Below are 288,358 nucleotides of genomic sequence, written 5' to 3'. Positions count from 1 at the left end.
AGTTGTCTACAGCATTTTGACGTAGTTTCACGCATTTATGTTGAAGAATGAGCGTAAGCGACTATATTGCGTAAGTGGTCACCTGATGGCTCTCAGAGTGATTCTTGCGTAAAATACAGAGGTAGCCATTTTCCCTCTCGGTTCTACTGAAAATACAGCTGTCCAGGTGGATATACAGTGCCTTGCGAAAGTATTTGGCCCCCTTGAACTTTGCGACCTTTTGCCACATTTCAGGCTTCAAACATAAAGATATAAAACTGTATTTTTTGTGAAGAATCAACAACAAGTGGGACACAATCATGAAGTGGAACGACATTTATTGGATATTTCAAACTTTTTTAACAAATCAAAAACTGAAAAATTGGGCGTGCAAAATTATTCAGCCGCTTTACTTTCAGTGCAGCAAACTCTCTCCAGAAGTTCAGTGAGGATCTCTGAATGATCCAATGTTGACCTAAATGACTAATGATGATAAATACAATCCACCTGTGTGTAATCAAGTCTCCGTATAAATGCACCTGCACTGTGATAGTCTCAGAGGTCCGTTAAAAGTGCAGAGAGCATCATGAAGAACAAGGAACACACCAGGCAGGTCCGAGATACTGTTGTGAAGAAGTTTAAAGCCGGATTTGGATACAACATTATTTCCCAAGCTTTAAACATCCCAAGGAGCACTGTGCAAGCGATAATATTGAAATGGAAGGAGTATCAGACCACTGCAAATCTACCAAGACCTGGCCATCCCTCTAAACTTTCAGCTCATACAAGGAGAAGACTGATCAGAGATGCAGCCAAGAGGCCCATGATCACTCTGGATGAACTGCAGAGATCTACAGCTGAGGTGTGACACTCTGTCCATAGGACAACAATCAGTCATATATTGCACAAATCTGGCCTTTATGGAAGAGTGGCAAGAAGAAAGCCATTTCTTAAAGATATCCATAAAAAGTGTTGTTTAAAGTTTGCCACAAGCCACCTGGGAGACACACCAAACATGTGGAAGAAGGTGCTCTGGTCAGATGAAACCAAAATTGAACTTTTTGGCAACAATGCAAAACGTTATGTTTGGCGTAAAAGCAACACAGCTCATCACCCTGAACACACCATCCCCACTGTCAAACATGGTGGTGGCAGCATCATGGTTTGGGCCTGCTTTTCTTCAGCAGGGACAGGGAAGATGGTTCAAATTGATGGGAAGATGGATGGAGCCAAATACAGGACCATTCTGGAAGAAAACCTGATGGAGTCTGCAAAAGACCTGAGACTGGGACGGAGATTTGTCTTCCAACAAGACAATGATCCAAAACATAAAGCAAAATCTACAATGGAATGGTTCAAAAATAAACATATCCAGGTGTTAGAATGGCCAAGTCAAAGTCCAGACCTGAATCCAATCGAGAATCTGTGGAAAGAACTGAAAACTGCTGTTCACAAATGCTCTCCATCAAATCTCACTGAGCTCGAGCTGTTTTGCAAGGAGGAATGGGAAAAATGTTCAGTCTCTCGATGTGCAAAACTGATAGAGACATACCCCAAGCGACTTACAGCTGTAATCGCAGCAAAAGGTGGCGCTACAAAGTATTAACTTAAGGGGGCTGAATAATTTTGCACGCCCAATTTTTCAGTTTTTGGTTTGTTAAAAAAGTTTGAAATATCCAATAAATGTCGTTCCACTTCATGATTGTGTCCCACTTGTTGTTGATTCTTCACAAAAAAATACAGTTTTATATCTTTATGTTTGAAGCCTGAAATGTGGCAAAAGGTCGCAAAGTTCAAGGGGGCCGAATACTTTCGCAAGGCACTGTATTATCAAATAGATATTTGAAAAACACCTTAAGGATTGATTATAAACAACGTTTGCCATGTTTCTGTCGATATTATGGAGCTAATTTTGAATATTTTTCAGCGTTTTAGTGACCTTAATTTCCGGTCGATTTCTCAGCCAAACGTGAAGATCAAACGGAGCTATTTCGCCTACAAAAATAATATTTTGGGAAAAAAGGAACATTTGCTATCTAACTGGCAGTCTTGTGAGTGAAAACATCTGAAGCTCATCAAAGGTAAACTATTTAATTTGATTTTCTGATTTTCGTGACCAGGTTGCCTGCTGCTAGCTAGGCAAAATGCTATGCTAGGCTATCGATAAACTTACACAAATGCTTGTCTTGCTTTGTCTGTAAATCATATTTTCAAAATCTGAGATGACAGGATGATTAACAAAATGCTAAGCTGTGTTTCAATATATTTCACTTGTGATTTAATGAATCTGAATATTTTCTAGTAATATTTATGTCCGTTGCGTTATGCTAATTAATTGTCAGATGATGATTACGCTCCCGGATCCGGGATGGGTAGTTACAACATTAAGTAGATGGAAAAAAGCTGTCCTTGAAACAGTCTTGATATGTTCGACAAAAGAGAGATCAGGGTCCAGAGTAACGCCTAGGTCCTTCACAGTTTTATTTGAGACGACTGTACAACCATTAAGATTAATTGCCAGATTCAACAGAAGATCTCTTTGTTTCTTGGGGCCTAGAACAAGCATCTCTGTTTTGTCCGAGTTTAAAAGTAGAGAGTTTGCAGCCATCCACTTCCTTATGTCTGAAACACAGGCTTCTAGCGAGTGCAATTTTCGGGCTTCACCATGTTTCATTGAAATGAACAGCTGTGTGTCATCCGCATAGTAGTGAAAGTTAACATTATGTTTTCGAATGACATCCCCAAGAGGTAAAATATATAGTGAAAACAATAGTGGTCCTAAAATGGTCAGTCCTTCCATCCATAGCTTTGTATATGAATTTCACTGAAGTAGAGACAAGGAGGACACTGTTATTGTTTCTACTGCTGATTTCCCCTTTAACCTATGTCATAATGTAATTGCCCTAAATGGGAGATAATTGTTATAGTTTGTTGTTATTTCCTCCTTCTCTCTGTGTGATATTGTTATGATATGGGGGGTAGCATGGGGCAGATAGATAGACAACATACTACACTTCCACACCTCATCCCTAGGGGCAGCAGAAACCGGTTTAAGTGATGTGCTCTGCCGGGAAACATTGATAATTACTCAGGTGTGGGCCATAAGGATGATTGGCAGTCCGGGAGAAAGAGGATGCTGGAAGCCTCTCAGCCGGCCTATATTTGTTTCTTTGTGTTAGTTAACCTATTTGTTGGGCATGCCTTTTTGTAGTTTGGTTTTTGTACATATTTATTTTGCAACCATGAACATATAAGTAATCTGCTTGGACTGGCCAACCAAGAGAGCAACATCAGTGATTGCTGCTGGTGATTCTCTGATCCACCCTACGCAGATGACACCATTCTGTATACATCTGGCCCTTCTTCTGACACTGTGTTAACAACCCTCCAGGCGAGCTTCCATGTCATACAACTCTCCTTCCGTGGCCTCCAACTACTTTTAAATGCTCGTAAAACTAAATGCATACTCTTCAACCGATCACTGCCCACCCAACTAGCATTGGGCGGCAGTGTAGCCTAGTGGTTAGAGTGTTAGAGTGTTGGACTAGCAACCAGAAGGTTGCAAGTTCAAATCCCTGAGCTGACAAGGTACAAATCTGTTGTTCTGCCCCTGAACAGGCAGTTAACTCACCGTTCCTAGGCCGTCATTGAAAATAAGAATTTGTTCTTAACTGACTTGCCTAGTTAAATAAAGGTAAATAAAAATCACTACTCTGGACGGTTCTGACTTAGAATATGTGGACAACTACAAATAACTAGGTGTCTGGTTAGACTGTAAACTCTCCTTCCAGACTCACATTAAGCATCTTCAATCCAAAATTAAATTTAGAATCAGCTTCCTATTTCACAACAAAGCATCCTTCACTCATGCTGCCAAACATACCCTCGTAAAGCTGACTATCCTACCGATCCTTGACATTGGCGATGTCATTTAGGGGCGGCAGGTAGCCTAGTGGTTGGAGCATTGGACTAGTAACTGAAAGGCTATTTACAGATGGGCTGTGTGCAGCTGCAGCGATCGGTAAGCTGCTCAGATAGCTGATGCTTAAAGTTAGCGAGGGAGATATAAGTCTCTAACGTCAGCGATTTTTGAAATTCGTTCCAGTCACTGGCAGCAGAGAACTGTAAGGAAAGGCGGTCAAAGGAGCGCGTGCTACGGGTGGGTGTTGCTATGGTGACCAGTGAGCTGAGATAAGGCGGAGCTTTACCTAGCAAAGACTTATAGATGACCTGGAGCCAGTGGGTCTGGCGACGAATATGTAGCGAGGGCCAGCCGACGAGAGAATACAGATCGCAGTGGTGGGTGGTATATGGACCTTTGGTGACAAAACGGATGGCACTGTGATAGACTGCATCCAGTTTACTGAGTAGAGTGTTGGAGGCCTATTCTAGATTTAATTTTGGATTGGAGATGCTTAATGTGTGTCTGGAAGGATAGTTTACTGTCTAGCCAGACACCTAGGTATTTTTAGTTGTCCACATATTCTAAGTCATATGTTTTTGGGAGCGTTTGACAGTGATGAGGGGTGGTCGTTTGATCCCGGACCCATAGCAGATTGCAGGCAATGAGGCAGTGATCGCTGAGATCTTGATTGAAAACAGCAGAGGTGTATTTGGAGGGCAAGTTGGTCAGGGTAATATCTATGAGGGTGACCATGTTTACGGATTTAGTGTTGTACCTGGTGGGTTCCTTGATAATTTGTGTGAGATTAAGGGCATCTAGCATAGATTGTATGACGGCCGGGGCGTTAAGCATATCCCAGTTTAGGTCACCCAACAGAACGAACTCTGAAGATATATGGGGGGCAATCAATTCATATATGTTGTCAAGGGCGCAGCTGGGAGCTGATTGGGGTCTATAACAGGTGGCAACAGTGAGAGACTTATTTCTGGAGGTTCTAATTTTTAAAATTAGAAGCTCAAACTGTTTGGGCATCGACCTGGAAAGTATGACAGAACTTTGCAGGCTATCTCTGCAGTAGATTTCAACTCATCCCCCTTTGGCAGTTCTAACTTGACAGAAAATGTTATGTTTTTGCTGTTGTTGCAGCTGTTTTTATTAACGCTATTTGAAGGGGTTGGTCAGTGACACATGTTTAATATTACATAAACATAACATGTCAAATGTGCCATGACTTAATGTGTTGTTTTTCCTCTTTAATGTTCAAGGTACTGGATTGTTCTTACATCTACTACTAAAGTTAAAAAGCATTAGATTGGTGTAACACGGGCAAAAACAGTTTCCTTCCACCATATTCTTTGCACCAGTCTAGGAGCTTATCCTTTAAATCAAATTCACATTAGGATTGTTTTATAATTTAATCATTACCAAACCTATTTCCTGTGCAAAATATACATGTTTTTATCAAACTGAAACTAAATACAACTAGTAAATCAAGTCTGAAAACAAGCTGAAACTAAACTGAATTTCAAATAAAAATCTAGAATAGAAATAAAAACAAATAATACATTACAAAACTATAATAACCTTATTATGCACATATCAAATCTGGTTACGTCACATTTACATTTACATTTAAGTCATTTAGCAGACGCTCTTATCCATATTAGCTAGGTCTAGATCTAAGGAGTGCAGCACAGTCAGTAGGTTAGTTATTGGTTTTGTAACTGTGATTTTGTGTAGATGGAGGATGTGGCCTTTAGAGTTCCTAAACAGAGAAGCATTTCCTCTGGCATTTCCTCTCGCTGTAGACTAGTACTGTAGTAATGGACAAGGGGTTGCTAGAATTAGAGCAAACAGAGGATCTCTTAGAGCCCCTGTTAGATAACACCACACACATGAACACAAAGTAAACATAAATATTATTTTGTTGACCAAAAAGTGCCAACCATCTTATTTATGGAATCTTGTGGTGGTTGTGAGAATGACATAACTTGAAGTTCTCAATGTGTCTTGTCTCGTGACAGATTCTTCTGTTGTTCATCAGGGAAGATAATGTACTTTTTACTGCAATACTGTATGTTAAAATCATGTATTAGAAACACTACATTGTCGTACAGCCTTTGCTGTTGAGTCGATGTTGATTTGCATTGCATCAAACAAACGTGTTACTTTCATGTGAAAACTTCAAAAAGATGACCTGTCAATAAATTAAGAATCACGTTTGGTTCTTAGTGTGCTGTCCCCCTAATTATTTTCATATATTGTGATTGATTGCATCGATGTGGACTAGAGTATATAGCTCGCCATCATCGCTTCAACAAGTGTTAGCCTAGATTTTGTCGGATCGGGCGCTCAAGAGGATGGCCTTGTTCCGAAACAACCTGAGGACTTTCAATACTCGTTTCAATGTAACACATTGGGATTCGCTCTTGGAATCACTACTCAGAGAAGACCAATCACACAGCGTCTGTCGGAGAAAGACAGGTCGAGTGGTGAAAGAGGTGAGCACATAACTCTTTATAGCGTCACTCGCATCACTCGCCCGTCCTTTGGTCATTTTCACTTCTCTTCCTTGCGAAGAACATTACTCCTTTGAAGCTGTCCTCAGCCCTACATGAGTCCTGTCTTCAGCCCAACATGAGTCCTGTCTTCAGCCCAACATGAGTCCTGTCTTCAGCCCAACATGAGTCCTGTCTTCAGCCCAACATGAGTCCTGTCTTCAGCCCTACATGAGCCTGGTCTTCAGCCTGACATGAGTCCTGTCTTCAGCCCAACATGAGTCCTGTCTTCAGCCCAACATGAGTCCTGTCTTCAGCCCAACATGAGTCCTGTCTTCAGCCCAACATGAGTCCTGTCTTCAGCCCAACATGAGTCCTGTCTTCAGCCTGACATGAGTCCTGTCTTCAGCCCAACATGAGTCCTGTCTTCAGCCCGACATGAGTCCTGTCTTCAGCCCAACATGAGTCCTGTCTTCAGCCTGACATGAGTCCTGTCTTCAGCCCAACATGAGTCCTGTCTTCAGCCCAACATGAGTCCTGTCTTCAGCCCAACATGAGTCCTGTCTTCAGCCCAACATGAGTCCTGTCTTCAGCCCAACATGAGTCCTGTCTTCAGCCCAACATGAGTCCTGTCTTCAGCCCTACATGAGCCTGGTCTTCAGCCTGACATGAGTCCTGTCTTCAGCCTGACATGAGTCCTGTCTCCAGCCCAACATGAGTCCTGTCTTCAGCCCAACATGAGTCCTGTCTTCAGCCCAACATGAGTCCTGTCTTCAGCCCAACATGAGTCCTGTCTCCAGCCCTACATGAGCCCTGTCTTCAGCCCAACATGAGCCCTGTCTTCAGCCCAAAATGAGTCCTGTCTTCAGCCTGACATGAGTCCTGTCTTCAGCCTGACATGAGTCCTGTCTTCAGCCCAACATGAGTCCTGTCTTCAGCTCAACATGAGTCCTGTCTTCAGCCCAACATGAGTCTTCTCTTCAGCCCAACATGAGTCCTGTCTTCAGCCCAACACGAGTCCTGTCTTCAGCCTGACATGAGTCCTGTCTTCAGCCCAACATGACTCCTGTCTTCAGCCCAACATGAGTCCTGTCTTCAGCCCAACATGAGTCCTGTCTCCAGCCCTACATGAGTCCTGTCTTCAGCCTGACATGAGTCCTGTCTTCAGCCTGACATGAGTCCTGTCTTCAGCCTGACATGAGTCCTGTCTTCAGCCTGACATGAGTCCTGTCTTCAGCCTGACATGAGTCCTGTCATCAGCCCAACATGAGTCCTGTCTTCAGCCCAAGATGAGCCCTGTCTTCAGCCCAACATGAGTCCTGTCTTCAGCCCAAGATGAGTCCTGTCTCCAGCCCTACATGAGCCCTGTCTTCAGCCCAACATGAGCCCTGTCTTCAGCCCAAAATGAGTCCTGTCTTCAGCCTGACATGAGTCCTGTCTTCAGCCCGACATGAGTCCTGTCTTCAGCTCAACATGAGTCCTGTCTTCAGCCCAACATGAGTCCTGTCTTCAGCCCAACATGAGTCCTGTCTTCAGCCCAACACGAGTCCTGTCTTCAGCCTGACATGAGTCCTGTCTTCAGCCCGACATGACTCCTGTCTTCAGCCCAACATGAGTCCTGTCTTCAGCCCAACATGAGTCCTGTCTTCAGCCCAACATGAGTCCTGTCTCCAGCCCTACATGAGCCCTGTCTTCAGCCCAACATGAGCCCTGTCTTCAGCCCAAAATGAGTCCTGTCTTCAGCCTGACATGAGTCCTGTCTTCAGCCCAACATGAGTCCTGTCTTCAGCTCAACATGAGTCCTGTCTTCAGCCCGACATGAGTCCTGTCTTCAGCCCAACATGAGTCCTGTCTTCAGCCCAACATGAGTCCTGTCTTCAGCCCAACATGAGTCCTGTCTTCAGCCCAACATGAGTCCTGTCTTCAGCCTGACATGAGTCCTGTCTTCAGCCCAACATGAGTCCTGTCTCCAGCCCTACATGAGTCCTGTCTTCAGCCTGACATGAGTCCTGTCTTCAGCCCAAGATGAGTCCTGTCTCCAGCCCTACATGAGCCCTGTCTTCAGCCCAACATGAGCCCTGTCTTCAGCCCAAAATGAGTCCTGTCTTCAGCCTGACATGAGTCCTGTCTTCAGCCTGACATGAGTCCTGTCTTCAGCCTGACATGAGTCCTGTCTTCAGCCCAACATGAGTCCTGTCTTCAGCCCAACATGAGTCCTGTCTTCAGCCCAACATGAGTCCTGTCTTCAGCCCAACACATGTCCTGTCTTCAGCCTGACATGAGTCCTGTCTTCAGCCCGACATGACTCCTGTCTTCAGCCCAACATGAGTCCTGTCTTCAGCCCAACATGAGTCCTGTCTTCAGCCCAACATGAGTCCTGTCTTCAGCCTGACATGAGTCCTGTCTTCAGCCCAACATGAGTCCTGTCTCCAGCCCTACATGAGTCCTGTCTTCAGCCTGACATGAGTCCTGTCTTCAGCCCAAGATGAGTCCTGTCTCCAGCCCTACATGAGCCCTGTCTTCAGCCCAACATGAGCCCTGTCTTCAGCCCAAAATGAGTCCTGTCTTCAGCCTGACATGAGTACTGTCTTCAGCCTGACATGAGTCCTGTCTTCAGCCCAACATGAGTCCTGTCTTCAGCCCAACATGAGTCCTGTCTTCAGCCCAACATGAGCCCTGTCTTCAGCCCAACATGAGTCCTGTCTTCAGCCTGACATGAGTCCTGTCTTCAGCCTGACATGAGTCCTGTCTTCAGCCCAACATGAGTCCTGTCTTCAGCCCAACATGAGTCCTGTCTTCAGCCTGACATGAGTCCTGTCTTCAGCCTGACATGAGTCCTGTCTTCAGCCCAACATGAGTCCTGTCTTCAGCCCAACATGAGTCCTGTCTTCAGCCTGACATGAGTCTTGTCTTCCTGCTTAACTGTTCTCAGGCTAAACACTATCACTGGCGAACGTACGACCTCCACTCTTTTCCTTTGTGCTGACCAACTGATTGAATGTGTTTGCTTCGTGTAGTATTAACTATTTTTGCTTAGAGCCATAGGTAGTCATAGGTAGACAATTTCCATTCAGAAATTTACCATACTTTTTATTTAGATTTAACAAAAATATAAACACAACATGTAAAAATTTGGTTTCATGTTTCATGAGCTGAAATAAAAAATCCTAGACATTTTCCTTACATAAAAAAAGCTTATTTCTCTCAACTTTCGTGCACAAATTTCTTAATATCCCTGTTAGTGAGCATTTCTCCTTTGCCAAGATAATCCATCCACAAAACAGGTGTGGCATATATTAAACAGCATAATCATTACATAGGTGCACTTTGCACTGGGGACAACAAAAGGCCATTCTAAATTGTGCAGTTTTGTCACACAACACAATTCCACAATTCAAGTTTTGAGGGAGCATGCAGTCGGCATGCTGATTGCAGCAATGTCCACCAGAGCTGCTATCAGTTCATTGAATGTTAATTTCTCTAGCATACGTCGTTTTAGAGAATTTGGCAGTATGTCCAACAGGCCTCACTACCGCAGGCCACGTGTTACCTCGCCAGTCTAGGTCCTCCACATCCGGCTTCTTCACCTGCGGCATCGTCTGAGACCAGCCACCCAGACAGCTGATGAAACTGTGGGTTTGAACAAACAAATAATTTCTGCACAAACTGTCACCCATTGAACATGTTTGGGGTGATCTGGATTGACGTGTACGACAGCGTGTTCCAGTTCCTGCCAACATCCAGCAACTTCGCACAGCAATTGGAGAGGAGTGGGACAACATTCCACAGCCCACAATCAACAGCCTGATTAACTCTATGTGAAGGAGATGTGTGGCGCTGCATGAGGAAAATGGTGGTCACAACAGATATTGACTGGTTTTCTGATCCACGCCCCTACCTTTAAAAAAAATATATCTGTGACCAACAGATGCACATCTGTATTTCCAGTCATGTGAAATCCATAGATTAGGGCCTGTTAGGTTCTGAATATTATGCAGAAACACAGGAGGTTCCTCTTACTGGTATGGTCATGGCCCTGCCTAAGTCTATGACCCTCATGGGCGTGGAAATGTGTGTGTGTGTGTGAAAGATAGGACTATAATCAGATGGTCTTCGGGGTGGGCTCCTGTGGCCCCCCTCCCAGCAGTGTCTTCTCTCTTCAACTGTTGACATTATCTTGAGTAGAGTTCCACATCCCTCATGGTCCTAGTTCCTCAGCAACTGGTCTGCCTTATCAAGGACTGAAACTAGACATTTGGCTTTTGTCTCCCTCCTTAGGAACATTCATATTCTACAATAATACATTTGAACAAATTATGGCATTTCTGCACATTCCCTTTTCTCACTCAGTCACTTTCCACACACCAAGTTCCTCTTTACCCTTCCTTGACCCCCAACATACACATTTCCTATAGATGAAAACAGGGTTGGGGAGTAACGGATTACATGTAATCCGTTACATGTAGGGGATTACAAAAACCTGGTAACTATAATCCGTTACATGTAGGGATTACAAAAACCCGGTAACTGTAATCCATTACGTTACCAGCAAAAATATTGTGGTCAGATTACAGATACTTTTGAAAAACTAGATGATTACTTTGAGGATTACTTTTAAATTCAGAAATAATTTTTTTTTTGACACTTCTCTGTTTTCTCGATGACATTCAACTCAGCATTGAGAAAAGGCACAAGTTTAAATTTGTTCCACCTGAGCAAGTCTGACCACAAGTCAGAGACCACTATGATGACACACTAATTGTGTTTGATGGATCGTGGGAAAAGAGCAGGAATAGGCATTCGTAGGCTACAGTCCAAGCTATGTCTTCCAATGGTACGACTGCTGTCGGCATCCAAAGATTATCCAACTTGAATAAACGCTTGGAGGTCAGGATGACAGCAGTGGTGTAGTCTACGGCGATGTGGATATCACTTATTATTGATATCCACACAGCGCATTGATGTGAATCACACTGCTGCTCTCTCATTTAGCTATTTGCTCCTTACGGATTGTGGTTGTAGTGGATGGCAGTTCAGAAATCTAAATGTGTATTTGAACCCAATAATGGTTGAATTCAAGAAGTTTAAGGTGCCTGTCAATCATTGAGAAAATGCACTCTTGCAACAGTTGCAGAGTGCTAATCCCAGCCCATGGAATAAAAGTGGGGCTTTTATTGCTCAATCTAATTCATGCTGATTAAAAATAAATACATCCATAGGTCTAATGAACAAATGCTCAAGCAAATAGACTTAAAGGGGCAATCTGTAGTTGCTATATCCATTGCTCCATCCATCCATATATGCCCATTGATTCTTGAAGAAAATAACTTATGAATGCCTCATGAGCTTAGTTCAACTGTCACACTCCATGAGAACCCAAAATATGACCCTGTTTTTCTCCAGTGTTTGTAAACATTGCAAATGTAAACAAACACTATATAGCCACATAACATAGTTACAACAATAATTTTGTTATCATGGATGGTCAGTCCTTGCATCCATAGCTCTGTCTATTAATCTGAGAGTGGTTACATTTATCCAGGCCCATCCCTCAGCTTTTACCAAAACAGAGGCGGGGCACCGTTTTGTTATTGTTTCATCTGTGGATTTGCTCTTTAAACAGCTGCATATTATCAAGTTTTCAAAGTGTCACCAACAAAAAAAGTGAAACAACAGGCCTATAGCAAACACAGCATATGACATTCATTTTTCACATGTAAATAGCACTTTTCAGTGGTGCTCAAAGCATGCCATTCCATGAGAGCAGCATTTATTAATGAGCCCAATCAGTCCTCCATGACAACAAAATCATAAACAACAGTGTAGGGCTGGCTAATAAGTCCTTAGTTTTGGGGTTACACTCATGTAAAACTATTTAGCTAATATATTCTTCCATATTTCCAAGTCCTATTCTTGAAGATCAAGGGGTATAACATTTATTGGAATGTCTGGAATTCTGATAGACTTTGATTTTTAAATGTAAAGATATCATTTAATTGTATTATTATATGTAGTAGAAAGCGATGGTTTAGCAGAAGCCTACATAACCAACCCATAAAGTAAAATTTAACATCCATATATGGCCAGCTATGTAAACTTCAGCATGGATTTATCCTGCAATAAGATGTTGTTCAATTGGTAACATACATGTTGTCTTCTTCTAATGCCTCTTAAGGGGAAAGTAATCTAATAGTAATCCAAAAGTTATGTTACTGATTACAATTTTGGACAAGTAACTAGTAACTGTAACGGATTACATTTAGAAAGTAACCTTCCCAACCCATCATGTAAAGTAATCACTAAGTTCTGGTATGGTAACATGAATAAGTATATTTCAAGCTAGAATCCAAAAGGCCAGGTTAGTTTGTTTCAAATGACTGATTTCCTTATATGATCTGTAACTCAGTAACATTTTTGAAATTGTTGCATGTTGCATTTGTATATTTTTGTTCACTGTAATTTGGTGAACAAATCTATGCACACTCTTGCCTCTTTTCATAATGCGCACATTCATTGCTAAATTTAGTGGCAAACTAACAATGAAGTGTTTATGATAAAACAAACAGACAAATTTAGATTTGATCATCAACATTATGGATCAATCTCCAAATATCCGTATAGAAGCATTGAGAGAAGAATAATTCACAGATTTTAATTCTTCAGTGACGTTCTTCGGGCTGGACTTGGTGCCGTTAGGATAGAGGGAAGATACTCAGAATTGAGGTCCCTCCTTCTTCAGGTTCTTGTAGTCAGTATCGATGGCCACAAACTGGGGAAGAAGACAATATGGCAGGATTTACATAATTCTTTTGGCTACTTATATTGATGAAAAATATATGATTGGCTTAACTCATGCTATTGATAGGCTACATTACTATTACATTGTTGTCAAGTCAAACAAGAATGGAATAAGATGCAGTAAACAAACACTTTTGGAGCTAAAGTGTGTTTATTGCTGACAGTATTGGCAGTACTGTACCTTGTACTGGTAGGTAGGGTCAAGCTGATTCCAGGGCTCAGGGTTGTTCTTCTTGTTCCAGCTGTACAGTGACACAGCAGTCAAAGCAGGCCGAAGTAGGACAAACACAAATGGGATTAGAGGGAACTGTGTTAGTCTGCCTACGATCAACTATTCATGGGCCAGGTATAGTTTCCAAAAACTCGCAGCAGCATAGCCCGTTAGTAGTGATATTGGAATTGATGCCCCAGAACGGCACAAGAGGTGGGATTACCTCTTGTGCCTTATGATGTTAAAGGGAATTGGCATCCACTACTATATGTTTTAATTGGATAGTATTAATAAATTGATTAAACAATAATAATTTAAAAATAAAATGGACAATAAGGGAAATGGTAAAGAGTCTTACGTGACATGGGGCCCCTTTGCAAGACGGACCAAATACAAGGAGGCTCCTCCCATTCCCAACAAGATGAAGAATAACTGGGGGATGAGCTATGAGAGAGTAAGAAGAAAGAGGGAGATAGCATGACCATTTCATTCACCTTGAGGCATAGAAATCTGAGCATTTCTACATAGCCTTTGTCAATAAATGGTTAGGGTTGTGAGTGACGTCAGCAGAACGGTTGAGGACAGATGTTCAGCAGATGTTCACCATGTGAAATGAACTATTTACAGTGAAAACAAGGCCTTTCTTCCATAGAAAAACATTACCTACGACCCTAACATAACCATGACGCACACATGGACTCCACTAAGCTAGCTAACCATCCTTCCACGAAACCCATAATGACTCCATTGGATACAATGGTCTTGCAGTTCAAAAAACTAGTAAGAGCCTTGTTAGAATGAATTCTGAACAGGATATTGGTCACATTTTTACATTCTTGAAACTGTCCTGTCTGTGTCTGTCTGTGTCTGTCTGTGACTGTATATGTCTCTGTGTCTGTGAGTGGAATGTCTGCCTGATACTGTTTCAGAAAAACATTTTTAACGTGTCAAAATGCAGAAGTGTGGCCTATTTAGAGTTGAAACTTTTATTTCATTTTAATTTGCCTAATGACACTCATCATATGGGTTTAATTCAGAGGGGTTGGGTTAAATGCGGAAGACACATTTCAGTTGAGGCATTCAGTTGTTCAACTGACAAGGTATCCCCCTTTCCCTTTCCCTAACTGATGTTTGGAACTGACATCTCAAGTCATTTTGATTACTCACTTGATTCCATTGAGCAACAACTGGTAGCACAACAGAAATTATGAAACTTTCATGAAATATTATAGACTACTAACTCCCTTGAGGTAATAAACCATAAAACAAAAACAAGTACTTACCCCTGGATGCCTCTTTACGTGTTCCATTGCTGTTCTAATCATCTTTTCTTACAGTTGCTCTACTTTTTGTCAAAATAAGAATTTAAAGATGAATAAATTAATTTCAGCAACAGTCATTTGAATTCTATGTCAAAAAAGCTTGTTTGAGACTATCCAAGATTAGACCTGTTGCGTTCTCTGTCCGGGCGGCTGCTCGCAGGATGGAGGAGAGGAGAGGAGGAAGGTGAAGATGCTATCTGTTCCTCACAATTACATCTGGCCTCTTGGAACTTTTGTGCACGTACTAGCCCATCAACCGGGATTTAGAGCAAAAACATCCAATTGAACAATTTTCTGTGTGCATAGAATGATTATTGTTGCCAACAAAATATACATTTAAAAAAAACTTTAAGTTACTTGCAAAAACATTTTTTACAAAGTTGTTACGACTTCTCTAGCATTCTCAGAAACCCACTTGGCTGATTTCCTTTGGACCCCATCCCCTTGGGACAAGACTGGAGGAAATGGAAAGAAACGAGATACAAATATTTGTCCTCGTAAAGCTCATTACACTAACTACTGTAGTTCCCCTAACATTTGTTATTCTGCTTATGGAACTTTCACCGGGCACAGACATCACATAGCATCCACATCTGTCATTACGTTGAGTATAGTATAGAGTTTATAGATGAGGCATAAAATATTCAGAGAAGACAAAGGGATTTAAAATTAATTTATACATATAGTTTGTTCAGGTTTGTACTGGTTTGGGTGAAAAGTTTTAAGGAGTCAGAGAAAGGTCTGGGCAGCATAAACAAAGTCAATTACCACCAACCATTTTTTTTGCTTATTATAGCCTAAAGGTGGTTTATTAAATTCTTCCCATGTTTTTAATGACTTTGTCAAGCAACTTGTTCTTAAAGGCCCAGTGCAGTCAAAAACGTGATTTCTCCTACTTAATATACCACACTATCAAGTTGGCAAAAATACTGTGAAATTGTGAAAATAATGATAATACACTTTTAGTGTAAGAGCTGTTTGAAAAGACCACCTGAAATGTCATTACATTTTGGCTTGCCTGGTGAAATCACCAGGCAGAAAATGTGTTAATTAAATACAATACAAAAGTATTAATCCAGAAGGGCAATTCACTTCAGGGCTGACAGGGTGCTTCAGACAGGACAAACACACACAGACAGTATAATACCAAAAAAACAGTTAAAAATCCGTCCTCCTGGCCTGCTGCTCAAAGAATGAGCCCAGACTTCTGAGATCAACCCTGGGGATTTGAGATTAGGTGTTCACAATGGCTTGGAGGCACAGGAGGTTGGTGGCATCATGGGGAGAATGGGCTCTGGTAATGACTGGAGTGGATTGGGTGGAACAGTAAAAAATGCATCAAACACATGGTTTCCATGGTTTCCAGGTGTTTGATGTCATTCCATTTGCTCAGTTCTGGTAATTATTATGAGCCTCCCCTCAGTAGCCTCCTGTGCTTGGACAGAGAGAGATGTGAACTAGCATTATGAAGGAGAAACAGAACACTCTTGATTAAAGAAACTGTAAGAGGTTTGCAATATTGATTTGTGGACACCTGAGGAAGTATTGTCACTGGTGTGCTTTTTTGATGAGGGTATCTGTGTTTTGCTCAAACTTCAGGATGTAATCAAAGACGGGACCAATATATTTAAACTGGCCAACACTGTCCACCTCCTCACCATGGATGATCACCAGGTCCATCCTGGCGGACTCCTTCTGATGTTGACAACCATTTCCTTAATCTAGGAGACATTCAACTCCAGCAGTGCACTGTCACACCAGTAAATGAAGTACTGGAGGGCTAGGCCGTGGTCCTGCTCAGACCCTGAGAGGAGTGAGAGGAGGACTGTGCCATCAGCAAACTTAAAAAGATGGCAGTTGGCATGGTGTAAAGCAAGGGTATTAAACTCTTACCCTACGAGGTCCGGAGCCTGCTGGTTTTCTGTTCAACCTGATAATTGCATCCACCTGGTGTCCCACGTCTAAATCAGTCCCTGATTAGAGGGGGGAAATGAAGAACAAAATGCAGTGGACTGGCTTTGAGGTCCAGAGTTGAGTTTGAGGGGTGTAGAGAATAAAAGGATGGGTGACAGTATGCAACCTTGTGGTGAACCTGTGCAATTGAGTAGGGTGTCTGGCATGGCACCATTAGCATCGACACTGTGGCCTGTCGGTTAAAAAATCCATAATCCAGGGGATAAAGCAGTGGTCAATTGAACTGTGAGTCAAGTTTTCTGGCGAGAATGGCAGGCTGCATGGTGTTAATTACCTTGACTAACCTGTACCCCCGCACATGGACTCGGTACCCGGTATATAGCCTCATAATTGTTATTTTATTGTGGTACTTTTATTTACGTATTTATTTTTAGCAAATATTTTATTACTTTAAAATAAATTATGCATTGTTGGTTAAGGGCTTATAAGTAAGTATTTCACTGTAAGGTCTGTTGTATTTGGCGCATGTGACAAAATTTGATACTGCTGGAGACCTGCCCCAGGTGGAGTCACTCTGTCTGTGGTTGACAACTATCACGGTGATCAAGGAATCACAGATGAAACTGACCTGCAGAACCATCTCCCCTTTGAGTGACAACCCCCACCTACATCTGGTACAAGAACAAACAATATCTACAAATAAACTCTTCCACTTGGTACATATATTCAGTCAACTGTGAGGATGCAGACAGCTACTCCTGTAAATTGATGACTTGTGTCAGGAAAACAAACACCTGTTAAGAATTAAGCTGTAAGAATCACAGCTGCTCTGGTTCTCATTCTCCTCCTCTGTGTAAGGGTTTTCCTGTGGTGAAGGAGAAGCGGAACAAAATGCATCGTGGTGGTTATTCATGTTCTTTAATAAAGGAACTAGACATGAAATAACTAACAAAACAATAAATGTGTGAAAACCTAAACAGTCCTATCTGGTGCAAACACAGAGACAGGAACAATCACCCACAAACACACAGTGAAACCCAGGCTACCTAAGTATGATTCTCAATCAGAGACAACTAATGACACCTGCCTCTGATTGAGAAACATACTAGGCCGAAACATAGAAATACCCAAAACCTAGAAAAACAAACAGACTGCCCACCCAACTCACGCCCTGACCATACTAAATTAATACAAAAGAAAGGAAATAAAGGTCAGAACGTGACACTCTGCCTTCTGTGGTTCAGAAAGAGGGCTTCCAAATCCATTTCTGTCAAAAGGGACATAGCAGAGGATAGACAGAGGGAGGCTCTGATGTGGTGAAATTCAATCGCCCTGGTGTTTCCCCCCCAATCTACAGCACAGTCAACAAACCCAGAACCCGAACACAGTAAGCTACATTCTGATACTCTTGTCCAATGTTTCCCAGGCCTCCTACTGGGTCATTGTAATCCTACTGAGCTGAGTTTAAAAACATTGTCTTGTTTATTTGTAGGGTCACACAATATTTTGATGTGTAAAGCATAGATTTCAAAGAACCTACAGTGACCTTATCACTGTACAAGACAATACAGCAACAATTCCAGTGTAGTGAGGTGTAAGATGTGACATCATATTTTTGCTGGTTAACATTGTTAAGCTTCAGTCAATTTTTTAAAAGCTTTTACTAAAATGCATCTCAGACTTGTAACCTCGGGTGTGTGAAGGGTGGGGGTTGTGAAGACATTTTTTAAAGGGAAATTGGGTAGCACCTCATTTTAAGGGGTCCTTATTAAAGTGTATTTACATGAGCAATTACACTTTACGAAGTATTGTAAGTAATTGTAGTAATTCATAATTACATTGTAATAACAACATGTAACTTGGTGGTAACTAGTCTGTAATTACATGAGTGCAACAATGAATGCTTGTTACCCTGCTTGTTACAAATGTTTAAGTTTTCAATAGCATCCCAATGCACCATATTTCAGCCTGCACATAGCATGTGAAAATGTTAGCCAATTGAAAACGGACCACCTCATTGACACAATGCTTCAATTAAGGGCTCTGGAGTCTGATGCCCATGCCCAATCGCAAAAACGGTTCACAACAAAAAATACTTTAAATTGTTAAATCATTTAACAGTGCATTTAACAATAGCTTACTTAGTTCAACCATTAATAAAACATTTTTTGTCACATTCATAAAAAGCTACAGTTAAAATTGTGAGAGTCATTCATGCTTGTCAAAGTATAAGCCTAAATCTATTAAGCTTGGCTGAATAATTTATAAATGCACTTCAAATGTTTATAAGACAAACTCTTAGTCCGTGATGCAACATTGCAAGGGTTTTATTGTTTAGGAACATTCTCACGTTTGGATGGGATTCATTGGTGCAATTATTTATTTAACCCAGAAATTAAGGCATCATGTCAAGATCTGCATAGCATGATCGAAATAATGCAGACTTCGAACGTACCCACGTGTTGACACTGACATCATGTAAACAGGATCGAGTGTGCAAAATCCAGACATGAAAGATCGCCATGAAAGAAACAAGGAGTTGTAGGTCAACACAGGAGTGAGAAAGTACATTTTCCATGCAATTTGTTTAGCTTGTTTGGAGATGAATTCTGCTGGATTATTTAACATAGGTAGTTAGCTAGCGTTTGCTGGCTCATCTTAAATGGCACTGACTGACACTATAGTTTCCACCTACAGAATAGACTTTCCAATGTGATCTGTTGATTTGTTTTTGATTAGCTTGCACGGTAGCTAGCTATTTATTTCTAACCTTGGCTAGCTAGTAAATAGGCTATGTTCGCTACTCACTAGCGAACTAGCTAGCAAGCTATCGTTAGCTGGGCTCGATGGTCTTATCTTCTCTAAACCTTATTCTTAGTGTATCTGTTACCCATGGGTATTACGTGAGACACACGCAGAAACGAGGAAGAGCTCCACTTTGCTGTTTTGAAAAAGTTTGTTGTTTGCTGTTTTGAAAGTGTATCGGAAAGTTCATAGTAGCTAGCTAACTTTTTCGTTTGGATCCCGCGACACAGTTGGCATCAGTTGCTGAGACTGCTAGTCTCTGTCCAGTGATCATGCCCACCAAGTACAGATCTGAGGAGCTATTTGGGGTTGCAGCAGGGTTTTCTTGAGGGCTTGAACGCAGCCCACAACGTGGTTAGCCATTGTGGCAGGCCTCACGTATTGTCCCAGGTTTGTGGCTGTCTAGATCCCTGCTCTTTGTTGTTTTCAATCTTCCCTGTGACCTTCCCTGTCTGGAACAGCGAGGAGCAACATCGTAAATGACACTGTTAGCTACCATGACAAAGACAAAAGCCGGCAGGTGTACCGTTGAGGACAGTGGTGTCTCTCTATCACACGTGAAGGATATTTTAAACAAACATAAAGAGTTTACAGTTGTTACAACAACAAGAAAATAGCTTCAAGTGTTTTGTCCAAATACTTGTGGATTCTACTAATAAAAGAATGGACGACCTGACCATCAGACTGTACAGATGAAGTCGGAAGTTTACACACACTTAGGTTGGTGTCATTAAAAGTCGTTTTTATACCACTACATACATTTCTTGTTAACAAACTATAGTTTTAGCAAGTTGGTTAGGACATGTATGACACAAGCCATTTTTCCAACAATTGCTAACTGACAGATTATTTCACTTGTAATTCACTGTATCACAATTCCAGTGGGTCAGGCTAATTGACATAATTTGATTCAATTGGAGGTGTACTTGTGGATGTATTTCAAGGCATACCTTCAAACTCAGTGCCTCTTTGTTTGACATAAAGGGAAAATCAAAGAAATTAGCCAAGACCTCATACAAAAAGCATGTTTCATACAGAAGTATCTATATCCACAGTAAAACGAGTCCTATATCGTCATAAGCTGAAAGGCCGCTCAGCAAGGAAGAAGCCACTGTTCCAAAACCGCCAGTTTGCAACTGCACTTGGGGACAAAGATTTTACTTTTTGGAGAAATGCCCATTGGTCTGATGAAACAAAAATAGAACTATTTGGCCATAATGACCATTGTTATGTTTGTAGGAAAAAGGGGAAGGCTTGCAAGCCGAAGAACACCATCCCAACCGTGAAGCATGAGGGTGGCAGCATCATGTTGTGGGGGTGCTTTGCTGCAGGACTGGTGCACTTCACAAAATAGATGGCTTCTTGAGGGAGGAAAAATTATGTGGATATATTGAAGCAACATCTCAAGACATCAGTCAGGAAGTTAAAGCTTGGTCACAAATGGGTCTTCCAAATGGACAAACATACTTCCAAAGTTGTGGCAAAATGGCTTAAGGACAACAAAGTCAAGGTATTGGAGTGGCCATCACAAAGCCCTGACCTCAATCCTATAGAAAATGTGTAGGCAGAACTGAAAAAGCGTGTGCGAGCAAGGAGGCCTACAAACCTTACTCAGTTACACCAGTTCTGTCAGGAGGAATGGACCAAAATTCACCCAACTTATTGTGGGAAGCTTGTGGAAGGCTACCCGAAACGTTTGACCCAAGTTAAACAATTTAAAGGCAATGCTACCAAATACTAATTGAGTGTATGTAAACTTCTGACCCTCTGGGAATGTGATGAAAGAAATAAAAGCTTGTAACGATTCTCGTCCTCGTCTGATGAGGAATATGAAGGATCGTACCAAAATGCAGCGTGGTACATGTCCATGTTAACTTTATTAATCAGAACAGAAAATAACAAAGGTGAAACAACAAAAAAACTAAACAGTCCTATCAGGTGACAAATTACAAAACAGGAGACAACTACCCAAAAACACAGGTGGGAACAGGCTACCTAAGTATGGTTCTCAATCAGAGACAACGATTGACAGCTGCCTCTGATTGGGAACCATACCAGGCCAAACACAGAAATACAAAACATAGAACAAAAACATAGAATGCTCACTCCCTGACCAAACCACAAATAGAGACATAAAAAAAGTTACTAAGGTCAGAATGTGACAAAGCTGAAATAAATCATTCTCTAAACTATTATTCTGACATTTCACATTCTTAAAATAAAGTGTTGATCCTAACTGACCTAAAACAGGGAATATTTACTCGGATTAAATGTCAGGAATTGTGAAAAACTGAGTTTAAATGTATTTGGCTAAGGTATATGTAGACTTCTGACTTCAACTGTATATTGTTTGATCTTGCTTTGTTTGCTCTTTTCCATATTATGTCTGTCTCTAATAAACTACCCAGGAAAGGGCTGAAAATAGCCCATATTAATATATGTAGCCTTAGAAATAAAATTAATATAATCAATAACTTGCTAACATCAGATAACATTCAAATACTAGCCATTTCTGAGATTCACTTAGATAATTAATTTGGTGATAGAACAGTAGCAATACAAGGATATAACATCTATGGAAGAGACAGAAATGCTTATGGGGGAGGTTTTGCTGTATATATGTCAAGTGTTATTGAAGTGTTGTGGTTGCAGGTTCACTTGGGACATTTAAAACCTTTTATTTTGGGGTGTTGCTATAGGTCCATAATTGCGAACAGTCAATATCTAAATAATATGTGTGAAATCCTTGATAGTGTATATGATCTAAACAGTGATGTCTACTTTCTTGGGGACCTGAATATTGACTGGTTTTCATCAAGCTGTCCGCTCAAGAGGATGCTTCTTACTGTAACCTGTGCCTGCAATCTGGTTCAGGTTATTAATCAACCTACCAGGGTATTTACAAACACTACAGTAACAAGATCATCCACATTTTTACTAATACTGTAGAACTTTGATCTAAAGCTGTTTCCGTACCCAATGGATGTAGTGATCACAATATTAGTTATAATAGTTCCAACAGCTGAGCCTAAAATAGTGTATAAGAGATCATACAAAATATTTGCTTTGACTCTTACAGTGGGGCAAAAAAAGTACTTAGTCAGCCACCAATTGTGCAAGTTCTCCAACTTAAAAAGATGAGAGAGGCCTGTAATTTTCATCATAGGTACACTTCAACTATGACAGACAAAATTAGAAAAGAAATCCAGAAAATCACATTGTAGGATTCTTAATTAATTTATTTGCAAATTATGGTGGAAAATAAGTATTTGATCACCTACAAACAAGCAAGATTTCTGGCTCTCACAGACCTGTAACTTCTTCTTTAAGAGGCTCCTCTGTCCTCCACTCGTTACCTGTATTAATGGCACCTGTTTGAACTTGTTATCAGTATAAAAGACACCTGTCCACAACCTCAAACAGTCACACTCCAAACTCCACTATGGCCAAGACCAAAGAGCTGTCAAAGGACACCAGAAACAAAATTGTAGACCTGCACCAGGCTGGGAAGACTGAATCTGCAATAGGTAAGCAGCTTGGTTTGAAGAAATCAACTGTGGGAGCAATTATTAGGAAATGGAAGACATACAAGACCACTGATAATCTCCCTCGATCTGGGGCTCCACGCAAGGTCTCACCCCGTGGGGTCAAAATGATCACAAGAACGGTGAGCAAAAATCCAAGAACCACACGGGGGGACCTAGTGAATGACCTGCAGAGAGCTGGGACCAAAGTAACAAAGCCTACCATCAGTAACACACTAGGCCGCCAGAGACTCAAATCCTGCAGTGCCAGACTTGACCCCCTGCTTAAGCCAGTACATGTCCAGGCCCGTCTGAAGTTTGCTAGAGAGCATTTGGATGATCCAGAAGAAGATTGGGAGAATGTCATATGGTCAGATGAAACCAAAATATAACTTTTTGGTAAAAACTCAACTCGTCGTGTTTGGAGGACAAAGAATGCTGAGTTGCATCCAAAGGACACCATACCTACTGTGAAGTGTGGGGGTGGAAACATCATGCTTTGGGGCTGTTTTTCTGCAAAGCGACCAGGACGACTAATCCGTGTAAAGGAAAGAATGAATGGGGCCATGTATCATGAGATTTTCAGTGAAAACCTCTTTCCATCATCAAGGGCATTGAAGATGAAACGTGGCTGGGTCTTTCAGCATGACAATGATCCCTGACACACCGCCTGCGCAACAAAGGAGTGGCTTCGTAAGAAGCATTTCAAGGTCCTGGAGTGGCCTTGCCAGTCTCCAGATCTCAACCCCATAGAAAATCTTTGGAGGGAGTTGAAAGTCTGTGTTGCCCAGCAACAGCCCCAAATCATCACTGCTCTAGAGGAGATCTGCATGGAGGAATGGGCCAAAATAGCAGCAACAGTATGTGAAAACTTTGTGAAGACTTACAGAAAACGTTTGACCTCTGTCATTGCCAACAAAGGATATATATAACAAAGTATTGGGATAAACTTTTGTTATTGACCAAATACTTATTTTCCACCATAATTTGCAAATAAATTAATTAAAAATCCTACAATGTGATTTTCTGCATTTTTTCCCCCTCATTTTGTCTGTCATAGTTGAAGTGTACCTATGATGAAAATTACAGGCCTCTCTCATCTTTTTAAGTGGGAGAACTTGCACAATTGGTGGCTGACTAAATACTTTTTTGCCCCACTGTATGTGGATGATGTTAAAAATATGTTTGGTCTGATGTGATTAATGAGGAGCATCCAGATGCTGCACTTGATTAATTTATGAAATTATTTCTTCCAAATATTGATAAACATGCACCTGTTAAGAAACTGACTGTTAGAACTGTTAATGCTCCATGGATTGATGAGAAATTGCAAAACTGTATGGTTGAAAGAGATGGGGCAAGGAGTGGCTAATAAATCTGGCTGCACATGCAAATTGAGAAATTATGTGACTAAACTCAACAAAAAGAAGAAGAAACTGTATTATGAATCCAATATCAATGATATAAAGAATTATGGGAAAAAAACTTTGGAGTACTTAAAAATTTTATTATGGGCAGTAAGACAAATGTTTTCATTGAATCAGATGGTTTATTCATCAAAACCATTTGATGTTGCCAATTAGTTTAATGATTACTTCATTGGCAATGTGGGCAAACTTAGGCAGGAAATGCCATCAAGGAACAGTGAGCCATTGTATTCATGCATAAAAAAACAAATAATGAAAGAAAAGCATTGCGAGTTTGAATTCTGCAAAGTGTGGGAGAGGTGGAAAAATTGTAGTTATCGATCAATAATGACAAACCTCCTGGCATTGACAACTTAGATGGTAGCTGACTCTATAGCCACTCCTATCTGTCATATCTTTAATATGAGCCTGAGGAAAGACTTTGTGCTCAGGCCTGGAGGGAAACCAAAGTAATTCTGCTACCCAAGAGTGGTAAAGCAGCCTTTACTGGTTCTATAATCAGATCTATAAGCTTGCTGCCAGCTCTTAGCAAACTGTTGGAAAAAATAGTGTTTCCCGAAATACAATGCTATTTCTCTGTAAACAAATTAACAACAGACTTTTGGCATGCTTATAGAGAAGGGCACTCAACATGTACTGCACTGACACAAATGACTGATGATTGGTTGAAATAAACTGATAACTAGAACATTGTAGTAGCTGTACTGTTAGATTTCAGTGCGGCCTTTGATATTATTGACCATAACCTGTTGTTGAAAAAATGTATGTATTATGGCTTTTCAACCTCTGCCATACTGTGGATTCAGAGCTATCTATCTAATAGAACACAAAGGGTTTACGTGAATGGAATATTCTCTAATGTCAAACTTGTAAAGTGTGGTGTACCGCAGGGCAACTCTCTAGGCCCTGTACTCTTTTTTTTTACCAATTACCTGCCACTGGCATTTAAACAAAGCATGTGTGTCCATGTATGCTGATGATTCAACCATATACCCATCAGCAACCACAAATAATGAAGTCTGAAACCCTTAACAAAGAGTTGCAGTCTGTTTTGGAATGGGTGGCCAGTAATAAACTAGTACTGAACATCTCTAAAACTAAGAGCATTGTATTTGGTATAAATCACTCCCTAAATTCAGGACCTCAGCTTAATCTGGTAATGAATGGTGTGGCTGTTGAACAAGTTGAGGAGAATAAATGACTTGGCGTTACCATAGATTGTAAACTGTCAAGGCCAAAACATATAAATTCAATGGTTGTAAAGAAAATAATAGGTCTGTCCGTAATAAAGAGAGACTCCAAAAAAGCAAGTTCTGCTTTTTAGTTTGTTTCATCTAATTTTGATTATTGTCCAGTCGTGTGGTCCACTGCTGCAGGGAAAGACCTAGTTATGATGCAGCTGGCCCAGAACAGAGTGGCACGTCTTGCTCTTCATTGTAATCAGAGGTCTGATATAAATACTATGCTGCCAGTCTCTCTTGGCAAAGAGTTGAGGGGAGACTGACTGCATCTCTTCTTCTTTTTATGATAAACATTAATGTGTTGAAAATCCCAAATTATTTGCATAGTCAACTTCCACACAGCTCTGACACACACACTTATCCCATCAGACATGCCACCAGGGCTCTTTTCACAGTCCCCAAATCCAGAACAAATTCAAGCATACAGTATTATATAGAGCATTTATTGCATGGATCTCTGTTCCATCTCATATTGCTCAAATAAACATCAAACATTGGTTTTAAAAAACAGATAAAGCAACACCTCTCCCCTATTTGACCTAGATATTTGAGTGTATGCATTGATATATAGGCTATGTGTGCCTTTTTAAACCATGTATGTAGTTCTGTCCTTGAGCTGTTCTTGTCTATTAATGTTTTGTATTATGTCATGTTTGTAACGGCGTTCTTTGTTTGTCGAAAGAGAGTCGGACCGAAATGCAGCGTGGTGGTTACTCATGTCTTTAATGAAACAAATGACGATACATGAAATAAATAAATAAATACAAAAACAACAAACGGAACGTGAAACCTAATACAGCCTATCTGGTGAACACTACACAGAGACAGGAACAATCACCCACAATATACACAGTGAAACCCAGGCTACCTAAATACGGTTCCCAATCAGAGACAACGAGAATCACCTGACTCTGATTGAGAACCGCCTCAGGCAGCCAAACCTATGCTACACCCCTACTCAGCCGCAATCCCAATGCCTACAAAACCCCAATACGAAACACAACATATTAAACCCATGTCACACCCTGGCCTGACCAAATATATAACGAAAACACAAAACACTATAACCAAGGCGTGACAATGTTTAATGTTTTGTGTGGACCCCAGGAAGAGTAGCTGCTGCTTTTGCAACAGCTAATGGTGATAATAAAATACGAATAAAATACCAAAAATACCCAGCATGTTAATATTAGCTAGCCAATTAGCTAGCCACTTGTGTCAACACACAATGAGTAACGTTAGTTCGTTTTCAATGTAGCTAAACACTAGCTAACATATTAGTGTTAGCAATCACTATTATTGCCAGCTGAATAACACGACAACTTGCTAGGTAGCTAGCTATGGCAAGCTAGTTATTCGTTATTAACTATAAAAATCATGATGATGATAACTAGGGGTAATGTAGTGTCTATGCTAATTGTCATACATTATTTTTCTCTACCACAGGTCTCAGACTCCAGGATGAGAAAATGTGTCATGCCCTGATCTGTTTCACCTGTCCTTGTGATTGTCTCCACCCCTCCAGGTGTCGCTTATTTTCCCCAATGTATTTATCCCTGTGTTTCCTGTCTCTCTGTACCTGTAACGACGTTCGTCTGTTGAAGAAAGAGAGTCGGACCGAAATGCAGCGTGTTGGTTACTCATGACTTTAATGAAAGAAAACGCGGTACATGAAATAACTGATACTAAATACAAAAACAACAGAACGGAACATGAAACTAATTACAGCCTATCTGGTGACTACAACACAGAGACAGGAACAATCACCCACGAAATACAAAGCGAAACTATGGCTCCCTAAATACGGTTCCCAATCAGAGACAACGAGGATCACCTGACTCTGATTGAGAATCGCCTCAGGCAGCCAAGCCTATACAACACCCCTAATTAGCCGCGATCCCAAATACTACAAACCCCAATACGAAAAACAACATATAAACCCATGTCACACCCTGGCCTACCCAAACATATAACAAAAACACAAAATACAATGACCAAGGCGTGACAGTACTAGTTCGTCTTGTATGTTTCCAAGTCAACCAGCGTTTTTCCCATTTCCTGCTTTTGCATTCTCCTTTTTCTAGTCCTCCTGGTTTTGACCCTTGCCTGTTTCTGGACTTTGTACCTGCCTGCCTGACCAATCTGCCTGCCTTGACCACGTGCCTGTCTGCCACTCTGTACCTCCTGGACTCTGATCTGGTTTTGACCTTTTTGCCTGTCTACGACCATTCTCTTGCCTATCCCATTGGATTAATAAACATTGTAAGACTCCAACCATCTGCCTCCCGTGTCTGCATTTGAGTCTCACCTTGTGCCTTGATAAAATGCTTACAAGAAAAAAACAGATGAAGTCAGAGTCAGAGACAGAGTTCTCGATTTCCATTGTTCCCTGTCATGTTAAAAATGGAAGAAAAACACAATCCCATTTTTATAAATGAGCTATGTAGGCTACAAAGGGGAGATTCTCACAAACACAATGGTGTTCTCCGTTTTGCTCTATGACCCCCCAGAAAGATAACAAGACTCATCTGAAGGTAACCAGACCAGTTTTAAAAAATGAATGGAATTATGGAGCAAGTTGTCGCTACCCAAACATAGGGGTTAACTTTAAATAGTTAAATCTGCTGTAATAAGTAGCGACATCCTTGTACTCATGCAGATACAGTATGTACTCTGTGGTCTATTACTGTGTTGATTTTCTCACTTGGATGGCGCTTTCAGAAGATGACGATTAGATTGTCAGAATGGGTAACCTACTTTGGAGGGACACAATAATTACAATTAAGTACACCTCAAGATAGACTTTATTTAAAGTATCTAAATCCTGTGTAACACCTAGTGATTCAATTCTACTTATGCAGATATTACATGTACTTTGGTGTACTTGTGTGTGTGTGTCCTCTCACTTGGATGGCAAGGAGGTCCAGGTTGTCATAATGAGTAACGTTACACAATATGTTTTTATTATAATCTGGGATGACAGCTGTATAGTAGACCCCAGTCAGTGAGGTTGACCTACAGTATATCTGATCTGTTTTTGTAAACTCAACCAAATTAACCCAGATAGTATACTTTTGGGAGGCAAATGCTCACAACAACATTGAGTGAAGATTTGGAAGTGCGCATTCACGGGTAGGTAATTAAAGCCTATTGAGGCTACAACCTTTGTAATCTCTGACACCCAGCACATCTGTCCAGAAGAGATTACAACCAAGCGACAGTTATTACTGAATTGGATGCAGCTGAGAAAAAAATAATCCTTACATTTGTGAATTCAGTGAAAACTTGTCCATTTGTAACAAGCATGGTAAACAAGCATCTGTTGTTACACTTATGCCAATACAGACTGTAATTACCACCAAGTTACATGTTATTAGCATAACATTGAGTTACTACAATTAACTACAATACCTGTTAGTGTAATTACACATGTAATTACACTGTAACATGACCCCTTAAAATGAAGTGTTACCAGAAATCAGTAAACAAAAACCAAAAACCTTTGTGGTTTAGTATTGTAGCAACTGAGAGGGAAAAACTGAAATGTCAACTCTGCAGTTTCAGGGCAAGGACACTACTTTCTGTGCCATTAGGTTCAGACTGCTTGGCAGGTGCTGTTGTATTCTTACATACAGGGAGGCTCGATCTCTGTTAGTACTACAGATAGTAGATGTTCTAGTAGCTGTAGTAGTGATAGTATTAATAGCAGAGATGTAACCTACAGTGAGAATAGTACCGCTGTCAATGTCCTCACCAGATAGAGCTGAGACAGCAGTAGTAAGGGGGCTACAACAATGAAGAAAGTCATGAGCATGACGGTTTTGAGCCAGTCTGTCCATACCCTGGGGTCAAAGGTCAACTAGGACAAGGTGGTTGTCTGTACTCCCTGGGAGGAGCATGGTAGATATACATAACAAGACCATTGGAATCTCTTACTATCATCTTCTACATTTTTGTAGCAGTATATTTTATTATATTTATTTATTTAACCTTTTTTTAACTTGGTTTAACAAGTTTAATTATTTAACTAGTCAGTTAAGAACAAATTCTTATTTACAATGATGGCCTACTTGTAAAGTATAAACTGACATTTATGAACAAATGGCTTTTGAAAGGAGAGGTAGGGAATTTAGAATGGTATTTTCAAGAAAATGCTAAATTATGAAAATGTGTAGATTATAAATAATGATGCATGCTACTATACTTGAACTTAAAGCTTTAAATAAAGTTGTCATCCAATGAGAGTTGTTGGTGGGTAAAGTGCTTCTACACCTGCATTGCTTGCTGTTTGGGGTTTTAGGCTGGGTTTCTCTACAGCACTTTGAGATATCAGCTGATGTAAGAAGGGCTTTATAAATACATTTGATTTGAATTGATTAAAAGTAAGTCACTTCTGTACATTCATTTAGTCTACTTCTGATTGGTGTTAACCATAGACTACACGCCTACTGTTTCCTCTACTGTTTCATTCCTTGCACTACCAGCAAGAGCTCTACATTGCCAAACTTCTCCACCTCTGTAAGTATGCTTGGTTATATCGCAAACATTTTTTGCACCCCTAATGATCACATTTCATATGTTATTGGTTATGAACAATATTCTTCACGACACAGTAAGACTATTTGATGTGATGTATTCTTTTCAATGGATGTTTTCACAGTATGTTTAGGTATCTGATTGTAAGACAAACACTACCAGTCAAAAGTTTGGACACACCTACTCATTCCAGGGCTTTTCTTTATTTTTACTATTTTATACATTGTAGAATAAAAGTGAACACATCAAAACTATGAAATAACACATATGAGATCATGTAGTAACCAAAAAAGTGTTAAACAAAATATATTTCATATTTGAGATTCCTGAAAGTAGCCACCCTTTGCCTTGATGACAGCTTTGCCCACTCTTGGCATTCTCTCAACCAGCTTCATGAGGTAGTCAATTGGAATGCATTTCAATTAACAGGCGTGCCTTGTCGAAATTGTATTTGTGGAATTTCTTTTATTTTGACAATGTGTCCAAACTCTTGTCTGGTACTGTACTCTGGTTTACTAGGCCTCCTACTGGGTCACTAATCATACTGCACTGAATTTCAGAACTTTGTCTTGTTAATTTTATCTTAAATCATTTTGATATAAAAAGTATACTGTAGATTTGAACAAGACTTCTGTGACCCTATTACTGTACAAGACAATACATTTTGTTGCCCAAGGCCTAATTGCAATTGTTTAGGTTCTGAGAAGAAAAAAATATATATATATACATACAGTGGCGCAAAAAAGTATTTAGTCAGCCACCAATTGTGCAAGTTCTCCCACTTAAAAAGATGAGAGAGGCCTGTGATTTTCATCATAGGTACACTTCAACTATGACAGACAAAATGAGGAAAAAAATCCAGAAAATAACATTTTAGGACTTTTAATTTATTTATTTGCAAATTATGGTGGAAAATAAGTATGGACTGCCGAGTGTATGTCATTTGGAGAAAAAAAAATGCGCTCTGATCCTTCCTGCAGAGAGAGAGACAAATGCATTGCTGCTCTGCTTGTGTGGCAAACAATTTAGGGGATATATAATATATCTAATAATATATAATCAATGGATGATGACCTGCTGCATAGGCTACCTGCTGCATAGGCTACCTGCTGCATAGGCTACCTGCTGCATAGGCTACCTGCTGCATAGGCTACTACCTTCTGCACCTGCTGCAGGCTACCTGCTGCTACCTGCTGCAGGCAGTGAGGCTACCTTCTGGGCTACCTGTTAGGCTACCTGAGGCTTTGATGGCTAAGGCAAATTTTCAGTGAGTGGGGTTCCAAATAAAAATTATATTTTATAATAAAGCATTCCATGCATCCTCGCATTTGAGACTTATGTAAGAGAGCCTACTATTCCTAATGTGATGATATTATTAAATAGGATAGTCATAATTTAGACTGATAATATAACTCAATCACTGTTGGAAAAAATACTTAATGCAGCACATAGTGGCGTAGGCCTAACGTAGCCATAGGCTATAGTATAGGTTATATCAGATACATTTCTTCTCCTTTCTTTGCACAGGAAAATGTTGGCCTTTTATAAACACATTTCATACAATTAATTCTACTACACTTAATATGACGGGAGGCACTAGCTGAGTCTTTTTTATTACGACAAAAATTACAGGGTAGCCTACTCTCCTGACACTGTCAAACAAATCAATTAAAAGGACATTGTCTGATCCATATAATAGCCCTATGAAAAGGGGAGACAAAAACAATATGACATCCATCTAACCTGGAAGAAGAAACTATTGTCCAAAAACAAACAAAAGTGGCACTGACCCAATGATAGTCAGTGGATATGCACACTCACTGGGCATATGGTCGCTGTTCTCCACTGGTGCCTATAAAATAGGCTGCATTCGATAAATTAAGTTGAGAATTTTGATAACTGAAAGACAGATTGTAGTGTTTTCATTGTCTTCTCTATACAACGATACCTATTTGCTTTCCAAACAATTTTCCCATGTGTTGTATAAAAAAAAAAATATATATATATATATATATATATATATATATATGTGGATGACATATAATATATATATATATATATATATATATATATATATATATATATATATATATATATATATATATATATATATATTGTGATATGTCAGGCTGGGTCTCTCTGCTTTCCACTGACAGTTGCAACTCAACAATCATCTATTTGTTATTTTCAGCTCATGCTGCCCAAATCGTGGGCCCTTCTGACTGGAACCTGTGCGATTTAAAACAATCAACAGCTTTCTATATTTAAGAAGCCCATGATCCTCTGTGGCCAAATTATGCTTTCTGTTGTTGTTTATTTTGAATTATTTTATTTATGTCTGTTTTCAGAAGTAAGCTAATAGGCTATAAAATGTTGGCAATTAGGTGATTTGCTTCCTCTAGCCTTTTGTACACACTGCCTATACTCCAGTGTCTTACTCACACAATCACACCATATGGCCTCTACTAACTAATAGGGAAAGGGGGACACCACCTAGTTAGTTGTACAACTGAATGTGTCTTCCACATTTAATCAGACAGTATGCCACGGTTATAACAAAACATTTACTTGTACTGCTCTAATTACATTGGTAACCAGTTTATAATAGCAATAAGGCACCTCAGAGTTTGTGGTATATTGCCAATATACCACGGCTAAGGGCTGTATCAAGGTACTCCGAGCTGTTGTGCTTAAGAACAGTCCTTAGCTGTGGTATATTGGCCATATACGACACCCTCTCAGGCGTTATTGCTTAACTAGAGCACTGAGTACCAGGCTATTAGCGAGGGCCGTTAGCAAGTTGGTAGACTACCCATCAGTAGCATTAATTTGCACAGTTTTGGATGAGATTACCATGACCAACACGGTCACAGGGAATTTGACTGACTCGTGACTGTCGGTGTGGTGGTAATACAGTCACCTCAACAGCCCTGGTCTATAGTACATTTTCATGTTCAATTTGATAGCTGTCCTTCACACCTCACACAGATGATGATCTGTGGTTTGGTTTATGTTCACACTTATCTCAGCAGCAGTGGAACAAAGTGTACTTCATAGGCAAAGTGAGCAAGTAGGTCAGGTTAACTTTTGTGCATATTTATGCTGCATTTTTTAAATTGTGTGTGTGTGTGTTTCAGGAGGACTGGGTCAGTTCATTGTGACTTACAACAAAACCAGTATCTTTGCCTTGAAGGGGTCATCAGTGGACCTCCCCTGCTCTTACACATACCCCAATGGGTATACAGTCACAACAACACAATGGCATAATTGGAAGTATAGGCAGTATAATAATGAATTAAAGCACCGATCAGAGTATTCAGGTCGTGTTGAGTACCATGGGAATAAGATCAATGACTGCACCCTGAGAATCAGAAACCTGAGAGAGAGTGACTCAGGAGAGTATCGCTTCAGATATGAAACCATCAACCAATACACATGGAGCTACATTTGGAGACCTGCCTCAGGTGGAGTCACTCTGTCTGTGACAGACCTGAAGGTGTGGTTGACATCTACCATGGTGACAGAGGGATCACCGGTGACACTGACCTGCAGAACCATCTCCCCTCTGAGTGACAACCTCACCTACGTCTGGTACAAGAACAAACAATATCTACAGTACAACTCTTCCCCTTGGTACATATATTCAGTCAGCAGTGAGGATGCAGGCAGCTACTCCTGTGCTGTTAAAGGTCATGAGGATCTCCACTCTCCTGAAGTGACTCTAACTGTCATATACAAACCAAAGAACATCTCAGTGTCAGTCAGCCCCTCTGGTGAAATAGTAGAGGGCAGTTCAGTGACTCTGACCTGCAGCAGTGATGCCAACCCACCAGTTCAGAAATACACCTGGTACAAGAGGAACATTACGACACCAAAAGCACCAGGACAGATATATAACATCTCCTACATCAGGTTGGAGGAGAGTGGAGAGTACTACTGTGAGGCAGGCAACAAGTATGGACTTATCAACTCTTCCTCCGTGTTTGTAAATGTTCAGTTTAGACTAAAGAACACCTCAGTGTCAGTCAGTCCCTCTGGTGAAATAGTGGAGCGCAGTTCCACCTCCCCTCCTGCAGTACAGACAGTGGACACAGACGAGGAGGATAACATCCACTATGACAGTGTCCACTTCTCTCCCTTCAGAAACCAGGAAGTGCCTATGTACTCCACTGTCCAGCTGCCTAACAAGGAAATCCAATACACTGTGGTAAAATTCAAGCACCTAGTTGTTGCCCCCCAACCTGCAGCACATGGAGCTGAGGATCCATCTGCAATCTACAGCACAGTCAACAAACCCAGAACCTGGGCACATGGAGCTGAGGATCCATCTGCAATCTACAGCACAGTCAACAAACCCAGAACCTGGGCACATGGAGCTGAGGATCCATCTGCAATCTACAGCACAGTCAACAAACCCAGAACCTGGGCACAAGAAGGTACATTCTTATGCTCTCATACAGTGTTTCCCACTGAATTTAAAAACATTGTCTTGTTGATTTGTTGATTCACACAATATTTTGATGTATAAAGTATAGATTTAAAGGAACCTGCAGTAACCATTTTAGTGTCCAAGACAATACAGCAACAATTTATAGTATTGTGAAGTGTAAGATGTGGCATAATAGTTTTGTTTATGAACGTTGTTAAAGCTGCAATATGTAACATTTTGGGCAACCTAACCAAATTCACAAAGAAATGTGAGTTATAGATTTGTCATTGTCAGTGAAAGCAAGTGTAAGAAGCGATAGATACGTTCTATGTGCACCATTTTTATGCTTCCTGTTCTTTTAAAGGGATTCTTTTTTTACACTACAAAACAGAAATGCACCATTTTGACATACTTTATGTTGATTTTGGGGTGGTGCCGGAGATGTTGAAAATGGAATATAAATTTCCCTTTAAGTTGAGCTTTTGCATCTAATTTTACCTTCAGTTTTGTACACCAGCTTCAAACAGCTGAAAATACAATAGTTTTGGTTATTGAAAATATATTTCTCAGCAGTTTAGATGATGCAATGATTCTCTGCTTGATTTGTCACATATACAGATATTAAGCAAATTATTCTAATTTTTGCAACCGGGAAATGGCGGAGCGATTTATGCATATTGCACCTTTAAGCTTTATAGGTCAAATGATTTGTAAAAGCTTTTGTGAAATGCATCTCAGTGAGAGACTGTGTAATAGACTTGTAACCTCAAGCGATGTGTCATTTTAATGTAATCTGTTGAACAATGTTGGACATTTTGCTGATTTGACAGAAACTAAATTGAGTTCCTCCAAGGACTCTCTCTCTCTCTAAGACAATGGGTAATATCCTATGTATGATACCATTTGACCTCACAGAACTAGAGAACCCCTGCTCCCCTCTCTCTTAGAAGAACTGGTAACTGATAAGTTAGCGAAAGTAAGTAACTTGAGAGAAAGAAAGTACCTTTAGGGAAAAAGAACCTGCTGTATTTTAGTACAGTCGGAATTCTACATACACTTAGGTTGGAGTCATTAAAACTCGTTTTTCAACCACTCCACAGATTTCTTGTTAACAAACTATAGTTTTGGCATGTCGGTTAGGACATCTACTTTGTGCATGACACAAGTCATTTTTCCAACAATTGTTTACAAATTGTTTACAAGAAATGTTTTGAAATGTACAAGAAATTGTTTACAAACAGATTATTTCACAGATTATTTCACTGTATCACAATTCCAGTGGGTCAGAAGTTTACATACACTAAGTTGACTGTGCCTTTAAACAGCTTGGAAAAGGCCTACCTTCAAACTCAGTGCCTCTTTGCTTGACATCATGGGAAAATCAAAAGAAATCAGCCAAGACCTCAGAAAAGAATGTGTTGACCTCCACAAGTCTGGTAGTCCTTGGGAGCAATTTCCAAATGCCTGAAGGTACCACGTTCCTCTGTACAAACAATTGTACCCAAGTATAAACACCATGGGACCATGCAGCTGTCATACTGCTCAGGAAGGAGACGCGTTCTGTCTCCTAGAGATGAAAAGTGCAAATAAATCCCAGAACAACAGCAAAGGACCTTGTGAAGATGCTGGAGGAAACGGGTACGAAAGTACAGGTACATCCACCTCTGGTGGCATGTCTTGTGGGGTATGCATGGGTGTCCGAGCTATGTACTAGTAGTTTAAACAGTCCTCTGCTAATAGTTTAGAGTCCTAGACAGCTGCTCTGAGGAATTCCTGATTCTACCTGGATTATGTTGGAGAGGCTTCCATTAAAGAACACCCTCTGTGTTCTGTTAGACAGGTAACTCTTTATAGCAGGGGATGTAAAGCCATAACACAAGTTTTTCCAGCAGCAGACTATGATCGATAATGTCAAAAGCCACACTGAAGTCTAACAAAACAACCCCACAGTCTTTTTATCATCAATTTCTCTCAAACAGTAATTTTTGTAAGTGCTGTGCTTGTTGACTGTCCTTCCCTACAATCATTCTGAATGTTTTGTTTACTGTAAAATAGCATTGTATCTGGTCAAACACCATTTTTTTTTACTAAGGGTTGGTAATTGGCTGATTGGTCGGCTGTAAAGGAAGCTTTACTTGAATTAATGTTGCATCCCTCCATGCTTGAGGACACACACTTTCTAGTAGGCTTAAATTGAAGATATGGCAAATAGGAGTAGCAATATTGTCCCGTTATTCTCCTCAGTCATTTTCCATACAAGTTGTCAGACCCCAGTGGCTTGTCATTGTTGATGGACAACAATACTTTTTTCACCTCTTCCACACTCACTTAACGGAATTCAAAATGACAATGCTTGTTTTTCATAATTTGGTCGAATATACTTGGATGTGTAGTGGCAGCATTTGTTGCCGGCATGTCATCCCAAGTTTGCTTATCTTGCCAATTAAATAATCATTAAAGTAGTTTGCAATATCCGTTTGTTTTGTGATGAATGAGCCATCTGATTAAATGAATGATGGAGCAGAGTTTGCCTTTTTGCCCAAAAATGTCATTTAAGGTGTTCCAAAGCTTTTTACTATCATTCTTAATATCATTTATATTTGTTTCATAGTATAGTATAGTTTCTTATTTTTATTCAGTTTAGTAACATGATTTTTTTCATTTTGCAGTACATTTGCCAATCGGTTGTGCTGACATACTTATTTGCCATACCTTTTTGCCTCATCCCTCTCAACCATAACATTTTTCAATGCCTCATCAATCCAAGATTTAACTGTTTTTACAGTCATGTTCTTCATGGGTGCATGCTTATCAGTAACTGGAATAAGCTATTTCATGTGTCAAGTGCAGCGTCTGGTTGCTCATCATTACACACCACAGACCAGAAACTATTCTTTACATCATCAACATAAGAATCACTACAAAACTTATTGCATGACCTCTCATAAACTATAATAGGCCCAACCTTTGGAAATGTGGTTTTCCTAGATATATTGTGATCAATACATCCTTTGGATTTGGAAACTGCTTTAAAGCAAATATCTGCAGCATTAGTAAAGATGTGATCAATACATGTTGATGATTTCATTACTGTGCTGTTTGTAACTACCTTGGTAGGTTGACTGATGACCTGAACCAGGTTGCAGGCACTGGTTACTTTTTCTCGAGCGGGCAGCTTGATGAAAGCCAGTCAATACTGAAATCCCCCATAGAATATACCTCTCTGTTGATTCACATACATTATCAAGGATTTCACACATATTAGCACCTGGTGGTCAATAGCAGCTTCCCACCAGAATGGGCTTTAGGTGAAGCAGGTGAACCTGTAGACATAATACTTCAACGGTATTTAACAAGATTGATATAAACCATCTAATGAGTCTAGTCCAATTAACCCTTTGCTAAACCACGCCCCTTTAGTTAGTGTTGCTAACTCAAACAAGCTTTGCCTTCCCACGAACATGGAGAAGAGCATAGTAAAAACACTAAGGGAACTCCCAAAAGTTTGAGACAACCATCACTTTCAGTACCAGTCAAAAGTTTGGACACCTGCTCATTCAAGGGGTTTTCTTTATTTGTACTATTTTCTACATTGTAGAATAATGGTGAAGACATCAAACCTATGAAATAACACATGGAATCATGTAGTAACCAAAAAAGTGCTAAACAAATCAAAATATATTTTATATTTGAGATTCTTCAAAGTAGCCACCCTTTGCCTTTCGTGACAGCTTTGCACACTGGTACTGTATATCAGATAGGAGCAGACAAAAGGGCCTACAATATGCCTTTGAAGGCTATATTCACAAAATAAAAATAACGGAGAAGTGTAACACAACAAGCAGGAGGTCTAGGATAGAGGCAAAAGCCTTCCTGTCTCCGTGTAAGAGAGAGAGAAACCCCACCAGCTGACTAACAAGGCAGAGTCAGATGAAAAAAAGGAGCAACATTGCGTCTGCACTGCAGGGTATGTCTCACAATTTGTTTTCTTTAAATCAAACACACACTATATTGTATACAATATCAGCTGTAGCTAGCTGTATGCTAACGTAAACGACCAACACCCTCACTCCAACACAGTTCTATGCTAACTCCACAGGTTACTGCTCTCCTGTTGTCAGGCTGATCCACACCCTGGCTCTTTGGAGAGCCCAAGATAAAATGTCCACTACAAGTCTGCCACAACAGTGGCATAAGTCGAGGCAAGAAGATTGATGCCAAGCCTATTACAGCTGTCGTGCTGGCAAAGGCAAAGAGAGTTGGAAGAGTAGACCAGTCTACTGCAATTACAACTTTGACAGGTGAACTACACAACAGCCAGATCACCCGTGATACAAATCAGTATTCAACGTCCATCCACAGCTGAGGACGTTGGGAGATGATGTGGAAACCGGCCCCTAGAGGCAAGAGTGAGCGATGTTACCTTCAAGTAGGTTTAGGGTTTGCTGGAGCAATAGGATGGTTGGTGGATGGTTACATGTTAAAATCCAGCAATAGAAACATTTTTGATTTTTTAAGTCTATCCCAAACACAACCTTATGTTAACCATTTTGAGTTAATGCCTAATCTTAAGATTTCAGAGTTAATGCTTCAACTTAACCCTAACTTTAAAAATGCACTGTTAATGCCTAAACCTAACCATAAACACTTAAACATTTGACATATGGAACAACTTCAAAATTTGAAGTTGGAGAAAAATGGATGAATGACTAATTCTGACGTGAAACTGTGTGTTGAAATGAAAATGCCTTGTTTTCATCGATCTAATGCATGTAATAACCAATCCAACCTCAAGAGGGTAGTATATCACAGAGGAAAGTCCATTATATCGTTCACTGAAATAGTGCCCTCCCTTTTGTGCAGAAGGTCACTGCTTCAATGTCAGATTGAGACAAGGACCGACCATGTTAGGAAGAATACAGTTGAAGTCCGAAGTTTACATTCACCTTAGCCAAATACATTTAATTAAACTAAGTTTTTCACAATTCCTGACATTTAATCCTAGTAAAAATGCCTTGTCTTAGGTCAGTTAGGATCACCACTTTTATTTTAAGAATGTGAAAAGTCAGAATAATAGTAGAGTGATTTATTTCAGCTTTTATTTCTTTCATCACATTCCCAGTGGGTCAGAAGTTTACATACACTCAATTAGTATTTGGTAGCATTGCCTTTAAATTGTTTAACTTGGATCAAACGTTTCGGGTAGCCTTCCACAATCTTCCCACAATAGGTTTGGGGGAATTTTGGCCCATTCCGCCTGACAGAGCTGGTGTAACTAAGTCAGGTTTGTAGGCCTCCTTGCTCACACACGCTTTTTCAGTTCTGCCCACAAATTTTCTATATGATGAAGGTCAGGGCTTTGTGATGGCCACTCCAATACCTTGACTTTGTTGTCCTTAAGCCATTTTGCCACAACTTTGGAAGTATGCTTGGTGTCATTGTCCATTTGGAAGACCCATTTGCAACCAAGCTTTAACTTCCTGAATGATGTCTTAAGATGTTGCTTCAATATATCCACATAATTTTCCTCCCTCTTGATGCCATCTGTTTTGTGAAGTGCACCAGTCGCAACTGCAGCAAAGCACCCCCACAACATGATTCTGCCACCCCGTGCTTCACGGTTGGGATGGTGTTCTTCGGCTTGCAAGCCTCCTTCTTTTTCCTCCAAACATAACGATGGCCATTATGGCCAAACAGTTTTATTTTTATTTCATCAGACCAGAGGACATTTCTCCAAAAAGTACAATCTTTGTCCCCAAGTGCAGTTGCAAACCGTAGTCTGGCTTTATTATGGCGATTTTGGAGCAGTGGCGTCTTCCTTGCAGAGGGGCCTTTCAGGTTGTGTCGATATAGGACTCGTTTTACTGTGGGTATAGATACTTTCCTCCAGCATCTTCACAAGGTCCGTTGCTGTTGTTCTGGGATTGATTTGCACTTTTCTCACCGAAGTACGTTCATCTCTAGGAGACAGAACTTGTCTCCTTCCTAAGCGGTATAATGGCTGCGTGGTCCCATTGTGTTTATACTTGCGTACTATTGTTTGTACATATGAATGTGGTACCTTCAGGAGTTTGGAAATTGCTCCCAAGGATGAACCAGATTTGTGGAGGTCAAAAAAAGTTTTTCTGAGGTCTTGGCTGATTTCTTTTGATTTTTCCCATGATGTCAAGCAAAGAGGCACTGATTTTGAAGGTAGGCCTTGAAATACATCCACAGGTACACCTCCAATTGACGCAAATGATGTCAATTAGCCTATCAGAAGCTTCTAAAGCCATGACATAATTTTCGGGAATTTTCCAAGCTGTTTGAAGGCACAGTCAACTTAGTGTATGTTAACTTCTCACCCACTGAATTGTGATACAGTGCATTTTAAGTGAAATAATCTGTCTGTAAAAAAATTACTTGTGTCATGCACAAAGTTGATGTCCTAATCGACTTGTCAAAACTACAGTTTGTTAACAAGAAATTTGTGGAGTGTTGAAAAACTAGTTTTAATGACTGCAACCTAAGTGTATGTAAACTTCCGACTTCAACTGTACCTATACAGATATCTATCTGTCTGTGTGCATAGGTGTGAGAGGACCAGTGGAGATTTTAACATGTAAATCTTGGTGGGGCAAACTCAACCAATTTATTTTTTGATGCATGCCAGCAAAAGCCACGACACATCAATGTATTTTTTTATTAGGGCTATGTGGTCTAAAAAGGAAGGATATTACAATCATGAGGATCCACTTTTATAGACAATATACAGACAGCGCATTGCGCAAACAAAACAACCCTCGCAATATTAACTGGAATTACATGGGATTATCACTGAACTTTTTGTTAAAAAAATATTTCAATGGGAAGATTCAGTCACTGGAAAACATTGTTACAGACCCAAGAACATTATATAGTATCCCCTCATCGTGAAGAAAAGCACATTAGCTAATTATAGTGGACAAAGTAGGCAAAACAATGAAATCATTCCAACATTGCCTAAAATTATGAATAAGATACTAATGATAAGCAATATAACAATTGAGATGTACAAACTATGGCATAAGGGAATGATGAATGGATAAGAGGCAAACCGTAATTTTGATTAAGACATTAACGAGCAAGTAGTCGATATAACTATTTGTTCAGCACTTTTGAAATGTACAGTGACAGAATTCAGAACATGGGCTTTTCTTGCAGTATTCTCCCTGTACACCAAGTCAGAACCATAAGATAAATAACAGGAGCATGTAAGCAGTCACTGAAAGCTCTTACAATATTTGATGACATCTCTCTAAAACAGGCAATAGGCTACATGTGCACCACTAAGTCAGAACAGTAAGCTAAGTTCTGAGGGGGAGAGGGACCAAATTCTTAAGAGGAAACACGTGGGCTATTAACGGCTTACTACACAACACACACTTAGTATTACTTTCTTAGCTGCTGTATACATATCTCCCTGGGTGGCATATTACATAATTTATTCCACAGTATACAAGACATATTTTCTCATCAAAGTCTGACATTCTCTGGATTTATGACATTTTCAAGACAACTGGTAACTTGATTGGAAAAAAACAAGGTTGAATCATGATGCCAGTGATATTCAGGTCTGAGCTCTAGAAAGAGGCCTGAGTTCCAGAGTTGGAATTCTGAGTTGGATGACCGTTCAAAACCCTCCACCGAAGAGCAGGCAGGGGAAGCAAAATAGTGATTGCTTTGTGATGCTATTGTTTCCTTCCAAACCACTCATTGTCGAATTGTCGACTTCTATAATGTTTATGTCCAATGGTCGATTAGAACGCCGCAGCCCGACTAGTGTTCAACCTTCCCAAGTTCTCTCACGTCACCCCGCTCCTCCGCTCTCTCCACTGGCTTCCAGTTGAAGCTCGCATCCGCTACAAGACCATGGTGCTTGCCTACGGAGCTGTGAGGGGAACGGCACCTCAGTACCTCCAGGCTCTGATCAGGCCCTACACCCAAATAAGGGCACTGCGTTCATCCACCTCTGGCCTGCTCGCCTCCCTACCACTGAGGAAGTACAGTTCCCGCTCAGCTCAGTCAAAACTGTTCGCTGCTCTGGCTCCCCAATGGTGGAACAAACTCCCTCATGACGCCAGGACAGCGGAGTCAATCACCACCTTCCGGAGACACCTGAAACCCCACCTCTTTAAGGAATACCTAGGATAGGATAAAGTAATCCTTCTCACCCCCTCCCCCCTTAAAATATTTAGATGCACTATTGTAAAGTGGTTGTTCCACTGGATGTCATAAGGTGAATGCACCAATTTGTAAGTCGCTCTGGATAAGAGCGTCTGCTAAATGACTTAAATGTAAATGTAAATGTCGATGAGCACCGAAAATGTTTATCTAAAATTTCTCTTCATATGACAAGGATTGAAAAGGATTTGCCAGTAGATTATTCTATGTGATTCATGATGACTGCTTGTATGAGGTTGACATGAACAGTCCAATCAAATGGTAGATATAATATGATTTGACATCATTTTTCTGTGGCCAATGACCTTGAGCCTTCATGGAAGGGCAATTATAATGTAAATCTATGGCAGCCCCCAAGGGGGATTTGAATTGCCTTACTATAGTGTCCCCGTGAGCGACAGAACAATGAGCCAATTATGGAGCAACTAGAGAAGATTACCAACGCATTTGCTCTGTATTCTCAGTGGCTGCCCCGCCACCACAGGAAGCACTGAGCTAGGCTGAAACCCCTGCATTTTGGAGCTGCCCTACTCAAGAAAGAGACCATGTTAGTATGAGGCTTTATTAACTCAAGAAAAACATTTTTTTACAGTGTCTGCAAACTGATATGTGACACAAATGAATGCCAAAATAACATGAAAAACATTTTTTATTGTGTTACATGTTTTGCTAAACAGTTGGAGCTCCAAACAGGTGGGGCTCTGTCGCCACTGTAGAGGACTAGCCAGCCCACTTAAGAATCACACACTCCCCAACAACTCAGAGTTTGTGAGAGGTAGAGGGGTTTAGGAAATGTTTTAATTATTATCGCTAACCATTTGTAGTAGTATTGTAGCAATTGCTACATACAGGGAAGCTCCATCTCTGTCAGTACTGCAGATAGTAGATGTTTTAGTAGCTGTAGTAGTGATAGTATTAGTAGTGGAGATGTAACCTACAGTGGTAATAGTACTGTGATAAATGTCCTCCCCAGATAGAGCTGAGACAGCAGTAAAAAGTAGGTTACAACAATGAAGAAAGTCATGAGCATGACTGTTTTGTGGCACCGTCCATCCATACTCTTGGGTCAAAGGTCAACCAGGAAGAGATGGTTGTGTGTACCTCCTAGAGGAGCAGATTAGCGATACAAGCAATAAGGACCTCTGTGACCTACTATTGTCATCTTTTAAGATTTGGCAGGATTTTGGAAAGGAGAGGAAAAAAATAGTATTTTCAAGAAAATGCTCATTTAAGAAAATGTGTAGAAAATATTATATAAATGATACATAATACTAAAAAGGAAAATACATCTTTAAAAAAAGGTGTGCTCTGATGATGGATGTTGGTGAGTAAAAATAAGAAATGTATCAAAGGTGAAGGAAGACAGTTCTGCGCCGTAGTTTAATCGATTTTTAATTGGTGTTAACCACAGACAACATGCTTACTGTTTCCCCTGCTGCTTCATTGCACTACCAGTAAGTACATTGAGTACCTCTCCACCTCTATGAGTATGTGCATCAGAATTCTTGATTGGAAAGAGCCTGCTGTGACCATATCACCGTACAAGACAATACAGCAACAATTTTACTCCACACTGAAGTGAAAAAGGTGACATGGTTTAGAGGTGACACATAACACAGGAGTTTTGCTTGGTGACATTTGTGTAAAGCCTTTGTAAAATGCACCTCAGTAAGACTGTAAAATCAACCTCAGTTCTTGTGAGTTTGTGATGGGTAGGGGGTTTGAGGAAATGTTTGAAGGAAAATTGTTTTTCTACTCCATGTAATATGCAATGGTGTGTGTTCATGGGTGCCAAGGGAAGCCAGGCTTCCCCCAAAAATGTACCAAGAAAAACATAAAACAGCATACATTATTTTATATCTTTCATCTCTCTGCGTTTTATCATTTTCCTTCAATTCACAAGAGGCTGAATGTATCTCACCGGAGAAAGCATCCAAGCGAGCGAAACAACGCCCCTTTGTCTCTGTATGTGTAGCCCATCTATCTGATGCTGTCTGGTCAAAAAGAGTATGACATTGTTGCCACCCGTAGCATTGAATGCAAGGGAAGCCAGCGAGCAATTGGCCTCCCTTGATTAAAAAAGTATACAATAATAGCCAATCAACGTTGAGCTAAACTGAGCTAGCTCAGCTGTGAATGGTCCTAGTGCACCAAGGGAAGCCAGTAGGGATTTGTCTTCGCATTAAAATACTAAAAATCATTGACAGAACTTGAATTGTTGCATCTTGTTGTGTTGTTGTCCTCCGGTGGATAGATAGCTAGCTATAATGGTCCCTTATCTAAATTTAGCCATGGATGGAGATAGGGATTTGGACTTGTGGTTTTACTTAAGGCTAATGTTAGCTAGTTGGCTCCTCGTTGCTCATGAAAGGAAGTTACGCTAGTGGGCAAGCATTTTAGCCAGGTAGCCTAGGACAATAAAAAGTAAAAGCATCAGTGGCGTTCAGTGCTGTTTATTATGAGGGAGGACCAAAAAAAAATCATGAACGTGGCCTTATTTCTATTACAGCATATTAGATTACTGTCATTCAAATTTTCCCTATGCCCATTATGAGGTTGCTACAACTTAGCCTATGAATGAAAGTTTACAATGTAGGTGCATACAGGTCGAGAGACAGTGACACGTGGACAGACAGTGACACATTCAATACTGCCTTGTAATCATTAGTCCAACAGTTGCAAACAAGTTTATTTTGGGCAAATTCAGGCATTTTTATCCCTGTTTCGTTTGCTTCCGTTTAAGAAAGGTTTTTCAACAGAATCGACGGAATGAATACGCCACTGATCACGCGTAAACACCACGTATTCCTTCTCACCTCTATGCACTCTCCTCCATCCTTTGTGGACTTCAATGCACAACACATCAGCTGTATGTGACCAGGCAAAAAACTTTCCAAGCCAAATAATATATCATAACTGCTACACACAGCCTACATCATTGTCCCCCTATCACCACTTCATTAAGTCAGGATTCCTATTTGACTCAGCCATGCCTTAAAGTAAAACAACTGTTCACAAAACAACATTTGTAGTAAATTAGTATTGTAATAAAGCTCACTAGACCACATTAGAGGTGGGGAAAGTACTGGAGCAGAGTAGCTTGAAGCTGCCACCACATTTCTTTGACCTGTACAGTCCAGCGTCAAAGGATGGTACACAAACTCAACACAGATGTAGCAAACAATGATCTTCATTAACTATACATTTGCATAAGACAACCTGCATGAAATGCTCAAACCTACTAAATTCCTGCAGTCTCTGTAACCCAATCAGGAGTTCTCCAATGACCCAAAGTTGTAAGGCACACAGGCTGTTAGGTGTAACAGATAATACGCTAAAAAGTAACATTACACACTAGTGAGATATACAGTTAAGGAGAACTGAACATCTAAGGTTCTACTACTACTACTTCACCGCAAGTAGTAGTAGAAACGGAGCCTAGGTCAATAAAATACAAGCATGCAAATTCATTGCACACAGGAGAATAATAACCTACACATGGTCCAGAGAACCACACGTGATATTGCTTCAAAAGCAGGGAAGATGTTTCGCATTCCTAGAAACCACACTATTCTATCTGGTTCTGCAAATTCCTTCTGACTACCAGTCTTTGTTTGCGGGCTGCCCTACTCAGCAGCAAACAAGAACCTCCCCCCCGTTAAGGTGAATGTAATGCAGAGACTTGCAAGGGCTATAAGACCAATGTTCATCAAAGCATAGCTCCCCTGCCAAGACCTGCCTGCGCCTTATATCAGTTTCTCCGAGTCTTGGGCAGAGTCTTACAAGCAGTCACAGGTGCAAGCAATTAGTTTGTGATTTAGTGAAGACCTCCCTTGCAAGCTGTGTCACGTCCTGACCTTAGTTCCTTTTTTATGTCTTTTTTATGTCTCTATTGTAGTTTGGTCATGGAGTGAGTTGGGGTTGGCATTCTATGTTTGTTCTGTGTGTTATAGTTCTATGCGTTTGGCCTGGTATGGTTCCCAATCAGAGGCAGCTGTCAATCATTGTCTCTGATTGAGAACCATACTTAGGTAGCCTGTTCCCACCTGGTGTTTGTGGGTAGTTGTTTTCCGTTTCAGTGTTTGCACCATACGGGACTTTTTCGGGTTTCATTTATTCTCTTGTTCTTTTGTATTTAGTGTTCCGTTAATTAAAGGAAATATGAACACGTACCACGCTGCGCTTTGGTCTACTACTTCTCCCTCAGACGAACATCGTTACAAGCGGTCCCACAATTTAGAGGGGAAAGCTGAAATGGGACTTGAACCAGCAACCCTGCAGTTTCAGGGCAAGGGCACTACTTTCTGTGCCATTAGGTTCAGACTGCTTGGCAGGTGCTGTAGTATTCTTACATACAGGGAGGCTCCATCTCTGTTAGTACTACAGATAGTAGATGTTCTAGTAGCTGTAGTAGTGATAGTATTAATAGCAGAGATGTAACCTACAGTGAGAATAGTACCGCTGTCAATGTCCTCACCAGATAGAGCTGAGACAGCAGTAGTAAGGGGGCTACAACAATGAAGAAAGTCATGAGCATGACGGTTTTGAGCCAGTCTGTCCATACCCTGGGGTCAAAGGTCAACTAGGACAAGGTGGTTGTCTGTACTCCCTGGGAGGAGCATGGTAGATATACATAACAAGACCATTGGGATCTCTTACATTTTTGTAGCAGTATATTTTATTATATTTATTTATTTAACCTTTATTTAACTAGGTATGTCAGTTAAGAACAAATTATTATTTACAATGATGGCCTACTTGTAACGTATAAACTGACATTCATGAACACATGGCTTTTGAAAGGAGAGGTAGGGAATAAAGAATGGTATTTTTAAGAAAATGCTAAATTATGAAAATGTGCAGAATAGAAAAATTATGCATGCTACTATACATAAAAAAATAAAGCTTGGCACAACTGTGCCACAAGCAGAATTACAGAAACCAGTGTGTCTAATATACAGTAATTAATATGAGATTAGTCGATGGGGCAGAAGAGACAAGTGAAACATCGCAGTTGAAACAGCAAAATCACAGTAGTTTTTCAAACATGAAGATATTACTCTGGGCTTGCCTTAATCAAGGATAAAGATGAGTTCAAGATTACATTTAAGTCAGTCAAAATCTGTCCTCTAAATTACACCTCTGTTGTCTTCAACCAGGATCTCAGCGATCACTGCCTCATTGCCTGCGTTCGTAATGGGTCTGCGGTCAAACGACCACCCCTCATTACTGTCAAACGCTCCCTAAAACACTTCTGCGAGCAGGCCTTTCTAATCAACCTGGCCTGGGTATCCTGGAAGGATATTGACCTCATCCTGTCAGTAGAGTAGAGTAGATGCCTGGTTGCTCTAAGTGCTTTCCTCACCATCTTAAATAAGCTTGCCCCGTTCAAAAAATGTTGAACTAAGAACAGATCTAGCCTGTGGTTCACCCCAGACTTGACTGCCCTCGACCAGCACAAAAACATCCTGTGGCGTTCTGCATTAGCATTGAATAGCCCCCCAATATGCAACATTTCAGGGAAATCGTAAAATAGCAGACCCAACTACCTCATCCCCATATTGTTATTTATTTATTTATTGTTCTTTTGCACCCCAGTATCTCGACTTGCGCATCTATCACTCCAGTGTTAATTCTAAATTGTAATTATTTTGCCTCTATGTCCTATTTATGGCCTTACTTTATTGCCTACTCTTCTACATTTGCACACACTACATAGATTGTTCTATTGTGTTATTGACTGTACGTTTGTTTGTAACTCTGTTGTTTTTGTTGCACTGCTTTGCTTTATCTTGGTCAGGTCGAGGTTGTAAATGAGAACTTGCTCTCAACTGGCCTACCTAGTTAAGTAAAGGTGAAATAAAAAATAAAACATGAGACCCACCTGGATAAAGAAAGTTGCTTTCATTGAACCAATCTAAAATCAGTAAAAGGGGACTGACTGTCCTCCATCGGGCAAGTCCATCGGGCAGGTCTATCCATCAGGCAGCAAAGTTAGCGGGCGAGCCTGAGTAGGTGTTACAGGAATTAAATTCCTATATGTTTTAATACCCAAATCAAATTAAACACTGTCAATTCCTAAGAATTTGTAAGACTCTTATTTGCATAAAATGGACAGAGACCAGTCTCAGTCTCAACCAGCAGCGTTTATTCTCGAGAGTACTGAGCATGATACAGTTTACCACAGATTATAAACTAAAAATGATGTCATTAGTTTTCTAACTGTTCCGTCTCTTCTTCACCCTGGTACAAAGGCTGTATAGTTTCAAGCCTTCCCACATCGTCTCTCCTAATTTAGATGATTTATGACCGAGCCAAGGTCTGCCTGTGTAGATAAGCATTCTAGCCAGTCTGGCGATAACTTCATTCATTTCTACCAAGGAACAGACAGTAATTTTTCTACTTCTTGATTATAATTACACAAAATTATATTCAGTACTATGATTAAAAAATAAAATTCATACATATACAGTAACATAATAGTATTCTGATTAGTCAGTCCTGATTGAAATGTATACATAATTGTTGATAAAAATATCCCTTAACAGTAGGGCTGGACTTTCACCCCTCACAGGGCTGGGTCCAGGTCGAAGGCAGGCAGCGCCCGCTTCTGACAGAGCACCTCAATCTGGACTTCCACCTCTGCACGACCATAGGACCTAAGACAGCACAGGGAAACGTTTCAGTAATGATATGAGGCTGTATAAATCAATTAATCCATCAAAGTGTATCTACTGTAACGATCAAAGGTAGGATGAAACCTGAAGAGGAACCAGATAGGTGCCGTCCATTCTGTCAGGTTAAGATCAGGGTACATGCACTATGACCATTACATGTACTGACAGTGTAGCAAAATTGTAACTCAGAGGTAGAAGAATTCTTATGGCTTTTGTGGAATGTTAAAAGACAATAGTGAAATTCACTGTAGTGACCTTCATGGCAGACCAGTGCATATTTAATGATCGTACTCAGTTACTATCCATTCAAGATTAACAAGTCCAGTTACCGTTGTTCAGTGTATTTCTCTGCGTTCTTGTTGTTCGGACAAGAGCCTTAAGCCTCCAGAGCAGCTTGACAGCAGCAGTTCTAACAAGTCAAACAGACATGGTCAAATTATTTATTTGACTAATTATGGAAAGATAATTACTACCCAAATTGAGATTGGCCTGACACAGAGTTAGCGAAACAGGTTCTGGATCTCAGGCTAGCATTCAACTTCCGTTGATTGAAAACCCTCACTTGCCATCAAATGTATGCACCCATGACTGTAAGCCACTTTGGATAAAAGCATCTGCTAAATGGTGTTTTTATTATAATGTTATAACAGAGGAGACAAAAAAATATACATGTAGAATCACATTGATAGAAAACCCCAGGACAACAAACACATGAAGATGCATGTTGCATTGGCAAAATCATTCTGGGGTTGACTTCCTATGTGATGCATCATATCAGTGAATCTGACGTCACTTACACAGACATCTGAGAGAGAAACAACTGCTGCTCTGGGAGGGAGAATGGAGAATAGCATCTTTCTCTCCCTCCCGGTGTATCTCTAGTGTTACCCTAAAACTGTCTGTGTGTAGGGATCTTTCAGTCACACATCAGTGGTATTTCAATGACACTTCACTGTGACTGAGGAGTCTTTGCTACTTGAGGGTAGATCATTCTCCCATGCAACTCATTCCTCCTCTACTTTCTTAGAGAACCTGAGAGAATGGATATATGATGGGATCAATCATGCAATCCAATGGAAGCTTTTGACAGTTTTGACTATTTTCAAAGTCTCTGTTGGGCTGTGATGTTGAATGAGTAACAGCATCTGCACATTTGAATTTCTCCCATTTCCTCTCCTACTTCAATGTGAATGACTTTCAAGTAAAGAAGAGGGAACTCCTTTAATTTAGGATGAGCAATTAATAAATAATCTGATCATGTATAACTTATCAATAAAACATCAAACATTGGTTGGGTGACCAATGCTGGTCTGTTAAAACCAATCAGTCATTAATTCTGTCAGTCACATTTTCTCCAACCTTCCTTTCTCTGGGTATGTTTCTGTTTCTCACTATCTCCATCTCTTTGTATCTCTGGATGGTTTTGTAGTTTAAACTCTTGCCTCAGAGGCAGGGTTAGGGACCACATCTCTGGCTAGGCTGTCCAGGCCTGTCCCATAGCTCCACACTGGCTAAAGCACAATGGGACACCTGCAGGGGAGGCTGCCCCTCTCACCCCACTGCTAAGTAAAAAAAGAATAGATTACTGTGCACATGCAGGAGAGATACAAAGTAGTCTAGGTTTGTTTGTTTACTGAAGGCCAAACCCTTGCTGCATGATATGATGCAACATCTCTTACTTTGGCCAGAGGGATGTTCAATTAGCATTTTGCTAAATAATGTTTGGTTTAAAATGGTAGAATAAACCTGTCTAAATTGCAGTCAATATACTAATGGTGATACACACCATAATGACCATTTCTATAGTCCAACAATCAAATCTGAGATGAATCATTTAGGGTTTAAACCTCAGATGAATCACTCAAGGCAACATACTGACCTATTTTTAACATATCATTTACAAATCAAGAAAAGTCATAACCAATCATCTGCCAAAAGATATGACTAACTTATAGGTGCAATATGCCTATTAAAAAACTCTGAAAGACAGCTACGTGTATTATCCTAGTAGTACCTATAAACTGGCACATTGTCGGCTGGTTAAAAAACACTTAATACGTTGCAATAGCAGGTAAGTATACAGGTAAGTATACACAGGACATACTCACTCACCAACACTATTTGTGGCAGTGATAGAGAGAGCCTGTCTTGAAGAGCCGATAATGAGATGCGTGCAAATTGAGTACTAATTCACACAAATTAAATTCCAGATCTTTGTTTCTGTCCAGAACAGGTGCTTAATTTCTGTACAGTACAGTTAGTTTTCCTTACTAATGTTGTTGTCCAAACTCATTAGGAAACTTAGTGTGTGATGTATGAACTCAATAACACATCAAGCAAAAAAACTACTCATTTTAATATGCATTTCAAATCTACATTTTGCTATCCATCATACATCATTTCATATCTGCTTGTAAAATTAAATCAAATGTAGATTCCGTATGTGAATCATACAGTATGACCAAACTCAATAATCAACATCCAGGTACCTTGCCTTGGTTGCGTTAGGATACTCCCAAACTAACAGTGAATGTTCATGTAAGGGGCAACGTGTGACAAATAAGCAGAACACTTCCCCAAACATAACCACAAGTAACAAAAGCAGGGATTAGAGTTGTGCTGGAATTGGCATGCACATAGGGCATCACTCCCCCCAGGTCAATATTTTACTACAAATAGTTAACAAAATAATCTTACTCTTATCCTACTTGATCTTCTGTCTTCTACCCTTCAATTTTTTTTAGGTTATTGTCCATATGCTGCTGACTTCCATTCTACTAAACACAAAGCTCTCCATCTGAATGTCTGTGTGAGGCCTGAATGTTGGTGTGGGACCATCCATCCTTGCCGTTCAGCGCAAGCCCCTTTCTCCACTGGGATAGGGATGCCTTATCAACCTTTCTAGTTCATCGACTATCCTCATCCACCAAATTGCTGGAGATCTGCCTAGAAGTTGTAGTCTGGACAGACCTTCTGCACCAGTTTGTAGTCGGTGCTGAGAAAAGAGATGAATACACAGAAGACCTTGAAGGGCTTGGCACAGATCCAGGCGGCGTGAGACTGGGTGTGTTCTGAGTAGCAGGTCTGGGAGGGGTCATAGAGGCAGGGTTTGGTCTTCTTGGCCCTGTTGGTCCTCTGGTACTCCACCCTGCAGTTGAGGGCCTTCATCTCTTGCAGGTGCTCATTGATGGTAGACTGTGGCCGATTCTGGAACTGGAGCTCCGGGCTTCCCACATCATCCCATTCCACGGGTTTGGAGGGAGGAACAATGCTCATTGAGATATTCCCCAGATGGGACGAGTTGTGATGGAAGTACACACTGAAGGTGCCGTTGATGTGGTCCACTATCTTACTTGTCACCAGCAGGCTGAACTTGGTGGTTTTGATGTTGAGGTAGAAGTTTCCCCAGCCAAAGGTCTTCTTAGCTTTGATAGGTGCTTTCATGGGGGGCTTGGGTTTGGAGTGTAACTGTGACTGATCCAGGGGTAGGGAGAGGTTCTGTGACCAGCCATGTGGGCCCGCAGAGCTATAGTTTGGGGCTTAGTCTTGGTGGATAGGATCTGGAAGTCTTTGGAAAGGTGTTTGACTTTCATTGCAGCTCCAATGTTTCCATCTACCCCTAACCTTCTTATGTCATAGGGAGAGGGCTGTGAGAGGGAGTCAAATGGGCTGAGGTTCAGATAGTCCAAGGTCTTCACAGCATCCTCCTTTTGCACCTGTGAACACATGAATGAAGGATACATTTAGTATTTTTTTCTCTCTGTCAGTCTGTCTCTCTCTCTCTATCTAATGAATTGTTGTCAATCGTCACGTGCCTGGAGTCTTTATATGAATATAACCTTGATCAAGTACATTAGGTAGAAATCTACTGATCAGTGTGGACGTAATCCTAAAAATACAATTAAGAGGACATGAGCGTTAATGGAGAATTGACAAAGACATGCTAAAAATGATGGGATGATGTCATGAGCTCATGAAAATGTATGAAAAGATGGTTCATCTCATCGGTCCATTATCCACTCAAAAAAACATTGGATGCAGTCTCTTTGTTCATGGCCTGAGCCATTGTAGTCAAGGAGTGTTTCATTGGTTGGTTGTGTATAACATTAGATTATAGACTCTGCTGCAGTAAGCTACACCCTTGATAACGGTGACTGTCAGACACAGCTGAGTGTGAAGTCAGCTTGGCTCCATGTCCTCTGCTGTAACCATCTGTCTTGAACCCTTCAACCGAATAACCATATCTCAGTTTTGGAAGATTTTGGTGATATGGTATATTTCTAGTTATACAGTGGATATGAATCATCCAAAGTCTTGGTATAATATGTAGATTATAAATAGACAACATGTACATGACATTTCCATGTCAGCTCTGGACAGAGATTCATGGGGCGGCGCACAATTGGCCCAGCATCGTTCGAGTTAGGGGGGGGTTTGGCCGGCGCAGCAGTGACTCACTAGTAACTCACTAGTGCGCACTAGTGACCCCTGTGGTGGGCTGGGCACAGTGCACGCTGACAGTCGCCAGGTGTACGGTGTTTCCTCCGACACATTGGTGTGGCTGGCTTCCAGGTTAAGTGGGCATTGTGTCAATGTGGCCAATGTGAAATGGCTAGCTAGTTAGCGGCGGTTCGCGCTAATAGTGTTTCAGTCGGTGACGTCACTCGCTCTGAAACCTAGAATTAGTTGTTCCCCTTGCTCGGCAAGGGCCATGGCTTTTGTGGCACGATGGGTAACGATGCTTCGTGAGTGACTGTGGTTGATGTGTGCAGAGGGTCCCTGGTTCGAGCCCAGGTTGGGGCGAGGAGAGGGACAGAAGCTATACTGTTACATCAAGAAGCAATGCGGCTTGGTTGGGTTGTGTTTCGGGGGACGCACGGTTCTCGACTTTCGCCTCTCCTGAGTTCATACAGGAGTAGCAGCGATGGGACAAGACTGTAACTACCAATTGGATACCATGAAGAAGGGGTAAAAAAAATGTATAAATATTTAAAAATGGAAAGCGAATAGTGTTCTTCCTCAATGATCCTTGGATGGAACTTTATAAGGATTCTCACTGTCCTAGAAAGCCTACCACTTGTCAACGTGTTCCATAAACAGACAGAAATATTGATAAACCCATAAGTCGTTTTTGATTTTTATCAATCCAATATTACAAATCAAATCAGAGTTGGCCATGTACACAGATTTGCAGATGTTATTGCATCTGCAGTGAATTGTTTGTATGCACAACGGTGGGTTGTAAAGTTTACTACATTGTACTGTATACCAAGCCCATGGGATTATACCATACAGCATAGCATATTCCCAATCCTACCCATTCATTGCTAATTTGATATATTCTTGCTATATACCCTGACCCATCTCACTGTATGTTAGCCTACACATCATCAATGTATAGTATACTTATAACTACATTTCCCCTCCCTGCATGCCTTTTTATGACCACTCTCCTGGCTGTAATCCACTGTCTAAATAAAGTCCCGTTGCAGAACCTTCAGCAGGCTAATGAACTCTGAGCCACTGCATTAATCTCCTCCACTAGCAGGGTGATGTGTCAGCCATGCCCGTGGCTGGGTTAGAAGACAACCTTACATGGGGAATCTCAGCTCATGGCAATGGGGATGACCGTGAAAGATGACAACATGGTTCTCACTGCTTTATTGTCTAGCATGGGAAATAATCATTACTGTACTCACATGATCATCATACATGAGAATGATGTTGGGGGAACTCTGAAGTGAAGAAAAAAAGTTGTGTTGGAGACACTGCTTATGGCCATCAGCTTCTGTGAAAGGAATATCTAACCAAAATGGTGCTGCTGTTTAAGCTTAGGTATTGTGATGTGCGCCTGAGTGAAGCGCCCTACCTGAGTTGCCGCACTATGATAAATGTGTTAGACAAACTACAGTGAGCAATAAATGAACCGTATGATTCTCCAGATTGTGTATGCTGAGCAAATGATCAGTTTAACCAGACACAGCTGTCAACCCTTAGGAGGATGTTTACAGGCAAACCGTATAGAGTTCCATCAAATGCTAATTTGCGACTCATATATTTCCAGTGATTATTAGTGCATGAATAGAAAGGTGTTGACTCAAAAATGCATTATAGCCTATAGGTTGATTGCATGAATTCAGTCTGTCTAGAAAATAATCCCAGTTCAATAAGAATGGGTGTTCTTCAACCTTAGTGGGAATTCTTAGAATTAATTCCTGATTTTTTTTTCAGTGCATTCATAACAGGTAATGAACTTTTCTAAATGTGGAAACAGTGTCATTACTGGGCAAAAGCTGGTTAAATCGTTGTTTCCACTTTATTTCAGAAATTCAGAAATTCAATGTGATGACGTTGAATCAACATGGAAAACTGATTGGATTTGAGAAAAGCTATCAAAGTAAGGGAATTTCATATTTTTTGCACCCAACTTTTAACCTAAATCACATGACATGGTGACATTTTCTGTTGATTTCACATTGAATTCACATCAGTTGACAACTCAACCAAATGTAAATCAAAACTGGACATCTGTGCCCAGTTGGTAATTAATGCCATTAAGTAAGAGAACATCTTGAGACCTTACAAATGCATAGACACAACTATCAGTTGGAATTATTCATCACCATGAGACGTTTTTAGGGAACCAGAGTCCTCTGGGGTATGTTGAAAATAAGATAACGTAGATAAAGAGAAATTAACTTTGAGGAAGTTCTACCCAAAGCCATTATCCTATGTTATCACGATCAACATATCTCTTCATAGCCTACAACATCATAACTATCAACCTCTACAATAGATATAAAGAATGTCTTACCATTGATTTCCATATGTAACCTATGGCTTTGTGGTAGTGTGAGGTGCACTGAAGTAGTACTGTCATGTTTTGTCTTATATTGTCTTGTCATTTTGCTTTTCCTTCTGTTCGTTTTCCCCCTGCTGGTCTTTTTAGGTTCGTTCCCCTTTTTCTCTCTCCCTCCCTCTCTCTCTTCTCTCTATCGTTCCGTTCCTGCTCCCAGCTGTTCCTATTCCCCTAATCAATCATTTAGTCTTCCCACACCTGTTCCCTATCTTTTCCCCTGATTAGAGTCCCTATTTCTCCCCTTGTTTTCCGTTTCTGCCCTGTCGGATCCTTGTATATTGTTCACCGTGCTGTGTCTTTGTATCGCCCTGTCGTGTCGTGTTTCCCTCAGATGCTGCGTGGTGAGCAGGTGTCTGAGTCTGCTACGGTCAAGTGCCTTCCCGAGGCAACCTGCAGTTTATTATCGAGTCTCCAGTCATTTCTCGTGATTACGAGTGGAATTGTTTTTTATGCTTTATTTACCGCTCCGATTTGTCTAGGAGTATTGCTATTTCCTTTAACTGGATTAAAGACTCTGTTTTCGCCAAGTCGCTTTTGGGTCCTCATTCACCTGCATAACAGAAGGATCCGACCAAAGAATGGACCCAGCGACTACAGACGCTCGTAACACTGCCGTCGAGATCCAAGGAGCCATGCTCGGCAGACACGAGCAGGAATTGTCTGCTGCTCGTCATGCCATGGAGAACCTGGCCGCTCAGGTTTCCGACCTCTCTGGACAGTTCCAGAGTCTTCGTCTCGTGCCACCTGTTACTTCCTGGTCTGCCGAGCCTCCGGAACCTAGGGTTAATAACCCACCTTGCTACTCCGGGCAGCCCACGGAGTGCCGCTCCTTTCTCACCCAGTGTGATATTGTGTTCTCTCTCCAACCCAACACATACTCTAGAGAGAGAGCTCGGGTTGCTTACGTCATTTCACTCCTTACTGGCTGGGCTCGAGAGTGGGGCACAGCTATCTGGGAGGCAAGGGCTGATTGTTCAAACAATTACCAGAACTTTAAAGAGGAGATGATTCGGGTTTTTGACCGTTCAGTTTTTGGTAGGGAGGCTTCTAGGGCCCTGGCTTCCCTATGCCAGGGTGATCGATCCATAACGGATTACTCTATAGAGTTTCGCACTCTTGCTGCCTCTAGTGACTGGAACGAGCCGGCGCTGCTCGCTCGTTTTCTGGAGGGACTCCACGCAGTGGTTAAAGATGAGATTCTCTCCCGGGAGGTTCCTTCCAGTGTGGACTCTTTGATTGCTCTCGCCATCCGCATAGAACGACGGGTAGATCTTCGTCACTAAGCTCGTGGAAGAGAGCTCGCGTCAACGGTGTTTCCCTGCTCCGCATCGCAACCATCTCCCTCCTCTGGCTCAGAGACTGAGCCCATGCAGCTGGGAGGTATTCGCATCTCGACTAAGGAGAGGGAACGGAGGATCACCAACCGCCTGTGCCTCTATTGCGGATTTGATGGACATTTTGTCAATTCATGTCCAGTAAAAGCCAGAGCTCATCAGTAAGCGGAGGGCTACTGGTGAGCGCTACTACTCAGGTCTCTCCATCTAGATCCTGTACTACTATGTCGGTCCATCTACGCTGGACCGGTTCGGGTGCTACATGCAGTGCCTTGATAGACTCTGGGGCTGAGGGTTGTTTCATGGACGAAGCATGGGCTCGGAAACATGACATTCCTTTCAGACAGTTAGACAAGCCTACGCCCATGTTCGCCTTAGATGGTAGTCATCTTCCCTGTATCAGATTTGAGACACTACCTTTAACCCTCACAGTATCTGGTAACCACAGTGAGACTATTTCTTTTTTGATTTTTCGTTCACCTTTTACACCTGTTGTTTTGGGTCATCCCTGGCTAGTATGTCATAATCCTTCTATTAATTGGTCTAGTAATTCTATCCTATCCTGTAACGTTTCTTGTCATGTGAAGTGTTTAATGTCTGCCATCCCTCCCATTTCTTCTGTCCCCACTTCTCAGGAGGAACCTGGCGATTTGACAGGAGTGCCGGAGGAATATCATGATCTGCGCACGGTCTTCAGTCGGTCCCGAGCCAACTCCCTTCCTCCTCACCGGTCGTATGATTGTAGTATTGATCTCCTTCCGGGGACCACTCCTCCTCGGGGTAGACTATACTCTCTGTCGGCTCCCGAACGTAAGGCTCTCGAGGATTATTTGTCTGTGTCTCTTGACGCCGGTACCATAGTGCCTTCTTCCTCTCCGGCCGGGGCGGGGTTTTTTTTTGTTAAGAAAAAGGACGGTACTCTGCGCCCCTGCGTGGATTATCGAGGGCTGAATGACATAACGGTTAAGAATCGTTATCCGCTTCCCCTTATGTCATCAGCCTTCGAGATTCTGCAGGGAGCCAGGTGCTTTACTAAGTTGGACCTTCGTAACGCTTACCATCTCGTGCGCATCAGAGAGGGGGACGAGTGGAAAACGGCGTTTAACACTCCGTTAGGGCATTTTGAGTACCGGGTTCTGCCGTTTGGTCTCGCCAATGCGCCAGCTGTTTTTCAGGCATTAGTTAATGATGTTCTGAGAGACATGCTGAACATCTTTGTTTTTGTCTATCTTGACGATATCCTGATTTTTTCACCGTCACTCGAGATTCATGTTCAGCACGTTCGACGTGTTCTCCAGCGCCTTTTAGAGAATTGTCTCTACGTGAAGGCTGAGAAGTGCTCTTTTCATGTCTCCTCCGTTACTTTTCTCGGTTCCGTTATTTCCGCTGAAGGCATTCAGATGGATTCCGCTAAGGTCCAAGCTGTCAGTGAGTGGCCCGTTCCAAGGTCACGTGTCGAGTTGCAGCGCTTTCTAGGTTTCGCTAATTTCTATCGGCGTTTCATTCGTAATTTCGGTCAAGTTGCTGCCCCTCTCACAGCTCTTACTTCTGTCAAGACGTGTTTTAAGTGGTCCGGTTCCGCCCAGGGAGCTTTTGATCTTCTAAAAGAACGTTTTACGTCCACTCCTATCCTCGTTACTCCTGACGTCACTAGACAATTCATTGTCGAGGTTGACGCTTCAGAGGTAGGCGTGGGAGCCATTCTATCCCAGCGCTTCCAGCGCTTATTTTTCTCATCGCCTGTCGCCATCTGAACGCAACTATGATGTGGGTAACCGCGAACTGCTCGCCATCCGCTTAGCCCTAGGCGAATGGCGACAGTGGTTGGAGGGGGCGACCGTTCCTTTGTCGTTTGGACAGACCATAAGAACCTTGAGTACATCCGTTCTGCCAAACGACTTAATGCTCGTCAAGCTCGTTGGGCGTTATTTTTCGCTCGTTTCGAGTTTGTGATTTCTTACCGTCCGGGTAGCAAGAACACCAAGCCTGATGCCTTATCCCGTCTTTTTTAGTTCTTCTGTGGCTTCTACTGATCCCGAGGGGATTCTTCCTTATGGGCGTGTTGTCGGGTTGACAGTCTGGGGAATTGAAAGACAGGTTAAGCAAGCACTCACGCACACTGCGTCGCCGCGCACTTGTCCTAGTAACCTTCTTTTCGTTCCTGTTTCCACTCGTCTGGCTGTTCTTCAGTGGGCTCACTCTGCCAAGTTAGCTGGTCATCCCGGTGTTCGAGGCACTCTTGCTTCTATTCGCCAGCGCTTTTGGTGGCCGACTCAGGAGCGTGACACGCGCCGTTTCGTGGCTGCTTGTTCGGACTGCGCGCAGACTAAGTCAGGTAACTCTCCTCCTGCCGGTCGTCTCAGACCGCTCCCCATTCCTTCTCGACCATGGTCTCACATCGCCCTAGACTTCATTACCGGTCTGCCTTTGTCTGCGGGGAAGACTGTGATTCTTACGGTTGTCGATAGGTTCTCTAAGGCGGCACATTTCATTCCTCTCGCTAAACTTCCTTCCGCTAAGGAGACGGCACAAATCATCATCGAGAATGTGTTCAGAATTCATGGCCTCCCGTTAGACGCCGTTTCAGACAGAGGTCCGCAATTCACGTCACAGTTTTGGAGGGAGTTCTGTCGTTTGATTGGTGCGTCCGTCAGTCTCTCTTCCGGGTTTCATCCCCAGTCTAACGGTCAAGCAGAGAGGGCCAATCAGACGATTGGTCGCATACTACGCAGCCTTTCTTTCAGAAACCCTGCGTCTTGGGCAGAACAGCTCCCCTGGGCAGAATACGCTCACAACTCGCTTCCTTCGTCTGCTACCGGGTTATCTCCGTTTCAGAGTAGTCTGGGTTACCAGCCTCCTCTGTTCTCATCCCAGCTTGCCGAGTCCAGCGTTCCCTCCGCTCAAGCGTTTGTCCAACGTTGTGAGCGCACCTGGAGGAGGGTGAGGTCTGCACTTTGCCGTTACAGGGCACAGACTGTGAGAGCCGCCAATAAACGTAGGATTAAGAGTCCAAGGTATTGTTGCGGCCAGAGAGTGTGGCTTTCCACTCGCAACCTTCCTCTTACGACAGCTTCTCGTAAGTTGACTCCGCGGTTCATTGGTCCGTTCCGTGTCTCCCAGGTCGTCAATCCTGTCGCTGTGCGACTGCTTCTTCCGCGACATCTTCGTCGCGTCCATCCTGTCTTCCATGTCTCCTGTGTCAAGCCCTTTCTTCGCACCCCCGTTCGTCTTCCCTCCCCCCTCCTGTCCTTGTCGAGAGCGCACCTATTTACAAGGTACGTAGGATCATGGACATGCGTTCTCGGGGACGGGGTCACCAATACTTAGTGGATTGGGAGGGTTACGGTCCTGAGGAGAGGAGTTGGGTTCCGTCTCGGGACGTGCTGGACCGTTCACTGATTGATGATTTCCTCCGTTGCCGCCAGGATTCCTCCTCGAGTGCGCCAGGAGGCGCTCGGTGAGTGGGGGGTACTGTCATGTTTTGTCTTATATTGTCTTGTCATTTTGCTTTTCCTTCTGTTCGTTTTCCCCCTGCTGGTCTTTTTAGGTTCGTTCCCCTTTTTCTCTCTCCCTCCCTCTCTCTCTTCTCTCTATCGTTCCGTTCCTGCTCCCAGCTGTTCCTATTCCCCTAATCAATCATTTAGTCTTCCCACACCTGTTCCCTATCTTTTCCCCTGATTAGAGTCCCTATTTCTCCCCTTGTTTTCCGTTTCTGCCCTGTCGGATCCTTGTATATTGTTCACCGTGCTGTGTCTTTGTATCGCCCTGTCGTGTCGTGTTTCCCTCAGATGCTGCGTGGTGAGCAGGTGTCTGAGTCTGCTACGGTCAAGTGCCTTCCCGAGGCAACCTGCAGTTTATTATCGAGTCTCCAGTCATTTCTCGTGATTACGAGTGGAATTGTTTTTTATGCTTTATTTACCGCTCCGATTTGTCTAGGAGTATTGCTATTTCCTTTAACTGGATTAAAGACTCTGTTTTCGCCAAGTCGCTTTTGGGTCCTCATTCACCTGCATAACAAGTACTCCCTCTATGTTCAGCGGAATAATTATTCAGATCATTTATATGATCCAGTTGTTTTCTTGCCCCAGGGATAGATGGGCGATATAATGGGAATTTAATCTAGGACATATTTATGCTTTATTATACTGAACAAAAATATAAATGCAACATGCAACAATTTCAAAGATTTTACTGACTTACATTTCATATGAGGAAATCAGTCAATTGAAATAAATTCAATTAGGCCCTTATTTATGGATTTCACATGACTGGGAATAAAGATATGCATCTGTTGGTCACAGGTACTTTAAAAGACACGGGACTCAGGAACTTGTCATGGTATTTCTGTGCATTCAAATTGCCATCAATAAAATGTAATTGTGTTCGTTGTCCGTAGCTCATGCCTGCCCATAACGTAACCCCACCGCCACCATGGGGCACTCTGTTCACAACATTGACATCAGCAGTCCGCTCGCCCACACAACGCCATACACGTGGTCTGCGGTTGTGAGGCCGGTTGGACATACTGACAAATTCTTTAAAACAACGTTGGATGCGGCTTATGGTAGAGAAATTAACATTCTCTGGCAAGAGTTCTGGTGGAAATTCCTGCAGTCATAATGGCAATTGCATGGTCCCTCAACTTGAGATATCTGTGGCATTTTGTTGTGTGTCAAAACTGCACATTTTAGAGTGGCCTTTTATTGTTTCCAGCACAACATCCATCTGTGTAATGCTGTTTAATCAGCTTCCTGGTATGCCACACCTGTCAGCTGGATGGATTATCTTGGAAAAGGGGAAATACTTACTAACAGGGATGTGAACAAATTTGTGCACACAATTAGAAAGAAATCTGCTTTTTATGGAACATTTCTGGGATATTTTATTTCAGTGCATGAAACACGGGACCAACACTTGACATGTTGCCATTATATTTCTGTTCAGAAAGGTTTGGTGCATCAAAGTGGTCACTGGTCAGGTTCACAGTTTACTCACTCCTCTTCTCAAATAAGAACCAAAAGCAATTGGGCAACGCCACAGACATATGGACGGCACCTAAGCATGAATGGGCACAAAGAGCCAAGTACTATTGTTATTTTATAAAAAACACATGGAAAAAATACACATTTTTACTTTAACTCTCGGAATAACACCTGTTTATCGGAAAATGATTGCCTGCACTTGTCATGTGAAATATGTGAAATAGCTTACCGTCGGTAGAAGCCACAGACTGAAGGTGGCAAAGTTGAATAATAGTACCCTCATTTCTTCTCTGAATGTCTTATGTTGACGTACAAATCTGGACACCGGGGCAATCAATCAAAGTCTGACAGCAATCCACTTGGAAGAAAACGTAGAACCCTTTAGACTAACAAGAAAGTCAAATCACATTTTGTTAGTGGCTTCAATAACATTTTATCGTGAGGTCCATAGCTCTGTGAAAACAGGATGAACTGGGAGGAAAGAGAACATCAGGAATTTGTTTGAGAGATCTACCCTGCTTATATTATTAGACAGCCCCTGCATTTTCATTTGCGCTCTCACGCTCTCCCCCGCACATTCTCTCTCCCTTTCTGTCTGTGCCATACATGCACATGTCAGTTTGCTTCTCATCATTGTATAATGAGAGCAAATTAGAACTCATGTAAAAGAGCATAATTTCACAAACCACCTACACTTTGTAGCTGGCATTCTTTTGAAATTGACCATGGTAAATATAGATCATGGTCCAAAAATTACAATTGTGAAGCTATTGGAGTATATAATGAATCCCTAATATGTACGCTATCAACTGTGGGCAGCATGTGAGAGCATTAAAATCATAAAGACCCTCTCATGAATCTGGTAATAAATTCCAGAGGAAATCTTACAGGATGGTGGTATGGAGGCTTGTTACCACTCTGCTACTGTCTATCTGTCACCAAACCTCCTGGCTCGTTACGACTCTTACCCAGAGATGTGACTTCTTAAGCAGCACAATTTGACAGCCTACCCCTATGTCCCTGGTTCTGCCACTGGGAGGCTGACACAATGACAGGAAATCTCTCCCTGGGGAGTGGGGAATATAAAGACAGTACCAGCATAGTGTCAGTATGTGTGCCAAATGTGGATAGTTTCTGTAGACTATTGGTGGTTGCTGCTGACTATCTTACGTACAGTCTTGGTATGTGTGTGTGGAAACAGCCTGATAAGGCAGGGAAATTATCGTTTCTCAATTGCCCGTCTTTTTTTTAACCAAGTGGTCCAAATTCCTTTGTCAACATGCACTGAACCGAAATCTAAGCGCTGAAATAAAAGATCCCAGAAATACTCCATTTGCACAAAATGCTAATTTTGATCAAATTTTGTGTACAAATTTCTTTGTTTCCCTAGTGCGCATTTCTCCTTTGCCAAGACAGTCCATCCACCTGACAGGTGTGGCTTATCAAGAAGATGTTTAAATAGCATGATCATAACACAGGTACATGTTATGCTGGGAACAATAGAATGCCACTCAAAAATGTGTAGTTTTGACACACAACACAATGCCACAGATGTCTCAAGTTTTGAGGGAGCGTGCAATTGGCATGCTGACTGCAGGAATATTCACCACAGCTGTTGCCAGAGAATTTTATGTTAATTTCTCGCAGTGGAGCAGGTAGACAACTTCAAGTTCCGTCGTGAAGAAGGCACGACAGTGCCTCTTCCACCTCAAGAGATTGAAAAAGTTTGGCATGTTCCCTCAAATCCTCAAAGTTCTACAGCTGTACCATTGAGAGCATTTTACCTGGCTGAATCACTGCCTGGGAAGGCAATAGCACCATCGCATGGCACTACAGAGGGTGGTGCGGACAGCCCAGTACATCACTGAAGCCGAGCTCCCTGCCATTTAGGACATTTATATCAGGCGGTGTAGTAGGAAGGCCCGGAAAATCATTAAAGACTCCAACCACCTATGCCATAGACTATTCTCTCTGCTTCTGCATAGCCAGCGGTACCGGTGCATCAAGTCTGGCAACAAAAGGCTCTTGAACAGCTTCTATCCCCAAGTAATACGCCTGATAAATAGCTAACAATATAGCTACACTGACTATCTGAGTTAACCTTGTACAGTGAGGGGGGAAAAGTATTTGATCCCCTGCTGATTTTGTATGTTTGCCCACGGACAAAGCAATTGTCAGTCTATAATTTTAATGGTAGGTTTATTTGAACAGTGAGAGACAGAATAACAACAAAAAAATCCAGAAAAACACATGTCAAATGCTATAAATTGATTAGCATTTTAATGAGTGAAATAAGTATTTGACCCCTCTGCAAAACATGACTTGGTACTTGGTGGCAAAACCCTTGTTGGCAATCAGAGGTCAGATATTTCTTGGAGTTGGCCACCAGGTTTGCACACATCTCAGGAGGGATTTTGTTCCACTCCTCTTTGCAGATCTTCTCCAAGTCATTAAGGTTTCGATGCTGACGTTTGGCAACTCGAACCTTCAGCTCCCTCCACAGATCTTCTATGGGATTAAGGTCTGGAGACTGGCTAGGCCACTCCAGGACCTTAATGTGCTTCTTCTTGAGCCACTCATTTGTTGCCTTGGCCGTGTGTTTTGGGTCATTGTCATGCTGGAATACCCATCCACGACCCATTTTCAATGCCCTGGCTGAGGGAAGGAGGTTCTCACCCAAGATTTGACGGTACATGGCCCTGTCCATCGGCCCTTTGATGCGGTGAAGTTGTCCTGTCCCCTTAGCAGAAACACCCCCAAAGCATAATGTTTACACCTCCATGTTTGACGGTGGGGATGGTGTTCTTGGGGTCATAGGCAGTAATCCTCCTCCTCCTAACACGGCGAGTTGAGTTGATGCCAAAGAGCTCCATTTTGGTCTCATCTGACCACAACATTTTAACCCAGTTGTCCTATGAATCATTCAGATGTTCATTGACAAACTTCAGACGGGCATGTATATGTGCTTTCTTGAGCAGGGGGACCTTGTGGGCGCTGCAGGATTTCAATTCTTCACGGCGTAGTGTGTTACCAATTGTTTTCTTGGTGACTATGGTCCCAGCTGTCTTGAGATCATTGACAAGATCCTCCCGTGTAGTTCTGGGCTGATTCCTCACCATTCTCATGATCATTGCAACTCCACGAGGTGAGATATTGCATGGAGCCCCAGGCCGAGGGAGATCGACAGTTCTTTTGTGTTTCTTCCATTTGCGAATAATCTCACCAACTGTTGTCACCTCCTCACCAAGCTGCTTGGCGATGGTCTTGTAGTCCATTCCATCCTTGTGTAGATCTACAATCTTGTCACCAACATCCTTGGAGAGCTCTTTGGTCATGGCCATGGTGGAGAGTTTGGAATCTGATTGATTGCTTCTGTGGACAAGTATATTTTATACAGGTAACAAGCTGAGATTAGGAGCACTCCCTTTAAGAGTGTGCTCCTAAACTCAGCTCGTTACCTGTATAAAAGACAGCTGGGAGCCAGAAATATTTCTGATTGAGAGGGGGTCAAATACTTATTTCCCTCATTAAAATGCAACTCAATTTATAACATTTTCTTTTACATGCATTGTTCTGGATTTTTTAAATTGTTATTCTGTCTCTCACTGTTCAAATAAACCTACCATTAAAATGATAGACTGATCATTTCTTTGTCAGTGGGCAAACGTACAAAATCAGTATGGGATCAAATACTTTTTTCCCTCACTGTATCCTCATCGACCTTTTTATGTTTTTCTTTCTATGCACACTCACCGGGCCCTACACACTCACTCCATCTGCTCACTCACCGGGCCCTACACATTCACACACTCACTCCATCTTTTGCTCACTCACACATAATATTCACATACATTTATATTGACTCTACACACACACGCACACCCATTCACATACAAGCTGCTGCTACTCTGTTTATCTTATATCCTGATGCCCAGTCACCTTATCCTTATACATATCTACCTCCATCACTCCAGTATTCCTGCACATTGTAAATCTGGTATTGGAACTGACTCTGTATATAGTATGCTTACTTACTTATTGTGTTCATATTTTTTCTTATTTCTCATGTTTTTTTCTCTAGGATTACAATGTTCCTGATTCTTGCATTGTTGGATTTTGAGTTTGCAATCAAGGCATTTCACTGTACATGTGAACATTTGCATGTGACATTAAAACTTGAAACTTGAGTTGGACAATATTCCACAAGCCACAAACAACAGCCTGATGATCACCTCTAAGCAAAGGAGATGTGTTACCTGTGGCAAATGGTGGTCACACCAGATACTGACTGGTTTTCTGATCCACGGCTCTACCTTTTTTTTTACGGTATCTGTGACCAACAATACCTGTTTTCCCAGTCATGTAAAATCCATAGATTAGGGCCTAATGAATTTATTGTAATTGACTGATTTCCTTATGTAATATTTAAAATTGTTGCATGTTGCGTTTATATTTTTGTTCAGTATAGCCTAACATAGACTCCCGATGGTAGGTGCTAGATCCTATGTAAAATAAATAAAAAATAAAAACAGGGTAAGAAAACAGTTGAGTAGCCTACCTGCTAAGAGTACTTTGTGTCTGGTGTAGCAGGCCAGTAAGTAGGCCTTTTTATATGCAACATTTTCTACAAGATATATTGTTACAATTTCTACGTATAGGCCTGCTATGTGCTACTTTTACCAGACTAGATTTCTAACTCTTAGTAGGTGTAAAATGCCACTACCTGTGCCATAGTTGTGTGCATGACCTTCACAGTGATCAGTAGGGCATCAAAGTAACCAAGAGGCATGTTCATTTCGAGGCCCCTGACCTCCCATTTAATAATAATAATAATAATATATGCCATTTAGCAGACGCTTTTATCCAAAGCGACTTACAGTCATGTGTGCATTTCAAGGCCCAACAGGGACAGGGAGGGTGATGTAATGAATTGAATTCGGGAAGCTTGTGGCATTTCAACAAATCTGGAATCAACTTTCTTTTTAAACCTCTACGTGATCGGTGTTCCTAAACCGGGACGGTTGTTGTTCAATATGCGATAATGTGACTAGAAAATGTTGTGTATAACAGCCAACTTTCCGGGACATAGACATGTCTTATATGGGCAGAAAGCTTATATTATTGTTAATCTAACTGTATAGTCCAGTTTACAGTAGCTATTACAGAAAGGAAAAATACAGTGCTATTGTTTGAGTATAGTACACAACAACAAAACTTTTATCACGGCAACTGGTTTGATACATTCACCTCTGAAGGTAAATAATGTACTTACATTCAGTAATCTTGCTCTGATTTGTCATCCTGAAGGTCCCAGAGATAAAATGTAGTGTAGGTTTGTTTTAAAAAATACATTTTTATGTTCAAATGTTGGAACTTGGTTCTACAGTTTGACCCCACTGCTGTCTCTGGCTCCACACCTACCCCGCCCGGCCATCTAGATATGTGGATATGTGGTTAGTGTATTTTCTGTAGGGAAGCTAGTGATCCATCATGTATGACATTCCTGAGAGTGTGTAAACTTTATTTTTTTATTACCATAGCAATTTTGTGTGTTCTCTATAGTTATGTACTTAAAAATGCATACATTTACCAAACATTTACCATACATTTGGGCAAACTCCTGGCAGACTTGATGCAAAATATTGTGTAGTGAGGAAATTCTTCACTGGATTAGTCTGAAACTTTGCACACACACTGCTGCCATCTTGTGGACAAAATTGAAGTTATGCCTAGGATCCTATCTTTTAATGTATGGCCTTGCTCTTGCATTTCAAATATGATGAAAACACATGTTTTTGGTTTGTATTATCTTTTGCCACATCTAATGTGTTATATTCTCCTACATCCATTTCACATTTCCAAAAACTATGCATATCATTGCTTCATGTCCTGAGTTACAGGCAGTTAGATTTGGGTAAGTCATTTTCGGCAAAATTGAAAAAAAGGGTCCGATCCTTAAGAGGTTTTTCAAAGTAGGCTACACTTTTCTGTGAAACTGACAAACTTGACAAATCTACACACTTTCACAGCTTATTGTGAAATAGACACAAATTACTTAATGGAAATTCATGACAGGCACAAGCAATAACTTTCTTGTGTATTACACTTTCTTCACAACGTGTTTCTTTTTACACATGTTTCTTTTTTTAAATAGCATATTTGTGTACATTACACGAATTCCAATTAGTTGTGGCTAATGTTAGCTAGGGTAGCTAGGTGACTAACATTAGTTAGGCTTGGGGTTACGGTTAGCGTTTAAGGTTAGGGTTAGCTTTATGGGTTAAGGTTAGGTAACAGGCTAGGTAAGTAGTTGAAGAGTTAAAGTCACAGTTAGGAGTTAGGTTAACGGGTTAGAGGAAGGGTTAGGGGAAGGGTTAGTTAACATACAAAGTAGTTGCAAAGTAGCTAAGAATGTAAGTAGTTGCAAAGATGCTAATTAGCTAAAATGCTAAATTTGTCAATGATGAGATTTGAACACATAACCTTTGGGCCACCCATCCAACCAGCCAACCTCCATCCTATTGTTTATGTCTTAAGTAACCTACTCTCTTTATGTTATTGAAATGCACAGTATACAAAATTGAAGGTAAATTATTTCCTCCCCTAATTCTGTCTGTTCCCCAGCTCTAATCCCGGCTTCAGCATGAATTGTGGTGTCTTTGTCTTACCCGGTTCTGACACTGTTCCTGTCCCGTTCCATGTCTGTGCTAAATTCAATGTTCAACTCTCCGTAGCTGCTTCTCATCTCCAGCGTCGGTTCTTACACCCACATTATACCAGAGTCCTAATTGTTTAAAAATATAAATTTTGGCACTCTGATTAAAGCCAATTTATCATCTTGTGATTTCTTTATTCTGTATTAGCTAAAAAAAAGTTTGAAATTATACAGCATGCAGGCTTTTAACATAGCCCCTTTTACACACCTGCTGGTTTACTCCTGTGTAAATGTCATTTAAATTGCAAAAATAGAAGTGTATAATTAGATTTTTTATAAACTTTTGCATAACGACCATGTAGATGGAATATAATCAATATATGTTATTAGATTTGTTCAACATATATTGTGCAACCTTTTACTTCATATTATGAGGCATGTCTTTAACTTGCTTCAAAGTAGCCTATAGCCAAAATCCCACCATAGAAACGTTGAGGCAATTATTTTACAGACTTCCTCATATGCGTTCTCCTGTTCTATTGGTTTTCTTTCAACTTTCTTTAATTGTCTATCAGCCAACGGCCTTATCCTAGTCATATTAACAACCCATGATAGTTGTTGCATCTTTAGATCTTCCCTGTTTCAAAATCTCTAACAGATATTTCCATCTCAGATATTTCCCGCAATTGCATTTTGGAACATTCGCGCATAGGCCTACTGCCATGTGCACATTGCTGTGCTTAAAATGTGAAGAAATAATAGTTTATCAACATTTTAAGCTAAATGTTCTGATCAGTTCCATCAGCCATATTAACAGATGCAGCATATACCACCACTACACTACTTTGATACGCATTTTGGGGTGAGTATTAAGAAGTGAGTATATACACAATGGCCACTAAAAATAAGTGGGTATATGGCGTTTTACCCACAGACACCTGCTACTACACCATTGAGAGAAAGCCCCATTGTCCCATTTTTTTTTAGGGTGGCAGGTAGCGGTTAGCGTGGCCAGTAACCGAAAGCTAGCTGGTTTGAATACCCGACTGACAAGAACAGTCTGTTGATGTGACCTTGAGCAATGCACTTAACCCTAATTTGCACCAGGTGTGCCATACAACTATGGCTGACCCTGTAAAACAACACATTTCATTGCACCAATTTGGAGTATGTGACAATGCAACATTTTCATTTATTTTTTTTGAAAATTAGGAAGCGGGTGTAATAATTCCCAGCATGCCTTTTGCGCATACATTTAGGCTATTAAATATATAAATATAATAATTCTGCCAAAATTTGCCATTAAAATTGTGTGATTAATTGAATTTCAAGTTGCGAAGACTGCGATACTCTGACCTTACAGTTTGGGTGATATTGCTATGTAAACCATTACCGGGTTTTATAATAAATTGAAGTGTGAGGGAGCCGTTTCCTGAAAACGATTAGTAGTTTGTTGAAGAGGTATATGTACGTATGTGTTCTAACATTTACATTTAAGTTAAGTCATTTAGCAGACGCTCTTATCCAGAGCGACTTACAACCTAACCATGCAATGTTCTGTTGTATGTCCGTCTATTCAAATTGTCACCGTTAGAGCCATGCTTGCGTGTGAATATATAATAGTATTAGATACATTTATTCAAAATATAACATTTTAATATAATATAAGACACTATTTACAATAATTCCATGTGACACTGCTAGCATTCACACAGGATAATGAAGGCTGCATTGTTCCCATCACAGGATCAATACATGACACAAGTAGTATCTGTATTGACTATTTTGTAGACAAGCTGAACTGATTCCCTCTTTAGCTTGGACACAAAAGTCATGAATCATGGTAGACAAAAACAATCAGTAAATGCAAAATACTGATTCAAAAATAGAGGACTTTATTTCGAATTGTGAATTGATTTCACCACTATGATAGTGTCACAGAGGATGCATATCAAGTAAGACAATAAATGGGAAAAGCCTGCACTCCTCTGTTAGTACTTAAATAGTAAATTCATAACAAATGACTGTTGCGTAATGTTACAATATTGTATCAATGATTTCAACTTAATTTGTCTGGCAAAAGTTTGTGGGTCTCTGTCAGTCAGGCTTACATTGTCTATTGCTCTAAAAATACAACGAATACACAGCACACTTATGTTAAAGATGATAAAAGACCGGCCCAAGCTAAAATAAAATTACAACATGCACTTTAACAAGCCCTCTTGAACATTTGCATCAAGGGGAAAATGAAGCACTAGAATTTCAGCTGACTATATATAAAAAAGGAACTACTACAATAAGAGTAAGCAATACATTAGCCTCCAAGACAATTAGGTTTACATAACAAAAACAATGTAAAAATCCTAGTTACTTAATAGATACAGTCAGTAGTTACAGCCACTTTTTTTGCTTCAAGTTTCTGAAGATGTCATTTCAGGTTGTCCGGTTTTGATCACATTAAAATGGCACAAACATGTTCACTTTTTAGGTGTCCACCACACACTCCTGGTCCTACGTCACACGTCTCTGTCCAGCTCGGATTGCATGGATAGCTGATCCAGTTCACTAGGGTGGGTAGGATGCAGTATTAAGTTACACTCAACACAATTTACAGAGCTCAAACAGCTTACACATTCACCAGATCAGCTCTATAGGCCCCTAAAAGTGGAAAATACAAGTGTTAGTGTAAATGTTGTGTTAGAAAATGTTGTGATCATGTGTTTAGGTCTTGGGTTTGGTGTTATGTGGTTATGGTCCTAGTCCTGGTGACTCTAGACCTGTGGTTGTGATCCGGTCAGGCTCAGATCTCCTGGAGCAGGTCAGTGGGAAAGAAGCCCAGCTTGCGGCCTGTGCTGACCTTCAAGTAGCCATTCACCTCCTCTCCCTTCTTCACCACGATCTGCAACACAAAGAGAATGGAGGACAGTGTTGTGGCAAAGTACTTAAGTAAAAAATACTTTAAAGTACTACTAAAGTTTTTGGGGTATCTATATTTGACTATTTAAAGTACCAGCCAAAGGTTTGGACACCTACTCATTCAAGGGTTTTTATTTTATTTTTGCGTTTGAGCCAATCAGTTGTGTTCTGACAAGGTAGGGGTAGTATACAGAAGATTTGGTAAAAGACCAAGCCCATATTATGGCAACAACGGCTCAAATAAGCAAAGAGAAATGACTGTCCATAATTACTTTAAGACATGAAGGTCAGTCAATCTGGAAAATTCAAGAACTTTGAAGGTTTCTTCAAGTGCAGTCACAAAAAACATCAAGCGCTATGATGAAACTAGCTCTCAAAGTTACCTCTGCTGCAGAGGATAAGTTCATTAGAGTTAAATGCACCTCAGATTGCAGCCCAAATAAATGCTTCACAGAGTTCAAGTAACAGACACATCTCAACATCAACTGTTCAGAGGAACCTGTGTGAATCAGGCCTTCATGGTAAAATTGCTGCAAAGAAACCACTACTAAAGGACACTAATAAAAATAAGAGACGTGCTTGGGCCAAGAAACATGAGGAATGGACATTAGACCAGTGGAAATCTGTCCTTTGGTCTGATGAGTCCAAATTTGAGATTTGTGGTTCCAACAGCCGTGTCTTTGTGAGACGCAGAATAGGTGAACAGATAATCTCCGCATGTGTGGTGCCCACTGTGAAGCATGGAAGAGGAGGTGTGATGGTGTGGGGATGCTTTGCTGGTGACACTGTCAGTGATTTATTTAGAATTGAACCAGCATGGCTATCACAGAATTCTGCAGCGAATACATCATGCCATCTGGTTTGCACTTAGTCCCACTATCATTTGTTTTTCAACAGGACAATGACCCAAAACACACCTCCAGGCTGTGAATGGGCTATTTGACCAAGGAGAGTGATGGAGTGTTGCATCAGATGACCTGGCCTCCACAATCACCCGACTCAACCCAAATGAGATGGTTTGGGATGAGTGAAGGAAAAGCAGCCAACAAGTGCTCAGCATATGTGGGAACTCCTTTAAGACTGTTGGAAAGGCATTCCTTATAAAGCTGGTTGAGAGAATGCCAAGAGTGTGCAAAGCAATCAAAGCAATCAAGGCAGATCGTGGCTACTTTGCAGAATCTAAGATAAAAAATATATTTTGATATGTTTAACACTTTTTTTGGTTACTACATGATTCCATATGTGTTATTTCATAGTTTTGATATCTTCACTATTATTCTACATCACTACATTCCTAAAGAAAATAATGTACTTTTTACTCCTTACATTTTCCCTGACACCCAAAAGTACTTTAGAATGCTTTGTGTGACAGGAAAATGGTATAACTCACGTACTTATCAAGAGAACATGCCTGGTCATCCCTACTGCCTCTGATCTGCTGGACTCACTAAACACACATTCTTTGTTTGTAAATTATGTCTGAGTGTTGGAGTGTGCCCCTTGCTGTCCGTAAATAGAAATGACAAGAAAATGGTGCAGTCTGGTTTGCTTAATATAAGGAATTATAAATCATTTTACTTTGTTTACTTTTGATACTTGCGTATATTTGAAACCAAATACTTTTATTCAAATAGTATTTTACTGGGTGACTTTCACTTTTACTTGAGTCATCTTCTATTAAGGTATCTTTACTTTCACTCAAGTATGACAATTGGATACTTTTTCCACCACACACGACCAGACACACACGCACAGTAGCAACAGTAATTACAGTCACTTTCCACATGCACACACTCATCCATACTGCTCATGATCATAAATCAGTTGACATCAGTTTCCTGTGCAAAGAAAAACTAAGAAACATAATTTTCATATACAGACAGCTGACCTGGGTCAAATACTTGAGTTGGGCATGATTCAGTGTGACCAGCAGTAGCTAAATAAAGCACACCTCAGTTACACTACTTTCAACTGCTGTATGCGATAGTATTTGACTCAGGTCTGATACAGAGACACCCGTTTCTTACCTGGTCTTTTTTCAGTGTTATCTGACCCATCTCTCTGTTTCCCACGACGGAGCGCGTCACCTTGAACACCCTCTCTCCCGTTTTTATTCTAATGATGTAATTGGTGGGGAGGTAACCTGTCTTCTCCCCAATCTTCCCCTGAGAATAAATAATTGCCCTTATTTACAATGGTGACAATAAAATAGAAAGTAGATCTCATGAGGCACGATTTATTATTATTATTATTTTTATTTCACCTTTATTTAACCAGGTATGCCAGTTGAGAACAAGTTCTCATTTACAACTGTGATCTGGCCAAGATAAAGCAAAGCAGTGCGACAAAAGCAAAAACACAGAGTTGCACATAAAACAGAGTCAATAACACAACAGAAAGATCTATGTATATTGTGTGCAAATGTAGAAAAGTAGGGAGGTAAGGCAATAAATACAGTGGGGCAAAAAAGTATTTAGTCAGCCACCAATTGTGCAAGTTCTCCCACTTAAAAAAAATGAGAGGCCTGTAATTTTCATCATAGGTACACTTCAACTATGACAGACAAAATGAGGGAAAATAAATCCAGAAAATCACATTGTAGGATTTTTAATGAATTTATTTGCAAATTATGGTGGAAAATAAGTATTTTGTCAATGACAAAAGTGTATCTCAATACTTTGTTATATACCCTTTTTTGGCAATGACAGAGGGTAAACGTTTTCTGTATGTCTTCACAAGGTTTTCACACACTGTTGCAAGTATTTTGGCCCATTCCTCCATGCAGATCTCCTCTAGAGAAGTGATGTTTTGGGGCTGTTGCTGGGCAACACAGACTTTCAACTCCCAAAGATTTTCTATGGGGTTGAGATCTGGAGACTGGCTAGGCCACTCCAGAACCTTGAAATGCTTCTTACGAAGCCACTCCTTCGTTGCCCGGGCGGTGTGTTTGGGATCATTGTCATGCTGAAAGACCCAGCCACGTTTCATCTTCAATGCCCTTGCTGATTGAAGGAGGTTTTCACTCAAAATCTCACGATACATGGCCCCATTCATTCTTTCCTTTACACGGATCAGCCCCAAAGTATGATGTTTCCACCCCCATGCTTCACAGTAGATATGGTGTACTTTGGATGCAAGTCAGCATTCTTTGTCCTCCAAACACGATGAGTTGAGTTTTTACCAAAAAGTTATATTTTGGTTTTATCTGACCATATGACATTCTCCCAATCTTCTTCTGGATCATCCAAATGTTCTATAGCAAACTTCATACGGGCCTGGACATGTACTGGCTTAAGCAGGGGGACACATCTGGCACTGCAGGATTTGAGTCCCTGGCGGCGTAGTGTGTTACTGATGGTAGGCTTTTTTACTTTGGTCCCAGCTCTCTGCAGGTCATTCACTAGGTCCCCCCGTGTGGTTCTGGGATTTTTGCTCACCGTTCTTGTGATCATTTTGACCCCACGGGGTGAAATCTTGTGTGGAGCCCCAGATCAAGGGAGATTATCAGTGGTCTTGTATGTCTTCCATTTCCTAATAATTGCTCCCACAGTTCATTTCTTCAAACCAAACTGCTTACCTATTTCAGATTCAGAGGATAAATAGCAATATGGGGATGAGGTAGTTCGGTGTGCTATTTACAGATTGGCTGTGTACAGGTACAGTGATCGGTAAGCTGCTCTGACAGCTGATCCTTAAAGTTAGAGAGGGAGATATAAGACTCCAGCTTCAGTGATTTTTGCAATTTGTTCTAATCATTGGCAGCAGAGAACTGGAAGGAAAGGCGGCCAAAGTAAATGTTGGCTTTGTGGATGACCAGTGAAATATACCTGCTGGAGCGTGTGTTCGGGTGGGTGTTGCTATGGTGACCAGTGAGCTGAGATACGGCGGGGCTTTACCTAGCAAAGTCTTATAGATGATCTGGAGCCAGTGGGTTTGGCAACAAATATGTAGTGAGGGCCAGCCAACGAGAGCATACAGGTCGCAGTGGTGGGTAGTATATGAGGCTTTGGTGACAAAACGGATGGCACTGTGATAGACTACATCCAGTTTGATGAGTTTTGGAGGCTATTTTGTAAATGACATCGCCGAAGTCAAGGAAGTCAGTCAGTTTTACGAGGGTATGTTTGGCAGCATGAGTGAAGGAGGCTTTTTTGCGAAATAGAAAGCCGATTCTAGATTTAATTTTGGATTGGAGATGTTTGATGTGAGTGTGGAAGGAGAGATTACAGTCTAACCAGACACCTAGGTATTTGTAGTTGTCCACATATTCTAAGTCAGAACCGTCCAGAGTAGTGATGCTGGATGGTGCGGGCAGCAATCGGTTGAAGAGCATGCACTTCGTTTTATTAGCATTTAAGAGCAGTTGGAGGCCACAGAAGGAGTGTTGTATGGCATTGAAGCTCGTTTTGAGGTTAATTAACACAGTGTCCAAAGAAGGGCCAGATGTATACAGAATGGTGTCGTCTGCGTAAAGGTGGATCAGAGAATCACCAGCAGCAGCAAGAGTGACATCATTGATAAATACAGAGAAAAGAGTCGGCCCGAGAATTGAACCCTGTGGCATAGAGACTACTAGCAGAGTCATTGCTACATTTTTCAGGAACACTTACCCTCCACCATTCCTCATTTGCATCATCAATTATAGTGATTCGATCACCAGGACTGAAAAACACAAAGGTTTGTATATTTTTATCAAATTGTATCACAAGACTGAAATGTTGGACATAAAACCTAATTCATACAATATAAGGAAATGTATTGGTAAACCCACTGGAAGTCAAGGTCGTCTTTCTCAATAGCCTTGAAGCGATACAGAGCCAGGTAGTAATGTGACTGATTTCCCATGTTTCCCATCTCCTTCTTTTTCTGTAGCAAACATACACCAATGTTTATTTAACTACTAATTGTATTGATGTACCAGACGGGGTGTTATTATTGATATTTACATGGTTAGTGTATACATCATGTCAGGCATTTACAGTCCCTTACCTTGTCATCTGCTTTGTCAGCCTTGTCTCCTTTCTTATCCCCCTCTGGCTTTCCTATAAGGACATCACACAGGGTCTTTGTAGAGTTTCAATACAACAATGGTCAACTCCACAACTTTATAGTCAGTATTACATTAATTTTATGTTGCTCCTTGACATTCAGCGTAACATACATTTTTTGTTCTGTATTGGATGTCATTCTGGTTAGTCTGGGAAAAGGTTGACATACATACAGTACCAGTCAAAATTTTGGACACCTACTCATTCCAGGGTTTTTCTTTATTTGTATTATTTTCTACATTGTAGAATAATAGTAAAGACATCACAACTATGAAATAACACATGGAATAATGTAGTAACCAAAAAGGTGTTAAACAATTTAAAATTTAAAATATTTTAGATTCTTCAAAGTAGCCACCCTTTTCCTTGATGATAGCTTTCCACAATTGTCATTCTCTCAACCAGCTTCACCTGGAATGCTTTTCCATCAGTCTTGAAGGAGTTCCCACATATGCTGAGCACTTGTTGGCTGCTACCTTCAATCTGCGGTCCAACTCCTCCCAAACCACCTCAATTGGGTTGAGGTCGGGTGATTGTGGAGGCCAGGTCATCTGATGCAACACTCAATCACTCTCCTTGGTCAAATAGCCCTTACACAGCCTGGTGGTGTGTTGGGTCATTGTCCTGTTGAAAAACAAATGATAGTCCCACTAAGTGCAAACCAGATGGGATGGTGTACCGCTACAGAATGCTATGGTAGCCATGCTGGTTCAGTGTGCCTTAAAATCGTAATAAATCACTGACAGTGTCACCAGCAAAGCACCCCCACACATCACACCTCCTCCTCCATGCTTCACGGTGGGAACCCAACATGCAGAGATCATCCGTTCACCATCTCTGCACCTCACAAAGACACGGTGGTTGGAACCACAAATCTAAAATTTGGACTCATCAGACCAAAGGACAAATTTCCACTGGTCTAATGTCCATTGCTCGTGTTTCTTGGCCCAAGCGAATCTTTTCTTATTGTTGGTATCCTTTAGTAGTGGTTTCTTTGCAGCAATTCGACCATGAAGGCCTGATTCACGCAATCTCCTCTGAACAGTTGATGTTAAGATGTGTCTGTTACACATCTGTGTCTGTTACACAACTGATTGGCCAAAAACACATTGAGAAGGAAGGAAATTCCACAAATTTACAAGGCACACCTGTTATTTGAAATGCATTCCAGGTGACTACCTCATGAAGCTGGTAGAGAGAATGCTAAGTGTGTGCAAAGCTGTCATCAAGGCAACGGGTGGCTACTTTGAAGAATCTTAAATCTAAAATATGTTTGGATTTGTTTAACATTTGTTTGGTTACTACCTGATTCCATATGTGTTATTTCATAGTTGTGATGTCTTCACTATTATTCTACAATGTATAAAATAGTAAAAAATAAAGAAAAACCCTGGAATGGGTAGGTGTGTCTAAACTTTTGACCGGTACTGTGTATTGTTTAGCAACTGCTTGACAACCAACCACCCCTTATGCTTCGGTTTATTTATCATTCACTTTGATGAGCTTCAATGTCATTTCATATGGCACAGTATGTTTAAATAAAATACGTTGTTTTAAATAAATAAAGTGTATTTTTGTATAGTTGATGCAGTGGAACCATAGATGGCATCACCTTGAATTGTCACATGCTTCAATATGGACATTCTCATCCTTTTTCAATACCTTCTGCCTGTTCGTCTTCTTTGGGTTGTTGGGATTCCTCTTCCTCCATCATCATCATCATCATCTTGGCGGGATAAAAAGATGGTTAACATGCCATTTATGATCCCTATGCAAATGGTTGTCAGTAAATTACACCACTTATTGTCATTCATTTCTTTTTTGGCTAATATGGACACAAGGTCCACACTCACATTCTTCTTGTCCTCAGACCCCTTCTTGCGCTCCTTGTTTGCCATGACGACCCCAACCCGCAGGGTGTCAAACACAGGGTCGTTACGGTTGGAGTGGGCTAGACAGAAGGGAAGCAGCAGAGAGAGCACATAGTAAAAAATAAGTTGAACACTTGTTGAGATGGTTAGTGTCTTACCTGCATCTGTCTGGTCACTACTGTATAGAGGGGAGCTGTAGGCCCGTCTGAAACCTGGGGGCTATAGGAGAGACAGCAAAATGAACATGTAGAATAATTGTTGTTTTTGGCAACTGCATGCAATGGCAACTTGTTCATGTTCTGACATTATAATGACTATCTAAATTATGAATTGAAAATGTCTTACAATTTTGCCAAAGCACTTCTGATACTCGACATAGGACTGGCATGAGTGATGGATGTTGGTCTTGCAGTTTTTGCACCGTAGAGCAAACTTGTTGTTGACTGAAAGGTTGAGAAGTCAACTATAAGAAGCTAGTCAGTATTATTAAGCTTCAGCTTTACAGATACTATTAATAAATACAAGAGCCACTGTGGCCAATGTTATAACTTACGGACTATCATACGAGCACAGACGTCACAGAACTTGGGCGTCTTGCAGTAGTGGTCCTTGAACTTGTGTGGTTTGTCATTCACCAATATAACAACGGGCTCAGGCTCGGGCTCCTTCTCCTCCACTTCCACCTCCTCCTCATAAATAAAGTATACCTGTAGAGAGGGTGCTTATATCTCAATACTTTTACAGATTTCCTTCCTTTCCCCTGCCTAGTGACCGCTGATTGGATTGGTATATATTGGATTGGTATATATATTATATATTTCTTATTTGCATTGTTTTACTTTTAAATCTGTGTATTGTCTAAACATTGTTCAATATTACTGCACTGCTGGAGGTAGGAACACAAGCATTTCACTACATCCGCAATAACATCTGCTTAATATGTCATTTGATTTGATTCAGCTGGAGGTAAAACATTGTTATTGAAATCCAAAGAATCAGTCTCATCAAAACAATGATTTCATATCATGATTGTTATTTATATCATACAGTGCATTCGGAAACTATTCAGACCCCTTTCCTTTTTCCACATTTTATGTTACAACCTTGTTCTAAAATGTATTATATTCGTTTTTCCTCATCAATTTACACACAATACCCAATAATGACAGATAACAGGTTTTTAGAAATGTTAACAAATATACTAAAGATAAACAGAACTACCTTATTTACATACGTATTCAGACCCTTTGATATGAGACTCAAAATTGAGCTCAGGTGCATACTGTTCCCATTGATCATCATTGAGATGTTTCTAAGACTTGAGTCCACCTGTGATAAATTCAATTGATTGGACTTGATTTGGAAGGGCGCACACCTGTCTATATAAGGTCCCACAGCTGACAGTGCATGTCAGAGCAAAAACCAAGCCAGGAGGTCAAAGTAATTGTCCGTAGAGCTCCGAGACAGGATTGTGTCGAGGCACAGATCTGGGGAAGGTTACCAAAAAATGTCTGCAGCATTAAAAGTACCTAATTGTCATACCTAAGGAAAAGTAAAGATACCTTAATAGAATATTACTCAAGTAAAAGTGAAAGTCACCCAGTAAAATACTACTTGAGTAAAAGTCTAAAATAATTTGGTTTTAAATGTACTTAAGTATCAAAAGTAAATGTATATATCCTTTCACATTCCTTATATTATGCAAACCAGACGGCACAATTTTCTTGTTTTAAACATGTATGGATAGCCAGGGGCACACTCAGACATCATGTACAAACAAAGAATCTGTGTTTAGTGAGTCCGTCAGATCAGAGGTAGTAGGGATGACCAGGGATGTTCTCTTGATAAGTGTGTGAATTGGACCATTTTCCTCTCCTGCTAAGCATTCAAAATGTAACGAGTACTTTTGGGTGTCAGGGAAAATGTATGGAGTAAAAAGTATGTTATTTTCTTTAGGAATGTGTTAAAGTACAGATACACCAAAAATCTACTTAAGTAGTACCTTTAAAGTATTTTTACTTAAGTACTTTACACTACTGTCAATAACACAGTGGCCTTCATCATTGTTAAATGGGAGAAGTTTGAAACCACTAAGACTCTTCCTAGAGTCTGCCGCACGGCCAAACTAGGCAATCAAGGGAGAAGGGCCTTGGTCAGGGAGGTGATCAAGAACCCGATCACTCTGACAGAGCCCCAGAGTTCCTCTGTAGAGGTGGGAGAACCTTACAGAAGGGCAACCATCTGCAGCACTCCACCAATCCGGCATTTATTAGTAGAGTGGCCACTCCTCAGTAAAAGGCTCATGACAGCCCAAATACAGATGTGCCAAGCTTGTAGCGTCATACCTACGAAAACTTGAGGCTGTAATCGCTGCCAAAGAAGCTTTCAGTGTTTAATTTTTGATACATTTTCCAAACATTTCTAAAGAGTAGTTTTTGCTTTGTCATTATGGGGTATTGTGTGTAGCTTGATGAGGGAAAAAAAAACAATTTAATCAATTTTAGAATAAGGCTTTAATGTAATAAAATGTGGGGAAAGTAAAGGGGTCTGAATACTTTCCCGACTGCACTGTAGAAAAATTTCCATTGAAACCATTATTTTACTTCTGGAGAGTAAGTGGTAAATGAAAAAGGCTCTGTGGATTTAGCCCACAGTGTCACCTTACTGCAGAATATAAATAGGGGAGCAGAAAGCCTCACATGTTACTAATGAGGTTACTGTATTCTGACCATCCTAGTTGGCTGCTATTTTAAACTGTTTGAGGGATGGTGTTACCAACAGTGGCAGATTGTCATGCTACTCACAGTATTGTCTTCTTCTTTCACAATATTGTCAGGGGCTGTGGGGTTATCGTGGATATCCACAGAATGTTTATCTTCAAGTCTAACTCAGAGAAACGAACAGAGACCATTAAGCAACATCAACAAACAAGGATATCTGACCTATATTTAAGGGCGGATATTGCAGTAGTATTGTTACGGTGGCTGAGCTGGACATTTTTACCAAGTTTTACATGTCTATTGCAATGAATAATCTAATACTTAAATCTTTCCCTCGTTGTTTTGTTTAGAACCAGGTAAATCTATTACAAAGGAATATCCTATGTATTCAGTTCAGCAACAAGAGAGCAGACTCACTGGTCATATTGGGCCATGGTGTAGTGTGTAAGCTCTCACTCTCGTCCTGCAGTGCTACCCACCTAAGACAGAATACAGTTTAGGGGAACAGAAACACTGGCTCTCAATTTGAATGGGACCATTTTAATGAGACACGTGACCCAATCATGTCCTCTCCTCTCGCATGTAGTAATGGGGGGAGGGGGAGATGATTTACTTACACAAGCCTACACACACACACACACACACACACACACACACACACACACACACACACACACACACACACACACACACACACACACACACACACACACACACACACACACACACACACACACACACACACACACTCTACTATTTTGGAGCAGGGTAACTCAATCTCATCATGGCTAAATTTGGGTGCCTTGCCAGACTGGGCATGAGCTGAGAGATTCTGAAAAATGACAATGATATAAAACCAGAATCAGTCTTAGTGAGAATTTGACAATTCAGTCCCCTCTTAATAATGAAACTTAAAGAATTTGCTATATATCTAAATGATAAAATATATGATATCTATTTAGAAAAGGACTAAGCTGAACAGATCACACACATACACAAAAAAAGGGGCATGCAATATAGTTACTTGTTCCTACTGGTTGCTAGTCCAGTAAATGAAGAAATTAAATCTGGTATGTGGATGTATGGTAAAAGCCTTTCTTCACCAGTTTGCTTTCATGTGTGGTGAGCAACCTGTCACACCGGAGGCCTCCGAACCATTCCGACTCTTGATATTTCCCTTTTCAGGTTTATGCAGGTAATTTCCAAAAAGCGATCCAATGGTTAGTGGGTAGAGCAGAGGGGTGAGTGAGTGAGGGACTGTAAAGGCAGGCATCAGTTTGAGTGAGTGAGACAGCTGGGTACCGGTGACGAGGGGAAATCCGATACTCACACCCATTCCTTGGCCCTGTAGATCGGTCATGGCTAGACGGGATCCAGCTTTGTCTCACTAAAATGGGGGAAAAATTACTTTTGATGTTAATTTGACACAAGCTGTTTCCCTTCTAGCCATGACCCCGCAGACCCCTGTCACAGCCTGAGAGGACAGGCCAAGACACACACAGCCAACTGTTGGCTTACTGTACAAACTGTAGGCATAAGCAGTATTGTTTTAGTTGCTCTCATTGTTGTCAACATCGTTATGACAACAATAATTATATTTCTATGGAAAATACTGACAAAGGAATGGAATGGAAATAGGCTATGTTTATCTTTATTGTACTGCCAGGTTAAAGAACATTTTAAACAAAGAAAAACGTGTAGTTTATATATAAGGAGAGGATCTACATAATATATTAAGAAAAAGTACAGTACTGTATTGTGAAAGACTGATGTAGTAGAGGTAGCTAATCCATGGAAGAAAACATGACATTCTACAAAAGGCTATTTTTCCCTAGCCCAGTTGAAGAACAGAGAACCATGGCCAGTTTATTCTTCATTTGGGGGGTCGTGTCGGCTACCACTACAAAGGTCCGGTTGCATTGTGGGTACAATAGTCCCTCGCCGCCCCAGTGCGCATGCTCCATAGAAAACTCCATTATTTTTTTTGCACGGAATCTGCAAGAAAAAAATAATAACTGTGAAATAGAGATTAAAAGGTGCATCGGATGAGCTCCATTTTTGCTAAACATACACCAGCTTGATCGAACAGTGTCTGGAGATAACGACTGAATAATTTGGCGACACGATCAGACATCCTTGGGTCTTGGGACACTCCAGAATCAAGTAAATTTCTGTCAACGCTAGCTAGCCATCTAACGTTAGCCTAGCCCCGAGATCATAGGCGCAGTAAAATGAAGCATTATTGTCCTTTGTTTTTAACGAGACGGGCAGATGCAGCTTGACAGACGGATAGTTGATTGATGGCGCAAATCATTTGCACTGGAGGATTGATCACCACATCGTCTGTCTAGATAATGTTAACATCCAAAACAATTTAGCGTTAGTAAGCCAGCTAGCTAACTCTGTCCGGGGTTCTCCCGCGAGCTTACTGGAGAAGACTCCAAAAACTTCGCGACCTTGTTTGAGAACAGAATGGTAGAATACATTTCGCACAATTGCTCGTTAGCTAGATAGCATGCATGACAATATATAAACAAATTCCTCCCAAGTTCCCATTATTGAAATGTTACTATTTTGCAAGGTGTGTCTGTCAAGCTGTTACGACACTTTAGACTGCAACATTAGCTAACTAACGTTAGTTGGATAAAGGTAGCCTAGCTAGCTATGTAGGACAATCATTGCTGTGACTGTGATTTAACTTTATGTGCCGTTTCTGTAATGGCTATATTATAAAGTATAGTGTGCATGTGGGCTAGATAACTATTATCAAGTTACAAATGCTGTTTTCCCTTTCAATTTCAACATCCAGCTGCACACACCACCAGTCTCATTTAGCTCGCTAACTATCTAGGTAGCTATTTGATAATACGTCACTTAATTGAAGTACCACTACTAGGCCTATCCTAATATATGCATCCCCTTCCTCGAATGCTATGTGGCTGTGTTTCAGAATCGAGAGATTATTTTTGTTCATCATTTTCACGTATTCTTTTTTAGGGCTATCTAACGTCAGGTCTATCTTCTTTGCAGTCAAACTGTGGCCTTAGTGTCAGCTGCAGAGTTTTGGAGGAGTTGACCTCTGAAGCAGGGCCAGAAGACTTAACGTTAGTTCTTGGAGAGTTCTGCAAGGTGTTGGAGGGTGTTTGGCAGAGTGTGTGTGCTTCTCCCCTGACACAATGGCCTTCACACGGTGGATACCATAGCCAATAATATATTTGGCATTTTCAAAGATGACAAGGTAGGCTTGAGAACATGATATCCTTCCTCACTCACCAGGCTAGCCCAATAACAGGCTAAAAGAGCCCAACGTTACTCCAAGTCCAAGGACCTTACATGTTCTGTTTAGAGGCGAAATGCCCCTGGCATCCAAAACAGCTAAATACTCCATCTCAATGTGAATGGATTCTCAGTTGCGGTACGTTTCTAGAAACATAATGCCCTCTACTTTCATATCACATCAAAATAATTTCACAAATGCAAAATATGTACTTACTGTACACTGTTTTAACTGGTTTTAACACAGTTGCAGCCAGCAGTATTTTTCAGTGACAAGTTTGTGGCGTCCGTCTTCCGTTTACACAGGTGTTCGGAGACGCAGATAGCTAATTAGCACAATTGGTCGACTCTGTTTTCCGTAAACAGACGCTGTAACATGGAAATATGGCCGTGTGGGAACCCCAACCCTATAAAGGTGTGTAGTGTTTTAACCTTTTTTTTCCTAACAGATATGAAAGATAAGATGTGTTTTCAAAACCGTACCGTAAGTGATGTGTGTAAACGTTTAGCACAAGCTTAACAAAACCGCCCTGGCCAGAAGACACTATCCACAATAGGTGCTAAAGGTAGTTAGCATTGATGAATGGGCTATCATCAGGCATGCTTTATGTTAGACTTTATATTGGTTTCTACGAGTTGGAACTCTGGTTGTCTTTTTTTGTGGGAAAACATTGGTGTCAGAATCTCAGTATAGTGGTCGTAATAGTTGTTCATCAAAGCATGTATTCATTCTACATTTGTTCCTGCTTCTTCTATCCCGAAGGTGCTGCAAAGCAGTTTTTACAAAATGATGGGAGGCAGTGAGAGTGGCAGTGGAGACAAGGATGGAGTTCACACTGTGGCAATACAAGTCCCCATTGGCTGGCAGAGGAGAGCGAAGGACGGGCTTGTGGTGTATGTCAGGTAAGCAAGTTCAGTAACACAGGCGGGTATAATACTTTTTATACTTGTGTTATAAACATATATGAGCCATTATAATGTTTTCATTTCCCAAAAGCTGGTCTGGAGCAGGGAATTGTAAAAAAAAAAAAGATTTCCCCTCCCCTTTATTTCGTCACTCATTTCCTGCATCCCTGTCCATTCCTACAGTCCAAGTGGCGCAGTCCTGTCCTCACTGGAAGAGGTTAAGTCATATCTGTTGACCGATGGCACATGCAAGTGTGGCCTCGAGTGTCCGCTGGTCATCCACAAGGTGACTCCCTCTACATCTCACTTATCGTCTCACAACCGGTTTTGACTGGGGTTTGCTGAATGTATGTTCCTTTGTCTCTGCAGGTGTTTAACTTTAGCCTAGGGGTCAACATTCAACAGCACAGCCAGCCGGTGGGGAAGGCAGAGCAGGACATGACAAAGCTCTGTAACCATCGGAGGAAAGTGGTTGCCATGGCAGCGCTCTGTCGCAGTATGCAGGCTTCACAACTGCCCTATGTTGCCCGTCACACAGGTAAATACAGTACCTTCAGAAAGTCACACAGATAAATATAGTTCCTTCAGAAAGTCACACAGATAAATATAGTGCCTTCAGAAAGTCACACAGATAAATACAGTGTCTTCAGAAAGTCACACAGATAAATACAGTGCCTTCAGAAAGTCACACAGATAAATACAGTGCCTTCAGAGAGTCACACAGATAAATATAGTTCCTTCAGAAAGTCACACAGATAAATATAGTGCCTTCAGAAAGTCACACAGATAAATACAGTGCCTTCAGAAAGTATTCACACCCCTTGAGTTTTTCCAAATTTTGTTTAAAATGGTATTCAAATGGACTTAATTGCCATTTTTTTGTCAACGATCACAAAATACTCTGTCAAAGTGGAAGAAAAATACTAACATTTGAATAAAAAAATAACAATAAAACACTATCTTGATTAGATAAGTATTCAACACCGTGAGTCAATACATGTTAGAATCACATTTGGCATCTGTAATCACTTTCTCTGTAAGTCTCTGAGATTTGCACACCTGGATTGTACAACATTTGCACAATTTTTTTTTTCTTCAACCTCTGTCAAGATGATTGTTGATCATTGCTCGACAGCCATTTTCAAGTCTTGCTGTAGATTTTTAAGCTGATTTTTAAGTAAACTGTAGCTGGGCCACTTAGGAACATTTAATTTCGTCTTGGTAAGCAACACCAGTGTATACTTGGCCTTGTGTTTTAGGTTATTGTCCTGCTGAAAGGTGAATTTGTCTCCCATTGTCTGTTGGAAAGCAGACTGAACCAGGTTTTCCTCTAGGATTTGACCTATGCTAAGCTCTCTTACGTTTATTTTTTGATGCAAACAGGATGCATGCTCTGGAATATTTGCATTCTGTACAGGCTCCCTTTTTTCATTCTGTCAATTAGGTTAGTATTGTCGAGCAGCTATAATGTTGTTGTTCCATCCTCAGTTTTTTTCCTATCACTGCCATTAAACTCTAACTGCTTTAAAGTCACTATTGGCCTCATGGTGTAATCCCTGAGCGGTTTCCTTCCTCTCCGGCAAGTGAGTTAGGAAGGACACCTGTATCTTTGTAGTGACTGGGTGTATTGGTACAGCATCCAAGTGTAATTAATAACCACCATGCTCAAAGGGATAGTCAATGTCTGCTTTATTTGTATTTTTTACCCATTTACCAATCAGTGCCCTTTGGAAGTTATTTGAAATCCTCCCGGGTCTTTGATTGAATCTGTATTTGAAATTCACAACTCGACTGAGGAACCGTACATATAATTGTATGTGTGGGGTACAGAGATGATGTAGTTATTCAGCAATCCTGTTAAACTCTATTGCCCCAAGTTCATGCGTTTATTATGTGACATGTTAAGCAAATGTTTACTCCTGAACTTATTTAGGCTTGCCATAACAAAGGGGTTGAATACTTTTTAGCTTATTTAAACATTTAGAAAAGCATCATTTTATACATTTTAAATTTGGGCTGTAACACAGAATGTGGAAGATGTCAAGGGGTGTGAGTACTTAATGAAGGCACTGTGTCAGCGCCTAAAAATGAATAGATCTGATGTAACAGAAATGAAGTGCTTTCAGGATCATTAAACGGCTATTGATGGGTAGGTACCAAAGCATTTTTACATTGTGCTCTTCAAATAGTGCTCTCAGAAATGTCATTAATCATGTTGGTTAGGGCTGTGACAATATGGGATTTTGAGTAACAATTAATTGCCATGGTTATTGTTGTAATTGCCATTTTTTGTGAAAAATGTTTTGAGCTTGTAATGTATTATAATTCTGCATCTTTGAAAATGAGCTACGACATACCTATGATACAACACAGCTTTGGTGACACCCGTCTCAAAACAAATGGTTATGACCACTTTTAACTTTTGGAAACGAAGCTTCTACTCCTGACCATGCCTTTTTTCTCGTAAAATGATTAGGCTACCGACTTTACCCACTTCATGTAAAAATGATTAAAAACTGCTAGTGGGTAAACCTATATCTACTTGAAAAGGAAGTTGAATCTCACCCCCTACTAATGTATTAAGAATTATGAAGGAAAATGTGAGTTCATGGTTATTGCCCATAATTGTCAGGTTACACTATTATACAATTATTGTGCAAGCTCTAATGTAGATTTTTGTTGTTGTTGCAGAGGTCACCAGTGGCATTATGGAGAACAGAGATCCTAAGAGGATGAGAGTGGACAGGGAAGAAAAAGAACGTGGCACTTACACCTCCAAACACCATCTAGTCCAGTCCAGGCCCAACAATAACCTCCACCCCAACTCTTGTGGCAGTCCTAAAAATTCTCCCCAACTTGTGTATTCTTACAATGGCTCCTCACCCCTCTCACACAATAGCACTAACTCTTATCACACGCCTGATATTTTGAGGAGACTGCCACCTCCTCTCAATCTCCCCCCCAACACCTCTCCATTCTCCAGCTATGGGGCACCTCAGAGGTCCCCACGCACACCAACGCCTCAGAATCTCAGTCAGGGTCAGAGGGCACCACAGACTCCAGAAGCCCTCAGATCTCCTCATATGGGGCCCCTCTCTCCCCCTCCTCCCTCCTCCCCTGGGACACTGGGCAGGGGAGGTCAGAGTCATCAACATGGTATCATCATTGGGTCTCCCCTGTCCCCCTCATGTTCCCCCGCTCCCTCTGTGAGTATGAACTGCCCCTCTCCCCGCCAGCGCTCACGCCACCCCTCCGCCTCTTCTGCTCACTCTGAGCAGGGGGTGGGAGGGGTGGTGCTTGGTGGCTACCCCCCCAGAAGGATATCCTCTTCCTCCTCACACTCTCCTATACCAGAGGGGTCCCCTATCCTCCATTTCTCAAAATACAAGCTTGAGGACATCTTAGAGCAGTTTAAGAACTCTGGCAACAGTAGCACTAATAATCACATCCTTCACCCAAACTCACTGAGCAACCAAAACAATCCTCATATCCTCTCTCTAGCTCTTGAAAAGGTTGGGATGCCCACAAAGGCACCTGCTTCTGCCTCAGGCATGGAGATCAGTGCTGGTCCTTCTGGTTTGCCTCTTGGAAAGTTCTTGAACCACCAGAAGCAACCCCACCCAGCTTCTTTTCCTGCCAGCAGTCTCCTCTCGGCAGCAGCCAAGGCCCAGCTGGCCAGCCAGATGATTCACAACCAGAGCTCCAATTCGCGCAGCATCCTCAACTCAGCCCTCTCTTTGGAGGTCTCGAGGGAGTCTAAGCAATTGAAGGTAACAAACAGCACTTTACACAACAGCCTTCCCTCAATCGCTAGGCCCCTGTCTGCAGCCTCCCCCCTGCTTTCCCTCTCCCAGCCCCTAGCCTCCAGTCCCCTTCACCTCTCCCGTACGGACCGGACATCCCACAGGAAGCGGCAGCGGCGTTCGCCCACAGTGCTCAGCATGCTGAAGGAGTCCCAGATGACCGGTCCCAGAACCCCCGGCGACGTGCTCAACCTCTCCTCGCACTCTCAACCCTCCTCTACCTCAGCCTCACCTTACCCCGCCATGTTAGAGAACCACCTCCAGGCCTTAAGGCTCTCAGTCCGGCACTCTGGCACACTCGCAGGGCCCCAGAAGCAGCCTGACGGCGCCCTGGATTTCACAACAATCATGGCAGGTCAACCGGATCCCCCCACCCAGCCTCTCTCTGCTCTGCTTCACCTGCTCAGTGTGCAGAACGCTCAAGCCACTGGAGCCCAGCCCGGCTCTGGACACTGCACAGGAGGCATGAGGCAGAGCCCCAGGCAGTCTCCCTCGCCCTCCCATTTAAACATCAGACCATTCTCCGTGCAGTCCCCCACTAATCACAGTACCACACAAGGCCCATCACAGCCCCTCTCTCCCTCTCAGTCAAAGTCTAGGCGAGGTAATGCACAGTCTCCGTCTCGACCACATACGAGGACTAGTCCCAAACAGAGACGGTCTCCTTCCATGGCCCTGTCCAACGCTCAGTCAGCACAATATTGCAGTAGCCCCTCGCCCACCCCACACACCCCTAATAGGCTGTGGCAGGCCCAAAACCAACCTATGGATGCCACCACCATCCAGTCACCCATTGGCCAGGCCTTTCCTGAAGTCAGTGAATCAATGGAGATGGAGAGCATGTCAACACTAGGCCCTGGTCTCAACAGCACCTCCACCTCCAACCATAGCAGCAGCGTCACCAGCTACAGCAGCACCACCTCCCCCAGACCCCTGGATCTCAGTAACCACATGCTGGCACTGCTGGCAGCCTCTTCCACCACACCTCTTGGGGAGGGGTGCCTGGACAGAACCACCGGCAACAACACTACAGGTGAGGATGAACCTTTAAAATGTTGTATTGTCACTTACACCGACCAAATAGGTGCAGTGAAATGTGTTGTTTTACAGTGTCAGCCATAGTAGTACAGCTCTACTGGAGAAAAGTACCTTGCTCAAGGGCACATCAACATATTTTTTACATTGTTGTCTCAGGTATTCAAACCAGCGACCTTTCAGTTACTGGCCCAACGCTCTAACCGCTAGGCTACCTGAGGCCTAGGAAAATACACAAATTTTTCATTAGACGTGTTGAGATTTGTTGAGTACTGTCTGTTTTGAAAAAGAACCTTCCTCATGCCGTTAATCCTGGTTCTCTCCAATCCTCTCTAGGGGTGCAAGAGCCTCAGAGTGTTGATCTTCAGGGCTCCACAGTGACCAAACCCCAGGGAGGCTGCAGCCCCCAGACCCTGGGGGACTCCACTTGCTCCTTACCCCTGGCTGAAGCCTTCCCCTTCATGAGTCAGGAGCAGCTTCTCCAGCTTCTATCTGCCACGGCCGGCCTGCCCTCCCTCCTGGACCCCACTATCCTGGGCTCTCTGCCCCTGGGCCTGTGGATTGGCGGTCAGCAGGGTCACCTCCCCATCTCCAACACACCTCAGCAACACCATCAACTGCCTGATCAACAACTACTACAACAATCAGAACAACAACTACTGTTACAGCATGAGCAACAGCAGAAACAACACCAGACTGCCCATCTGAACCACAACTTTCCATTTAGCTTATTCCCCTGTCTAATGGGAGGTCAGGGAGAGCTGCCTCTGAATCTCCTGGGTCTGTTGAACCCACTGTTACCCCCTTCTGCTGCCCCTACCCCAGGCCAGGAGTGTGATCTGGGGATGGGGGAGAAACTGGGCCTCCAGGCTCTCCTCATGGCCTCCCTGCTACTAGGCCAGCAGCAGACTGCCATGTTGCCCCTGTCTGGGCTTGGCCAGCTGAGCCTGGACCTCCCCTTCCGGCAGCACATCCCAGCCCTGTTGGACGGTTTGTCTCTGGATAAAGGGTCTGGACTCCTGGACCCGTCATCCCTCCCCGGCCCTGGGCTCCTTGAGGCCCTCCAGGGCCTGCTTCCCCCAGCTGATGGGCACCTCCAGGCCCTGCAGTCGCTCCTGCTCTCCACCCCCCCTGCCTCCCCCGGCCTTCCTTTCCCTCAGCCCTGATCTGCTAACTGCTGCCCTGGGCTCTACTGGCCTCCCGCCTGCCCCTCATCTCCCCCTAACTCAGCAACCCCCACCTCAGGTAGGTTCTCTCCCTTAGCCTGGTCCTCTACCCTGTAGTTTTCCCTTGTCAAATAGTTAACACTGTATCTTTATTAGATGTCAGTTTGATGTTTTGATCCTGTCTCCATCCAGGTCTCAGCTTCAGGCCATGATGGGGGGATGGAAACTCTAATCCCCCTGTCTGTCCAGGGAAAGGACAACCCTGTCCTCCACCAGTTACTGCCTACTCTCCTCAACCCAGGGGTTCTAGGTTAGTCACAGCAACATTCATTTACACTGCTATAAATATCAAGGTTTTGTTGTCAATTACAAATGCGGAATCATAGTTAGTCTTTTCTATTACATTTCACTTTATGAATAGTGAATTATTTACAAACTTGGGGAACAGCTACAACAAAACTATATCTTGTACATTACCCACATATTGCTTAGAATGTCACCTTATCCCATTCACAAACTGTTTTAATGATGAACCATGTGTATTTGTAGGAGACCTGTCTGCTCTGACTAGCCTCCACAGTCTTCTGGGGCTAGGTGCAGGCCCTCTCTTCCTGCCCCCCGTACAGGCCTCTGCCTTGGGCATGCCTCTGCTCCAGGGCCCTGATGGGGCCATGAACCTCCTCAACAACATCCAGGTACTTGTTGTGTTCCACTTATTTTTTTTTAGGAGTGGCGCAGTCCCACTCCTTTTGTACAATTTTTTGATTTATTGAAGAGATAGTAGTAAAGTGTTTGAAAGGCCAAGGGAAGGGGGGAGTAAAATGCCAGTGTGACGGATTCGAACCCAATGCCGACTCTGGCATACATGTGTGCCAGGATCAACGGCTGTAACCACTGGACCACACAGGCCATTGTTTTCCACTCCTGACACAAGCCTTGTCCTGTGATTTTTGAAATATCTGTATCTTCCTTCTTCAGCTCAACATGGCACCACCCTCAGAGGGAGAAAAGCCAATCTCCTTACAGGAAACAGACAGCTCCTCCCTTCAGGAGGATATTCCAGCCAATCGGCTTACCCCAGAGACTGCGCCCAGCCCCTGTCCTGCCCTGGCCCCCGTGTCCCAGCGTGGAGAGGGCTCCGTGGTGAGCGTCCTGGACCCCTACGCTTCCTTCATGGACACTATCTACACCTCCTTCCTCCAGGTCAGTGCTAAAGAGCAGGAAGCAGTTCAGTCTGGGACGGATGCCTTCGGTGCCTTACCGCCCTCCTACCCTGGGGAGCGCCGTTCCCCCTCCGCTCTCCTCCCTCAGGTCAGTGCCCCCCTCTCCCTGAGCCCTCGGCAGGCCTGCACCCTGAGGAACCTTGACCTGTCCCGGCTCAATATGGAGGCAGCCCACTCCCCGGCTCAGGGCACCCCTAAACCCAGCAACGATGGCTCCAACACGCCCCCGCAGAACAAGTTGGAATTCCCAGAGTGTCACACTAACCCTCCTCTGCTTCCCATCTACCTGGAGGAAGCCAAGACAGACTCGTACAGCCAGGCTGTGTCAGATCGGCAGGGGGACAGACCCCAGGCAGGAGGGTACCAGAGTCCCAGAGACGGGAGCAGCTGCCCCAAGGAGGAGACTGGGGGTCTACAGCACACGGAGCAGAGCAGGGTGAGTCTGGCTGCTGTTTCCTTTAGTTTATTGTCCTGATTTAAACACAGTCAAAAAGGATCCCTAAATCCATCCTCCAAGCCCAACGGATGTCATTTTGTTTTACCGCTGCATGGCTAAAAATGCCATTTAGACACAATATTGCATTACAAGCAGTGAAAGATTGATGTAATTTGTGCCTTATTGATTACAGTGTCCCTTCTCCCTTTCAGAACCAAACTGCACAAATGGGGGGAGCCAGAAGAGGCAGGAAAAGGAAACAAACGTGAGCTCATTTTGATTCTGTACTTGAATATTTGATAACGATGAGCACCGATTTACTATTCTGCCCATCTTCTCGATGGCACTTATAACACTGCCACTTTTCCAAAGAACAAGGAAATGTAATACCAGTGTAAATATACTGATATTATTGTGTGTTTAAAAAACCCAAATCAGGCTACAGAATGTGCTAGAGGACTTCAGAGAACTGGATTTTCCAGGCCTAGAGGAACCTAAACCCAGGGTAAAACACTAGACCACCCCACAACCCTTAACTTCATTGGACCTATTAGATCAGTTTGTCCCTTAGTGTCTGCCGTCCAGACTGCTAATGATGATGTGATGTGTGTCTGTGTTGTAGGTGGTGCTGCTGAAGCCTGAGAGGTCGGTCCGGGGCAGGAGGCGGCGGGGGGCCAGGTCCCAGAGACAGTGACAGGAGCAGGTTCACCCCAACCCCGCCCCTATCACTGCTTTATATTGTCCAAGCTCCCCCACTCTGTTTTTACACTGCACTAATATATTGTCATGCCAACCTCTTACCTTTTTGAATGGGAGTGATCTAGATGAAAAAAATGAAAAATAGTTATGTGGATGCTTTCACTTAGGTCCTCTCTTAAGTCTGTGTGGTTGCTTGACATTGTGATTGATTGAGATCTGTTATGATGTAAGTGTTAGAATTATGTCTACAAAAAACTGCACTGTTTCTCAGTGTGTGTACTGTGAGTCAGGATAAAAGTATCTACTTGAATGACCTACATTTGCGCTCTGTTTGAGATTGTATGATGTCTGTGTGCGTGTGGATTGTGCACATTTGGGTGTTCAAGATGCTCAAGGTAGAAGTTGCCCCTGACCACAGATCTAGAATCAGATTACCTGGGGGGGGGGTGTATCACCAAGCAGATGAGTTAGCCAGCTAAGTCTACTGCCTAAATAATCTGAAGTCACATTTTCAAATTCATAAAGATAGATGTGAAATTGGCAAGACTCGACACTTCCAACAACCCACATTCAAGATAAGCTTTCTTATAGAACCTGCTCTATAAAGTGGTCGTGCTTTGTGATAGACCCCTTTGTATGTTCTCTGTGGTGTGTTTAGTAAACGATGCACATTTCAATTAGGTCCTTTCACAGGGGAATGGCTGATGAAAAAGTGTGAGCTATGTGTGGGTTTTAACTCAATGTATTTTTGGGTGGGATGTAGTTGTACTTTCTCTCATTGTCCTTCGGATCGCTGTGCTATACACTATTACAGCCCAGTAATGCTGGCATATCTTATTTAAATGAAAAGAAGCAGATTATGCAATTTCTACACATGGAGATTTGTAAATATGTACAGTTAATGTGTTTTATTTTATATTGTTAGAGACAATGAATTGTGAATTTTCGGGGAATTGTAATTAAGTATTTTCTCATTCTACCCTTGCTTTCAATACTTATGTTAAAAGAATATTCAATTGTTGACTGTAGCTTTCTTTTTATATGGGAGTCTTTTTTTATTTAATATTAAACTATTTACAGAAAATGTGCCTCCTTGTTTGATGTTGGCAGCTTAAATCTACTGAATTGTCTAGCAAGTAACCAGCCTCTTACTTGCAAAATTATACGTGTTGCATCAGTAGAAAGGACCACAAGCCCAAACTCCGCTTTTGATCAATAAACGTAATTCCTTTCCATCGTGAATGTGGGTTAGCTTTACATTCCGGGAAGAATGCCTTCCTAGCAGAGAGAAGAAACAATCCAAACGACAAAACGTTCACAATTGAAAAAGCAACATAATTTACTTAAGTCTTGGTTGCATATGAAACATGTCATTTATATATAGTTGAATCAAGCAGTTGATTCCATAAAACGGAATAGGCCTACGTAAATGACGTGGTGATGCTGCTGATAGGCTACATCCGGTGCCTGGATGCTGATATGGATGCTGAGGCGGGTACCACTTTAAAGGGAAGAGGCAGACCACGCCCTACGCTCCACACAGTAAAGCAGTCTCACCTTCAACCAGCCTGACCGACTGTGCCGCCATCTCTCTGACGACGACACATCTGAGAAAAACATCCGTGACTACGTCCATCTTTCAAGATTTAGCCAGAGGAGGAATTTAGCAAAAAATCTATATATTCTTACAAGGATGTAACCCATTGCGATTTTAATTAGAATTTACATGGCCTATTTTTGCTGCGACATGATCGAAGCATCATTTTTGGCCTCTAAATTGTAGTTTATCTGTTGTCAACTGTCAAGCCTTACCTCTGAGTTGAAATATTGTTCTACCTTTAAGACATACGTTTAATGACGTTTCTGGTTGCATTTTAGCAGATCGTTCATTCATTATTTTACGATCGACGGGCTGCAAATTGCTTTAATCTGATTTTCGATTAGTTTATTACAATCCCATCCATTGAATTTGCGCAATGGCCGATGTAACCTCAGAATGTAATATCAAAGTTTTGTGTCGTTTTCGCCCCCTGAATCAATCGGAGATTCTGCGTGGGGATCAATTTATCCCTACATTTCAAGGAGATGACAGTGTCAACGTTGGGGTAAGGCGCTTTGTTTCTCATATGCTCATTAATAAATAATTAACCTGTTATAATTAACCTGTTATGTTTTCGTTTGGACTGCCAATAATAACAATGATTTGTGATTGAAATTAGGCTCTACCTGATTATTTACAATTGTTATTACTGTGTAGCCTAGCCTGTAAAGGCAAATGTGATTCTATTCAGTGCAGTCGGCTCAGTGTAGGCCCATTTCCTGGTCACGTTTTATTTTCTGCAGTTACATCGGCCCCCATAAAATCGACACCAACTTACATGAACCTTTTCCCTGCTTAGGCTATGAATAACATACATGAAAACGGGCTGAAGATACTACACGCCTATTTGGGTGATCAACCTAGCCTGTCTATAACACCAGTGTAATGAAACAGGCAGGGAGCAGGTCTCGAACCCTCGACCTTCTAGCCCGAGATCCGGTGCGCTATCGACTGTACCGCAAAAGCATGCTCGTGCGGCAGAGTCGATTTCCGCGCTTATAAACCCAGGTTCGTTATGCTATTGCTTTGATTATCTGGGAAATGTTCAGGATAAAACATTCAGGCTGCTGTTATTCGTGTTGTAATGAGTTGGTTCGTAGGTAATGACAATGGTACATTAGATGTATGTACAAGGAATGTAGATACTGTAGGCCCAAGATCAATGCCAGTACATAAAACACAGTACCACTTAATCAGTCCCTCTTCAGACAGGCCTACTAGTCTTTATGGGTCGATCAGGGCCAGGACAGAGTGGAAAGAGATGGTGGATTCATTTAGAGCTTAGCTAAGGATGTTCATGGAAACCTTAGACTGACCTCTTCAGTCATAATTCTTAACAATGGGCCAAGAACCTGTTCTCTTATTGCACATGGAGGAGAGGATCAATATCATTCTACTGTTTAGAACTGATCCACTCTCCTCTGTGCCAGACTGACTCTGTGGACAATGATTTTGTCATGGGGATGCGTCTGTAGTGCTAGTGATCAGATACTCTTCTGTTTTCTAAAAGGATTGAGATTCAATATATTATAGGCCTACAATGCAAGTTTGAAGGATCCTACATGCATTCTGAATGATTTCCATATTTGAAGACCTGCTGTGTTAAAATCCAGTCTGAGTCAAGCTCTTGGTTATGCGTCATCTGCTTCAGTCAATGATAACCTATAGGACATCATTTCCCAAAGGCTTACATGACTAGCATGTGGTGAAGAGACAAGCAGGGTTGCATTCAAGATCACATCGTTGTGAGATGATTCTAAACCGTTTTGGTAGGCACACAGATGAAACACTATGCCCTCCAAACTCTATCCTAGGACGTTTTGGAAACAGGATTATTTCTCTACGGTTTTGGTACTTATTGTCTCTAACCTTTTTTCATCTGTCCCTTTAATTGATTCAGTGATTGACAAACATATATTGTCTATCACTATCCATAAATAAGGAACCAAGAACAAACTTGATTGCATTTCCATTGTTTGTTTGTTTGGTATATACAGTATACATGAAATAACGATGCTAATTGGAAAGACAATTGGAGACAAGAAAATGTCCCTCATTATGTCTAGGCTATATCTTGCTTCATCCTGGTCTGTGTAGTTACAGCTACCATTTTTGGTTTACAAAATGACCTAATGTCTCTGTGTCTCCCAGGGGAGGTCCTATGTGTTCGACCGGGTTTTCCCCACCAACACCACTCAGGAGCAGGTCTACAATGCCTGTGCTAAGCAAATTGTCAAGGGTAAGGACCAGATACTGTCAACAATGGCAGAACAACATCCACATGCAGTGGAGGTGTAGAGAGAGAAAAGAGAAATCGACATGGGGTTCTGACTCGGTGACATCACACAGTATTACTTGCTGCCGTTGTTTCCCATAACTGCGTTCATATTAAATGTTGTTGGTGTTTTTCTTATTTTCAGACTTGAAGGCCTGAAGAAATTTCCTCAAATCTCCTCAAATTTCCTCAAATGATCTTGGTTTCCCTCTGTTTATATAGATGTGCTGGGCGGATACAATGGCACTATTTTTGCATATGGACAGACTGCCTCTGGGAAGACTCACACCATGGAGGTACAGTGGGAGTCATTACAATGATGAGGAAAATTAATATACATAATCCAGTATTTTAAAATACTTTTTATCTTCTTAAAAAGTGATGATCTCGCATTATGAAATAACTCCATAAATCAGCATAAATATGGTTTCAGTTTGGTTTCAATCAAAATGTAATACCCCGGATCTTGCTTTGGGGGCATTTGTACCCCCTCTGGTAAATCGTTTTGGAAAAACGCTGCTTGTAATGATACAAGGATTTTAAACACCAGAGACTGACTGCACAGTATGTCTTTATAGGGAAAACTGCATGACCCCAATCAGATGGGCATCATCCCCAGGATTGCAGAGGACATCTTCAACCATATCTTTGGCATGGATGAGAACCTGGAGTTCCACATCAAGGTTTGGATTCATCTCCATCTCCTCAACCAACTTTAGGATGATACCACAATGACTCAGTGGCAATAACTATTGCTCTTACATGAAGCCACAGCATGTTTGACTTTTGATTGTGATTATCTTATCTTTTCTCTTTCCTCTTCTAAGGTTTCATATTTTGAAGTCTATATGGACAAAATTCGTGATCTCCTGGATGGTTTGTACACAGTTTACCGAAATGTTAAATACCAAGTCCACATCCAATGCCATTACTGAGCCAAATCTTCTTCAAAGACTGTCCGCTCTAAAGGATATTTATTTATCTTGTAGTGACCAAGACTAACCTGGCTGTTCATGAGGATAAGAACAAGATCCCATATGTAAAGGTGGGTTTACCAAGGCCAACCATACCTAACTACCCCAACATCTGATTATAACTGTGCATTAGATTTTCCAATAAAAAAAGGAGCATGCATATTCATTATTAACCCTTTATTATCTCACTCCTCTACCATCCCTGTCTCCCCCTTCCCCACTCCCTGTGATGTAGGGTTGCACTGAGCGCTTTGTGTCCAGCCCTGATGAGGTCATGGATGTCATTGACGAGGGAAAAAACAACCGCCATGTTGCCGTGACCAGTAAGCCTCCAGAATGTTTCATTCCACCACTATCCATCTAAGAAGATAATCCAGTGCCATGTTTTTCTGCTAGCAGGAGAGTTGCATGGTTAGTGAAGTGTCTGGTGACAGTTCAGCCATGTGACTCATTATGGCATATATAGTATCACTTCTTCCCACTTGTATTCTACTTACAAGCACTATCTCTACGTATATGGAGGACCTTCTGAATTACAAGGGTCCAACTGGGTGTCTGCTGGCTAATGTAATGCTGACTCACTGTAGCATAGTCATAACACTGTAATGGGCTCAGGTCTGCTGATAATGAGTTGGTACTATAAGATAGGAGCAGCTTACTAACAGGAACCTTTATTCTGGGCACTGTAGGTCGCATCAGGAGAATGACTCCGATGCTGGTCCTATCCTGAAATGATTTTTAAAGAGTACATTGCGTACTCTCATTTGCATCGTATATCATTGAGAAACTTGCATTATTGATCCAGAAAAACGTTGATTCTGTCCATGAAAATAAACAAAACACACGTAAATAAATGTGCAAAGATGCTCATTCGACTCCATGTTGTTCTCTCTCCCCATAGACATGAATGAGCACAGCTCTCGCAGTCACAGCATCTTCCTGATCAACATCAAGCAAGAGCATACGGAGACAGAGCAGAAGCTGTGTGGGAAACTCTATCTGGTGGACTTGGCTGGTAGTGAGAAGGTAAGCCCTGTCTGTCTGCCTGTCTGGTTTACCTGGCTGGGTTAAGGTGAGAGAGACTATGGACCGCTAAAGCCATTTCTCCTCTGTATACTCCATTGTAGCAGCATCGGCAGCAGCATTTCTCCTCTGTATACTCCATTGTAGCAGCAGCATTTCTCCTCTGTATACTCCATTGTAGGAGCATCGGCAGCAGCATTTCTCCTCTGTATACTCCATTGCAGCAGCAGCATTTCTCCTCTGTATACTCCATTGCAGCAGCAGCAGCATTTCTCCTCTGTATACTCCATTGTAGCAGCAGCAGCATTTCTCCTCTGTATACTCCATTGCAGCAGCAGCATTTCTCCTCTGTATACTCCATTGCAGCAGCAGCATTTCTCCTCTGTATACTCCATTGTAGCAGCAGCAGCATTTCTCCTCTGTATACTCCATTGTAGCAGCAGCAGCATTTCTCCTCTGTATACTCCATTGTAGCAGCAGCAGCATTTCTCCTCTGTATACTCCATTGTAGCAGCAGCAGCATTTCTCCTCTGTATACTCCATTGTAGCATTTTCTCCTCTGTAGCAGCAGCAGCATTTCTCCTCTGTATACTCCATTGTAGCAGCAGCAGCATTTCTCCTCTGTATTTTGTAGCAGCAGCAGCATTTCTCCTCTGTATACCCCAGCAGCAGCATTTCTCCTCTGTATACCCCATTGCAGCAGCAGCAGCATTTCTCCTCTGTATACTCCATTGTTTTCTCCTCTGTAGCAGCAGCAGCATTTCTCCTCTGTATACCCCATTGTAGCAGCAGCAGCATTTCTCCTCTGTATACTCCATTGTTTCAGCATCGGCATCAGCATTTCTCCTCTGTATACTCCATTGTAGCAGCATCGGCATCAGCATTTCTCCTCTGTATACTCCATTGTAGCAGCATCGGCATCAGCATTTCTCCTCTGTATACTCCATTGTAGCAGTAGCAGCATTTCTCCTCTGTATACTCCGTTGTAGCAGCATCGGCAGCAGCATTTCTCAGAACCAAGAGATGATGTATGGAGCTATGTCCACAAGGACAGATTTTAGTGACCTTTTAGTGACCTTTCCATGGGTCATTAAGTCACAGTCGGTAATTTAGTTTCTCCATCTCTCCCTCTCTCTGTTTCTCTCTTTGTTTCTCTCTGGCTCTCTCTCTCTCCCAGGTCAGCAAAACCGGTGCTGCGGGCGCCGTCCTTGATGAGGCCAAAAACATCAATAAGTCTCTGTCCGCTCTGGGCAACGTGATATCTGCTCTGGCTGAAGGGACGGTGAGTCCAGTACACAGCCGTCCACTTTACTTATCATTCATCCCAGCACCTCCACACATCCATCCGTATCAACTTACTGCACATTCATCTCCAAGCCACCAACCCAACCCAACCCCTGGACCTGCTAATGAATGTTCTCAACTCAGTGCCAACCCATCTGAAGCCTAGTCAATGCCAACTCACCACACACACCAATGCCAACCTTCTCCTGGCCTTACTCTGCCAGCAAGGTTAACTGAATGCTGCATTTGTACTCCTACTTCCCCGTCTCTTACTCACTGTATCTCTTCTTCCTCTGTTTTATCTGGCAGAAAACTCACGTTCCGTACCGTGACAGCAAGATGACCCGCATCCTGCAGGACTCTCTGGGGGGAAACTGTAGGACCACCATGTTCATCTGCTGCTCCCCCTCCAGCTACAATGATGCCGAAACCAAATCCACCCTGATGTTCGGACAACGGTAACAAACACTCTGTCTTCTCCCTACACTGATAATGTAATCATTTAGCAGGTTCTACACTCTGCTCACAAACACTCTGTCTTCTCCCTACACTGATAATGTAATCATTTAGCAGGTTCTACACTCTGCTCACAAACACTCTGTCTTCTCCCTACACTGATAATGTAATCATTTAGCAGGTTCTACACTCTGCTCAAAACACTCTGTCTTCTCCCTACACTGATAATGTAATCATTTAGCATCATTTCTTCTCCCTAGATAATGTAATCATTTAGCAGGTTCTACACTCTGCTCACAAACACTCTGTCTTCTCCCTACACTGATAATGTAATCATTTAGCAGGTTCTACACTCTGCTCACAAACACTCTGTCTTCTCCCTACACTGATAATGTAATCATTTAGCAGGTTCTACACTCTGCTCACAAACACTCTGTCTTCTCCCTACACTGATAATGTAATCATTTAGCAGGTTCTACAATCTGCTCACAAACAGCCAATGTGTTATCATCTCCCTAGTCAAAGGATTTTGAATCAGTATTTCCTAAACCCGTATTTATAATCTATTGGTCCAGAATAAATATACAGTATAAACCTGTATTATATTATCCCCACTATAATTTATTTTACTAGGCAAGTCAGTTAGGAACAAATTCTTATTTTCAATGACAGCCTAGGAACAGGGGGTTAACTGCCCGTTCAGGTTTGTACCTTGTCAGCTCAGGGATATGAACTTGCAACCTTTCGGTTACTAGTCCAACACTCTAACCACTAGGCTACACTGCCATCCCAATCTGTGACTGCATCATCATGGCATTAACCCCCATTCGCTCTACTTTCGCAGTGCTAAGACCATCAGGAACACGGCGTCCGTCAACCTGGAGCTGACGGCCGATCAGTGGAAGAGGAAGTACGAGAAGGAGAAGGAGAAGAACAAGACCATGAAGGAAACCACCCAGAGGCTGGAGGCTGAGCTCAACCGCTGGAGGAACGGTTAGACTTACTGAGAGATAAAAGAGTTTACTGGATTGAAACATTCTATAGGTCATAATTACATTCCTAGTTTATTACATTTGCTTCTTGTTAATTACAGTATTTTTCACAATGTTGATTAATTTACAGTTGTAAAGGTATGCGTAACTGGCCGCACGGAAGTCAGGCGCAGGAGAGCAGAATTGGGTAGCAAACGGAGGCCTTTATTACGGCGAACAGACACCCGGCACTAAGAACAATAAACACATACGGGTTGACATAACCCGGCGCAAACACGTAACAACAAACAATTCCACACACAGACAGGGGGGGAAACAGAGGGTTAAATACACATCAAATAATGAGGGAATGTAAACCAGGTGTGCGGGAAAACAAAACAAGACAAAACAAATTGGAAATGAAAAGTGGATTGGCGATGGCTAGAAGACCGGCGACGTCGACTGCCGAACGCCACTCAAACAAGGAGAGGAACTGACTTCGGCGGAAGTCGTGACAACAGTCTTAATATACTTTGCCTTGCAAAATGCTTGCCTTGCATATTCTTGATACGCCTATAACTCTGTTTACCTAAGGATGGGGAACAAGACACATCGTGTCAGCACACTTATGTTCCAGGAAAAAGCTTGTCTTAGCTTCTCTAGACAGATGAATAGGAAGTCCATTCTCTTAACAGCTGACATAGGCTGCTGACCCATCATCTCCTTTCTCCATCCTCTCCACTCTTCATGCTCCTCCAGGGGAGAACGTTCCTGAGACGGAGAGGACCACTGCTGACGTGGTGCGTCTGGAGTCGGTGGAGGAGCGGAGCCCTGTGTTGATCCTGGACAACGACACCTCCTCCATCGTGGTGCGTATCTCCGAGGAGGAGCGTCAGAAATACGAGGAGGAGATCCGCAAGCTCTACAAGCAGTTGGATGACAAGGTTAGTGCCTGTTCAAACACACACACACACACACACACACTGTATACAAAAAAAAACAAAGTAAACCAGTATCCTTTAAAACAAACAGTACAATGTCCTCAATTCATTTCCACCAGTAAACCGAGTGACCATAGTGTGTGTGCGTGTCTCCACAGGATGATGAGATCAATCTGCAGTGTCAGTTGGTTGAGAAACTGAAGGAGCAGATGCTGGATCAGGATGAGGTGAACTCTCTTGGGGAGACACTGTTCCTCTCTCTGTTCCCCTCTCTGTCTGTATCTCTGTTCCCCTCTCTGTCTGTATCTCTGTTCCCCTCTCTGTCTGTATCTCTGTTCCCCTCACTGTCTGTATCTCTGTTCCCCTCTCTGTCTGTATTTCTGTTCCCCTCTCTGTCTGCATCTCGGTTCCCCTCTCTGTCTGTATCTCTGTTCCCCTCTCTGTCTGTATCTCTGTTCCCCTCTCTGTCTGTATCTCTGTTCCCCTCTCTGTCTGTATCTCTGTTCCCCTCTCTGTCCAGGCATCTCTTGGCCACGCAAAGGTCTTCCTCACAAATGTATTGTGATTCAAATCTTGATTATCCTGAATCTAAACATGTTGGTAATATAGGTAGTATTTAGTGTGCTTTGTGTTATGGACACTAGGGGGAGTAGTGGTAGAGGTGACATCTAATGGGGATTCAATGTCAGTGCATGTGCACTAGGTCCATACAGAAAGTAGTAGAATTATAACCAAGCAAACAAATAGCCTGGGATCCTCTACATATAATACCCAATAGATGTGATAATCTGATACATTTGACTGTATAAACCATTTCCTACCCTTTCAGTTAGCCAACAAATCTCTTTCAATAGATCAGTTGTCATAGCAGCAGGGATGACTCTGCGCCAGTTTTAAATCTAGGCCATCTGTGTGTGCCTTTTGTGTGGTTGTGTACTGTATGTGTACTGTGTGTGAATATGACTTATATTGTGTGTTGTCTGTATACTGTGTTCCTACATATGATCATGTTTGTGAGGCTGTGTTTATGTGATCGTTATCACTCTCTCGGTCTCTCCAGCTGCTGGCATCTTCTCGTGGGGATGGGGACAAGGTGCAGGCAGAGCTGGGTCGTCTGCAGGTGGAGAGCAGCTGTGCCAAGACAGAGGTGAAGGAGGTGTTGCAGGCACTGGAGGAGCTGGCCATCAACTATGACCAGAAGAGCCAGGAGGTGGAGGAGAAGGGCCTGCAGAACCAGCTGCTGGCCGACCAGTTGGCCCAGAAGATGGTGGGTCCACAGGGCATAGAAATACATGCCATAGAGTGTACCGAAAGTCGACTATGAACTTCTATAAAGTCTTGTATGGATTCTTTGCTCTACTTGAAATTACCAGAGGTCTGCCAACGTGGTGGCATTACTTAGCTGACATTTTTGCACAAGTAAATCTGTAGCCTATGTCTCTCGTTTATTCCACTCATCCCTCCCTCCCTCCTTCCATCCTGTCTGCTGTGCAGGCCAGTCTGGTGGAGCTGGAGGCGGAGCTATCTCACATGCAGGAAGTGAGTGGTCAGCAGAGGAAGCGCATCGCTGACGTCCTCAACGGCCTAATGAGGGACCTAAGTGAATTCAGCACCATCGTGGGCAACGGGGAGATCAAGCTGGTGAGTTAATTACATCTCATACTGCTCTCCTCTGGAACTGCTGAGTGGTAGAACAATTAGGTAGATTAGTAGCAGAGGTTGTTGAGGGAAGGACAGCTCATAATAATGATAGAATGGAGTGAATGAAATGGTATGAAACACATCGAAAACCAGGTGTTTGAGACCATTCCATGCATTATGTTCCAGCCATTACAATGAGCCCTACCTCCCAATTTATAGTGCCACCACTGATGGGCAGATAGAGAGGTTTTTATATACAGTATACTCTTCAGCTTAGGAGCCACCGCCCCATCATTAAAATCCACCCTGTCCGCCCTCTTTCTCATCCCTGCATCTCTCTGTCTCGGTGTACCTTTCTTTCAATCCCTCATTTTCTCTAATCTGTCATTCTCTCACTCTCTCTCTCTCTCTGCTGTAGCCGGTGGAGATCAGCGGGGCGATCGAGGAGGAGTTCACGGTGGCCCGTCTCTACATCAGTAAGATCAAGTCGGAGGTCAAGTCCATGGTGAAGCGCTGTCGCCAGCTGGAGAACCTGCAGCTGGAGTGTCATCGCAAGATGGAGGAGACGGGCCGCGAGCTCTCCTCCTGCCAGCTCCTCATCTCACAGGTCAGCCTCCAGCTCTACTGGGCATCTCAGTATCAACATCACAACTTGCCAGAATGACTATACACAGCATATGTGTAGAAATACATAGGGTATGTTGATACCGTGTATACATACAGTAGATACACTATGAAAACATTCTTTCCTCATGTCATTGACAAACTTTAGAGACTTTGTACATTTTCTAAACTGTATAGATGGGAGTGTAGTGTGCCACGTCAGCTGAGTGACTCTGTTTGAGGTGTTCGCAGCATGAAGCCAAGATCCGGTCTTTGACGGAGTACATGCAGAGTGTAGAGCTAAAGAAGAGGATGCTGGAGGAGAGCCACGACTCCCTCAGCGAGGAGCTGGCCAAGCTGCAGGACCAAGGTAACACATCGCTATATACCTGTAACACACCTGTACACACCCTCCACCCTCACTTCAGCCAGGCTACAGGACCCAGGTAACACACCTGTACACACCCTCCACCCTCACTTCAGCCAGGCTACAGGACCCAGGTAACGCACCTGTACACACCCTCCACCCTCACTTCAGCCAGGCTTCACCTGTACACACCCTCCACCCTCACTTCAGCCAGGCTACAGGACCCAGGTAACACACCTGTACACACCCTCCACCCTCACTTCAGCCAGGCTACAGGACTCAGGTAACACACCTGTACACACCCTCCACCCTCACATCAGCCAGGCTACAGGACCCAGGTAACGCACCTGTACACACCCTCCACCCTCACTTCAGCCAGGCTACAGGACCCAGGTAACACACCTGTACACACCCTCCACCCTCACTTCAGCCAGGCTACAGGACTCAGGTAACACACCTGTACACACCCTTCACCCTCACATCAGCCAGGCTACAGGCTACAGAACCCAGGTAACACACCTGTACACACCTTCCACCCTCACTTCAGCCAGGCTACAGGACCCAGGTAACACACCTGTACACACCCTCCACCCTCACTTCAGCCAGGCTACAGGACTCAGCTAACACACCTGTACACACCCTCCACCCTCACTTCAGCCAGGCTACAGGCTACAGAACCCAGGTAACACACCTGTACACACCCTCCACCCTCACTTCAGCCAGGCTCCAGGACCCAGGTAACACACCTGTACACACCCCCCACCCTCACTTCAGCCAGGCTACATGACCCAGGTAACACACCTGTACACACCCTCCACCCTCACTTCAGCCAGGCTACAGGACCCAGGTAACACACCTGTACACACCCTCCACCCTCACTTCAGCCAGGCTACATGACCCAGGTAACACACCTGTACACACCCTCCACCCTCACTTCAGCCAGGCTACAGGACTCAGGTAACACACCTGTACACACCCTCCACCCTCACTTCAGCCAGGCTACAGGATCCAGGTAACACACCTGTACACACCCTCCACCCTCACTTCAGCCAGGCTACAGGACCCAGGTAACACACCTGTACACACCCTCCACCCTCACTTCAGCCAGGCTACAGGACTCAGGTAACACACCTGTACACACCCTCCACCCTCACTTCAGCCAGGCTACAGGACTCAGGTAACACACCTGTACAAACCCTCCACCCTCACTTCAGCCAGGCTACAGGACCCAGGTAACACACCTGTACACACCCTTCACCCCCCAGGTAACACACCTGTACACACCCTTCACCCTCACATCAGCCAGGCTACAGGACTCAGCTAACACACCTGTACACACCCTTCACCCTCACATCAGCCAGGCTCATGGACCCAGGTAACACACCTGTACACACCCTTCACCCTCACATCAGCCAGGCTCATGGACCCAGGTAACACACCTGTACACCCTCACACCACTTCACCCTCACATCAGCCAGGCTCATGGACCCAGGTAACACACCTGTACACACCCTTCACCCTCACATCAGCCAGGCTACAGGACCCAGGTAACACACCTGTACACACCCTTCACCCTCACATCAGCCAGGCTCATGGACCCAGGTAACACACCTGTACACACCCTTCACCCTCACATCAGCCAGGCTACAGGACCCAGGTAACACACCTGTACACACCCTTCACCCTCACATCAGCCAGGCTCATGGACCCAGGTAACACACCTGTACACACCCTTCACCCTCACATCAGCCAGGCTACAGGACCCAGGTAACACACCTGTACACACCCTCCACCCTCACTTCAGCCAGGCTACAGGACCCAGGTAACACACCTGTACACACCCTTCACCCTCACATCAGCCAGGCTCATGGACCCAGGTAACACACCTGTACACACCCTCCACCCTCACTTCAGCCAGGCTACAGGACCCAGGTAACACACCTGTACACACCCTTCACCCTCACATCAGCCAGGCTACAGGACCCAGGTAACACACCTGTACACATCCTTCACCCTCACATCATCCAGGCTACAGGACTCAGCTAACACACCTGTACACACCCTTCACCCTCACATCAGCCAGGCTACAGGACTCAGCTAACACACCTGTACACACCCTTCACCCTCACATCAGCCAGGCTCATGGACCCAGGTAACACACCTGTACACACCCTCCACCCTCACTTCAGCCAGGCTACAGGACTCAGGTAACACACCTGTGCACATCATCCACCCTCACATCAGCCAGGCTCATGGACCCAGGTGGGAAAACATATCTTATAGATCTCTTTCTATGTTACAGATAACTCTCTGCTTGAAGAGAAGGATGGAGAGAAGGGTGAGACCGAGGAGGGTAACGTCAAGGTAAACAAGGATTCCAAACATGCTAATCATGTCACCCAGTAATGACTGAAATCAAATGAAACCGGCAGTGTGATTTTCCTCATTGTTCGGTGGTTCAGAAGGTTCCTCGGCAGCAGGGGGAGGAGTCTCACCGTGGTCTGCACCACATGCAGATGGCCCGTCTCCGGGATGAGATCAACGAGAAGCAGAGGATCATCGATGACCTCACTGAGTCAGTGTCATCAGAACTACTGGAAGCCTCTTTATTTATGTGCCATTGATGAGATAAAACAAAACAATGATGAAAACATTCACTTCACTTTTAAAAACCTTCAACCTTCAACTTTTTCTCTCTCTTTTATTAAACATTATATTATTATCGGTCTTTCTCTCTCTCAGTCATAACCAGAAGCTGCAGATTGAGTTGGCTCAGGTGCTTGCCGACTTTGACCGTCTGAAGAGCGTGGACAGCAGCAAGAGCGAGCGGCTGGAGGAGCTGTCGTAAGTCTGAACACACACACACGCACACACGCACACACTGACACAATGTGAACTCACTTCACAGTTGAACAAAGTTAAGAAATGTGTTCTGATTATGATGTTGCTGATGTCAGATTTCTACATGAGCGCCATGAGCAGACCAAGCAGGATCTCAAAGGGCTGGAGGAGACTGTCGTGAGTGGCCCTCTCTCTCTTACCCTCCTTTCTTCCTCTTTCTCTCCCTCATTCCCCCTATATCCCTATCCTCTTGTCCCATCTCCCTCTTTCTTCTCTCTCTGCTTTAGCTCTTTATTTTCTGCACCTTCTCCCTCTTTTTCCTTATTTGACTTATTTTCTTCTACATCTTTGTTTTTCAGGCCCGGGAGCTCCAGACCCTCCACAACCTGCGCAAGCTGTTCGTTCAAGACCTCACGTCGCGGGTTAAAAAAGTGAGTGAGAGATGGAGAAAGAAAGACAGAATATAACCCTATTAATAACTATGAAGGGTACGAAACCCCCCTTTCCTCTCTCTCTCTGTTCCTCCCTTCATTCTTACACAGAGTACCGAAATGGAACCTGATGATAGTGGGGGGTCTTGCACCCAGAAACAGAAGATTTCCTTTCTTGAGAATAACCTGGACCAGCTTACAAAGGTTCACAAACAGGTGAGAGCCTCACAGGATAGTTGTGTTGACTTACTTGTTTTGATAAAGTAAAACCTAACTAGAAACCTCTCTCCAGCTCTTAAGTGTGAGCACCTCACAACCTAGCATCGTCCCTTTCCCCCCTGCACAGTCAACTCTCTACCCTTCCCACTGGGCACAGATGTGAATTCAACGCCTGTTCCACATTGGTTCAATGTAATTTAGTTGAAATGATGAGGAAACAACGTTGATTCAACCAGTTTGTGCACAGTGGGTTGGCTCCTCTTGGCTTTGTTCCACTCACTCTTTTTTCACCTCTTGTCCTTGTGCTGTTTTGTGTGTGTGGGCATGGATGTGTGTTTGTGTGTATGTGTGTGTCTTTGTGTGTTTGTTTCATGGGTTTCTGTTGTTGTTGTTGTTGTTATTATTGTTGTGTGCATTGAGAGCACACCCTGCAGATGATGGAGTGTTACAGACAGGTACAGGCCCTCACTTCTCCTTCGCCTCCATGCATCCCTTTTTCGTCTTTATATTTTCAACCTAAAACTTCCCTCTGCTTTGGGCTCTATCCATTAGGCTTCTAAAGGGACACAAACGGCTCGATGCTTCCTTAACACTCTTTCTTTGCATGCAATATTTTTGATGAATCTGAGAGATGTTTGAAAGAGAAAAAGAGTGAGTTGTATGTGAATGTGAGTGCTCGTGTGATACAATACTCACAAAGATGTTGTCACGTGTTATCTGACTGGTTTTTAGCTGTTTTAGTCTGGCATGAACCAAAAGAAGAGGAAAGGTTTCACAGTATATTTACTAGAGGTCGACCGATTATGATTTTTCAACGCCGATACCGATTATTGGAGGACCAAAAAAAGCCGACACCGATTCATTGGACAATTACATTTGATTTGATTTGATTTGCAGTAATGACAATTACAACAATACTGAATGAACACTTTTATTTTAACTTAATATAATACATTAATAAAATCAATTTAGCCTCAAATAAATATTGAAGCATATTCAATTTGGTTTAAATAATGCAAAAACAAAGTGTTGGAGAAGAAAGTAAAAGTGCAATATGTGGCATGTAAAAAAGATAACGTTTAAGTTCCTTGCTCAGAACATGAGAACATATGAAAGCTGGTGGTTCCTTTTAACATGGGTCTTCAATATTCCCAGGTAAGAAGTTTTAGGCTGTAGTTATTATATGAATTATAGGACTATTTCTCTCTATACCATTTGTATTTCATATACCTTTGACTATTGAATGTTCTTATAGACACTATAGTATTGCCAGTGTAACAGTATAGCTTCCGTCCCTCTCCTCGCCCCAGGGACACATCGACCACAGCCATCCTCGAAGCATCGTTAACCATCGCTCCACAAAAGCCGCGGCCCTTGCAGAGCAAGGGGAACAACTACTTCAAGGTCTCTGAGCGAGTGACGTCACCCTGCTAACTAGCTAGTAATTTCACATCGGTTACACCAGCCTAATCTCAGGAGTTGATAGGCTTGAAGTCATAAACAGCTCAATGCTTGAAGCACAGCGAAGAGCTTCTGGCAAATGCACGGAAGTGCTGTTTGAATGAATGCTTACGAACCTGCTGCTGCCTACCACTGCTCAGTCAGACTGCTCCATCAAATATCAAATCATAGACTTAATTATAACATAATAACACACAGAAATACGAGCCTTAGGTCATTAATATGGTCAAATCCGAAAATGATAATTTCGAAAACAAAATGTTTATTCTTTCAGTGAAATACGGAACCGTTCTGTATTTTATCTAACGGGTGACATCCCTAAGTCTAAATATTACTTTTACATTGCACAACCTTCAATGTTATGTCATAATTATGTACAATTCTGGCAAATTAATTACGGTCTTTATTAGGAAGAAATGGTCTTCACATAGTTCGCAACGAGCCAGGCGGCCCAAACTACTGCATATACCCTGACTGCTTGCACGGAACGCAAGAGAAGTGACACAATTTCCCTAGTTAAAATAAATTCATGTTAGCAGGCAATATTAACTAAATATGCAGGTTTAAAAATATATACTTGTGTATTGATTTTAAAGAAAGGCATTGATGTTTATGGTTAGGTACACATTGGTGCAACGACAGTGCTTTTTACGCGAATGCGCTTGTTAAATTATCACCCGTTTGGCGAAGTAGGCTGTGATTTGATGAGAAATTAACAGGCACCGCATCGATTATATGCAACACAGGACAAGCTAGATAAACTAGGAATATCATCAACCACCTGTAGTTAACTAGTGTCACGTTCTGTCCATCGTTCGTATGTGTTTTCCTTGTTTTAGTGTTGGTCAGGACGTGAGGTGGGTGGGCATTCTATGTTGTGTGTCTGGTTTGTCTATTTCTATGTTTGGCCTGATATGGTTCTCAATCAGAGGCAGGTGTTAGTCATTGTCTCTGATTGGGAACCATATTTAGGTAGCCTGTTTTGTGTTGGGTTTTGTGGGTGATTGTTCCTGTCTCTGTGTTCGCACCAGATAGGACTGTTTAGGTTTTCACTTTTCTTGTTTTGTATAGTCTGTTCATGTATAGTCGTCTTTATTAAAAACATGAATAACCACCACGCTGCATTTTGGTCCGCCTTTCTTTCACCAGAAGAAAACCCTTACAACTAGTGATTATGTTAAGATTGATTGTTTTTATAAGATATGTTTAATGCCAGCTAGCAACTTACAGTGGCTTCTTGCTGCACTCACGTAACAGGTAGTCAGCCTGCCACGCAGTCTCCTCGTGGAGTGCAATGTAATCGGCCATAATCGGTGTGCAAAACTGCCGATTACCGATTGTTATGAAAACTTGAAATCTGCCCAAATTAATTGGCCATAGATTAATCGGTCAACCTCTAATATTTACCTTTGAATGATATCATGATTTTATGCTAAGGGATATGAGAGAAGAAACATTTAAATTCAAAATACTTATGTGATACAAGATATTCAGAGGACACAAAAATATTTGAAGAAAAGTATCCAGTCTCCTCTCCTTCCCTGTTGTTAATACAATTTCCTTTTCCCCTTATTACCCAGTCTCATCCCACCCCTCTCTTACCTTATCCATCCCTGATCAATAAATATTCTGGCAACAAATCTATCTTCCCTTGTGTCACTCTTATTTCTTCTCACTTCCTCTCTTCTCTCTCTCTCTCTCTCTCTCTCTCTCTCTCTCTCTCTCTTTCTTTCTGCATTTCTCTGTAGCTGGTTCGTGACAATGCAGATCTGCGCTGTGAGCTTCCAAAGTTGGAGAAACGTCTTCGGTCTACTGCTGAGAGAGTTAAGGCCCTGGAGACGGCACTGAGGGACGCCAAGGAGGGAGCCATGATCGACAGGCGTCGCTACCAGCAGGAAGTGGACCGCATCAAAGACGCCATGAGAACCAAGAACACTCTGAGACGCCCCCATGCAGCACAGATCGGTAGCGCACCCACCCCAAATACAGTTCTACTGACTGTGCTGACGTGTCCTCTGATAAATAGAATACATGATCGGAATGACACAGAACATTTTGAAAATAAAATAGGCGCTTAGACATGGGTCAAATATAGCTATTTTAAGTAACAGGTGGTATATATATCTGTTTAAAAAAAACATAATTTACCTCTGTATTGTAATACTGATTGATTGGTCTCTGTGTTACCCTGCAGCCAAACCAGTGCGCCCGAAGCAGCTGCCAGTGTGCTCTTCTACCAACCCGTTCTACACACATGTCAGTGAGCCGGCCAACACCTACTGTAATGCCCTGTTCCAGAGTGCCATCACAGAACAGACCACCGTACCTAACTCTCAGCTCAGCTCCGTCCAGACAAACATGTGAGTCCCATCTCACACACTCATATTTATATAGATCAATCCTTTAAGTAAATTTAGCTTTGAATAGTTTACTTGTATTGGTGTGTTATTAGACTCAGGAGTGACTGTTTTCTAATGTCTATGTTAAGCAGAGTGTCCACAGGACTGGGCAACAGAGCAGTCAACCCCACAGACATGGGCAACAGAGCAGTCAACCCCACAGACATGCTCGAGTCTTACCCACTCAACATAGACAGGGATAACGGTGAGTACCAGAGCCATACAGTTCACCCATCACCCACACCAACAGTTCTGGTTTTTACTGTATATTACATTTTACCGTGGATAAAAGCTTGTAATTAAGTCATTGAATGTCAGAAAAAAATATAGTAAAAAGTTTAGACAAACATTTTAAAGTTTTTCTTTATTTTTTTACTATTTTCTACATTGTAGAATAATAGTGAAGACATTAAAACTCTACAATAACCCATGTGTTTGAGCCAATCAGTTATGCTGTGACAAGGTAGGGGTGATAATCAGAAGATAGCCCTATTTGTTAAAAGACTAAGTCCATATTATGGCAAGAACAGCTCAAATAAGCAAAGAGAAATGACAGTCCATTATTACTTTAAGACATGAAGGTCAGTCAATCAGGAAAATGCTAAGAACTTTGAAAGTTTCAAGTGCAGTCACACAAACCACCAAGCGCTATGATGAAACTGGCTCTCATGAGGACCGCCACAGGAAAGGAAGACCCAGTGACCTCTGCTGCAGAGGATAAATTCATTAGAGTTATCCGCCTCAGAAATTGCAGACGCATCTCAACATCAACTGATGAGCTAAATCACATCTATGCTCACTGGGGCGGCAGCGTAGCCTAGTGGTTAGAGCGTTGGAGGTTGCGAGTTAAAACCCCCGAGCTGACAAGGTACAAATCTGTCGTTCTGCCCCTGAACAGGCAGTTAACCCACTGTTCCCAGGCCGTCATTGAAAATAAGAATATGTTGTTAACTGACTTGCCTGGTTAAATAAAGGTAAAATAAATCAAATAAAATAAACTTTGAGGCAAGTAACACTGAAACATGCATGAGAGCATCAGCTGTTCCGGAGGACTGTGTGATCACGCTCTCCGTAGCTGAAGTGAGTAAGATCTTTAAACAGGTCAACATTCACAAGGCCGCAGGGCCAGATGGATTACCAGGATGTGTACTTCGAGCATGCGCTGACCAACTGGCAAGAGTCTTCACTTACATTTTCAATCCCTGACTGAGTCTGTAATACCAACATGTTTTAAAGCATGTGCCCAAGAACACTAAGGTAACCCACCTAAATGACTTCCGACCTGTAGCACTCACGTCTGTAGCCATGAAGTGCTTTGAAAGGCTGGTCATTGCTCACATCAACACCATTATCCCAAAAACCCTAGACCCAATCCAATTTGCATACCGACCCAACAGATCCACAGATGAGGCAATGTCTATTGCCCTCAACACTTCCATTTCCCACCTGGACACTGCCCCTTCCCACCTCAACACTGCCCTTTCCCACCAAAGGAACACCTATGTGAGAATGCTATTCATTGACTACAGCTCAGCATTCAACACCATAGAGCCCTCAAAAGTTCATCACTAAGCTAAGGACCCTGGGACTAAACACATCCGCCACAATGATCCTAAACACGGGGGCCCCTCAGGGGTGTGTCCTTTACTCCCTGAACACTCATGACTGCATGGCCAGGCACGACTCCAACACTGCTGTTTAATCATCAAGTTTGCCTATGACACAACAGTGGAAGGCCTAATCACTGACAACGATTAGACAGCCTATTGGGAGGAGGTCAGAGACCTGGTCTTGTTATGCCAGGACAACAACCTCTCCCTCAACGTGATGAAGACAAAGGAGATGATTGTGGACTACAGGAAAAGGATGACCGAGCACGCGCCCATTCTCATCGATGGGGTTGTAGTGGAGCAGGTTGTGGGCTTCAAGTTCCTTGGTGTCCACATACCCAACAAACTATCATGGTCCAAACACACTAAGACAGTCGTAAAGAGGGCACAACAAAGCCTATTCCCCCCAGGAGACTGAAAAGATTTGACATTGGTCCTCAGATCCTCCAAGGTTTCTATAGCTGCACCATCGAGAGCATCCTGACTGGTTGCATCATTGCCTGGTATGGCAACTGCTTGGCCTCCGACCGTAAGGCACTACAGAGGGTAATGCGTACGGCCCAGTACATCACTGGGGCCAAGCTTCCTACCATCCAGGACCTCTATACTAGGCAGTGTCAGAGGAAGGCCCTAAAAATTGTCAAAGACTCCAGCCACCCTAGTCATAGACTGTTCTCTCTGCTACCGCACGGCAAGCGGTACCGGAGTACCAAATCTAGGTCCAAAAGGCTTCTTAACAGCTTCTACCCCCAAGCCATAAGACTCCTGAACAGCTAAGGTCTACCAGACCCATCTTTTAAGCTGCTGCTAGTCTCTGTTTATTATCTATGTATAGTCACTTTAACTCTACCTACATTTACATATTACCTCAACTACCTCGACTAACCGGTGCCCCCGCTCATTGACTCTGTTCCGGTACCCCCTGTACAAAGCCTCGCTATTGTTATTTTACTGCTGCTGTTTAATTATTTGTTACTTTTATTTTCTACTTATCTATTTTTTTTTACTTAACACTTCTTTTTCTTAAAACTGCATTGTTGGTTAAGGGCTTGTAAGTAAGCATTTCACTGTTGTATTCGGTGCATGTGACAAATCTATTTGTTCAGAGGAGACGTGAATCAGGCCTTCATGGTCCAATTGCTACAAAGAAACCACTACTAGAGGACACCAATAATAAGAAGAGACATGCTTGGGCCAAGATACACGAGCAATGGACATTAGAACGGTGGAAATCTGTCCTTTGGCCTGATGAGTCCAACCGACGCGTCTATTTGAGACGCTGAGTAGGTGAATGGATGATCACTGCAAGTGTGGTTCCCACCGTGAAGCATGGATGAGGAGGTGTGATGGTGCTTTTCTGGTGACACTGTCAGTGATCTATTTAGAATTCAAGGCACACTTAACGAGCATGGCCACCACAGCGATACACCATCCTATCTGATTTGCGCTTAGTGGGACTATCATTTGTTTTTCAACAGAACAATGACCCAAACACACTTCCAGTCTGTGTAAGGGATATTTGACAAAGAAAGGGAGTGATGGAGTGCTGCATCAGATGACCTGGCCTCCACAATCACCCAACTTTGACACAATTTTATTTTTTTATTTTACCTTTATTTAACTAGGCAAGTCAGTTAAGAACAAATCTTATTTACAATGATAGCCTAGGAACCGTGGGATAACTGCCTTTTTACCTTGTCAGCTACGGGATTCGATCTAGCAACCTTTCGTTTACTGGTCCAATGCTCTAACCACTAGGCTACCTGCTGCCGCAATTCCTAACCATCTTTAGCAATTGAGATGGTTTGGGATGAGTTGGACCACAGAATGAAGGAAAAGCAGCAAACAAGTGCTCAGCATATGTGGGAACTCCATCAAGACTGTTGGAAAAGCATTCCAGGTGAAGCTGGTTGAGAGAATGCCAAGAGTGTGCAAAGCATTCATTAAGGCAAAGGGTGGCAACTTTGAAGTACTTTGTTTCACACTTTTTTTGGTTACTACATGATTCCATATGTGTTATTTCATAGTTTTGATATCTTCGCTATTATTCTACAATGTAGAAAATAGTAAAAAATAAAGAAAATCCCTTGAATGAGTAGGTGTCCAAACTTTTGACTGGTACAGTATATACAGTTTATTCAAAAAGTATTCAGACTCCTTGACTTTTTCCATGTTTTGTTACTTTACAGCCTTATACCCTCATGAATCTACATAGAATATCCCATAATGACAAAGCAAAAACAGGTTTTGAACATTTTAGCAAATGTATAAAAAATATTACATTTACATAAGTATTCAGACCCTTTATTCAGTACTTTATTGAAGAACCTTTGGCAGCGATTACAGCCTAAATTCTTCTTGGGTATGACGCTACAAGCTTGGCACACCTGTACTTGGGGAGTTTCTCCCATTCTTCTCTGCAGATCCTCACAAGCTCTGTCAGGTTGAATGGGGAACGTTCGCTGCACAGCTATTTTCAGGTCTCTCCAGAGATGCTCAATTGGGTTCAAGTCTGGGCTCTGGCTGGGCTACACAAGGATATTCAGAGACTTATCCCGAAGCCACTCCTGTGTTGTCTTGGCTGTGTGCTTAGGGTCGTTGTCCTGTTGGAAGGTGAACCTTCGCCCCAGTCTGAGGTCCTGAGCGCTCTGGAGCAGGTTTTCATCAAGGGTCACTCTGTACTTTACTCTATTAATCTTTCCCTCGATCCTAACTAGTCCCCCAGTCCCTGCCGCTGAAAAACATCCCCACAGTATGATGCTGCAACGTTTATGCTTGTCTTTTGGAAAACTCTACTACTGAGGAGCGTTTTCCGTCTGGCCAATCTACCATGATTGGTGGAGTGCTGCAGAGATGGGTATCCTTCTGGAAGGTTCTCCAATCTCCACAGAATAACTCTGGAGCTCTGTCAGAGTGACCATCGGGTTCTTGGTAACCTCCCTGACCAAGGCCCTTCTCCCCCGATTGCTCAGTTTGGCTGGGGGGCCAGCTCTAGGATAAGTCTTGCTGGTTATTAACTTCTTCCATTTAATAATGATGGAGTACACTGTGTTCTTGGGTACCTTCAATGCTGCAGACATGTTTTGGTACCCTTCCCCAGGTCTGTGTCACGACACAATCCTGTATCTGAGCTCTACGGACAATTCCTTTGACCTCATGGCTTGGTTTTTGCTCTGACATGCACTATCAACTGTGGGACTTTATATAGACAGGCATGTATCTTTCCAAATCATGTCCAATCAATTCAATTTACCACAGGTGGACTCCAAGTTGTAGAAACGTATTAAGGATGATCAATGGAAACAGGATGCACCAAAGCTCAATTTGGAGTCTCATAGCAAAGGGTCAGAATACTTATGTAAAATTGTTGCTGATATTGATATTTAATAGAATTTCAATTTCAATTTTTTTATTTAATACATTTTAGAATAAGGCTGTACCGTAACAAAATGTGGAAAACGTCAAGGGGTCTAAATACTTTCCGAAGGCACTGTACAGTATATACACACTAATCCTAACTATTCCCTGTTATATTCATGAACAGGAAACACCGTAGACATCAATGACAACAGGTAAGCATATCAGCGTCTCAATTGTATAGTGTAAAAGCATTACAAAGAGACTAATATTACTCCCACTTCTACCTCTGTTACTCTATTATTACTACTACTACTACCAGTGCTACTTCTCCCACTCTACAGTACTGAACAGTGTAGTGTGTGTCTGCAGGAGTGATGGGCACTGTGGCAGTGAGGTGGAGGACCCAGGCAGACTGTACATCATTCAGCATGAGACTGCTGCAAGTTAATGCCATGGTAACTAACGCGCACGCACACAGGCGCACACACACATTAACTCTCTCATCAGACGCATTGTTTACATTCACAACAAATTATGAATTCAATATACATGTTGAAGGATGAATTCCTACTCCTTGTTTGAAATCCATCTCCTAACGACCTATTTCCTTTTCTTTCCACAGATGACCAAATACTGTATTCAGGACCGCTCCCAAATATTTGCATGCAGCCGTCTAGCTTCCCTCCCCCTGCACCCATACCTGGCCACGGATTCTCCCCTGTAGTCCCAAGCTCAGCCCCATGCTCCCAATGGCGACCACCCTCACACTCCTGTGATTAGAACACGTCGTAATGTATACTCCTGTAGAGGTATTGACCATCACTGTTTCTGTGTATGTACAGTTCCACTTTATTCGACAGTGGCATCATAATGCTGACCTATAGCACCGTCATAACCATGCCCTGGCGCCTCTCCTATAAGACGTTATGCCAGCCTACAACAAAGGATCTCACTCTGCATGTTGCCCAGCTAGCTGGGTAGCCAACTAAATCTGTGCATGTTTCATGACAGTGTTACTCAATTTGCTTTAAACTGTCATGAACCACCATGGTGGTATTGACAGATGTCATGTAGAGTTTATGATGCTGTTGTATTAGCTGTATGATGTCATTGTCCAGTCAGTACTGAGGCATGTGGAACTCAGCCATGCCCTAAGCCCTTTAGAGTCTAACCCAGCCTTAATAATAATGACAGCTGATTTCACATGATCATAACATGCAGTCATGTGTGTACATATATAGAAGTACAGTATCTGTGTATTTACTACCTCTAGATCTACTGATACAACTTATCAACTTAAATCATTATTCCAACATGTTGTTATATTAGTGGATTGTAAAGGCAGTGAAGGGAGCTGTTATGTCCTGTCAACTGATTTGTTTGTACAAAGATTCCTCCTCCTTAACATCATGAAGTAAGGTATGATGTTATTGATGAGATAGTCACATCTCTATTTTAAAATGGTACCCCTTCTACCTGCTCTGTGTATTCTGTTATAGGGCACAAAATCCTGCCAACATTTCCCAACCCCTATTAAAAAAAAACATTATTCAATATACCACAAAACACCTCCTGGACGTGTTTTTAAACTGCTCCCAACCGAGCTGCCACCAGTATGGGGTTTGAAAGCATTTTATTTGATTGTAACAGTGGCATGTTAGTAATGGCAGCTTACCAATGTGAACTTTACATGGTCCTGTGCTCTGCTGTGTTTTCTCAGTCAGAATCCTGATCAACCAATCGGGACAGAGAAAACCAGCAGCTGCTGGAGCTGTGATTGGGAGACCAATGTCTTTTGACAAGTACTGTACAGTAGAGTTGGTTCACTAACTAGCCGGACTGTACAGTGTTTACCTCAGGTCTATCTAACAGACACTATGACCTAGAATTTGGCCTACTAATGACTGACACCTACAGCACCTCAGGATCTCTGATTGATAACAGTGTGTTGTGGGGCCAGAGCCACTTATATCTTTCAAATTCTTTTGGCTGCATAATTGCTAATTACTGAAGAAAGTGATGAGATACAGTAACAGTTTGAAAAACTCATTATCCCCTCCACTTGGATAAATTAAAGACTGAATTATTTCAAACCAGACCTGCCCCCAAAGATTATTTAGATTCCCATTTGAGGTCATTTATTAGATGTAACAAGTTTGAGAAATTGTACCAGATATTCGACTGTCTGACTTTAGCATATCTAAAATATGTGATAATATTGTTAAACTTGTAAGCATATCATTATGTAGTAAAATGAAAAAAAATGACACATAATATTACTTTGTTAGGGAACCATAATGTGTACTGTATGTATTTATATATTTCTGTAGGCCTATATGCTCATTGTGTGATTCATTGTGCGACATGCATATTTTTGTATATACTCATTAAAATATGTGAATCATTATGTTGTAGTTGGCAGAAATAAACCCTTACAGAAATAAGTTCATAGAAGAAAATCATGTCCAAAGAATCATTGTGTTGTGAAAACTTTTGGACTGTGTATTGTGTGAGTGAAGACTGTCCAAATGGTTACTGAGTGAGTGCACAATACAGTGCATTAGGAAAGTATTCAGACCCCTTGACTTTTTCCATATTTTGTTATGTTACAGCCTTACTCTAAAATGGATTAAACTGTTTTTCTTCCTCATCAATCTACACACAATATTAGAAAATGTAGCAAATGTATAACAATTCAATCAATTAAATATCACATTTACATAATTATTCAGACCCTTTGCTCATTACTTTGTTAAAGCACCTTTGGCAGTTGTCATGACATTGCCCTCTTTGGGTACAGCAAGCCCATCCCCCTCTCCTTGCATCCTTCAACTAGGCTGCTGTGGTCAGAGAGAGGTTGTAAATTCCTGAGAAGACCCTGCCTCATGGCCACACAGTGAATTTTCATAGAGAGCAAAGGAATTTCTTCCACCTCACAGAACTTGAGGTCCAAACAAATTTCATGTTCCGGACAAGGTATAAAAGATCGGGGATGAATCCAGCTACGAACTGGTCCATTTGTTACATTTTGGGGAAGCTCATGGGAGACGGTGTGGCCACATTGCCATATTTAACTGGGGCGGCAGGGTAGCCTAGTAGTTAGAGCGTTGGACTAGTAACTGAAAGGTTGCAAGTTCATATCCCCGAGCTGAAAAGGAACAAATCTGTCATTCTGCCCCTGAACAGGCAGTTAACTCACTGTTCCTAGGCAGTCATTGAAAATAAGAATTTGTTCTTAACTACCTAGCCTAGTTAAATAAAGGAATTGTTTTGTTGTTGTTGCGTAATGCTGTTTATATAATAGTCTCAGATACTGTATGAGGTTTACATCTAATTGTTGTATAAGATGAATGAGTGAGTATGATACTGTTTGTGAAATTGTGTGATGTGATTTTGGACTGTTTAATGAAGGAAACTCCGATTCCCTTTTGAGTTTAACTAAATCAGAGGACTGCCCCTGGGCCCAGTTAGGGTCAGGCGTCCTGGGACAGCCTTTTTCTGCAATTCCGAATAAAACCCAACTTTGAGAAATTATCACCAGACCATGTTTTTCTCCATTAGGAGGAGACAAAGGTTGTTGACCATTGCTGAGTCTTTTAATCATACCACGTGGTTAAACTCTTAGACTACCGATACCGACAGAATAAGACTACGACCATACCGGCCTGAGTACGCCTGATCTCATCTGATCTGATCTCGGAAGCTAAGCAGGGTTGGGCCATGGTTAGTACTTGGATGGGAGACCGCCTGGGAATACCAGGTGCTGTAACTGCCTTGTGGAATTTCAACTTTGTCCGTTTTTTCCCACAAGGCTGAAATATGTGCCCTCGCTTTGAAATAAGTAAGCAAGGTTAGTTTGTATTTCATCCAACAATCTGTGCTACAAATTATGGCTACAGTATATGCAATTTCTTCCACTTTTTGAGTGACACAAATATGCTTATCTAAATGGTGAACATGCAACAGCTGTTAATCAGACTCACTTTGACTTTATAGAGTGCACCAAGAGATAGCTTCTCGCTTACGACCATACCGGCCTGAGTACCCCTTTGATATTAATTACTAGTCTGCAGCTAGGAATTCGGTATCATTGAACGTGAAGAACGACAACCACCGAAACATCCATTCTATAAAAAAATAATTAATGTCACTGAAGGAGAGAGAGAGAGAGAGAGAGAGAGAGAGAGAGAGAGAGAGAGAGAGAGAGAGAGAGAGAGAGAGAGAGAGAGAGAGAGAGAGAGAGAGAGAGAGAGAGAGAGAGAGAGAGAGAGAGAGGACGAAACTCTCCAACAGAAACAAACTTTTCAACAGCGATCAAGACGACACACTGAGCGTAAATATATTGATTGATTGCATTTGTTCCCGAATGCGTGAGCGATCATGTGCAAAGGATTAGCATTTCAATTGTTATAATTATCACTCTGTAGTGACTTCTCAACTGACTCCCCCTTTTGTCCACAAAGCCGCGATGCCGGTTTAGCCCACTAGGGCATATTCCCCTATCATTTCTTGTAACCATATTTACCTTGTTTGTTTGTTTATGCATTTCTGTGCCCTGACTTCCTAGTTAATTACAGTTACATGATGAATCCGTTCAATCGAGTAATACTAATTACAGAGACTCTTTGATAAAAACGAAAAGTCTTCATTTAATGAAAGTAAAGACACGACACAGTGATTACAGCCTCAAGTATTCTTGGGTATGACGCTACAAGCTTGGCACACCTGTATTTGTGGAGTTTCTCCCATTCTTCTCTGCAGATCCTCTCAAGCTCTGTCAGGTTGGATGGGGAGTGTCATTGCACAGCTATTTTCAGGTCTCTCCAGAGATGTTTTTGATCGGGTTCAAGTCTGGGCTCTGGCTGGGCCACACACGGACATTCAGAGACTTATCCCGAAGCCACTCCTGTGTTGTCTTGGCTGTGTGCTTAGGGTCGTTGTCCTGTAGGAAGGTGAAACTTCACTCCAGTCTGAGCTCCTGAGTAAATAAGGTATTTCTGTTTTTTATTTGTAACATATTTCGCTTTGTCATTATGGGGTAAGTGTGTAGATTGGGATTTTTTATTTATTTAATACATTTTAGAATAAGGCTGTAACATAACATAATGTGGAATAAGTCAAGGGGTCTGAATAATTTCCGAATGCATTGTATATGCTGGGAATATACACTGAGTGTACAAAACATTAAAGACACCTTCCTAATATTTAGGTGCATCTTTTGCCCTCAGAACAGCCTCAATTAGTCAGGGCATGGACTCTATAAGGTGTCAAAAGTGTTCCACGGGGATGTTGGCCCATATTGACTCAGTTGTGTCAAGTTGGCTGGATGTCCTTTGGTTGGTGGACCATTCTTGATACACACTTGATACACGCGCTGCAGTTCTTGACGGTGCACCTGGCACCTACTACCATACCCAGTTCAAAGGCATTTAAATCTTTTGTCTTGCCCATTCACCCTCTGAATGGCACTCATACACAATCAATGTCTCAATTGTCTCAAAGCTTAAAAATACGGTTCCTCTTTAAATGACGTTCAGCTTATAAAGCCTTCATAAACACTACATAAATGTGTTTCAAAGCATCTATAATCTTATATCATGCTTTATAAAGGGTTCATAAATGTGGCATACTTGTGTGACATAACCACCAATGTCAAATGTTTCATAACCCACTATGTCAAATATGACATAAACCTGTGCTTTATAAAGGGTGGCATAAGCTCCCCTTAATAAAGGCCTTATAAATCATATTAAATTGAGGCTTCACAAAGAATTTAGAACCCTGTCATGTATGTTGGTAGAGCATTGCAAGGCCAGGATATTGGGTTTAATTCCCTGGCGTTAGATAAAAGTGTCTGCAAAATTGTATATATAATATTATATTTCACTAAAACACTTCTAGGATGGCCCAACTTATTTCCCTCTTGGGTGCATAACTAATATTGGACCTGACCTCAACTTCCCCCAAAATGCTGTGCTGAAGGATGACACACTTTATAGTACAGCAAAAAATGCTTCATTCTGTTTGATTTTTGAGTGTAGTTTCCCATTAATTCAGTGAGCTGCACTGTTGTTTGGTTAGCGTATTTTCTGTAGTGTGGTAAGCGCAAGTGATGTGATTCGGCAACCAATGGAATGGGTGGAGTAAAAGGCCAGCAACAGCAACACTCCCTATTATTCAGAGACCCATGAAATGACACCATATTTACATTCTACAGACCCTACTCAGTATTCCCTACAATATTTACTGCTGATCCCAGAATAGTTCTTGATTTAACCCAATCTGTATTCCATATACAGTGATTCGCATAGGGGAGATTTATTTGACCTTAGAACATGTTTTAAAACCCAAGTATAATGCAAATGTCACTTAAATATGAACAAATAGGAATCATTCATGTTTAGACAATTCTTTTTTCATATTATCACGGTTATTGACACTTTTCTACTATTGTGTGGAGGTCTTCTATTTAGAACATGTCTGTCATTCCGTGACCCAGGAGTACATTTTTGTGTGTTTCTGACGAGATACTGATCATGTGATGAGTTCGCCAATCAAATGCCCCACTTGTGCTGCCACTGGGCAGCGAAACAAGTAAGTTAAGCTTTATTTATTGTAATTTAAATTAGTTTGTAGTAGGTACAGTTCAAGTCGGATGTTTACATACACCTTAGCCAAATACATTTAAACTCAGTTTTTCACAATTCCTGACATTTAATCCTACTAAAAATCCCCTGTCTTAGGTCAGTTAGGATCACCACTTTATTTTTAAGAATGTGAAATGTCAGAATAATAGTAGAGAGAATGATTTATTTCAGCTTTTATTTCTTTCATCACATTTCCAGTGGGTCAGAAGTTTACAAACCCTCAATTAGTATTTGGTAGCATTGCCTTTAAATTGTTTAACTTGGGTCAAATGTTTCGGGTAGCCTTCCACAATAAGTTGGGTGAATTTTGGCCCATTCCTTTTGACAGTGCTGGTGTAACTGAGTCAGATTTGTAGATCTCCTTGCTCGCACATGCTTTTTCAGTTCTCCCCACAAATGTTCTATGTTTTGAGATGTTGCTTCAATATATCCACATAATTTTCCTTCTCATGACGCCATCTATTTTGTGAAGTGCACTAGTCCCTCCTGCAGCAAAGCACCCCCACAACATAATGTTGCAACCCCGTGCTTCACGGTTGGGATGGTTTCCATTTTTCCTACAAACATAATGATGGTCATTATGGCCAAACAGTTCTATTTTTGTTTCATCAGACCAGAGGACATTTCTCCAAAAAGTACATTCTTTGTCCCCATGTGCAGTTGCAAACTGTCTGGCTTTTATTATGGTTTTGGAGCAGTGGCTTCTTCCTTGCTGAGCGGCCTTTCAGGTTATGTCGATTATAGGACTCGTTTTACTGTGGATATTGTAACGGCGTTCGTCTTTTGAAAGAAGAGCGTCGGACCGAAATGCAGCGTGTTGGTTACTCATGACTTTAATGAATGAAAACGCGGTACATGAAATAACTGAAACTAAATACAAAAACAACAGAACGGAACGTGAAACTAATTACAGCCTATCTGGTGACTACAACACAGAGACAGGTACAATCACCCACGAAATACAAAGTGAAACTCAGACTGCCTAAATACAGTTCCCAATCAGAGACAACGATAAGCACCTGACTCTGATTGAGAATCGCCTCAGGCAGCCAAGCCTAACAACACCCCTAATCAGCCGCGATCCCAAATAATACAAACCCCAATACGAATACAACATATAAACCCATGTCACACCCTGGCCTACCCAAACATATAACAAAAACACCAAATACAATGACCAAGGCGTGACAGAACCCCCCCCCCCTAAGGTGCGGACTCCCGGACGCACCTCAAAAGCATAGGGAGTGCCCGGGTGGGCGTCTGTCCATGGTGGCGGTTCTGGCTCGGGACGTGGACCCCACTCCATTAATGTCCTTGTTCCTCCCCTTCGCGTCCTGGGATAATCCACCCTCTCCGCCGACCATGGCCTAATAGTCCTCACCCAGATCCCCACATAACTGAGGGGCATCTCGGGACAGAGGGGCAGCTCGGGACAGAAGCAGCCCGGGACTGAGGGGCAGCCCGGGACTGAGGGGAAGCCCAGTACTGAGAGGAAGCCCAGTACTGAGAGGAAGCCCAGTACTGAGAGGAAGCCCAGTACTGAGAGGAAAACCAGTACTGAGATGAAGCTCAGACAGGTAGTAGGCTCCGGTAAATCCTGGCTGGCTGGCGGAACTGGAAGATTCAGGTTGACAAGCAGATCTGGAAGATTCTGGTTGTCTGGCAGATCTGGAAGAGACTGGTTGTCTGGCAGATCTGGAAGAGACTGGTTGTCTGGCAGATTTGGAAGAGACTGGTTGTCTGGCAGATCTGGAAGAGACTGGTTGTCTGGCGGCGCTGGGCTGACTGGCGGCACTGGCAGCGCTGGGCAGACTGGGAGCACTGGCGGCGCTGGGCAGACTGGGAGCACTGGCGGCGCTGGGCAGACTGGGAGCACTGGCGGCGCTGGGCAGACTGGGAGCACTGGCGGCGCTGGGCAGACTGGGAACACTGGCGGAGCTGGGCAGACTGGGAGCACTGGCGGAGCTGGGCAGACTGGCGGCACTGGCGGCGCTGGGCAGACGGGAGACTCCGGCAGCGCAGGAGAGGAGAAAGGCTCTGGCTGCGCTAAACAGGCGGGAGACTCCGACAGCGCAGGAGAGGAGAAAAGCGCTGGCTGCGCTGAACAGGCGAGCCGCACAGAAGGCCTGGTGCGTGGTGCTGGAACTGGTGGTACTGGATCGAGGACACGCACAGGAAGCCTGGTGCGGGGAGCTGCTACCGGAGGACTGGTGTGTGGAAGTGGCTCTGGATAGACCGGACCGTGCAGGCGCACTGGAGCTCTTGAGCACCGAGCCTGCCCAAGCTTACCTGGCTCGATGCCCACTCTAGCCCGGCCAATAGGAAGGGCTGGTATGTGCCGCACCTGGCTCTGCACCCGCACTGGAAACACTGTGCGCTCCATAGCGTAACACGGTGCCTGCCCGGTCTCTCTAGCCCAACGGTGAGCACAGGGAGTTTGCTCAGGTCTCCTACCTGGCATAACCATACTCCCTTCTAGCCCCACCCCAATAATTTTTTTGGGCTGCTTTTCAGGTTTCCTTGCCAACCGTGTTCCCTCGTATCGTCGGCTCCTATCTCCGGCTGCCTCTGTTCTCCTTAGTGCCTCCACCTGTTCCCATGGGAGGCGATCTCTTCCGGCCAATATCTCCTCCCAAGTGTAACAACCTTTACCATCCAACACGTCTTACCATGTCCATTCTCCGAATAATTCATCCACCTTTTGCTGCTCCAGCTGTCGCTGCCTGTTTATACCAGCGCCTCTCCGTTTTAGCCGACGTGTCTTTTTCTTTGACTCCATTCGCCTATAGCCCTCTTCGCACTGCTGAAGCGAATCGCCTGTACTCTCTCTGGGTCGGCCGCCCACCTGCCGATTTCTTCCCACGTCGTATAATCCATGCCTCTACCGTCCATAACGTCCTCCTTTCACTCCTGAAGCTGTCGCTGGCGCAGCCAGATTACACACTGCTCGGTCCGTGAGTGGTGGGTGATTCTGTAACGGCGTTCGTCTGTTAAAAGAAGAGAGTCGGACCGAAATGCAGCGTGTTGGGTTACTCATGACTTTAATGAATGAAAACGCGGTACATGAAATAACTGAAACTAAATACAAAAACAACAGAACGGAACGTGAAACTAATTACAGCCTATCTGGTGACTACAACACAGAGACAGGTACAATCACCCACGAAATACAAAGCGAAACTCAGGCTGCCTAAATACGGTTCCCAATCAGAGACAACGATAAGCACCTGACTCTGATTGAGAATCGCCTCAGGCAGGCAAGCCTAACAACACCCCTAATCAGCCGCGATCCCAAATAATACAAACCCCAATACGAATACAACATATAAACCCATGTCACACCCTGGCCTACCCAAACATATAACAAAAACACAAAATACAATGACCAAGGCGTGACAGATATAGATACTTTTGTACCTGTTTCCTCCAGCATCTTCACAAGGTCCTTTGCTGTTGTTCTGGGATTGATTTGCACTTTTCGCACCAAAGTAGGTTAATCTCAAGGAGACAGAATGTGTCTCCTTCCTGAGCGGTATGACGGCTGCGTGGTCCCATGGTGTTTATACTTGCATGCTATTGTTTGTATATGGTACCTTCAGGCATTTGGAAATTGCTCCCAGAGATGAACCAGACTTGTGGAGGCCTACAATTGTTTTTGTGAGTTCTTGGCTGATTTCTTTTGATTTTCCCATGATGTCAAGTAAAGAGGCACTGAGTTTGAAGGTAGGCCTTGAAATACATCCACAGGTACACCTTCAATAGACTATCAGAAGCTTCTAAAGCCATGCCATCATTTTCTGGAATTTTCCAAGCTGTTTAAAGGCACAGTCAACTTAGTGTATGTAAACCTCTGACCCACTGGAATTGTGATTACAGTGAATCACAAGTGAAATAATCTGTCTGTAAACATTTGTTGGAAAAATGACATGTGTCATTCACAAACCGACTTGCCAAAACTATAGTGTGTTAACAAGAAATTTGTGCAATGGTTGAAAAACAAGTTTTAATGACTCCAAACTAAGTGTATGTAAACGTCCGACTTCAAATGTAAGTGTTGAGTTAGATTACACAATGTAGTTACCTCAATCATGATTTCAAATAATTTTGGTGACTTCACAGCAATTGTGTGAAGATGAAATGTTGCTAGCTAGCAGGTTCAGCTAAATACATATCCCCTAGATACAACCATGTCTCATAGTCACATCATGAGATTTGTAAATGAAAGAGGAATATAATATTATGAATTGAATGGAGTTTTCCATCTTTCCATTTAGAGTTTCTGGTGCAGTACAGAAATGCCCTTATCCAGATGGTGTAACAAAGGCATTTCCTAACAATCTGCTAACTTTCTTTGATGTTACTTTTAAGGGTGGAACCAACATTCAGTACCTGCAGCAGGAAGAGAGGCAAGAACCAATTTCATTGCTGGACTTTTTGAAACGTCATGTATTTGTTTAAAAAAATGTACAGATAAAAGGGTTGTTGTATGGTTTAAACATGTCTTTAATGTTGACTTGTTTTAGCTGTTAGTGATAATTCCCTAAGTGTTAATATATTAGTGTTTACATAATCCTTTATGTATGTGCTATGAATGACCAAAGGTGTCTGGCCTTATAGTAAGTACAGCGTCATATGATACAAGGCATTTATGTATAGGTTATATATGACCAAAGGGGTCTGACTTTAAATTAAGCACAGTGTCATGCAGTACAGTCTTTATGGATGTGTTATGAATGACTGAATGTGTCTCACTTCAGAGTAAGTATTACAGGACACTACATAAAGCTTCAATAAATAGGTTATTAAAGTTCTGATGATTTATGAAGGTTTTCTCATGATCCACAGTTTACTGTAGGGTGTGATAGGTATTTAAATGATTAAATGGACCTGCAAAGCTTGCATTTGTGTTAGTGTCTGTGTGCCAGAACCAAAATGATTTGGAGTAGTCCAAGCTGAGACTACTGCACCAGGTATTTCTCTTCTGTTCCCATGCTGGAGACCAGGGCTTGATTACAACCTGTTACAATGGTGCCAACATTTTGTGGCTGATCTTTCAGCAGGGGTTAGTAGGTGAATGTGTCAAAGACCTGACTGGGCCCAGTACCACGCGGTCTGGATAGTTTTTGTTGCGTGTGTGTTTGTGTACTGAGGAACATGTAACTTAGTTCCAGATGAAATACCTTTTCAATTTCTTCAGGTTGGGGGCTTTCATCAAGATAAGTATTTTTTCGTGTAACGTTGTCTCCAGGCTATTGCACACACATAACATACAGTATAAGCCTGGGATATCAACCATTAAAAATCGGCCTTAGTGGGTGTGCCATATAATTCTATAGGATTCTTACTGAGTAGAATGTTTGTCATCGTCACTACGTAACACAGTCAAAAAGTCATAATTATTGCTAAACCCTGCCCATTTCTAAAACTGATCTTCTTAAAACTGTATTTGAAGCCTAGCCCTAACTAATGAAGGCCAAGTTTTATGCATTGGTCCACCAGAAATACCACGCATTTGGGCAGAAGTATCTGGGAATGAGACTAGGTGTAATGTTACTAACATGACATCACGTTAGAGTGTATCCTTCCTTCAGCACAATATGCCACCCTTTGTAAAGCACACGTTTATATCATATTCGACATAGTGTCTCAGGTCACATTTGACATTGGTGATTATGTCACACAGTTATGCCACATTTATCAACCCTTTATAAAGCATGGCATATGGTTATAGATGCTTTGTAACACATTTAGTGCTTATGAAGGTATTATGAAGGCTTTATGAAGCCTTTATAAGCTGAATTGAAGTGGGCAGCTGAGCAAAAATGAAGGAAAACTAAACATCCGGAGGACCTATCATCCTTTCACTCCCTACTCTCTACCTTCTCTTCCTCTGTATCTGCTGCTAAAGCCACTTTCTACCACTATACATTTCAAGCTGCCTCTAACCCTATGAAACTCTTTTATACCTTCTCCTCCATTCCTAATCCTCCACCCCGCCCCCCTCCCTCCTCCCTCTCTATGAATGACTTTGTCAACCACTTTGAAAAAAAGGTTGACAACATCCGCTACTCATTCACTTAGCCTATTGAGTAAACTGGTCTCACTCACACATACAGTGGGGCAAAAAAGTATTTAGTCAGCCACCAATTGCGCAAGTTCCCCAACTTAAAAAGATGAGAGAGGCCTGTAATTTTCATCATAGGTACACTTCAGCTATGACAGACAAAATGAGAAAAAAAATCCAGAAAATCCCATTGTCACGAATCCCGTTTCCTGAGTCTGTTTTTTGCCTGTGTTCTATCCTGGAGTGTTTTTTCCGGCGTCCTGGAACGCACCCTGTCTGGTTGTCGGGCAATGTAGCCAGTTGGGAGTTCTGATTACCCGCACCTGTATCCCATCAGCTATCTGCACACCTGGTCCTGATCATCATCTCTCCTCTTCATAAGCACGGACCTGACATCCATTCCCTGCAGGATCGTTAGCCATGAACAGTATGTTGTGCCATAGTATCAGCCTCAAATTGGATAGAATTTGTTTTGTTGTTTTTACGTATTGCTTGCCTTAAACTTACCTCCGTTTGTTCTGTCTTCAGTTACTCACCCGGATCATTTACCCCATTCCCGCCTGGTCGTTGGATTATTCCGCTACCCCATTGGATCCACCTATTTACTCCCATCAACTCACCACCGCTGCCCGCTACGCCACCTGGATATATCTACCCATTCACATTCACTTGTAAATAAATACTCACCATCTTCCTACTCTCCTTGTCCTGGTCTGCTTCTGGATTCGATTTTGAAAGAACGTGACACCCATTGCAGGATTTTTAATGAATTTATTTGCAAATTATGGTGGAAAATAAGTATTTGGCCACCTACAAACAAACAAGATTTCTGGCTCTCACAGACCTGTAACTTCTTCTTTAAGAGACTCCTCTGTACTCCACACATGACCCTACCTCACACAGGAAGCGGCGCAGGTCCTAATCCAGGCACTTGTCCTCTCCTGTCTGGACTACTGCAACTCACTGTTGGCAGGGGTCCCCATGTGTGACACGTAAACCCCTGCAACTTATCCAGAATGCTGCAGCCCACCTGGTTTTCAACCTTCCCAAGTTCGCTCATGTCACCCCACTCCACCGCACACTCCTCTGGCTTCCATTCGAAGCTTGCATCCACTGCAAGACCATGGTGCTTACCTACGGAGCAGCAAGAGGAACTACCCCTCCCTACCTTCAGGCTGTGCTCAAACCCTACACCCCAACCCAAGCACTCTGTTCTGCCACCTCAGGTCTCTTGGCCCTCCCACCCCTACTGGAGGTCAGCTCCCACTCCACCGCAATAGTGGAACCAGCTTCCCCATGAAGCTAGGACAACAGAGTCTGACTCTACTGACTCTACTGATAGCTATGTTATTGAGGAAAAGTGTACTTTCTATGCCTGTGATATATGTGTTGACCCACCTAGCTATCTTAAGATGAATGCACTAACTGTAAGTTGCTCTGGATAAGAGTGTCTTGCTAAATGACTTAAATGTAAATATATAGTGTGAGTGTACCTTTTGTTGTGCAAAGGTATATGGTGGATATTGTGTGCAACTGTGTGCGACTGTGAGTGAATTATTATTTGTAGTCACTGTGCTACTGCTGCAACAACTGCTCTACAAGCGGTCTTCACCTGCTGGTGCGCAAACAGAAAAAAGTTAATTCTCAGAACTGCTCTGGAAAGCCGGATACACTTCTAATAGTGTCACGACTTCCACCGAAGGTGGCTCCTCTCCCTGTTCGGGCGGTGCTTGGTGGTCGTCGTCGCCGGCCTACTAGCTGCCACCGATCCATTTTTCCCATTTCGGTGGGTTTATTAACCTCCACTGTCTGCTAGTCTTTGTGCGGGATTATTTTGCTGTGTTAGCTCTGTTAGTGGTGCGTGTTTGCGCCATATGTTTTTTTTCCCCTCACAGTCGTGGTACCGTTGGTACTGTGTTAGGAGTAGAGGTTTCTCCTCCGTGTGTTTCGTGATTTTCCCCGCCTGTTGTTGGTGGGTTAGGACTTATAATAAACAAACTGGTATTCCTTGCTCTCCTGCTCCTGATTCTTCTTAGGAGGCACCTAACAAATAGGGTTTTCAGGAAGCAGTTAAAGACCCCTAATATACTTCTGCATGCATTAACATACTGTAGGAATCAACCCATGTCCAGTCCTGATACCAAGGCAAACAATGAGGGAAAGTCTTATGGAAGGGGAGAGGAAACCCCTCTCAACAAGGTTTTTTAAATTATGTGGCTATGTGAATGGATTCACTGGATGCCTCTTCCCGACAGCTCAACAACTGTACCTTTTGCACACGTGCTTGTTCAGCTGTCCTGTGATGCCACTGAAAACTACAGTGTGGGAGTAAATGAGGCATGGAGCATGGAGCATGGGGCTGGAGTGAACGTATTCTTTATTGGCTGGCGTTTGAGATTAGTGACAGACTGGATCCCTTCAGTAGATCATCTCCCTATGCATCAACACATCTCCTCTAGAAAGCATGCAGCTATCCCCCACTCATCCTGAGACAGAGAAGAGATGATAACACACTCAATAACTCAGACTTTAGTTTAGCTTGTCTTTAGACATTTGTGCTGGGTACACTACACACAGATGACAGAAGTCAGTTTCCTGTGCCCTGCTCTCTTAACATCCAATATCCCTGTAATAAAACCCAGAGGTCGATTTGCCTCTCTGGGACTCAATAAGTGCAGTGGCTTATCCCATTATCCCGTTATCCCGTTCACCAGTGATGGAAAAAAGTACCCAATTGTCATACTTGAGGAAAAGTAAAAATACCTTAATAGAAAAATGACTCAAATAAAAGTGAAATTCCTCCAGAAAAATACTACTTGAGTAAAAGTCTAAAAGTATTGGGTTTTAAATATACTTAAGTATCAAAAGTAAAAGTATAAATATTTTTTGAATTCCTTATATTAAGCATAAGCAAACAGCACCATTTTCTTGTTATTTTAATGTACAGATAGCCAGTGGCACACTCCAACACTCAGACATCATTTTCAAACAAAGCATGTGTGTTTACTGAGTCTGCCAGATCAGAGGCAGTAGGAAGACCAGGTATGTTCTCTTGATAAGTGGTGGAATTAGACCATTTCCTATGCTGCTAAGCATTCAAAATGCAATGAGTACTTTTGGGTGTTAGGGAAAATGTATGGAGTAAAAAGTACATTATTTTCTTTAGGAATGTAGCGAAGTAAAAGTTGTCAAAAATAGAGTAAAGTACAGATACCCCGAAAAAACTACTTTAAGTACGTAGTACTTTAAAGTATTTTTACTTAATTACTTTACACCACTGCAGTTCACGCATCACAAACCAATGAGAATTTAGAACTGAAACTCAATATCACAAGCAGTCTATACCTTTCACCAGGGGAAGGACATAATCCTAAAATACTAAGATCTTGCCTTGAATTGTCCAAACCTTGCTGCTCTCTAAGTTCCTATCCATTGATACCAGTTGATGCAGTGTGTGAGGCCTTACCTGTCCTGTGCAGAGCGCAGTGCAGTGGCTCGGCTATGGTTGACGTCCATCTGCATCAGCAGGGGGATGGAGGAGAGGTTGCAGGGGGGAGAGGCCATCTTCCTGGCCAGCTGCATGTTGTTCATGGTCAGATTACAATGCCACAGTGTGGGTAGCTGACCCCTCAACAGCTCCCTGAGAGAGACAAAGCACTGAGTTACTGTATCTGTACCAATTAGGAAGGGGAGGGAGAGCTGAGGCTGAACATTGCAGTATGGTTACATGACTGCATTATCGTAATAATAATTTACTGCAGCAACATAAAGGCCATTTAATGAGTTCACAATACTGGGGGTTGACAGTGGTGGTCCCTGTACCTATATAGAACAATTCACCGCTTTATTGACAACTTTTCCATCCAAAACAGATCTTCGTCAGGTCAAACACACTGAGTGTTCACATCCCCAAATATACACATTTCACCTCACATGACCATGTGATGCACGGTGGGTGCAAAACACATTTGTATATCTCTAATAATGAAATAACAATGAGATGGGTACATGTAATGGTTCCAGAACATAATATATGTTTACAAAATGACCAAGTGGGTAACCTGGAAGGCAAGACAAATCAAAGTAAAGTGACATATTCAGGTAACAAATGGTCTGATATCAAACTCTTGGTTCAGACATCTAGGAGATTGTACGCAAATGGAAATCCAATACAATTCTCTTCTCAGTAATAGACTATCAGTATCTCCTCCCCTCCTAGGAGTCTTAACATGTTCGATGCCAATGTGTCTCAGAGCTAATGTTCTGACGAGTCCTGATATTACTCCTGTGTTCTGCTATCCTTGTTTTCAGAGCTTGTTTTGTTTTTCCCACATAGCATAGACCACAAATACACTTGATCAGCTATATCACATTTTTTTGTGAAACATGTAATGATGCCCTTAACCTTAATGGCCTTGCCCATACCTGACTCCGCTCAGGGGTCCGGCCTCTGAGGCGGGCATCACCAGGTGGGGGGTCTGGGCTGGAGTGGGCAGGTGGTGGCGCTGGCAACCAGGGTTCAGGGACCACGTCAGCTTGTGGGACTTGATGGCCAGATGTTGACGGGAGTGGCTGGAGCACGGGAACGGGGTGAGCAGGTGCACGTTGTAGTCTTGTCTTATCTGAGGAAATTGTAGGAATTGTGGTTGATTTATTTTAAAGGTGCTGTGCGGTAAGTCTTTTGTACCATCGTTTACTAATCAAACCTTCTACATTTCAAAGTATAATATGAAGTATGGTTGTATAGTCCAAACAATACGCTGTGAAATACCTTCTGAACAGCCATTACTCTTGTATATTTTCTGTTGAAATACCCAACAAGTACCAGACGGAGAAATCAAAAGTAGGAAAACTGTACCGCCTACTGCCAGAAGCAGGATCGCTTCACATAGAACGGATATAGATCAACAGAGTTTGCTTTCCATGGAAATTACCATTCTAAAATGTATGTGTTTGAGGAAAGGCTCTGAACCCATTGGGTTTCAAATGTTCCATTGAACAGCTTTAACATTTTAAATGACCACAACATTATTAAGGATAACCAACGATAAAAGCCCCATGAAAAGCCATATGTCTGTAGGATGAAAGTGAATGTAGCAACCAAATTAAGGCTTGTGTCTACTATTCTTCCTCACCTCACTGAAAAGATATAGCATGCGAGCAAGGCAGGTCTTGCGGCTGTGTTCAATAGCAGCTTGTTTAGCACTCCACCGACGCAACATCCGTTTCTGGTACACATCCAGTTTCGTCAGGAAGGAGTATATTTCTTTTACCGACTGTCCATCCTTTAGCTCCCGAGCAGCAACCAACTGCATATTCAGATTGTAACTGACAAGAAAAAATAGAGGTTAAAAAATCAATTGTATTCCAAAAAATGGTTCTGTGAATCATATAAACAAAACAATTCTACCAAAAAAGAGTATGAGCATAAATTCTTATCATACCGGACTTGCTGCACTGATCTGTAGGCCATGAACTTGCGGAGCAGGCAGGCCAGTCTCATCTCATCCATGCCCAGAATGTGTGTGATGAGGTCCTTGGCCATGCTGTACAGCTCAGTGGAGATCTCCCCGCTGATCGCCGCCTGCCTCAGGAGATTCAGGTTGGTCCTCTGAGACACCACGTTCACCTGGTAGGTCGCCCCCACCATCACCGTTTTCTCTATCTTCCTCCCCTCCTCCTCAATCTCCATCTTATACCGCTCCATGTCCCCCTGGTTGGCTGTTTCTATAAGTCTGGGTTTCAGTACTTGCCTCGTTGTCTGATGTGGAGTATGTCTCCTCTTGATTCGCTTCTCTACCGGTACTTTGACAGTTTTCTCGATGTGGTGGTGGCGTTTCTTCTCCACTCTGATCTCCTCTTCCTCTACAAAGCTGTCAGAGGACGAGATGGAGAAATGGCTGGTGAATCGCTGTTCCTCCTCAGTCTTGGGCTCATTATCCAACTTGTTGTCTATGAGGTTCTCCAGGGCCAGGCGCATCTTACAGGTCTGCTGCTTGCTCATGTTGTTGATGTTCTTCAACTGGATCAGGACCTCAGACACAGAGTGACGGCATTCTTGGTGGGGTCCTTTCTTGGAAGCAGACTTGGCGTTCTTGTCTTCTTCTTTCATGAGCATGTGCACATTGGCGCCCAAACTCTCAATGTTCTGGTCATGGCTGACGAACATAGAGTTGATCTCTTTGAGCATGTCCCCTGGTGACTTGGTGGTGTCGTCCCAGAACCCCTCGCAAGCCACTTTGTCCTCCTCAAACGGCATGCCCAGGATGCTGTCTGTAAATTTCCCATGGAGTTTGGAGGTGATGTTGTTGAAGGAGTTTCGGATGGTTTTCTGAAGGATGATGTAGAGTTTGATGGCGTCGTTGGCCTTGTCTGCCTCTAGGCCTATACCCTTAACACTGAGGGACTTTTCAATTATGTTGAACACAGATGACTGGAAGCCATCCAAGAGGCTGGTGCTGTTCTTCTCCATGGCCTCAAAGAGGTCCAATTCATCAGGTGATGTCTCGGGCTTGATCTCCTCTTCAGACACAGGGGAAGGTGTGGGAGGTATCTCCTCTTCGACATACTCCTCCTCAATGGACTCTGGCTCCGTCCCAGCCGCAGTCTTGGGTGGGCTCTTGGGTAGCTGTGATTCCACCACTGATGGTGCTATCTTTGGCTTCTGCTCCTTCTTAGACGGAGGGGGCCGTCTGGGATATTTCGGATTGAATGGGACTGAGGTGCTCTCTGGCTGGGTTTGGCTCTGAGTCATGGGGAATTCTATCACCGGCTCAATCACTTTAATCACAGAACCCTGTTGACCTGACCTGACCATTCCCTCCAGCTTGTGGATCTGGAACTTGTGCGCTGCGATCTCCTCCTGAAGGTTATAGTTATCTCCCTCCAGTTTGGTGATCCTTGTCTTGCCCCCTTCCAGCTCTGCTTTGGCACGGGCCAGGTTAGCACGGCAGTCATTAGCCTTCATCTCATCCAGTTGGGCTTGGGCTTTGTGGGCCTCGCATGTGCGTTCCTGCAGAGCCTCGTTTAGGTTGTGGAGCCCCGTCTGAATGAACTTAAAGGCCATGCTCATGGCCTTGTTGCAGGACATGGACTTGGAGATGTCACCCAGCATGAAGGACAGATCTGTGGAAGACTTGGTGGCCAGGCTGGGCTCCGCCATCATGCGGTCCACTGTGGGCGGCTGCAGCTCCTGGATCTTCAGTATCGTCCTGGCATCGACTTTTGACTCTAGCCACCAGTGCCACACACCTCCCTTCTTATGTTCTGCTTCTTTCTTTTTGGTTTTCCTGGTGTCGAGTTCAAAGAGGAATCCACAAAGCTCGTGAAGACGAACAATGCAAGCTTGGATGTCCGACATGAAACTCTGGATCTTGTCTTGCATCTCCTCAACCCATTCCTCAGTGATACCATCCACCTCCCGGAAGTCCTCATCCTCCTCCACCTCCACCAGCTCCTGGTCTACAGCAATCAACCAATTAATAAAATTGTATTAATAAAGCCCTAACAAATGTCACAATGTTATTTACAGTATCCTGACTTAAACCCCTGAAGAGCAGTGTATAAAAATAGATTGTACAGAACAGATATCACAACCATGGTATGAGCATTAATTACTGAAGCACTTTGGTCCAATCCTAAAGCACTTTGAACAGCTAATGGCACTGTGCCACTCACTCATGTTTCTGAGCCACTGGAGGACCACGCTGAGCTCATTTTCCTTGTCCTGGCTGGACTGTAGGAATGCTTGGATAGTGACGACCTGCTGGCCACGCCTGCGCTTCTCCTCCAGATGCTGTGATTGTGTTATCAGGTCATCATCCTCCTCCTCTACAGCCGAGGCCAAGCGCATGCGGCACAGCGCCTTGTTTACACTGTTCAGGATCACGTGCAGTCTCCCTGCCATGTCCTGTAGGTATTTGTATTTGTTAAGGATTCCTAGCAGCCTTGGCTGCAGCTACTCTTCCTGAGGTCCAGCAACATTAAGGCAGTTATATACCATTTAAAATATTAGACGACATTACATTAACACTTTTCACAACACATTAAGTGTGTTCCCTCAGGCCACTACTCTACTACCACATATCTACAATACAAAATCCATGTGTGTGTATAGTGCGTGTCTTATCATCTGCATGTGTAAGCGTGTGTCTGTGCCTGTGTATGTGTTTCTTCACACACACAGGCAATTGTCCTGATCTCGCATCAGGATGGTTTGTATGAGGCTAGAAAATACTGGATAGGCCTACATGGAATACTACTACAAATAATATTGTGTAACGATGGAAGGGGAACAGCAGTAGAGAGACTTGAACCTGACTCTGAGGTTACAGTGGGGCGAGTGCACTACCACCTGTGCCGTAAAAACAGGGATGCCACACTACTATGAAGTGATTAAATGAAGAAGTAGAACACGTGGCATCATGAAAAAGTGCTTCTCTGCCATATGACCTACAGGTAGTGAGGGATATTGGTAATTATGCTCATATCTCATTCCAGCTAGCACATATGTTTCTTAGAGCTTGGTGAGATCGTGGTTGTCCTACGGTTATTTTGCATACAACCTTCACACAACTTCCTGGGAATGTTGCAGGATAGTAGCTTGGCTTTGGAACATTCTCAGCACATTTAAGGAATTTGACAACAAAAAAACATACTTTACGTATGTGCTTGGAGTTTAACAAAAAGTTACGCCAAAATAAGCTAAGAGTTATTAAAATTGTTAATGACACATTCAGGAAGTTTTAACAAAGTTATTCAAAAAACTCCAAATAACATACAGTGGGGCAAAAAAGTATTTAGTCAGCCACCAATTGTGCAAGTTCTCCCACTTAAAAAGATGAGAGAGGTCTGTAATTTTCATCATAGGTACACTTCAACTATGACAGACAAAATGGGAAAGAAATCCAGAAAATCACATTGTAGGATTTTTAATGAATTTATTTGCAAATTATGGTGGAAAATAAGTATTTGGTCACCTACAAACAAGCAAGATTTCTGGCTCTCACAGATCTGTAACTTCTTCTTTAAGAGGCTCCTCTGCCCTCCACTCGTTACCTGTATTAATGGCACCTGTTTGAACTTGTTATCAGTATAAAAGACACCTGTCCACAACCTCAAACAGTCACACTCCAAACTCCACTATGGCCAAGACCAAAGAGCTGTCAAAGGACACCAGAAACAAAATTGTAGACCTGCACCAGGCTGGGAAGACTGAATCTGCAATAGGTAAGCAGCTTGGTTTGAAGAAATCAACTGTGGGAGCAACTATTAGGAAATGGAAGACATACAAGACCACTGATAATCTCCCTCGATCTGGGGCTCCATGCAAGATCTCACCCCGTGGGGTCAAAATGATCACAAGAACGGTGAGCAAAAATCCCAGAACCACACCGGGGGACCTAGTGAAAGACCTGCAGAGAGCTGGGACGAAAGTAACAAAGCCTACCATCAATAACACACTACGCCGCCAGGGACTCAAATCCTGCAGTGCCAGACGTGTCCCTATGCTTAGGCCAGTACATGTCCAGGCCCGTCTGAAGTTTGCTAGAGAGCAATTGGATGATCCAGAAGAAGATTGGGAGAATGTCATATGGTCAGATGAAACCAAAATATAACTTTTTGGTAAAAACTCAACTCGTCGTGTTTGGAGGACAAAGAATACTGAGTTGTATCCAAAGAACACCATACCTACTGTGAAGCATGGAGGTGGAAACATCATGCTTTGGGGCTGTTTTTCTGCAAAGGGACCAGGACGAATGATCTGTGTAAAGGAAAGAATGAATGGGGCCATGTATCGTGAGATTTTGAGTGAAAACCTCCTTCAATCAGCAAGGGCATTGAAGATGAAACGTGGCTGGGTCTTTCAGCATGACAATGATCCCAAACACACCACCTGGGCAACGAAGGAGTGGCTTCGTAAGAAGCATTTCAAGTTCCTGTAGTGGCCTAGCCAGTCTCCAGATCTCAACCCCATAGAAAATCTTTGGAGGGAGTTGAAAGTCCGTGTTGCCCAGCAACAGCCCCAAAACATCACTGCTCTAGAGGAGATCTGCATGGAGGAATAGGCCAAAATACCAGCAACAGTGTGTGAAAACTTTGTGAAGACTTACAGAAAACGTTTGACCTCTGTCATTGCCAACAAAGGGTATATAACAAAGTATTGAGATACACTTTTGTTATTGACCAAATACTTATTTTCCACCATAGTTTGCAAATAAATTCATTAAAAATCCTACAATGTGATTTTCTGGAAAAAAATTATCATTTTGTCTGTCATAGTTGAAATGTACCTATGATGAAAATTACAGGCCTCTCATATTTTTAAGTGGGAGAACTTGCACAATTGGTGGCTGACTAAATACTTTTTTGCCCCACTGTAATTTCTGTTCTCAGAGCATTAATAAAACCTCCCAGGAAGAATTTCAAGGAGCCAGAGTGAAATGTTCTCAGAATCTCCCTTCAACCTAAAAATAAGCTTTCCCAGCACAGGCAAAACTTTGACTTCTGTTCTGTTCTTCAGTTTTATCGGTCAGGAAACTTATGGCTTCATTCCAACAACCAATGTAAAACCAAAAACATATGTTCCCACAACTTCCAATGAACCAAATATGCTCGCTGGGCTCACATGCTCTTCTTAAATACATATTTTAATGACAATTCTTCACAGCAATAATTTCATATGGGCATGGGAGTTACAAGTGGAACCATTTTTGGAATGTGACTCACTCGTTTAGCTCGACCCATTTCAGCAATTTCCAATTTCCTCAGTACCACCTCAACGGAATGTGGTACTTCTTGAGGTGTAGAAAGGATCTTGTCCAAATCGATATCACTCATAGTTGGTTTCTCCTCCATTTTCCCCTATGATAACTAACTATTTATCTGAAAATATAAATACAAATAGATATACTTTTGAAAGAAAAATAGATATGATATAATCTCCTATTTATCTCATGGGCTCTTTAAATAAATACACATTAAGTACCAAAAAATAAACATTTTTGATGAAGCCGAGGCAAAGTCTCATTCTTTCAGAACAGAGAACTTTGAAACACACCAATATAATAATAATAATAAATTACGTCATATACTTTGTTACATCATAGACTCCTTTCAGTTTTGGGGAGGAAATTCGATTTTACAAGTGAAACCTAGAATTATTGTAGGCCTAAGTGGATTTCTCCATCACCATTCTGAATAATAGCTTTTGCCCAGACAAACGCTGTTATTTTCCCAGGAATGAGCTCACACTGCATGGCCATCTGGTCAAATTACTCTCACATCAGTGGCTTTGCCTCTATTATACTCCCTGCTATCGTTTAACACAGATACAATACCATTATACTGTCAATGTACAGAAAAGGAATAACAAATACCACGTTATTCAAGAAAAATACAACAGATTGCTTAGCTAGCTACATGCGTTTGTCTTATTGTTCATATGGCCGCTTTAGGGTAAGCACCGCCAAAATAAACGTTTTTATATTTTTCTCAAATAAAAATAGATGTATTTACCATCATCAATATGTGTGGTTTGTAAATGGGGATAAAATGGTGACGACATCCAGTGTTTTTAATGGGTGGGGTTAACTCGTTGGGGAGGATCGGGTTAAAGTTGAAAGTTGAACAATTTTCCTTTTGTTGTCTTTTGTGTTGAGCAGAAGAGTGGAACCCGATCGAGCAGCAGCGTCTCTTCCCTTTTCCCCGAATCCTTTTAAAATTCCCTCCCGAACCTCTTCCCTTAATACCCTACCCTCCCCCTGAACACATCTCACAGTACGGTTCAGGTAAGGCTTGCCCTAACTACTGCATTTTCTTTGGAATGAAGGACAGGGTTAACGGCGCCTGAACGAGTCTCAGGACCTAGGCCGCAACATTCAAAATTGCGGATTATCGTTACACATGCTAGTTTGCTAACATTGTGCTCATTCTGATTTGATTAACGTTAGTTAGCCAGTTAACGTTTGATATCTTCCTTTTTAACTAGTTAGTTAATGGTTTAAAAACAACCTAACGAGAACATGCAGCGTGAACAATATTGATGTATCCACACTACTGTACCCAAGGTATGGATAGTTTTTTATTAATTGATTAATTTAGGTATTTCAACTCTTAACTAGTTTAGCTAGCTAGCCAATGTCACTGCTAGCCATACTGCTAGCTAGCTAACTCGTCATTTCAAGTAGGCACTTGAAGCTTTGACATTTTATTTCCACTATAGCAAGCATTCTGGTTTATATCCATAAAAAATGCTAGCTAGCAAACGTTACTACTAGCTAGCTACTACAGTAACTTTTTTTAAAGTGTTTTGTATTTTACAAGGTGTAAATAAAGGTAGTTAGCTAGGTAACTGTTAGCTAATGTTAGCAACTAAGTCTAGTTAGCGTCGCTACACATGGCTGTTTCTTCCAGAGTTGTTTTACGTTAGCTAGCTACTATTATTATCTGAACCGGTACACTGCAATGTGAACGGAGTCAGTGAATCTTTGGTGTAGTTAAGGAATCAAGTTAATCGACGTGATTCACTTACGAGATGGCATCATCAGACTGGTACTATATCCATCTCATCTGGTCAACACATTCAGCAGCTAGTTATACTCTTTTTCAGCTTAACACTCTATATAGAACAGTAACTACTTCTGGTTGTTGGTTGCCCTCTGTAACTTGGCCGTTTATCTCTCTGGTCCCTCTTGTCTTGCAGACCTGATACTTTTGACCAGAGACTCGACTTCTTGGCCAGTCTAGACTAAAGACACTACAACAGCTATGGACACCAGTGTGGTTGAAGGAGGGCTCAATGTCACCCTTACTATTAGGCTACTTATGCACGGAAAGGTGGGTATGAACAGGAGATGGGTGATGGAGTTATGACCATTACACCATGGTTGTTCCATTCACAAAACTCATTCATTACTGTGAATAGTCAGCATAAACCTAATCTCTTGCCACTGTCTTTAGTGAGACACCAGAGAGTAGCATAAACCTTGCACACTACATTGGATAACTTGGATATAATGGGGAAAACTAATACAGACAGGTTTCTTTCAATCTTGAGTAAAGCTATTAAGTGAATATGAAAAACGGATGGATTAGTGATATTGCTTTTCTTGTCTGCAGGAGGTTGGAAGCATTATTGGCAAGGTGAGTGTCCTTTTCCTGATGTTTCTCACTGTGTTCGGCTTTGCGCTGTTCAATCATGGCTGTGACTGTTGTGTAAACATCTAGCTGCGTTTAGCAGCGTAGGTATATTTACATACAATGGGGAGCAACACTAGTGTATTGGTTGCACAAAAACACTCCATGGTGAAGCTAGAAGTTAAACAAAATTCATTTCTACTTACTGTGCCGGTGGGCAGGACAGTTGGTCATTATGAGAGGGGGGATTTCAGACAAAATATTGGAAGTGATGTATTATTAAAAACACTTTCCAAACGTGGGTCTGTTGTAGACTCACTTCCTATGCGCCATATATATTCACTTCACATGCACCATATGTGGACAAAAAAAGTAATAACTTGCAGGGGACTTTTATTTTGACGAGGTAAGCAGAGAGGAATTGGGTCTACAACCGACCCAAGTTTGGAAAGTCAGTTTAGTAATTCATTCTTTTAGATATTTTCTCATTCACCCCCGTCATAATCACCAACCGTCCTGCCCGCCGTCCCAGTAAATTTGACTGTTTTTGTGCAACCCGATTAAATCGGGAGCAATAGTAATGTATGTAAATATTGTGGTTCCTGTAATTTTTCTGCAGAAAGGAGAGTCTGTGAAGAAGATGAGAGAGGAGGTGAGTCGTCTGTCATTGCATTGAGGCTGTATAGAAGTGTTGAAAGGAGTTTGAGAGAAGTAGACAATTCTATACATTTTCCATGTCTGATTCTGACTCATGCTTCAGGGTTGACAGATTGCAATTTTAGAACCAAAATCAGGCTTGCACTGACAGAGCTTTAATTAATGATTAAATTAATAATATTTTGGTTTAATATTTTAGCATTGTAATAAAGAAACAAGCGACTGTTTGTCTTGTGTAGAGTGGTGCTCGTATCAACATCTCAGAAGGGAATTGCCCAGAGAGGATCATCACCCTGGCAGGCCCCACCACTGCCATCTTTAAAGCCTTCTCCATGATCATCGAGAAGCTGGAGGAGGTTCGAATGAATCCTAACTACAGATTTCAAACAGGCAATGTATAACTCCCGAGTGGCACAGCAGTCCAATGCACTGCATCTCAGTGCAAGAGGTGTCACTACAGTCCCTGGTTTGAATCCAGGCTGTATCACATCCAGTAGTGTTTGGGAGTCCTATAGGGCTGCGCACAATTGGCCCAGCGTCGTCCGGGTTGGCCCAGGGTAGGCTGTCATTGTAAATAATATTTTTTTTTCTTAACTGGCTTGCCTAGTTAAATAAAAAATGTTTTAATCTGACTGGAACTGTATTAAAATGAAATTGTAAAGAAAATAGTTTTTATGCACCCATAACCACACAATTTTGGAGTAAAAATACTAGTAGCAATTTCTGATTTTTTTCATAGTGAAGATCCTAAAACATCTATACGACCTAGATTCTAGGTCTTTGAACTGACGTCATCCTGACCAGTGTCTCCTGTTGTAATTCCCCACAGGACATCAGCAGCTCAATGACTAACAGCACGGCCACCAGTAAACCGCCAGTTACCCTGCGCATCGTTGTGCCTGCCAGCCAGTGTGGGTCGCTCATCGGCAAGGGCGGCTGCAAGATCAAGGAAATCAGAGAGGTAAGTACAGTACAGCCACACATGAGGCAGTCATCATTACAGCTGGGGGTTTCATGAGATATATTCTAAAGAGAAGTATTGGCAATGGAATTTGAATGAACCCGTAGGAAATTCATCCAAAAACCTTTTTTGACCATTTGGCCAGTCAAGTTATGAATGGAAGATTCTTGCCAAACACCTGTCGTTGAATGGTATGATCCAACCTTTACTGACACCAGGGTTATTTTCGCCTAAGAATAATGCATATTTGGCACTGGGTTACCACATGAAATTTTAATAATATGTTTATTCAAAGAACTAGCTTTTATTAGTAGTAGTAGTAGTATAATTGTCTGAAGATATTTTAAAGAGAACTGTATCTCTGTAGTCGACAGGAGCTCAGGTGCAGGTGGCAGGAGACATGCTACCTAACTCCACGGAGCGGGCCATCACCATTGCAGGGACCCCCCAGCCCATCATCGAGTGTGTCAAGCAGATCTGTGTCGTCATGCTTGAGGTAGTAGTATGGGAACAATGGCGCACTACCCCTTATTTGTCTTGGATGGTCAGGAATGTTACTTAGCTTGATAACCATTGTTTTTCTACATTTACAGTGCCTGCAAAATAACTACTATGTATGTATAGTTTCCAGTTCCTAATAGTATTTGTTTCTCTCTCTCCTCAGTCTCCGCCTAAGGGTGTAACCATCCCTTACAGGCCCAAACCCTCAGGCTCTCCCGTTATCTTTGCAGGTGGTCAGGTAAATAAACCAACCTAATTAATCAACTAATTAGTCTGTAATTCATGTCAGTTGTTTGTTAAGTTTCCCTTCTAAAATGATAGCATTGTCATTGGTTTTAGGGAAGTTGAATACCACTGTATCTTTAGGTCTGTGTTACTACATTTAAGTAGTATAATTCTGCACTGTGCAGATGTCAGCACCATTGCCGATTGGCCAGCGTTTCTATGTTAGAAATCCCATCCAGTAATTGTAGCGTAGTTGAGCTGACAGATGGGTTTAATGCCAGCTGGAGGGTGCATATGCATTACCCGCATGACCATATCATTGTTTTGTGTGTAATGTGTTCTTTGTGTGTGTATACAGTGCCTGTCATAAGTATTCACCCCCTTTTGGATTCATTCACATTTTTTTACAAAGTGGGATTAAAATTGATTTCATTGTCATGTTTTGTCAACGATCTACACAAAATAATCTGTCAAATTGAAGAAAAATGTATATATATATTTTTTGATGAATGAAAAATAAGACCCTAATAAACCATGATTTGGATAAGTATTCGCCCCTGAGTCAACAATGCATGTTAGAAACACCTTTAGCAGCGATTACAGCTGACTCTTCTTGAGTAAATACATTGCACACCTGGATTTAGCAATATTTGCCTGTTATTCTTTTCAAAAGCTGTCATTGTTGGGGATCATGGCTGGACAGGAATTTTCAAGTCTAGTCATATATTTTCAAGTAGATTTAAGTCAGAACTGTAACTTGGCCACTCAAGAACATTTGCTGATTTCTTGATAAGCAACTCTAGTGTAGATTTGACCTTGTGTTGTAGGTTATTGTCCTGCTGACAGGGGAGTTATTTTCCCAGTGTCTGGTGTAAAGCAGACTGAAGCATGTTTTCCTCTAGGATTTTGGCTGTGCTTAGCTCCTTCCCGGTTCTTTTTATCCTGAAACTCCCCAGCCTTTGCTGATGTCAAGCATACCCACAACACTGCAGTGACGTGTTGGATTTGGGTGGAAGGTAGGCTAGCGGTTAGTGTTGGGCCAGTAACTGAAAGGTCGCCAACAAAAATGTGTGCTATTGAGCAAGGCACTTAAGCCTAATTGATGTGTAATGATCATGCTGTTTAATCAGCTTCTTGATATGCCACACTCCAAGCGGGCTGTCATGTGCCTTTTACTGAGGAGTGGCTTCCGTCTGGCCACTCTACCTTAAAGGCCTGATTGGTGGAGTGCTGCAGAGATGGTTCTCTTTCTGGAAGATTCCCCCGTCTCCACAGTGGAGCTCTGTCAGAGTGACCATCAGGTTCTTGGTCACCTCCCTGACCCAATGCCCTTCTCCCCTGATTTCTAATTTGTGCCAGGTGGCCAGCTCTAGGAAGAGTATTGGTGGTTCCAAACTTCTTCCATTTAAGAATGATGGGTTCCACTGTGTTCTTGAGGACCATCAATACTGCAGAAATGTTTTGGTGCCCTTCACCAAATCTGTGCCTTGACACAATCCTGTCCCGGAGCTCCATGGACAGTTCATTCGACTTGGTTTTTGCTCTGACATGCACTGTCAACTGTGGAACCTTATATAGACATGTCCAATATATTTAATTTACCACGGGTGGACACCAATAGTTGTAGAAACATCTCAAGAATGATTAATGGAAACCGGATGCAACTGAACTCAATTTCGAGTCTTATAGCAAATGTAAGGTATAAAAAAATATTTATATAAATTCTAAAACCCTGTTTTTGCTTTTTTTTATTATGGGTTATTGTATGTAGATTGCTGAGGGGGAAAAATATTATTTAATCCATTTTAAAATAAAGCTGTAACGTAACAATGTGGAAAAGGTCAAGGGGTCTGAATAGTTTCCATATGGAAGGGGTAGTTATTCAACCCCTATTTCATACAGGGTGAGTCCATGTAACTTACGTGATTTGTTAAGTCATTTTTACTCTTAAACTATACTGAACAAAAATATAAATGCAACAATTGTATTTTTTTACAGTGTTACAGTTCATTTAAGGAAATCAGTCAATTGAAATGAATGAATTCGGCCCTAATCTATGGATTTCTCATGACTGGGAATACAGATATGCATCTGTTAGTCACATATGTCTTATTAAAAAGGTAGGGTGTGGATCAGAAAGCACTCAGTATCTTGTGACCATTTGCCTTATGCAGCTCAACAAATCTACTTCGCATAAAGTTGATACTTACGACATGGGGCCGTGCATTATACTGTTGAATCATGAGGTGATGGTTGCGGATGAATGTCATGACAATGCGCCTCAGGATCTAGGCACGGTATCTGTGTGCCATCAATATAATACAATTGTTGATTGTCCGTAGCTTATGCCTGCCCATACCATAACCCCACTGCCACCATGGGGCACTCTGTTCACAGCGTTGACATCAGCAAACCGCTCACCCACAAGACGGCATAGACTTGGTCTGCGGTTATGAGGCTGGTTGGGCGTGCTGCCAAATTCTTTAAATCGACGGAGGCAGTAGTTGCCAAGTTCCATTGGCAGCAGCTCTGGTGGACATTCATGCAGTTAGCATGCCAATTGCATTGTCCCTCAGAACTTGAGACATCTGTGGCGTTGTGTTATGACAACTATAAATTTTAGTGGCCTTTTATTGAACCCAGCACAAGGTGCACCTGGGTAATTATGCTGTTTAATCAGCTTCTTGATTTGCCACACCTGTCAGGTTGATGGATAGTCTTGGCAATGGAGAAATGCTCACTAACAAGGGTGTAAAATTTGTGAGCACCATTTGCAAGAAATATTTTTGTGTGAATGGAAAGTTTCTGGGATCTTTCATTCTTATGAAACATTGGACCAACACCAACACATGTTTCGCTGATATTTTAGTTCACTATATTTAGAAATGCCTAAATTACTGTTTTATTACATTTTTATTGTTAAAGATTTCTCTTCACTTTAACATTATGGAATACTTTATGCAGATAAATGACCAATTACAATAAAGCATTTTTAAGAAAATAAATCCATGGGGGGAGTGACTACTTATGTGTGTTGATGTATGAATTACCCCATAACATTTTTCTCATTCCAGAAATCCAAGGTCATAGGTCCCCAGTGTACTACAGCCTATATATTTGCGTGTTTTGTCTGTACATTCACTTGGTGTGTATGCATGTGCATGCACTTTTTCTGTTTCCATTGCGCCCTCCTAAGTGCTATTCTCTCATTGCAGGCATACGCTGTCCAAGGACAGCACGCCATTCCACAGCCTGACGTAAGTGAAGGTCATTCTGTAAGTGAGCCCATATATCTACACATACAGTCAACCCTCCTGGGTAGCCATGGCATCCACCCTCTATTACATGCTGTACTTTTTGTCCCTCCCCCCTGAGCACCCAAGTTTCATTTTGTGTTTCAATTCATGCACTCCAATGATGCAATGCTAAGGCCTAATTGTAGTTCTAAACACAGTTGGTTGTTTCAATGACTTTGTTGCCGTGTGTATTGTTTAGTTTCTCTGCACACCAATTATGTTTGATAAGAATTCTGAATTTAGGCTTTGACTCATTGGCTTGATTGTGATCCTATGCTAGTCTTCTACTGTCAATCAATCCATTGTGTTGAGTTGCTCCATGTATGGTAATTATAAAAAATTGACAGCACATAGTACTGTAAAGTAATTGCTCAGAAGCCCCGCATTCCGGCCTCCTGAGTGGCGCAGTGGTTTAAGGCACTGCTTCGCAGTGCTTGAGGTCTCACTACAGAACCGGGTTCGTTCACTGGCCGTGACCAGGAGTCCAATTGGGCGGTGCACAATTGGCCCAGCGTCGCCGGGGTTAGGGGAGGGTTTGACCAGGGGGGCTTTAATTGGTTCGTCGCGTTCTAGCGACTCCTTGAGGCAGCCGGGCGCCTGCAAGCTGACTTCCGATCCAAGTTGAACGATGTTTCCTCTGACACATTGGTACAGCTGGTTTCCAGGTTAAGCGGGTGGGTGTTAAGGAGCGCGGTTTGGCGGGTCAAGTTTCAGAGGACACATGACTCTACCTTCGATAATTGGAGAGCGAATTAAATTAAAGAGGCCCACATTCTCTGATATGTAGGATGCATGATATTTCAGCCTATGGTATCGGCTGACAATGGCCTAAAATCGTTCCAGTATCAGACAATAATTTCATAGCCAATGTTTTCTGCAGATATTTCGTAGTGTTAAATCTTCGCCAATAAATTCTGTCGACACCGATACATTTTTGAAATTTATTTTGTAGGTATTTTATTAGGATCCTCATTAGCTGTTGCAAAAGCATCAGCTACTCTTCCTGGTGTCCACACAAAACATGTCATAATACAGAATATTAATGGACAAGAACAGCTCAAGGACAGAACAGCATCAATTTAAAAAAGGCACTCGTAGCCTACATATCAATACATACACACAAACAATCGAGGTCAAATAGGGGAGAGGTGTTGCATTATGTTTGTTTTTAAAATCCAGGTTTGATGTTCATTTTAACATTATGAAATAGAACACAGTTCCATGCAATAATGGATCTATATAATACTGTACACTTTCTTGAGTTTGTTATGGATTTGGGGACTGTGAAAATACCCCACCAGACATGCCACCAGGGATAAGATCCAATGTGTACCGTATGTCAGAGCTTTGTGTATGTTGACTATGCAATCAATTTGGGATTTAATCAATCAATTCAACTTATTTAAAGCCCTTTTTTACATCAGCAGATGGCTCAAAGTGCTATACAGAAACTAGGGATGCACGATATATCGGTGAACATCTCGTAATCAGCCGACATTAGCTAAAAATGCCAATATTGGTATCTGTCGATGTCTAGTTTAACGACCGATGTGCAAAACGATGTCAAAGCTGACGTGCATACCTATATAACGAAGATGCATGATGTAATGACGCCATGTAAAATGTTGCGCTACACGTGCAACACAGCATTCCTAAACTAGCCCACAATGTCTGCTGTGTGGATCAAGCAGTCAACAAGTCAAAAGTTTAGCGAGACAACTCTAAGGTAATCCATTAAAGCCAAGATAATGGAATTCATTGCCCTTGACAATCAACCGTTCTCTGTTGTGGCTGATGTTGGCTTTCGCCGACTGGTCGAGCACCGGTTAACACTACCAAGTGTGCTATTTTTCCGATGTTACACAGTAATAGTGTCACTGCTATTAGATTCACGACGTACATACTATGGAACGCTAGCCAGCTACTTAACCCTGTTGCCCAAAGCTAACTTTATAAGCAGCCAGCTAGCTTCATCTGGCTAGTGAGGCTCAACCGGAGCGGGTTATGTGTTGTGAAGCTAGCCACAATAAGGATTAGGCACAATCGTGGAATTTACGGTTTACCTTCAAATTTAAAGTATGTTATTGAGTGATGCAAATTTAATACAAATAGTAGAATTATGCTATACTTTTATTTTGAAGGCTAACTGCAAAGTCCACTATTGTGGCTAGCTTCACATTGATGGGTCTGACCACCATTAATCAAATAAGAACTCTCTTATAAATTAGGGTTATTTTAGATGACACCTAGCTATATTAAGCTAGCTAATTATAGCTACTGAAACAGGTTATTTGACGTGTATCATTTTTGACACGCAAAGACCCAAACGGCGTTCCATAGAAATCCTGGTTGAGAATGAAACGACTGGACAAATGAACAAAACAGCACAGCAAGTAAGTGAAATAAATACGTTTTGATTAAGTTTTATTGGTAAAGGGGACATGGGTAAATGCCAACAAAATAACTTTTTTTGTGTGTAACCTTTTTTTTAACTAGGTAAGTCAGTTAAGAACAAATTCTTATTTACAATGACGGCCCGGACAATCCTGGGCCAATTATGCGCCGCCCTATGGGACTCCCAATCATTTACATTTACATTACATTTAAGTCATTTAGCAGACGCTCTTATCCAGTCAAGGCCGGATGTTGTTATTATTACAGTCTAGACTAGTGATGCCTCTTACCCTGAGATACAGTGCCTTAGACCGCTGTGTCTGTATGTAACTAAACTAAAATTTGAAATATTGGTTATCGGTATCAGGTTTTTTTTTGTCAAGGAAGATATCGGATATTGGCCAAAAAATGTCATATGTGCATCACTAACAGAAACCCAGCCTAAAACCCCAAACAATCAGATTTAGAAGCATGGTGGCTAGGAAATCTCCCTAGAAATGCAGGAACCTAGGAAGAAACCTAGAGGAACCAGGCTCTGAGGGGTGGGCAGTCCTCTTCTGGCTGTGCCGGGTGGAGATTAGAACAGTACATGGCCACGGTGTTCAAACATTCATAGATGACCAGCAGGGTCAAATAATAATAATCAGTGGTTGTAGAGGGTGCAACAGATCAGCAACTCTGGAGTAAATGTCAGTTGGATTTTCATATCCGATCATTGAGTTAGAGACAGCAGGTGCGGTAAAGAGAGTCAAAAACAGCAAGTCCGGGATAAGGTAGCACGTCCGGTGAACAGGTCAGGGTTCCATAGCCGCAGGCAGAACAGTTGACACTGGAGCAGCAGTACGACCAGGTGGACTGGGGACGGCAAGGTGGTCCTGAGGCATGGTCCTAGGGCTCAGGTCCTCTGAGAGAAGAGCGAGAATTAGAGGAAACATACTTAAATTTACATATGACACCGGATAAGACAGGAGAAATACTCCAGATATAACAGACTGACCCTAGCCTCCCGACACAAACTATTGCAGCATAATTACTGGAGGCTGAGACCGGAGCGGTCGGGAGACACTGTGGCCCCGTCTGACTATACCCCCGGACAGGGCCAACCAGGCAGGATATAACCCCGCCCGCTTTGCCGAAACACAGCCCCCACACCACTAGAGGGATATCTTCAACCACCAACTTACTACCCTGAGACAAGGCAGAGTATAGACCACGAAGATCTCCCCCACGGCACGAACCTGAGGGGGGCGCCAACCCTGACGGGAAGATTACGTCAGACACAACCCACTCAAGTGACGCACCTCTGCTGGGGACGGCATGGGTGAACACCAGAAAGTCAGTGACTCAGCCCCCTAATAGGGTTATAGGCAGAGAATCCCAGTGGAGAGAGGGGAACTGGCCAGGCAGAGACGGCAAGGGTGGTTCATTGCTCCAGTGTCTTTCTGTTCACTTTCATACCCCTGGCTCAGACTACACTCAATCATAGGACCCTGAAGAGATGAGTCTTCAATAAAGAGCTCTATAGGAGAAAGCCCTGCCTCCAGCTGTTTGCTTAGAAATTCTAGGGACAATAAGGAGGCCTGCATCTTGTGACCGTAGCTTAGGGGTAGGTATGTACGGCAAGACCAAATCGGAAACATGGACAGGAGCAAGCCCATGTAATGCTTTGTAGGTTAGCAGTAAAACCTTGAAATCAGCGCTAATTTGCTTCTAGTCAAGTTCATTTAGTGCTTTATCCGGGTAGCTGGAAAGTAGAGCATTGCAGTAGTATAATCTAGAAGTGACAAAAGCATGGATTAATTTTTCTGCATAATTTTTTGGACAAAGTTTCTGATTTTTGCAGTGTTACGTAGATGGAAAAAAGCTGTTCTTTATATGTTTGTCAAAAGCGAGATCAGGGTTCCGACACGCCGAGGTCCTTTACAGTTTTATTTGAGACGACTGTACAACCATCAAGATTGTCAGATCCAACAAAAGATCTCTTTAATTTCTTGGGACCTAGAACTAGCATCTCTGTTTTGTCAGAGTTTAAAAGTAAAACATTTTTTTCGCCATCCACTTCCATATGTCTGAAACACAGGCTTCCAGGGAGGGCAATTTTGGGACTTCACCATGTTTCATCGAAATGTACACCTGTGCATCGTCCTCATAGCAGTGAAAGTTAACATTGTTTCCGAATGGCATCACCAAGAGGTAATATATATATATATATATATTAGTGAAAACAAGAGGTCCTAAAACAGAAACCTTGAGGAACACCGAAATTTATAGTTGATTTGTCAGAGGACAAACCATCCAGAGACAAACTGATCTTTCCGACAGATCAAATCCAAACCATGCCAGAACTTGTCCGTGTAGACCAATTTGGGTTTCCAATCTCTCCAAAAGAATGTGGTGCTCGATAGTATCAAAAGCAAGTACAGTCTCAGTGCTATGATGGGGTCTAAAACCAGACTGAAGCATTTTGTATACATTGTTAGTCTTCAGGAAGGCAGTGAGTTGCTGCACAACAGCTTTAAAAATAAAAAAATTCGCAATGGGAGATTTGATATAAATTTACATTTTTTAACATTTTCTTTTTTTGTCTAAGTTTAAAAAATATATATATTTTCTGGTTCAAGGTTTGTCTTTTTCAAGAGAGGCTTTATTACTGCCACTTTTTAGTGAGTTTGGTACACATCCGGTGGATAGGGAGCCGTTTTATGTTCAACATATGAGGCCCAAGAACAGGAAGCAGCTCTTTAGTTAGTTGGAGTAGGGTCCAGTATGCAGTTTGACGGTTTAGAGGCCATGACTATTTTCATCAATGTGTCAAGAGATGTACTACTCTATTAAGAAACTTGAGTGTCTCCCTTGAGCCTAGGTCCTGGCAGTGTTTTGCAGACTCCGGACAACTGAGCTTTGGAAAAATATGCAGATCTAAAGAGGAGTCTGTAATTTGCTTTCTAATGAGCATGATCTTTTCGTCAAAGAACTTTATGGATTTATCACTGCTGAAGTGAAAGCAATCCTCTCTTGGGGAATGCTGCTTTTTAGTGAGCTTTGCAACAGTATCAAAAATAAATGTATGATTGTTCTTATTCTCCTAAATTAAGTTGGAAAAATAATGATCGAGCAGCAGTGAGGGCTCTTCAATACTGCACGGTACTGTCTTTCCAATCTAATCAGAAGACTTAGTTTGGTGTAGCGCCATTTCCGTTCCAATTTTCTTGAAGCATGCTTCAGGGCTTGGGTATTTTCTGTATACCAGGGAGCTAGTTTCTTATGACAAATGTTTTATGGGTGCGACTGCATCTAGAGTATTATGGAAGGTTAAATTAAGTTCCTCAGATGGTTAACCGATTGTTGTACTCTGATGTCCTTGGGTAGGTAGAGGGAGTCTGGAAGGGCATCTAGGAATCTTTGAGTTGTCTAAGATTTTATAGCACGGCTTTTGATGATCCTTGGTTGGCGTCTGAGCAGATTATTTGTTGTGATTGCAAATGTAATAAATTGGTGGTCCGCTAGTTTAGGATTATGAGGAAAAACATTTACATCCACAACATTTATTCCACGGGACAAAACTAGGTCCACAGTATGACTGGCATGGAGTAGGTCCGGAGACATGTTGGACAAAACTCACTTAGTCGATGATGGCTCCAAAAGCCTTTTGGAGTGGGTCTGTGGACTTTTCCATGTGAACATTATTAAAGTCACCAAAAATTTGAATATTATCTGCCATGACTACAAGGTCCGATTAGGATCTCAGTGAGGAACGCTGTATACGGCCCAGGAGGCCTGTAAACAGTAGCTATAAAAAGTGATTGAGTAGGCTGCATAGATTTCATGACTAGAAGCTCAGATGTTTTTTCCCCCCTTTTTTATGTGTTATTTGGAATCGTAAATGTTAGCAACACCTCTGCCTTTGCGGATAGGTGGGAGATATGGTCACTATTGTAACCAGGAGAAGAGGCCTCATTTAACACAGTAAATTCATCAGGCTTAAGCCATGTTTCAGTCAGGCCAATCACATCAAGATTATGATCAGTTAATTGTTAATAGTTAATTGACTATAACTGCCTTGGAAGTGAGGGATCTAACATGAAGTACCCCTATTTTGAGATGTGAGATCACAATTTATTTCAATAAAGACAGGAATGGAGGTCTTTATCCCAGTGAGATTGCTAAAACGAACACTGCCATGTTTAGTTTTGCCCAACCTAGATCGAGGCACTGACACTGTCTCAATGGGGATAGCTGAGCTGACTACACTGACTGTGCTAGTGGTAGACTCCACTAAGCTGGCAGGCTGGCTATCTCATTGTGAAGTTAGAGCCCTTTCTAGGTTCGTAGATACGTCTGTCACTCCTCAGCAGGCCAGGCTTGGTCCCTGAGTTCCAGAAAGAGGGAGAATTTGTAGATTGGATCTTTTGAGAGGGGCAGAAAACTATTTTCAACCAGCGATTGAGTTGAGACTGTTGGAGAGCTCATCGCTCCCCACAAACTGGGAGGGGGCCAGAGACAATTACTCGATGTCGACATCTTTCTAGCTGATTTACACACTGAGGCTATGTTGCCCGTGGTGACCTTTAGACTGTTTCATCCTAACTTCGTTGGTGCCAATGTGGATAACAATATTCCTATACTCTCTACACTCGCCAGTTTTAGCCTTTAGCCAGCACCATCTTCAGATTAGCCTTAATGTCGGTAGCCCTGACCCCTGATAAGCAGTGTATGATCGCTGGATAATTATTTTGAAGTCTAATACTGCGGGTAATGGTGTCCCCCAATGACTAGGGTTTTCAATTTGTCAGAGCTAATGGTGGAAGGCTTCGGTGTCTCAGACCCTGTAATGGGTGGAGGAGAGACCAGAGAACGTTGCTTAATGGCGAGAACTGATTGATGATTCCTACAGCATTTCCTTCCAGAAGCCATGACAAAATTGCCTGGCTGCGGGGACTGTGCGAGGGGATTTATACTACTATCTGTACTTAGCTTTGGCTGGTGGAGGTCCTGTAGAACCATGCCAAGATAAAGCATCCAGGTAAAAATAAAAAGTTGAGGGGGGAGATATAAAAAGTAAAGTTGACAGGTAGCAAAGTAACACTAGCAACAAAATGCACAGCAGCACGTAAACAAGTCCACAAGTTGTGACAGGAAATGATGTCAGCCATCTCTTTTTATATAGTTTCTTATAAACATAAGTGATGCAGTCAGTCTCCTCGTCTTAGCCAAAAATATAAAAGAGTAGAGGGCCTAAAGAGCTGCCCTGCAGTCCGCCACACTTGACATGTTTGACATTAGAGAAGCTTCCATTAAATAAAACCCTTTGAGATCTATTAGATTGCCATATCGTGGATTTAGCGCGGAGGTTGAAAAGCCATAACACAAGTTTTCTCAACAGATTATGGTCAATAATATCAAAGCTGCACTGAAATCTAACAGTACAGCTCCAACAATCTTAGTATCAGTTTCTTTCCACCAATCATGAGTCATTTGTGTCAGTGCAGTACATCTTAAGTGCCCTTCTCTATAAGCATGCTAAACGTTTGTTAATTTGTTTAGAGAAATATCATTGTATTTGGTCAACAACAACAACAAAAAATCCAAGAGCTGGCAGCATGCTGATAGGTCTGCTGTTAGAACCAGTGAAGGCCCTTTACCAATCTTGGGTAGCAGAATTACTTTGGCTTCCCTCCAGGCCTGAGGACAAAGACATTCCTCTAGGCTCAGATTAAAAATATGACAGATGGGAGTGGCTATAGAGTCCGCTAACATCATCCGTAGCTTTCCACCGGAGTTGTCAATGCCAGGATTGATCGATTATTGTCGTTATTGATTGATAACACACAAAAATCACCTCTCCCACATTAACTTGATAAAATTCAAACTTGCAATGTTTTTCTTCTTTTTTTTATGCATGAGTACGATGGCTCACTGTTCATTGTTGCCATTTCCTGCATAAGTTTGCCCACTTTGCCAATTAAATTATTCAAATAATTGGTAAACATCAAATGGTTTTGTGTTGAATAAGCCATCTGATTCTATGAAAGATGTTTCTGCACATAATTTAATTTTGAAGTACTCATCCTTTATATCATTGATATTGGATCCATAATACATTTTTTATTTTTTATTTGTTGGGTTTAGTCATGTGATTTCTCAATTTGATTTAAGTTTGCCAGTCAGATGTGCAGCCAGACTTATTAGCCACTCCTTTTGCCCCATCTCTTTCAACCATACAGTTTTTAAATTCCTCATCATTCCATGGCGCCTTAACAGTTCGAACGGTCCGTTTCTTAACAGGTGCAGTAATTGAAAGAAGCAATTTCAGAAATTCATCAAGTGCAGTGTATGGATGCTCCTTATTAATCACATCAGACCAACAAATATAACATCCACATGAGTCACAGCAAAATCTTTTGTAAGATCTGTTATACTCTATTTTAGGCCCAGCTGTTGGAACTTTGGCTTTCCTGGACATAGCCACTATATTGTGATCTCTGCATCCAATGGGTACGAATAGCGCAGTATTAGCAAAAATGTGATCGATACTTGTGGATGAGCTTGTTCCTGTAGTGTTTAAACACCCTGGTAGGTTGATTTAATAACATGAGCCAGATTACAGGCTCTGGTTTGACAGCTTGATGAAAACCAGTCAATCTTCAGGTCCCCAAGAAAGTAGAACTCTGTTTACATCACATACACTATCAACCATTTCATATATATTATTTAGATGCTGACTGTCAGCACTTGGCAACCACAACTTCAATAACACAAGATAAGATCTTCTCTAAGCATTACAGAGATGTGTTGCTGGATATATTCAGAGCCATCTCTCCCATAAGCATCCATGTCTCTTCTATAGATGTTATATCCTTGTATTGCTACTGCTGTATCATCAAATGAATTATCTAAGTAAGTCAGTAATGGCTAATATATGGCTCTTATCTGACTTTAGCAAGTTATTGATTTCATGAACCTCATTTCTGAGGCTATATATATCAATATGTGCTATTTTCAGCCCTTCCCTGGGTAGCTTATCAGAGAGACATAATATGGAAAATAGCAAACAAAGAAAGATAAACAATACACATTCAGCAGTCCATTAATCAATTGGTGTGTGTGCTGTGGGGTTGATGCTACAAACTCATAGGCTTGGCTCTCATGCCTTCCATGCTTTTGGGAGGGTAGATAATGAGCCTGTCATAGTGGATGTAACCAATGTCCCCACGTTGGCAGCTTTCGTGGTTGGGATCAGTTCTTTCCTCTTCTGGCATACAGCTTCAGGATAGTCCTTGTTGAGGAAGATGTACGTTCCTTGAGTTCTTGGCTCTTTCCAGAACCGCTACCTTGTCCTTGAACCTTAGGAACTTGACCACTATCCTGGTCCTGTCATCTGGGTAGGTGGTGGGTTTTCCAGCTTCACCTCAATCTTCCTGTGGTCCATCTTCAATTTCTCCAAGATAATTTCCCTCACTTTGTCCTCAGATTCCGTCCAGGTCTCATGTAAAGGTTCTGCAATTCCGTCCACAACTATGTTCTGCCTTGGTTGTCTCTCAATCTGATTTCTCCATTATTGTTATCATGGTTTCACACACAGAACTCATGTCCTGTCTCTCAGTGACCTACAGATTGCTGTCATCTTGCCGTTCTCCTGTTTCAACTCATCGAGCTGACCCCGGAGGAACTGCAAACTGTTCTTCGGGTCCTGGACCTCTGGTCAGGTCATCTATTATTTTGTATTAGTTGACTCCACCAGTATTTGGACAAAACATTTGAAGCTATTTCTTGTTGTAACAAATGCTTGTAGAACTCCTATTTAATTTATTTTGTGTTTATATATATATTTTTTAAGATCCTTCACCTGTGATAGACACCACTGTCCTCAACAGTACTCCTGCCGGCTTTGGTCTTTGTCATACTAGCTAGAAATGTAGGTTATGCTGTTATTTCTAGTAGTGCTAGACCGGGCAGGTCGCAGGGAAAATTGAAAACAACAACGGAAGATTGAAAACAACAACAAACAGCAGGGATCTAGATGGCCACAAACCTGGGAAAATCTGCAGTCCCAGCTACAATGTTTAATCATGTCGCAGGCAATGTTTAACCATGTCGCAGGCTATGTTCAAGCGCTTAGAAAACCCCCGCTAGCTTGATAGGCAGCTGGGCTAGCTGCTACGCCAAATAGCTCCTCGGACACGGCTTTGATCGGCAGGATCATTGGACAGAGCGCAGTCCCAGTAACTGATGCCAACTGCTTCGCAGGATCCAAATTCAAAAGTTAGCTAGCTACTAAGAAACTCAATACACTTTCAAAACCAACAAACCTTCTAAAACAAACCAAGCTCTCCCTCGTTCCGCGTCAATATGTGGGCTATATACAGTGCATTCAGAAACTATTCAGACCCCTTCACCTTTTCCACATTTTATGTTACAGCCTTATTCCAAAATGGATTAAATAGTTATTTCCCCTCATCAATCTACACACTACGCCATGTATGAAATAAAATAAATGAAATATTACATTTTACATAAGTATTCAGACCCTTTACTCAGTACTTTGTTGAAGCACCTTTTGGCAGTGATTACTGCCTTGGGTCTTCTTGGGTATGATGCTACACAAGCTTGGCACACCTGTATTTGGGGAGTTTCTCCCCTTCTCTGCAGATCCTCTAAAGCTCTCAGGTTGGATGGGGAGCATCATTGCACAACTATTTTCAGGTCTCTTCATAGATGTTAGGTCGCGTTCAAGTCCGGGCTCTGGCTGGGCCACTCGAGGACATTGAGACTTATTCCGAAGCCACTCCTGCGTTGTCTTACCTAGGGTTGGGTTGTTTGTCCTGTTGGAAGGGGAACCTTTTCCCCAGTCTGATGTCCTGAGCAGTCTGGAGCAGATTTTCATCAAGGATTGCTCTGTACTTTGCTCTGTTCATCTTTCCCTCGATCTTGACTGATCTCCCAGTCTCTGCTGCTGGAAAAACATCCCCACAGCATGATGCTGCCACCACCCATGCTTCACCATAGGGATGGTGCCAAGTGTCCTCCAGATGTGACACTTGGCATTCAGTTCAATCTTGGTTTCATCAGACCAGAGAATCTTGTTTCTCATGATCAGAGACTCCTTTTGGCAAACTACAAGCGTGTTGTCATGTGCCTTTTACTGAGGAGTGGCTTCCGTCTGGCCACTCTACCATAAAGGACTGCTTTGGTGGAGTGCTGCAGGGATGGTTGTCCTTCTGGAAGGTTCGCCCATCTCCACAGAGGAACTCTGGAGCTCTGTCAGTGACCACCGATTAATCAGTTTTGCCGGGCGGCCCGCTTTAGGTAGAGTCTTGGCAGTTCCAAACGTATTCCATTTAAAAATGGAGTCCGCCGTGTTCTTGGGCACAAATGCTGCAGACTTATTTTGGTACCTTTCCCCAGATCTGTGCCTCGACACAATCCTGTCTCGGAACTCTACGGACAATTCCTTTGACCTCATGGCTTGTTTTTTGCTCTGACATGCACTGTCAACTGTGGGACCTTATATAGACAGGTGTGTCTTTTCAAATTATGTCAAATCAATTTAAATTACCACAGGTGGACTCCAAGTTGTAGAAACAACATCTCAAGAATGATCAATGGAAACAGGATGCACCTGAGCACAATTTTGAGTCGCATAGCAAAGACTGTTTTAAAATGTGTAATTTTGCAAATATTTCTAAACCTGTTTTCACTTTGTCATTATGGTTTTTAAGAATAAGGCTGTAACGTAAGAAAATGTGGTGTCTGAATACTTTCCGACTGCACTGTGTGCATCCCTGTGCGTGTGTACTCACTCACCGGCCAGTCTATTAGGCACACACATCTAGTACCGGGTTGGACCCCCCTTTGCCCTCAGAACAACCTGAATTCTTTGGGGCATTCCAAAAGGTGTCAAACACGTTCCACAGGGATTTTGTATGTTCCAAGATGCTCCATTGGATTGAGGTCTGGGGGACTGCGCAGGCCACTTAAGTAAACTGATCTCACTTTCATAATCTAGGCAAAGTTTTTCCACTCCTCTGTGTCCGTTGTTGGTGGTTGCGTGCCCACTGGAGCCGTTTCTTCTTGTTTTTAACTGATAGGAGTGGAACCCGGTGCGATCGTCTGCTGCAACAGCCCGTCCGTGACATGGATAGAGTAGTTATCCATTCCGAGATGCCGTTCTGCACACCACTTGTACTGCGCCGTTATTTGTCATTTGTGAGCCGCCTGTTAGCTTGCAGAGTTCTTGCCATTCTCCTTCAACCAAGTTGTTTTCGCTCGGGGGACTGATGCGGACAGGATGTTTGTCACACCATTCTCGGTAAACCCTAGACACTGTCGTGTGTGAAAAGAGTCTTGATTCATTCACTGTCTGTAGGATACGCTACATTTTCGTGAACTGGGTTGTGTATCTAATGAACGTGTTTGTACCAGTCACGTTTGGAAATGCCTACTCATTCAACGGTTTTCTTTATTTATACTATTTTCTACAATGTAGAATAATTGTGAAGACATCAAAATGATTAAATAACAGCTGGAACCATGTAGTAACCAAAAACGGTGTTAAGCCAATCTAAATATATTTTAGATTCTTCGAAGTAGCCACCCTTTGCATTGATGAAAGCTTTGCACACGCTTGGCATTCTCTCAAACAGCTTTACCTGGAATGCTTTTCCAACAGTCTTGAAGGAGTTCCCACATATGCTGAGCACTTATTGGCTGCTTTCCCTTCACTCTGCGGTCCAACTCATCCCAAACCATCTCAATTGGGTTGAAGTCGGGTGATTGTGGAGGCCAGGTCATCGGATGCAGCACGCCATCACTCTCCTTGGTCAAATAGCCCTCACACAGCCTGGAGGTGTGTTGGGTCATTGTCCTGTTGAAAAACAAATGAAAGCGCAAACCAGATGTGATGGCATATCGTTGCAGAATGCTGAGGTAGCCATGCTGGTTAAGTGTGCCTTGAATTCTAAATCACAGACCGTGTCACCAGCAAAGCACAATCACACTACCTCCATGATTCATGGTGGGAACCACACATGCAGAGATCATCCGTTCACCTACTCTGCGTCTCACAAAGACACGGAGGTTGGAACCAATAATCTCAAATTTGGACTCCGACCAAAGGACAGATTTCCACCGGTCTAATGTCCATTGCTTGCGTTTCTTGACCCAAGCAAGTCTCTTATTGTTATTGGTGTCCTTGTAGTAGTGGTTTCTTTGCAGTAATTCGACCATGTCCTGGTTCACGCAGTCTCCTCTGAACAGTTGATGTATTTATTATGGATCCCCATTAACTAAGGCAGCAGTTACTCTTCCTGGGGTCCAGCAAAATTTAAGGTAGTTAAATTTTGATGTCTGTTAATTGAACTGAGAGATTTATTTGGGCTACAATCTGAGGTGTAGATAACTCAAATGAACTTCCTCTGCAGCAGAGGTCACTGGGTCTTCCTTTCCTCTGGCGGTCCTCATGAGGGCCAGATTCATCATAGCGCTTGATGGTTTTTGCGACTGCACTTGAAGAAACTTTCAACGTTCCTGAAATGTTCCAGTGACTGGCCTTCATGTCTTCATGTAATGATGGACTGTCGTTTCTCTTTGCTTATTTTGAGCTGTTCTTGCCATAATATGGACTTAGCCCTACTTGATAAAAGACCATCTTCTGTATACCACCCCTACCTTATCATAACAACTGATTGGCTCAAAAAAAAGAAGGAATGAAATTCCATAAATTAGGTTTTAACAAGGCACAGCTGTTAATTGAAATGCATTCCAGGTGACCACCTTATGAAGCTGGGTGAGGAAATGCCAAGAGTGTGCAAAGGGACGGCAGGGTAGCCTCGTGGTTAGAGCATTGGACTCGTAACTTCAAGGTTACATGGTCAGCTCTGGGATTTGAAAAGGTACAAATCTGTCGTTCTGCCCCTGAACATGCAGTTAACCCACTGTTCCTAAGCAGTCATTGAAAATAAGAATTTGTTCTTAACTGACTTGCCTAGTTAAATAAAGTTTTTTTTTTTTTTTTTTTTACGTTTTAAAAAGCTGTCATCAATGCAAAGGGTGGATACTTTGAAGAATCTCATAAATATATTTTGATTTAACACTTGGTTACTACATTCCATATGTTATTTCATAGTTTTGATGTATTCACTATTATTCTACAATGTACACACACATTTTTATTTTTACTATTTTCTACAATCTTTTTACTGTGTGTGTGTGTGTGTGTGTGTGTGTGTGTGTGTGTGTGTGTGTGTGTGTGTGTGTGTGTGTGTGTGTGTGTGTATAAAATTGTGCTGATCATAGCCCTCTGTCTGTCTCCTTTCATCCCCCCCTCTCTTCATCTCTTTCCATCTTTCGCTCTTCCTTTCCATCTCTCTCTCCAAAGCTTACCAAACTCCACCAGCTGGCCATGCAGCAGAGCCCTTTCCCCATCGCTCCCAACAACCAGGGTTTCCAAGGTAGGTCACAGAGGAAGGATGGGGACAGGAAGCATTTGATTGACATGTTATTTGTTTATACGTTGCATTGTGTGCAAAGTTTGCTTTGTAGGTACTGAGTGTTTTTCTCTCTTTAGCTGGGATGGATTCTTCTGCACAAACTAGTTCCCATGAGCTGACCATTCCAAATGATGTAAGTGTCCCCATCCACCCTTGAATTCTCTCACCTGTTCTCGTTACTTCAGCTGAAGTTTAATGTAAATAATTCAGCCATTTGGTTAGTCTATTTGTCTAATATACTTGTCTGATCTGTGTTCTTAGCAGAAACATATTTAAATCGAACTTCCATTTACAGTGTGTTCGGGAAGTCGTCAGACCCCTTTGACTTTTTCCATATTTTGTTACATTACAGCCTTATTCTAAAATTGAATAAATCATTTTCCCCCCTCAATCTCCACACAATACCCCATAATGATTGAGAGAACCAGGTTTTTAGAAATGTTGGCAAATTCATAAAAATAAAAAAAACATTACTTATTTACATAACTATTTGGACCCTTTGCTATTATGAGACATGAAATTGAGCTCCGGTGCATCCTGTTTCCATTGATCATCCTTGATGTTTCTACGACTTGATTGGAGTCCACCCGTGGTAAATTAAATTGATTGGACATGATTTGGAAAGGCACACACCTGTCTATATAATGTCCTACAGTTGACAGTGTATGCCAGAGCAAAGACCAAGCCATGAGGTCTAAGGAATTGTCCGTAGAGCTCCGAGACAGGATTGTGTCGAAGCACAGGTCCGGGGAAAAGGTACCAAAAAATGTCTGCAGCATTGAATGTCCCCAAGAACACAATGGCCTCATCATTCTTAAATGGAAGAAGTTTGGAACCACCAAGAACCCGATGGTCACTCTGACAGAGCTCCAGAGTTTCTCTGTGCAGATGGGAGAACCTTCCAGAAGAGCCCAATCTCTGCAGCACTCCACCAATCAGGCCTTTTATGTTTGAGTGGCCAGACGGAAGCCACACTTTAGTAAAAGGCACATCACAGCCTGCTTGGAGTTTGCCAAAAGGCACCTAAGGACTGACCATGAGAAACAAGATTATCTGGTATGATGAAACCAAGATTGAACTCTTTGGCCTGACTGCCATGCGTCACATCTGGAGGAAACCTGGCACCATCCCTATGGTGAAGCACGGTGGTGGCAGCATCATGCTGTGGGGATGTTTTTCACCGACATGGACTGGGAGACTAGTCGGGATTGAAGCAAAGATGAATGACGCAAAGTACAGAGAGCCTTGATGAAAACCTGCTCAGGACCTCAGACAACGACAATGACCCTGAGCACACAGCCAAGACAACACAGGAGTGGCTTTGGGACAAGTCTCTGAATGTCGTTAAGTGGCCCGGACTTGAACCCGATCTAACATCTCTGGAGAGGCCAGAAATGGGTGTGCAGTGACGCTCCCCATCCAGCCTGACAGAGCTTGAGAGGATCTGCAGAGAATGGGATAAACTCTCAAAATACAGGTGTGCCAAGCTTGAAGCGTTATACCCAAGAAGACTTGAGGCGGTAATTGCTGCCAAAGGTGCTTCAACAAATTACTGAGTAAAGGGTCTGAATACTTATGTACATGTGATATTTCCGTGTTTCATTTAAAAAAAATACATTTGCAAGAATTTCTAAAAACCTGGTGTGTGTGTGGATCAATTAGAAAATAGATTAAGGTTTTAACGTAACAAAATGTGGAAAACGTCAAGGGGTCTGAATACTTTCCAAAGGCACTGCATCTCTTGAAGTGGTTGAAATGTCTTGTATTCTCTGACTCGCTCCCTCTTCCCTTCCTTGCCTCAGTTGATTGGCTGCATCATTGGCCGTCAGGGGGCTAAGATCAATGAGATCCGTCAGATGTCTGGGGCTCAGATCAAGATCGCCAACCAAGTGGAGGGCTCCACTGACAGGCAGGTTACCATCACCGGCTCCCCTGCCGGCATCAGCCTGGCTGAGTACCTGATCAATGCCAGGTAAGGGACAACACACTGGAACTACTGATATGTCATGGTTCAAAATAAGAGGACTAGACTAGTATGACTGGGAAATCAAAGCAGCTTGTATACAAATGTTAGTTTTTTGTTTTGATTCACCTCGTTTGTTGTGTTGATGTAGGCTGTCCTCTGAAGCTACTGGACTGGCAGCCAACTGACACGGAGGATCTTCATCAGCACCTGACGTAACCCCCACCCTGCTTTTTTACAGAGTCCCTCACTGAAGTTAATGCAAAAACCAAGTATTTTCAACTTACTGTTTTCTCTTTTCCTTTGGTTAAACACCTACATACTCAGTTGTAATTACATCAATGTATTTTATTTATTTATGTTTTTAAATTCCCTTTGCAAATAGTTATTTTGCAAGATATTTTGTCTTTGGTAATTTCTGTTTTGAAATGGGAGAAATCTGAAAAAGCATATTTTGTCAGATTTCTTACAAAATGTTTTTAAAAAGAATACCCAAAAATAACAAACTAGATGTGGACTGTTTTTTCCCCCCTGCATTTGATTAATTTTTATCTGTATTTATTTTTTATTTAATACACACCAGTCCTCGTGTTAGAATTCACTGATATTTGACATTCTTTAAAGCTGAACTTCCAGAACGAGGCATTGTGGGCAATGGGTATACGTGGGGTGTAAATGATGTACTCTTAAAAAAAAAATGTAATGAAAGACAATGTCAGAAAATAATTGAAACGTCTCTAAAGTGGGACTATGAGGAGAATTTAACTGAATTCTGTGTCACCTCTTATTTACTGTATAATTATTTTGTCATTCCTGTTTCCATCCTCTTTTTCTTCTTTTTTCTTTTTTATCTGGACATTTGAGTGTTGTGTACTGGATTCTGATAGGGTTGGGTGGGTGGGGCATGGTAACCCAGAGACAATGGGCTGGAGGGATGGATTTATTTTCTCAGAAATTACTAAAATAATAATGATAATAACATTGGAATATTTGTTTTAAATAGAGAAAATATTTTTTTTAACTGCTGGGGGCTAGGGGCAAAACTCCCCAAAAAGACTTGTGGGTCTTTATATGATCAGACTTGAGGTATTAATTTAAAATAACTAGAAGGGATATTATATAACTAACACTAGTTTCCTCCTTTGCCTGGGTCAGATTTTTATTTTGTATTATTCTTTGCAGGATGAAGAAACATGTTTTTGTGCACGTTTTCAAACTATTGTAGATTTGGGTGCAACTGAATTGTTGAACTTAAATACAGAAATAAAAATGTGAAACGCTTAAACTACCTCTGGCTGTAAGCAGTCTATTTATTTGAACATTTCCTGGGGTAAACATGAGTAACTTTCCTACTACTAATGTAAAAATAAACTGCCTGAACTCAATGAATAGAAATGGTACAATGTAGTTGTTGTGCGTTTTGGTTGTATTTTTATTGGATTTGACTTTGTCATACAGGGGTATCACCTAGTCATAGGGTCTTCAAAGCTACATATTCCCAAATATAACACACCTGTCACACCTTGACCATTTACCAACAGTTTATTTTATTGTTCCTCGTAATATTTGGATTTTGATATCATTCCTATTTTACAGTTCATGTGTAAACCTCTTGAAATTCAAAGGATGCTTACTATTCCACTACTTCTACCAGAGTATTCTCTGTTCTGACTAATTCCTGTGTGATCTTAAAGGGATGTGTATTCAAAACTCAGAGTTAAGATCAAAGTATGACTTTAACATTACCAACTGAGGGACCTATCCATGAAAGGGAACATTTCGGTGAGATTTTCATTCCCCTTTGACATAACTATTTAAGTGCCGACATCAATAATAATAAAAATATATGGAAATAATACAAGGTAAAAAAGTGTAAACCTTCTCACAAAATATAAAATGGATACATCCAAAACTTAAAATATAAGCATGTGTAGTCATGCATTTGTTCATTGGGCTGCATACGGCTTTTTCTTACTTACATCAGTTCTTGTCTTACACGTAAAATACATTTAGATTTGTCATGTGATATCTACATTATTAATTTGCATGAGAGAAAAAAGTGAATGTGAAATTAGGCTCCTCCAAGAGCAGTGATGGTAAAGTACCAGATGGCAAGATACCAAAGGGGACAGTTTGTATTTCTGAGTATATTTTTTTCCTGAACTGGAGCAGTGGCTATAGGTACTTGTATTAACACTTTTATCTAAAGTCTATAAAATCAAATCTAAACAAGTCAGATATTACAAACTGTCATAACTGCTATCAGTTTATAACAAATCACCTGCATCGTCTTCTGAAGGCTTGCTAACTAACAAACCCATATTGCTTTATAAGACACTGGTAGATAAGTTGTCATAGCTCAGGCGAAGTGGATGTGACCCCTCATCACATTCAGTCAAGTCCTGCTTTAGAGACTGGCGTATGTAGGCTCTTGTGATTGTTGTTGACTGTAAGGTAGCTGTAGTTCTATAGTGTCCAGTGTGTTGGCTCTATAGAGGCCCTGTCTGGGGCCCCTGTGGGGACCCTCGTTGGTGCCCAAAATGGGACCCTGATGGAGGTGCCCCAGCACTGGGTGGACGACTGGGCTCCCCACTTCCTGACTGGTCAAGCTCAGCGCTGTCGCAGTCTGAGTCGTCGCACAGGGCCTGACTCTGAGGGGTAAAGATGGAGAGAGAAACATTATGCTAGAGGTAGATTACAGAATCAACTGAAATCTCAGAGTTATGGGAACCGTTAATCACTATCGAAGAAGAGATTGTGGTATAATTAAAAAAACTTCACACTAGAAATCGTAGATTAGAAACTGGTGGTAATGAATAGATAAATTATAGGTACAAGTACAGTGCCTTCAGAAAGTATTCATACTCCTTGACTTATTTCACATTTTGTAGTGTTACAGCCTGAATTAAATACAGCTGTGAAGTTGGACCCATTCCAAAATGGACCTGGGGCTTTCCCACCTGGACCCGATATGCATAAATAAAACAATTTAAATACAGAGACCCGTTCCAAACGGACCCGAGGACAACTAGACCCGTTCCGTATAGACATGGTCGGATCCAAACCAGGGCCGAGCCGAGTGAGGGAAGCAGCAGAAAATCATGTTTGATGAACCAGAGCTGGTAAAGCATGAGAGGGAGAGAGCGCTGCCGCTCTAGCAAGCGGGGTAGGGGACGTACTGTGTGAGCGAGTGACATGAGAAGCAGCGAGGGAGAGACCGCAACCAATCAAGCTGACTTGTGCAATAGCAGACGAACAGCTGCTATGCAGCCCCACAGTGGAGGTGTCATAATACCCATAAAACCTAGCGGTCAAACAGCGAAATGGTTCCAATCGTTTTCCCACCATTCATTTTTCCCATAGGGGATTTTAGAAACGATTAAATTAAGGGCTGTGTTTCGTGTGGCTTGACATTTTGATAACCATGTAAATCTCTCTCAGACAAGGTGAATTTCATAAATATATTCGGCTCTATTTACTCATGTTCGAACATGCTACTTAATTAGTACAAATTTCAAAAAACATAATTCCACTTGACATTATGCGGTGTTTGTAGGCCAGTGACACAAAATCGCAATTTAAATACATTTTAAATTCAGGCTAACACAAAATGTGGAAAAGGTCGCAGGGCCCCCGCGATGTCTGAGTAAATGCTATTTTTGACATGGGGCAGAGAGAAAAAAATGGCAGTTTTATAGCTAATCTCATGCTATTTTACACATTTTGCTAAAAGGCTGACATAATATTTTGCTGTTTTAGAGCACAGGGATTCTTTTTTCCCACAAATATTTGTCTTAATATTTACAAAATGTTTAATATATATTTTGATAGACCAAAGTGATATCACACCAGGTAAAAGAACAACCTCCTTTTCTTAAAAAAAAAGAAGAAATGCAATTAACTGGACACCATAAAAATGAACAATTAACTCAGACACCATAAAAAGCATGCATGCATTTCTAGATTTAAAACATAAAACAACATTTCTAAAACAAACATTATCCCTTAGGTCTTGCACAGCAAATACTTCAATTGTTTAACCTCTACGGAATCTTTCTGTGTGGGTAAATGGGTAAAATGTATTATGTTGGAAACGTTGATGGAAACGCCGTTATGCGCAAATATTGATAAAAATAACCATCATTTCGAAGTAAATTTGAAGTCACGTGATGATATGGTGTGTGGTTCTCCCACTACGACTCAGGAAACAATGCAGTTTATAGGCTACATATGAAATAAATTACGATGAACTACACAGTGTGGAAAGTACACGGTTATGAGCTTGATGCTGCTTTCCAATAAATATCGAGGGTCTTATTCTGGTGATATGATGGTCGATGCTTGACTACCGTTTAACAAATACAAATATTCTTGCTCTTATCCATAAGAATCTCATCATGAAGACTAGACAACCCGCACTGCCTACCCGCACTGTATCTGCAAGCTGTTGGCTAGAGCGCAGGCGCCAAGACCGATGGAGGCACATTTGCTATTTAACGCAAAAGTTTTTGAGACAAAACTATCACGAAAAAGTACATTTTGTATGCACTTCGTCATCACGCACTGATTTTTTTCTCAACAAGTCCATTTAGTGGAAACATACAACTGGTGGGAAAATGCGCATATTTTATTTTTGCGGATTCTGGAGTATTCGCATGAAAATCTGTCACCAATTAGATGTAAACCTAGCTAGTAATAAAAAAAACATAATTCAGAATATTGACAAAAATATATATTTTAAGGGGGTTAGCCATCAGAGACGGGGTGACAAGCCACTGACGGATTTGACAACAGATACTCAAAACAGACATAATTTTTGCCTCAAAAATTCAGTACAAACATTTGTAAAATATGCAAAATTATTAATTTGAAAATCCCAAATAAAAACATAACCTTTCTATCAGATCTTTCAGTATTCTGATGGAGTTGAGTTGACAATAGACAAAAATCGGAAGAATTTTGTGTTTTTCTGACTATTTCTTGAAGAAATATCTTGAAGAAACATCTTTGAAGAATTACAGTTTTGAGAAAAATATTCTTTAAAGTCACAGAGGGCTATTGCAAGAAACTACATAAGATAATTTTTCAGCTAATATCCATTATTGCAAAAATATTGGGATGCTTTGCTCCAGACAACGGCATTTCCAAGCATAGAACTGACATGGACATTTATAGTACTGAAAGTATTTCAAAAACAAAAACTTTTCCCTTATAAAATTCCCGTAAATGTACATTTTAAGCTCAAATAATGGAACTGAATAAAAAACATTTAACTATAAAAAAGAGGGATTTTTAAAGCTAGGTCAAAGCTCATGGACCCCCCCCCCATCTTGCAGGGGCTGCGGGGATGTGCGCTACAAAAGTGCCAGTATCAGATTGTGTTACCTCATTAGGATTCTGTGCAGCATCTAGCAGGGCTTTGACCTGGCCCAGAGCACTTTTCCTCTCAGACAGCCCGTCAGAGCCCTGCGCCAGGTCCGTTTTGTCTGCCGGGAACTCTGACCCCTGCGACAGGAGGTCATCGCTGCGGTCGTACAGACGGTCGTCCGTGTTGGTGCTGACCACGTCCGGGGTGCCACTGTGGGAGTGGTCGGTGGTGTGACCTTCCTCGCCGTCTGACACAGAGAGGTTCTCTGAACTGAAGGTGGACCCCGACTGGCACTGGTTGATGCTGGTCGGACGTCTGGGGAGAACGAACAAGAGAGAAGAGGGAGATAAAAGAAAGGAAGAATCCACTTTTGTTTCAGTTTTGATTAATTCCATAATTAATAATCATCATACTGCATGTCACTTGCAGATTCACTTATACTAGCAACACAAAACATCTCTGATTGGAATTACAAATGTCATTTTCATAATGGTGTCAAACCCTGTGATTCCTAAAATCATATCACAGATCAATGATGAGACAAAGGTAAATTACGGGCAGTTTTTGGGGTACTGGAGTACAGCAACATTCTCACCGTCTCCGTGGCAACTCCACTTCGCTGTCAACCTCCCCCTCCTCCTCCTCCGAAGACACGCCACGCCTCTGTGGACACAGCCCATAGAACAGAGGGAGTTAGCTAAACACATTCACAGAGATGAAAGGAGAGAGTACATACTGAACATGACTAGCTTTTCATTGGGACTGTACCTGTTTGCGTGTGATGGCTGCCCTGTACAGGATAGCTGAGGGGGTGAGGTGCCCTGACGCCACCCGGGGTAACCTCACACCACTCACTCCCTCCTCCTTATAGTCCCCATCGTGGGGCAGGCGTGGGGCACCCAGCACAGACCCCCTCCCGGCGGCCACCCCCCTCCCACATGGCGAGTCTGGGCTGCTAGAGAAGGGGAATGATGCTGCGTCCTCACTGGGAGTGTTGCTATGCGGGGGTGTCTCTGTGAGGTCATCCAGACCTGCCGCTCCCCGCTCGGACCCCCCCAGGCCCGCGGAGGCACTCAGGCTGCCACCCTTCTCCAGCCCCCCCATGGTGGTCTCTCCTTTCCCCTGGCCCTCAGCTGCCAGCGTGATGCATATGAGGTCTGGGCTGGAGGAGGACAGCTGCCTCTGCTGCTGCTCGTGGCCCAGGGCCCGCAAGACTGCGCTGGGGTCCAGGAGCTGCTTAGAGGGTTCCGTGCTGAAGCTGTTGGCCTGGGCAGGGTAGTCCCCGCCAGGGGAGGGTTGAGTGGCCTTCAGGCCAGCTAGGTCCCCACTGCTGCCCTTGCCAGGCTTGCGGTGGCGGGTCTTGATCCTCCGTGAGCGGCTAGGAGACGTGGAGCCCCTGTTGGTGCAGGAGGGGATGGTGACCTGCATCACGGAGGAATCCATCTTGGGAATGATCACCTCTGACTTGAGGATGTCTGGCCTGTGATAACAGGATAGAATAGAAAACAATGGTCAGGTACATTGTGATATAATCTGATTATACATTTATTTAAAGTGCTTTCAATTGGGTTACATGAGTAAGTTAATTCTGCATTGGGTTCACATTAGAACTACCCTTGCCTCCTATGCTTTTGGCTCTCGGAATTAACGCTCACCTCTTTCCAGAGGGCAGTTTCTGTGAGACGTTTCTCTTCTTGATGAGTTTGTCCATGGAGTTGGAGGAGCTAGTCTGTCTGGAGCTGTGGTGCTTGAACAGTCCTGGAAACTTCTTATCTAAAGACTGCTCTCTCCTAGGTACACATCAACACGATTAAATTTGATTGCATGCGAAATCCAATAACTACTCTGTTCTACATATTCTATTTCTATGACTTGTATCTTCTATAACCCTAATTACCAAATACTTATTATCCACTTATTTTCAAACACTGCCTGTTCAGTAAGTCTATATACCATCCTAGCTGATATGATTGATGTGCTAAATTAGAATTATCTTTATAAATGATCTGAGAATTTGCTGAACAACTCCACATGCACTGAAGTGCTTTGCCTGATGGATCCACCTACTTCTGTAGCTCTTTCTCTTTGAGCTCCAGCTGTAGCATGACAGCATTGAGCTCCATGTAGAGGTTGTTGGCCCTCTCCAGTTTCCTCTCATAGTGCTCACGGATGTCCAGAGCGTGCCTGAATAGAAAACAGTGCACAAGAAGTGACATCATGTTTACGCATGAAAGAATCCAAATGCTGTGTATCAGAAATGCGCCCTGAGCCTATTTATTTGATTTTTTTCCCTCCATCTCTTTCTTTCTTTTGTATATCTCCAAAGGTAGATAAAGGAAGAGTAAAGGAACTGGAGCCATTTGATGTTAGTGAAACTGCCTGTCAACATGACCCTGGACTGCTGTACTGTAGTTACACAGCTCATAACAAGGCACTGGTGGCTTTCTCTTATACAATACTGGCATTGCATCACTTCCAGCAGGTAAAAGAGAAGAGTAACTCTGTCTGTCAGAGTGTTGTGGTACAGACCTGAGCTCCTCTCTGCGTCGGTTGATCAGTTCCTCGTCCAGTCGGTGCAGACAGGTCCCATCAGACTTAATCTTCTCAAAGTGCTGCTTCACCTCCTCCCGCCACTCAGCCTGCTCAACACACACACTGACTTAGGCACTCTGTGTGTATGTGTGTGTGTGTGTGTGTGTGTGTGTGTGTGTGTGTGTGTGTGTGTGTGTGTGTGTGTGTGTGTGTGTGTGTGTGTGTGTGTGTGCGTGCGTGTGCGTGTGTGTGTGCGTGCGTGCGTGTGTGTGTGTGTGTGTGTGTTTATGTGTGTGTGTGTGTGTGTGTGTGTTTATGTGTTTATGTGTGTGTGTGTTTATGTGTGTGTGTGTGTGTGTGTGTTTATGTGTGTGTGTGTGTGTGTGTGTTTATGTGTTTATGTGTGTGTGTGTTTATGTGTGTGTGTGCGTTTCTGTAAATGTGTTTGTTTGTGTATACATTCATTATGTTGTGTGTGTGTGGCATAGTGTCCAGTAGGCTACCTGAGACTTGAAGTATGTCTCCTGTGGGGTGGAGAGGACATCAGCTGAGGCTATATCCAGATGGAGGAGGATCTGACGGAAAGAGGGTCTATTTCTGGGTTTACAGTTCCTGCAAAACCGAGGAGTGAGAGACAAGTTTGGTATATCTCCTATATAATCATTATGGATCTACATGGGCCAAGTCTACCTAGGAAAGATTTCAAAGGAAATAATTTCCCTCTATCTATTTCCACTACCTCCTCTCTCCTCTCTCCTCTTTTTCCACCATCCCTCTCTTTCTCCCCCTCCCTCCCACCATCTCCACTCACCAGCACTGCCTCAGGAGGATTTTAAAGCCATCGGGGCAGCTCTTGGGGATAGGGAGGTTCAGGCTGTTGTTGCCCACCCCCCAGATGATGGCGGAGGAGTCCACATCCTTATAGGGGACCTCCCCGGTCAGCATTTCCCACAACACCACCCCAAACGACCTGCAGTTCACAACACTCTTTATATTAGTGATCACTGATCAGAGATGGAATTGCATTGGTCCTATTTTCTATGGTCAATAAGTTGAATTCCTTCACTTACCAGATGTCCACCTTCTCTGATACGGGTTCATTCCGAATGACCTCTGGGGCCATCCAGGCCACGGTACCAGCAAAAGACATTTTCATGCTCTTATCAATGAGCTCCTTGGAGGTGCCAAAGTCAGAGATCTTCACCAAGTCATCATGTGTAATCAGCATACTGCCATGGATAGAGCAAAAAACTATTTTTTTTAGATGTTATTAAGCCAGAAAATACATTTTTTTAATGAAAGAGCTAATTGATTTACTTTGGGGCCTTCTGGTCTATAGGCAGATGGTTTTGATAATACCCAGCACAGTGACTCACTTGGGGGACTTGAGGTCTCTGTGGATGATCTTGTGGAGGTGTAAGTAGTTCATGCCCCCGGCAATGCCCATGGCCCAATCGATGAGTAGGGAGGGGGTGATGTTCCTGCCCGCCCTTAGCACCTCGTACAGCTGGCCCTGCGCACAGTACTCCATCAGGATACAATAGCAGGGAGCCTGGGTGCAGATACCCCTGGGGGAGTGAGAGAGGAGGTAGGAGGAATGGGGAGAGGGACGGAGGAGGCAATGAGACAAGTATAAAGAAGAGAACATTTGAAAAAGTCAGTGTCTGATGATGAAAGTCTTGATGGAGTGCTAGTTACTGCTGGTCAAGGCTACAATAGCTCAGACGAACAGTTGATATGTTCATAGAAATCTCTACTGCTTTCTTGGGGTCTGGGTCAGGGAGTTTTCCTCACTTGAAGGTGATTATGTTGGGGTGCTTGAGTTTGCGTAGGTGCTTGATCTCCGTCTCCTTGATGTCCCGGACTTTCTTGACAGCCACGTCCTCTCCATGGAACTTCCCCAAGAAGACGGCACCCTGGGCCCCACTGCCCACCCACTGCAGGTCTGAGATCTCCTCAAACGGAACTTCCCAGGATTCTAAAAACACAATATCAACACAAGGAAACAGTCCGTCACAGGCCATGAGCGGCAGATGGAGAGGACTCCAGGCCAGTAAGCAGACCAGCTTACTGGCCTGTATCATATAAACCTCATCATCTGTTTATAGGAAGCTTAACTGTGAAAAAAAGTACTTTACATCGGCAAATGAGTAGGTGTTTTACCCATGGTACCATCATAGCTACGATTTGATCAATATGCTCAGTGTACAGTACGATGGCAGTTGGGGAGAGATGTAGAGGCAAACAGCTGCACATCTCCCCAAATCTAATCTCTCTTCCCTCCATCATCTGTCATGAGAGTACATTAGATAGATGAATGACTGAGAATTTGGTCACTGTGAGGAAAAAGAAGCCAGTAGGCGGGATAAGAGAGACAAGCAGGAGAATTCTTCATGAGAAGAGTTGGGGTCTCCAGGGACCTGCTGCTGTGGAGGCAGCTGCTGGTGTCGTCTGTAGCTAACTGTGAATAAGTCTAGTGCACAGGTAACGTCAGCAGCATTGTAGGGGGCGTGTAAAGAGAAAGTGGGGCATGGTGGCAGGAGCGAGTGATAAACAGTGAGGAAAATGGAAGCCACTTTAGTGATGTGCCTCCATAATGAAATTAAGTCAAGTTGAACCTTTATACAGTATATAATGCATCACCATGGTGTGCGGATTTACCTCAACATCTTGACTATCTAACATTTCAAGTGACAAAAGATTCAGTGTCGTACATAACCTACGCAGAGTGAAATATTCTGAAGTGTCTCTCATGTATTGGTTAGGTATTCAGTATCCTAAAAGTATACAAACGTCTTTGTTAAACACAGGAGACCTTGTGCAAATAGTGAAGTGACATAGAATTGGCTGTTATACTCACTCCACGCACCTTCCTGGTTATGCTTGTGTTCGGTGGAGTAGGCTTTCCCGATCATGGTCCAGACGGGTTTCAGGCAGCCAAACAGCCCCTCCAGGAACCCTCCACTTCCTTGCTGCAGCCGGATGTTGTCTGATTGGCTGTTGATGGCCCCAGCCTCTGAGCTAAGCCCTGCCTCCTCCCCGCCCCCACACTGGCAGGCTTCATGCTCGTGCAACTTCAGCACGCTGTTGTCAAAGTGGGCCAGGGGCCCGTCGCTGGGGGTCGGGCTGCTGCCACAGGTGTGGGGGCACCCCTCACCTCCGCCTGACACAACTGGTGCCCCACCTGTGTCGATGCACAGCACGTTGCGGAGGACACACTGGGTGGGGGTCAGGTCGGTCTCTGGGGTGCAGGCGGGGGGGTCTGCATCCAGCCTGCGGAAGGTAGGTTCTGAGATGGGGGTGCTGAAGCCTGAGAGGGAGGGGGAGGGGGCGTGGGGCTCATGGAGGCAGGTCCCACTCATCAGGGGGTCCCACAACACAGTAACCAATGATGTATGGGAGTAGAGAGGGAGAAGGGGAGGCCTGGATGGAGTGACACAAAGATGAATAGGAGAGGAAAAATGCAATGAGTCACTATAAATCAGTGTAATTCATTTGGCTGTTTCAAAGCTGTCCATTGATGAAATAGACCTGTATCTAGACTTCTCATTTTAAAACAGTGTATGATGTGTGATTGGCCTTGTCAGTATGGTACATAGTTGAAGTAAATTATAGATTATTGTAATCAAGTACTATGCAGAATGACTGTCTGTAACAGATGAACCATCAGACAGATGGACCTTACTTTGCAGGAGAGGAGAGGGAGAGAAAAAAATAAATCTTACTCTTTCTTTAAAAAAACTCATGTGAGAGCAAGTCAACCATTACATCCAGTTTCTCCTCAATAAAGACAAAAGCCTCAATTATTCAGCAGACCACATCTTAATATTTATGAATGGGATTGAGGCAGTCAAACAGTAGCATCTCAAGCCGCCTGATCTTGCACGCTTACATGAATGTTCGCGACAGTGGTAATCAGTCTGGTAATTACAAGGCTAGTCAATGGGGAATAGTTTTATGAATGAACCAAGGACATAGCACTGACTACAAAATAGACCTGACCTTATCCCCAGGGTGATTCCTGTAGGGTCACCATAGGTCAGGATAGCCTATATCTTGTTTTACACTGTGATGGATATGGATGGTGCACTGCTGGAATCAATAAGGATGAGTACTATGCTTCTCCTGGTACTGTATGCATTGAATGACACTTATGGTCCTGATACATGCTTGGCTTGACATTTTAATGTTGCAAACTATACATATACAATACTGTATGTGTTTCAGTCCTGACATTTTAGTTCTGCAGAATATGACGAAATTGCAACCCTAACCACTGAGGTGTGTGTGTGTGTGTGTGTGTGTGTGTGTGTGTGTGTGTGTGTGTGTGTGTGTGTGTGTGTGTGTGTGTGTGTGTGTGTGTGTGTGTGTGTGTGTGTGTGTGTGTGTGTGTGTGTGTGTGTGTGTGTGTGTGTGTAAGAGAGAATTGCCACATGGGAACCGCGACTCTCGAGCGAATAGAGAGCGTGAAATGGGAAAAACACTGGGCCTGTGTGAAGGAGCTTTTTCTCACACAAGCACAGGAAGATCAATCTTTAAATAACCACGGATGTGATGATGACACTCACTAGCATCACAGTCGACGTACGTCAATTAATGCCCGAACCGTACAAGTCCATGCCAAGTCTAACTGCCGCAGCGTCTGTAGATTTACCGAACTTTAGCACCAACATAAAATATTTCGTAACAGACTAGGATGCTGATGCAGAAATATGATTTTTCGTATTAATCGACGAGTATGCATTTTTTGCCAGATTGACCTGGTGGTAGCCTATGCTCATGTGAACAGAGTACATTGCATGAGGCAACGCACCTGAATATCTCATCATAATATATAATATAATTAATTGAATGACATTCCATTACCTTTCTGTCTGGTTGCTGTCGCGTTCTCAAGTAAGGGGTGGGTTCAGCTTCCTACATGTAATAATGAAGAGAAATCGTCATTTTTTTTCTCTCCGGGCTGTCTGTTGTTGTATTGCATGAAAGACCCTTCCCACGAGTTCACATTATCAGAACGAATCCCAGCGGGCAAATTGTGTTATCAATAACCGGGGACTCATGGAACGTGAGGCGCGCAGGGTTGGGGGAGGGAGGGAGCTGTCTCCTTCCTAGTGCTGAATTGACGTCACGGAGTTGCAAACCCACAAGGGGGCGTGGATATCGCCCCCACAAAACTGTACAATGGTTTCCATCTTTTCAGCAAAGTTTAATCAACTGTCTTCGTGTCATGTCTGTTCCACTGACTACTTAGTTCTGTCTTCGGAAATCTCTAAATTGCACACACAATTAACGGTTCAAATGTGGTATAGCTAATAATTTGTCCACCAAGGTCTACACACCATGCATTCACTCATCAAAACGGCATTTGAATTGCAAACAACCAGCACGTTTTTACAGTTTGCTTATTTCATCCATGTCACAAATGGATGAAACAGCACCAATGTGAACTGCGAACAGAAGTAGGATGTAATGCCACTATTTATCCGATAGATGACAGCAGAGTATTCACCTCTGGGAAAAGTATGTCCGCGTTGTGGAAATTCGCCGTTTTGTATGCCTTCTTACAGGCCTCCGTAGTTTATGAATCCAGCACGGCGGGATTTGTTAACTGGCCAATCTGTTTGAAGCTGCTGTAAACCTAGCTACATTTTACAGGAAAAATAAAGGTATCAACAGTACATGGACAACTGTGTAGTTCTATTTAGTAATTGTCGGTCTAGCAAGTCTAAAGTGTCAATCCAATCTAGCCAGCCAAGCTTGCGAGATAGCTAACGTTAGTGACTAGCTAGCTAATTAAGCTAGCATCTGCATGTGATGGCTGAATGTTGAGCTATTAAATGTGATGTATTTTTCAGGAGTAATGTGGTTATGATGTGTTCCTTGGCTCTGTTCCCCCCTCCGCTGCCCGGCTATGGAGAGACTTCTCAATACGACGAGTCCAACACAGATCCAGCAGTCTGGTTTGGGGTGGGTGGGTTATCATATCAATGCCAATCCTTGTACTAGTCACCACAAACTTCAGTTACCAAAAACTGTTTGTCACTGTAATGTTTAGATGTTTATTCTTATTGTGTGTGTGTGTGTGTGTGTGTGTGTGTGTGTGTGTGTGTGTGTGTGTGTGTGTGTGTGTGTGTGTGTGTGTGTGTGTGTGTGTGTGTGTGTGTGTGTGTGTGTGTGTGTGTGTGTGTGTGTGTGTATATATATATAATGTGTCTAATGTATTTCCATTTGCTGTAGGATTCACATCCTCTGAATCTGTACTTCCCGGGAGAGTCACTGAAACCTCGCAGCCGCCAAGAGAGCAGCAGCAAGGCAGCCTTTCGGGACCACTGTGAGACACTGTACACAAGGAGTGCAGGGGCTTGGTGTGTGTGACACATATACACAGACAGAGACGCACACAGTCAATTCTAAGGCCCTGTTCACTAATTCCTACCTCTGTGTCTGTCTGCTAGACGTGATGCAGGCCTCTCTGGACTCCTAAATGAAATAGCCAACTCCAGTGCAGAGGGTGAGTGCCATGTTATCTTCATTATTTTACGGTCTTGAAAATATTACATGCAGACTGCGCTTCAGATAAGAAAGTGTTCTATCATGCAAGAGTGTGTAACTCTTTAATGTGTGTGTGTTCCCAGTGCCCAAGTGGCGAGAGGTTAGCTCTAGCTGTGTCCTGGCTTTGCTACGGTGGGTCTCCTCCTTCTACGGCTCTCTGTTCCTTCATCTCACAGTAAGTGGCCCAGTCTCACAGTCAATTCACATGGCACATTTTCCATCAGTAACAATCAGACAATACTAAACTTGCCAGGGTGTTTTGACTGTTGTCTGCCATTTGTCTTCAGTTAAGCAGCGAGGACGTGACCGCTGAGTTTTCCCAGGTGCTCAACTGGTAAGACTACCTTTTTAGTTTGTCCCCAATTAGATCCTTAAATATACCCTCTCTTATGTCCTTGTCCAATATGAGTTATTTATTAACTTTAGGACAATGGTCACCAACCGGTCGATTACGATCGACTGGTCAGGTCAATCTTCAAGGCATTCCGAGTCGATCACTTGCTTGCGCTCCTTTTGAAATTGTATTTGTCTTGGATCGCTCAAATCACCTTGCCTACAGTTTCCACAACCCCGGCCACAGCAAAATGTTATACTAGCCTACCTGAGATTCATAAAACCTTGACCAGAGAGAGAGAGAGAGAGCGTCAAAGAATATAGCAAAGAGCTGCTGTTTTTTGAGTGAGTTTGTCTGTTTATATTCAGCACCGTCTACACTGTTTTATTATTTTATAGTTTGTGTGTATGCATTGATATGTAGGCTACGTGTGCCTTTTACAAATGCATGTAGTTCTGTCCTTGAGCTGTTCATGTCTATTGATGTTCTGTATTGTGTCATTCTGTATTATGTTTCATGTTTTGTGTGGACCCCAGGAAGAGTAGCTGCTGCTTTTGCAACAGCTAATGGGGATCCTAATAAAATACCAAAATCCACACTATACTGAATGAGTAGACAAGTGAATCAATAGCCCTGCGTTTATATTATTATTTGCAGGTCGTCGTGTCTATTTTAATAATGAGGAATATTTAACATTCTCTGTTCATAGGAACAACATGAATATGTGCATGAGGCAGATGTGGTGCAAGTAGAGTATCGCCATCAAATCAAATTTTATTTGTCACATACACATGGTTAGCAGATGTTAGTGCGAGTGTAGCGAAATGCTTGTGCTTCTAGTTCCGACAATGCATTAATAACCAACAAGTAATCTAGCTAACAATTCCAAAACTACTACCTTATAGACACAAGTGTAAGGGGATAAATAATATGTACATAAAGATATATGAATGAGTGATGGTACAGAGCGGCATAGGCAAGATACAGTAGATGGTATTGAGTGCAGTATATACATATGAGATGAGTATGTAAACAAAGTGGCATAGTTAAAGTGGCTAGTGATACATGTATTACATAAGGATGCAGTAGATGATATAGAGTACAGTATATACGTATACATATAAGATTAATAATGTAGGGAACATTATATTAGGTAGCATTGTTTAATGTGGCTAGTGATATATTTTACATTTCCCATCAATTCCCATTATTAAAGTGGCTGGTGTTGAGTCAGTGTGTTGGCAGTAGCCACTCAATGTTAGTGGTGGCTGTTTAACAGTCTGATGGCCTTGAGAATAGAAGCTGTTTTTCAGTCTCGGTCCCAGCTTTGATGCACCTGTACTGACCTCGCCTTCTGGATGATAGCGGGGTAAACAGGCAGTGGCTCGGGTGGTTGCTGTCCTTGATGATCTTTATGGCCTTCCTGTGACATCGGGTGGTGTAGGTGTAGGTACCACCTTCCGGAGACACCTGAAACCCCACCTCTTTAAGGAATACCTAGGATAGGATAAAGTAATCCTTCTCACCCCCCCTCCCCCTTAAAAGTTTTAGATGCACTATTGTAAAGTGGCTGTTCCACTGGATGTCATAAGGTGAATGCACCAATTTGTAAGTCGCTCTGGATAAGAGCGTCTGCTAAATGACTTAAATGTAAATGTGTCCTGGAGGGCAGGTAGTTTGCCCCCGGTGATGCGTTGTGCAGACCTCACTACCCTCTGGAGAGCCTTACAGTTGTGGGCGGAGCAGTTGCCGTACCAGGCGGAGATACAGCCCGACAGGATGCTCTCGATTGTGCATCTGTAGAAGTTAGTGAGTGCTTTTGGTGATAAGCCGAATTTCTTCAGCCTCCTGAGTGTACGCCGAGGAACTTAACTTACTACCCTCTCCACTACTGTTCCATCGATGTGGATAGGGGGGTGTTCCCTCTGCTGTTTCCTGAAGTCCCCTCTCTCTGGTAAGTCTCACCGGAGGAGAGAGCAGGGGCCGTGAGAGGCGGGCCCTCTGCTGCTCTCTCCCTCCCTCCGCTGAGACTAATGTTGTGTTCAAAACAACTGGGAACTCTGAAATTTCCAACTTCAGTGTGTTCCAAGACAACTGGGAACTTTAAAACAAAATGAGATCTGACTGGGAAAAATAGTTTTGAAGGGTCAAATAACTCTCTATTCCAAGTCACAAACTTGGGTATCTTTCTAGAGCTCACATTTTTCGACCAGAAGATCGCTGATGTCATGATTTGACCACGTTTTTTCCAGTTCCCAGTTGTCTTGAAATCACCATGACGATCAGGTGCAGTCCAGTAAAATAAGAAAACAAATTATTTCAAATTATGCTCAGTTGTGACTTGCAAGTGCTGCCCCAACTGATCTATTTTGTTATCAAAGCTCGACTTTTGAAATATAATATGGTCTGAGAAGGACAGTATTGGCAGGCCTATTAGACAATAATGTTTTAAGCCTACTGCACAAATCACATTTTTATTAGATTCATGTTTTTTTATTTTTTATTTTATCATGTAAAAAAAGAATATCTGAACGGTAGATCTTTTTTTTTTACTTCGAAAGTCATCTTGATTCAGAAAAGGTTGGTGACCACTGCTTTATGGTATATATGGTGTTCTGGGGCCAGTTGCACCAGTTGGTCGTAAGTGGGACGTCTGACGTAAAATGGGCTCTACGCCAGGACAAAAAAGCATACTTGTTGCTCTTCTATGAGCTATGCCTGGGTGTAGATTCTACACCTACTAGGGAGCAGGGGAGCAGGCATATAGTGTTAAATTGGGACTGTCTTCAGCATGATACACATAGAACATAATAGCAATCTATATTTTCAAAAGGATGTGAGTCTCGTGTTCATATTTCACAACCGTTGTGGGCTTTTCAAGTTGCTTATGCGTGCGAGCCAATAGAAAATAACTACCTGTGATTTAGGCTATGCTTCATTATAGCATAGAGTTGATCAGACTGTTTATTGTGGCTTGTGAAATGTTGTCCCACTCCTCTTTAATGGCTTTGCGAAGTTGCTGGATATTGTCGGGAACTGGAACACACTGTCATACACGTCGATCCAGAGCCTCCCAAACATGCTCAATCAGTGACATGTCTGGTGAGTATGCAGGCCGTGGAAGAATTGGGACATTTTCAGCTTCCAGAAATTGTCTACAGGTCCTTGCGACATGGGCTGTGCATTATCATGCTGAAACATGAGGTGATGGCGGCAGATGAATGGCACGACAATAGGCCTCAAGATCTCGTCCTGGTATCTCTGCATTCAAATTGCCATAGATAAAATGCAATTGTGTTCGTTGACCGTAGCTTATGCCTTCCCATACCATAACCCCACCGCCACTATGGGGCACTCTGTTCACAACGTTGACATCTGCAAACTGCTTGCTCATATGCGTGGTCCGCAGTTGTGAGGCTGGTTGAACGTACTGACACATTCTGTAAAACGATGTTTGAGGTGGCTTATGGTAAAGAAGTTAACATTCAATTATCTGGCAATAGCTCTTGTGGACATTCCTGCAGTCAGCATGCCAATTGCACGCTCCCTCAACTTGAGACATCTGTGGCATTGTGTTGGGTGACAAAACTGCATATTTTAGAGTGGCCTTTTATTGTTCAAAGTGCACCTGTGTAGTGATCATGCCTTTTAATCAGCTTCTTGATATGCCACACCTGTCAGGTGATTGGATTATCTTGGCAAAGGAGAAATGCTCACTAACAGATGTAAACACATTAGTTCACAACATTTGAGAGAAATAAGCTTTTTGTGCGTACGGAAAATGTCTGTATTTTTCAGCTCATGAAATATGGGACCAACACAATGTAAAGACGTGTTTTTATTTTTGTTCAGTGTAATTAATTAAATGTATATCACTAAGCGTTTTATTAGGTCCCACTGCTTTAGTAAGATGGCTTCTTTGCTTGTAAATAATTGTATAACAGAGTTCTGGAGGTTGTACTTTATTGATAGATTCTCAAGTGTATCTGTCCCTTTGTCTGTAAACATCTGATAATAATTGGTCAGTCCATTTTAAGCCCATCATTTTAAATGTATTACCGATCATACTTGGCTTAAAGTTGCCGTCCATTAAAATTTCTCGCAGGTAGATCGTCTGTTTGGATGCATCAATTACAAATTCACTCTAATTGTAGGCAAATGCTTTATGCCGCCTTGCACAATCAATGAACCAATAGCATTTTGCCTAGGCCTGTACGTTTTCTCTGACTCATGAATAGAGTATGCGTAATAATACAGTCCACATTCACTGGTGATTACTAGAATTGTTTTAATTTTTGGACTATAGGCTTGATCAATTATGTTCCAAAGAAATCATAAATGTTTATTATTTTATATATGTTTTTCTGCTACGTTTAGGCCTATGCAGTAGGCTATTAGGCTATGTATTGTACACTTAGTGTACAAAACATTACCAACACCTTCCTAACATTGAGTTGCACCCCCTTTTGCCCTCCAAACAGCCTCAATTGTCGAAAGTGTTCCACAGGAATGCTGGCCCATGTTGACTGCAATGCTTCCCACAGTTGTGTCAAGTTGGCTGGATGTCCTTTGGACCGTTCTTGATACACACTGGAAACTGTTGAGCGTGAAAAACCCAGCAGCATGCAGTTCTTGACACACTCAAACCGGTGCGCTTGGCACCTACTACCATATCCCGTTCAAAGGCACTTAAATATTTTGTCTTGCTCATTCACTCTCTGAGTGGCACACATACACAATCCATGTCTCAATTGTCTCGAGGATTAAAAATCCTTTAACTGGTCTCCTCCCCTTCATCTGCAGTGATTGACGTGTATTTAACAGGTGACGTCAATAAGGTATCCTAGCTTTCACCTGGTCAGTCTGTCATGGAAAGAGCAGGTGTTCCTAATGTTTTGTACACTGAGTGTACACTACCTTTTTTTCTTTAGGTTTGGGCTCATATATAGGCCTATATGTATGCATAAGCTATAATATGCATATGGGTGTTTTGAATGAATCATCACCTTAGAAAGCGCTGTCCATATCCGTGTTTGACTTTGAAACAATATCCACAACGACCATGTTTTCCACTCAGTTTCAACCTTTTGTTGAACTTTCATCAAATTGATCGATTACAGTGAAGTACGTTTTAAAAGCATGATACGGTTTTTATGGTAAGTGTTTGATGAGATTTTCAATTGCATCTGCATTGATGTCAGAGTGGTTAGAGAGATAATAGAACCCTCAGTACCAGGCCTAATGACCTGGTTAGATAGATAATAGAGCCCTCAGTACCAGGCATTAATGACCTGACGGTCGTTAGGGAGTTGGGTACAACCAACGCACGTCCAGATTACATAGGAGAAGATTTCCGTGGCTGTGTCGTTGACTATTAAACACTATGGGAGTTTCTCAACCCCTCCGTCCTCCTGTCCGGGGCCTGAAAATTGATAAGTGGTTGAGGAGAATGCCGATTCATTAGTAGATGAACAGAAGGAATATGCTCACCTCCTCGATTACATCCTTCGGCAGAGGGTTCACAAGAGTATCCTACGGTCGGCTCTTGCGGAAGAGTTTTGAAACCAGTCACACCACTTTTGAAACAGCTGTAGTGTTCTCTGAGGAGAAAAGAATGCACATATTTGAAAACAAAACTTACCTTTACTTAACTTTTATCTATAAAATGTCTAGCACAACTATCTAATTACATTTTTACTAAACATATTTATTTTGGGATTCCTAAATGTGATTTACATGATGACGCAAGTGGAGAAGGAGAGTCATTTCATATAAGCGGAATTGTTTCCTCTCCTCGCCGCCTCTTCTTGGTTATTTTTTACCTTTTTCAAAAGGCGAGGAGAGGACGTGAGGAGCCGAGCAAAACCAATTGAGAATCTTCGTATGGGGCGGTTTCCTGGATTCAGATAAAACCTATGTCCTCAAAATCATATTCATTCAGACCAATCTAGTGCGGTGTTAAACTTGTTCTGTCTCTTTCTCCGTCTCTCTCTCTCAAACACTCTTGTCTCTTTCTCCCTCAGTGCTAATACTCCCACCCTAAAGCACCGTCTGCAGCACAGTGTGGCAGCCCTGCAGTGGAAGCCTCTGTGTGTGTCTACCCTGGCTGTGGCCTGTCACAACTGCCTGCTGGTCTGGCACGTGGACCCCACCTCGTTCTCTACCAGGTATACATGCTCATTATTATACTCTTCAACTTTCTTTTTCTACGTCCTCCCTATTTCTCATTCAATCTCTTTCTATCTCTTCTTCCCTCTCACAGACCTTCTGGCTGTGCCCAGGTCCTGTCCCACCCAGGCCACTCCCCTGTCACTTCCATGGCATGGTCACCTAACGGATCTCTCCTGGTGTCGGCCTCTCCCAGGGACACTGCCATGCTGGTAGGAACCAGCAGTCTCAACCTCTACTCTACTGCTACTCAACTGTGATGCTGGAACATCCTTGTGACTCTCTTTCTCTCTGTCTCTATCTCTGTCAGGTGTGGGATGTAGCTGTTGAGAGCTGTGTGCCTCTCTACCGAGGGGGAGGAGTCACGTACCTATCCTGGTCCCCTGATGGCAGTCGCGTGCTGGCAGCTAAACCCTCCTACCTCTTCAGGTCAGAGACAGTAGTGCAGGAGAGCTTTATGTCGTTAAGGCTCATTATCAGCAACTAACCTACTCCTGTGTTCCAATGGCACGTTGTGTTAGCTAATCCAAGTTTATAATTTTAGAAGGCTAATTGATCATTAGAAAACCCTTTGGCACGTATGTTAGTACAGCTGAAAACTGTTGTTCTGATTAAAGAAGCAATAAAACGGGTCTTCCAAAGGAACACGAGTGATGGTTGCTGATAATGGACCTATGTAGATATTCCCTTCAAAATCATCCGTTTCCAGCTAAAATAGTCATTTACAACATTTAACAATTTCTACACTGTATTTCTGATTAATTTGATGTTATATTAATGGACAAAATATGTGCTTTTCTTTAAAAAAACAAGGACATTTCTATGTGAACCCAAACTTTTCAACAGTAGTGGTATGTCTTATGTGTGTTGCTGCAGGGTTTGGGAAACCAGGATGTGGATTTGCGAGCGGTGGCCTTGTCTGAAGGGACGCTGTCAGGTGAGACACCTGGTCTGTGTGAGTGTTTGTGTGTTTGGCTCACTGTCTCTCTGTAACTGTCTAGTCTGGCAGTTGGAGTCCTGATGGGAGTCGGCTGCTCTTCAGTGTGCAAGGAGAGACTGTCATCTATGCCCTAACTTTTACTGACACCCCAGGTACACACACAAACACAAGACCATGTATGATATGAAGCACACCAACCTCTTACAGTTGTTTTACACTATGTGCTGTGTGCTTGCGTTGTTTGTTTTGATGTAAGTCCTCCTCTTTCTCCACTAGGGATGCCGAAGGCAGCAACAGTGGTGGCCGACCTGTCTGAGACAACCTTAAATACACCAGATGGAGATATGGCGTAAGGAAAGTCCTGGGTCAACTAGTCATTCACTAAACTAGTTATTGATTAACCTTACAGATTAGCCTATTGTGTATGCATGTTTTTCAGGGTCGGAGGAGAGATCCAGTCGCTAGCGTGGGACCCGACAGGAGAGAGACTAGCCGTGCTTCTCAAAGGTCAGGCTCCTTCCCTCCTCTCCTCTTTCTCCAAGTTGGAAAGTATGTTTTGTCATCGTCCCTCCTCCTTCCTCTTACCTGTTCCATCAGGAGATGCTGAAGCAGGCCACGCTGCCATGATCGCAGTGTTCAAGACTCAAATCAACCCCGCTTTTAAGCTTCTGCCATGGTAGGTTCTCTAGTATGTTACATATCCAGGAGGGTGTCTCAGTGTTGTGTATCTCTGTATGTCAGTGGTAATAACTGTCTGTCTATGTGTGTCAGTGGTTTTGTTCAGGGGGAGGCTGGGACAGAGCCCAGACTGATGCAATTCAACCCAGCTCACTGTGGTCAGTCTCTACAAACGCTGTTCTTTACATTTAGGGGACCACCAGGCATTTAGATGTTTCCCCACAGTGCTGCTTAAACTGATCTTAACGCTATAGTTTACTTTCAATTTTAAAGTTATTTGTTTGTTTTTTGTTTTACTCAAAAGTAGTTTATGCATTAATGTCATTTGAATGGGAAAGATGGGCAATGAGACTTCAACTAGAAATTGTACACGGTCTACACACTGATCATTCCATTTGACATGGCTATTGATGTGCTGCAGTGAATAGAGCACGAGGTCTAGCTAGGTGGCGCTAAACTCATCTCAGTGACACTAGTGATGTTGTCTCTCCACAGTGTTGGTCTAATGGAAAGATTACTCATGTGCCTTTTTGCTTTGAGTGCTGGGAATCCCCAGCCCGGCCTTGGAGGCAGCCCCTCTCCCCCCCCTGTCCCAGGGCAGGCCAGCGGACTACGCCAACCACACACACACACACTCTAACACAGAAACTATATTTCAAGTCATGTTTGTAAGTACAATTTATCATTTTTGGAACACTTGTTAAATAAACGTGTACAAAGTGTTATGCAAATGGATATGTGTCTTTTTATGCCTAGTCCAAGACGGAGGTTGGTGGGAGGAGGTTCAGGTCAAGCCATCGCACTTTGTTCCTGCAAAAGAGGTGAATGAGTTGATCAAGAGGCTTCAGTGTGTCTTTAATGATGTTTCGTAAATTATCTCCATGTTCTAGGTAAAGGAGTATACTCTATTGTCAAGTATAGAATAAGTATACAATCTGGCGTTAATATGATAGTTTGATGTTTTACCTTCCTGATTTGCCCTTCACTGTCGGTCAAGAATAACTCTAAAAGATTTAAGTAAACTAAAATGTGACATTTGTGATAATGTCAGTTTGTAATAACAAGAATAATTTCCCTTTAAAGAAGAATATCACTGTTTAGTCTTTTCAGTCTAATTTTTATTGCTCAGAAGAAAGATATGGAGAGGTACAGAGAGGAGAGCGGAAGTGGAGAGGATAAGGGAAACAGACAAGCGGATCACCAAACGCTGACAAAAACCTACGTGGCCATGTCTTGAAGCATCTTTAAAACATTACTGTTAATGTACAAAATACTTCAATTCCATTCAGCACATCATTTGCTCTACTGTATTTATGTCTTCTAACAAAAAGAAGCCAACCATGCCTGACACCATCCTGAAACCGGTGAATGAATACAGTACTTTCATTCCTGTGTTGTGACATTCTCTCATAGGAAAACACACTCACACATGCATACTTACACACATGCCATGCACTCAAACATTTAAAAATGGTAACTGGCCTCTCAACAACAAAAACAAAGTACACAGGCCTTGGGTTCAGTTAACAGAAAAAGCTATCCAACCCTCATACCTTTTCTGTACTTATTTAAAAGAAACTCAGTTAAAAGTCAACTTAATTGTTACTTGGTATTTTCTTTATTTCCAATTTACATCAATTAAAAGTGTAACAAAATAAACAAAACAAAAAAAAATGATCATGATCATAAAATGTAATAATAACAAAACAAATATACACACCCTCACACACACAGAGACAACCCACCCTGGTTGTTTGGGCGGCTCTCCTTGGAGTCCCGTGATTCTATTTGTGGGGCATGGACTCCATAGGGTACTACCGAAAGTCCCTTGGTTCTCTTCTTTGCCTGGCTGCACCTGTCCTCCAGGGTGGGGTGTGTATGTGTGGTGTGAGGCTAGTGGGAATTGGGGGGGGGGGGGAGGATTGGCAGAGACTGAATTCTAGAACTCATAGCACCTTCTGAAGATGGAGCACCCCAAAGCAAAGATGGCCGTTCAGCCCCAGTTCCACCCAAAAGCACATGTTGGTCAGCTCAAGATTTAAGGTGAATGTTTTCACTGTGTTTTTCAGCGTGAGGTAGCCTTAAACAATCAGGATGACTACAACTTTCCCCAATTTTATTAGAAAATGTAAGTTGTTTGTGAACTAGGTAAGATTTTCCTCTAATGGACAGTGAAGGGGTAAAAGACAATGGAAAAATACATCCCAAATGAATCCTCATTTTCCAAAAAGTGTTTGTGTGCATATATCTAGACACATGTACACACACAATGTGGAAATATATATAAAACCATCTGGCTGTTTTATAAACACACTTTTACAACACAGAACCAAATATTTATAATGCACAGTAAAAGTTTCTCTCCTCGTCTTGATGGTAAAAAACATTTGGAGGACTTGGACTATAATAACTGAAAATATGTTTTGCTCCACATTGATTCAAAATGGCATATTTGTAGCTCGGTTGGGGAAGAGACTGGGGAGGGAGGTGGAGTAGAAGTGGGAGGTTCTAGGTCTTCTGTGGTAGGATGGGCTTGTGTTGCTCTTATGGTGAAGCTCCCCAGTCCTACTGTACCTAACCTCTGCCCATGTAAGGTTTAGACAATAAATAAGTGACATCGAGTCATGTTTCTGTTTCTTCATCACTCGTCTCTTTGCTTGGTCCTCTTCCTCCTGGCTCATTCCCGTCAACTGTGGGCCATGGGAAACATGACTGGATCTCAGGAAGTGGGTTGACAGGGAATGCTGGAACGCCGGTGTCCTTCAGCGCTAACATCCATGGAGTACAACTTGGAGAGCACTTTGCCAGAGAAAAAGTGTCCTTTTAAAAAAAAGTCAGTCTTCTTTTTTGTAGAGTGTGTATTGTTTCATAGTTGAGTTATTTCTTTCATATTTGAGTTTTTTTGCCGTTGTGTTTATTTCACTTTACAAGAAGCAAACTGTTCCCACATCCACACCGAACTCCTGGTCCGCTCCTCCAATGTCCATGGGAGCAATGTCCACGATGGGCAGACGGGAGGTCTTCTGTGTTTTGTACTCGAAGACAGTCTTTCCCCACTGGCCTGTGTGTTTCTGTGGGATGACAACAGAGACATGTTGAAGCACACTAACCCTCTAGATATTCCCATAGACTACAATAACAGAAAAATGGCTTTTTTCCCCTTTTTTTTACTGTGACCGCACTGTGCCTTCCCCCATGGTCCTACTTAACTATGTCCATCCTTTCCCTGACCTAACTTGACAGTGCCTATCCCTCTCACCTTGCAGCCATCCTCCATAACGCTGTAGGTGAAGCGGCTGTTTCCCTCAGCTCTGATCTCTACGTCGTTGGAGCCCTGGAGCAGCAGAGCCTTCTTCAGGTTGCCCGTGGATGCGTCCATATAGGCCACACTGTTCTTGCAGTGGTAGGTGAGGCTCTGAGACGCTTCCGTGGACAGCAGCCTCAGGAAGGTCAGCTGGATACTGGCAGCGTTGGTACCGTCCTCAGCGTAGCTGAACTATACAGAGAGAGGGAGGGTTAAGTGTGACATGGTAAGGACGAGTGCAGTTGCAAAAATGGAGGTCATATGGAGGTCATAGGTTTATGGATGGTAGGATTTTGTGATGTCTATCAATTATCTGCGAGGCTGAAATATAGGTTTAATTTATAAAAGGAAACGCTGAGGAAGGGTTTGACTGATGATCAGGATAACCCTTGAAATTAAGTTCTACTAAAGGAGTAGCTATGTTTCACTCAAAGGTGCCAGTGACATTATTATTGATAGCGAGAAGAGACTCACGTGGAATCCTCCATTCATGGTCTCTCCGAACCAGACATGTTTGCGGTCGTTGCTCTTGCTTGTCCACCAGTTCTTTTGAGGCACATTGGCTATGCTGGGGTACACACAGGTCTCGCCAGTCTCCATGTTGCAGAAGACCTTGATGGCATCAGCTGTGCTACCAATGTTAGGATCCACCCAGTAGTCACCTGAAGAACGAGAGGAGCAGAGGAAAGATGGTTCAACCCCTAGCACTGTTTGGACTAATCATGTTATACACGTGTTCTTTCCTTTCTACACTATATTTTGGGGGAATCTTCCTTGATGAATAAAAAACAAAATTCCATAAATCCATTTCTCTTTTCTTTCCATTCACTCTCTTGTCCCTCTCCTCTGCCCGTTCCCCCACTCACCGCTCTTCCACTCTGGGTGGCACAGTTTGAGGTCTCTGCAGGTGCGGGCAGGGTTCTTCTGGCTACCATCAGGGCTGCGCAGGTTCTCAATCTGGTTGTTGAGGGACTTGAGTGTGGAGTCCACCTCCACGTCGTGCTGCCTCAGGGAGCTGGACGCCTCGTCAGCTCTCATGTACCTCAGGGGATCCGGAGACTTCTCAGGCTGAGACAGGCCAGCAAAGGCAGACATGTCGATGCCAGGGCCGGGAGGACCAGGAGGACCAGGGGGTCCGGGGTTACCAGGTGGACCCTGAAGGAGGAGAGGAGATCAAATATGAAGACTTTAAGACCTTTGCTGCTACATGTACAGTATATAAAGTATATTCAGGTAAGTCTAATGTTGACAAGCGTTACTCACAGCAGGGCCAGTTTCTCCAGAACGACCACGAGGTCCAGGGGGTCCGAGGGGTCCAGGCTGACCGTTAGATCCATCCTTACCAGCGGGGCCGACTGGGCCAGGGGGTCCCTGAGGAGATGGATAGGGTGGGTCAGTCATGGCTCATACATATGGATGCTAGCATAGCATAAATACATGTAAACCCCCCTTTAGTGTTTGGTTTCACATTGTTTTAAACTTTTACCTGATATGTTATTGTCCAATTGTTGTCGATTATGTGTGAGAGTACTCTCGCTTTAATTCAAGAACAACCTGCTTATTGGACATTACAAATGTAGCATTTTTCACTTTGGGTATAAAATGATTCACGTTGTAGTGGCCAGCCCTTTCCCTCTCTTTATCATGCAATTTGTGTTAATGGATTATTTTAAAAGTAGTAACCTCTCCCGTCTGTCTTCCATTCTTCCATAGCATGTTGTAATCATAAAAGCATTAGCCTTCCTTGTTATCATAGAATAGGCTAATTAAAAACAGTGGCTATTTCCGTCCTCCACTTTATCATGGTGTTGGAGGATTAGAACTAGATTATAATTGGTGTTGGTGGATTATGACTAGCCTGTGCCTCTCATTATCATAGCATGGGATAACTACTGTATATGAGTAGTCTATATTTGTCTCATCAGAGTATGGAGGGATTAGAGAAGTGTTCTGTTCTTTTCTCCACCTCTTCTTCTCTTTCGTCTGAACTCACCTTAGCACCACTAGGTCCGGCAGGTCCAGCAGCTCCCTGGTCTCCAGCGGAGCCCTGTTAAGATAATGACGACAGGAAGTCAGGGAACAGAACTTATTCCACATTGAAAGTCAGGCATTCTACTTCTATGCAGATAGAGAGGTATAATAACTGGTGCAGCGTGGCCAGAGGATTTGGGTGACTTACTGGAGGTCCAGGAAGACCCTGCAGACCGGTGAAGCCACGGTGTCCCTTCTGTCCCCTCTCTCCTGTCTCGCCAGCCTCTCCCTTGTCTCCACGGGGTCCTTGGGGTCCCTAATGTGGAGAGGCAGAGGGTGTCAATCAACTCAGTGTGCCAATGCAGGTACAGCTACAGTAGGTATAGTTAGAGAGTGGTGTGTGTGTTTCACAATGAGGAACGTTGACACTCACAGCCATTCCTCTAGCGCCAGCTGGTCCAGCGGGTCCGGCAGGTCCTTGAGCACCCTAAAAACAAGAGTGAGGTTCTTCCATTAGACAGGCTAACAACAAGTACCATCAATTACAAAACAACAACATTTCTCTCATTCATATTGTGTGTAGTTTTGTAGGGGTACTCACTCCCTCTCCTCTGTCTCCCTGCTTGCCCAGGGGGCCAACAGGGCCGGGGGCACCGGGAGCGCCGGGGGCGCCGGGTGCACCTGCAGGACCAGTGTTACCACGCTCACCCTACAGGTGGAGAGAAGATCATAGGATATAAGGACATTTCAAGAACATTTGATATCTTATCCATCAATTGGACTGATTGGTTTGATTGGTGCATAATGCAGGTAAGTAAGCATCTCAGCAAACCCAAATTGGTTCTGTGAATGTGCCTGAAACATTTGTTAGGATGTGGCAAATATTCTCATAACACAAAAACGGTCCAGTTGTGCTGATGATTATACGATGTTTGTATAAAACGTTTGCCTGATGTTGCAAGAACGTTCCCAGAACATACTTCATTCTTCACTGGTACATTGTGTTGTTACATTACCTGGAAACCTAATAAGAACATTTGGAGAATGTTCTGTGGTGGTTGTTACAGATGTTATGCACAAAATTTTTGTGAATGTTAGAATATTTCATATAAAACATTTAAAAAACTAAAAAACATTTTGTTATCAAGAACATTATTTGAACGTTTTTGTGATTACCATCCTAATGTTAGATAAACTCTAACTAGAACTTAATGGGAATCTTAGCTAATGTTCTGGGAATGTTTACACTTTGCTGGATTTCACTCCAAGGTCTACTACACAGCGTGTTATTTGTCACATGCACCGAAAACAGCAGTTGTAGTCTATACCTGTTGTAGTCGGTGCATGTGACAAATAACATTTGATAGAATAAAATACCATTTGATTTGGAGTGTCTCACCTTGACTCCGGTGGATCCATCTCTACCAGGGGGCCCATCAGATCCAGCGTTGCCCTGTGAGGTAGAGACAGAGATTTAATCAATACATGAAATGTATTGGCTTCCAGTCCTGAAGTAGCTGCCAAAGCAACACATTTGGGGTCCATGGGTTAATGGTGCTGTGGAAATACAGATGGCTGTGGTTGTTGTTTGCGATTGACTATGGTTGTGTTTTTTGTTTTCTGTTGTGTCATTGTTTGTTTTGGTTGTTATTGTTACAGTTGTGGTGATTATTTACATTTTTGCTTTATGGTTAGTGTATGTGTGTGGAGGGAGGGGTGTTCTTGTTTTGGAAAGTCGCTGTTGTTGTTCTGGTGATTATTGATGTATTTTGATGTTGTTGTTGTGAGTTTTGTTGTTGTTTATGTTGCTGCTGTCGTTCCTATGGTTCTTGCAGTAGATCAACCCAGAGGTGTAATTATATTGGCCAGCTGGTGGCACTATAGTGCAGCTATGGCCTTTATCCCGGTAATTGCTGCGTGCAGCTACAGTGGCCTACATTTGTTATTGTTGTGGTTTATATTGTTGTCGTGGCCTGTGTTGTCATGGTTTAGTTCTGACCTCTCTTCCGGGCTCGCCAGAAGGTCCAGACAGTCCAGGAGGCCCCACAGGCCCAGGGGGTCCACGGTCACCACCAGCACCAGGAGCTCCCTGCTTACCGGGCTCTCCCTGGGACACACAAGAACAACAGCGAATAAGTGTCAGACGTCATCACTATAACCACAAGGATGTAACATTTGACTAGTCAATGGGTTAATGGACTTAGCTATTCATTTGCATGCAAAGTCGGACTTGAGCAACTGGCTAAAAAAAAGCCTCTATGTGGGAAAAGGCAGCAAAAGAAAAGCAGCAAAATCCCAAAAGAAAGTCTGTTGTAGGTCGTAGTATGATGGAAATGAAAGTTCTGAATGCATCCCCGTTACAGCCAATTAGTCACTGAGTGATTGACTTTGTGACAGTTTTAAGGAGAAAGAATTCTGGAGGTAGATCTGTCATATTGAACGTATGTGGATATCAGGACTCCATGATATAACAGTCGATCACTCCAGATATCCCAGATATGATATTCTGGTAAATATGTTGCTTAGTTACCACTCAATGGTGCAGGACTAGTGGGAGTTAGTGGGGCAAAAAGTATTTAGTCAGCCACCAATTGTGCAAGTACTCCCACTTAAAAAGATGAGAGAGGCCTGTAATTTTCATCATAGGTACATTTCAACTATGACAGACAAAGTGAGAAGAACAATTCCAGAAAATCACATTGTAGGATTTTTAATGAATTTATTTGCAAATTATGGTGTAAAATAAGTATTTGGTCAATAACAAAAGTTTCTCAATACTTTGTTATATACCCTTTGTTAGCAATGACAGAGGTCAAATGTTTTCTGTAAGTCTTCACAAGGTTTTCACACACTGTTGCTGGTATTTTGGCCCATTCCTCCATGCAGATCTCCTCCAGAGCAGTGATGTTTTGGGGCGGTTGCTGGTCAACACGGACTTTTAACTCCCTCCAAAGATTTTCTATGGGGTTGAGATCTGGAGACTGGCTAGGCCACTCCAGGACCTTGAAATGCTTCTTACGAAGCCACTCCTTCGTTGCCCGGGCGGTGTGTTTGGGATCATTGTCATGCTGAAAGACCCAGCCACGTTTCATCTTCAATGCCCTTGCTGATGAAAGGAGGATTTCACTCAAAATCTCACGATACATGGCCCCATACATTCTTTCCTTTACACAGATCAGTCGTCCTGGTCCCTTTGCAGAAAAACAGCCCCAAAGCATGATGTTTCCACCCCCATGCTTCACAGTAGGTATGGTGTTCTTTGGATGAAACTCAGCATTCTTTGTCCTCCAAACACGACGAGTTGAGATTTTCACAAAAAGTTATATTTTGGTTTCATCTGACATTCTCCCAATCTTCTTCTGGATCATCCAAAGGCTCTCTAGCAAACTTCAGACGGGCCTGGACATGTACTGGCTTAAGCAGGGGGACATGTCTGGCACTGCAGGATTGGAGTCCCTGGTGGCATAGTGTGTTACTGATGGTAGGCTTTGTTACTTTGGTCCCAGCTCTCTGCAGGTCATTTACTAGGTCCCCCCGTGTGGTTCTTGGATTTCTGCTCACCGTTCTTGTGATCATTTTGACCCCACGGGGTGAGATCTTGCATGGAGCCCCAGATCGAGGGAGATTATCAGTGGTCTTGTATGTCTTCCATTTCCTAATAATTGCTCCCACAGTTGATTTCTTCAAACCAAGTTGCTTACCTATTGCAGATTCAGTCTTCCCAGCCTGATGCAGGTCTACAATTTTGTTTCTGGTGTCCTTGCTCTTTGGTCTTGGCCATAGTGGAGCTTGGAGTGTGACTGTTTGAGGTTGTGGACAGGTGTCTTTTATACTGATAACAAGTTCAAACAGGTTCCATTAATACAGGTAACGAGTGGAGGACAGAGGAGCCTCTTAAAGAACTTGTTACAGGTCTGTGAGAGCCAGAAATATTTATTGTTTGTAGGTGACCAAATATTTATTTTCCACCATCATTTGCAAATAAATTCATTTAAAAAATCATACAATGTGATTTTATGGATTTTTTTTTCTCATTCTGTCTGTCATAGTTGAAGTGTACCTATGATGAAAATTACAGGCCTCTCACATCTTTTTAAGTGGGAGAACTTGCACAATTGGTTGCTGACTAAATACTTTTTTGTCCCACTGTATATGAACCTGGATTTAAAGAGAGCTTAACATACAACTGGACCAGTAAGAGCAATGGTTCCATAACAATGACCTGGCTTTCAAGTTCATAACCTACTGCAAGTGTGGTAGTACTATCAGGGGTGAGATACTCACAGAAGGACCAGGAAGGCCAGGGAAGCCCCTCTCTCCACGCTGCCCAGGCAGACCAACAATACCACGTGACCCAGCCAGACCCTGGGGACCTGAAGGACCATCGGGACCCTAGAGATAAAGACAATAGGTCAGTTTAATACATTGACTTCACAACTCCAGCTCTAGCTCATTGACTTCACAACTCCAGCTCTAGCTCATTGACTTCACAACTCCAGCTCTAGCTCATTGCCTTCACAACTCCAGCTCATTGACTTCACAACTCCAGCTCATTGACTTCACAACTCCAGCTCATTGACTTCACAACTCCAGCTCATTGACTTCACAACTCCAGCTCATTGACTTCACAACTCCAGCTCATTGACTTCACAACTCCAGCTCATTGACTTCACAACTCCAGCTCATTGACTTCACAACTCCAGCTCATTGACTTCACAACTCCAGCTCATTGACTTCACAACTCCAGCTCCAGCTCATTGACTTCACAACTCCAGCTCCAGCTCATTGACTTCACAACTCCAGCTCTAGCTCATTGACTTCACAACTCCAGCTCTAGCTCATTGACTTCATAACTCCAGCTCATTGACTTCACAACTCCAGCTCTAGCTCATTGACTTCATAACTCCAGCTCTAGCTCATTGACTTCATAACTCCAGCTCATTGACTTCATAACTCCAGCTCATTGACTTCATAACTCCAGCTCATTGACTTCATAGCTCTAGCTCATTGACTTCACAACTCCAGCTCATTGACTTCACAACTCCAGCTCATTGACTTCACAACTCCAGCTCATTGACTTCACAACTCCAGCTCCAGCTCATTGACTAAACAACTCCAGCTCTAGCTCATTGACTTCACAACTCCAGCTCTAGCTCATTGACTTCACAACTCCAGCTCTAGCTCATTGACTTCATAACTCCAGCTCATTGACTTCACAACTCCAGCTCTAGCTCATTGACTTCATAATTCCAGCTCTAGCTCATTGACTTCACAACTCCAGCTCATTGACTTCACAACTCCAGCTCATTGACTTCACAACTCCAGCTCATTGACTTCACAGCTCCAGCTCATTGACTTCACAACTCCAGCTCCAGCTCATTGACTTCACAACTCCAGCTCTAGCTCATTGACTTCACAACTCCAGCTCTAGCTCATTGACTTCACAACTCCAGCTCTAGCTCATTGACTTCACAACTCCGGCTCTAGCTCATTGACTTCACAACTCCAGCTCTAGCTCATTGACTTCATAATTCCAGCTCTAGCTCATTGACTTCACAACTCCAGCTCATTGACTTCACAACTCCAGCTCATTGACTTCACAACTCCAGCTCATTGACTTCACAACTCCAGCTCATTGACTTCACAACTCCAGCTCATTGACTTCACAACTCCAGCTCATTGACTTCACAGCTCCAGCTCATTGACTTCACAACTCCAGCTCCAGCTCATTGACTTCACAACTCCAGCTCTAGCTCATTGACTTCACAACTCCAGCTCTAGCTCATTGACTTCACAACTCCAGCTCTAGCTCATTGACTTCACAACTCCAGCTCTAGCTCATTGACTTCACAACTCCAGCTCTAGCTCATTGACTTCACAACTCCAGCTCTAGCTCATTGACTTCACAACTCCGGCTCTAGCTCATTGACTTCATAACTCCAGCTCTAGCTCATTGACTTCATAACTCCAGCTCATTGACTTCACAACTCCAGCTCTAGCTCATTGACTTCATAACTCCAGCTCTAGCTCATTGACTTCATAACTCCAGCTCATTGACTTCACAACTCCAGCTCATTGACTTCACAACTCCAGCTCATTGACTTCACAACTCCAGCTCATTGACTTCACAACTCCAGCTCATTGACTTCACAACTCCAGCTCTAGCTCATTGACTTCATAACTCCAGCTCTAGCTCATTGACTTCATAACTCCAGCTCTAGCTCATTGACTTCATAACTCCAGCTCTAGCTCATTGACTTCATAACTCCAGCTCTAGCTCATTGACTTCATAACTCCAGCTCTAGCTCATTGACTTCATAACTCCAGCTCATTGACTTCACAACTCCAGCTCTAGCTCATTGACTTCATAACTCCAGCTCTAGCTCATTGACTTCATAACTCCAGCTCTAGCTCATTGACTTCATAACTCCAGCTCTAGCTCATTGACTTCATAACTCCAGCTCTAGCTCATTGACTTCATAACTCCAGCTCTAGCACATTGAAATTAAGTGATATACAATCAAGGTGGCTGAGTTGGTGTTACTAAGCCTACAAGGGGTAAAAGGCTGGGTGGTGTTTCCTCCATGAGATATCATATAAGAGTGGATGGGGAAGACTCACAGGGAGACCATCCCCTCCAGCATCTCCCTTCTCGCCAGGGGCTCCAGCAGCTCCACGCAGCCCAGCGTCTCCCTGTCTTCCTGGGGTTCCAGAGTCACCACGAACTCCCTTAGGACCGTCTTTACCAGCAGGACCAGCGGGGCCAGCAGCACCAGGGTTACCCTGAGAGAGGGAAACAGAGATGCAGCATATTTCAATCACACAGATATACACAGGTAATCTCAATGAAAAGGTGACTTTCTATTGTCTATGGATACTTGTGATGATGTGATACTCACGTTAGGCCCGGGAGAACCAACTCTTCCAGCAGCACCAGGGAAACCAGTAGCACCCTACCAACATGAGAGAGGGACAACACAATATTTCAGTAAAAGCAATTACAGAACATAGCATTTTATATTGTCACTTACTATTGGGTAATAATCTCTTATCATTGGAACCGTTGACTTACAGAAGCCCCCTGGGCACCACGAGCTCCTTTAGGTCCAGAAACACCAGTGGGACCCTGGAATAAAAAGCAACCAGAAACACAATTAGACAAAGAAACAAGAACAAAGAAACAAGAAGTGCATCAATTGTGTTCTCAAATACTCTTAATTTCTTATATATTATAGAATGATAATGTCTTGGGCAATAAGACTATTGACTTAATTTTGAGGGGTACCTACCACAGGTCCAGGGGCCCCAGAGGGTCCTTGAGGTCCATGGGCACCACCATCTCCCTTCTGTCCAGCCTCGCCTAACTCTCCCTTCGCTCCAGGCTGACCATCTGCACCCTGGAGGATGGAAGATGCAGGTCAATAAAGATCCAGTGTTTTATATGGATTAGATTATTGTTTGCATTGAAACTGATGTACTTAATGTGTTTCTACTCACAGGTGGCCCAGCGAAGCCAGCAGGCCCGGGGGGACCACCCTCACCACGGTCACCCTACAAGAAGAGAGAAGGGCTCAAAACAGGTGCCACAGAGGAAGACATTCTGTACATGTATGTGTCCCTGTCCATCAAGTTGCAGGTGCAGTGATTTAATGTGAAGGAAGCTACAGTATACTCAAGAAGTTAACCATTTTGGGATGAAATTCATTCTGAGGGAATCAAGATGGTGTACTTGGAAATTATTTTACTATTCATAACTGTATATGCTGGGAAACTTGGATAGTGAGTGGTCTTTGAATCAAAATGTCTGGTGACTAACTAAATATTTGGATCTGTAGAGCTCTACATTGTTTCATGGCAGGATCTGGTTCTCTAGTTTCTTCCTGCTCTCTGTACTGTAGTGAAGGTAGTTTGCACTTTGTACATTTCAAACCTGGGCATGTTGACAACATGATTGATTTAATACAAATCTAAAAACAGACAATCTGAAACTGGAGGCAGAGAAATACAACTTACAGGAGCACCACGGGCACCAGCAGCACCAGTTGGGCCAGAAGGTCCACCCTCACCCTGAGAGGGAAGGAGAGAGGAATGACAAACCCATACTGTACACATACAGTACATCTGTCAAATAAACATTAGACCATACACATTAGACCATACAGGTCAATTTTGTCATTCTTATGGTAATTCTCACCTTTATGCCATTGGGACCAGCTGGGCCAGGAGGACCAATGGGACCAGTCAAACCCTGGGGGGGAGGAGAGAAGACAGATGGAGTTATTATCGACCTCACTTGGGGTCATTGGATCATTGTATTTTAATATGCTGACAGAGTTGGCACAGGAGAGTGTGGCTATGTTCTCTGTTTCTGCTGAGTACTCACTCTAGAACCATCTTTTCCAGAAGCGCCCTCAGGTCCTTTCTCTCCATTGTCACCCTGTAAGACACAGAAAACCATGGCATCTTAGTATGTATCTAGCAGGCATCATGATATAACCTTGCAATCCACTGTCTAGTTTTCTACGACTATGATTAGAGTATATTTTTTAGGGTTGTTACTCACTCTGTCACCCTTGGCGCCGGAGATTCCACCTGCTCCCCTCTCTCCTGGCATACCCTGCAGACCTGGGGGTCCCTGAGCTCCAGCACCACCAGATGGCCCAATGGCTCCCTGTCAGAGAGGGGGAACATGGATTTGGAAGTTGGCTGATCACACTTTCTGATGTTTCTCTCTTCAGTAGTGGCTTTGTGATTGCCAGACTATAGGGACTCAGAGGTTCTCCAAGTGCCCAATAAAAGCAGAAACTCGTATTGCAGATGAGGTTGGCCGAAGGGAGTGGCTCTTAACCTTCGGTCCATCACTTCCGGGAGTTCCAGGAAGTCCACGAGGTCCCTGCAGACCCTGAGGTCCAGCACCGCCTCTCTCACCAGGGAAACCACGCTCGCCCTATAAGGGAACAGAGAGACAGGAAGTGAGAGGCAGAAACAGGAAGGACTACAGATGTAAAGGTTTGACAAGTAGATGGCGGTGGCTATGTAGATGATTATGGCAGTGAGAGAAAATATAGAAAAATATCTACATCAGACTTATTGTAGAAATGAAAACTCACTCTAGGTCCAGTAGCACCAGCAGCACCAGCCTCTCCAGGAACACCCTACAGAGAGAGGAGAGAGACATTGTAGCTGCATATTTTTACAGTAGATAAATAATATGTTTTAGAATAAAGCATGTGCTTGTGTTTGCTAGTATAACTTGATCAGGATAAAGTGCTGAGGTGTGTGATAACAAATGTGACATGAGTAACATGGTTAGATGTTCCTAATGTGTTCAATCAATCAGGGACCTGGACAGGCCTGGTGTGTTGCTGTGGCAGTGTGGACACTCACCGCATCACCAGGCTTGCCTCCCTCTCCTGGGGGGCCAGCAGGTCCGGGCAGACCCTGCACAACAACACAAGACAGTCAGTGACTTCCTATGACATCATAAAAAAATGGACATCAAGTTATTCTGAATGGAATCATTTATGTTCTAGACGATCCAGAAAAGTAAGGTGAACTCACCTGGAAGCCTGAAGGTCCAGCAGCTCCTTGCTCTCCTCTCTCTCCAGCAGGTCCCTAGGATGGAAGCACCTCAGATGATCAAAAAAGGTGATCAAGTGATCGACACAGCATTAGCACCCTGTGGAGCTGTGTGTAAGTTTGGGAATGCCATTGCATTCTCATGCTCAAAGAGAGATGCTAGCTATTACAGATACTATGCTACATGTTATGAGTGTTATGAGTGCACCAAATACATTGATTATATCACTATGGGGTGCAGTTGTCATGTATAAAATAAGAACTTAAGAACTGTCTAAAATACTTTATATTGCTTTGTTGTATTTTACAATATGTCTGTCAGTGGTTGAACACTTACAGGAGGGCCAAGAGGTCCAGCAGCACCAGTCTCACCATCTTTACCAGCTAGACCCTGTTCAGAGAGAGAACATGTATCAGTTCTTCATGAACCATCACAGCAAAGGAAAGGATCAGTGTCAGATCCTCCACTGTTTTACTTCTTGAAACTTTGTGGTGGTTAAACACCAAAATTGCACAGATGTTAACTCAACTTTGCTAAGACCAAGGGATACAGGAAGGTCATCTAAAAGGTTCATCTACTTACGATCAGACCCTGACGACCCACAAGACCCTTCTCTCCTGCCTTGCCAGGCTCACCCTGTTGAAAGAAAAATACACTGGTCAGTCACAGAGAAGAAGCATGGACATCAAGTGCAAAGGGAATTAATGGGGACGTTTACATAGTTATTTGCCTGTACTGTCAGATACTGTCTGTGTCTGGTGCTGGAGGCAAATCTACAGGCAATTTCTTCCCTCTTGGTATCAAAACATTATTAGAAACCCCTGTGACACTTACATTGGCTCCCTTTGGTCCGGGGAATCCCATCACACCAGGCTGGCCACGGGCTCCCAGAGGACCAGGTGGGCCGGGGCGACCATCCTCACCGGCAGCACCCTACAGTACCACACACAGAGAAGAGAGGAGCAAGTCAACATCACTCGAGATCTCGTTTGTTTTGTATTTTACCACCTTTGTCTCCCCAATTTCGATTTTGTCTCATCGGTGCACCTCCCCAACCGGCTCAGGAGGCGAAGGTCGAGTGATGCATCCTCCGAAACATGACCCTCCTAACTGCGCTTCTTAACACCGCCCGCTTAACCTGAAAGCCGGCAGCACCAATCTGTTGGAGGAACTACCGTTGACCTGACGATCGAGGTCAGCCTGCAGGCACCTGGTCCGCCACAAGGAGTTGGTAGAGCGCGATGAGCCAAGTAAAGCCCACCCAGCCAGACCCTCCCCTAACCCGGTCGATGCTGGGCCAATTGTCTGCCGCCTATGGGACTCCCAATCACAGACGGTTGTGATACAGCCCGGGATCGAATCCGGGTCTGTAGTGACGCCTCCACCACTGCGATAGAGTGCGTTAGACCACTGCGCCACTCGGGTGGCCCCTCCATTGAGATCTTGTACATCTTATACATCTCACGGGTTTAGAAAGGAAAACTGTATTACTGCACCAAATCTTGGTTAATTGTATGGCAACATGTTTGAGTGGAATACAGTATGTGGTCTAGACGGGAAAAGAGGCATACTTACACCAGGACCAACTTTGCCTTGAGGACCAGCATCTCCAGGGCGACCAGTGAGACCCTGTGAGCATCACACACAATGAGAGAGTGTCAACCCAATACATGAAGGCTGACAGGCTGAGCCACAGCTCTTGTTCTGGCTGGTTGTCATGGTGAGGTGGTGGGGACCTGGGGTACTACTACTCACTCTGGCTCCAGGAAGACCGGGCTCTCCTGTGCGGCCGGGGTCACCAGTGCCTCCCTTAGGCCCACCCACGCCGGGAACACCACGGTCACCAGGGGCTCCCTGTTAAGGAAGAGTGGAGAGAAAGAGAGGTATTAGTGTTTTATGCATTTATCACTCAAGCTTAAACGACATTGTTTATAAACTGTGACTGGCCATTGTATTAATCACAGCTGCTACAACAGGATACCAGCAGTACAATATTACAGGTTTGGTTGTTTTGAAACTACTCAGCCGTCTACAACATCTTACAGTTAGGGACTCATTAAGTAGACTTGTGATTTTGCAACTACTTCTGTCCATTCCTGGATATCAGTTGAGATGGGGCATTGAGAACTGTAAAAGTGTCAAGACCAACCTTAGAACCTGCAAGACCATCCTGACCTGGGAAACCACGGTTACCGGGAGCTCCCTAGAAACAAGGACAGAGAGAAGAGGGAATATTTAATTGATGAGGAATAGGATATGGGAAGAACTGATATGACCCAATGACTCAGAAGGAAAAAAATCTGTGGTGAGATCTGTGATGGTTCAAATCCTTACTCTCTCGCCAGGAGGTCCAAGTGGTCCAGCAGCACCGGGCTCTCCTCTTGCTCCTCTCTTGCCCTCCTCGCCAGCGGGGCCAGGGGCGCCATGGGGACCTATAGGGCCCTACAGGGGGTGACCAAGAAGATAGCAGATTCATTTCAAACATACTTCCAGGTCCATCTCAGTAGAATGAAAAAGTGCAGATTTGATATGAATGATATGTGTTACATCAAAACAGAACTCACAAGCTCTCCCTTGGGACCAGCCTCTCCTTTGAAGCCAGGAATACCGGGGTCTCCCTACAACATAAACAGGTGCAAAGTCAAAAACATCTGAAATAGGAGCAATGTTATTCACAGCACATTATCTGTCATGACCCCACCTCCCTGTACACCCTCCAATACTAACCAATGTAAACCAACCTACAGCACCACCAACATATAATTGGTGTGTCCAGGTTTTGGGGTGAATATAGGGGACTTACAGACTGTCCCTTGGGTCCAAGAGGTCCTGTTGCTCCCTGAGGTCCGGGGGGGCCACGGGGTCCGGGGAAACCAGGTGCACCAGCAATTCCAGAAGCGCCCTACAGAAAGAGAGAGATAAAGTAATTGAATATTACTGACTGAGCAGCAGACTGATAATGAACTAAGAGCAGTGTTTATTTCATGCTGAGTATATAAAGAGTGTAGAGGGTACATTCTAAACCCATATAGTGTAAGAATATGCTTACAGCAGATCCTTTAGCTCCAGGGATACCATCAGTACCAGGGTTGCCCTAAAGGAGCAGAGGAGCAGAGACAAGGTGAAGAGATGAAAATAATGTATCAGTTAATTGATGAGAGATGATCAGTGTGAGATAATGCACTTCAGACTCTATCAAAGATTGCCTGGATGTTACGTACAGAGGCACCAGCGGGTCCAGGAGATCCGGGTGTACCAGCCTCTCCACGGGGTCCCTGTGCGCCCTCAGTTCCACGTGCACCAGTGGGGCCAGCTTCTCCCTGTAGGATGGAGGAGATTCAGAGGACCATTAGGACTGCTCTGTTATTCAAACTGTACTCAGTGATGAAGTCAAATGGTATGGTGTGTCCTTGAGGTAGAGTGACTCTGAGAATCTCATCTCATTGCAGCTTATCATTATTGATCATCTTATTAGAGCTGTTCACGAATGTTGTAGTGAAATGAAGTGTTTCACCTGATGATTGGGAATTCATCAGACACATCGTTTGTCACATCAATAGGCTTCCATTGGGTTCAATAAGGTTATGACTGACATGATGCATGATACAAACATAATGGCAATTAGTACAAACCTTGGCTCCTGGGGATCCAGGGAAACCGGGTGCTCCAGCAGGCCCAACAGGCCCCTGTAGGGATGAGAGGTCAGTTAACTAACATACTAATTCCTGATTTTGCTATTATTGCACAAAAATACAACATTGAAGAAACAGTCAAACAATTCTAAATCTATTCAAACGTTTTTGAAAATGTGTACAATTGTGATTGTGCTGTAATACATGAAGTGCATAATTGATTTCTGCATTGCATTGATGGTATCTTGTACAGCAGTGGTTCCCAACCTTTTTCGGCTACTGTACCACCAACTGAATTTAGCTTTGCCCAGAGTACCCCTGAAGTACCTCCTCATGCATTTTACCAGTAAGCCTACGTTCTCATGAGTCTTCTCAAGTATCCCCTGTGGATAGGTCAACTACCCCCAGGGGCCCTAGTCCCACTAGTTTGAAACCACTTTTGTACAATAATAATGAAAGCTATATGTCTTTGAGACAGTGAGGAAGCAACACGAAGAGTGCAATACGTACGGGAGGACCAGCAGGGCCAGGCAAGCCATCATTACCTCGGGCACCCTGAGGAGAGAGCAGACATGGGAGACATTATGATGGTACAGTACTCTGGGTGTTTATCGATGGACACATTTACACCATTGAGCAGGTTTACCTAAACATAATTGTAATTTTGACTAATTGATTTGCTACAAAGCACATATTGAGTAGGTCTTCATCAGGTGTCCACATTAACCAAAGAGAAAGTCCTAAAAACTGGGCTGGGATTGTCTCGTAGGCTAGTGTACAGAATATCACTGGGTCTGGTTAGGATTGTCTGGTAGGCTAGTGTACAGAATATCACTGGGTCTGGTTAGGATTGTCTGGTAGGCTAGTGTACAGAATATCACTGGGTTTGGTTAGGATTGTCTGGTAGGCTAGTGTACAGAATATCACTGGGTCTGGTTAGGATTGTCTGGTAGGCTAGTGTACAGAATATCACTGGGTCTGGTTAGGATTGTCTGGTAGGCTAGTGTACAGAATATCACTGGGTCTGGTTAGGATTGTCTGGTAGGCTAGTGTACAGAATATCACTGGGTCTGGTTAGGATTGTCTGGTAGGCTAGTGTACAGAATATCACTGGGTCTGGTTAGGATTGATTGGGATTGGGGACATGAATCCTCAAAAATATTAGGCATATTATTCCGGGCTTTGGATCATTTGGTGTGTAATTACCTGAATTGTTGAGTTCATGTATTATTCAAGAGTGCATTTATATCAGAGAGAGTTAAAGGCACATGTCTGTGTTAACTCACAGCAGAGCCAGAAGGTCCGGGACGGCCTCTCTCGCCAGACAGACCACGTGGTCCCTACAGGAGACAGACACAAGATGAACACTTAACTTGGTCACGTTAAGCAAAATAGTAGATGATAAGGGCTTTTTACTCATATTATTATGGTAATGCACAGGTGTACTGCTCTCTTACCATTGGTCCAGACGCGCCGTTCTCTCCGGGAGCACCACCCTCACCCTATAGAGACGACACAGTCAGTCTGTCAGCCAATCAGACTGCTAATCAGACAGTCAGTCAGATAGGCAGACACAGGAATAGAAATGGAAAGATTTGATGAGTTGAAGATCTAGTTGGCAGTCTTACCTTGGCTCCAGCAGCACCGCCTTCTCCCTTAGCTCCATCCAGACCAGGGTGACCCTACACACACACAGACATACATAGAGAGACACTTAATCTACATCCGTCTCATTGGACTGATCAATTAACACTAATTAGCTCATCTATTGTTAATCATGTTGAACGTGTAACATCATGACATCCTTTCTGATGGAGTTGTGATTCTAAATGAAGCATGATGAAACACCCCACCCTGTGTCCTTTGATTCCAGGAAGACCAGGAGTTCCGGGGAATCCACGGGCTCCCTGAAATAAAGAGATACATTAGATAATAAAGGATTCTGTGTGGGATTCATCTGTTAAAGGAACTTCTGTCTTAAGATATTGAATGTTTAATTGAATTGAATTAATCAGGAAATATTAAGATGTAACAAAGGCAATTGATGAATTAAACTAGAGAGCGATGATCCATGGCAATGTGCTCTAATGTTTTGGACATGGTTTTGTGTACTTTTTGGGACTATGTCTCTCTGTTTACCTGAGGTCCTGCAGGTCCACGCTCACCAGCCTTTCCAGGTTTGCCAGCCTCACCCTAGAAATAAAGAGAGGGAGTAATGACTGATTATGATTATAGGTATGATTATCAGGAGTGTATCAACTGAATAATATATGTCCAAGAGAACTTTTCACATTTTATATTTCAAGCAGATGAATTCAGCTCGGGGGGGGGGACACTGCAGATTGTGGACATAGAGCTGAAGATTATTTAAATTATAGATATTCAATGAGGGACAATGGTAGGCAAGTGTGGTGCTTTGTGGACTGCTTCGTGATACTGTGTCAAAGAGAATCATGCTTGTGGTTTTAAACAGTGGGGGGAAAACAAGATCCACTCTTCATGATGGAACAATGATGGGGCACTGGAGTATGGCCTGGTCCCAGATCTGTTTGTCCTTTTGCCGACTCCATTCTCATTGTCAAGTATGACAATATCATAAGAAGTTGGCAAGAGAGCAGAAACAGACTGCCACTCAGGCTACTGGAGTATGGCAAGTCAATAGGTGAATGATCATTTGGACAGGTGGTAAGAACTTTGTTAATGCGCTCTATGTACATAACACAATTGAAGTAACGCAGCATATTTAGAGCTCTATATGTGATAGTGAAGCCGTTTGTCCTCGTTGTCCTCAGTGTGAATATAACATGGTGTGTGCTTGTGCTCTACTTGACAGCAGAACTCAGACCTGAGCCATGGATCTGGTTTTGTTGATGAAGATGACAATACGTACATCACTTCCTGGTTTGCCAGAAGGTCCGGGTGGTCCGTGTGGTCCCAGTGGGCCCTGTTATAGGGAGAGAGAGGTGGTTGTTATTGTTTAGGCTGGAGGTTATACGCTTAATTGTTGTGACTAAGAACAAACGATAAGAAGCTACCTTCCCATAGTTAACTCAAATGAAACAACGCCATTCCACATTTACATAATAACTTTAGTGCCTTCAACCTTGTCTTCGAAGTCTCATTGCCAACTCTAATTAAACTGTTATGTAGCAGGCAGTTCTGTTAAAAAGGAAACCCTGTCTAGGTTTATCTGACATTCACAGCATGTAGAGGACTGTGGCATTTTCCTGTTAGTGGTTTGATTTGAATGAAGGGTAAGGATGTTGGTGACTTCACTTGAACTCTGTAGGGGATGGAGGTCCATGTGATCCTCACATAGGCAGACATTCCATCCACTTCTACAGGTCAGGGTTTATAGGTCAAACTGGGTTGCATAAGTTCTTTTTATAGAAACAAAATGCATAAAACAACTATCAGTGCTGAGGATGAGAATGTATTAATTATATTGCCCGTCTGAGTGGGTTTATTAGACACTCACTATAAACCCTAATTTCTCTGTTTCATGTGGTAAGTATGCAATCAAATAGTGTAAAATGGAAAACTACTCCCTAGATAGCTAATACTAGAATGTGCCGGTGTTGCTGCCAAGGGCTATGCGTTCTAATTCTATGTTGTTATCGTGACACCGAGATTTGCGGTGCACCCTGGGATAGTTTTGGATACTCACAGCTGGGCCTGGCTCTCCAGTCTCTCCGGGGTTACCTTGGAAACCTTGTGGGCCCTGGAATTGATTAGAAGGAACATTTAGTCAAAGACATCCTGATAGTCTGCATATTGCTATTGGCTTAGGTTGTCCACAATACAGATCCATACCGCATATTAAGATACAGATAAGCCATAAAATAATATCTTAACCATCCAATACTGAGGGCTAAAGGGTCAAGTACTATTCTACAGCACTAACACATCTAACACAATGTCAGTAGCTATTAGCTATTAAATTACAGTAGCAATTGCACAACATTCTCCTTCTGTTGTGGTTATTACTAAGGCTTAGAGAGGTGTCCGGCCCGCAGTAATGAAGGTGTGTATACTTACAGGGGCTCCAGAAGGGCCAGGGGGACCACGGGGACCCATAGGGCCCTACAGACGGAGAGGAAATACATCATATTTAGAACCATTTATAGCTCAAAACTGTTGGGATATTTGATAATTAGTCAAAACACTTTGAATTGTCAGGCAAGCCTTTGTAGCCAAATAGCATGGTCTATGTGTCTTATGATGTTGCACAATTAGTTAGTTCTCAGCCTGTGGTTGTATGGTGGTTTGAGAACAAAGAGGGAAAATAAATACAGTACATGTCAATGGATTGACGGATAGCATACAGTGGTTCATATTCACCACCAGGTGGCAGTGTGGCTTCAAGTCTGTAATACAGCATGCTACTACCACCCTACATTCACCATATACCTACCTATCTATTTAGCTTAAAACTATGATTTTAGGTGTTTCATTCATTCATTTTGAAGTATTTTTAACCCCTCTGGATTCTGTTAAGTTCATTTACAGTAACGTCTCCTGTCCCCTTACCATAGGTCCTTGCATCACTCCCATCTGTGCACCTCCAGCTTTCTCGTCGAATCCACCAGCCATCTGAGCAGCAAAGTTCTGCAGAAAGGTAAGGGGACATTGTTACTGAATTGACAGGGTCTACAGTAGATTCACTGCCCCCTGGTGTCTACCAAAGCTTTCACAGGCTGTATTTCTGCCTCGCCACTGCTCTGGCGCAACAAAAAAAATATGGTGGCACATTTACTTAGTAGTTGTCAGGAGGTATAATAATGGTGAGATTGACTGTGGTACAGTATCTTAGCAATGTGTCATCCATAGAGCAACACATAGAGCAACACATAGGCTTATAGCTTAGTCTCTTTCACACACAAACTGAGATTGACTGTGGTACAGTAGCTTAGCAATGTGTCATCCATCTTTCTTTCTCGATCCTTATTCTACTAACACATAGAGCAACACATAGGCTTATAGCTTAGTCTCTTTCACACACAAACTGAGATTGACTGTGGTACAGTAGCTTAGCAATGTATCATCCATCCATCTTTCTTTCTCGATCCTTATTCTATTAACACAGAGCAACACATAGGCTTATAGCTTAGTCTCTTTCACACACAAACTGAGATTGACTGTGGTACAGTAGCTTAGCAATGTATCATCCATCCATCTTTCTTTCTCGATCCTTATTCTACTAACACATAGAGCAACACATAGGCTTATAGCTTAGTCTCTTTCTCTCACACACACACACACACACACACACACACACACACACACACACACACACACACACACACACACACACACACACACACACACACACACACACACACACACACACACACACACACACACACACACACACACACACACACACACACACACTTCTGACCATTAGAGTATTCCCGATGCTCTACTGCTACAGTCTGTGTGGTGCAGAGTGCTTCTCTGCACCACACAGACAAAGACACAGAGTTTTGTGGTGGTGACGTCCTGCCCCACTGATCTACTGTCCTGTCATATGTCTCATGCCACTTACCCCGCCAAGGCCTGCAGGTCCATTAGGTCCGGGTGGGCCAGGGGGTCCGGGGTTCCCTGGGGTGCCAGGCTCGCCATCTCTGCCTCTGGGGCCAACATTTCCCTAGGGAAAATGACAGAGGGACAAACGCATTCAACAACGGGTTCAATACCTAAACATGTTCAGTATTATGACTGAATGTTATTCTGTTTGGAATCAATCAACAAATCAGTCAATCAACCAATCAACTGTAATGCATCAATTAACCTTTCAATTTGCTGCATTACTAGCCTGGCCAATGGTGAATAATTGCAGAGAACATATTGAGGTGCTTTAGGGATACATGCCACTATGTTGTTTGAATCTTATTGTATTATTTTAGTCATTATAGAGGAAAATCTTCTCCATATTGGGGAGGTTTTCCAAAATAATGCAGCATATATATCTTACTATCGTGGAGCTATATTCAAAGTCTCATACATAATAAACTATGCAGTGATCTCTCACAGCAATTACCGATGTTGAATGGTTAGCATTGATTTCAGTCTACACCACAGACGGATTCCTAAAAGTTACAGGGATTCTGTGTCTTACCTTATCACCCTTAGCTCCGGCTGATCCACGAGGTCCCTGCTCACCTGAGGGGCCCTGCGCAAACAAACATATTAGGATGACCAATAGTACTTCAAGAATATTGTGCTGGGGCAAGATGCAAATTTACAACTCATGAAAGATATTCTGCAAGGCAAAATACAACACAAATCATTTTTCATGGAATATATTTAAACAATCATCATTATAATTCATAAAACAAATGAGCAAATAAATATATGAGAGTATGTTTACCATAGGGCCTGCTGGTCCATTTGCTCCTACAACCTGGACAATGGAACATAAAGGATAGCTTGCTCAGATAAAAGTAGTCTTGTGAAAGGCTTGATGTCTTTGATACGGTGTTGGGCTGCACTGATTTGAATAGCTAAGCTGCTGGGAAAGAACATTCCAGGACACTGTGGCCATGGACAAACAGCACAAAATAGACTTCACCAGGAAGTCTGCTGACAGACAAGTTAGTTTAGCTGAAAACATCTTCTGCTTGTCAGGGTTCGTTTTCTAAGAATCCTTGCATACCAGTGAATAAAAGCGTTACTAAATGGATGTATGGTGATTGGTTTGGATCCGTTATTTCCGAGGAATGTAGGCATGGTAGCTAATCACTTATCAACTGGAGGCTTTGGCTTACTTGGAATCATATTATTCCCCAAAAGAAGAAGAACAATATGCAAATCGGTCATCCGTAACAGTCAATGGAATGTTGCCTGTCCATCCACAGTTCATCCAAGATGCTGAGGAGAGTCAACCCAGATACCGACTTGGATAGCTTTACTGTATGCATGTGAGTTTTAAGTGAGGCCATTGTAACATTGTCACATAGTCTTGAAAATCTTTATATGCAGTTGTTCGAGAATGCTTGGCGGTGGCATGCATGGGTACTCTAAACAGAACCCTCAGTGCCTTCACTTAGATTTGATGGACAAAATAACCTCCTGATGTCTTTCTGAGTAAACATGAGCTATCGTGCAGCCCAATAAGCTATCGTATGAATGAACGATACTGAGAAGAAATCAGAGCGTGAGATAATACAAATCAAGAGATCCCCCGTGTCAAGAATAGCAGCTAAATCATTTGACTAAACGGTAAAGCTTAGGGAGCATACTTACATCTGCAATCTCGCCGGGTTCCCCCTTCTGGCCCTAATAGAGTACATTAACAAGAAAGTCAGTGGTCATAATTTAAACTCTGTATTAAGACATACTCACATCATGTAAGTCTAAGTGTTGTTTAGTGTGTGGATGCAGTGTTTAGATGATCACTTAATATGATACAGTGTGAAATTTGATACATTGTCTAAAATAACACGTTGCTGATCCAACAACAGAAAATATCCTTCAATTGTGATTTGTCCAGAACAGCTTTCAGTATAGCCATCATATCATCGTTGCCCGTGGTCTCACCTTAGCACCAATAGCCACGTCTGATGTTGCAGATGGGTGGGATGAGGAAGAGAGAGAAAACAACATAAAAAAGGGTGAACCTGAGACTGCTTGATTGCTGTGTATAGGAGGCCAAACCTCCAGAGGTTGAAAACCCCTGATTAAAAGCCACACCTGTGGAAACCAATGGAAACCAAAGACAGTAGTCCAAACCCTAGACTCTGGAGAACCATCCAGAGTGTGTTGGAGGGTAAGCTGCAGTTCCATGTTGAGGGAGATGGTGCAGAAGCAAGCAAAGCCAGGGGATAGGACAGGTGTTTGGATCAAATCCTCAGTGTGTAGTGGATACCAAAACTGTTTGTCTCTATAGCGTATTTTGGAGCCTACAACTGAGAACATTGACACATCCTATGGAGTTCAAAGCATAAATGGCCTTAGGGAGGAAAGCATCCTGTTATGAAATGGCACACAACATGGTTATTATGACAGATTGATGATAAATAGCCTCAAGTACTTAGTCATTACAATTGAGTTTTTAAAGACCATTCTAAACCTTTCAAAATCCAGGAAAATTATTGTTTCAGAAAAGAAAGACATAACACACAGAAAATGACTGAGGTGTGAAAGCAGCTTTGGTTTAGATGAGCAAATATTTATTTTCTATGTTGAAAGTGAACATATCTTAGAATCTTGATAGGATAATATTGAGTATTATAATATTTTTGTCACGTTCTGACCTTTATTTCCTTTGTTTTGTCATTATTTAGTATGATCAGGGCGTGAATTGGGTGGGCAGTCTGTTTGTTTTTCTATGTTTTGGGGTATTTCTATGTTTCGGCCTAGTATGGTTCTCAATCAGAGGCAGGTGTCATTAGTTGTCTCTGATTGAGAATCATACTTAGGTAGCCTGGGTTTCACTGTGTGCTTGTGGGTGATTGTTCCCGTCTGTGTTACTTTGCACCAGTATTAGGCTGTTACGGTTTTCGTGTTACATTTATTGTTTTTGTATTTGATTCGTGTTTACTTTGTTTCATTAAACATGAATCTCAATAGCCACGCTGCATTTTGGTCTGACTCTCCTTCAAGTCAAGGGAACCGTGACAATTGTACTATCTTTGCATCTCTTCTCTTTGCTAATGTTATATATTGTGTGTTGAGCCTGGGAGGAGGTTCGGTCAAGTCTGGTAAAGTGAAGTCCAGTAATGACCCTCCCATGTGTGTCACTGGAAATAGGATCATATCCATACATAACAGGAGTAATATGTGACAGGTGTATAAAAAGATGATGCTATAGAAAATGTGTCTTCAGAAAAAGGGCAAAGCAGTCAAAATGGTATGTCTACACACTAGTGATGGAATAAATTATACTTCAGAACCCCAAAGTTGGTGGGACTATCATTTGTTGTCAATCATTGTCTTACTTCACCCAATAGGATCGCTTTGATGTGGTGGGAACGGAGCTTCCATTGGACAAAATGAGACGGTCATTGGCAGCTCAGGATAACAGCCTCCCATAGGTTCTGAGGCTTCTTAGCCACCTGACACTAAAATGAAAGCGAACTTAGAAGTGTCTCATTTTCATTATTGACCCTTGTTGTTTCTGGTGGAAAGCAGATTCCACGACTAAGGGATTAAACTCCTCATAAAGTGAACATCCATAGAGAGGGATATCCAGACGACGTTGCAGGTTTAGTCTCCAACCCAAAACAAGCAGGGAAAAAGGTAACACTTTTGAACAGGGAACATCACAGCTAACTACTTGTAAATACCTTTAGTATCGATTTATGAGCCACAAACTCTGTCCTGGCTCACATCTGCACACCAAAGTCATGTACAGTACAATAAGCTACTGGGGACATGTTAACCCCAGTTAACATTTTAACTGCAATTACTTCCCCATTCAAAAATGTTGGCATGTTAAGGGCGCAGTAATTTATTCATGAATGTGTGAATAAATAAATGACAACCAGTGGGGTGCTGGCGTCCGCAGGGCAGATGGGGTTGGATGATGATCTCCAGGTTGGATGATGGAGTTGGCACACTCTTATCTCCTCGCAGATGATCTCATCACACAACACTGACCCGCTGTCACACACACAGATACGACACGGCTCCGGCTTCCACACATCCTTATCATTATAACGATGGTCATCCTGGATGCAGGAGCCTGCCTTCTCTGTGGCCACCACCGGGGGGTGATACAGAGGACATGGGGCAGAGATGGGGTGGAGGGTGGTGGTTTGGCAAAGAGGGCACGACAGTGATCATAGTAGATAGGTGAGGGGAGGGAGCATGAGGGGATGGCTTGGGTAAAAAAAATGTCAGGATAGGTTAGAGGGCAAGCAGGATGGGCATTGCATGCATGTGATGGTGGAGGAGAGGGGTGGAGGTCACAGAGAGACAGGGGCGGAGGTGAGTGGTGGCAGTTGGGAGGAAGAGGGGGAGGGAGAGAGACAAGCTTAGCATGGGGCCTCATTTACACCCCATGCACAGCACACAGCATCACAGCATCACAACACACAGCATCACAAAACTCTCACTCACATGACTGCACACACAGCTTGGGAGAGTTATCAACCACATTAAAGACAGAAGCATATCAGCATAATTCATCAAAAACATATGACATCAATATATCCATCATATCCAGGTATTAGACCTAATAGACTCATCTCAAAACTCTTCAACATGGATTAGCAGCATGAGCAGACAGGATCTGTCAAGGCATTGGTCTGGGTGGGTGCTGATTCGGGACATTGATTTTACCTGGGGGCCTCAGTCTCACAAGCTCTAACCACCAGCCTGTGGTTTATTTTCATAAAACAGCACAGCTCAGGAAGCCTCACCCAGGTTTATTTATCCTGCACGCAAACTGCAAGATTTATTCATTTAGAAGGAAGCCAAAGCACCAGAAACATCCATTCAGATTACAGTAATCATATGCAGAAAGCAGCTTCAATGCAACCAACAAATAGTACATTTAGCAGTGCCATTTAAAAGCAGTAGTAGGTATTTCTCCCAGTGGAGTGAGTATATTTAACCTGTAGGCCTGCTGCACTCTCTGGTGACGAATGGACCTGCATGAATGAGTCCCTCACATTGGGAGACTGTGCCCAATGACAAGCTGCTGCCCTAAGTAAACAGGGAATCCTTCATAAATTCTCCATCTGGATCGCATAGCTGTGTCAAGCACCAGTTCAGACACATTGGAGAATTAAGAATGGGGAGCTTTCATGCATAGTGTCTCAGGTTTGGCCTGCTAAATATAACGAAATAGAACTATTTGTTTTTCTTGCATTAGTGTAAAAGTGGTTCTTATCACATACCTGCTACCAAACTATACTATATAACATGAGTAGTCCATTTAAGCTTTCCCCACATAAGTGTTGTTCCACAACTTTTCTTTGAGTTGTGGTGAGATATATCTGGACACAAGATCCCTAATTCATTACTAAAGGCTTAAACTACCACTACACTGAGCATGTGGCCACTACATTCTCTTATTCCGGGTACTAAATGGATGAAAAATTAAAGCCTATGTAGCACAGGTCCATGAATATGTTGATTATAAAGCAGCACATGATATATTACACATTGCGTGATGTAGCATAGCCCATCTCTCTAGCGACACACAGAGAGTATCCTGTTCCAAAGTTTGTTCATAAAGCATCTACTCCTCCCTCATTAAGTGACCAACTGCCATTCACTTCCTGATACCCTTTGAGCCTGCTCGTCTGGGGTCAAGATGTGTCTGACCCGGTCTCTTTAAATGATGAACTATTTAATCTACAGTATTTCAGCCACCACCCAGTAACTCAAGCTATTTCATTCGCTCAATTCTAACAAAGAGTCACCTAAAACAATATAACTATTCATTTGAAATCAGAGCTGATAATGTTGTTTTCTCAGGAGGGTAAATTGCCACTCTGAACAACAGTAAAAGTTCTCTAAATTGCCAAAAAAGCTACGGAACTGCCAAAGCATCTCAAGAGAGCCACTGTGTCTGTCTGATGCAAATAGATTAGTGCTGTTAAATACTGGCACGAGAGAGAGTGCTTGTGTAGCGACGGAATCCACAGTGAATATCCAGTAGTGAAACAAACACACACTTGTTCACCTGGTCCTCCATCCCACACAGATGTGCCTTGATAGCCTCATCTATGTTCCCCCCCCAAAAAAACTATTTCAATGCATAGGACCTGTATATCTGCAAACGCTTACAATGTAATTAACATGTTGCAATTAACTATGTCAATATCAAACCAGTATTAGGATATACTGTTCAATTCAATACCATTATCTAAATTGTAATTTCTTAATTTGACATCATAACAGTTCATATAAATCACATTTAATCTCTGAATTGTATCTGCAAGAATTGTAATTCATAATTGTGCAATTCCTCCAATGACTGACCGATACTTTTCTGAGTATGTGCCCTTCAATCAATGCCAATGTTGATATATCTTGTATATCATATCATGTTCGCAGCAGTTTTACATTCAACACTCAGCCTATTTATTTGGTAGGCGAGAATTGCGCAGAAACTGCACACTTTATATACAAAGGTAGTGCCACAGTCATACAGAAAGAAAAAGATTAGTTGATCAAATGTTATCATAAGAAGAATCCAAAAGAAAATTCAACAGAAAGATGCAACTTACGGTCATCCTCTTCCTGACATCTGACAATGGATAGTAAAACAACTTGGGATGCTACAAGTAGCAGAACAGTCCGTGAATCCACAAAGCTGAACATGTCTAAATATTAGACATGCAGGACCTTGGGTGAGGAAAAAGATGGGACAGAGCAGACGCAGCTCTCTTTCAGTGGTGTGTAATGTGTGTTCCCAGAGACTACAAGGGAACCATGCAGTCAACCTTCCAAAATCGAAGTGGAATCCAACGCGGGGCCCCAGCCGGCACTTTACACCCACCGCGTCAGAGCAAGAACCGTGGTTATGTCCACTGTGCCTTCTACGAATCTTCGTATATTCCAAAATACAAGTCCGACCCCCGACCCCCAGTGGAGCTGAAACTCGACCCACATCTCCCTCCCCTCCACTCCTTCAGCCTCTATTCTCTGAAGGGACCTCTCTCTCCCTTTCCTCTCATGACATGTGGAGATGAGTTAGGCTACCTATAAATCACACTTTTTGGTTCTCTTTCAACCCCCCCATTACAATAGTGTATGGCCACTCACCTGCCAAACTCATATAGATAGACAACTTCACAATATGGAGATTAGAATATTTGAGGTAGGCCTAGACCTATTAAGAAAGTCATCAACAACAGAATTATGATTTTACCATTTGCAGGTGGCGAGGTGCATTGAGGCCTTCACTGAATAGGAGTAGGCCTACACTCATTCATTGGTTTCATTGTATTGGCATGCAAAATAGCCAACTCTCTTATGGTTGTATTAATACACATTTGTAACTCAATAACATAATATGTGATCTGAATAACTTACTGTTGATGTGGTAATGGTAGTGCAGCTCTGATTATGTCACATACAGTTGCAATTTATGTCAACACACTAGGACTCATACAGGTGAGAAACAGGGGTTTACAGATCAGCTCCTGTACTGAAGTTACCTGGTTAAATCCCACACATCTCTGAAATAGTGCTTGAAAGTCCATGGATTCTCCCAAGGGGAAGCTTCAAATCAGATCTCCTCACTTGGTTTGCCTAGCCGACTGTCAATCATGTCAATCACACCTGAAAGTGAATTAAACTGCTGACCTGTCTGCTTATACAGGCCCTCACACTCAGCATTGATTGTGCATGGCAAATGTTGTAGGCCTAAAATGTCAACATTTGAACAGAGAACTCTCTCTCGCTCTCACTACCTCATTCTTTGTTCCACACCTTTTTTTTACTAAACATAGTGTTCATTCTCTCACTGGCCCTGAAACTAACCTAATCTGTAAAAAAAAAAAAGATATACAGTACCAGTCAAAAGTTTGGACACACCTACTCATTCAAGGGTTTTTTCTTTTATTTCTTGTTACATCTGCTCCTGCAACACCCTCTACTTCTCATCCTGTCTCTCCCTAACCGGCCGCCACTCCTCCAGTGCTCTCTCCCTCTTCCTCTGTGTGTGTGTGTGTGTGTGTGTGTGTGTGTGTGTGTGTGTGTGTGTGTGTGTGTGTGTGTGTGTGTGTGTGTGTGTGTGTGTGTGTGTGTGTGTGTGTGTGTGTGTGTGTGTGTGTGTGTGTGTGTGGGCGGAGACAGGTGTGCTGGAGGCAGAGCAGATCCCCAGCAGCTGCATCAGTTCCATAATCAAGACCTCTACAAATACTCAGCCCTGCCACTTCCATGCTGCCAGATCATAACCTCTACTCAGTCAGTCTGCAATTTTTAGCCATTTGTTCCTGCTTAGATCCTGTTTTCGTGTTATGCCTGATTTCCCTTGCCTGGCACGGTTTTCCTCTCCGCTACAGTCCTGCCAGCTCTGACTTAGGCCCGTCTCCAGTCCCACGTCTCTGTCCTGCTACTCTGTCCTGCCCCCCCCCCCCCACTCCACAGTGTCCTTGGATTTGATGAGTTGGTGTCAAGGGATGAGCCGGATGGACTGGAGGAGCTCATCTCCCTCGCCACCACATTGACTACCGTCTCCGTGAGCGTCGGAGGGAGAGGGCAGGTAGGGTTGCATGCCCCATCACTACATCTGCTTCTTTGCTTGGTCCTCCTCCTCAGACTGCCTCCCTTCCTTAAGTCTATTCCAGAACATGAACCCATGCAGCTCGGTCCGTCTCTCACCTGAGAAGAGGCAGCAGTGAATCAGCACTAGGAGCTGCCAATACTGTGGCCAGGTTGGTCACTTCGTCTCCACTTGTTCCCTGCGGCCAGCTAAGGGAGGTGGCTGGGTAGTTGCGGGGGATATACTTTTGAGTATAACTCCCACAAAGGCGTTCAACACACCACTTGGACACTTTGAATATTTGGATATGCCTTTTGGTCTCACTAACACCCCTGCTGTTTTCCAGAGCCTAGTCAATAATGTACTGAGGGATGTGATTGGACGCTTCGTTTTTTGTCTATGTGGATGACGTTCAGATTGATTTTTTTTAAGGACGCTGAGGCTCACCAGGACCACGTTCTCCATTGGCTGTTGGAGAATACGCTTTTTGTTAAAACTGAAAAATGTGAGTTCCATGCTTCCTCGGTATCTTTCCTGGGTTACATTATTGCACAGGGATGGTTAGGCATGGATCCTTCCAAGGCCAGGGCAGTCACAGGCTGGCCTGCACCCTCAGACCTGAAGCAGCTACAGCGTTTCCTGGGGTTTGCACATTTTTACAGATGATTCATCCGCAACTACAGCCGTCCGGCAACACCCCGCACCACCTCCTCATTCCACTGGACCCCTGAGGCAGAGGCAGCATTCCTGGAACTCAAGCGTCGCTTCACTTCCACTCCTGTCCTTACTCAGCCAGAGCCAGAACTCCAGTTCAGCGTGGATGTGGATGCCTCCGACACCAGGGTAGATGCTGTTCTGTCCCAACATTCCCCCTCTGATCAGAAGCCCATCCATGTGCATTCTTTTCCCATATTCTCTCACCTGCCGAGAGAAACTTTGACATGGGTGACCAGGAACTCCTGGCAGTGAAGCTAGTTCTTGAGAAATGGCGTCACTGGCTAGAGGGTTCTATTCTCCCCTTCATAGTGTGGACGGACCACAAAAACCTGTCCTACATCCAGACCGCCAAGCATCTGCATTCTCGGCAAGCCAGGTGGGCATTGTTCTTCGGGAGATTTAACTTCATACTCACTTATCTCCCCGGTTCTAGGAATACCAAGCCTGACGCGCTCTCCCGCCAGTTCACTATCGACAACACTGGTTCCGTGCCAGAAGCCATTGTGCCATCTACCTGCATTGGTTCCGCCATCTCCTGGGAGATCGAGTCCTGCATTCGCCAGGCTCAGTAGAGCCAGCCTGACCCCGCTCTGATGTTCTTCAGTGGGCCCATTCTACTCACGTCGCCTGTCACCCGGGTATGAACCAGACCCTAGCCTTCCTCAGTCAGCGCTTTTGGTGGCCCACCATGGAGAGATACATCCATGAGAGTCTCAGCCTGCTCGGTCTGTGCCTGGAATAAGACCTCCATTAAACCCACGTCCGGCCTGCTTCGCCCTCTTCCCATACCCAGTCGCCCCTGGTCACACATAGCTCTGGACTTCGTCACTGGCCTTCCCTTATCCAACAGTAACTGTCATCCTCACCATAATTGACAGATTTTCCAAAGCTCACTTCAGTCCCCTCCAAGCTTCCGTCCTCCAGGGAGACTGCTGACCTGCTGGTGTCCCATGTGTTTCGTCTACATGACATTCCTACTGACATCGTCTCTGACAGGGGACCCCAGTTCACATCCCAGGTATGGAGATCCTTCTGTTCAGCACTGGGTATCAATGTCAGTCTTTCATTTGGATATCACCCCTTGACCAACGGCCAGACCGAACAGGCCAACCAGGAGATGAAGACTGCCCTACGCTGCGTGACTTCTGCTAACCCTTCCTCCTGGAGTGCTCAGCTACCCTGGGTTGAATATGCCCACAACACCCTCAGCAACGCCTTGTCAGGTATGTCACCCTTCGAGTGTGCTCTGGTTATCAACCCTCCCCCCTATTCCCCGCCCGAGAGGTCGAGGTGGCGGTACCCCCAGTCCATGACCATATGCGCCTTTGTCTTCGCACCTGGAAGAAGGCCCAGGCTGCCCTTCTACGTGCCTCTGCCAGGATCCAGTCTCTACTCCAGGGCAAAAGGTATGGCTCTCATCGAAGGACCTGCCAGTGAAGGTGGCTTCTAAGAAACTTTCCCCACAATTGATTGGTCCATTTGAAATTGTTAGTATCATTAATAACCACTCTGCTGTGGCCTGAAACTCCCACCCTTCCTTCCACGTATCCCTGATCAAACCTGTCAGTTCCAGTCCCCTGTCTCCTCCTGCCGCAGCTCCTCCACCCCCTCGGCTCATCAATGACCATCCTGCCTACACTGTCCGGCAGATTCTGGACATTCGCCGTTGGGACCACGACTGGCAGTACCTGGTGGACTGGGAGGGATACGGGCCTGAGGAGCACTCCTGGGTTCCCCGCTGTAATATTCTTGACACCTCCCTCTTACGTGCATGCTATACCTCACACTCAGATAAGCCTTGTCTTGGTGCCATTGGGGGGGGGGGTTCTGTTACATCTGCTCCTGCCACACCCTCTACATCTCATCCTGTCTCTCCCTAACCTGCTGCCACTCCCCCTTCCTTTCTGTGTTTGTGTTTGTGTTTGTGTTTGTGTTTGTGTTTGTGTTTGTGGATTGAGACAGGTGTGCTGGAGGCAGCGCAGATCCCCACCAGCTGCAACCTGTTCCATAATCAAGACCTCTACAAATACTCAACCAAGCCACTTCCACACTGCCAGATTGTAGCCTCTTCTCAGTCAGTCTGTGTTTTTAGCCCTTTGTTCCTGCTTATCTCCTGTTTTTGTGAAATGCCTGTTTTCTCTTGCCTGACGCTGTTTTCCGCTGCAGTTCTGCCCACTCTGTCTTTGGCCCCTGTCTCCAGTCCCATGCACCCCCCCACTCCACAGTCCCATGCACCCCCCCACTCCACAGCGTCCTTGGATTCCTCTCTGGACCTGCTTACCCAATACCAACTCCAGCCTCAGCCTCCGCACCTGGCTTCCTGCAACCCGCCCGAGCTTCCCCTGGCCTGCACCCCATTTTCCCCCTGTGTTTCAATAAATACCTTGGTTACCTCATCCCAGTCTCCTCGTCTGAGTCTGCTCTTGGGTTCACCTGCTACGCACCACGTGACATTTTTACTATTTTCTACACTGTAGAATTAATAGTGAAGACATCAAAACTATGAAGTAACACATGTAATAATCAGTGTTAAACAAATCCAAATATATTTTACGTTCCTCAAAGTAGCCACCCTTTGCCTTGATGACAGCTTTCCAGCAATGGACTGTCGTTTCTCTTTGCTTATTTGAGCTGTTCTTGCCATAACATGGACTTGGTATTTTACCAAATCGGGCTATCTTCCCCTACCACCTCTACCACCCCTACCATGTCACAACACAACTGATTGGGTCAAGCGCATTAAGGAAAGAAATTCCACAAATTTACTTTTGACAAGGCACACTACCTCATGAAGCTGGTTGAGAGAATGCCAAGAGTGTGCAAAACTGTCAAGGCAAAGGGTGGCTACTTTGAAGAATCTGAAATGGTACACAGCATTGTATGAGATCTTCAGTTTCTTGGCAATTTCTCGCATGGAATAGCCTTCATTTCTCAGAAGAGGAGACGAGTTTCAGAAGAAATACAATTCTGGCCATTTTGAGCCTGTAACCGAACCCACAAATGCTGATGCTCCAGATACTCAACTAGTCTAAAGAATTAATTTTATCGCTTCTTTAATTAGAACAGTTTAACTGTGCTAATGATCAATTAGCCTTTTAAAATGATAAACTTGGATTAACAACGTGCCATTGAAACACAGTGATGGTTGCTGATAATGGGCCTCTGTACGCCTACGTAGATATTCCATAAAAAAATATCCCGTTTCCAGCTACAATGGTCATTTACAACATTAACAATGTCTACACTGTATTTTTGATACATTTGATGCTATTTTAATGGACAAAAATGAGCTTTTTAAAAAACAAGGACATTTCTAAGTGACCCCAAACGTTTGAATGGTTGTGTGTGTATATATATGAGGCATATCTGCTTTGCTAACAATAGGAGTTGAGTGTAGAATAAGTGGACCATGTGAACTACTAGGGAGCGCTGAGGGCATGAGAACCGGCCAGTGTGTCTCTGAGGATTAACTACATCTAACCTGTCAGATTCTAGAAAGATTCTTGGATTATGGCTTTATGGGTATCCAATTATTGCAGGACCTGAAGCAACCTCTGGGTGTGAAGAGCACTCCAGTCAATGACTGTGTACTAAGGGTCAGTCAGAGTTTCGACAAGAGGCCTCTTTGGGCAAAGACCAGTTAACATGAGGCTGTGAGAACCAGTTAGAAGAAGATGTCTGCCACCACTGTTTGCAATGGATATTAAGGGCTGGAAACTGTAGGCGTGTTGCCGGTATTTCCAGTAAATGTTGTGAATATCCAGCGATATTGTTGGCTTGAATAAAATGGTGAACAAAATATACAAACCAACTGTAATGAGCTACTCATCAACAGTGTTGGGGAATCTACTCTGAAAATACAGTTTACCAAGCTACCAATTACTTCACATTGGAAGAAGGTAAGATACACTAAAGCTACCCAAAGAAAAATGGTTTACTCAACTAAAGTTACTTTGAAAAAATAGTTCACTACATCCAAACTACTTTGTGAAAAATTATTATACGTACATTTGAAATGTCATAGACTATAAATTGCAAGAATATATCACTTTGGGGTCTTATGTAAAACAGAATGTGTAATGTAGCCTATTAAACACAAAAAAAACAATGTTTCAAGGGATAATTAGGCAGGTCTGATGCCGAGAAAAGGAAATGATTGCCTACTTCACCCATATTTTAATTTAGCAAAAAAAAGTAGTATGTAGATTTAAATGTATTTCAACGACCACCAAGCTACTGCAAAATGTACTTACATTTCTAGTTGAATTACATGTAGTTCACTACTCCCCAACACTACTCACCAAGTACCATAAATACTGTCTATTGTAAACCAAAGAAAGTATCCCTTCACAGCCTGGCCGCAGACGAAACATACTTTACATACTTTACATACTTTACATATACTTTACATATTTCTGAACACCCCCAAGTTGTATGATAGCTACTAACGGTCTAGTTGCTTTAGACAGAAACAAAAGTAGGGGGGTTATTAATCCGTGACCATATGCAACCTCTGGATTGCTATGTTTGAGTAGCGTTGGGGCAACTGTAGCATTGTAGCTAACCCTTCCCCTAAACCTTATTCTAAACTTAATCCAAATTCCTTAACCTGCTGCGTAAATTCCGCAGATTAGCATTGTTTATCATGAATCTTGTTCTGGAGGCAGCTCTGCAGAGAGGTCAATAGCTGGCACAGCCACAAAATCATGAAATCAGATTTGAACCCTATCCCTAACCTTAAATTAAAGCCAAAAAGCAATTTTATGTTTTCATGAAATTGTACTTTTCAGCTGGCAGAAATGGCTCAGTTTTTCCTCCAGGGCAATATTCATGACAACAAAATACAACCTGCATAAATTCCCCTAACCTTTGCTATTTTAGTTCTCCTAACCTTTTATGTAAATTATCCTAACCTTGTCCTAAGTTCCCCCAACCTCCAACATAAATTCTCCCTGTAATTCTCCTTTGTTGTTACAGTGCAACAAGCAACCTGTTCTCAGATAAGGACGTGTAGTACTATAAGTTCTCCAATATGCCTGCTAAATTACATCATCCAATTCATATGCTATTGTACGACCGGGTAAGATGTATGACTATACGTCCTATAATTCATATATTGTACAACCGCAATTCCATTCATCATGTAACCTAACGTAATATATCATACTAAATGGAGTAATAATAAGAATTTCCCTGAGACCACATTGCCCTTGATGACAGTAATGTCCACCAATATGTGGAGATTGTAGCAGGTTAGCACTACAATATCAGCAACAATGTGGTCAGATGCCCAACAGCCCCATCCAAGCAAACAGAATGGGCCATGGCAGTGTTTGCTTCTTCTCCAGAACCTTAACATTCCTGATAGAGACAAGACAACACATGTCAGACTCTCTTCATTGTGAAGCCCTGCAGTGGTGGATGGGGATAAAAGGGGATAAAATGTCTATGTATGATCTTTTTCGTGTACCTCTCTGTGGCAGATAGGGTGGGCCAGGTGAGAAAGCCTGAATGCGGGTCTTTGTTGAGTGGAAAGGCACAATCCTTCCAGGGTCATGACCTATTAGAGATAGCCCTCATTAATCATACAGGGAAGAAAGAGACTGAATCCTCTACCCATCTCACCTTGGTCACTTTCTGCTCTTACTGTAACAACTGATCCAGGGACAGCTTTATTGTTTACTGAATATTGGTTAAGGCTAGGATTAGGGAACGGAAAGCTGATCGGAAATCAATTTATTCCACTTTTAACTTGCAATATATCTCAGTGTACAAAAATACATTACAATTGCTCTTATACCTTTGTTGTAATTCAGTAATTACTCTAGTAATTGTAAATGAATTATAGTAAATTGTTAGGAAAACTGATGAGGTAGGTAGTGATCATTTCTTACTTCATAGCAGGGTTTTATGATAAATGCAATTTTCAATCATACATACAGTTGAAGTTGGACGTTTACATGCACCTTAGCCAAATACATTTTAACTCGGTTTTTCACAATTCCTGACATTTAATCCTAGTAAAAATTCCCTATCTTAGGTCAGTTAGGATCACCACTTTATTTTAAGAATGTGAAATGTCAGAATAACAGTAGAGAGAATTATTTATGCCAGATTTAATTTATTTCATCACATTCCCAGTTGCTCAGAAGTTTACATACACTCAATTAGTATTTGGTAGCATTGCCTTTAAATTGTTTAACTTGGGTTACAGGTTTCGGGTAGTCTTCCACAAGCTTCCCACAATAAGTTGGGTGAATTTTGGCCCATTCCACCTAACAGAGCTGGTGTAACTGAATCAGGTTGTCACGCCCTGACCTTACTTCCTTTTTATGTCTCTTTTTGGTTTGGTCGGGCGTAAGTTGGGGTGGGCATTTTGTTGTTTTTCTATGTGTTTTGCCTAGTATGGTTCCCAATCAGAGGCAGCTGTCTTTCGTTGTCTCTGATTAAGAACCATACTTAGGTAGCCTGTTCCCACCTGGTGTTTGTGGGTTGTGTCACCTTTCAGGACTGTTTCGATTGGTTATTTTGTATTTGGTGTTCAGTTTATTCAATTCAAATGGACACTTACCACGCTGCGTTTTGGTCCGATCTTTCCTGTTCCTCAGATGAAGAAGATCGTTACATAAGTTTGTAGGCGTCCTTGCTTGCACACACTTTTCAGTTCTGCCACTCCAATACCTTCACTTTGTTGTCCTTAAGCCATTTTGCCACAACTTTGGAAATATGCTTGGGGTCTTTGTCCATTTGGAAGACCCATTTGTGACCAAGCTTTAACTTCCTGACTGATGACTTGATGTTGCTTCAATATATCCACATAATTTTCCTTCCTCATGATGCTATTATTTTGTGAAGTGCACCAGTCCCTCCTGCAGCAAAGCACCCCCACAACATGATGCTGCCACCCCTGTGCTTCACAGTTGGGATGGTGGTCTTCAGCTTGCAAGCCTCACCCTTTTTCCACCAAACATAACGAGGGTCATTATGGCCAAACAGTTCTATTTTTGTTTCATCAGACCAGAGGAAATTTCTCCAAAAAGTACAATCTTTGTTCCCATGTCTAGTTGCAAACCGTAGTCTGGTTTTATTTTGGCGGTTTTGGAGCAGTGGCTTCTTCCTTGCTGAGCGGCCCTTCAGATTATGTCGCTATAGGACTCGTTTTACTGTGGATATAGATACTTTTGTACCTGTTTCCTCCAGCATCTTCACAAGGTCCTTTGCTGTTATTCTGGGATTAGTTTGTACTTTTCGCACCAACGCATTTGCATCTCTAGGAGACAGAATGCATCTCCTTCCTGAGCGGTATGACAGCTATGTAGTTTAATGGTGTTTATACTTGCTTCTATTGTTTGTACAGATGAACGTGGTACCTTCAGGTGTTTAGAAATTGCTCCCAAGGATGAACCAGAATTGTAGAGGTCGACAATTGTTTTTCTGAGGTCTTTGCTGATTTATTTTGATTGTCCCATGATGTCAAGCAAAGAGGCACTGAGTTTGAAGGTAGGCCTTGAAATACATCTACAAGTACACCTCCAATTGACTCAAATGATGTCAATTAGCCTATCAGAAGCTTATAAAGCCATGACATCATTTTCTGGAATTTTCCAAGCTGTTTAAAGGCACAGTCAACTTAGTGTATGTTAACTTCTGACCCATTGGAATTGTGATAGTGACTTATAAGTGAAATAATCTGTCTGTAAACAATTATTTGTGTCATGCACAAAGGAGACGTCCTAACTGACTTGCCAAATCAATAGTTTGTTAACAACAAATTTGTGGAGTGGTTGAAAACCAGTTTTAATGACACTAACCTAAGTGAATGTAAACTTCCGACTTCAACTGTATGTGGTGGTCCACCTACTCCGGGATCCCTCGATCACTTAATATCCCATCAACGCTATTCATAGATTTTTCTTCCTCTCAGATTCCAACCCACATCCTCAGATTACCATTACCATAGCAGGAGGTTGATGAAGACTACAAAGGTGGTAACTCAGTTGACTGTGGCAGATTTCCAAGAGAAACAACGTAGGAGAAAATGAGAGATTGGGAATGAAAGAGAAGAGGGGATCGAAGGGAATATGGAATTCCTGCTTCTGTCCACTGCATCTTAAAGGTGATCCTGGTGATGGGGAATCAGAAGTACCTAACATAGAACTGCAATCTGCACTGAAAGCATCATTGAACTGCTTGCCTACTAGATGACCATTTTGTGGACTTACTTGGAATGTTCAGTTTTACTGATGCACACCGCTGCATTTCTCAATGTAGGTCAACTATACTATACATTTAGATTACAACAACGGGTCAATTCAACTGTGCCACCACACTGGTAGCCTAGGTCCATCCATAGAACTAAACCTGTGATAGAAAAGCCTGTCCATTCTAGACATTCTATTTCTCTGTTTCTCTAACTGTACGCTGCCTCCATCTCCCTGAGCACACAATAGGCCTCTGTGTGTAGGGCCCACGGAATGCTGCGATGCAGGCTAGTGGGGATAGCTGCCTGGTGAGGATGGGTGGGGAAGGTAGGAGGATGGAGGGGGTGGGGTTGGGGAGGTATGGGAAGGGGAGGTGGTGACGGAAGAAGAGGGAGGGGGGATGATCTTTCAGGACTGTACAAGCTGCACAGAGGCTCCAGGGGTCTAGAGGGTGTCTAGGTTACGGCACAGTGACCGTGGTGGAGGGGTGGCTGTGGTTTACTGAATACACAGAGCGCATGGGAGGGATGTCTGGACAGGGCCTGTATGCAAGTACATTCCCTGTCTATAAAATATCTTAGTTATTGTATCCTTTTCTATGATCATTTCATAAATGGTGCAGGAAGTAACATTTTGAAAGTTGGATAGGTTGCCCAAATAAGATTACCAGAGACCGTGGGACCAAAAAGTTGATCCGATATAATCAAATACAGATGCATAAACGATATATTTTGTCAATGCTGTACAATTGCACTGCGTTCAACTGGAGGAACTCTAACTTCTGCTGAGGAGAAACTCTAGAATACTTGGATGTCAGTGCACAGCTCTGGTGTGAAGATGTCTTGGTCAAGAAACTCCCTCTAGTGGAAGTCTGGTAGAACTGACTGACTACTCTAGCTCCTGCCTTCCATGGTCCTGTCACCATTTAGAAGAGCACTCTGTGCTGGTTTGGCATGTATTTGAATCAGTTTGAGTTCCACTACTGGGGATATATTGCATGAATGTTTTATGATGAGGCATTAAGTTTTCACTCATCATGGTCTTGCATGGCACAACAAAGCTTCAGTATTTACATAGTTGCCATCCTGTTGGTGTCTGCTAGGCTTGTGTGTGCATGTGTAAGTAGCTCTGGATAAGAGCATCTGCTAGAGGACTAAAATGTAAGTGTGTGTGTGTGTGCACTGCTAGGCCTGTACGTCTGTGTGTGTGTTTCGCTATGTGGGAGAGAGTCAATTTGGCAAAGAGTGGTTATTCCATTCAAGCTGGGTGGTAGATGGATTAATGGGCCGTGTTCTTTCATTTGATCTACGAATTAAACGATTCATTAAATCTCTACAAGTATTTAACATTCCCTAATTAGAGTTTTGTTTTACCACTCACAATTCACAATTCTAATTTTGCTCTCGCTATGATCAATATCAAATGAACGCCTTACAAATACTCTAAAGTTGAAAGCAGGGGATATGTTGAGATTGGAAAGGAACAATTCCAGTCAGAAAGGAAAAGCATAAAATAAAGGTGTCACAGACACTTTTTTTCCTTCACTGGCTTTTTTTCAACATCATTCCAACCTTCTGCAGTGCAAAGCATGAAGAGCCTACCTCTCTTGCCCAAGAGGATTTAGGGAGGGTCAGAAAAACAAACAACATCCCCCTCTTCCTCAGAGAATGACAGTGTAATTGGAGAAGTATGACTGACTGTGGGCAAAACACTCCTCTTTGATTTCTTCTTTAGCACTTCATGGAGTAGTTGTGTTTTAGGGTCGTGTCTCTGAAATGTGCTTGTGTGAAATCGTCCAATGCTATTAGCCAAGTAGATATCACAATTTGAGACACCCTGAACTGCTAAATGAATCCCAGACAAGCTTTGGACCCAACAGAAATCTATAGTCTGCTAAATGACTTAAATGTAATGTATAGCAGTTTCTCCTAAATCCAGGATATCATGAGTATGGGTCTTCACATTGTTTCCTCGTCATCTCAATCAAGGACCCTGTTTCGCTGGCCACTGTAGCCTTAGGCCCACTGCATGTTGTGTATAACACTTTCTGATAAAGAAAAAACATGGTGACGTTTGAGGTGAATCTTTTAACTACTATATCTCACCTGAATACTTTTTGACCCATAATCAAATCAAATGTATTTATAAAGCCCTTCTTACATCAGCTGATGTCACAAAGTGCTATACAGAAACCCAGTCTAAAACCCCAAACAGCGAGCAATGTAGGTGTAGAAGCACAGTGGCTAGGAAAAACTCCCTAGAAAGGCCAGAACCGAGGAAGAAACTTAGAGGAACCAGGCTCTGAGGGGTGTCCAATCCTCTTCTGGCTGTGCCGGGTGGAGATTATAACAGATCATAGTCGATCATTCAGAGTATCTCTACCACTCCTGCTGTCTCTAGAGAGTTGAAAACAGCATGTCTGTGACAGGTAGCACGTCCAGTGAACAGGTCAGGGTTCCATAGCCGCAGGCAGAATAGTTGAAACTGGAGCGGCAGCATGGCCAGGTGGACAGAGAGAGAGAGAGAGAGAGAGAGAGAGAGAGAGAGAGAGAGAGAGAGAGAGAGAGAGAGAGAGAGAGAGAGAGAGAGAGAGAGAACTTAAATTGACACAGGATAAATATTCAAGATATAACAGACTGACCCTAGCCCCCTGACACATAAACTACTGCAGCATAAATACTGGAGGCTGAGACAGGAGGAGTCGGGAGACACTGTGGCCCCGTCCGCCGATAACCCCGGACAGGGCCAAACAGGCAGGATATAACCCCACCCGCTTTGCCAAAGCACAAGAGACAAGGTCGAGTATAGCCTGCGAAGATCTCCGCCACGGCACAACCCAAGGGGGCGGCACCAACCCGGACAGGAAGATCACGTCAGTGACTCAACTAGAGGTCGACAGATTAATCGGAATGGCCGATATCAAGTTTGATTATGACTCGCACTTTGGTAGTCAAGTCTTATCATGTCCATTATTAAAATAGATTTTCTGCAAATAGAAATGACAGTTTTTGTTTTCAACATTCATCACAGGTAACTTAAACTCTATTTTTATTCAAACAGTTGAGATTATTTGTCTCCTAAGCATACTCTTCAGTATCATTGTCACTTCAGAGCTGTGTGTGTGTGTGTGTGTGTTTTACAGATGGCAGTGAAAAGCAGAGCACCAGTGTGGGACTATTACATGGAATTGGCACCAGGGAAAGCAAGGTGTCTTATTTGTGATAAAGATGTAAGCATGTGGTCAGCAACGGCTAATTCAAAAAAATACCACCAACCTGTGGAATCACCTTAAGAACACCCATCCAAAAGCCCATAATATGTATTATATTAAGTTAAAATAAAAGTGTTCATTCAGTATTGTTGCAATTGTCATTATTACAAAAATATGTGTGTATGTGTGTATATATACACACATTTTTAAAAAATCGGCCGATTTAATCGGTATCTGCCTTTTTTTTGGTCCTCCAATAATCGGTATCAGCATTGGAAAATTATAATCGGTCGACTTCTAGCCTCAACCCACTCAAGTGACGCACCCCTCCTAGGGACGGCATGGAAGAGCACCAGTAAGCCAGTGACTCAGCCCCTGTAATAGGGTTAGAGGCAGAGAATCACAGTGGAGAGAGGGGAACCAGCCAGGCAGAGACAGCAGGGGCGGTTCGTTGTTCCAGTGCCTTTCCGTTCACCTTCACACTCCTGGGCCAGACTACACTTAATCATAGGACCTACTGAAGAGATGAGTCTTCAATAAAGGTTAAAGACTCTTAGAGTCAATCTGGACTGGAAGTGGATACCATAGCATTCTAACCACTAGGAGGAGAGTGGCAGAGTCTGAATGGTTAATGCAGTAATCAAATCAAATCAAATGTATTTATATAGCCCTTCGTACATCAGCTGATATCTCAAAAGTGCTGTACAGAAACCCAGCCTAAAACCCCAAACAGCAAGCAATGCAGGTGTAGAACTGTACAGCCTATACAGTTTAAAACCCATGTAATATAATATGGATGTATGCAGAAACTTTTCAACTACGAGGACGGTTGGTGGAGAGTCTAGGGACCATTGGTGGCCTTGACTGTCTGCATGACAACAATCATGTCTCCTAAAATGATGCAAATTGCCTGGAAGTGAGCTCCTCTTGTTAGAATCTTGGTAAATGTAATCCACCAATTTATGATGATCCTTTCCTTAACTAGGGTTTTCATATTGCAATAGACATAGATATCCAATAAGGTGAACGCTAAATGTTTAGAGAAAAGGTGTATAAATGCACCTGTGTAGGTTCCTATTATCTTATGTTTGCTGTAGTAGCCTGTAATGTCTTACCCAGTCAATTGCACTGCGTTCAACTGGAGGAACTCTAGCTTCTGCTGAGGAGAAACTCTGGAATACTTGGATGTCAGTGCACAGCTCTGGTGTGAAGATGTCTTGGTCAAGAAACTCCCTCTAGTGGAAGTCTGGTAGAACTGACTGACTACTCAGTCCTGTTGTGTGTCCACATCCTGTTGTGTGTCCACAAGAATAGTAAACAAACACAAATTTGACAAACTGGGGACTACAAGGTTGATGTAGGCCTAGATTTAATTGAACAGGAAATATAAGGGAATCATTTGATAATTTGGTCCCACTTCATCACGTGTACCGAAACCCATATTTACATGGTAGCTACAGCGGTAGTTTCAGTGAAGAGCCCTGCATTACCGCAGGACCCCAACAGAGAAGTGTGCGGTGCGGACGGAATGGTTCATGCTGCAGCGGGCGACCAGAACCACAAATTCGGTATTCAAATATTATTTTAGTCTCGTAAATGATTTCATACTGGTCGTATTGCCATGTGTTGTTAGAAAATCACTTATACAGTACCAGTCACAACTTTGGACACGCCTACTCATTCCTTTATTTGGACTATTTTATACATTGTAGTAATAGTGAAGACATGAAATAACACATGGAATCATGTAGTAACCAAAAAAGTGTTAAACATATACAAATATATTCTATATTTGAGATTCTTCGAAGTAGCCACCCTTTACCTTGATGACAGCTTTGCACACTCGGCATTCTCTCAACCAGCTTTATGAGGTAGTCAACAGGAATGCATTTCAATTAACAGGTGTGCCTTGTTCATTTGTGGAATTTCTTTCCTTCTTAATTCATTTGACCCAATCAGTTGTGTTGTGACAAGGTAGGAGTGGTATACAGAAGATAGCCCTATTTGGTAAAATACCAAGTCCAAATTATGGCAAGATCAGCTCCAATAAGCAAAGACAAACGACAGTCCATCATTACTTTAAGAAATTAAGGTCAGTCAATCTGGAAAATTTCAAGAACTTTAAAAGTTCCTTCAAGTGCAATCGCAAAAAAACATCAAGAGCTATGATGAAACTGGCTCTCGTGAGGACCGCCACAGGAAAGGAAGACCCAGAGTTACCTCTGATGCAGAGGATAAGTTCACTAGAGTTACCATCCTCAAGTCGCAGCCCAAATAAATGCTTCACAGAGTTCAAGTTCAACAGACACAACTCAACATCAACTGTTCAGAGGAAACTGTGTGAATCAGGCCTTCATCACTACACAGATGATAGGTTCATAGGGCATATACTATGGCATAGTAGGCTACAAGCTAATGTAGAATCTCAAATATATTTTGATTTGTTTAACACTTTTTTGATTTCTACATGATTCCATGTGTGTTATTTCATTGTTTTGATGTCTTCACTATTATAATACAATGTAGAAAATAGTACAAAATAAAGAAAAACCCTTGAATGAGTAGGTGTGTCCAAACTTTTGACTGGTACTGTATATCACATGAAGCACTCTCTGTCATTATGTCTGCTTATGTCTCTCCACTCCTCTGATGGGGCTCACGTTACAGAGCCAGCTCGTGGGCCTGCTTCAAACAGTACTGGTGGCAAAAACAATTATCTGATGTGATTGAGTTCATGTGGTCACTTGTGATGAATTATAAAAGCAATTATAAAAGCAATTGTCAGCTTGCAGTTCTCATTGGAAAGTATGTTGTTAATCATTCACTAAAGGTAATGAAATAATGGCTATTATGATTGGTCACTAGTCAGCCTAACAATAGCATACTTGTTGCTTTTCCTTTATCTTACTGACAGTTGATTTTGGAATCGGAAAGTTTACAATGTGAACTCGTTCCAATTAAAAAAATATATATATATATTATGTCTTGCAGGGACTTTTTGTCTGCTTCAAATTAGTTGTTTTACACAGTTTATTTTAATACAATTACTTTATTCCAACCAGCAAATATCTTACGAAACCATGCATTCATTGCATATTATAATGCACCGTCTGGTGTTCAACCTTCCCAAGTTCTCTCACGTCACCCCGCTCCTCCGTTCTCTCCACTGGCTTCCAGTTGAAGCTCGCATCCGCTACAAGACCATGGTGCTTGCCTACGGAGCTGTGAGGGGAACGGCACCTCAGTACCTCCAGGCTCTGATCAGGCCCTACACCCAAACAAGGGCACTGCGTTCATCCACCTCTGGCCTGCTCGCCTCCCTACCACTGAGGAAGTACAGCTCCCGCTCAGCCCAGTCAAAACTGTTCGCTGCCCTGGCCCCCCCAATGGTGGAACAAACTCCCTCACGACGCCAGGACAGCGGAGTCAATCACCACCTTCCGGAGACACCTGAAACCCCACCTCTTTAAGGAATACCTAGGATAGGTTAAGTAATCCCTCTCACCCCACCCCCCCCCTAAGTTTTAGATGCACTATTGTTAAGTGACTGTCCCACTGGATGTCATAAGGTGAATGCACCAATTTGTAAGTCGCTCTGGATAAGAGCGTCTGCTAAATGACTTAAATGTAAATGTAAATGTAAATGTAACGTTGCGGGACTGGGAAAGGAGCTGGATGAGATCTGGCAGGAGCATGTGGGATACCGGCAAAAAATCAGGAATGCCGCAGGTTACTGTATGACATTTTGTGGGAGCGGCGGGCACAGTACCAAAAATCAGTCCTGCTCAGACCGCGATTACAGTGAAGTACACATTGTTACTTACAACTGTAGTAGCAAACCTATTTGTGCTTTGTGTAATGGGGAGTATAATCATGTTCATATGAATGTAATAATACGATATGCAAACATAGAAAGTAAAAATGTCCACTAATGTCATCACTACACAGATTATAGATCCATAGGGCCTATACTATGGCATAGTAGGCTACAAGCTAATAGTAGGCCCACATGTGGTGTGATACATTACCATATGGTGTCGCTACACAAGATACAAGTTACTAGAAAATTCCCAATGCCATCTCTGCGCCTTATTGGTAGCCTTCATTTCCCTAAAGCCAATGTGGCTATCAAATTGTAAGCAGTTAAATTCAAATAATTTTGGATAATAGTATTATTTATATATTCACATTTATTTACAGGTTCACAGATATTAACTTGTTCAACAGTTGTGAACAACAAACAAGATTACATAATATTACATCCTACACGGCAAGACTTTTAAATGTTTTGTTTCCATAGATGCATCTCAGAAAAGTAGCCTAAAATTAGATTTGTAATGTACCACTCAATCACGTCATTGAAATCATACCTGTGCCATGGATAGTAAATGTCTCACTCTCTTTCCGGTCTGGCCTCAGCTGTCATTGGTCACTGGCCTCTTTCATCTGTCAACCAACTTCTGCCAGTCACTACGCCACCCCCCACGCGACAGTATCATGTCCTTGTGCTAGCATGCATAACAAATGATATAAAGCCTCCGAGGAACGACGCACTGGACACAGATCTGATGTCTCTACAGTTTTTATTCTATTTGAACTTTGTTAACCTAACCCAGCGCTATATTTCTTTTGGTTGCGATCCACCCTTTAATAATGCATTGTCTGAAACGTCTGCGGATTGCTAATACGGGAGTTTTACAACTGCTCAAACATGCTGTCAACTCCGCATTAGTTGGGAGTGACAGCAATGTATTTTCCAGGAGCCAGCAACCCTTTCAGCTGTTCTGCACGAGCGCAGCACTGCACCACAACAGGCAGCAACATCATCAAGCTGTCAATGATTTGGACCAAACAGAGTGCAGGTACATACTTACTCAGTCACATGATCTACCAATAAGGGAATATGTACAGTATATACAGGTAACTGCCAAAATAATGGAAATACTTGAGTAAATGAGGTATACAAAGTATTGAAAGCTAGTGCTTACACAAAGATGTGGTTCCTGAGTTAAATAAGCAATGAACATCCCATAGTCCTTAGGGTCATGTATAAAAAGGCTGGGCAGGCCATTATTTTGGCTACCATGGCTATGCCCACATATAATGACAATTCCCCTATCCACAGGGCAGAGTGGTCACTAAATGGTTTGAGGAGCATGAAAATGATTTAAACCATATGTCATGGCCATCTCAGTCACCAGATCTCAACTCAAATGAACACTTATGGGAGATTCTGGAGTGGCGCCTGAGACAGCATTTTCCACCACCCTCAACAAAAAACAGAATTATGGAATTTGTCGTGGAAGAATGGTAATCTACGACACCATTTAAGAACTTGGAGCTGAGTAGTCAGTGGAATTGGTTTGAAAGCTGATATTAACATGAACTGCATTACTATAGGCTAAACTACACTAGGCCGACACTACACTACACTATAGCACGCTACACTACACTAGGCCGACACTACACTACACTACAGCCTGCTACACCACACTAGGCCGAGACTACACTACACTACAGCCTGCTACACTACACATGGCGGACACTACACTACATCACGCTACACTACACTAGGCCGACACTACACTACCCTACATACCCTACTACACTCTCCTTTTGGTGCTGGGGTGAAAAGAAAAACAGAACATTTGTTTATACACAGCTGTCAATGATTAAGTGCTCCTTTGCACATGTACAGTATGTCTTAAGGAAAGTTCTACAGATGAGTCAACACAATCAAAACACAGTGTAAAACGTGTATGCAGTGGTGATCTTCAACAATGTCCCTCCCTGTAAGACCTACACTAGTGTTGTGACATGGTGCACTGTGTTGTCTGGGCTTCACAGGAACAGCTTGATCTCTGGGATGGACCTTCTTTTCTACACCATCACAGAGGGTAAAGAGATGATCTCAGTCTCTCAGTTCGTCTCTGTGAGTCTCCATCTCATCACATCCTCTCTCACTGTGTAACACCATGTAGAACCTAACTTACAGTTGAAGTCGGAAGTTTACATACACTTGGAGTCATTAACTCGTTTTTCAACCACTCCACAAATTTCTTGTTAACAAACTATAGTTTTAGCAAGTCGGTTAGGACATCTACTTTGTGCACGACACAGGTATTTTTCCAACAATTGTTTACAGACAGATTATTTAACTTATAATTCACTGTATCACAATTCCAGTGGGTCAGACGTTTACATACACTAAGTTGACTGCCTTTAAACAGCTTGGAAAATTCCAGAAAATGATGTCCTGGCTTTAGAATCTTCTGATAGGCTAATTGACATCATTTGAGTCAATTGGAGGTGTACCTGTGGATGTATTTCAAGGCCTACCTTCAAACTAGGTGCCTCGTTGCTTGACATCATGGAAAAATCAAAAGACCTCAGAAAAAATTGTAGACATCCACAAGTCTGGTTCATCCTTGGGAGCAATTTCCAAATGCCTGAAGGTACCACGTTCATCTGTACAAACAATAGTACGCAAGTATAAACACCATGGGACCACGCAGCTGTCATACCGTTCAGGAAGGAGACACGTTTGGTCTCCTAGAGATGAACATGCTTTGGTGCGAAAAGTGCAAATCCATCCCAGAACAACAGCAAAGGACCGTGTGAAGATGCTGGAGGAAACGGGTACAAAAGCATTTATATCCACAGTAAAATGAATCCCATATCGACATAACTCATCAAGGAAGAAGCAGCTGCTCCAAAACCTCCATAAAAAGCCAGTCTACGGTTTGCAACTGCACATGGGGCCAAAGATCGTTCTTTTTGAAGAAATGTCCTCTGGTCTCATGAAACAAAAATAGAACTGTTTGGCCATAATGATCATCGTTATGTTTGGAGGAAAAAGGGGGGAGGCTTGCAAGCCGAAGAACACCATCCCAACCGTGAAGCACAGGGCTGGCAGCATCATGTTGTGGGGGTTCTTTGCTGCAGAAGGGACTGGTGCACTTCACAAAATAGTTGGCATCATGAGGAAGGAAAATTATGTGGATATATTGAAGCAACATCTCAACTCATCAGTCAGGAAGTTAAAGCTTGGTTGCAAATGGGTCTTCCAAATGGACAAAGACCCCAAGCATACTTCCAACGTTGTGGAAAAATGGATTAAGGACAACAAAGTGAAGGTATTGGAGTGGCCATCACAAAGCCCTGACTTCAATCCCATAGAAAATGTGTGGGCAGAACTGAAAAATTGTGTGCGAGCAAGGAGGCCTGCAAACCTGACTTGGTTACACCAGCTCTGTCAGGAGGAATGGGCCCAAATTCACCCAACTTACTTACCAAATACTAATTGATGTATGTAAACTTCTGACCCACTGGGAATGTGATGAAAGAAATAAAAGCTGAAATAAATAATTCTCTCTACTATTATTCTGACATTTCACATACTTAAAATGAAGTGGTGATCCTAACTGACCTAAAACAGGGATATCTATACTCTGATTAAATGTCAATAATTGTGAAAAACTGAGTTTAAAGGTATTTGGCTAAGGTGTATGTAAACATCTTACTTCAACTGCATATACAGTACAGGTTATTTAACCTATTTAAAATAAATCTGGAATGCCCTTTTTTTCTGATTGTATTGACAGTTGCCTTGACATTCCTCAACATCCTTTTAAAGTTGACACAGTACTGCCTGTACAACAACACATTCTAGTTCCTGAAGAGACCTTTGGGCTTGCTGTTTTCACTTGAGCAAAATGCATACCGATCGAACCCCAGAGAGTGTAAGACGAGCCAGGCAGGAATCCATCACACCATGTCACCAGCCCAGTTCAGGCTCAGGTTTAAAAGTGTTGAGGAAACGCCTTGTGTAACTTTATGACTAATAGACAGGTGTGGCCTCGTCGTTGAGGCTAGACGTGAATCCTCTTAAACCCCAAAAGATTGGCGTCTTAATCAATGATAACTCCGTATAACCTGGCTAGAAAGGCGGTGGTTGAACTGCTCTGACATCACCTCACCAATGAAACCAAGTTCAAGCTAGGTGTTAACAAACGTATTTACCTCACCAATGACCACCAGCCATTCCCAAGCAACAGTCGCCTCTGGAATGTTGGGTACATGAGTCGAGAAGAACATCACAGAAGTTGTAGCTCAGTTGGTGAAAATATCATACAAGCACATTTGTCCATAGGCCCACACACGCTGAACATAGCATTTTATGATGTGTGAAGAAACTCTGTGTCCAGTGTCCACGACCACTCCCCGTGCTTTTACACCATAATTCACCATAATTGGGGTGATGGAGTTTTGTCCAGTGGACTACACCTTGCCCCTGGAAACGGGGGTTCAAACCCCAGGTCTGCCAATCGCTCCACCACTGAGGATAGACTGGGGTTGGGTAGATGCACTGGCATTTCTAGTGGTTAGTCAGAGGTAAGGGAGCATATGATATGAACAATAACTACTGTATCTGGGCACTGCGTTCTCAAGCAGTTGAACAACACAAAGTTGTACCATGCCCAGTTTTATTTCAGAATGATGCAATGCTTGATATTCTTACATCATTTGTACCTTTTAAAGAACTGCACAGGTGCTACTAAAAATCTAATCAAATTGTATTTGTCACATACACATGGTTAGCAGATGTTAATGTGAGTGTAGCGAAATGCTTGTGCTTCTAGTTCCGACAATGCAGTAATAACCAACGAGTAATCTAACCTAACAATTCCACAACTACTACCTTATACACACAAGTGTAAAGGGATAAAGATTATGTACATAAATATATATGAATGTGTGATGGTATCGAACGGCATAGGCAAGATGCAGTAGATGGTATAGAATACAGTATATACATATGAGATGAGTAATGTAGGGTATATAAACATAAAGTGGCATAGTTTAAAGTGGCTAGTGATACATGTATTACATAAAGATGGCAAGATGCAGTAGATGATATAGAGTACAGTATATACATATACATATGAGATGAGGGTATGTAAACATTATATTAAGTGGCTAGTGACTACACGGATGCCATCTGCTTTGACCTTTGATTGATCTCAGTTTTGAGGAGGGAGATCTGTCATTTATTGTCATGTTATGCTGTATGTGTTTGGCATGACAGGGTACAGTGACACAAAGGAGTTTGACTAAAACACATTGGAAGGACTGACTGAACAGTAGCTGTGGCTACAGAATACTGTCACAATAGATTAGAGATTAGGCTAATTAGGGCTTACACCTTTCCCAGACCTACCAGGAAACAGGATCCTTTCTTTGTGTGGTGAGGTTATATTTAGTTCTCATAGAGCAATTCTGTTACTTAACTAGTGTTATTGAAGTACTTCTCTCATCTGATAACTCAATTTCTCAAAAGCTCTAAAATTCTGTCATCTTTGTTTCTGTCAGGAATGGAAAAACACCCAGTACTGCCCCCAGCAAACATAGCTTTGAATGCTGCTGTCCAATACAGTATGTCTGAATATCACTTCAGGCTTTCATGAAAGCCACTATCCTATGTGACCAAGGACATAAAATAACTGAACACAACAGTCCAGTCAAGCAATGTGTGTTGCTCATTAAAGCATTGCTCAGACACACAGGCTTGAAAATAACTGTCTGAACCCTCCTATGAGGCAAGTCTGCTGTCAATGTACATGATACCCCAGAAATAGACACACGTTGCACATAGCTGTCGGCATGACTTGAAGTTGGCTTAGGGGAGGGATTTCAAACACTAGATATGTACCTTCCTCCTTCAGGGCTGTTTACAGGACTGCTAGAACCCTTGTTGCTGCTCACATAATGGCAAAACAGGGTTTGTGCCTGTAGTCAGATAAAATCATAATTTGTTCCAATTCAGGTATTGAATATGACACACTTAAACAATTATTGTAGTCCTGTATATTTTCAGTTCTTCTATAGCTAAAGAAGTCACCCAAAGTGATCAATTAAATTATTATTAATAACCTATACATATCCTTATCGTTATGTACCAAAACATGAATAAAATAAGAACTCTTTCAGTCAATCTGTTAACCTGAGTTAAGTTTTTGTAATTTTTAGCGCATCATTTTTTTGTTCAAAATACTAAAATTCAATCAAATACAATTCAAAATACACTGAAAACATCCAACATCCAAACATGCTGTACATAATCTATAGTGCTAAAAACAACAATGCAATTTCAAAACAAGTTCACATTAAGGTTAAAGAAAGTGTATTTGATCAAATTACTTGTTTTTTTGCTAACCATTACTTTGGACGAAATCAAAACGTTCTTGTTATGCTTATTAAAAAAATCTTAAATTACAGCTCAATCCTGCGATTAACTCGATTTAAATGCTTTAATCATTTGACAGCCCTTAGTACTCTATTAGGACCAGCATCGGGACCAACTTTCTTAGAGCTCAAATATCTATCACCCTTCCCTAGAGATGCTATCCCAGTTCTGGATCAGCTCTCCATGACTCCATGCCCATTTTCCCTCTTCCCTTCCTCTCCCTTCTTTTTCATTTTCTCTAAAATAAATCTCTCACTCTTGTTTTCTAAATGTTCCTCTCTCCTTCCTCCAGGCGTTGAAGAGCACAGGTTTGTGGACATCTGATCCCAGGCTGAGGGACTGTATGCGTCATCTGCGCCTGGCCATGCAGGAATCTGCCGGAACAGTCATGGTGGACCAGAAACTCTTCAGGAAGTGAGCTGTGCTCCATTTTCACTTTCATCTTACCATATACATCCTCTAACGTTAGTAGGATGGTATAGAGAGAATATTGACAAACACTATGATTCTTTAATTCAGACAGTTAACATAATGTATTATGACTTTCTCTATCACACATACCATATTCTCATTCTTCTGGCTGATTGGCAAAACACCACATACAATCCCATTTTTACATGGCAATGTTATGAAAGTGACATTTCTATGGTATTTCACTGTGCGAAGGAACTATCTTTGCCCCCAGTGTTTACTAGAAACTTCCAAGACTTTGTTTTTCACTATCTCTGAGTGTATTTGTGTCCGCTCTGCATGCCTCTACAGTGGACAGGTGGATATTTGTTGGGAAAGATTAAGCATCAAGGATGTTTGATTGTGGTTGTATTGTAGTGTTTGGGTTGGGGTTAATGTAAGAGAAAGACAGACTGACAGCATCTGTCGTTTTATGGCACACACACACACACACACACACACACACACACACACACACACACACACACACACACACACACACACACACACACACACACACACACACACACACACACACACACACACACACACACACACACACACACACACACACACACACACACACACACACACACACACACACACACACACACACACACACTCTGTGACATGCAGAGAGAGAGAGAGAGCTCTGGAGTATGACATCTGTGCAGGGCTTAAGTCTGGACGGGAGCTAATGAAAGTCCATCATAGTGGGTGAACTGCAGACGGTGCCAGTTGTATTAGGAGCTCAGTTTATCAGCAAGCTCCGAGGGAGTCTAGACTGCTGTCCAAACAGTATTCATTCCTAACTGGCAAACCTAACTTAATGAATGCAGTGATGATTCGGACTCTGGCATGCTACTGTAGTGGGTCACTGAGTCCTGTGTGGTGGACTTCTTACATTTAATAACTATGTTTCAGTGATTGAACACTGCATATCTACTGTCCTTTTGCTCAACTTAGATTGAGACTTGGTGTTGTACTTGGTATTATTTAGAAACTAGGCCCAAATACACAAATAAAGTCATGGAGAAGAGAATAACAATGTTGTGTTGTGATTAGATATTGTTTTCCCATTATGAGGTGGTCACTGGAAAAAGACCAATAGAAATAAAAATCTCCCATTTCTGGTGAATGTATAAATTCTGCAATCCCTATATTAGCCTCCCCAGTGCCCCAAACTCTAAACAAGTTGTGTATTAACAAGCAATGGGGGGCGGATCTTTCAGCTCAACCCAGCTGAGATCACCTCAGTGCTTACTAAACTTAGTGCTTTGTTAATATAAATGGTACAGGTGCGTATCTACAGTATGAAAGGCTGTCTCTTGTCAGCATTTCATTTTGTCCCACTTGAGGTCCAGTTTTATGTTGTTGATGTCATTAAGGATTTCATCATAGAATCAGTAGTGTGTCTGTTCCATTGTTATAGGTCACTCAGCCCTGATACATGGTTGACTCCTAGGCGCCGCAGCCGTGTATCGGGGCTAAAGGTCACTGTGTGTATTAATACAGTAGTAATACTATATACTGTAAATAATCTAAACTAACTATATTTTTTGTATGGTAATTTATAATAATTTGGTGGGTGCTTATATTTGTACAAGTGTATATTAAAACACGTGTGAATTGGAAAACCATGTTTTTTACATATCCATAACACTCCCTGAGACACCTTCGGAGAGTAGGGTTGTAAGAGTTAAGTGACTTTCTCAATGGCACTTAGACAGGTTTTTCAACTTGTCGGCCCATGATAAATGGAAATAATATATAATATATATATATAATAAATAAATCAATAAAATTATAATAAAAATACAATTATACGCAATTATATTAATCCTGTGTGAACTAGGCCTTTATTACTCCTGTATGAGCGGACAAAAATTCTCCTCAGCAACCCCCAATCCCCTCTTTGTCCAGCACCCCCAATGCAAAACATCTTCCCACGGTTGGCCCCAATAGGAATGGAACCAACAACTCTATTGTTCCAAGTGCCACACTCTACCAACTGAGCCACACTGAGACATTACCTATGTAACAAACAAAGTATACATGTGATATTTCTGTATTTGTGATGTGTTTCAGGTGTGTGGGTGCTAACATCCTGTTGCTGACACAGGCGTTCAGGAGGAAGTTCATCATCCCAGACTTTGAGGTGTTTGCATCCAATATGGACCAGCTGTACTACAGTACCCAAAGGCAGGAGGGGGGACACGTGAGTCCTGTTAGGATGCCTGCACTATGTACATTGGAATTCACACGCTAAAAGCATTCTCACATACTGTACACTTACACACCTACACATCCACATGAGGATATGCTAAAATAATCTCACTCACACGCGCATACTGAATGAAGCCATGCACACACTACATTTATACATACATGTACATACACATGTACTATACATACAGTGCATTCGGAAAGTATTCAGACCCTTCACTCTTTCCACATTTTGTTACATGACAGCTTTATTCTAAAAATAAATAAAAAACCCATTAAAATCATCAAATCTACACACAATACCCCATAATGACAAAGCAAAAAACAGTTTTGTTTTTTTGGAAAATGGGAATATTACATTTACATAAATATTCAGACCTTGTTGAAGCACCGTTGGCAGTGATTACAGCATTGAGTCTTCTTGGGTATGAGTGGCTGGGCCACTCAAGGACATTCAGAGACTTGTCCAGAGCCACTCCTGCATTGTCTTGGCTGTGTGCTTAGGGTCGCTGTCCTGTTGGAAGGTGAACCTTTGCCTCAGTCTCAGGTCCTGAGCGCTCTGGAGCTGGTTCTCATCAAGGATCTCTCTGTACTTTGCTCCGTTCATCTTTCCCTTGATCCTGATTGGTCTCCCAGTCCCTGCCACTGAAAAACACCCCCACAGCATGATGCTGCCACCACCATGCTTCACCATAGCGGTGGTATTGGCCAAGTGATGAGCGGTGCCTGGTTTCCTCCAGATGTGCCACTTGGCATTCAGGCCAAATAGTTCAATCTTGGATTCAACAGACCAGAGAATCTTGTTTCTCATGGTCTGAGAGTCCTTGAGGGGCCTTTTGGCAAACTCCAAGCGGGCTGTCATGTGCCTTTGCATGAGGAGTGGCTTCCGCCTGCCCACTCTACCATAAAGTCCTGATTGGTGGAAGTCTGAATACTTATGTGAATAAGGTATTTCTGTTTTTTATTTTCAATACATTTGCAAAAATATCTAAAAACCTGTTTTCGCTTTGTCATTATGGGGTATTGTGTGTAGATTGATGAGTAAAAGTATTAATTTAATTCATTCTTGAATAAGGCTGTAACGTAACAAAATGTGGAAAAGGGGAAGGGGTCTGAATACTTTTCGAATGCACTGTACCTGCCTTTGACACACATTACACTCATCCAATCCATTCCTTTGTGTGTCTTTCCTTAGGTAGCAGATTACATTCCTCAACTGGCTAAATTCAGCCCTAATCTGTGGGGAGTGTCTCTATGCACAGTGGATGGGCAGAGGTAAGATTACAGCATCATCTTATCTATGTACATAGTCTCTTTTTACAGTATATCACCACTGCCCTCCATCATGACACATAACCCATGTTACTGAAATTAAGAGCTTTGAACAGGCAGTCCACATGTCATCCCCTCATCTTGCCCTGTCAGTCTCTGCCCACCTTGTTTATGCAGAATCCTCCACTGTGTCTGTTGTCACCTCAGCCCTCACTGTCCCATGATCTCTCCCCTGCTGGTGTGATGCAGACATTCTGCAGGTGACACCAAGGTTCCATTCTGTCTTCAATCATGTGTGAAGCCACTGGAGTACGCCATCGCTGTGCACGAGATCGGCACTGAGCATGTGCACCGTTACGTGGGCAAAGAGCCTAGCGGACTCAAGTTCAACCAGCTGTCACTGAATGATGAGGGTGAGAGAGATTAACCCTAACCCTATCCCTCTCTGCCTATGGCTGGGCTCACATACCTACTACATGTCTCTGTGTTGACTTCTGTATAGATGCCCCACACTTGAATGCATCTGAGTACTGAGGAAAAAACTGTCTTACATTGAACACTCAATGATATCTCTGACCCTATCTCCTGATCTAAACTAACTCAATCGTAGGGTAGTGAATAGTTCATTACACTGGAAGCAAACAATTACACATTTCAGTGAACAATTGTGTAAAGAGAAGACAACCAACCTCTCTGCAACTACAGCCCACTGGGCACAGATGTCAGTTCAACGTCTAGTTTTGATTGAAATTCGTTTTCTGTCAACTAATGTGAATTCAACATGAAATCAACTAAAAAAACTTTTCCCACATTGATTCAGCATCATCACAATTATTATTTTTGGCTGCAATGACGTGGATACCACATTGATTCAACTAGTCTTTGCCCAGTGGGAGGTGATTGAGAAACAGGGAAATTACTAATCAACTTGATCAATGATTACAATATGCTCTAGGTCTTGACTGGTGAGATACAGTCGATAGAGCAGGAACAAGCAAGAACAGGACATCTGATCTTTAACCAGTCAAGACAGCTTATCTGCAGGTTCCCTCTAAGCTGGCTACGGCTGACTAGGTGTCTTTACACATGTTCACCTCTGGCACGCACATACGTGTTCACTTTGTAAAGCGGCCATATCTTTAGGTTATATGGTGGTGGAGTGCACTACAGTGATAACATTGTCCTCTCTCTCTTTGGACAGATAAACCACACAACCCTATGGTGAACGCGGGGGCTATCGTCATCAGTTCTCTGCTCAAGGTAAGGGGATTCCTGGGTGATGTTATTATCTCCCATAACCTTTCATGAGGTTTTAGAATGAGAGGATAGATAAAATCTTTGCTAGCTAACTTAAATAGTATCAGGAGTACATTACATGCACACAGATTAAGCATTGCCAATGAGTGCAAACTGTTGTACACCAAATATAATCAAATATACAGGAAATCAGGAAATCTGTCGTAACTAGTACAGCCAAGTGTCACAGTCAGACCACCCTCAATCATTGACCAATTCACCCTATGGCCCAATACAGTGTGGACAGAGGTCAGTAAACTATCTCCAGCATTGCCCACATTCTAACAGATACAGCAGTGGGGAAAGAATGCAGTCCTCTATATAGACATGGACCTCTATTCTGCTGTGGTTTCCTCTCCCTGCCTAGCTGCCTGTCTTCACCAGCTGCCTCTTAGGCCATTCAGGTCACATACATTAGTGGGTGAGGGTGGGACTGACAGGATGTGTGTATGTGTTAGACAGGCCAATGAGACAGCTGGGAAGAAAAGGCGTGTTTGTCTGTGGGTGAGAGACTGTATGTGTGATTGTGTGGGTGGGTGTGTGTTTATGTCTGACAATCATAAGTATTATAATGTATGTCTTTGACAACTTTAAGTACAGGAAGAGAGAACAGATCGAGATGGATGAGTCATTTCATTGGCTAATAGTCTATAGCCCATACTGCACTGGGCAAGTTGAGGGAAGGACTTGTACTCCTCCAATTAAGTGTAGCACTCCTAGCACGTTTTATTTGGAGTTTATGCAATTCATTCATAAATATTGTGCAAAGTTCACTTGATCTTTCAGAGAGCGCAGAACTCTCTGAAGTTATGAGTGGAAAGATGTGTCATCACTCAGGAGCACTTCATCAGAGTATCACTGACCAATAAGCCCAGGGTCGCACCACATTTGAAGAAACCTATTCCTTGAGGACCACTCAACGGGGAAGTACCAGTCCCTGCCCGTTTTGGTGACTTAAGGACTTGCTGGTGATCTTTCACTGGACCCTGAAACTTAAGCAGGGCAATAATCTGCCGCCGAGCTGCTAGCCCATGTTATACACATCACAACAGACAGACAGACAGACGGACGGACGGACAGACGGATACCGCAACTAATCCTACTCTGCACACCCACCCAGAATCTGTCTGACTCACCAGTACACTGTACCATTGGTGCCAAAATACACAAACACTGCCACCTAGGGGCAGAACAGCTCTCTGCATAGTGTCAACACAAAATTACTTCAGCACAAGAACACTGTACTAAAGGGATTTCCTTCTTCTTCTTTACAGCCTAACTCAAATAAGGCAGAGAGGTTTGATTATGTGAGTATCCTTTAAGTTTCAGACTTCTGACGTGTCTACAATTGCTTCTTATTAGTAAAATGTAATGGAAAAACTGACATCTTTTATCGTAGGTAATGGAATACTTGAAGAAGATGGCAGGCACAGAGTATGTGGGATTCAGCAACGCTACGTGAGTGTCAAATTGAACATTATAGTACGAAAATAAAATGATTAAAGATTTCAGACCATACAGTAAGTGTAATTTGTGGTGTGATAAACAGCTTTTTATTCAGTTTGCTCCAAAATTACTGGCATCCCTGACTGGAAATGCACAAACAATACTTTTAAAAATATAAACAATATAATTATAGAGAGAAACTCAAATAACCAACATCAATGGAACCAACCAAAATCATACAATAATTTAATACAAAATACATTTCACCAAAATCAAAGATTCATAATTATTGGCACTCCTCATTTAGTACTTAGTGCAACCACCTCTGGCAAGGATAACAGCATGGTATTTTCCTGTAATGTTTGACAAGGTTAAGGAACACATTTGGAGGGATTTTGGACCATTCCTCTATGCAGATCCTTTCAAGATCCTTCACATTCTTGGGTTTGCGCTTATCAACTGCCCTCTTCCACTCAGCCCACAGGTGTATGATTGGGTTGAGGTCCGGCGACTGAGATGGCCATGGCAGATCATTGATTTTGTTGTCACAGAACCATTGCTGTGTGGATCTTGAGGTATGTTTTGGGTCATTGTCTTGTTGGAAAGTCCACATACAGCCAAGTCCCAGCCTTCTGGCAGAGGCAACCAGATTGTCAGCCAAAATTGCCTGATACTTGGTGGAATTCATTATGCCATCAATCTTAACTAGTGCCCCTGGACCTCTGGAATTAAAACAGCCCCAAAACATCACTGACCCACCACCATATTTCACCGTGGGTATGAGGTGCCTCTCCTTGCATGCATCTCGATGCCAAACATGCCGATGCTGTATCTGACCAAAACATTTCATTTTGGTCTCATCTGACCAGAGCACCGTCTTCTAGTCATAATTTAAATGACGTTTGGCAAACTGCAAGCGCTTGCGTCTGTGTCTTGGGGTCAGAAAGGGCTTTCTTCAGGCAACCCTTCCAAAGAGCCTGTGGATGTGGAGGTGGTGTCTGACGGTGCTTTTTGAAACCTGGTGACCCTGAGATGCCACAAAGGCCTGCAATTCTTTCACAGTGATTGTTGGCGATTTTGTTGCTTCTCTCACCATCCTCCTCCCTATCCTGGAGGGCAAAATGTATTTGCGTCCTCTACCCGTGAGCTTTTTAACTGTTCATATCAGTTCTTTTGTTTTCTTCATGATGTTGGATGACAAAGGGATATTGCATGCATGTTACCTCATTTTTATACCCTTGTGAAACAGGAAGTGATGTAATGACTCAGTATAGTTCCTTAAGGCTTAGATCAACTTAAATAAGTGGAATTTAATTCCTGATTTACTTTTGGTAGATGTTATTTACAATATTATTTAAGGGTGCCATTAATTGTGAAACCTTGATTTGGAGGACATGGATTTAAAAAACATTTTTTACATCAATAAAGGATATTGGTGGTTTCCATTGAAACATTAATAAAGTACGGTATTTCTCACATGTTGTTATTTTGAGTTTATCTCTATAATTATATTGTTTATATTTTTTAAAGTATTGTTTGTGCATTGCCAGTCAGGGGTGCCAGTAATTTTGAAGCCCACTATGTATTTGCCTTCAAAGTTTTCAATCAGAGAAGGAGACCGGGGATAGGAATTTTGCTATTGGTTACTACCTGAAGGATAAAAAAGTGAGTGTTTGAGCTTCACAGAGTCTTCCCAATAGTTAAACCAATTTCTAAACTCTAAAACTATAAGTTATACTACCTGACCTGAAACTGTGGCCTCTCTCTCATTTTGCCTGGTAGTGCTTTCCTGAGAATGCAGATATGATTGCAGCCCTTGATTTCTACTTCCAGGTGAGACTCATGTTTAGAGATTTGCTGTTGTATTCATAGTTGCTGTCTCTGGTGGAAACACTCTGTATGTGAGTAAAGTACTACCCTGTACACAGGGTTGGGAAGGTTACTTTCTAAATGTATTCCATTACATTTACTAGCTACCTGTCCAAAATTGGAATCAGAAACATAATTTATGGATTGTCCAAACTCTGTAACATATTCTGATGACTTTCAGTTACTATTGGATTACTTTCCCCTTAAGAGGCATTAGAAAAATACTTAAAGGATCCATCAAATGCATTTGGTGCATCATTATAGTGGTCTCTGATTTATGGTCAGACTCACTCAGGTGGAATAAACGTAACCCTTTCCCATGACATTCAATGCTGAACTGAATGTCATTGAGAAAACAAAAAGGTGTAATAATGTATGTTTTTTACAAACATTCTTTCTGATGTAAGTAATCATCTAGTTTTTCAAAAGTATCTGTAATCTGATTACAATCATTTTGCTGGTAACAGATTACATTTACTGTTTTTTTTTATGTTGTAATAACAGATGACATGTAATCAGTTACTTCTCAAACCTGACTGTACAATAAACCAGAGGTCTCAACTGTTCTGTTTTCCTCTCAGCTGTGCTCCATTGAGGTGACCTGTGAATCAGGCTGTGTCATGGCCGCCACACTGGCCAACGGGGGCATCTGTCCAATCACAGGCGAGCGGGTGCTAAGTGCGGAGGCTGTGCGGAACACCCTAAGCCTCATGCACTCCTGCGGAATGTACGACTTCTCTGGCCAGTTCGCCTTCCATGTGAGTCACTGAGAAACAGACAGAGGTCAATGACCTGAGGTGGCCTTATCACAGCGACGGAAGAGAAAGTGAGACATCCCCATCTCATCATCATTTATATAATATCTTTGTTTATCATACTGTATGTGGTAAAATAGAATGTTCCCCTTTATCTCAGAGGTGCCATGTTGCTCTCACCTATCCTGTGTTGTCAGATCAATGCAGTTAAAAGAGATGAGACAGGGTAAGTGTCACACTTAACTTCATTCTTGCTTTTTGTCCCTTCTTTTTTCCCAGGTGGGCTTGCCTGCTAAATCTGGCGTGTCGGGTGCCGTGCTGCTGGTGGTCCCTAATATCATGGGAATAATGTGTTGGTCTCCTCCCTTAGACCGTGTCGGAAATAGTGTCCGAGGCATTCACTTCTGTCAGGTATGCAGACAAGAAGAATTTCAATCCCCTATGACATAAGTTTTTAACATACCCAGCAGTAGATATTTATTCTTGTTGATTACCTTGTTTTTTGATATATCAAAAGTAATGTCAATGTCATACCTGAGTGTATATCTTTTTTTCTGTACTATACATTGTAAATTTGGAAGATTAAAAAAGAATAGAACATTGAATAATAGATAATTCTGTCTCATTTTCCCATTCTGTCTGCTGATTGATCAGGAGCTGGTTTCTCTCTTCAACTTCCACAATTATGACAACCTGAGACACTTTGCAAGGAAGCTGGACCCTCGCAGACTCTCACTTGATGATAGGGTAAGGGATAGAACAGGCACTAAGGTCCTGCATCCGACCCGGGTTAAGAGTGTGAAAATTGAACGTTAATTCCCTTTTTATGCACCTTTCTCTCAATGCGCATTCTGACCTTGAAGTCAACCACTATTCGTTCGGGTTGGAGAGCTAAGAAATGAAGGTGTGGCAAAGGTGTGTCTACAGATAAGCCATATTCTGACCTTGACTTAATTCCATCGTAATTCCACCACCTTTACGTGCGAGGAAACCATGAGTAAGGTTGAGCGAACCTGCTGGTTCCAAGTGGAAAAAGCATCTTCTTTCTTTTTTTCTGATAGAAATAACAGCATTGTCCATGCACTGTCATTTATACACGGATAAGAGCTAGGGGAGTGAAAGTTATACCCCCCCCTGAGGAAAATATATTTTTACTTGGCCCTCCCCAAGCGTAAAAAAACAAGCATATAACCCTCACCCTCCAAAATGATCATTAAAACAAAATAGCAGGGAATATTAAATCCCTTTTGAATTGATTATCAATGTTGCAGCCGGAATTTCTATTAAATCATTTGGACACTCAAACGATGGGCTTCTGTAGGGCTGAACCTTGGCTTCTGTAGGGCTGAACCTTGGCTTCTGTAGGGCTGAACCTTGGCTTCTGTAGGGCTGAACCTTGGCTTCTGTAGGGCTGAACCTTGGCTTCTGTAGGGCTGAACCTTGGCTTCTGTAGGCCTGAACCTTGGCTTCTGTAGGCCTGAACCTTGGCTTCTGTAGGGCTGAACCTTGGCTTCTGTAGAGCTGAACCTTGGCTTCTGTAGGGCTGAACCTTGGCTTCTGTAGGGCTGAACCTTGGCTTCTGTAGGGCTGAACCTTGGCTTCTGTAGGGCTGAACCTTGGCTTCTGTAGGGCTGAACCGTGGCTTCTGTAGGGCTGAACCTTGGCTTCTGTAGGCCTGAACCTTGGCTTCTGTAGGCCTGAACCTTGGCTTCTGTAGGCCTGAACCTTGGCTTCTGTAGGCCTGAACCTTGGCTTCTGTAGGGCTGAACCTTTGCTTCTGTAGGGCTGAACCTTGGCTTCTGTAGGCCTGAACCTTGGCTTCTGTAGGCCTGAACCTTGGCTTCTGTAGGCCTGAACCTTGGCTTCTGTAGGGCTGAACCTTGGCTTCTGTAGGGCTGAACCTTGGCTTCTGTAGGCCTGAACCTTGGCTTCTGTAGGCTTCTGTAGGCCTGAACCTTGGCTTCTGTAGGCCTGAACCTTGGCTTCTGTAGGGCTGAACCTTGGCTTCTGTAGGCCTGAACCTTGGCTTCTGTAGGCCTGAACCTTGGCTTCTGTAGGCCTGAATCTTGGCTTAGATTTATTTATAGGACTTGTTCAGCTCCCATTGTTAACTTGTTTTTTTCATTTTACAAGATTTCATGGATTGAACTTGAGTATAACAGCTTTCAGGATTAATCAAACCACTGTATTTTTTATTCAACTATACATTGTGTGCATAAAGGCTCTCCAAACCTGTTTTTATTTTAAGTTTCATACATACTTTCCTGAAATTTGCCTAAATAATCTACAAGGTCTGAGTATTTTTTAATCTACCAGTTGGTGCTGAAACTAAGACCAAGATGCATAGATGGTATTATGTCATTGATCCTTATTTTCTGAACCCGTTCTCTTGATGTATTCTAGTCTCTCGACAAATTCTAATTGTGGGTACATCGTATTGAAATGGATGGCTTAAGATAAATGTACTGAAAACCGTATTTAATAGAAAATCTGTTGGCCAGCAAGTGGAAGGGTTTTCAGCGGTTGAATTACATTTATTCAGAGCGCGCAAGGGAGCCACGCCTGCAATGCCCATTACACACCTTCATACGGTAAGTCTGAATACCAACTACTGAGAAGTGCATAATAAAGGCATAATTTCCTAATTCAGAATCGGGCCCTAAGTATACTAAATGTTTCTCAAATATACCTCTTAGGAACATTCATGTTTAGTGTTTATGCTTCCGCCACAATATCTGAAACATCGCTGTGCTTCAATATCCTTCTATGTTGATAACCCATAATTGTGATGTTTTCTTCTGACCCTTCAGAACAAGTCAGTGGTTAACCTGATGTTTGCAGCTTACAGTGGTGATGTCTCTGCCCTGAGGAGGTAAAGCCAGAATCTTGGGATAGTTATATAAACCATTATAGTTGGTCTTTCTGGTTTTCATAAGCAAGCGCTGGCGCCAGATAGGCAAGAAGAATATGGCTTCAATAATTAATTTATGTGCAGCATGGAACAGACCACCCCTGGTATCAAATCAATTTCAGTTAACTTCATAATTACACCATCTGTCATTCCAATTAACCTTTCGCTATGCTCTTTTTTTTCTTCCTTCTCTCGCTCATGTCCTTTCCTTTAGGTTTGCTCTCTCGGCTGTGGACATGGAAGCGAAAGACTATGATTCTCGTACAGGTCTCCACGTGGCATCAGCCGAAGGTGCACCTACATATTTTTCAGGGATAAAATTGTTCTCTCACATAGCATGTACTTCACCTTATTGTTCAGAGTTGTAATTCAAGTGTGTCTGCTTTGGTTTAATTGGAGTGGATGGCTTCGCTGGGATAACTATAGATATGTGAATGCATAGTTGGTTGCTGTATATTGAGATTGAATTCTTCCTTCCTGTTTGTTCAGGTCATGTGGAAGCGGTGATCTTCCTAACAGAGATGTGTAAAGTGAACCCCCATATAAAGGACAGGTAGGGACACCACCTCATCATCTGCATGTCACTTTTAATAATTCACACATCTTTGAGAGATGTTCCATTGTAAAGTTCCTTCAGGCATGCATAATGGAGACTGGTGGTTTTAAAAGTGTCCAGGCCTTTAAAATCACCCAACTACACCAGACTAGTCGAGGGCCATTATGACCTGATTTGTTCTGAGACTCAGTCAGAGCATTATTTAGCACACCATCCCTTGTTTCCTTTGCCTCTGCAGCAGTATTTCAAAGTGTTTTCATTACTGCTTATATCGCGCTCTCTATCAGGTGGGGAAACACACCCCTGGATGACGCCAGGCAGTTTGGTCGGGACGGGGTGGTGTCGATCTTAACGGAGTACCAGCAGATGTACCTATGCAGTAATGGGTCCCAGTCAAAAACCGAAGACCAGAGAAAATTAGACAGTGAAGGTTGTGGTTTGAGCTAGACAGGAGAGATGTCTAACCATATTGTATTTAATACAAGAGGCACTGGCAGTTTCATTCCAGATAGTTGTGCCCTTCCCCAATATCCTTGTTCACTAGCACTCCCCATAACAGATCTGATAAGACTGGGTTGGTTAAAGCAATATGACGGAAAGCAGGTGAACTTACCTCTTCTCAGGTAGATAGGTGACAACGTTTCGTAATAAAATGCAGCCCTTTTGTGCCAAGAGTCATGAAGAGTTGTAGCTAATTTAGTGAGTATAGTTGACATGGTCACACGTCACTACGCATAAAGGTCCCATGCACACTTTCTTCGTCCAGGTTGCTGCACATAAAAGCTTTGAGTCAGGAGTGGACAGAATCACTGTAGCACTGTATAAAGCTGATATGACACCAACAAGTGATCAGTTGCTAGTCAGAGGGGTATACTAAAAAGCAGGATCAATGCATTAGCCAGCTAACTTTGATTAACAACCAGAAATAACTATTGGTTTTCTAGTTCATTAAGAAACCTAAACTTAGGTATGTTTTTGATTGTCGAGTCAGTCAGACCATGCGCATTTCACACTCATCTTTAAAATAAATAACTTGGCAGCTATTGATTTATATGTACACACACTTTGTCCTTACTCAAAATTACCAGTGTATAATTTATACAATGTTTTCAATCATGTATGAAGCATTAATATTTTAAGGAATTTTTACACTGCATAACATATTACCAGGCTATAAATATATTAAGTGGTAATGTATATATTAATCTACCTCAATAGGAAGTAGAACAGTTTCATAAGCAGGTTAAGATATGAGTGAATAAGCCATGTATTGTGAGGATGGGATATAACCATTTTAATTCTGGTCTTTTCTCCTTGTGAATACTTAACTTAATATAGAAACATGTCTAAATGTGATGAGTTATTCAGACTAATGAATATTCATGTATGATAGTATCTCATCAGCATTTCCTGTTATATGCACATGAATGTTGTCCATTTACTACAGAACAGACTGGTTGTATAACATCAAAACTAAGATACACATCCAGGATTTTCTTACTGTGATTAAGTGCTGCTGTTTTACAGACTGCTTCCTCAGGTTAAACTGTCAATGTGAGCTTGATTTACGTTATGCTCTGCTGTAAATAAATGAGTGAAAATGTGCAACTTTTTATTTTGGCATACAATTTCAGTATATCAAAAGGCTAAAAAAGGCATGGTTTAATTCAAGTTTGACAAGAGAATGGAGAATGTCAGGACTTTAAGCAACAGTAACATTCCCAGTACCCAATGATCTCGTTACACACAAGACAGCTTCATATTGTTGCCATTTATTTCAGACTTAAAAAAATATTACACAATAGGTAACAAAAAAATAGCTTATTGTGATGAGTTTGCCTGGTTCTGTACGGCAGTGAAATGATACACTGGACAAACTCCCTGCTCTCCAAATCCTGATGGAGAATATTGCTTTTCATAAGAGATTAGAAAAACATTTAAGTGCTGCCTGCTGTAAGTGTTCAGTTTACAAAAACCAAGTTGTCAGAATGTACATTGCCATTCCTATCTCCCTAACCACTATCCACCTCCCTACCATATTGTCATCAGTAGAGAGGCTTCACTTCAAGCCTTCGGGTTCCCCCAGACCCGAGTGTGTAATCAGCTCTCCATCCCACAAGCCAAACGCTGGGCAGAGAGGCCCCTTGAACATGGCCCTCATGCTGTGGATCACCTTGGCCTTTGGGATGTCCACCAGGCTTATCAGGCCGGCCTCGTAGTCCAACAGGATGCCCACGCGGTCAGGCTTCCCCACCAGAGTCACCGGCACCCTCTGGTTGGTTGTCATTGCAAACCACTTACGCTGGACGTAGCCGAACACCCAGGAGGAGCTGTTGGTGCCCACACAGTCATCCCTTGACATTGCCACTAAGGCCACACCCAAACGGAACTCTGAGGACTTCTCCACCGTAACCTCCCAGTAGTGGCGGCCACCTGTGATTTGCCCGTCTCCGAACACCACGGCCCAATCCCGGAAGCGCTCAGGGTTTTGTTGGACATGGCTGGGGTCTATGCCCAAGATGCGGTAGATGACGCCTGTGTCCTTCTTAAAGAGGTCCAGACTGCTGTGGGCTGTCCTGTCATCCAGCTTAAACTGCAGCTCTACAGAGAGAACATCGGAAATGATTAATAGATACTGACAACTGCTAAATGTTATGTAGAGCAAGGTTTCCCAAACTCTGTCCTGGGCCCCCACTGCCAGATGTGCACATTTGTTTTTTTTGCCCTATCACTACACAGCTGATTCAAATAACCAACTAATCATCAATCTCTGATTATTTGAAAATAGCTGTGTAGTGCTAGTGAAAAAAACAAAGTGCAAGGAGATTGGGAAACCCTGCCCTAGAGAGCAAATACATAGGCCATTGCTTGGTGAAAGTGGAGACAAATGCCATGCGATATCTTAAAAACATTAAATAAAGATTCCCTTTATCTTGCATAACAGGCTAATAAATTGTTCATTAAACTTTTAACTCACCCAAAGCGTTATACAATATAACAAGCCAAAACAGTGACATCCTGTCGATCATTGAAATCTACGTTGTAAACCTTTGAAATAACATTGTTAATCAACACAGGGTCACGGTAGCTGGCAGGACGTCGGGTAATTATGATCGGCATGACACATCTCATACTGGCAGCAACCTATCAAAAAAAATAATTGTTTGAAGTTGGCCACCGTCAGAGGATCAGGAATGTGGCCTACAAGTAACCAGTGATGTACCATCAAACCGATTTGAGTTACAGTATTCAACTACACTATAGAAATCTGAAATGCAGTTTACTTGCCCTTCCAAACACAATGTAACCAAACTATATTCTGTTGTAAATTCTGTAAACTTGGTAAAATGTCAGATTTCAAAACTAAATGTTAATTGACGCAAAAAAAAAGATCGTCTACACACGTGTGGATGTCAAGGCAATTACAAGTAGGTGGTCGTGAGAACGTAGTCAGTGTTATTACTCAATCTCCCCTGCTCGGACCTCAAATGTGCTATGCGCTAAAACTAATGCACAGCAAAGGGCGCGTCGCTCAGTGGGCCCTTGCAGTCGCAGTGCAAGTTTATACTCACTATCGCCAGTCGTTTGGGTGCTATACCATCTTGTCGCTGGAAGAAGCGTACCACGCGTTTGTCTGCGGGATAGTGCGCTCATAACTCGTCCTGCCAGGCGACAATAATGTCCAATACCAAAGAGCATTGCCATATTCACTTACAATGCAGAGCCAACGATGGTGGACAAAATGAAAGTAGTTCACTCAGGTTGTCTTTAAACAATTCTTCTTCTTTGGGATTGTGTTGTCCGGATCGCATCGAATTTAAGGTGCCTACACCGCCACCTATTGTACTGGAGGGAGTGTGAGGCAATTCACGGCCTACCTACATTCAATGGTTTTTGATACGGTACTATACAATTGGGGAAAAGGCTAAATTACCCTGCCAACTATTAGCCCTCTCTCTAAAAATAAATACAACCCCATTCCACTATTTACTAATCCTACTCCAGACCAACGGCCTGGGAGGGGGAGGACAGAACACTAACACTCAAAACCCCCTACCCCAGGGATATGCACAATTTTATTTAAATTTTATTTATCCATTATTTTACCAGGTAAGTTGACTGAGAACACGTTCTCATTTACAGCAACGACCTGGGGAATAGTTACAGGGGAGAGGAGGGGGGATGAATGAGCCAATTATAAACTGGGGATCATTAGGTGCCCGTGATGGTTTGAGGGCCAGATTGGGAATTTAGCCAGGACACCGGGGTTAACACCCCTACTCTTACGATAAGTGCCATGGGATCTTTAATGACCTCAGAGAGTCAGGGCACCCGTTTAACGTCCCATCCAAAAGATGGCACCCTACACAGGGGAATTGAGATATTTTTTAGACCAGAGGAAAGAGTGCCTCCTACTGGCCCTCCAACACCACTTCCAGCAGCATCTGGTTGCCCATACAGGGACTGACCAGGACCAGTCCTGCTTAGCTTCTGAAGCAAGCCAGCAGTGGTATGCAGTGTGGTATGCTGCTGCAATGCTGTCAGGGGTACGCCAAATAAAAATGTGATCAACATAAAATAATAACCCCCCCCCGCCAGAGTAGCATCGTTTCACTGCCAAAAATAAAATTAAACCATCTAGTGTTCAGCGAAATAACAAAAAATATTTTAAAAAACAGGTATTCTAGTCAAATAATTAACATCCAATCACATTAACTGTTATTCTCTCGTGGGAATTCCACTAATGGTCCGTATGTAGCCAAACGTAGCTCTTGCTCATTCCATTCTCTCTAAAATTGATAAATGGTTACAAAAAGTAAGGCCCGCGTCCATAGAGACACATACCAGCTCTACTGGTAGTACTGCTACTACCAGCAGTATTACACCTTTTATTTATTTATTTATTTATTTATTTCACCTTTATTTAACCAGGTAGGCTAGTTGAGAACAAGTTCTCATTTGCAACTGCGACCTGGCCAAGATAAAGCATAGCAGTGTGAGCAGACAACACAGAGTTACACATGGAGTAAACAATTAACAAGTCAATAACACAATAGGAAGAAAAAAAAGTGGAGTCTATATACATTGTGTGCAAAAGGCATGAGGTAGGCGAATAATTACAATTTTGCAGATTAACACTGGAGTGATAAATGATCAGATGGTCATGTACAGGTAGAGATATTGGTGTGCAAAAGAGCAGAAAAGTAAATAAATAAAAACAGTATGGGGATGAGGTAGGTAAAAATGGGTGGGCTATTTGCCGATAGACTATGTACAGCTGCAGCGATCGGTTAGCTGCTCAGATAGCAGATGTTTGAAGTTGGTGAGGGAGATAAATGTCTCCAACTTCAGCGATTTTTGCAATTCGTTCCAGTCACAGGCAGCAGAGAACTGGAACGAACGGCGGCCAAATGAGGTGTTGGCTTTAGGGATGTTCAGTGAGATACACCTGCTGGAGCGCATGCTACGGATGGGTGTTACCATCGTGACCAGTGAACTGAGATAAGGCGGAGCTTTACCGAGCATGGACTTGTAGATGACCTGGAGCCAGTGGGTCTGGCGACGAATATGTAGCGAGGGCCAGCCGACTAGAGTGTACAAGTCGCAGTGGTGGGTGGTATAAGGTGCTTTAGTGACAAAACGGATGGCACAGTGATAAACTGCATCCAGTTTGCTGAGTAGAGTGTTGGAAGCAATTTTGTAGATGACATCGCCGAAGTCGAGGATCGGTAGGATAGTCAGTTTTACTAGGGTAAGTTTGGCGGCGTGAGTGAAGGAGGCTTTGTTGCGGAATAGAAAGCCGACTCTTGATTTGATTTTCGATTGGAGATTTACATTTACATTTACATTTAAGTCATTTAGCAGACGCTCTTGAAAGAGAGTTTACAGTCTAGCCAGACACCTAGGTACTTATAGATGTCCACATATTCAAGGTTGGAACCATCCAGGGTGGTGATGCTGGTCAGGCGTGCGGGTGCAGGCAGCGAACAGTTGAAAAGCATGCATTTGGTTTTACTAGCGTTTAAGAGCAGTTGGAGGCCACGGAAGGAGTGTTGTATGGCATTGAAGCTCATTTGGAGGTTAGATAGCACAGTGTCCAAGGACGGGCCGGAAGTATATAGAATGGTGTCGTCTGCGTAGAGGTGGATCAGGGAATCGCCCGCAGCAAGAGCAACATCATTGATATATACAGAAAAAAAAGAGTCGGCCCGAGGATTGAACCCTGTGGCACCCCCAGAGACTTCCAGAGGACCGGACAGCATGCCCTCCGATTTGATCTGCAAAGTAATTGGTGAACCAGGCAAGGCAGTCATCTGAAAAACCGAGGCTACTGAGTCTGCCGATAAGAATATGGTGATTGACCGAGTCGAAAGCCTTGGCAAGGTCGATGAAGACGGCTGCACAGTACTGTCTTTCATCGATGGCGGTTATGATATCGTTTAGTACCTTGAGCGTGGCTGAGGTGCACCCGCGACCGGCTCAGAAACCAGATTGCACAGCGGAGAAGGTACGGTGGGATTCGAGATGGTCAGTGACCTGTTTGTTGACTTGGCTTTCGAAGACCTTAGATAGGCAGGGCAGGATGGATATAGGTCTGTAACAGTTTGGGTCCAGGGTGTTTCCCCCTTTGTAGGAGGGGGGATGACTGCGGCAGCTTTCCAGTCCTTGGGGATCTCAGACGATATGAAAGAGAGGTTGAACAGGCTGGTAATAGGGGTTGCGACAATGGCGGCGGATAGCTTCAGAAATAGAGGGTCCAGATTGTCAAGCCCAGCTGATTTGTACGGGTCCAGGTTTTGCAGCTCTTTCAGAACATCTGCTATCTGGATTTGGGTAAAGGAGAACCTGGAGAGGCTTGGGCGAGTAGCTGCGGGGGGCGGAGCTGTTGGCCGAGATTGGAGTAGCCAGGCGGAAGGCATGGCCAGCTGTTGAGAAATGCTTGTTGAAGTTTTTGATAATCATGGATTTATCGGTGGTGACCGTGTTACCTAGCCTCAGTGCAGTGGGCAGCTGGGAGGAGGTGCTCTTGTTCTCCATGGACTTCACAGTGTCCCAGAACCTTTTGGAGTTGAAGCTACAGGATGCAAACTTCTGCCTGAAGAAGTTGGCCTTAGCTTTCCTAACTGACTGTGTGTATTGGTTCCTGACTTCCCTGAACAGTTGCATATCGCGGGGACTGTTCAATGGTATTGCAGTCCGCCACAGGATGTTTTTGTGCTGGTCGAGGGCAGTCAGGTCTGGAGTGAACCAATGGCTATATCTGTTCTTAGTTCTGCATTTTTTGAACGGAGCATGCTTATCTAAAATGGTGAGGAAGTTACTTTTAAAGAATGACCAGGCATCCTCAACTGACGGGATGAGGTCAATGTCCTTCCAGGATACCCGGGCCAGGTCGATTAGAAAGGCCTGCTCACAGAAGTGTTTTAGGGAGCGTTTGACAGTGATGAAGGGTGGTCGTTTGACTGCTGCTCCGTAGCGGATACAGGCAATGAGGCAGTGATCGCTGAGATCCTGGTTGAAGACAGCGTAGGTGTATTTGGAGAGCCAGTTGGTCAGGATGACATCTATGAGGGTGCCCTTGTTTACAGATTTAGGGTGTACCTGGTGGGTTCCTTGATGATTTGTGTGAGATTGAGGGCATCTAGCTTAGATTGTAGGACTGCCGGGGTGTTAAGCATATCCCAGTTTAGGTCACCTAACAGAACAAACTCTGAAGCTAGATGGGGGGCAATCAATTCACAAATGGTGTCCAGGGCACAGCTGGGTGCTGAGGGGGGTCGGTAGCAGGCGGCAACAGTGAGAGACTTATTTCTGGAGAGAGTAATTTTCAAGATTAGTAGTTCGAACTGTTTGGGTATGGACCTGGAAAGTATGACATTACTTTGCAGGCTAACTCCTCCCCCTTTGGCAGTTCTATCTTGACGGAAGATGTTATAGTTGGGTATGGAAATCTCAGAATTTTTGGTGGCCTTCCTGAGCCAGGATTCAGACACGGCAAGGACATCAGGGTTAGCAGAGTGTGCTAAAGCAATGAGTAAAATAAACTTAGGGAGGAGGCTTCTGATGTTGACATGCATGAAACCAAGGCGTTTTCGATCACAGAAGTCAACAAATGAGGGTGCCTGGGGACATGCAGGGCCTGGGTTTACTTCCACATCACCCGTGGAACAGAGGAGGAGTAGTATGAGGGTGCGGCTAAAGGCTATCAAAACTGGTCGCCTAGAGCGTTGGGGACAGAGAATGAAAGGATCAGATTTCTGGGCATGGTAGAATATATTCAGGGCATAATGCGCAGACAGGGGTATGGTGGGGTGCAGATACAGCGGAGGTAAGCCCAGGCACTGGGTGATGATGAGAGAGGTTGTATCTCTGGACATGCTGGTTGTAATGGGTGAGGTCACCGCATGTGTGGGAGGTGGGACAAAGGAGATATCAAGGGTATGAAGAGTGGATCTAGTGGCTCCATTGTAAACTAAAACAATGATAACTAACCTGACCAACAGTATACAAGGCATATTGACATTTGAGAGAGACATACAGTTATCACAGGTGTTGAATTGGGAGAGCTAGCTAAAACAGTAGCTAAAACCGTAGGTGAGACAACAACAGCTAATCAGCTAGCACAACAACAGCAGGTAAAATGGCATAGGCTAGGCAGGGGGGGGTCAGATTAACTACACACAGAGCCTGAGTGCGGCTGGGGCCGACAGATGAAACATAAACAAGCAGAATGGAGTACCGTGATTAATGGACAGTCTAGCACGCATCAGCTATGTAGCCAAGTGATCAGTGTCCAGGGGGGCAGCGGTGGATGGGGCAGGGAAGCTGGACTGGCGAGTGTTATCCAGTTTAAAAACAGTTAGCAGTGGCTAACAATGACTAAATAGCTTGTAGCTAGTTAGCTGGTTAGCTTCTGGATGTTCTTGTGTGTGTTCTAAAAATTAAAAATAATGGCGATTCCGTATCACATTGGGTGAGGCAGGTTACCGGAAGGTATAAAGAAATTAAAAATCGAAAAGGGAAAGTAAATATGGGTCCAGTGAGTGTTTGGGACGCGGTGATTCAGACGGTTAGCAGGCCTGTGCTAACAAGCTAACAGTTAGTAGGCCAGGGCTAAACAAGGTAGCAGTTAGCGGACCGGGGCTAAACCAGCTAGCAGGTCGAATTAGCAAGCAAGGACGTCGCGGTGGGGTGAGTCTGTTTATTTCTCTTCATGCGGTGACATCGATAGACCGGTCGAGGGTCCGGATATTGTAGCCCAGGAGTATGCTTCGGTGGTAGCACAGGAACTCTGGCCGGGCTAGCTTCAAGCTAAGTGGGTGGAAACGCTAGCCAGGAGTAATCATCCGGGGTTGCGGTTAGCTAGATAGCTAGTTGTGAAGAATCCAGCTGAAAATGTTCCGTTTGCGGTGGGAATCCAGTGGGAATCCGGGGATAAAAAAATAATAGGTCCGTTATGCTCTGGTTAGAGTCGCGTTGTTCGAACTGGCGAGAGCTTTCCGAGCTAAAGGTTAGCTGATGACCGGTTAGCTGAAGACCGCTAGCAATGGTTTGCTGACTGATAGCTGGTAGCTAGCTGGTAGTTAGCTGGCTAGCTTCAGTTGAGGGGTTTCGGATCCAAAGTAGATATAAGTACTTTAGAAGAAAATAGCTACATTGGGTGAGGCGGGCTGCAGGAGAGTATTTAGAAGTTGAGGTTTAACAAAATGTTTTAAAAGATATGCGAAGAAAAATATGTTTAAAATATATAAAAAAACGATATATACAGGGGACACGACACGACAAGACGTTCGACTGCTACGCCATCTTGGATCATCACCTGTCATGACCCAAGTTGTTCTGCTTCCACGAGCACATCCAACGCTAGCATCAGTAATTATACATTTGCTGTTAGCCCAGCTAGCATTGACCCTGACATTTGTGAATCTGATGCAGCCGAAGAGCTACTGCCCCCTTACCCGGGACCATCGAAGAGGCGCAAATATGATGAGAACTACATTGATTTGGGGTTCACCTATATTGGGAGTAGTGCCTTTCCTCAGTCACAGTGTGTTATATGTGCAAAAGTACTATCTCACAACTCGATGAAACCTTCACTCTTGCGCAGACATTTAGAAACAAAACATGCCCATTTGAAAAATAAGCCACAGAGTTTTTTGAGCGAGAATTAAGACAACATTCGCATAGTAAGACATGTATAAAAGCAACAGATACCATTAATACGAAGGGGCTTGAAGTGTCTTATATGGCTAGCTACTGCATTGCTGAGGAGATGATTGTGGACTTCAGGAAACAGCAGAGGGAGCACCCCTCTATCCACACTTCGATGGGACAGTAGTGGAGAGGGTAGTAAGTTTTAAGTTCCTCGGCGTACACATCACGGACAAACTGAATTGGTCCACTCACACAGACAGCCCCGTGAAGAAGGCGCAGCAGAGCCTCTTCAACCTCAGGAGGCTGAAGAAATTTGGCTATTCACCAAAAGCACTCACAAACTTCTACAGATGCACAATCGAGAGCATCCTGTCGGGCTGTATCACTGCCTGGCACTGCCTGTTTTTGTTGACCAAATGCCCTCAATAGAGAACTGTGTTAAATCAAGAAAACCTACTCCTGACTCGTTTATTCCACCTTCCCGCTTTAGAGTGACGCCCAATTACTTGGTCCGCTCACATTGGTGGAGGATGCAGGCATTAGGTGGACGAGTGACACAAGGATAAGTGAGTAAATCAAGATTCTTCCAGTAGACCCGGAGGAACCATTCAAGAACGATGGATAACGCCCTACTACAACAATTGATCACGGCACAGCAGACAACCATAGAACTCCTGCAACAACAGCTGAGCCGACGAGAAGAACCTAGAGTTAAGCCAAGAGCGGCTGCTCACGCCATCTTACCTCGTCTCTCCAAGGAGGATGATATTGAGGCCTTCCTCATGACCTTCGAAAGGACGGCCACCTTGGAAGAGTGGCCGCCCACAGAATGGGCGAGCGCATTAGCCCCTCTTTTGACCGGGGTGGCTCAGGAAGCCTATTTTGACCTGGATTCCCGCGAAGCTGCGGACTATGGACGACTAAAAACCGAGATCCTGTCCCGGTACCAGCTGACTGCCAGAGATAGGGCTGTAAAGTTCCATCAATGGACCTATACAGCTGATCAACCCATCCGTGCCCAGATCTTTGCATTAATACGACTGACGAAACAGTGGCTAGAACCTGGAAAGGGAGTAGGACATGTGATAGAGACTCTCGTAGTGGACAAGATATTGAGAGAATTACCCAGGGACTTAAAAAGGGTTGTGGGGCAAGCCAACCCGTTGTCAGCCGACGACATAGCCCAGGCGGTGGAAACATATTGGTCTACAGGGGAGTTGTTAAAAAGTGACAAGGAGGAACGGAAGGAGTCTTCCAATCCCGTACCACGACTCACCCCGGCGCGCCCGCCACCTGAAATGTCCAAGCCCCCCCCCCCCCCCCCCGGAGGTTGGAGAAGTCAGCCACCACACAGCAGGGTCGGTGTTATAAATGTCAGTCTCCCAACCATTATGCCCCTCAATGTCCTAGCAAGGATGAGCCCATGGTCACGGAGTCATCACTGCCTACCTCCACACATCCCGTTTTGAGGGGGCAGGATCAACACTGTTGGTTAGCAGAGATAGCCCCAGCCTCAGAGATTCCGGTGCGAGTCGAAGGACAAGATGTGATAGCTATTCTCGACTCGTGAAGTATGGTTATGTTAGTAGAGGAGCGGATGGTGACCTCCGCAACACTGCTACCAGACAAAGTAGCCGTATCCTGTATCCATGGAGACACCCACTATTACCCCACTGTGAATCTGCCTATTCTCACTCCAAAAGGAAGGTGTACAGTCAGGGCAGGGAAAGTGCCGCAGCTGAAGGCGCCATTATTGATCGAGAGAGACTGTCCCCTATATAAGGAGCTTCGGCAGATGACGTTATGCACGGGAAGAAGGGGGACATGAAAGAAGAGAAAATCCAAGCCCGAGGTAGTAGTCCTACAAGGAGATGTAGCCGCGTCCTCGTCCTCTGCAGCAGAGGAAGAAATAGCGACCCAACGTTTACGACAGATATTCCAGGAAACCACGATGAAGACACATGTGAAGGGCTATACACAACGCAGGAAGGAAGGAGCAACCAGGCGCTAAGGGATATATTTGAAGCTCCATGCGAGGAGGGAACCTGGAAGGGATTCTCCTCGGTCACCCCTGATGGGGATGTGGAACAACCTCCACATCCCTCTACCGAGGTCGACCTGCCCCAGGAATTAAAGGGACAGTTTGGCACCTTGCAGCATAGAGACCCAGACCTAAGGGAGGCCATGAGGAAGGTGAAGGTGATCGACGGGAGGAACGTCGACGGATCAGGTGAGCCCCCTCTTCCTTACTATGCAATCAGGTGGGGTCTCTTATACTGGGTCGTACGACGAAGGGGGGAAAACCAGGAATTACTAATGGTGCCTAGGCCATACAGGGATACAGTTCTACAGTTAGCCCATTCCCACGTCCTAGGAGGACACCTGGCACGAGACAAGACTATTGACAGAATCATGCAGAGATTCTATTGGCCCCGGGTCACCCGGGATGTGGCCAGGTATTGTAGGACGTGTGATCAATGTCAACGTACAGCCCCACGGCCACACCTACGTAACCCTTTGATTCCTCTCCCCATCATAGAGACTCCCTTTGAACGCATAGCTATGGACCTCGAAGGACCCCTCCCAAAATCCGCCAGCGGACACAAGTACATCCTAGTGGTTATAGATTACGCTACCAAGTTCCCGGAGGCCATACCCCTGCGTAACATGTCGTCAAAGGGAATTGCCAAGGAGTTATTCCTGATGTTCTCTCGTGTGGGCCTCCCCAAGACTATCTTAACTGATCAAGGAACCCCGTTCATGTCCCGGTTGATGAAGGACTTGTGTCGGTTATATCAGGTTCAACAGATATGTACAAGCATATTCCACCCTCAAACAGACGGGTTGTGTGAAAGCTTGAACAAAACGATTAAAAGCATGTTGAGAAGAGTGGTGTCCCGAGACGGGAAAAACTGGGACATGCTTCTCCCACACTTAATGTTTCCCCTGCGAGAAGTACTCCAGGCATCCACTGGATTCTCTCCGTTTGAATTGCTCTATGGCAGACCCTGTCGAGGAGTCCTCGACTTAGCCAAGGAGACCTGGGAGACCCAACCATGCCCCGTTCGATCCACAATAGAACACGTTACCCTGATGAGAGACCGCCTGTCAGCAGTGTGGCCCATAGTCAAGGAGCATATGGAGAAGGCCCAAAGGACCCAAGGCCGGGCCTATGATAAGTCTGCGACCCCCCGTGAGTTCACCGTGGGAGAGAAGGTGATGGTGCTTGTGCCCACGGCCGAACATCGCTTGCTGGCGCAGTGGAGGGGGCCCTACGAAGTAATGAAAAGGGTCTCACCGGTCAATTACCTCATCAAGCAACCTGACAGGAGGAAGAAGGTCCAACTCTATCTCATAAACCTGCTGAAGATGTACCATGGACGAGAGGAGGAGGTGGCTTTGATGGCCCTGGAGGGCAAAAGAAAAGAGGAGGCTCTACCACAGATGCGCCGTGGCCAAACTCTCCTACCGGAGCAGTCAAGACAGCTAGACAAGCTGATTATGAACTTTGGTCGAATATTCTCTCCATTCCCAGGACAAACAGATGTCCTGTTCCACCATATCCACACTGAACCCGGCAAGAAGGTGCATATCCACCCTTACAGGATTCCTGAGGCTCACAGAGTCATCGCTAAGAAAGAGGTGAGGGAGATGTTGAGGATGGGCGTGATCGAGCCCTCAACGAGTGAGTGGTCCAGTCCCATAGTCCTGGTCCCCAAATCCGATGGTAGTATGAGACTCTGCAACGACTTTAGGGCCGTGAATGCCATCTCTACATTCGATGCGTATCCCATGCCCCGCATGGATGAACTCTTGGCGCGCTTAGGAAAGGCCAAGTTCATCACTACCCTGGATTTGACGAAGGGATATTGGTAAGTGCCGGTGGCTCCAGAGGATCGCCCAAAGACTGCCTTCGCCACCCCAGAGGGGCTTTTCCTGTATGTGAGGATGCCCTTTGGACTGCACGGTGCCGCTGCAACCTTCCAACGCCTCATGGATGCCATTCTACGGCCCCATCAAGAGTATGCAGCGGCGTACATAGACGATGTGGTCATCCACATCGAGGACTGGGATAGTCACCTCCTGCAATTACGGGCGGTGCTTGTGAGTTTGGAAGCCACAGGGTTGACAGCCAATCCAAATAAATGCTGCCTGGGCTTGTCCGAAGCGGAATACCTGGGGTACACCGTGGGGAATGGGAAAATACGCCCACAGGCAGAGAAGACCAGGGCAATTCGTGACTGGCCTCGACCCCGGACCAAGCGAGACGTTCGGGCCTTCTTAGGGATAACAGGATATTATCGCCGTTTTATCCCGGGATATGCAACCATTGCCAACCCCCTCACAAACCTCATCAGGAAAAACCTGCCAAACCAGGTAGAGTGGAAAGACGAGACGGAAGAGGCCTTTCAATTGCTAAAAGATGGCCTGTGTTCTGATCCCGTTCTACAGGCTCCGGACTTCTCACAAGAGTTCATTGTGCAGGTCGACGCCTCGGATACAGGGCTTGGGGCCGTACTAGCTCAGGGTAAAGGTGAAGCAGAGAAGCTGATTCTCTTCATTAGTAGGAAGCTCAGCGATCGGGAACAGAGGTATGCGACCGTAGAGAAAGAGGCCTTAGCCATCAAGTGGGCCCTCGATTATCTCCGGTACTACCTACTGGGTCGGGGGTTTGCATTAGTTACTGACCATGCGCCCCTCACGTGGATGGCTGGTAAGAGAAACAATAACAACAGAATAGCCAGATGGTTTTTGTATTTACAACCGTTCTCTTTCCATGTCATCCACAGGGCCGGATCGAGGAACGGGAATGCAGACGCGCTGTCCCGATGCGACCAAGAGGGTGCGTCTGGCACCCGACCCTCCAGTTCGGTCCTGGGGGGGAAGGTATGTGGAAGGACCACCAGCTTGAAAGACGTTTTGGACACTACAGTGAAAATGGTTAACTTTGTTAAAGCAAGGCCCCTGAACTCTCGTGTATTTTCTGCACTATACAATGATTTCGGCAGTCATTTCTGCACTATACAATGATATGGGCAGCGACCATGTAACGCTTTTACAACATACAGAAGTGCACTGGTTATCAAGGGGCAAGGTATTGACACATTTTTTTTAAAATTGAGAGACAAACTTAAAGTGTTCTTTACTGACTATAATGTTCATTTGTCTGACCACTTGCATGATGACTGGTTTCTCACACAACTGGCCTATCTGGGTGATGTTTTTTCTTGCCTGAATGATCTGAATCTGGGATTACAGGGACTCTCTGCAACTATATTTAATGTCCGAGGCTATTGAGGCTATGATTAAGAAATTGGAGTCTGCATTAACAAGGACAACACACAGGTCTTTCCAGCATTGTATGATTTGTGTGCAAATTAACTCAAAATTACAGACAATGTCAAATCTGATATAGAGAAGCACCTGAGTGAGTTGGGTGCACAATTACGCAGGTATTTTCCCGAAAAGGATGACACAAACAACTGGATTCGTTATCCCTTTCATGCCCTGCCTCCAGTCCACTTACCGATATCTGAACAAGAGAGCCTCGTCGAAATTGCAACAAGCGGTTCTGTGAAAATTGAATTTAATCAAATCCACTGCCAGATTTCTGGATTGGGCTGTGCTCAGAATATCCAGCCTTGGCAAATCGCGCTGTTAAGACACTGATGCTCTTTGCAACCACGTACCTATGTGAGACTGGATTCTCGGCCCTCACTAGTATGAAAACGGAATACAGGCACTGACTGTGTGTGGAAAATGATTTAAGACTGAGACTCTCTCCAATACAACCCAACATTGAGGGTTATGTGCATCCTTTCAAGCACACCCTTCTCATTAACCTGTGGTGAGTTATTCACAATTTTCGAAGAACAAATAAGGTTTTATATGTAAGATAGTTAAATAAAGAGCAAAATTATTGATTATTATCTGTGCCCTGGTCCTATAAGAGCTCTTTGTCACTTCCCACAAGCCGGGTTGTGACAAAAATTCACAACCATTCTTATGTTTAATAAATGTATCGTATAGTGTGTGTGTGTGGCAGGCTTACAATGATGGCAAAAAAAACAACATTTGAGATTGCGCTGACCCTGGTGCTAGAGGGGGGTACGCAGCTGGAGGTTGAATGTTTGAAGGGGTACGGGACTATAAAAAGTTTGGGAACCACTGCACTACATGACCAAAGTGTGTGGAACCCTGCTCATCGAACATTTCACTCCAAAATCATGGGCGTTTAATATGGAGTTGATTCCCCCCTTTGCTGCTATAACAGCCTCCACTGGATGTTGGAACATTGCTGTGGGGACTTGCTTCCATTCAGCCACAAGAGCATTAGTGATGTCAGGCACTGATATTGGGCGATTAGACCTGGCTCTCAATCAGCGTTCCGATTGATTGATTGAATTTATTAGACCATTTTAAAAATACATACATAAGAGCTCTCCAGCCCGTGATGCCTCCACATACAATTTATGAAAATAATCAAGGATAACACAATAAGGCTTAAAAGCATATTAGCATTGTGCTCCTTTTGGAGGGGGAAGGGGGGATGCAGCAGGTTAGGCAGCAATGGTAGGCATACTATAATCTTCCAACACATTTTTGAGAAGTGGTACGATTTTTTTTATTTTTAAATTCAGTATATCTTGAAACTACGTAATGGAGGTTATACATTTCAAAAGTCTTTGGTATATTATTCCAAAGAATGTCACGTCCTGACCTTAGTTCCTTTTTTATGTCTCTATTTTAGTTTGGTCAGGACTTGAGTTGAGGTGGGCATTCTATATTTTGTGTTCTATGTTTTCTATTTCTATGTGTTCGGCCTGGTATGGTTCCCGATCAGAGGCAGCTGGCAATCGTTGTCTCTGATTGAGAACCATACTTAGGCAGCCTGTTTTCCCACTATGGGTTGTGGGTAGTTATTTTCTGTTTAGTGTGTTTTGCACCTGACGGAGCTGTTTCGGTTGTTTCTTTTGTTCCTTGTTGTATTTAGTGTTCAGTTTATTAAAATAATGATGAACACTTACAGCGCTGCATCTTGGTCCTCACCTTCTTCCACCAACTGTTGTTACAAAGAATGGCAGCTGAGTACAGTTTATTTCCCCATACCCCTATTAAATCTAAAAGAAACTATGAGTTTCACTTCTTCTAGTGGAATAGTTCTGGTTATCCCGGAACAAGTTAAAGTAGTTATATAGGTACCTGGGGACCAGACTGTGGACAATCTTATGTACAAGACAGAATTTAATCTGAGAGACTCTCTCCTCCACTTTGAGCCATCTAAGGCTTTCAAAGTGGGAATGGTCAAGATGAGTATGTGCTGGAAGTTTAAGAATAATCCTGACTAATTTCTTCTGAGATGTCTTCAATTTATTTTGAATTATCTTGGGGGTTTGTACCAGGAAGCATAGTCAAAGTGGCACTGAACAATGCCACCATTGCATTCTTATCCAGATATTTGGAGGTTCTTGCCAGAAACTTAATGGTTCATTTTGCCACTTTTTGTACCATGCTGTGCCCTGTCAGATGGTTATCTAGTACACATCTAAGATGCAGTGCATTCGGAAAGTATTTAGACCCCTTTACTACTTCCACATTTTTTTTATGTATATATTTTTTAAATTGAATATCAGAAAACAATATACAATATATGCAGTGAAGCCGTTCAACATCTACATCATACCAGTCATCCAACACTCCCATTCAGAGCGACACACAGAAGCATCCATGGTCAATGCCCTGCAAGGGCACGTTGACAGATCTCCCACCAGGCCAAAAAGCGTGAACCCGAACCCTCCAAGATCCCCACCCACAGTTCCCCAATAGCTGTCCCTCAACCATTCAAGACCCCTCCCACAGTCCCCCACCAAGAAAAATAAAAAATACAATTAATTCCATTCCCCACCCCCAAGAACCCCCCAATGCACCAACAACCAATAGAATGAACTAAAGAGAGAAAATAAAAAGACAGAAAACAGGAAACAATGCAACAAAAAGAAAAAAGAATAATTTTAAACAAAGGACATCAAGGACAACTAAAATCTTAACAGCAATGTCAACTGTATATGTTTGTGCATGTCTGGCATTATTACAGGTATGTGTGTGTTCTTGAATGCGTTTATTTGAATGAGTGTGTGTATATGCATGTGTACAAACACCTGCACGGCATCAGCATCAGGCAAACCAGCAATAGCTGTAAAAACACTGTTGAATCTTATGTTCATACAAATATTTACACATGTTAAGTTTGTTAAAAATCATTCAATACGTACTTTTGATTGTTTTATTTGGACTTTTTTTATTTTATTTATTTTTTATCTTTGACAATCATTCTATATCCCGTACAGCAACTCCCCTCCCACTTGTCACCTATTCCATCCACATCCCAACCCTTAGCCTATCCCATCTATCTCTGCTGGCCACCCACTTTGGGTTTCTCTACAAAACATATATTTCAACCATACTGCGATGTTTAACGTACAATTTCAATCTATCTAATCAAAGAGAATCCACAGATTGCGAGTCAAAGATAAATACTTTTACTAAGAGTATTAGTAAACTCAGCAAAAAAATAAACATCCTTTTTCAGGACCCTGATCATTTGTAAAAATCAAAAAACTTCACAGATCTTCATTGTAAAGGGTTTAAACACGGTTTCCCATGCTTGTTCAATGAACCATAAACAATTAATGAACATGCACCTGTGGAATGGTCGTTAAGACACTAACAGCTTACAGACGATAGGCAATTAAGGTCACAGTTATGAAAACTTAGGACACTGAAGAGGACATTCTACTGACTCTGAAAAACACCAAAAGAGAGATGCCCAGGGTCCCTGCTCATCTGCGTGAACGTGCCTTAGGCATGCTGCAAGGAGGCATGAGGACTGCAGATGTGGCCAGGGCAATGAATTGCATTGTCCGTACTGTGAGAAGCCTAAGACAGAGCTACAGGGAGACAGGATGGACAGCTGATCATCCTCGCAGTGGCAGACCACGTGTAACAACACCTGCACAGGATCGGTACATTCGAACATCACACCTGCGGGACAGGTACAGGATGGCAACAACAATTGCCCGAGTTATACCAGGAAGACACAATCCCTCCATCAGTGCTGACTGTCTGCAATAGGCTGAGAGAGGCTGGACTGAGGGCTTGTAGGCCTGTTGTAAGGCATGTCCTCACCAGAAATCACTGGCAACAATGTCACCTATGGGCACAAACCCACTGTCACTGGACCAAACAGGACTGGCAAAAAGTGCTCTTCACTGATGAGTCGCGGTTATGTCTCACCAGGGGTGATGGTCGGATTTGCATTTATCGTTGAAGGAATGAGCGTTACACCGAGGCCTGTACTCTGGAGCGGGATCGATTTGGAGGTGGAGTGTCCGTCATGGTCTGAGGCGGTGTGTCACAGCATCATCGGACTGAGCTTGTTGTCATTGCAGGCAACCTATAATAATAATAATAATAATAATAATAATAATAATATATGCCATTTAGCAGACATCCACGCTTACAGTCATGCATACATTCTACAGGGTGGTCCCGGGGAAGACATGCTCTCCACCTACAGAAGGACCTCATGCTTTACAGGGAAGACATCCTCCACCCTCATGTGGTACATTTCCTACAGGCTCATCCTGATATGACCCTCCAGCATGACAATGCCACCAGCCATACTGCTCGTTCTGTGCGTAATTTCCTGCAAGACAGGAATGTCAGTTTTCTGCCACGGCCAGCGAAGAGCCCGGATCTCAATCCCGGGTTAACATCACACAGCAAGAACTTGCTAATCTGGTGCAGTCCATGAGGAGGCGATGCACTGCAGCTAGTGGCCATACCAGATACGGACTGTTACTTTTGATTTTGACCTCCCCCCTTTGTTCAGGGACACATTATTCCATTAATGTTAGTCACATGTCTGTGGAACTTGTTGAGTTTATATTTCAGTTGTTGAATCTTATGTTCATACAAATATTTCCACATGTTAAGTTTGCTGAAAATAAACGCAGTTGACAGTGAGAGGACGTTTATTTTATTGCTGAGTTTATATTAGTAATTGACTGATCTCTTAACAGTACTATTTCTAGGGTCAATTTTTAGATCAATGCTATGCATGTTCAGTCATTCCTGAACCTGAGACCAGAAACAGGCTACCTGAGGGCAATACCAAAATAAATGGTCTATTGATTCTGTATTCTCACAACCAAACCTGCAGAGCTTCGATGATTTTATGCCCCCAAAGATTGAACATTTTGTCGTTGGAAAGAAGTCTATATAATAATTTTAGCACGTCTTGAATATTGCATTGTTTTATATATAATTTATATATCATTGTTTTATATATATATGTAACATTTTGTTATATTACAGATTTAATCGTTTTCCCCCCTCATCAATCTACACACAATACCCCTTAATGACAAAGCAAAAATAGCTTTTGACATTTTTGCAAAAAAAAAAAAAAAAAAAAAAACAGAACTGTCACATTTACGTAAGTATTCAGAACTTTTACTCAGTAATTTGTTGGAGCACCTTTGGCAGCGATTACCAGAGGTGTGACCAAGTCATTGTTTTATAAGTCACAAGTAAACCTCAAGTCTTAGCACCCAAGTCAAGACAGGCAAGTCCGAGTCAAATCTCAAGTCAAGACCATCAAGTATCAAGTCAAGTTTCGAGTCCTAAACAGGTCATAATGTGCTCTTCACCAAATGCAATACCATTTAATATTTTTAACAAGAGTAATAGTATATTACATTTACACAAATCATGAATGCTTTTAAAAATATCTATATATTACTTTCCAAATAAACTTTATATTTCCATGGAAATACATGGGTAGCCATGAGAAAGACACACCCCCCTAATAGTGATCAACTATCGAAGATCGCAATAGGCGATGTAGGCAGGTACACAATCGCCCAACCTTAACACTCTCTCTCTCTGTGGTTACAGGAGGCTAACGTATGTCAATGGTTTTTAGGAACAGCAGTAACATCAGGCAGGATTTAGGCTACCAACTGCATAGCCAGTTGTGGCTCAATCTTGGTTGCAATGATCAAGTTCTCGTACTGACTGTGTGGAGGCTCATTGATTTAAGGTTACATTGATTTTAGCCTACATTATTCACCAGTAAAGTAATAAAATATATGGCTGTTGGCTAAATTTGCCACAACTTACCGTTCTTTGTGCAGCTTCAAACGTTGAACAAAGTTGGAAATTGTTGCGCCTCCATCTGTAATTTTCTTTTCACATGTTTTGTAAGTTGCAATCTGTTTTTTGTTGATACAGTGTCGTCTTTATATCCGAAAATAATAATTTTGGGTATCATCTTTCCAAGGGCTCCATCTGAATTCATCCGCCAATGTTCCTCTGCACTGCCACGCACAACTTTTTTAAATTCACTGGGAAAAAAGCCTAGTTCAGCCTAGTTCAATAGACAGATTGACAATGTGAGTTACACAGAAGGGTGATACTTACCACAGCATCCCTTAGAAATCTAGAAATCTATCAGGAATGTTGTCACGGCCAATTGCTTTGGAATGGTCAGGTTCTTTCAGCTTCTTTAGCACTGTTGACTCTGGCACTTTTCAAATGAAAAAGCATCTACTTGAATCCCCTGCTGTGAGTAAAACTACTGGACTTGACTCTCCCCATAGCAACCTGATTGAAAAGATAACTTGCTAATGTATTAGATATAGTTGTAAAATAGCTATTCAGACTGTCTGCAACCAGGGCTCTGTGCAGGCCAGTCAAGTTCTTCCACATCAATCTCGACAAACCATTTCTGTATGGACCTCCCTCTCTGCATGGGGGCATTGTCATGCTGAAACAGGAAAGGGCCATCCCCAAACTGTTGCCACAAAGTTGGAAGCACATAATCGTCTTGAATTTCCCTTCACTGGAAACCATTAAAAACAGCCCCAGACCATTATTCCTCCTTCACCAAACTTTACAGTTGGCACTATGCATTCAGGCAGGTAGCGTTCTCCTGGCATCCGCCAAACCCAGGTTTGTAAATCGGACTGCCACATGGTGAAGAGTGATTCATCACACCAGAGAACGCATTTCCACTGCTCCAGAGTCCAATGGCGTGCTTTACACCACTCCAGCTGACGTTTGGCATTGCGCATGGTGATCTTAGGCTTGTGTGCGGCTGCTTGGCCATTAAAAGCCATTTCATGAAGCTCCCGATGAACAGTTATTGTGCTGAAATAGAACATGTTCCACTGTCTCCATCTCCTCCTGACAATGATCACACCTCCCAGTCGGATGGTTTCCCACCAATTTCAATGTACTATTGAGCCTTGTGTGTCCCAGCCTCAGCCTTGTAATTAGACTTCCCTTCTCTCCTCCCTTCTCTCTCGGCCTGAGGACCTCCCTGCCCCCACCTTTTCCTGCATCTTATACAGGTGTCTTCCCTTTCTCTCCCTGTTCCACAACTCTTGCCATTTGTTTTTAACCACTTTTTATTAACCCCTTGGCTTCTGCTTACTGATTTGACGATTTCATCTCAACATTAGGATGTTTAAAAGTCTGCTTGGCGAGAACCTCCACCTCTTCATTCCACTCTACTCCCACATGAGCTGGTAACCCGAGGAACATCAAATACCCCAATCCGTCTCACCCTATACAAACACTGCAAAATGTCATACAATACATCTTGTCTGCTCTGAGACACAAACTCATTTAAGCTCATCAGTGCTGCACAGGTGTCAGAGCAGATGACTACCCTGTCTGGCCTCACCACCTCCACCCACTCTGCAGCCAATAGTATGGCCAACAACTCCAATGTGTAAAAAGATAAATCATCCGTTGCTCTTTTCGTCACTGCCATCTTAAACTCAGGAACAATAAAAGTTGCTCCTGTCATCCCTCTTTTAGGGTCCGTAGATCCATCTGTGAATATGTTCAAGAAAGCATAGTACTGTGTTCTTAAATGTTCACTTACAACTGAATTTACTCCTTCCTCTTACCCTTTCAAACAACCCTACATCTATCACTGGCTGAAGGAGCAACGGTTAGTTCAGGTCTACTTAACTGGGTGTGTCTCCCATAGACAGACACCAATGCAATAGCAGCTGCTGGGTCTGGTCTACTTAGTTCATTAACTTTCATTAAACCAGAAAAAACAGCGAGTGGGGTGTCTCGCTTCCTCTTCCGTCTCTAGCAGAGCTATTTCCTTCTTGGCAAATCTTTATCTCGCTCTGATTATTTCTAAATGGCGCAATCTATGGGAGCAGAGACTGCATTGAACACACTGTATTACATTTACACATACCATTGAAACCTGGTTTGACACTGTCCATGGTGCTGATTTGACTGGTGACGGCTCAACAGAGGGCTCTGTCCCACGGTAGGCATAAGGTTTATTTAGATGAGGACTTCTAAGACCAATGACTAAATTGTTTCAAATGTTTAAGTAGGCCTGTAGCCTACACATCTTCATAAAATATTAGACTTTTTACTTTTCTTTTGTTTCCATTAGACCTATGTCAGGAGAGGGATCAGGCTGGTCTCATAGACTAGACATAGTAAATTAAAATCCGGGACACTACCTAGCTAACATTAGCTACAACACATTGGAATTGGTAACAGATCATACCGAATGGATGATAGACATCAACAAATTAATACATACCATACCAAACATAACATTTGACTAATTTGAGTGTTTACTATGTTATGTCTACACCTAAGTCCAGGTTGCAGGTGGAGGGATATCAGTCAAGGACAAGAAAAAAAAATTTTGCTTACAGGGAAATTCTTTATTTTGAAGAATGTGCAGCCAGTCAATTACTTAAAGGTGTTAAAGGAGCAGCCTCCTAGACATTCGAATATAGGGCAATGTCTACCTTACTTTTAATACAGAAATAGCTATTCATTTTTAAACTCAAGCACCGACTCAAGTCGATGATATTGTAGAGGTAGCCAGGAGTGTCCCTCAATACTCTATACCAGTGTCAAGTGAAACACTCCCATTTAGCGAGGCTTTTATAAGTGGTAGTTCATATCCCTGGTGCATTGGAGAGATGCGTAATGCATATTTAATGACACGTAATAAATATTTTGTTAAATTAGCAAGGCCTGGATTACTCCCATGTTACAGAACTAGATACATTTTTCATGCCAGTATCCCATTGAGGGCTAAATGTTTCAATCAATCAAATATATTTATAAAGACATTTTTACATCAGCTGATGTCAAAAAGTGCTATACAGATGTAGAAACATGGTGGCTAGGAAAAACTCCCTAGAAAGGCAGGAACCTAGGAAGAAACCTAGAGAAGAACCAGGCTCTGAGGGGTGGCCAGTCTCTTCTGACTGTGCCGGGTGGAGACTATAACAGTACATGAACAAGATGTTCAAACGTTCATAGATGACTAGCAGGGTCAAATAATAATAATCACAGTAGTTGTAGAGGGTACAACAGGTCAGCACCTCAGGAGTAAATGTCAGTTGGCTTTCATAGTTGGCTTTTCGAGACAGCAGGTGCGATAAAGAGAGAGTCAAAAACAGCAGGTCCGGGATAAGGTAGCACGTCTGATGAACAGGTCAGGGTTCCGTAGCCACAGGCTGAACAGTTGAAACTGGAGCAGCAATACGACCAGGTGGACTGGGGACAGCAAGGACAGTTGATTCCTTTAGCGCATATCATTGAAAGCTAGCGCACCTATTCTGTAGTTCGGTTTAATGAGGTAGTAGGTAGGTTTACCATCTGGAGTAGGCCTAGTGCAGTCGTTATACTAACCCTAGAGAGCTACAGTGTGCAGTGGCTTCTGGTGTTTCAGTGGTGGGCTGAAGCAAGATAGCACACTTGTCTCTAGTCTACGAGACCAGGGTTGGTCTACAGATGCCTTTAATGCAACAGCGAGAATTGTGTTTATTTATTTGGTGTTATGGACAATCTTATTGGGTCCATATTACTCACATAGGCCTATATCTACCCAAATGCACACAGGCAAGCGAGAGAGAAAGAGAGAAAACAGGGCTGTGCATTCTGTTGCATTCCCCATCATATTTTTGCATGATAGGGGAGTTTACTCATATCACAACTGCATGCCACAGTTAATATATCTGTGTGCAGGACAGGTCCACTCCCTTGCACTGTGCTCTCACTGCCAGCTGCCAGTGCTAGACACTACTCATTATGAAAAAAAATGCTCACAAGTCACAACTGACCAATCCAACCACGAAGCTCCCAGTCCCTAGGAACTTCTCCTGTCTCGGACCTCTCCCCTGCGGATATAGGACCACGGTCCTGCCAACAGACAGTCGCAACAGAACGACGGATATGAACTAGCTAGCCTACTCTTAATAAACAATGAGCTGAAGCTGGACAGTCAACACGGAAGAGACCTAGTTCACTCACTCATCTGCGACCGACGCTGGAATGACGGAACGTTGTCTATATTTTTCACCGCTGTAGGCTAATGCCTTGCGCTTTGAGATCGGCTACCTGGACTTGATAAAACAGCGTCTCCCAACGCCGTCCACTGAGGATGGGGACTTTTATACGGAAAATAGGAGCATTTTGGTGAATCATACTCTTCAATTATTTGGTTAATTTTTTTACTCTTACTGTGAATTCTTGCGCTTCTGAGGAGGGAATCAATCGTTGGTCTGTTTTTGCAACCCGCCTTTTGAATGATGCAAATCGACAGCAAATCTCGCGCTGGCTTTCCGCACGTTCGGGGGACTAGTTGTTAAATAGCTATTACTTTTATTGACAGGTGCATTGGAGATGCCACATGTGCATGGTATGAATTTTATATGAAACATATTCCCATAGATCGCATAAGTGCACCAATATTGACGATTGCATGTGTTTTTATTAGCTTGGAGAGATAGTTGAATATGTAGGCTATTGTGAGGTGTAGTAATTACCTGCCTTCTGAACTGCAAACGATTTCAATGTCACTCAGTATTCTTTATAGCCATTAAGCGAGACTGTGAGCACAATGGAACTCAAAGTAGAATCCGAAGAAATGGACTGCAACCAGCCACCCCCAGTTGAGGCTTTTGCGCAAAACTCAACGCTGCACGGAATTTCGCACATTTTCACCTATGAGAGGGTCTGCATCAAGCGCTGTCTATGGGTCGTGTTCTTCCTGGGCTCCTTGACTTTCTTACTGTTTGTCTGCGTGGACCGAATACACTTCTACCTGGAGTACCCACACGTCACCAAACTGGACGAGATCTCGACCCCGGTGATGGTGTTCCCCGCTGTCACGTTCTGCAACCTCAACTCGTTCCGCTTCAGTCGCGTGACGCGCAATGACCTGTACCACGCAGGGGAGCTGCTAGCGCTGCTCAACCAGAGGTGATGTAAACAAGTCACACGCAAGTGGCACGCGATTCTCTATAGAATGCACTAGGTTACTTTTGTCCAGAGCCCTGAAATGATGACATTTCAGATCCAGCAAAAATTTGTAAAAAGTCATCAATGTAAGGCCATTTAGTATTTTTTTCACCCACATTTGAACCTTCATTTATTGATGGTGAAATGTTTTGTTGATTTCTCGTTGAATATATGTTAGTTGCCAACTCAACCAAATGCAAATCAAAACTAGACGTTGAACTGATGTCTGTGTCCAGTGGGTTGTGTATTAACCCTACTAAAAGCAACACTCACAACACTTTTTACCTTAACACCAAGATTTTAACAATTGCAAATTCGCTGTGCATCCTTAGGCAAACGCATTTTTTACAGGAAATAAGTTGGCACAATTAATAGTTTTCTTTTTATAAAGATAGAAACTTTGAAAGGGTGTGTTTTTCCCCAAACATACTCACCATAACTGATTACACAATTTTTCTATAGTAAACAAGTGGATTATTTATCTTTAGCCTCCCCTACTGGTATATACTGTGTATACATACATATATCTAACTTCATATATTTAACTTAATTAGATTACATATATAACTTTTTCTAAATGACAAAATATTACATACATTTACCTCAAAATATTCTATAATCATAACTCTCTCTCATATATATATATATATATATATATATATATATATATATATATATATATATATATATATATATATAAAATCTAACTAACTTCATCAGTTTGCATACAGTGAGGCTCCAAAGGTTTTGGGACAGTGACACATTTTTTGTTGTTTAGGCTCTGTACTCCAGCACTTTGGGTTTGAAATGATACAATGACTATGGGATTAAAATGCAGTCTGTCAGCTATAATTTGAGGGTATTTTCATCCATATCGGGTGAACCGTTTATAAATAACAGCACTTTTTGTACAAAGTCCCCACATTTTAGTGGACCAAAAGTATTGGGACAAATTCACTTATGTATGTTAATGTAGTAAAAAGTAAAGTATTTGGTCCTATATTCATAGCACACAATGACCACATCAAGCTTGTGACTCAACATTTACATTTTTACATTTAAGTCATTTAGCAGACGCTCTTATCCAGAGCGACTTACAAATTGGACTCAACACATTTGTTGGATGCATTTGCAGTTTGTTTTGGTTGTGTTTCAGATTATTTTGTGGCCAATGGAAAGGAATGGTAAATAATGTATTGTGTCATTTTGGAGTCACTTTTATTGTAAATAAGAATAGAATATGTTTCTAAATAGTACATTAATGTGGATGCTACCATGATAAATCAAATCAAATGTTATTTGTCACATGTGCCAAATACATCAGTGAAATGCTTACTTACAATCCCTTAATCAATAAGGCAGTTTTACATAAAAAATACAAATAATAAAAGTACATTAAAAAAAAATTGTATTTATAAAAACGATATTTCACTCATTTATTCACTATTCATTCAGGATTATCCGTGGTAGCATCCACATTAATATAGAAGTGTTTAGAAACACATTCTATTCTTATTTACAATAAAAGTGACTCCAAAATGACACAATACATTATTTACCATTCCTTTCCATTGGCCACAAAATAATCTGAAACACAACCAAAACAAACTGCAAATTCATCCAAGAAATTTGAAGAGTCAGAAGTTTGATGTAGTCATTGCATGCTATGAATACTTTTTAATACATAACTGAATTTGTCCCAATAGTTTTGGTCCCCTAAAATGGGGAGACCATGTACAGAAAGGGCTGTAATTTCTAAACGGTTATGCTCAGTCTGACAGTCTGCACTCTATCATTTCAAATCCATAGTGCTTGAGTACACTCCTAAAACAAACAAAAAAATTGTCACGCTCCCAATATTTTTTGGAGCTCACTGTATATTACGTTTTCTTAATGACAAATATTACATACATTTACCTCAATCTTTTTTTGGAGTGAGATAAGGAATTGAGATGAGCGATTACATTTTTAGTTGAGCGAGAGTAGTGGGAGCCAGGGAAAGTGTTGGTGACATGAAATGGTTTCTGTGAAAATTAAAGGCTGGGGGCATTTTACCACTGTGGGGGAGGGGGGAATCAAAGAGAGTTAATTAGTCATAGTCAGTAGTTACCTCAAGGTAGTTACATCCTCAGGAAGCACTTTGTCACTCTGATACTTCCATTTCCTTACTGTTGGTGAGTCATGCCAGCCACGCTTAGAGAGAGCCCCGATTTGTCTGCCTTGGATGGATGAGCCGAGAGGACTTCTCCGTCACAAAACCCCAGAGAAGAACAAGAGCAGCTCAGTGAGAGAATGCTATTAACGCCTCGCTCATTGGTCCAAGGCTCCATGTAGTCTACAACTTGGAATAACAAGAAATGTGGGACTTAAAACGCTGGAACAGGGCTCTGATGGCTCTGATTAACGTGAGCCAAAGTTAAACCATATTTGAAAGAATGCATTTTGTTGACTCTTAAAGATCGCTCTCCACAGTCTTTTCTGTATATTGTCATTGTAGTCCCAGCATTTCATCGACCTCATTGTTACCCTACTCCAAACCTACAGTTGCTTGATGTTTCCACTAGGAATGACAGAAAATGTATAGTTATCTAAACTTAAAAATTTAAAATTAAAATGATATTGTAAACTGTGAACTAGACATGGGCAAGAAGAGGAGGGAGTGGTGAAGAGGGCGGCGGGGGTGCATCATATTTCCATACAGACAGTTTATGTTTAATACCAGCCTGAGACACTGTGATAAACACACTGCTATCCCCATGGTGTCAGTTTCGTCTTGGAAATGTCAGTGCTGATGGTTGATGAGACAATCACAGCAGTCCTGTCTGACTCTGCATCTCTCCCTGTTTGATTGTTGACGCCTGCTGGACTTTGCAGCAACAGCTGCTGCATTTCCTCAACGCACACAGCATCTGACGTGGAGTTACAGGAAGGACACACACACACAAGTGTAGAGGAAGGACTGTCACTGGACAGAGAGACAGCAGAGAGAGCGAGAAAGAGAGAGGGAGTGAAGAGACAAGAGATAGATAGGAGGGAGCAGATGAGAGATGGCTGAAAAAGATGGAAAGAAAAACTAGAACTGATATAATTAGGGATATAAGGCCCAACAGGCACCAGTGTGTTTGGTGGTTTGGTTTTCATTCAGGGGGAAATGTCCCCATTTCAATCATTTATGACAATTCCACACTGTCACTAAAATTAGCACTTCATTTACGGTGGTATGGCTGATAAGCTTTGTACAATGTAACATCTGGTGTAGATTTCTGTTTCTTGAGAGATAGAAATTGTACATATTTGTGAATTAAGCTTTATGAATGAGTAAATATCCTTGTCCTCCATCTCAGAGGAAGAAACTTGTGTCACATTATCAACAGCGATCAGTTCCAATGTAATATCATATGACAGCAGACCCGGTATCTGTTTGAAATGGTAGCCCAACGTTCCATAATCTCGTGGGCACTTCGTCTGAGGCAGCATTTATAATGTTATGTTGAACCCATATTCTTCAGAAAAGAAAGAACTCTGTAGATGAGATAAAAGGGCAAGCTTTTCATTTCCCAAGAGGGAGAATTTAACAATTGCTGTTTTCAAGAAGTCTCTGCTTTTTCCATTCAGGGAGTCACTGAGAATGGTTGCTTAGCAGAGAGGAAAATATCAGGCTTTTTTCCGCAATTTTTTTCCACAACTTTCAAAACATTTGAATTGTTTGGCAAATTAGAGTTGGTGATTATTCACTTATCCCTTCTCCCAAGGTAGAGAGGCGATGTAGTTATTCCCTCATTTGTTAAGCCCTCATCCAGAAATGAGAGCACTTTTGGTGTGAAATCCAATTGAGCATCACTCTGTCTCTCTCTTTCTACCCTCTGTTTCTTTCTCTCTCTTCCTGCCACTTTCAGTGTTTGCAATGGCTGGTCTGGGGAAATAGTTTGTGGCGTGATATTAAAAATCCACCCATACTAGGGAAAAAGTGTCGGCCGGGGCTGATTCTATCAGGCGTGTGTGCTTGTGGGATTTTATTTCATACTGTGAGTGCACACTTGGCAGCTTTGTCCACTGCAACAATATTGGGGAGCAAAGGTCTCAACTCTATTAAGTCCTCCTTTAATCAACGGAAGGCTTTGCCTGAGATGGCACTTAGCAACAGCCAGAGAGAACATCTAAATTGGATCAGATCAGTACCTTCCGAGGTACTGGGCCATGCTCTCACCTCATCGGCATAATGAAGTTTTGAACCAAATTTGAGAGGTGGAATAGTAGGTAGGCAATTC

At 42.8% G+C, this 288,358-nt stretch overlaps 13 protein-coding genes and 1 pseudogene across 25 annotated transcripts in view; 7 read left to right on the top strand and 7 right to left on the bottom strand.

The window, feature by feature from the left end:
* Positions 1–12,134: 12,134 nt before the first annotated feature.
* LOC124045046 (NADH dehydrogenase [ubiquinone] 1 alpha subcomplex subunit 4-like 2) lies at positions 12,135–15,090 on the bottom strand. The gene is made up of 5 exons (XM_046364258.1): positions 14,839–15,090; positions 14,674–14,732; positions 13,749–13,834; positions 13,361–13,421; positions 12,135–13,150 (listed from the first exon to the last, which is right to left on the bottom strand). The coding sequence occupies exons 2-5, from the start codon at positions 14,713–14,715 to the stop codon at positions 13,094–13,096; spliced, it is 246 nt and encodes an 81-aa protein (XP_046220214.1). The 5' UTR covers positions 14,716–14,732; positions 14,839–15,090; the 3' UTR covers positions 12,135–13,093.
* Positions 15,091–51,832: 36,742 nt separating this feature from the next.
* LOC124045045 (neurexophilin-4-like) lies at positions 51,833–63,112 on the bottom strand. Its single transcript, XM_046364257.1, has 2 exons — positions 62,872–63,112; positions 51,833–53,183 (listed from the first exon to the last, which is right to left on the bottom strand). Exon 2 carries the CDS (start codon positions 52,909–52,911, stop codon positions 52,414–52,416), a length of 498 nt encoding a protein of 165 aa, XP_046220213.1. The 5' UTR covers positions 52,912–53,183; positions 62,872–63,112; the 3' UTR covers positions 51,833–52,413.
* Positions 63,113–71,169: 8,057 nt separating this feature from the next.
* LOC124045723 (SH3 and cysteine-rich domain-containing protein 3-like) lies at positions 71,170–83,136 on the bottom strand. Of its 4 annotated transcripts, XM_046365281.1 has the most exons (14): positions 82,877–83,136; positions 82,270–82,331; positions 81,937–82,015; positions 79,686–79,839; positions 79,478–79,575; positions 79,291–79,351; positions 79,115–79,212; positions 78,924–78,987; positions 77,203–77,255; positions 76,985–77,079; positions 76,824–76,875; positions 74,241–74,378; positions 72,075–72,196; positions 71,170–71,862 (listed from the first exon to the last, which is right to left on the bottom strand). In XM_046365281.1, the coding sequence occupies exons 2-13, from the start codon at positions 82,284–82,286 to the stop codon at positions 72,098–72,100; spliced, it is 1,008 nt and encodes a 335-aa protein (XP_046221237.1). In that variant the 5' UTR covers positions 82,287–82,331; positions 82,877–83,136; the 3' UTR covers positions 71,170–71,862; positions 72,075–72,097. The 4 variants fall into 4 exon arrangements, with proteins under 4 accessions (XP_046221237.1, XP_046221235.1, XP_046221236.1 ...); XM_046365279.1 differs by having other exon boundaries at positions 71,170–72,196; positions 82,887–83,136; XM_046365280.1 differs by having other exon boundaries at positions 71,170–72,196; positions 82,956–83,136.
* A 670-nt stretch (positions 83,137–83,806) lies between these two features.
* On the top strand, positions 83,807–92,348 carry LOC124045722 (methyl-CpG-binding domain protein 5-like). 3 transcript variants are annotated; one of them, XM_046365277.1, is made up of 10 exons: positions 83,807–84,015; positions 84,883–85,090; positions 85,435–85,543; positions 85,892–86,031; positions 86,218–86,320; positions 86,404–86,572; positions 88,726–89,804; positions 89,889–90,870; positions 91,209–92,117; positions 92,231–92,348. In XM_046365277.1, exons 3-9 carry the CDS (start codon positions 85,505–85,507, stop codon positions 92,036–92,038), a joined length of 3,342 nt encoding a protein of 1,113 aa, XP_046221233.1. In that variant the 5' UTR covers positions 83,807–84,015; positions 84,883–85,090; positions 85,435–85,504; the 3' UTR covers positions 92,039–92,117; positions 92,231–92,348. The 3 variants fall into 3 exon arrangements, with proteins under 3 accessions (XP_046221233.1, XP_046221231.1, XP_046221232.1); XM_046365275.1 differs by having other exon boundaries at positions 88,726–90,870; XM_046365276.1 differs by having other exon boundaries at positions 84,883–85,267; positions 88,726–90,870.
* Positions 92,349–95,923: 3,575 nt separating this feature from the next.
* LOC124045721 (kinesin heavy chain-like) lies at positions 95,924–121,576 on the top strand. 3 transcript variants are annotated; one of them, XM_046365274.1, is made up of 29 exons: positions 95,924–96,501; positions 98,148–98,235; positions 98,494–98,567; positions 98,850–98,954; positions 99,099–99,147; positions 99,261–99,316; positions 99,481–99,568; positions 100,147–100,271; positions 101,446–101,550; positions 101,862–102,010; positions 102,853–103,001; positions 103,739–103,923; positions 104,079–104,147; positions 104,981–105,187; positions 105,415–105,561; positions 105,980–106,168; positions 106,417–106,534; positions 108,834–108,895; positions 108,997–109,106; positions 109,274–109,375; positions 109,489–109,549; positions 109,732–109,803; positions 109,915–110,019; positions 113,232–113,448; positions 113,678–113,843; positions 113,972–114,087; positions 119,037–119,064; positions 119,222–119,307; positions 119,475–121,576. In XM_046365274.1, exons 1-28 carry the CDS (start codon positions 96,373–96,375, stop codon positions 119,298–119,300), a joined length of 3,150 nt encoding a protein of 1,049 aa, XP_046221230.1. In that variant the 5' UTR covers positions 95,924–96,372; the 3' UTR covers positions 119,301–119,307; positions 119,475–121,576. The 3 variants fall into 3 exon arrangements, with proteins under 3 accessions (XP_046221230.1, XP_046221229.1, XP_046221228.1); XM_046365273.1 differs by having other exon boundaries at positions 95,925–96,501; positions 108,994–109,106; positions 113,975–114,087; XM_046365272.1 differs by having other exon boundaries at positions 95,925–96,501; positions 108,994–109,106.
* Positions 121,577–122,499: 923 nt separating this feature from the next.
* On the top strand, positions 122,500–122,624 carry LOC124047025 (annotated as a pseudogene).
* An 11,980-nt stretch (positions 122,625–134,604) lies between these two features.
* On the bottom strand, positions 134,605–143,125 carry LOC124045044. The gene is made up of 7 exons (XM_046364256.1): positions 143,081–143,125; positions 142,292–142,447; positions 139,241–139,472; positions 137,008–139,024; positions 136,699–136,891; positions 135,989–136,185; positions 134,605–135,203 (listed from the first exon to the last, which is right to left on the bottom strand). Exons 2-7 carry the CDS (start codon positions 142,418–142,420, stop codon positions 135,026–135,028), a joined length of 2,946 nt encoding a protein of 981 aa, XP_046220212.1. The 5' UTR covers positions 142,421–142,447; positions 143,081–143,125; the 3' UTR covers positions 134,605–135,025.
* Positions 143,126–143,178: 53 nt separating this feature from the next.
* Positions 143,179–168,473, top strand: LOC124045719 (poly(rC)-binding protein 2-like). 4 transcript variants are annotated; one of them, XM_046365270.1, is made up of 13 exons: positions 143,179–143,352; positions 144,267–144,400; positions 144,683–144,706; positions 145,320–145,352; positions 145,597–145,713; positions 146,187–146,318; positions 146,686–146,817; positions 146,983–147,057; positions 150,260–150,301; positions 165,111–165,183; positions 165,300–165,355; positions 167,025–167,194; positions 167,337–168,473. In XM_046365270.1, the coding sequence occupies exons 2-13, from the start codon at positions 144,332–144,334 to the stop codon at positions 167,371–167,373; spliced, it is 960 nt and encodes a 319-aa protein (XP_046221226.1). In that variant the 5' UTR covers positions 143,179–143,352; positions 144,267–144,331; the 3' UTR covers positions 167,374–168,473. The 4 variants fall into 4 exon arrangements, with proteins under 4 accessions (XP_046221226.1, XP_046221224.1, XP_046221227.1 ...); XM_046365268.1 differs by having other exon boundaries at positions 143,180–143,352; positions 150,260–150,319; XM_046365271.1 differs by having other exon boundaries at positions 143,181–143,352; positions 146,686–146,814.
* Positions 168,474–168,519: 46 nt separating this feature from the next.
* On the bottom strand, positions 168,520–180,166 carry LOC124045718 (mitogen-activated protein kinase kinase kinase 12-like). Of its 2 annotated transcripts, none has more exons than XM_046365266.1 (14): positions 179,952–180,166; positions 177,946–178,508; positions 176,880–177,063; positions 176,462–176,653; positions 176,156–176,314; positions 175,897–176,055; positions 175,589–175,697; positions 175,083–175,192; positions 174,621–174,737; positions 174,209–174,343; positions 173,322–174,033; positions 173,149–173,216; positions 172,571–172,868; positions 168,520–169,836 (listed from the first exon to the last, which is right to left on the bottom strand). In XM_046365266.1, exons 2-14 carry the CDS (start codon positions 178,445–178,447, stop codon positions 169,675–169,677), a joined length of 2,907 nt encoding a protein of 968 aa, XP_046221222.1. In that variant the 5' UTR covers positions 178,448–178,508; positions 179,952–180,166; the 3' UTR covers positions 168,520–169,674. The 2 variants fall into 2 exon arrangements, with proteins under 2 accessions (XP_046221222.1, XP_046221223.1); XM_046365267.1 differs by having other exon boundaries at positions 177,955–178,508.
* A 793-nt stretch (positions 180,167–180,959) lies between these two features.
* Positions 180,960–190,249, top strand: LOC124046851 (aladin-like). The gene is made up of 14 exons (XM_046367642.1): positions 180,960–181,055; positions 181,326–181,429; positions 181,544–181,599; positions 181,724–181,815; positions 181,928–181,974; positions 187,998–188,141; positions 188,237–188,354; positions 188,453–188,571; positions 189,019–189,079; positions 189,144–189,234; positions 189,359–189,431; positions 189,522–189,589; positions 189,680–189,758; positions 189,854–190,249. Exons 1-14 carry the CDS (start codon positions 180,960–180,962, stop codon positions 189,969–189,971), a joined length of 1,266 nt encoding a protein of 421 aa, XP_046223598.1. The 3' UTR covers positions 189,972–190,249.
* A 1,106-nt stretch (positions 190,250–191,355) lies between these two features.
* LOC124045717 (collagen alpha-1(II) chain-like) lies at positions 191,356–220,715 on the bottom strand. The gene is made up of 53 exons (XM_046365265.1): positions 220,433–220,715; positions 215,790–215,809; positions 215,496–215,528; positions 214,621–214,653; positions 214,369–214,422; positions 213,796–213,897; positions 212,778–212,855; positions 212,286–212,330; positions 211,915–211,968; positions 211,138–211,191; positions 210,387–210,440; positions 210,101–210,154; positions 209,876–209,929; positions 209,705–209,749; positions 209,534–209,587; positions 208,758–208,802; positions 208,248–208,301; positions 207,837–207,935; positions 207,665–207,709; positions 207,419–207,517; positions 207,180–207,233; positions 206,950–207,057; positions 206,765–206,818; positions 206,371–206,469; positions 206,191–206,244; positions 205,450–205,548; positions 205,198–205,251; positions 204,952–205,005; positions 204,597–204,650; positions 204,423–204,476; positions 204,146–204,190; positions 203,884–203,982; positions 203,599–203,706; positions 203,419–203,472; positions 203,230–203,283; positions 203,049–203,102; positions 202,533–202,586; positions 202,325–202,432; positions 202,108–202,161; positions 201,935–201,988; positions 201,657–201,818; positions 199,320–199,427; positions 197,035–197,142; positions 196,435–196,488; positions 195,637–195,744; positions 195,469–195,522; positions 195,244–195,351; positions 195,058–195,111; positions 194,328–194,435; positions 193,931–194,219; positions 193,539–193,726; positions 193,020–193,256; positions 191,356–192,831 (listed from the first exon to the last, which is right to left on the bottom strand). The coding sequence occupies exons 1-53, from the start codon at positions 220,524–220,526 to the stop codon at positions 192,685–192,687; spliced, it is 4,263 nt and encodes a 1,420-aa protein (XP_046221221.1). The 5' UTR covers positions 220,527–220,715; the 3' UTR covers positions 191,356–192,684.
* Positions 220,716–239,030: 18,315 nt separating this feature from the next.
* On the top strand, positions 239,031–259,161 carry LOC124045715 (glutaminase kidney isoform, mitochondrial-like). 2 transcript variants are annotated; one of them, XM_046365263.1, is made up of 18 exons: positions 239,031–239,405; positions 240,391–240,475; positions 245,082–245,203; positions 247,328–247,397; positions 248,661–248,740; positions 248,987–249,150; positions 249,939–249,997; positions 251,308–251,340; positions 251,433–251,491; positions 253,078–253,144; positions 253,262–253,312; positions 253,930–254,106; positions 254,383–254,514; positions 254,758–254,850; positions 256,914–256,975; positions 257,229–257,305; positions 257,504–257,567; positions 257,858–259,161. In XM_046365263.1, the coding sequence occupies exons 1-18, from the start codon at positions 239,197–239,199 to the stop codon at positions 258,015–258,017; spliced, it is 1,764 nt and encodes a 587-aa protein (XP_046221219.1). In that variant the 5' UTR covers positions 239,031–239,196; the 3' UTR covers positions 258,018–259,161. The 2 variants fall into 2 exon arrangements, with proteins under 2 accessions (XP_046221219.1, XP_046221217.1); XM_046365261.1 differs by having other exon boundaries at positions 247,328–247,457.
* Positions 259,162–259,326: 165 nt separating this feature from the next.
* On the bottom strand, positions 259,327–261,357 carry LOC124045716 (SPRY domain-containing protein 4-like). Its single transcript, XM_046365264.1, has 2 exons — positions 261,143–261,357; positions 259,327–260,171 (listed from the first exon to the last, which is right to left on the bottom strand). Exons 1-2 carry the CDS (start codon positions 261,273–261,275, stop codon positions 259,630–259,632), a joined length of 675 nt encoding a protein of 224 aa, XP_046221220.1. The 5' UTR covers positions 261,276–261,357; the 3' UTR covers positions 259,327–259,629.
* A 21,568-nt stretch (positions 261,358–282,925) lies between these two features.
* Positions 282,926–288,358, top strand: part of LOC124045714 (acid-sensing ion channel 1-like) — a 95,375-nt gene continuing 89,942 nt past the window's right edge. Inside the window, 1 exon segment of the mRNA XM_046365260.1 lies at positions 282,926–284,051. Within this exon segment, the coding sequence (XP_046221216.1) occupies positions 283,690–284,051 (362 nt within the window). The 5' untranslated portion in view covers positions 282,926–283,689.

Source organism: Oncorhynchus gorbuscha, linkage group LG10 (assembly GCF_021184085.1).
Source record: "Oncorhynchus gorbuscha isolate QuinsamMale2020 ecotype Even-year linkage group LG10, OgorEven_v1.0, whole genome shotgun sequence".
NCBI classification, from domain to species: domain Eukaryota; kingdom Metazoa; phylum Chordata; class Actinopteri; order Salmoniformes; family Salmonidae; genus Oncorhynchus; species Oncorhynchus gorbuscha.
The sequence above is the reverse complement of the archived record's forward strand: the minus strand, read 5'-3'. Positions and strand labels throughout refer to the sequence as shown.

Coding starts and splice junctions, on each gene's coding strand:
- LOC124045046 (XM_046364258.1), bottom strand. CDS start 14,715: ATGATTAGAACAGCAATGGAACACGTAAAGAGGCATCCAGGG. Junction 13,422..13,748: donor GCAAAGGGGCCCCATGTCAC/GTAAGACTCTTT, acceptor GTCACTGTACAG/CTGGAACAAGAAGAACAACC. Junction 13,151..13,360: donor ACCCTACCTACCAGTACAAG/GTACAGTACTGC, acceptor CTTCTTCCCCAG/TTTGTGGCCATCGATACTGA.
- LOC124045045 (XM_046364257.1), bottom strand. CDS start 52,911: ATGAAAGCACCTATCAAAGCTAAGAAGACCTTTGGCTGGGGAAACTTC.
- LOC124045723 (XM_046365281.1), bottom strand. Junction 79,352..79,477: donor AGAAGTGCTTTGGCAAAATT/GTAAGACATTTT, acceptor TCTCTCCTATAG/CCCCCAGGTTTCAGACGGGC. Junction 77,080..77,202: donor CTGACAAAGCAGATGACAAG/GTAAGGGACTGT, acceptor TGTTTGCTACAG/AAAAAGAAGGAGATGGGAAA.
- LOC124045722 (XM_046365275.1), top strand. CDS start 85,505: ATGGAAATATGGCCGTGTGGGAACCCCAACCCTATAAAG. Junction 85,544..85,891: donor GGAACCCCAACCCTATAAAG/GTGTGTAGTGTT, acceptor TCTATCCCGAAG/GTGCTGCAAAGCAGTTTTTA. Junction 86,573..88,725: donor CTATGTTGCCCGTCACACAG/GTAAATACAGTA, acceptor TTGTTGTTGCAG/AGGTCACCAGTGGCATTATG.
- LOC124045721 (XM_046365272.1), top strand. CDS start 96,373: ATGGCCGATGTAACCTCAGAATGTAATATCAAAGTTTTGTGTCGTTTT. Junction 108,896..108,993: donor CCGAGGAGGGTAACGTCAAG/GTAAACAAGGAT, acceptor TCGGTGGTTCAG/AAGGTTCCTCGGCAGCAGGG. Junction 109,550..109,731: donor AAGGGCTGGAGGAGACTGTC/GTGAGTGGCCCT, acceptor TTTGTTTTTCAG/GCCCGGGAGCTCCAGACCCT.
- LOC124045044 (XM_046364256.1), bottom strand. CDS start 142,420: ATGGAGGAGAAACCAACTATGAGTGATATCGATTTGGACAAGATCCTT. Junction 136,892..137,007: donor AGATCAGTGCAGCAAGTCCG/GTATGATAAGAA, acceptor TTTTCTTGTCAG/TTACAATCTGAATATGCAGT. Junction 136,186..136,698: donor TGCTATATCTTTTCAGTGAG/GTGAGGAAGAAT, acceptor CAATTTCCTCAG/ATAAGACAAGACTACAACGT.
- LOC124045719 (XM_046365268.1), top strand. CDS start 144,332: ATGGACACCAGTGTGGTTGAAGGAGGGCTCAATGTCACCCTTACTATT. Junction 165,184..165,299: donor CAACAACCAGGGTTTCCAAG/GTAGGTCACAGA, acceptor TTCTCTCTTTAG/CTGGGATGGATTCTTCTGCA. Junction 167,195..167,336: donor GAGTACCTGATCAATGCCAG/GTAAGGGACAAC, acceptor GTGTTGATGTAG/GCTGTCCTCTGAAGCTACTG.
- LOC124045718 (XM_046365266.1), bottom strand. CDS start 178,447: ATGAGTGGGACCTGCCTCCATGAGCCCCACGCCCCCTCCCCCTCCCTC. Junction 176,056..176,155: donor TCAGAGAAGGTGGACATCTG/GTAAGTGAAGGA, acceptor TGTGAACTGCAG/GTCGTTTGGGGTGGTGTTGT. Junction 173,217..173,321: donor CAGCCATCACACGCAAACAG/GTACAGTCCCAA, acceptor CTGTGTCCACAG/AGGCGTGGCGTGTCTTCGGA.
- LOC124046851 (XM_046367642.1), top strand. CDS start 180,960: ATGTGTTCCTTGGCTCTGTTCCCCCCTCCGCTGCCCGGCTATGGAGAG. Junction 189,080..189,143: donor GTCTGAAGGGACGCTGTCAG/GTGAGACACCTG, acceptor GTAACTGTCTAG/TCTGGCAGTTGGAGTCCTGA. Junction 189,235..189,358: donor AACTTTTACTGACACCCCAG/GTACACACACAA, acceptor TTTCTCCACTAG/GGATGCCGAAGGCAGCAACA.
- LOC124045717 (XM_046365265.1), bottom strand. CDS start 220,526: ATGTTCAGCTTTGTGGATTCACGGACTGTTCTGCTACTTGTAGCATCC. Junction 208,302..208,757: donor CTGGCCCTGCTGGTCCTCCC/GTACGTATTGCA, acceptor TCATCCCTACAG/GGGCCTGTTGGGCCTGCTGG. Junction 206,245..206,370: donor CCGGTCTTCCTGGAGCCAGA/GTGAGTAGTAGT, acceptor TGATGCTCACAG/GGTCTCACTGGTCGCCCTGG.
- LOC124045715 (XM_046365261.1), top strand. CDS start 239,197: ATGCATTGTCTGAAACGTCTGCGGATTGCTAATACGGGAGTTTTACAA. Junction 245,204..247,327: donor GACCAGAAACTCTTCAGGAA/GTGAGCTGTGCT, acceptor GATGTGTTTCAG/GTGTGTGGGTGCTAACATCC. Junction 256,976..257,228: donor GATGTCTCTGCCCTGAGGAG/GTAAAGCCAGAA, acceptor CCTTTCCTTTAG/GTTTGCTCTCTCGGCTGTGG.
- LOC124045716 (XM_046365264.1), bottom strand. CDS start 261,275: ATGGCAATGCTCTTTGGTATTGGACATTATTGTCGCCTGGCAGGACGA. Junction 260,172..261,142: donor CACCCAAACGACTGGCGATA/GTGAGTATAAAC, acceptor TTCTCTCTGTAG/AGCTGCAGTTTAAGCTGGAT.